Genomic DNA, 264,254 nt, shown 5'->3' with positions numbered 1-264,254 from the left:
CGCGGTCAGGGGAGACTGAGGTGAGGAGTCTGGAGGGTCTGAGGGGAGCGGTCTGGTGGGTCTGAGGGGCGCGGTCTGGGGTGTCTGAGGGGCGTGGTCAGAGGGGACTGAGGGGCGCGGTCTGGTGGGACTGAGGGGAGCGGTCTGGGGGATTTGAGGGGAGCGGTCTAGGGGGTCTGAGGGGCGCGGTCAGGGGGGTCTGAGGGGCGCGGTGGGGGCGTTGAGGGCCCTTGGGGGTGGAGGTGGTTCGCCTTTACAATGGGGGGGGGGGGCTGTGCCGAGAGGAACCGGGTTCGGGAATGGCACCCACGATTCAGGAGCAATGCACGCGGGAGGAGGCGCCTCAAGGGGCAGAGACGTCTCCGGCTGAGGAGATAGGCCCGCTGGACAGAATCCGGGTCTTTCTGGCCAGGAAAGTTGGGTGCTCGGGTCAGAGGATTTGGGACTAATGTGAAGAGATTTGGGGTCTCAGGGACAGCCTCCAGGGTTTCTGTCTCAGAGTTGGGGATTTGGTCTTCCTGGGTGCCGTAGTTAGGGAGCCCAGGCTCGGGGTTTGCTGGGTCTGACCTTTGGGGGATTGAGCGTTCCTCTGGGCGCTGAGACCGGGGGTCCTCCGGGTTAGCGCACTTGGGGTCCCTGGAGGCTGACAGAGTGGGAGCCTCTCAGGAGGACACCCTGGGTCTTCGGCTGGGGGTTTGAAGGCCGGCGGGAAAGGGGTTCCCACGCAAGGCTCACGTTTTCCTGTCCGTCTCCAGGCCGCACTGCGAACCTGGCCGAGGTCCCCTCAAACCCATGCTCCTGGCCGCGTGCTCCCGCCCTCAGGCGGTGTGAGGCGGGCCCAGGGGGAGCTTCCTGCCTCCAGAGCGTCAGCGCCAGCCGCCAATGAGTGCTGTGGTCACGGGGCCCGGCCTGCCAATGGGCGGTCAGAAACGCGAAAAGGGCGGGGCAGGGGGTGGAGCCTTCCTGCCAGTCAAGGGCAGAATCCTGTGGAAAGAGCCCGCCCTGCGCTCCCAACCCCCCGTGGTGATTGGCTGTGCTGGGTCCTGTGAGTGTCCGTCAAGAAGCCTTCAGCCACTGGGCGGTGTCCAGGGCTTGGATTCCCGCTGCGTATGGGCGGGACCCCGGGAGCCGGGAGCCCCCAGCCAGGGCAGGTATTGGGCTGACGCGGCCTTCCTGCCGCCTGACCGAGACTCTGTTCCACTCGACGGTATGTAGGTCCCGGACTGTCTTCCAGGCGCATTTGTTCGCTTCCTTAGCGAGAGGACCAGGCGGTAGGCGGGGAGTTGCCTTCTGGGAAACAGGGATTCCCACTAGACCAGCGGTTCTGAACCTGTGGGTCGCGACCCCTTTGGGGGTCGAACGACCCTCTCACAGGGGTCGCTTAAGACCATTGGAAAACACATGTATAATTATATATTGTTTTTGTGATGAATCACTAAGCTTTAATTATGTTCAGTGTGTAATAATGAAAATACATCCTGCATATCTGACATTTAGATGACGATTCATAACAGTGGCAACATTACAGTGATGAAGTAGCAACAGAAAAATTTCATGATTGGGGGTCAGCACAACATGAGGAACTGTATTCAAGGGTGGCGGCATTAGGAAGGTTGAGAACCACTGCCTTAAAGGAAGCTGTCGAGTGGAAGAGCAAGATGGTGGCGGTATAGGCAGACGTGTCCCAGGTCGTGTCCCGGAGCAAATGGAGTGAGCAGCTGAAACTAGTAACATCCACCCCGAATTGGCGAAATTGCTCAGCTGGTGAGACGGTTTGCAGCCGGGAAGAGCAGAACTCCCCTGGAAAGGTAAAAAGCCCAGGGATTTGGGCAGGAAAGTTTGCCAGACCTCTGAACCCAGAGAGTCGGAGGGAGACCGTGTGGCAGACAGCCGCGTCCCTTGGGACAGGCACAGCCCCTGACAGGGGAAAGGAGAACCGCCGGGGGAATTGAGAGCTGGGTTCTGTGATCACAGAGGACTGAGCCTAAAGGGGGCAGCCTGAAGAGCTGACCAGACCATGCAGTCCCGGTAAGAGAAGAAGCCTACAGAAACCAAGCCTTTCCCGTTTCCGCGGCCAGCGTTTGTTTGTTTGTTTTTACTGAATCCTGTTCATGGGGCATTTCGGATACAGACACTCACCTGTGCTGAAGAGAGGGAGAGTGTGCGGAGGAGTGGAATCTGGGGAGAGACTGAGGAGAGAAGGGGGGCCGGGAGAGGTGGCAGCGAATTGAGTGCTGAGACACCCCCGAGCCCAGGTCCGGGGCAGACATTCTCTCTGGAGAGTGAGACTCCTTCCCCCAGCCCCCAGGCAAGGAGCACAGCCACACCCAGATTCCACCCTGTAGGAGATCAAGGATTAAAATAACCTGATCAGTCCCTGGGAGTTAACAGGGTCTGGCCTATAGAGGGATTTTCAATCCCAGCAACAACACAGCCCCGGTAACTAACTATTACGCAGCCAGCTCTGGGCAGTGAACCTCCACTGGACAGAGAGGCCCTATAGCCTCAGAGGCCAACCCCAGAACACTCCCACCCAGAGGCTGACCCACAAACTGACTCTTTGCTAAACACAAAATAAGGCAGTCTGGGAAACAAATGCGGCTTGCTTTAAAATAAGAACTGTGGTTGACAACACAGAGGAACAGTGTATCACAGGGAAACTCAACACTCTACTGAATTCCTGGCAGGTCTAAGGCGAGCCAGACTGTAGAATAGAAGAACCGAAGGACCTTCACTACTGCAATTTTTTTTTTCTTTTTTCACCTTTTAACTATGAAACCAAATTTTTTTTCTTTGTTTTTTTTTTCCTTTTTTTTCTTTTTTTTTCTTTCTTCTTTTTTCCATCACCTGATTTTACCCGTTTATTTACTACCTTCTTACTTTTAACCAGTATTATTACTGCTACCATTTTACCATTTTTTTTAAAGTGCCATTTTATTTTCTCTTTATTTTATTTTGGGATTAGTGTTCTCCATTTTATTTTCATCGTTATATTATTGGTTGTTTCTAGTTTGCATTCATCTCCAGGGAGCTGTTGCTGGAACTTGTTGGGATTAATGGCTGTTCAGTAGGAGTATTCTCCTCATATAAAATAAGTCTCCTCCCCTCTTCCACTTCATTCTCTCTTTTCGCTCTTTCTTTTTCTTTTCTTTTCTTTTCTCACTTCTATTTCCCCCCTCCTTTTTCCCAATTTCATTTTTGCACTCCTTTTTTTGGTCCCTACTTTTCTTTTCTTTTTCCTATTTTATCTTTTTCTCTTCCTTCTTCCTTATCCCCTAATTCTCTTAATTCAGGTGGTCACCTTTATTTGGGGCTATTAATATCGTGAACATATTTGTGTATAGTGCCTTGTACGTGGTGCCTTGTTGTGTTGTATTTTGTGCCTTTAAATCAACGCAGCAGATCCAAGCAACAGCAACCTCCTGAGCACCAACACCCTCTGCTGAGGAACAGCAGCTGTACGTGAAACCTCGCCCCACCAGCCAGAAGAGCCACCACAGCTGTGAACAGCACCCACCAGAGGAGCTGCTGCCAACTGAAGAGCAGCTGCTACCGCAACTGCCCGAAGAGCAACCACAGACCAAGGAGTCACTGCCACCAAGGGAGCAACCACTGAACGACTCAACGTATAGATATGTCAGTGAGATCAAACATGCGTAGACAAAGAAACCCCCAAAGGAAAGAGAAGGAGGACTCTCCAGAAAAGCAGCTAAGTAATACAGAGGCAGGCAACATGACAGAAAAAGAATTCAGAATAAGGGTCCTAGAGGGCACAAACCGGATGGAGGAAAAAATCGACAACCTCTGCAAGAAGCTAGAAGAAACAGATGAAAAAATCAACAACTTAAGTAAGACCCAAGAAGAAATGAAGAGTGATATAGCTGAAATGAAAAACTCCATTGAAAGTCTTAACAGTAGATAGGAGAAGCAGAGGACCGAATTAGTGAATTAGAAGACAAGGAAGCAAAACACACCCAAACTGAACTGCAATTGGAGAAAAAAATGAAAAGACAGGAGGAGAGCCTAAGGGAGCTTTGGGACAACATGAAACGAAACAACATACGAATAATAGGGGTACCAGAACAACAGAAGGATGAACAAGGATTAGAAAACCTATTAGAAGAAATAATATCAGAAAACTTCCCTGAGGTGGGGAAGAAAAAAGTCACGCCAGCCCAGAGAGTCCCAAACAAGGTGAACCAAAAAGACCCACACCAAGACACATCATAATTACCATGGCAAACGTTCAGGACAAAGAGAGAATCCTACAGGCTGCAAGAGAGAGACAGAAAGTTACATACAAGGGATCTCCCATTAGATTATCAAATGATTTCTCAACAGAAACACATTAGGCCAGCAAAGAATGGACAGAAATTTACAAAGTGATGCAAAGCAAAGGACTGAATCCAAGAATACTCTATCCAGCAAGGCTATCATTCAAACTTGAAGGGGAAATAAGAAGCTTCACAGACAAAAAAAGGCTAAGGGAGTTTATCACCACCCAGCCAGCAATGCAAGGAATGCTAAAGGGACTGGTATAAAAATAAGAAATAAAAAGCTCAGAAAGAAAACAGCCACACAAAAACAGAAATGGCTACAAACAAGTACCTTCCAATAATAACTTTAAACGTAAACGGACTAAATGCTCCAAACAAAAGACATCGAGTGGCTGAATGGATAAAAAAACATGACCCATACATCTGCTGTCTACAAGAAACCCACCTCCTTAGAAGAGACTCACACAGCCTGAAAGTGAAAGGATGGAAAAATATCTTTCAGGCAAATGGAAAGGAAAAGAAAGCTGGGGTAGCAATACTTATATCGGACAAAATAGACCTCAAAGTGAAGGCCATAACAAGAGATAAGGAAGGCCACTTCCTAATACTAAAGGGATCAATACAACAAGAAGATATAACTCTGGTAAACATATATGCACCCAATGCAGGAGCACCCAAATTCATAAAAAAACTCCTGGAAGATATCAAAGGAGAGATCCACAACAATACAATCATAGTAGGGGACTTTAATACACCACTGACAACACTGGATAAGCCCTCTAGACAAACAATCAGCAAAGATACAGCAATCCTAAATGACTCACTAGATCAGATGGACTTAATAGACATCTTCAGAACACTTCACCCCAAAGCCAGGGAATATACATTCTACTCAAATGCTCATAAGACATATTCAAAAATAGACCATATATTGGGTCACAAGCAAAGTATCCCCAAATTCAAGAAGATTGAAATCATAAAAAACGTCTTCGCAGACCACGATGGCATAATATTAGAAATAAACTACAATAAAAACAACCCAAAGTACTCAAACACCTGGAAGCTGAATAGCATGCTATTACATATTGATTGGGTTACCAATGAAATCAAAGAAGAAATTCGAAACATCCTGGAAACTAATGACAATGAAAACACAACAATCCAAAACCTATGGGACACAATGAAAGCAGTCCTGAGAGGGAAGTTTATATAGCTCTACAGCCCTATCTCAAAAAACAAGAAAACATGGTAGTAAATCAGCTAACTCTACAACTCAAAGAATTAGAAAGAGAGCAACAAGAAAACCCCAGAGTGAGCAGAAGGAAGGAGATAATAAAGATTAGAGCAGAAATAAATGACATAGAGACCAAAAAAACAATACCGAAAATCAATGAAAACAAGAGCTGGTTCTTTGAAAGGATAAACAAGATTGACAAACCTCTAGCCAGACTCACCAAGAAGCAAAGAGAGAGGACCCAAATAAACAAAACCAGAAATGATAGAGGCGAAATAACAACAGACCCCACAGAAATACTAATGATTGTTAAAAAATACTATGGACAGCTCTACTCCAACAAACTAGACAGCCTGGAGGAAATGGACAAATTCCTAGAAAAATACAACATTCCAAAACTCAATCAGGACGAATCTAAAAATCTCAACAGGCCAATAACTATGGAAGAAATTGAAGCAGTCATCAAAAGGCTTCCAGCAAACAAAAGCCCAGCACCAGACGGCTTCACAGGGGAGTTTTACCAAACATTCAAGGAAGAACTAAAACCTATCCTCCTCAGACTACTACAAAAAATTCAAGAGGAAGGAACACTTCCAAGCTCATTCTATGAAGCCAGCATCACCCTAATACCAAAACCAGGTAAAGACAACACAATGAAAGAGAATTACAGGCCAATATCCCTCATGAACCTTGATGCCAAAATCCTCAACAAAATCTTAGCAAATCGGATCCAGCAGTACATCAGAAAGATCATACACCATGACCAAGTAGGATTTATCCCAGGGATGCAAGGATGGTACAATATCCGCAAATCAATAAACGTGATACATCACATAAACAAATTGAAAGAAAAAAACCACATGGTCATATCAATTGATGCAGAAAAAGCATTTGACAAAATTCAACAGCCATTTTTGATAAAAGCTCTCAGCAAGGTGGGAGTAGAAGGATCATACCTCAACATAATAAAAGCCATATATGACAGGCCCACAGCCAAAATCATACTCAATGGACAAAAACTAACACCATTTCCCCCAAGAACAGGAACAAGGCAGGGATGCCCCCTCTCACCACTCCTGTTCAACATAGTACTGGAAGTGTTAGCCATTGCAATTCGGCAAGAAGAAGAAATAAAAGGCATCCAAATTGGAAAAGAGGAAGTAAAACTGTCCTTATTTGCAGACGACATGATATTATACATACAAAACCCTAGAGACTCCATCAAAAAGCTACTAGACTTAATACATGAATTTGGCAATGTAGCAGGATACAAAATTAACCCCAAGAAATCTGAGGCATTTCTATACACCAATAGTGAACTTTCAGAAAGAGAGATTATAAAAACAATCCCGTTTACCATCGCACCAAAAAAATTAAGCTACCTAGGAATAAACTTAACTAAAGTGGTAAAAGACCTCTACTCAGAAAACTACAGGACGTTGAAAAAAGATATAGAGGAAGACATAAACAGATGGAAGAACATACCGTGTTCATGGATTGGTAGAATCAACATCGTCAAAATGTCCATACTACCCAAAGCAATCTATAAATTCAACGCACTTCCCATTAAAATACCAACGGCATACTTCAGAGATCTAGAACGAACTCTCCAAAAATTCATCTGGAATAAAAAAAGACCCCGAAAAGCTACAGCAATCCTCAAAAAGACCAAAGTTGGTGGGATCTCAATACCAGATATCAAGTTGTATTACAAAGCCACTGTTCTCACAACTGTCTGGTACTGGCCCAAGGATAGGCATATAGATAAATGGAATAGAATAGAGAGCCCAGAAATCGGCTCGAAACAATATGCTCAATTAATATTTGACAAAGGAGGCAAGAACATACAATGGAGCCAAGATAGTCTCTTCAATAAATGGTGTTGGGAAAATTGGACAGATATATGCAAGAAAATGAAACTAGACCACCAACTTACACCATTCACAAAAAATAAACTCAAAATGGATAAAGGACTTGAATGTACGACAGGAAACCATAACTATTCTAGAAGAATCCAAAGGCAACAAAATCTCAGACATATGCCGAAGCAATTTCGTCACTGATACAGCTCCTACGGCACTTGAAACTAAAGAGAAAATGAACAAATGGGACTACATCAAAATAAAAAGCTTCTGCACAGCAAAAGAAACCATCAACAAAACAACGAGAAAACCCACTGTGTGGGAAAACATATTTGCCAATGTCATATCTGATAAGGGCCTAATCTCCAAAATCTATAGGGAACTCATACAACTTAACAAAAGGAAGATAAACAATCCAATCAAAAAATGGGCAAAGGACCTAAATAGACACCTTTCAAAAGAGGACATTCAGAAAGCCAAGAGACATATGAAAACATGCTCAAAGTCACTAATCATCCGAGAGATGCAAATCAAAACAGCAATGAGGTACCACCTCACACCTGTCCGACTGGCTATCATCAACAAATCAACAAACGACAAGTGCTGGAGAGGATGTGGAGAAAAAGGAACACTTGTGCACTGCTGGTGGGAATGCAGACTGGTGCAGCCACTATGGAAGACAGTATGGAGTTTCCTCAAAAAACTGAAAATGGAACTCCCATTTGACCCTGTGATCCCGCTTCTAGGAATATATCCCAAGAAACCAGAAACACGAATCAGAAAGGATATATGCACCCCTATGTTCATAGCAGCACAATTCACCATAGCTAAGATCTGGAAACAGCCTAGGTGTCCATCAGTAGATGAATGGATTAGAAAACTGTGGTACATCTACACCAAGGAATACTATGCTGCTCTAAAAAGGAAGGAACTCTTACCATTTGCAACGTCATGGATGGAACTGGAGAGCATTATGCTAAGTGAAATAAGCCAGTCGATGAAGGAAAAATACCACATGATCTCACTCATTCATGGATAATAGAGACCATTATAAAATTTTGAACAATAATAGATACAGAGGCAGAGCTGCCTCAAACAGATTGTCAAACTGCAGTGGGAAGGCCGGGGAAGGTTGGGGGGCAGGAGGTAGGGGGGTAAGAGATCAACCAAAGGACTTGTATGCATGCATATAAGCATAACCAGTGGACATAAGACATTGGGGGATAGGGGAGGCTAGGGGACTGTCTAGGGCGGGGGGATAAAATGGACACATATGTAATATCCTTTGTAATACTTTAAGCAATAAATTAAAAAATAAATAAATAAATAAATAAAATAAATAAAGGAAGCTGTCAGCCAATTCCTTTGCAAAAACGAACCTCTGCTCCCCTCATGTGGCCTTTTAAAGAATAACACCTGTGCTAATGTCCGTGGTGCTGAAATGTTAGCTAATGTCCTGTGAATTGGATGAAAAATTCTACCCAAAAAACCACAAACAAACAAACAAAAAACAAAACCTACAGAAAACCCTACAAAATCACCGAGGCTGTCCAGGGTGCAATTATTCCTTCCCTGGATGGACTGAGGTCACGGGTCTGGCTTTTGCACCCCTTCCTGTCCCAGCCCTGCCAAGGGAGGCCTTGGCTGCTTCACTGACATGGGGAAGCTGTGCGTTCACTAATTCAGTCCGTAACCTAGAGGCTGCCATGATTGGAGCAGTCAGTCCTGGGGAGGCCGCCGTTAACAAGGCAGCCAGTACCGCACCGGTCTCCTTTCCTGAGGCAGCCAGTCAGCCGCGGCCATTGTGATTGCGTCAGCCAGTGCCTTGGATGACACCATTATGGAGGCAGCCAGTCTGTGCAGTGAGGCGCAGGGGTATCGGGAGAAGGTGTTATTCCCACTAGACTCAGCGGCCTCTGTAGGGCATTCCTGAGGCAGTCCTTTCCCTGTAGGCGGCCATTATTGATGCTGTCAGTACCAGGGAGGCTGTTGTTGATGGCAGCTCCAGATGCAGGTTATCATGGGAACATGGTAGAACCACGAGAAAAAAATTCAACTTAAACATTTGTGTTGAAACCCAGTGTGTTTTTAAAAAATATATTTTTATTGATTTCAGAGATGAAGGGAGAGGGAGAGAGATGGAAACATCAATGATGGGAGAGAATCATGGATCCGCTACCTCCTGTATCCCCCCCATCCCCACTGGGTATTGAGACCACAACCCCGGCATGTTCCCTGCCCTGGATCCGAACCAGGGACCCTTCAATTTGCAGGCTGACATTCTCCCCACTGAGGCACACTGGCCAGGGCCACAGATGGTTTTTTAGAAAGATACATTTCTACTATTTCAGAGAGAAAGATCAGTGATCAGTGATCATCCTAGATTGGCTGCCTTCTGCCAGAAGAAAGAGTGACATGTGTTCTCATCAGCTAAGTGTAAGGAATATCCCTGGCCAGTGTTGTTCGCTGGTTAGAACTTCGGATGCCCAGGGAAGGGTCTCTGGTGGGATTCCTGGTCTAGAGCACATACCTGGGACGCAGGTTTTATGGCCAGCCCCGGTCTGGGCTCCTGTGGCAGCCAAAGATCTATGTGTCTCTTGCATATACATGTTTGCTTTTTGTTTCTTCTCTTTCCCCTCCTTCCATTCTTCCCTCCCTCCCTCCCTCTCTCCCTCCCTCCCTCCCTCCCTCCCTCCCTAACTCCATCCTTCTCTCTGTGTAAAAAGCATATCCTGTGGTAAGAATTAACAAAAACATACACAAGAAAAAAGTACAAAATGGAAAAGATTTGGAGGCTGTGAAAAAGCAGCATACCCCTAAAGTGCCCTAAAGCATACCCCTAAAGCAGCATACCCCTAAAGAATACCCATAGTGCCCTAAAGAAAGGCACTATGATGAACAGAGCATTCAGGTATGCTGATGTTTTTCCTTGCGATGTGTCTATAAGATAAAAATAAACTATCCGAGTGTCCCTCAGCTGGCACGGTCCTGACAGAACACGAGGAGGCCACTCTAGCGCGGTCCTTGCAGGGTCTCCCAAGCCACCACGTTAGGGGCGAGGATCTCGGTGGGTGAGGCGGGGAGGAGCAGGGGAAAGCGAGGCGTGAAGGAGGTGGGGAATGGACAGAGGAGGGTCTTGCACGTGCGCTCCTCTCCTGCCTTGTGTCGCTTCTGCGAGAGACACCCACAATGGGAAGATGCGAGCAGACTCAGCTGGTGTCGGTTACCAAGGGACACACAGACCAAGGGACAGACAGATAATCGAGGCCGCAGTGGCCTGTAGAGGTTGACATCCGGGAAGGGAGATTACCTCCACAGGAAGAATAGCTCCCTCAGAGGAAGTATTGTTTTCCCAAATGAAGGAGCAATTCATTCACAACATAAGTGGTCCACATACAGGAAAGTGCAGTTCCCCTACAGGAAGAAGGTTTCCTCACAGGAAGTTTGTTTCCCCCACAGGAAGAGGCGTTCTCCCACAGGAAGTTTCCATTCCCTCAGAGGTAGTTGTGATTCCCTCAAAGGAAGATAGGTCAATAAACAGGAAAGTGCATTTCCCCCACAGGAATCTGAGACACCCTCACAGGAAGAGTCATCCACACACAGGAAAGTGCATTTCCACAAAAGGAAGAAGGGATCCTAAAACAAAAGAGACACTACCCCACAGGAAAATGTGTTCCTACACGGGAAGTGACAATTCCCCTACAGGAAGGAGTGTTTGCGTCTGGTAGTTTTATTTCCAAAAGGAAGTTGATTTTTCATATATGTAAGATAGGTCAGCACACAGGAACGAGTACGTCCCACAAAGAATGACCTGTCTACACATGGAGGTACATTTCCTAGAGAGGAAGAATGGTTTCCCAGAGGAAGTTTGTTTCCCCACATGAATGTGTGATTCATTCGCAGCATAATAGGTGCGCATACAGGAGAGTGCATTTCCCCCAAAAGAATAAGGTTTCTTCAAAGGAAAATAGTTTGCCCTATAGGTATAGGCGTTCTCCAACAGGAAGTTTTGATTCCCGCACAGGAAGTTGCATTTCCCCCACAGGAAGAGAGATCGACAACAGGAAAGTTCATTTCCCCCACAGAAAAATGGGACGCTATCACAGGAAAAGAGATCCGCTCAAGGATAAGTGCATTTCCCCCACAGGAAGCAGGGTCCCTAAAACAAAAGGGACACTCCCCCACAAGAATATGGGTTCCTACATTACAAGGGTCATTTCCACCACAGGAAGGAGGGTTCACAGTCGGAAAATTTTGTTTCTACAAGAAGATGGCTTTCCATCAGTGGAAATAGTTCTGCACTCAGGATCCTGCATGTCCTGTAAAGGATGAAGTGTGTACACACCAAAAGTGATATTACCTCCAGAGGAAGAATAGTTCCCCCAGTGGAAGTATTTTTCCCCCACATGAGGAAATATTCTTCACAGCATAATAAGTCCGCATTTTTGGAAAGTGCATTTCCTACATAGCAGGAAGCATGTCTCAAAGGAAGGTAGTTTCCCCGCAGGAAGAGGTGCTCTCAAAACGGAAAGGATTCTCGCACAAAAAGGGGCCATTTCTTCACAGGAAGAGAGATCTGCACAAAGGAAATTGCATTTCCCCTTAAGGAGGAAGGTTTCCTACAATGGAAGGATAACTCCCCAGTAGGAAAATCGGTTCCCATTTCGGATGGGACATTTCCCAACAGGAAGGAGGGTTCACAATTCAGAAGTTTGGTTTCCACACGGGATGTTGCGTTTCCATTACAGGTCGAAAGCTCTGCACACAGGAAAGTGCATTTCCCCCACAGTACGTTGGCTTCCCAAAGCAGAAGGAAAATTTCAACCAAAGGACAAAAGCTTCCCGACCGTAAGTTTGGTATCCCCACAGGAAGATGGATTCCAACACAGGAAGATCGGTTTGGATAATGAAAAGTGCATTTCTCACACGGGAAAAAGGGTTTCCTTGGAACAAGTGAATTTCCCCCACAGGAATAGTTCTTCTCCCACAGGAAGTTTCATTCCCACCACACCAATATGCACCTTCCTCACATGAAAATAGTTTCACACAAAAGATAATGCAGTTCCCACACTAGAAATAGGATTCTCACAAAGAAGTTGCAATACCCTCAAAGGAAGGTGGGATTCGCTCAAAGGAAGATACATATGCACACAGGAAAGTGCATGACCCACAAAGGGTGAAGTGTTCACACAGAGAAAGGGACATTTCCTCGAGAGGAAGAATTGTTCCCCCAGAGTAAGTATTGTTTCCCCACGTGAATGTGCGGTTCATTCTCAGAATATTAGGTCCGCATACAGAAAAGTGCATTTCCCCACAAGATGAAGGTTTCCTCAAAGGAAGTTTGTTTCCACTATAGGTAGAGATGTTCTCTAAAAGGAAGTTATGATCCCCCCACAGCAAGGTGTGATTCCCTCACAGGAAGATAGGTCCACAAACAGGAAAGTGCATTTCTGTCATAGGAAAATGCGATGACTTCACAGGAAAAGAGGTCCGCACACAGGAACATGCATTTCACCAGCAGAAAGTAGGGTTCCTAAAACAAAAGGGAAACTCTCTCATATAGTATGTGTTCCTACACCAGAGGGGACATTTCCCCCACAGAAAAAAGGATTTACTCGGGAAGTTTTGTTTCCAAAAAGGAAGTTGCCTTTCCATCCGTGGAAATAGTTCTGCACACAAAAACGTGCATTTCTCACAATGAAGGAGGTGTCCACACAGGAAGGGGCATTACCTCCAAAGGAAGAATAGCTCCCTCAGACGAAGTATTGTTTTCTCAAATGAAGGAGCAATTCATTCACCGCATAAGTGGTCCGCATACAGGAAAGTGCAGTTCCCCTACAGGAAGAAGGTTTCCTCACAGGAAGCTTGTTTACCCCACAGGAAGAGGCGTTCTCCCACCAAAGTTTTGATTCCCTCACAGGAAGTTGTGATTCCCTCACAGGAAGATAGGTCAAGAAACACGAAAGTGCATTTCCCCCACAGGAAGCTGAGACGCCCTCACAGGAAGGGTCATCCACACTCAGGAAAGTGCATTTCCACAAAAGGAAGAAGGGATTCTAAAACAAAGAGACACTCCCCTATAGGAAAATGTATTCCTACACGGGAAGGGACACTTCCCCCACAGGAAGGAGTGTTTCCTTGTGGTAGTTTTATTTCCAAAAGGAAGTTGATTTTTCATAAATGCAAGATAGGTCTGCACACAGGAACGAGCACGTCCCATAAAGAATGACCTGTCTACACAGGGAGGGATATTTCCTAGAGAGGAATAATAGTTCCCTAGAGGAAGTTTGTTTCCCCACATGAATGTGTGATTCATTGGCAGTATAATAGGTCCGCATACAGGAGACCGCATTTGCCCCCAAAAAATAAGGTTTCTTCGAAGGATGATTGTTTGCCCTATAGGTATAGGCGTTCTCCAACAGGAAGTTTTGATTCCCCTACAGGAAGTTGCGTTTCCCCCACAGGAAGAGAGGTCCACATCAGGAAAATGCATTTCCCCCATAGAAAAAAGGGAAGCTTTCACAGGAAATGAGATCCGCACAAAGTTCAGTGCAATTTCCCAACAGGAAGTAGGGTCCCAAAAACAAAAGGGACACTCCCCCATAAGAATATGGGTTCCTACATTACAAGGGACATTTCCACCACAGGAAGGAGGGTTCACCATCGCGAAGTTTTGTTTCCAAAGAAAGTTGGGTTTCGATCAGTGGAAATAGTTCTGCACAAAGGATCCTGCATGTCCCCCAAAGAATGAAGTGTGTACCAAACCCGAAGTGATATTACCTCCAGAGGAAGAAGAGTTTCCCAAGTGGAAGTATTTTTTACCCACATAAAAGAACTATTCTTCACAGCATAATACGTCCGCATTTTCGGAAAGTGCATTTCCTACATAGAAGAAAGCATGTCTCAAAGGAAGATAGTTTTCCCACAGGAAGAGGTGCTCTCCAAACGGTAGCTTTGATTCTCGCACAAATTGGTGCCATTTCTTCACAGGAAGAGAGATCTGCACACAGGAAATTGCATTTCCCCTAAAGGAGGAAGGGTTCCTACAAGGGAAGGATAACTCCCCAGTAGGAAAATCAGTTCCCATTCCGGATGGGACATTTACCAACAGGAAGGAGGGTTCACAATTCGTAAGTTTGGTTTCCACACGGGATGTTGTGTTTCCATTACAGGTCGAAAGCTCTGCACACAGGAATGTGCATTTCCCCCACAGTAAGTTGGCTTTGCAGAGCAGAAGGTAAATTCCACCGAAAGGACAAAAGCTTCCCCAACGTAAGTTTTGTATCCCCTCAGGAAGATGGATTCCATCACAGGACGTTTGGTTTGGACAATGAAAAGTGCATTTCACACACGGGAAGAAGGGTTTCCTTGCAACAAGTTTTCCCCCACAGGAATAGTTCCTTTCCGACAAGTAGTATCATTTCCACCACAGCAATATGCACCTCCCTCACATGAAAATAGTTTCACACAAAAGATAATGCAGTTCCACACTAGAAATAGGATTCTCACAAAGAAGTTGCAATACCCCCAAAGGAAGGTGGGATTCGCTCAAAGGAACATAGATATGCAGATAGGAAAGTGCATGTCCCACAAAGGGTGAAGTGTTCACTCACAGAAAGGGACATTTCCTCCAGAGGAAGAATGGATTCCTCAGAGGAAGTATTGTTTCCCCAAGTGAAGGACCAATTCATTCAGAGCATAATCGGTACGCATACAGGAAATTGCAGTTCCCCTACAGGAAGAAGGTTTCCTCACAGGAAGTTCGTTTCCCCCACAGGAAGAGGCGTTCTCCCACAGGAAGTCTCCATTCCCCCACAGGAAGGTGCGAGTCCCTCACAGGAAGATAGGTCAAGAAACAGGAAAGTGCATTTCCCCCACAGGAAGCTGAAACGCCCTCACAGGAAGAGTCATCCACACATAGGAAAGTGAATTTCCACAAAAGGAAGAAGGGATTCTAAAACAAAGAGACACTCCCCGATAGGAAAATGGGTTCCTACACCGGAAGGGACATTTCCCCCACAGGAAGGAGTGTTCACCATCCTTTAGTTTTGTTTCCACCAGGAAGTTGTGTTTCCATCAATAGAAGAAAGTTCTGCACGCAGGAAAGTGCATGTACCACAAATAATGAAGTGTCCACAGAGGAAGGAAGATTTCCTGGAGAGGAAGTATTTTTCCCCTAGAGTAAGTATTGTTTCCCTACGTGAATGTGCGATTCGTTCTCAGAATATTAGGTCCACATACTGAAAAGTGCATTTCCCCCACAAGATGAAGGTTTCCTCAAAGGAAGTTTGTTTCCCCTATAGGTAGAGACGTTCTCCAACAGGAAGTTATGATCCCCACACAGCAAAGTGCGATTCCCTCACAGAAAGACTGGTCCACAAACAGGAATGTGCCCTTCCACCATAGCAAAATGCGATGACTTCATAGGAAAAGAGATCCGCACACAGGACAATGCATTTCAGCAACAGAATGTAGGGTTCTAAAAGAAAAGCGACACTCTATCATATAATATGTGTGCCTACACCAGAGGGGACATTTCCCCGACAGGAAGGAGGGTTCACCACGGGAAGTTTTGTTTCCACACAGGAAGTTGAGTTTCCATCAGTGGAAATAGTCCTGCACACAAAAACGTGCATGTCTCACAATGAATGAAGTATCCACACAGGAAGGGCCATTACCTCCAGAGGAAGAATAGCTCCCTCTGAGGAAGTACTGTTTTCCGAAATGAAGGAGCAATTCATTCACAGCATAATTGGTCCGCATACAGGAAAGTGCGATTCCCCTACAAGGAGAAGGTTTCCTCACAGGAAGTTTGTTTCCCACACAGGAAGAGGCGTTCTCCCACAGGAAGTTTCCATTCCCTCACAGGAAGTTGCGATTCCCTCACAGGAAGATAGGTCAAGAAACAGGAAAGTGCATTTTACCCACAAGAAGCTGAGACGCCCTCACAGGAAGAGTCATCCGCTCAGAGGAACGTGCATTTCCACAAAAGGAAGAAGGGGTTCTAAAAAAAAAAGGCACTCCCCCATAGAAAAATGTGTTCCTACACGGGAAGGGACACATCCCCCCAGGAAGGAGTGTTTCTCTGTGGTCGTTTTATTTCCAAAAGGAAGTTGATTTTTCATAAATGGAAGATAGGTCTGCACACAGAAACGAGCACGTCCCATGAAGAATGACCTGTCTACACACGAGGGACATTTCCTAGAGGTGAAGAATGTTTCCCTAGAGGAAGTTTGTTTCCCCACATGAATGTGTGATTCATTCGCAGCATAATAGGTCCGCATACAGGAGAGTGCATTTCCCCCAAAAGAATAAGGTTTCTTCAAAGGAAGATTGTTTCGCCTATAGGTATAAGCGTTCTACAACAGGAAGTGTCGATTCGCCCACAGGAAGTTGGGTTTCAATCAGTTGAAATAGTTCTACACACAGGATCCTGCATGTCCCCCAAAGAATGAAGTGTGTACACACCGGAATTGAGATTACATCCAGAGGAAGAATAGTTCCCCCAGTGGAAGTATTTTTTCCCCACATGAAATAACTTTTCTTCACAGTATAATAAGTCCGCATTTTCGGAAAGTGCATTTCCTACATAGCAGGAAGCATGTCTCAAAGGAAGGTATTTTCCCCGCAGGAAGAGGTGCTCTCCCAACGGAAGCTTTGATTCTCGCACAAAAAGATGCCATTTCTTCACAAGAAGAGAGATCTGCACACAGGAAATTGCATTTCCCATAAAGGAGGAAGGGTTCCTACAATGGAAGGATAACTCCCCAATAGGAAAATCGGTTCCCATTCCGATGGGACATTTCCCAACAGGAAGGAGGGTTCACAATTAGTATGTTTGGTTTCCACTCGGGATGTTGTGTTTCCATTACAGGTCGAAAGCTCTGCACACAGGAATGTGCATTTCCCCCACAGTAAGTTGGCTTCCAAAAGCAGAAGGAAAATTTCACCCAAAGGACAAAGGCTTTCCCACCGTAAGTTTAGTATCCCCACAGGAAGATGGATTCCAACACAGGAAGTTCAGTTTGGACAATGAAAAGTGCATTTCACACACGGGAAGAAGGGTTTCCTTGAAACAAGTGAATTTCCCCCTCAGGAATAGTTCTTCTCCCACAGGAAGTTTCATTTCCACCACAGCAATATGCACCTCCCTCACATGAAAATAGTTTCACACAAAAGATAATGCAGTTCCACACTAGAAATAGGATTCTCACAAAGAAGTTGCAATACCCCCAAAGGAAGGTGGGATTCGCTCAAAGGAAGATAGATATGCACACAGGAAAGTGCATGTCCCACAAAGTGTGAAGTGTTCACACACAGAAAGGGACATTTCCTCCAGAGAAAGAATGGATTCCTCAGAGGAAGTATTGTTTCCCCAAGTGAAGGAGCAATTCATTCAGAGCACAATCGGTACGCATACAGGAAATTGCAGTTCCCCTACAGGAAGAAGGTTTCCTCACAGGAAGTTCGTTTCCCCCACAGGAAGAGGCGTTCTCCCACAGGAAGTTTCCATTCCCCCACAGGAAGGTGCGAGTCCCTCACAGGAAGATAGGTCAAGAAACAGGAAAGTGCATTTACCCCACAGGAAGCTGAAACGCCCTCACAGGAAGAGTCATCCACACATAGGAAAATGCATTTCCACAAAAGGAAGAAGGGACTCTAAAACAAAAGGCAGACTCCCCGATAGGAAAATGGGTTCCTACACCGGTAGGGACATTTCCCCCACAGGAAGGAGTGTTCACCATCCTTTAGTTTTGTTTCCACCTGGAAGTTGTGTTTCCATCAATGGAAGAAAGTTCTGCACGCAGGAAAGTGCATGTACCACAAATAATGAAGTGTCCACACAGGAAGGAACATTTCCTCGAGAGGAAGTATTTTTCCCCTAGAGTAAGTATTGTTTCCCTACGTGAATGTGCGATTCGTTCTCAGAATATTAGGTCCGCATACTGAAAAGTGGATTTCCCCCACAAGATGAAGGTTTCCTCAAAGGAAGTTTATTTCCCCTATAGGTAGAGCCGTTACCCAAAAGGAAGTTATGATCCCCACACAGCAAGGTGCAATTCCCTCACAGGAAGACTGGTCCACAAACAGGAATGTGCCCTTCCACCATAGCAAAATGCGATGACTTCATAGGAAAAGAGATCCGCACACAGGACAATGCATTTCAGCAACAGAATGTAGGGTTCTAAAAGAAAAGCGACACTCTATCATATAATATGTGTGCCTACACCAGAGGGGACATTTCCCCGACAGGAAGGAGGGGTCACCATGGGAAGTTTTGTTTCCACACAGGAAGTTGAGTTTCCATCAGTGGAAATAGTCCTGCACACAAATACGTGCATGTCTCACAATGAATGAAGTGTCCACAGAGGAAGGGCCATTACCACCAGAGGAAGAATTGTTCCCTCTGAGGATGTACTGTTTTCCGAAATGAAGGAGCAATTCATTCACAGCATAATTGGTCCGCATACAGGAAAGTGCGATTTCCCTACAAGAAGAAGGTTTCCTCACAGGAAGTTTGTTTCCCATACAGGAAGAGGCATTCTCCCACAGGAAGTTTCCATTCCCTCACAGGAAGTTGCGATTCCCTCACAGGAAGATAGTTCAAGAAACAGGAAAGTGCATTTCCCCCACAGGAAGCTGAGACGCCCTAACAGGAAGAGTGATCCGCACATAGGAAAGTGCATTTCCACAAAAGGAAGAAGGGACTCTAAAACAAAAGGCAGACTCCCCCATAGGAAAAGGGGTTCCTACACCGGAAGGGACATTTTGACCACAGGATGGAGTGTTCACTGTCCTTTTGTTTTGTTTCCACCAGGATATTGCGTTTCCATCTATGGAAGATTGTTCTGCACACAGGAAAGTGCATGGACCACAAATTATGAAGTGTCCACACAGGAAGGAACATTTCCTGGAGAGGAAGTATTTTTCCCCTAGAGTAAGTATTGTTTCCCCACGTGAATGTGCGATTCCGTCTCAGAATATTAGGTCCGCATACTGAAAAGTGCATTTCCCCCACAAGATGAAGCTTTCCTCAAAGGATGTTTGTTTCCCCTTTAGGTAGAGGCGTTCTCCAACAGGAAGTTATGATCCCCCCACAGCAAGGTGCGATTCCCTCACAGGAAGACTGGTCCACAAACAGGAAAGTGCCTTTCCGCCACAGCAAAATTCGATGACTTCATAGGAAAAGAGATCCGCACACAGGACAATGCATTTCAGCAACAGAATGTAGGGTTCTAAAAGAAAAGCGACACTCTATCATATAATATGTGTTCCTACACGAGAGGGGACATTTCTTCCACAGGCAGGATGGTTCACCACGGGAAGTTTTGTTTCCACACAGGAAGTTGTTTCCAACAGTGGACATAGTCCTGCACACAAAAACGTGCATGTATCACAATGAATGAAGTGTCCACACAGGAGGGGACATTACCTCGATAGGAAGAATAGCTCCCTCAGAGGAAGTATTGTTCTCCAAAATGAAGGAGCAATTCATTCACAGCATAATTGGTCCCCATACAGGAAAGTGCGATTCCCCTACAAGAAGAAGGTTTCCTCACAGGAAGTTTTTTTCCCCCAAAGAAAGAGGCATTCTCCCACAGGGAGTTTCGACTACCTCACAGGAAGTTGTGATTCCCTCACAGAAAGATAGGTCAAGAAACCGGAAAGTGCATTTCCCCTCAGGAAGATGAGCCGCCCTGACAGGAAGAGTCTTCCGCACATAGGAAAGTGCATTTCCACAAAAGGAAGAAGGGATTCTAAAACAAAAAAGACACTCCCCCATAGGAACATGTGTTCCTACACCGGAATGGACACTTCCCCCACAGGAAGGAGAGTTTCTGTGTGGTAGTTTTATTTCCAAAAGGAAGTCGATTTTTCATAAAGGGAAGATAGGTCAGCACACAGGAACGAGCACGTCCCACAAAGAATAACCTGTCTACACACGGAGGGATATTTCCTAGAGGGGAAGAATAGTTCCCTAGAGGAAGTATGTTTCCCCACATGAATGTCTGATTCATTCGCAGCATAATAGGTCCGCATACAGGAGAGTGCATTTCCCCCCAAAAAATAAGGTTTCTTCAAAGGATGATTGTTTGCCCTATAGGTATAGGCGTTCTACAACAGGAAATTTTGATTCCCCTACAGGAAGTTGCGTTTCCCCCACAGGAAGAGAGGTCCACATCAGGATAATGCATTTCCCCCATAGAAAAAAGGGAAGCTTTCACAGGAAATGAGATCCGCACAAAGTTCAGTGCAATTCCCCAACAGGAAGTAGGGTCCCAAAAACAAAAGGGACACTCCCCCATAAGAAATTGGGTTCCTACATTACAAGGGACTTTTCCACCACAGGAAGGAGGATTCAACATCGCGAAGTTTTCTTTCTAAAGGAAGTTGGCTTTCCATCAGTGGAAATAGTTCTGCACTCAGGATCCTGCATGTCCCCCAAAGAATGACGTGTGTACATACCCGAAGTGATATTACCTCCAGAGGAAGAAGAGTTTCCCCAGTGGAAGTATTTTTTACCCACATAAAGGAACTATTCTTCAGAGCATAATAAGTCCGCATTTTCGGAAAGTGCATTTCCTACATAGCAGGAAGCATGTCTCAAAGGAAGGTAGTTTCCCCGCAGGAAGAGGTTCCTCCAAATAGAAGCTTCGATTCTTGCACAAAAAGGGGCCATTTCTTCACAGGAAGAGAGATCTGCACACAGGAAATTGCATTTCCCCTAAAGGAGGAAGGTTTCCTACAATGGAAGGAAAACTCCCCAGTAGGAAAATCGGTTGCCATTCCGGATGGGACATTTCCGAACAGGAAGGAGGGTTCACAAAACGGGAGTTTGTTTTCCACATGGAATGTTGCGTTTCCATTACAGGTCGAAAGCTCTGCACACAGGAATGTGCATTTCCCCCACAGTAAGTTGGCTGCGCAAAGTAGAAGGAAATTTCACCCAAAGGACAAAAGCTTCCACACCGTAAGTTTGGTATCTCCTCAGGAAGATGGATTCCATCACTGGAAGTTCGGTTTGGACAATGAAAAGTGCATTGCACACACGGGAAGAAGGGTTTCCTTGCAACAAGTGAATTTCCCCCACAGGAATAGTTCTTCTCCCAACGGAAGTTTCATTTCCACCACACCAGTATGCACCTCCCTCACATGAAAATAGTTTCACACAAAAGATAATGCAGTTCCCACACTAGAAATAGGATTCTCACAAAGAATTTGCAATACCCCCAAAGGAAGGTGGGATTCGCTCAAAGGAAGATAGATATGCACACAGGAAAGTGCAGGTCCCACAAAGTGTGAAGTGTTCACACACAGAAAGGGACATTTCCCCCAGAGGAAGAATGGATCCCTCAGAGGAAGTATTGTTTCCCCAAGTGAGGAGCCATTCATTCAGACCCTAATCGGTAAGCGTACTGGATATTGCAGTTCCCCTACAGGAAGAAGGTTTCCTCACAGGGTGTGCGTTTCCCCAACAGGAATAGGTGTTCTCTAACAGGAAGTTTCCATTCCCCCACAGGAAGGTGCGAGTCCCTCACTGCAAGATAGGTCCACAAACAGGAAAGTGCATTTCCCACACTGGAAGCTGAAAGGCCCTCACAGGAAGAGTCATCCACACACAGTAAAGTGCATTTCCCCCACATGAAGAAGGTTTCCTCAAAGGAAGTTTGTTTCCCCTATAGGTAGAGGCGTTCTCCAACAGGAAGTTATGATTCCCCCATAGCAAGGTGCGATTCCCTCACAGGAGGACAGGTCCACAACAGGTAAGTGCATTTCCCCCACAGAAAAATGGGACGCTTTCTCAGAAAAAGAGATCCGCACACAGGAACATGCATTTCAGCAACAGAATGTAGGGTTCCTAAAACAATATGGACACTCTTTCATATAATATGTGTTCCTACACCCAGTGGACATTTCCCCCACAGGAAGGAGTGTTCACCATGGGAAACGGATAGAGATGGAAACATCAATATTTGCCGGGAGCCGGTCCATCCTGCTGTTTCAAGGGACCTGGCATATATGGCATACTGTTCTTAATATGTTTGCTCACCTTCTTGGCACTATGTGCTTTAACCAAGGTCACCTCTTTGAGAAAGGTTGTTTCCGCACGTAGGGATTTTCCCCTGAAGTTAGGGAGGGAATAAACCCCCTTAACTAAGTGCCAGGTGTGTTATTAGTCACTTTAACTACGAACAATCATGCTTAAGCTACATAATCTTTACTCCCTGGAATGGAGATAAGAAACGCCCTAACCTTTGGAATAGTGATTGATAGGATTGGAATCAACTGCTATAAATACAGATGTAACAAGACAACAAGAGACAGAACTTAGAAGACAGAACCAAAAGACACAGAACCTAGACACAGAACCTACACAGAACCTAGGGACAGAAGAACTTAGCTGGAGAGAACATGTCAAATGATCCTGGACAGAAACTGGCCAAAGAACCTAGAGACAGAACCTAGTGAGAGAACATGGCAAAAGATCCTGGAGACAAACTGGCCACAGAACCTAGATACAGAACCTACACAGAACCTAGACACAGAACCTACACAGAACCTAGAGACAGAAGAACTTCGCTGGAGAGAATATGGCAAAAGATCCTGGACTGAACCTGAGTACAGAAATTGGCAAGGAATACTCGCACCTTCCTATTTCTAGTCACCTGACTAGAACCTGGTGACTGAACCTGGCTGGAGATCCTAGCAAGAGAACATGAACACAGAACCTGGCTGGATATCCTAACCAAAACTTCGCTGGAGATCCTGAACAGAACTTGTCTGGAGATCCTGGCTAGAGATCCTGGCTAGGCTGCTGATCAACTGAACGCTGTCTCTGTGTCATTCCTTCTTCGCTGACTCCGTCCACAACTTTGGGGACCCCTGGACCTGCTGGGGTTGGACCCCAGCATCTGGCGCCAGAACAGGGACCCCTAGGTAAGCCCCACTCTCGGGATGGATAGGACTCTACCGTAGGAAGAGGGTGAATAGTCTTCGCCGACTCCATCCACACCTTTGGGAAACCCTGGAACAGGATTCCCCTAGGTAAGACCCCACCCCCCATTGAGAACCCCCACATTCAGGACTGATAGGACTCCACCAGGGTACTGCAGACCCCCCTATAGAGGATAAGTAGGGTAAGAAGGTGGATAGTACAGAACTTAGATTGAGAAGTTGTGCCATACTGAGTCCAAAGAAAGAAGACTCTGTATTGATTCTTAGATTGAGAAGATGTGCCATACTGAGACCAAAGAAAGAAGACTCTGTATTGATTCTTAGATTGAGAAGATGTGCCATACTGAGTCCAAAGAAAGAAGACTCTGTATAGATCTTTAGATTAGGAAGATGTGCAATACTGAGTCTAAAGAAATAAGACTCTGTATTGATCTTTTAACACATATGCTTGCTAGCAGAGGAATTAAGGTTACTCCCAGTAAGACAGAACGTTTTATACAAGAAGTATGTCCATGCTTTTCTGAGGAAGGAAAGGTAAATGGAAAGGCATGGGAGGAGGTAGGCCCAAGGAGCCTTATCCTTAACCCCACTGCAGTCTTTCCACCGCAGGAAAGTGCAGGATTGGCAAGCTCTCCCTGGGGTGATAGATCAGGACTCAGGTAATAGCGGAAAGCGCCGATCCTACTCTTAAAATGGATACAAGAGAGCATTTGGGGTTTTTCTTTTTAATGCCTGCTTTTAAAAAATAAAAAAGGGGGAATATGCCGGGAGCCGGTCCATCCTTGCTGTTTCAAGGGACCTGGCATATATGGCATATTGTTCTTAATATGTTTGCTCACCTTTTTGGCACTATGTGCTTTAACCAAGGTCACCTCTTTGAGAAAGGTTGTTTCCCCAGGTAGGGATTTTCCCCTGAAGTTAGGGAGGGAATAAACCCCCTTAACTAAGTGCCAGGTGGGTAATTAGTCACTTTAACTACGAACAATCATGCTTAAGCTACATAATCTTTACTCCCTGGAATGGAGATAAGAAACGCCCTAACCTTTGGAATAGAGATTGATAGGATTGGAATCAACTGCTATAAATACAGATGTAACAAGACAACAAGAGACAGAACTTAGAAGACAGAACCAAAAGACACAGAACCTAGACACAGAACCTACACAGAACCTAGGGACAGAAGAACTTAGCTGGAGAGAACATGTCAAATGATCCTGGACAGAAACTGGCCAAAGAACCTAGAGACAGAACCTAGTGAGAGAACATGGCAAAAGATCCTGGAGACAAACTGGCCACAGAACCTAGATACAGAACCTACACAGAACCTAGACACAGAACCTACACAGAACCTAGAGACAGAAGAACTTCGCTGGAGAGAATATGGCAAAAGATCCTGGACTGAACCTGAGTACAGAAATTGGCAAGGAATACTCGCACCTTCCTATTTCTAGTCACCTGACTAGAACCTGGTGACTGAACCTGGCTGGAGATCCTAGCAAGAGAACATGAACACAGAACCTGGCTGGATATCCTAACCAAAACTTCGCTGGAGATCCTGAACAGAACTTGGCTGGAGATCCTGGCTAGAGATCCTGGCTAGGCTGCTGATCAACTGAACGCTGTCTCTGTGTCATTCCTTCTTCGCTGACTCCGTCCACAACTTTGGGGACCCCTGGACCTGCTGGGGTTGGACCCCAGCATCTGGCGCCAGAACAGGGACCCCTAGGTAAGCCCCACTCTCGGGATGGATAGGACTCTACCGTAGGAAGAGGGTGAATAGTCTTCGCCGACTCCATCCACACCTTTGGGAAACCCTGGAACAGGATTCCCCTAGGTAAGACCCCACCCCCCATTGAGAACCCCCACATTCAGGACTGATAGGACTCCACCAGGGTACTGCAGACCCCCCTATAGAGGTTAAGTAGGGTAAGAAGGTGGATAGTACAGAACTTAGATTGAGAAGTTGTGCCATACTGAGTCCAAAGAAAGAAGACTCTGTATTGATTCTTAGATTGAGAAGATGTGCCATACTGAGACCAAAGAAAGAAGACTCTGTATTGATTCTTAGATTGAGAAGATGTGCCATACTGAGTCCAAAGAAAGAAGACTCTGTATAGATCTTTAGATTAGGAAGATGTGCAATACTGAGTCTAAAGAAATAAGACTCTGTATTGATCTTTTAACACATATGCTTGCTAGCAGAGGAATTAAGGTTACTCCCAGTAAGACAGAACGTTTTATACAAGAAGTATGTCCATGCTTTTCTGAGGAAGGAAAGGTAAATGGAAAGGCATGGGAGGAGGTAGGCCCAAGGAGCCTTATCCTTAACCCCACTGCAGTCTTTCCACCGCAGGAAAGTGCAGGATTGGCAAGCTCTCCCTGGGGTGATAGATCAGGACTCAGGTAATAGCGGAAAGCGCCGATCCTACTCTTAAAATGGATACAAGAGAGCATTTGGGGTTTTTCTTTTTAATGCCTGCTTTTAAAAAATAAAAAAAGGGGGAATATGCCGGGAGCCGGTCCATCCTTGCTGTTTCAAGGGACCTGGCATATATGGCATATTGTTCTTAATATGTTTGCTCACCTTTTTGGCACTATGTGCTTTAACCAAGGTCACCTCTTTGAGAAAGGTTGTTTCCCCAGGTAGGGATTTTCCCCTGAAGTTAGGGAGGGAATAAACCCCCTTAACTAAGTGCCAGGTGGGTAATTAGTCACTTTAACTACGAACAATCATGCTTAAGCTACATAATCTTTACTCCCTGGAATGGAGATAAGAAACGCCCTAACCTTTGGAATAGAGATTGATAGGATTGGAATCAACTGCTATAAATACAGATGTAACAAGACAACAAGAGACAGAACTTAGAAGACAGAACCAAAAGACACAGAACCTAGACACAGAACCTACACAGAACCTAGGGACAGAAGAACTTAGCTGGAGAGAACATGTCAAATGATCCTGGACAGAAACTGGCCAAAGAACCTAGAGACAGAACCTAGTGAGAGAACATGGCAAAAGATCCTGGAGACAAACTGGCCACAGAACCTAGATACAGAACCTACACAGAACCTAGACACAGAACCTACACAGAACCTAGAGACAGAAGAACTTCGCTGGAGAGAACATGTCAAATGATCCTGGACTGAACCTGAGTACAGAAATTGGCAAGGAATACTTGCACCTTCCTATTTCTAGTCACCTGACTAGAACCTGGTGACTGAACCTGGCTGGAGATCCTAGCAAGAGAACATGAACACAGAACCTGGCTGGATATCCTAACCAAAACTTCGCTGGAGATCCTGAACAGAACTTGGCTGGAGATCCTGGCTAGAGATCCTGGCTAGGCTGCTGATCAACTGAACGCTGTCTCTGTGTCATTCCTTCTTCGCTGACTCCGTCCACAACTTTGGGGACCCCTGGACCTGCTGGGGTTGGACCCCAGCATCTGGCGCCAGAACAGGGACCCCTAGGTAAGCCCCACTCTCGGGATGGATAGGACTCTACCGTAGGAAGAGGGTGAATAGTCTTCGCCGACTCCATCCACACCTTTGGGAAACCCTGGAACAGGATTCCCCTAGGTAAGACCCCACCCCCCATTGAGAACCCCCACATTCAGGACTGATAGGACTCCACCAGGGTACTGCAGACCCCCCTATAGAGGTTAAGTAGGGTAAGAAGGTGGATAGTACAGAACTTAGATTGAGAAGTTGTGCCATACTGAGTCCAAAGAAAGAAGACTCTGTATTGATTCTTAGATTGAGAAGATGTGCCATACTGAGACCAAAGAAAGAAGACTCTGTATTGATTCTTAGATTGAGAAGATGTGCCATACTGAGTCCAAAGAAAGAAGACTCTGTATAGATCTTTAGATTAGGAAGATGTGCAATACTGAGTCTAAAGAAATAAGACTCTGTATTGATCTTTTAACACATATGCTTGCTAGCAGAGGAATTAAGGTTACTCCCAGTAAGACAGAACGTTTTATACAAGAAGTATGTCCATGCTTTTCTGAGGAAGGAAAGGTAAATGGAAAGGCATGGGAGGAGGTAGGCCCAAGGAGCCTTATCCTTAACCCCACTGCAGTCTTTCCACCGCAGGAAAGTGCAGGATTGGCAAGCTCTCCCTGGGGTGATAGATCAGGACTCAGGTAATAGCGGAAAGCGCCGATCCTACTCTTAAAATGGATACAAGAGAGCATTTGGGGTTTTTCTTTTTAATGCCTGCTTTTAAAAAATAAAAAAGGGGGAATATGCCGGGAGCCGGTCCATCCTTGCTGTTTCAAGGGACCTGGCATATATGGCATATTGTTCTTAATATGTTTGCTCACCTTTTTGGCACTATGTGCTTTAACCAAGGTCACCTCTTTGAGAAAGGTTGTTTCCCCAGGTAGGGATTTTCCCCTGAAGTTAGGGAGGGAATAAACCCCCTTAACTAAGTGCCAGGTGGGTAATTAGTCACTTTAACTACGAACAATCATGCTTAAGCTACATAATCTTTACTCCCTGGAATGGAGATAAGAAACGCCCTAACCTTTGGAATAGAGATTGATAGGATTGGAATCAACTGCTATAAATACAGATGTAACAAGACAACAAGAGACAGAACTTAGAAGACAGAACCAAAAGACACAGAACCTAGACACAGAACCTACACAGAACCTAGGGACAGAAGAACTTAGCTGGAGAGAACATGTCAAATGATCCTGGACAGAAACTGGCCAAAGAACCTAGAGACAGAACCTAGTGAGAGAACATGGCAAAAGATCCTGGAGACAAACTGGCCACAGAACCTAGATACAGAACCTACACAGAACCTAGACACAGAACCTACACAGAACCTAGAGACAGAAGAACTTCGCTGGAGAGAATATGGCAAAAGATCCTGGACTGAACCTGAGTACAGAAATTGGCAAGGAATACTCGCACCTTCCTATTTCTAGTCACCTGACTAGAACCTGGTGACTGAACCTGGCTGGAGATCCTAGCAAGAGAACATGAACACAGAACCTGGCTGGATATCCTAACCAAAACTTCGCTGGAGATCCTGAACAGAACTTGGCTGGAGATCCTGGCTAGAGATCCTGGCTAGGCTGCTGATCAACTGAACGCTGTCTCTGTGTCATTCCTTCTTCGCTGACTCCGTCCACAACTTTGGGGACCCCTGGACCTGCTGGGGTTGGACCCCAGCATCTGGCGCCAGAACAGGGACCCCTAGGTAAGCCCCACTCTCGGGATGGATAGGACTCTACCGTAGGAAGAGGGTGAATAGTCTTCGCCGACTCCATCCACACCTTTGGGAAACCCTGGAACAGGATTCCCCTAGGTAAGACCCCACCCCCCATTGAGAACCCCCACATTCAGGACTGATAGGACTCCACCAGGGTACTGCAGACCCCCCTATAGAGGTTAAGTAGGGTAAGAAGGTGGATAGTACAGAACTTAGATTGAGAAGTTGTGCCATACTGAGTCCAAAGAAAGAAGACTCTGTATTGATTCTTAGATTGAGAAGATGTGCCATACTGAGACCAAAGAAAGAAGACTCTGTATTGATTCTTAGATTGAGAAGATGTGCCATACTGAGTCCAAAGAAAGAAGACTCTGTATAGATCTTTAGATTAGGAAGATGTGCAATACTGAGTCTAAAGAAATAAGACTCTGTATTGATCTTTTAACACATATGCTTGCTAGCAGAGGAATTAAGGTTACTCCCAGTAAGACAGAACGTTTTATACAAGAAGTATGTCCATGCTTTTCTGAGGAAGGAAAGGTAAATGGAAAGGCATGGGAGGAGGTAGGCCCAAGGAGCCTTATCCTTAACCCCACTGCAGTCTTTCCACCGCAGGAAAGTGCAGGATTGGCAAGCTCTCCCTGGGGTGATAGATCAGGACTCAGGTAATAGCGGAAAGCGCCGATCCTACTCTTAAAATGGATACAAGAGAGCATTTGGGGTTTTTCTTTTTAATGCCTGCTTTTAAAAAATAAAAAAAGGGGGAATATGCCGGGAGCCAGTCCATCCTTGCTGTTTCAAGGGACCTGGCATATATGGCATATTGTTCTTAATATGTTTGCTCACCTTTTTGGCACTATGTGCTTTAACCAAGGTCACCTCTTTGAGAAAGGTTGTTTCCCCAGGTAGGGATTTTCCCCTGAAGTTAGGGAGGGAATAAACCCCCTTAACTAAGTGCCAGGTGGGTAATTAGTCACTTTAACTACGAACAATCATGCTTAAGCTACATAATCTTTACTCCCTGGAATGGAGATAAGAAACGCCCTAACCTTTGGAATAGAGATTGATAGGATTGGAATCAACTGCTATAAATACAGATGTAACAAGACAACAAGAGACAGAACTTAGAAGACAGAACCAAAAGACACAGAACCTAGACACAGAACCTACACAGAACCTAGGGACAGAAGAACTTAGCTGGAGAGAACATGTCAAATGATCCTGGACAGAAACTGGCCAAAGAACCTAGAGACAGAACCTAGTGAGAGAACATGGCAAAAGATCCTGGAGACAAACTGGCCACAGAACCTAGATACAGAACCTACACAGAACCTAGACACAGAACCTACACAGAACCTAGAGACAGAAGAACTTCGCTGGAGAGAATATGGCAAAAGATCCTGGACTGAACCTGAGTACAGAAATTGGCAAGGAATACTCGCACCTTCCTATTTCTAGTCACCTGACTAGAACCTGGTGACTGAACCTGGCTGGAGATCCTAGCAAGAGAACATGAACACAGAACCTGGCTGGATATCCTAACCAAAACTTCGCTGGAGATCCTGAACAGAACTTGGCTGGAGATCCTGGCTAGAGATCCTGGCTAGGCTGCTGATCAACTGAACGCTGTCTCTGTGTCATTCCTTCTTCGCTGACTCCGTCCACAACTTTGGGGACCCCTGGACCTGCTGGGGTTGGACCCCAGCATCTGGCGCCAGAACAGGTACCCCTAGGTAAGTGCCACTCTTGGGATGGATAGGACTCTACCGTAGGAAGAGGGTGAATAGTCTTCGCCGACTCCATCCACACCTTTGGGAAACCCTGGAACAGGATTCCCCTAGGTAAGACCCCACCCCCCATTGAGAACCCCCACATTCAGGACTGATAGGACTCCACCAGGGTACTGCAGACCCCCCTATAGAGGTTAAGTAGGGTAAGAAGGTGGATAGTACAGAACTTAGATTGAGAAGTTGTGCCATACTGAGTCCAAAGAAAGAAGACTCTGTATTGATTCTTAGATTGAGAAGATGTGCCATACTGAGACCAAAGAAAGAAGACTCTGTATTGATTCTTAGATTGAGAAGATGTGCCATACTGAGTCCAAAGAAAGAAGACTCTGTATAGATCTTTAGATTAGGAAGATGTGCAATACTGAGTCTAAAGAAATAAGACTCTGTATTGATCTTTTAACACATATGCTTGCTAGCAGAGGAATTAAGGTTACTCCCAGTAAGACAGAACGTTTTATACAAGAAGTATGTCCATGCTTTTCTGAGGAAGGAAAGGTAAATGGAAAGGCATGGGAGGAGGTAGGCCCAAGGAGCCTTATCCTTAACCCCACTGCAGTCTTTCCACCGCAGGAAAGTGCAGGATTGGCAAGCTCTCCCTGGGGTGATAGATCAGGACTCAGGTAATAGCGGAAAGCGCCGATCCTACTCTTAAAATGGATACAAGAGAGCATTTGGGGTTTTTCTTTTTAATGCCTGCTTTTAAAAAATAAAAAAGGGGGAATATGCCGGGAGCCGGTCCATCCTTGCTGTTTCAAGGGACCTGGCATATATGGCATATTGTTCTTAATATGTTTGCTCACCTTTTTGGCACTATGTGCTTTAACCAAGGTCACCTCTTTGAGAAAGGTTGTTTCCCCAGGGAGGGAATTTCCCCTGAAGTTAGGGAGGGAATAAACCCCCTTAAGTAAGTGCCAGGTGGGTAATTAGTCACTTTAACTACGAACAATCATGCTTAAGCTACATAATCTTTACTCCCTGGAATGGAGATAAGAAACGCCCTAACCTTTGGAATAGAGATTGATAGGATTGGAATCAACTGCTATAAATACAGATGTAACAAGACAACAAGAGACAGAACTTAGAAGACAGAACCAAGAGACACAGAACCTACACAGAACCTAGAGACAGAAGGACTTCGCTGGAGAGAACATGGCCACAGAATGTAGAGATAGAACCTAGTGAGAGAACCTGGCTGAAGAACCTTGAAACAGAACCTGGCAACAGAACCTTGATAGAACATGGCAAGAGAACCTGACTAGAACCTGGTGATTGAACCTGGCTGGAGAACCTGGACAGAACCTGGCTGGAGAACCTAGTGAGGTAACATGGCTACAGAACCTTGCTGGAGAACCCGGAGAACCTAGCAAGAGAACATGGACACAGAACCTGGCTGGAGATCCTAACCAGAACCTCGCTGGAGATCCTGAGCAGAACCTCTCTGGAGATCCAGACCAGAACTTGGCTGGAGATCCTGGCTAGGCTGCTGATCAACTGAACACTGTCTCCCTGTCCTTCCTTCTTCGCCGACTCTGTCGACGCTTTTGGGAACCCCTGGACCTGCTGGGGTTGGACCCCGGCAAATGATGAGATAGAATCATGGATCAGCTGCCTCCTGTATCACCCCCTCCCCACTGGGGATCCAGCCTGCAACGAGGGCATGTGCCCTGACCGGGAATCAAACCAGGGACCCTTCAATACACAGGTTGACACTCTCCCCACTGAGGAACACTGGCCAGGGCCACAGTGGTTTTTTCTTAGAAATATGCATTTCTACTATTTCAGAAAAGAAGAAAGATCAATGATGAGTGATCATCATAGATTGGCTGCCTTCTGCCAGAAGAAAGAGTGGCATGTGTTCTCATCTGCTCAGCAGAAGGAATAGGCCCTGGCCAGTGTTGTTCACTGGTTAGACCTTCGGATGCCCAGGGAAGGGTCGCTGGTGGGATTCCAGGTCCAGAGCACATACCTGGGATGCAGGCTTCATTGCCTGCCCCGGTCTGGGCTCCTGTGGGAGCCAAAGATCCATGTGTCTCTTGCATATTCATGTTTGCTTTTTTGTTTCTTCTCTATCCCCACCCTCCCTCCCTCCCTCTGTCTGTAAAAAACATATCCTCTGGTAAGAATTAACCAAAACATAAACAAGAAAAAAGTACAAAGAAGGAAAAGATTTGGAGGCTGTGAAAAAGCAGCATACCCCTAAAGAAAGGCACCATGATGAGCAGAGCATTCGGCTCCGCTGATGTTTTTCCACGGAATGTGTCTATAAGATAAAAATAAAATGTCTGAGTGTCTCTCAGCTGGCCAGATCCTGACACAACAGGACGAGGCCATTCTAGCGTGGTCCTTGCAGGGTCTCCCAAGCCACCACGTTGGGGCGAGGCTCTGCGGCGGGGGGCGAGGCCAGGAGGAGCAGAGGAAAGCGAGGCGTGAAGGAGGCGGGGAATGGACAGAGGAGGGTCCTGCACGTGCTCCCCTCTACTGCGTTGTGTCGCTGCTCCCAGAGTCCCCCCCACTGAGAAGATGGGAGCAGACTCATCCGGTGTCAGTGACCGAGGGACATACAGGCTGAGGGACACACAGACTGAGGGACACATAGACCGAGGGACACAGAGACCGAGGGACACACAGATAATCGAGGCCACAGTGGCCTGGAGAGGTGACATCCGGGAACCTGTGACCACTGTGTTGGTTCCTTTTATCCTCCCAGATGTACCTTCTCAGAGGTTTTTGACTCCAGAACCCTGGATTCCAGTTCCACAGACAGCACCTACTTCATGGTGACTCTGCCCAAGACCCAAGACCTCTCTGGACAACCATTCACACATCAGTTGTTTGGAAAGTGATCTCAAACTTATTCTATATAGTTATTGCATGTATGAAAAATAAATCAGAGCCAAGCAGTCATCTGTTTGATGTATTATACATTTGTATCATACATACATTTTAGTTTAGAAAATGACATTTCTCATTCAAAGTTGCCTTCCTAAGTGTAATTAAGTGAGCATGTTAAAAACTTTGTAAGAGTGAATGTTTTACTTGGCAAATGTTTAGAAAATTGGTAAGTATTACTGTGTATCGCTGCCCAAGGAACTGTTGGGGGTCATGTGTTGTCACCAAAGCAGAATGTTTGCTCAATGACTGGTCCCCTTGTTGAGACAACCTTCATGGTTTTCCCTTCATTCTGTTATGAACCTATAGGCAGAAGGTAGAATTAGGCTTGTACTGATGCCACAGCTCCCACCTGCTGTGATGATGGAAACAGGCCTGATGCTCCAAGCATCATGAGAACACCAGCAAGCGAGGCTCAATGACTGAGCGTTGACCTATGAACCAAGAAGTCCCCTTGATTCCTGGTAAGGGCACCCCCATCACCTGATTGTTTCTCTTTGTCTCCCTGTCCCTCTGTGTCTCAGATCAAGAACAACAGATTTAAAATAAAACTGGAAACTGTCCAATCTGCTCCTATCCTCCTCCCAAAAAGGTATCAGATTTTACTGAAAACACCCACCACTTGTCTTCCTTAGTCATCGTGAGAATTCCGGTTCATGAATGTTCAGAGCATCTCAGTTTCAAACGTGTGTGCACATCTACACCCAAACAGCGGAGCATCGCATCCTGGAGAATTTTCCATTTCCTTCCAAAGGAAGTGAGATGTCTCACACTGGAAATGGAAACAAATGGTAGGAAAAGCTGGGCATGGAGATCAAGGCTAATCATTGCAACCGGGGAATGATGTACTCAACAAATCACAGCATGAATAGTCAAACCAGAACATTCCTGTACGTGGAGGTTTGGGCACGGGGACACCAACATTTTTAATGTGAATGAGCACTTGATTGTGCAAAGCTTTCCTTCCCCCCCTGAGAGATACTCAGCAGAGGTGCTGAGCCACTTGGAAATGTGTGCTGTTTCAATGCGATGCTGGGGGTGGGGGTTTGCCCCTCCTGGCCTGAGCGAGAGAGCCCACCTTCCAATGTGCACAGGGCCCCTGCTTGGGTGTCAACAGCTCCATGACTGTGGGCTGGCTCCTCCCGAGTCCGCTGAGACCCACAGAAAACAATATCCCAACTGGCAGATTTCTCCTGGTCCTGAGGTGTTTCAGGATTGGGTTAATGAGGGAAAACACAAGTATGAAGGTGTGGCTCAAAGGTTGCTTCTGAGAGTTTCAGGTCACCCACCCAAGCCCTCAGTCATTGGAGGGAATGAGGTTTCAATTCTTCACATAGAAATGCCATCATTTTTTAAAATATATTTTTTATTGATCTCAGATAGAAAGGGAGAGGAAGCGGCGGGAGACGAGAGAGAGAGAGAGAGAGAGAGAGAGTGAGAGAGAGAGAGAGAGAGAGAGAGAGAGTTGAGGAACATCCATGGTGACAGAGAATCATGGATCCGCTGCCTCTTGCAGGCCCCAAACTGGGCATCAAGCCCACAACCCGAGCATGTGCCCTGACCAGGAATTGAACCCTGACCTCCTGGTTCATAGGTCGATGATCAAGCACTGAGCCACACCAGCCGGGCAGGAGAGGGAAGGTCATGGTCCCAGTTCGTGGGTTTGGTGACCCCTTCAGGAGCTCTCCTCCAGGAACAGGTGCAGTCCTAGGTCCCTCAGGCTGAGGGGTGACGGGCCCTCACCGCGTGGGCCTGCTCCCTGCATTGATGTCCGTCTGCTCTGTTGTAAGAAAAGAGGGGCCTCTGGTTGCTGTGGCCCCGTCGCCTCCCCAAGCAGAGGCTACCTGTTCCCTGGAGCCTCGCTGGACTCCCACCCATGGGCCCATGAGCATCAGTGCCCCAGGCCTCGCTGGACATTACCTGTGAACCGGTGGCCAGGAATGACCGACACGGCCTGCCTGCTCTGCTCACGCGGGTCCATGGCCCATCAGACTCCCCATAAGAAACGTGCAGTGAAGGATTTCAGACGGGTCAGGGGAGGGTTAGACACCCGGACCCAGGTACAAGGCCAGCACCAGGAGCTGCTGCGAGGTGGGCTTCGCACACACTGTGAGGTGAGGTGCACCTAGCAGCTCTCAGCAGGGTGGCGAGGGCCTGTGTCCTGGTCACTCGCAGTGCCGCCTGCCCAGGCTCAGTGGGAGGGGGTGGCCACGGGGAGGAGCATGCCTGACCCCACGCCTCCTGCTCAGGCAGCCGAGTCCACGCAGAACAGTGGGGCTGCGCGAGCTCTAAACTGGCTCCCGGGCCCCACGCCCTCTGCCTCCCTTGTCCACCTCAAGGCCGGGCAGACGCTGTTCACCGAGAGACGCACGTTTTAGCCACCTGAGCCAGAGGCGCCGGTGCTGACCCCACTCTGAATGACACTCCAAAGCCTGGGTCACCCTCCCGCTTTATAGCTTGGAAAGGGGCACAGAGACTTTGGGGGTCTTGCCTTAGGACACACAGTTGTGAGGGCAGAGCTGAGACTCAAACCCTTGTGGGCAGACCTGGCGCCCTCATGCTGTGCCCCAGGTGAGATGCCGATGCTACTGAGGCAGCAAGAAGGGTGAGGGCGACCAGTGCCCAGACTGAGGCAGCACAGGTGTGTTCACAGGCACACGGGCACTCACACACACACATGCACACACACACACCCACCTGTACACACCCTCTCTGGCTTTCACCTCTGAGGCTACAGAGGTCTGAGGAATCAGGGGCAGAGCCAGGAGAAGCCAAGGGGTTGTTGGGGTCCTATTCATGTTCCTGGTGAGTCTGTCTCAATCCCTCTCCCTGGCAGGAACCTCACTGGACTGATGCCAGATTCCTACCTTCCCGGGTTCAGGTCTGTGGCTGAGCATTCTTTGAGGCCCTCCTGGAACTCTGCTTTCAGTGATGAGGGGAATGAGGCATGTCGGCTTCAGGTTTGTCTGGACACAAACTTTATTAAAACGAGGCCAAAAACACCATGAGGGACATTGGTGTTGACATCCCCATAGCACTTAAGGAACTGTTTGTCTATTGCCTCTCCTCTTGAAAATGGAGGATGTTTGACCAGTTTCTTCTGTACTAAGTACACTCTTGGAGAAGCAAAGGAGCCAGCAGGCATCCTCTGAAGCCCCGTCAGAGCTGGGAAATGAGGTATGTGGCGCCTACACTTGCCCTGTGGCTGCTGAGGTGCAATTTAGGGCTCATGATGCATCCTCCATGCAAACACCGGGCTTCTTCCCTGAGTGTGTCCTCTGGTGTCGGATGAGATTGTACTGAAGTGTAAAGCCTCGCCCACACTCCCTGCAAACATATGGCTTTTCCCCAGAGTGTGTCCTCTGGTGTTTGATGAGATTGGACTTAAGTGTAAAGCCTTGCCCACACTCCCTGCACACATATGGCTTCTCCCCTGAGTGTGTCCTCTGGTGATTGATGAGATCAGATTTCTGTGTAAAGCCTCGCCCACACTCCCTGCACACATATGGCCTCTCCCCTGTGTGTGCCCTCTGGTGTCTAATGAGATTATACTTCACTGTAAAGCCTCGCCCACACTCCCTGCACACATATGGCTTCTCCCCTGAGTGTGTCCTCTGGTGTCTGATGAGATGTGACTTCTGTGTAAAGCCTTGCCCACACTCCCTGCAAACATAGGGCTTCTCCCCTGAGTGTGTCCTCTGGTGTCTGATGAGAGGTGACTTATCTGTAAAGCCTCGCCCACACTCACTACACACATAGGGCTTCTCTCCTGAGTGTGTCCTCTTGTGTATGATTAGAGTTGACTTATATCTAAAGCCTCCCCCACACTCCCTGCAAACATGGGGCTTCTCCCCTGAGTGTGCCCTCTGGTGTCTGATGAGATGTGACTTCTTTGTAAAGCCTCGCCCACACTCCCTGCACACATATGGCTTCTCCCCTGAGTGTGTCCTCTGGTGTGTGTCGATATGTGACTTATCACTGAAGCCTTGCCCACACCCTCCATGCTTGATTGTTACAATTTTTGACATTCTTACTTCCACAAATAATTTGCCTGTGTTCTTTGCGTTAACATTCTGGCCTGTGCTGGGCTCTTCCTCCATTATTCTCTCAGGTTCACTGGAGCTCCCTGTTTGTCCGTTTGGAGGCTTGAAAGAGGCCCTTGAAGTTCCCCTGTGCCTGATCCTTTTAAGCAAAGGTTTGGACTTCCATTTGACCTCTTGACCTTCAACTTTGTCATTCAAGCCATGTGGACCAGTCTGTTGCTGCTGCTGTTGATTCTGACGCTCTGGGCCAGCTTCCTCCGCCTGGATGTGCTTTATTGCAGATGCTCCTGACAGAATCTCAGAGGGGTGATTGCGTTTCACATGTTGGCTGAGGAATGTCCGACTGGAGAAGGCCACAGAGCAGGAGGGACATGGGTGGATCTCTGGCTTTGGTTCTGCTGGAGAAGAAAGTTTTGGTCAGGGCAGGTGTGGGCAAGCCTGCCTGTGCCGTACGCTCTGTCTCCTGGTAAGACCTGTCCCCGGAATCATTCTAGCTGTGTTGACAGTGCAAGTTCTGCCTCCCACAAAGTGTTCCTTCACTGTCTACTTTTCTTTTTCTTTGTCTGCACTACTCTTCTTCAGAAATCCAGAGACCCCATATCAAAAGTCTTTTCTACAGCCCTGGCCAGTGTGGATCAGTGGATAGAGCCTCAGCCTGTGGACAGAAAGGTCCTGGGTTTGATTCCCATCAAGAGGATGTGCCTTGGTTGCAGGCTTCTCCCCAGCCTGGGCCCTGGTCTGGGCGTGTGCAGGAGGCAGCCAGTCAATGTGTTTCTCTCACATCGACATTTCTCTTTGTAATTCCCTCCCTCTTCCACTCTCTCTAAAAGTCAATGGAAAAATATCCTGGGATGAGGATTGAAAAGAAAAAAGGTCTTACAGATCAAGGACCATCAGAAGGCATTTCACTCCTTATATGGGTTGGACTATTGTGACCTTTCCATATACATGTATCTTCTAAGTCATGTTAAAGAGAAAAACCACAGGCCTGGCCAGGTAGCTCAGTGGTTGAGCATCAACCCATGAACCAGGACGTCACCAGTTTGATTCCTGGTCAGGGCACATGCCCAGGTTCTGTGCTCGATCCCAGCAGGAGGCAGCTGATCCATGTTGATATTTCTATCCCTCTCTTCATTTCACTTCCTCTCTCTCTCAAATCACTAAAAATATTTAAAAATAGAGAAACCATAGGCCCCAACTAGCAATTGCTTCTCTCTCAGTTTTCCACAAATCACAAAATGGAAATATGTCCTTCCTCACACAGCATTCCTACTTGATTTCTTTCATTGTTAGCCTACTTCAAATACACTACAAAGTCCTGTTTCAGAATATCTTTCCAACCATCCCCTAGCCAGTTTGGATCATTAGATAGAGCTTCGCCTTGGGGACTCCAGGGTCCTGGGTTTGATTCTAGTCAAGGGCACATACCTGGGTTGCAAGCTCAATCCCCAGCCCTGGTTGGGGTGTCTGTGGGAGACAAGCTATTGATGTTTCTCTCTCTGTCTCTCCCCCTTCTACTCTCTCTCAAAAAATAATCAGTGGAACAATATCCCTGGGTGAGGATTAACAAGAACAACAAAAATATTTCCCCAACCTGCTTCTTAAACTCCTGACTCCCATCTCTCTCCAGCCAGTCCGCCTTCCTCTCTCACTGGGAGTTGAAATAATCTCAGAGGGGATTCCCCACTGAAGTTTATTTCCCCCAAAAATTAACAAAGCATAGTTTTAGAACATGCCACTCTGCAGCGGAAAACTGCTCAGTTGTCCCGTCTCACTCAAGAAAGTCCCCAGTATCTCAGCTTGGATCATAGGCACTGTATTTCCCAGCTGCTAGGCATCTGTCCAACCTCTGTTCTTGCCCTCTGTACTGAGACTGAGATGGGAGTAGCCCTCAGCCAGCTCAACACCCCACCTCTTTCCTTCCCTGCACCAGCCACTCCCTCTGCCTGGGACCTTGTGACACAACTGTTGTAAATGTTGTCTCCTGAGAAAGCCTTCCCTTGACCTTTGCAATCCGGCACACCCACCTTCCCCTCACACTGATCCCTAGGCACTTGTCCTGGGCCCGTTTTCTCCAAAGCGCTAACCACTGTGTGATATTAAGCACATGCATATATGTCTGCCGGGGCTTCCATCCTTCACCAACCAGCTGCTCAGGAGCAGTGATTCTGATCATCGTGTTAATCTGTATTTCCAGCTCCCAGAACCCTGTGTGGCACCGAGTAGGAATTCACATGACAAGTCACAAAATAATGAATGAATGCATGTTAACACACACATTTCATTTAGAAATATGCAGTAAATGAAGAAGAAACAGCTAAAGTGTTAAAAAAAACAACAACCCAAAAACAACCACCTTGATGAGAGAGCTGGTTAAGTACCTGAAACATTTTTTTTTTTTTGGCTCTGATTTTTTCAGCACTATATGATGCCGTGCATTTTGTGCATGAAGTATTTTTAAAAATGTAACACAAATTGGCCCAGGCCATTGTGGCTCAGTTGGTTGAGCATTGTCCCATTCACCCAGAGGTAGCCAGTTTTATTCCTGGTCAGGGCACATGTCAGGGTGGTGGACTTGATCCCCAGTAAGGAGAATGCAGGAGGCAGCAGATTGATATTTCTCTCCCTCTCCCTTCATCTCTGTCTCTAAAACCAATAAAAGCATATTTTTAAGAATTAGAACAAAAATAAAAATATTAAAATTATTCTTAAGAATCAAAAACCTATGTGATGAGCCATCAATTTCTGAAGCATCTGATTTGAAGCTTTGCTGACTCTAGAGTGGATTTTACTCTACTTGAGAGTTGGAGCATGAAAACTTCTAAGAATTCTTTCTTTCCATGTTGAAGAAGAGTGGTGCCCACCTCTCCCGGCCACAAGCTCTGTCTTCCACTTGCTGCCCCACTTGATGCCCAGCTTTTGGCCATACTCTTCTCCATACCAGACCAGCAGCTCACAGCCCGTCCTCACGACCCGGCAGGTTCGGTAGAAAATCTGCCTGTGATATTGAAAGGCCACCAGGTTCTGTTCTTCCTCATCCCGGGCGCAGTTCACGTACCTGGCGTTGAGGCAGATGAAAGGAAAGAAAACCACAGGCGATGAGCTTCCACTACCTGTCATATCGTGTCCAGATCCTCACTGACGCGTAGGGCCCTCAGCACTGATGGCACCCACCCACATGCTCCTGGGGAAACTTCTGTTCAATGTCCAAGCCTCTGTCACAAGGTCATGTGAATTCCTGTCTCTACGTCCTGCTCACAGTGCTCATCCTGCCTAATGCCATTTCCAAAGCCTCATTCCAGACTTCCCCATCAAACCCGGTGGCCTCTAGCTTCTCTAAGCTGTAAGTCAGGTTCTGTGTTACACCCCAGGACTCGGGGCTTGCTCTAGGACTCACACCATTCAACATTCAGTCCAAGTCTCCCTTCTCTTCAGAGGCCTTTGTCGAGTCTCCCCACACTTTATTGAAGGCATCATTCAGTTGCCTCCCCCAGGTTCCCACAGAAATGTCGAGGTCTCTCTTTCTTAGAAAAATAACACAGAACAATATTAGTTTATTCATAATCTGTCTCCCCTGACACAAGAGAGCCCCTCAGGAAAGGGCCATGAGCACTATGACTCTGCAGGCTCCAACATCCAGTTCTAGTTAGAACTGAGTCTGGGATGATGTGCTGCCCTCACAGGTTTAGATTATCCTTGGTTCAAGGCTATGTGGGCACTAGGCACTTGTTGAAAAATAGGAAAATTAGAGTTAAATGTTTATGAAATAAAATGTTTCATGTCCGTCTGCAGTAAGTCCTCCCTAGGGACATGGATTGTGTGATCTGTGTAAGTAATGAATTCCTTCCTCTAAACTGGAATATAGTAAGTGTTTAACTAATGTCAGTTAGATAAATCACAGAGTAATCCAGGGTCCTCAAGGTTTTTCCCAGTGCCCAAAGTAGAGACTTCTATTTTGAGGACATATGCTATACTTTTACCTCCTTTTTTTCCTAAATGTCACTAGATGTTAAAGATCACTGTATGGAGAAAAAGGGGGAACAGAGTACTGAGGGAGACCATTAAGGAGGCATGATGGGAAGGACAGACATGTGGTTTGTGAGGCATGAGTGTCCTCTCCGGCACCCAGAAGCCTAGTGACCTTACCTCATCCAGTTGGCCTGAGATGTATCCTTTCCATCCACATACTCATAGCAGTTTCTCCCTTTGGTGATCTGCATTTCAGGAAAAGAAGTTAAAGGCTGTGTGTGTGTGTGTGTGTGTGTGTGTGTGTGTGTGTGTGTGTGAGTTTGAGTGTATATAATAGAATAATTACTTTATTCTAGTGTCATCAAATCTCTTTCAGGCTGCATGGTGATTCAACTGCCAATGGTGATCACAGGACATTTTTCTTACTCATCATCTACACGTCTTAGTCAATTTGTCCACTAAGCAGGAGCCCCACAAGGGAGGAGTCTGTACCACTTTGCTCCCATTTACCCTCTGATCCTTAGAGAGGAGCTCCATGTTCATGCAAAGTCCGCCCAGTACACAGAGCTAACTAACCATATGGTCCCCATCCATGTCCTAGCATGTAGAAGGTGGGGCAATCCAAGCCACAGGAGGGCCGGGAAGCCAGAGGACAGGGAAGAGGTAAAGTTCTCACCAGCCAGGAGTAGCCGCTGTTGGCTGTGGCTTCATCTTCTGTGATCTGACCCTCATAAGGGCCAAAGTGCAGGCCCACCGGCAGATCACATTCCTCATTCCACACTCCAAGCCCAGCCTCAGGGATGCCTGATGGTCCGATTCTCAACCCAGGGGGCACAGTGAGGGCTGAGCGGTTGGCATGCCCCTTGTCCACGGCACTGTCTTTTACAAACGTAGGAGGCCCGTGCACAGCACAGCTGTCAATGAAGAAGTTCTGACACTTCTCACAATCTGGAGGCAAGAGCAACAGGGATTAGTCAGGGTGCAGTGCATGTCACTGCACTTGAAGAGTTTCAGAAAGAGCTCCCATCAGTGAGCCTCAATCCTATATTACCGGTCACGAGAGGAAGGGAATGATTTGGGCACCCAAAGACCAGTGAAATTATTGCATCAAGGACATAACATGCTCCTTGGTTAGGGTGAGCTTACACAGGTAGTCATCGTCCTGGGGCTCGCTGATCTCTTGGTAGACATGGCCCTTTCTCTCTCGTAGGCTATACATCTTCACTTCGATCTCCTTTCTCCTGAGGTCTACATGAGAGAAGAGCTGGTGAACGAAGTGGGTCTGGAACATGAGTCCCTGACTTGTCAGAAAACACACAATGTCTTCCCATCAAATGATCACCTGTTCTTTATAGTATCTGGTATTTTTCTCCATTAACTAAAAGACTAGTACGCCACACTGACTACCGATGGCTGATTCAATTTTAGTTTCTAGATGATCCCATTATCAGGTTCAACCTTCCAAGCTTTGGTCATTCATAAAGTATGTATTGAGGGCACGTTATGTGTTAGGCACTGAGTAAAGATCTGGGCACACAACACCAAGAGAATATGGTTGCTATTATCACAGATGGATTTATTGGACAACTTGCATGTGCCAATTGTTTGAGATTTAATTTAATGCTTTCAAACTATATGTGTCCATGTTTCCTTATGTTCACTGTATACATTAGCATTCAGGAGCTCAGAGAGTTTGGAAGATTAGCTCAAAGCTTCAGTGCTAACTCCAGTTACAAGTCTAGGCCTGTTGAAAGTCCACCCCACATACCTAGGCTATACTGACCAGCCTTTCTAGAGGAATTAGTGGAACTGAAATCTCCAAATTGTTGAACTTACCCAATTTTGATCTAGGGTGCTGTCCGGAGGTACTTGCTTCTCCAGGAGGGGGCACTGGTTTCTGGGTCTGCTCTGAGCCACTTGTGGTCAACAAATTTGCTGTTCCTGACAATTCCTTCAAACTGGACTCATTACTTAATGGCGCCCTGGACTTTGCCTTCAGTGTGAAAGGCAAAGGGAAATAAATGTAACGTACATTTATTTAATTATGTAGGGTTTATGATATACATGACTTTAATGAACACTTCAACACCTCTTGGAAATACCTGGGAAGTATGAAAATTAGAGGAAAAAGAAATGGCCAATGTGGGTTTTGAATCGAAGACTAGAACCCATGCCTTAAGGCTCTTTCTTTTATAGCACATTGAGAATGAAGGATACTGGGAAGAGAATAAGACATAGTTGGGCCCTAACCAGTGTAGTTCAGTTGATAGAGTGTCGGCCTGCAGACTGAAGGGTCCTGAGTTGAATTCTCGTCAAGCGCGAGTTCCTTGGTTGCAGGACCCTCCTCCCTGGCCTGGACCTTGGTCTGGGCTTATGCAGGAGGCCACCAGTCATTATGTGTGTCTCTCACATTGATATTTCTCTCTTTCTCTCCCTCTTTTTTCTATTCCCCCTAAAAATCAATGAGAAAATATCCTTGGGTGAGGATTAAGAAAAAAAGAAAGAAAGAAATAGTTGGCAGAGCCCTGGCTGGTGTAGCTCAGTTGGTTGAACTGAAGGGTTGCCGGTTCCATTCCCAGTCAGGGCACATGCCCCAGTTACGGGTTATTGATCCATGTTTTTCTCTCTCACTGATGCTTCTCTCCCTTCCTCTCTCTCTCAAATCAGTAAAAACATATTTTTTAAAAAGAAATGGCTGGCAGAAACCTACCATGACAATAAAGGAAATTATGCTAAAATGTGCAATTTACTATATCATGGAAAGAACAGTTGTAATTAGATTAGTTGGTTCCCACCAATTCTGTTTGAATAAGGTTGTGCTACCAGCCTGTTCTCTTCATTTTCCTGACCTATAACATGCTAATTCTTAATGTTATAATGAACATGAAATATAATGATGTTCACCAAAGTGTTCTGTGAGCACTTTGATACAGTATGAATGTGAGATTACAGTCCTGCTATCAATGTCCCTCTCAGCCATCTCTATATTTGAAATCACATGTAATTTATCTTCATTATTCTTTGACCCTACTCTAGTTTAATTTGTAAATTTGAAAGCACTCTTTCAGCAAACATTCAGGGGGCCCTCAGGGACCCTGAATTGGGCCTGGGACTTCTGAGAAGAATCTGGTGTGAACCAAAGAGCTCACAATGCAGAGGTAGGCAGGCGGAGCCAATGATTCAAACAAGATGACACTGGCCTAATTAGAGCTCAGAGAAAGAAGCCATACTTCTTCTGACTGGAATGAGCATTCAAAACCAGTTCCAGATGAGCTTCTATTGAATAGTGTGTCATCTCTATGAAGTTCTTAAGTCACTTTATTTATTGTTTATTATTTCTGAATCGTCAAACCTGAAGCACCCCAGAGTTGAGAGGCTTTCTTTTATTTGACTGGGAGGCTCTGATGCTGGGGTTGCTATATCCATCTTCATCTGGGACCATGCACCGTGCAAACTGCCTATATATCAGTGAGCTTCTGCAAGTCGGAAGTCTTAGTGCATTTCTCACTGGAGCATAGCAGAGCAGAACTGCGTTTGGAATCATCAGTCAGTGAAAGATGTAATCATGTATGGATGAGACAGTGGAAAGTGCATAAAACTATGGAAATTTTAATGAGCTTGTAAGTGGTTTAGAGATGAAGCTATGGATTAGATTGCACGACCACCGATACTGTGATTTCAGACATACAATCAAACACTTGTATATGTCTGAAACCTCAGTTTCCTCATCAGAAATGGTGATACTTATAGTACCTACCTCATAGGGTTGTGGTAAGGTTTAAGTGAGTTTATGCACGTAGAATTCTTAGAGTCTGAAGCATTGTGAAGATAAGACCCGTGGTAGCTACTATTGTTGCTGATGTTATTAACGACTAAGATGATATTGGGCATTTTGTTGAAGAGGTCAGGAAAGGAAGGTGGCACTCTGATTTTTCCTCCTCTTCCCTGCATTTGCATCCAGGAGGAAGATTTTCTTTTCCACAGGATTTGGGAAATACTCACCTTCTGATGTTTATTCTGTTCCACTCTGAAAGACACCCAAGAAGGTTTAGCTAAAAGATGGTGAGAAATCAACAATATATATAATTTCAGAGAGGAAGGGAGAGGGCGAGGGAGAGAGAGAGAGAAACATCAATGATGATAGAGAATCATGGATTAGCTGCCTCCTGAATACCCCACACCAGGGATCAAACTGGCCGTGTGCCCTGACCGGGAATTGAACTGTGACCTCCTGGTTCATAGGTCGACACTTAATCTCTGAGCCACACCTGCCGTGTGAGAAATCAGTTTTGGTTGGTAATTGTTTCAAAATCTGGAGATTTTTATCTTTCAGAATTCTGAATTATAGAGTAATCCCAGAACAGACCAAGGATGATTAGAAAATGTTTCCTGAGGTTTCATTACGCTTATGCTTTTATTGGGAGCATCAGCTAATTTTCTTAAAATGTTAAAAAATAGCCCTAGCCAGCTTGGCTCAGTGGATAGAGCGTCAACCTGCGGATGGAATGGTCCTGGGTTCTATTCCAGCCAAGGGTGCATGCCTGGGTTGCGGGCTCATCACAGGTGTGCAGGAGGCAGCCAATCGATGGCTCTCTCTCATCATTGATGTTTTGATCTCTCTGAATTCCTCTCTGAAATCAATAAATATATTTTAAAAAAATAGACAAAACCCCATCTGTACTTCATCCTCTGTTCAATATATATATTTAAAGTAGAAGCCCGTTGCACAAAGATTCACGCAATAGGCCTTCCTTCCCCTGGCTGCCTGCACTAGATTTCCTCTGGCACCGGGGTCCCAGGCCTTTGCTCCAGCCACTGAGGAGAAGCCAAGCCTCTTCCGTCTTCAGTCTTCACTCCAGCCAGAGCCTTCAGTCTTCTCTCAGCGGCTGCCCTGGTTAGGCAAATTAACTGCCATCTTTGTTCGGTTAATTTGCATGTGTATCCTGATTGGCTGGCGGGCCTGGCAGAGTGACACCGATTTGCATGTTTCTCTTTTATTTGTGTAGAGTGGACTACCCCTGGCTGGCCATCTCAGTTGGTTGGAGTACCATGTTTTACACCAAAAGGTTTCCGGTTTGATCCTTATTGGGGCCTACACAGGAGGCAACTGATGGATGTTCCTCTCTCACATTGATGTTTCTGTCTCCCTTTCTGTCTCCCTCCCTTCCTCTCTCTAAATTCAATGAATATCCTTGGGTGAGGATTTAAAAAATAAAATTGCCCTAAAAAGCAAAAATAAAAAATTGGCCTTTCATGACACAAGTATAATAAAGGTCATGTAACTGCAAAGAATCTCTACTCTGTAACCCAGCGCTTTCTCCTCTCTGTCTTCTGTCTTCACACTGGCCTTGTCCAGTCCACCTTGGACAAGGCACCAGGACCACCTTGGCTCCTTTCTTTCTTATCCTTCCTCCTTTGCACATTTGGATTGTGACCACCTTCTCTAATCACTAGATTCTGATCAGCATCACACAGTCTTAGGGACAAAGACTCAGGTCTAGTCACCACATAAACAGAGATTCGGGCAAGCTGGACATAACGTCGTGACTTCAGCTATGTTTCAACCTCAGACCCATGGAACTACAGACCCTACCAATCAGACTTTCATGAAACCTGGCAGATGATGCCATGGCTGCCATGGAACCTGATACAATGATGAACTACTTCCTACCCTGGCCCACAACCCAACCCCCTAACTACCATGAGTAATAATTTTCCCATATGTCCCCATGCAGGTCTTAGAGCACTGCTCACCTGTCAAAACTTCCTCCTTCTATGTGATCACAACTCTTCTGAATTAGTTATTTTTTACTCACTGTTATATTTTTGTATACTTACTTGTTAATGTTCTATAAGTATACAATTATATTATTATTCTATTTTATTTTTTCCACCACCATTTATACTCCTGTATTATTATTTTTTCATCCTCACCTGAGAATATATGCTTATTGATTTTAGAGAGAGAAGAAGAGGAAGAAAGAGAGGGAAACATGGATGTGAGAGAGAAACATCGATGAGTTGTATCCCATACACACCCCGACTGGGGATGGATCACGAAACCTTTTTGGTGTATGGGAGGATGCTCCAACCAACGGAGCCACCGAGACATGGCTATTCAATTATTTTTATTTTGAGAGAATGTTTATTAAAACTAGGGACAGTGAAACAAGGATAGAAGCAGCAGCAGGAGAGAGCTTAGGCTGGGCTGCTGTGTTGCTCTAGAAAGGTTAAAGGAAAGAGTTCAGCCTAGGCGGGTGGCTTTGGCTCATTGGAAAGTCATAGAAAAGGGGCCTTGGAGCCAGGTTCAGGGGGTTAGCCTGAATGAGCTGCCCCTGCCCGTACTCCCTGGTGCAAGTCTCCTGGGTCCCTTAGTTTAGGAGATGCACACCGAGTGGGGGTTGGGGGGAGGAGAGGGGAAAGGGTGAGGGGTCTGTGTGCTCCCGGAGAGAGAACAGCTTAAAAAATATATATATTAGAGCACCATTGCACGAAATTTATAAATTTCTGCACCGTGGGAATGGCGGTGGTTGTGGGGGGGGGGGGAATTCCTGAGCCCGGCCTGTGCCCTCTGTGGCTCTGACAGTCTGGAAGTCCTGCGATCCATCGCTTGCAGAGGGAGGTCCCGTTCAGTAGCCCCAGCTCTGCATTGGTGGCCTGGGCCTCCCTCTTTGGGGTGACGGGGAGCCCCCATTGATGACCCAGTGGCTAGTGGCCTGGGCCTCTCTCTGCAGGGCATCATGGGGGATTGGGGGGCCGGACCAATTGCGTTTCACAGGCCTTGGCTGGCCTGGCGCCAGTGGGTGTCATAGCCTGGTCATCTGGTGGGTCCTTCAGCTGGTCCGCCCTGGATTTGCATATTATGGTTTCATTATTGTAGATTTGGGGGGTGGGTCTGGGTGAAGGTGAGAAAAGGGGGAGAAATGGGGGACCTCTGTGATAGTGTCAACACTAAATCTGTATATAATTATTGTTACACATTGAAAGAGGTTTTATGACCCTGGCCAGTGTGGCCCAGTGGTTGAGCCACGACCTATGAACCGTGAGGTGGGGGGCCGGCAGGAGGCAGCCATGGAGGTTTCTCTCTCACCTGTTTCTCTCTCTCTCTCTCTGTCTCTCTCTGTCTCTCTCTCTCTCTGTAAAATAAATTATTCATAGAAAGGGGTTTATGTGAACAGCCCCTGGCTGTGTAACTGCTCTGCCTCTTGCTCCTCCCCGGTAACTCCCGAGAGGCCGCCCGACCTACACCAGGTCAGGGTCAGGCAGCTGCGCGCCCTCCGCCCGCACCTCGTGGCCTCGGGGTCCACTCGTCATCCGAGTCCTCGGAGTCCTCCACCCGGGGCCTGGCCGTCCTCCCGCGGCGACACATGAACGCGGGTCGAGGGGCCCTGAGACCTGGAAGGAGAGAAAGAAAGAGTCTGTCCTGCAGGCGAAGAGCTGAGGGACAAACAGCAGAGCCAGCGCTTGGCGGGGGCAGAGCCCGGGGCCCTGGACGGAGCACCCCCGCCCCGCCCACCCCGCGGCCCCGTCCCCCCTCGCTCACCCATGCTGAGCAGCGCCTCGTAGTTGCTCTTCACGTTGCGGTGCCGCGCTCGCTCCCAGGCGCCCATCTGCGCCCACTCCTCCCGGGAGAAGTAGATGGACACGTCCCTGCAGGCGGCCCTGGACTGGGGGAGAGACCGTCCGTCCGTCCATCCGTCCTCCCCGGCCCGAGGGGCGGCGCCCCGCCTCCACCCCGTCCCCACCCCGGTCCCCACCTCCACCCCCTCGGACCCCCTTACCTTAGGCCTATGCCCCGCTCTCCCCGCCTCCTCCACGGGGCGCTCCTGCAGGTCCCTGTCCGGGTCCATGGTGCCGCCAGCGGAGTCCCCTCCCGAGGACACGGTGCCTGTGGGAGGAGGAGGGGCTGAGGGGACCGCTCCCACCTTGCAGGGCAAACCCCCCCCCCACCCCCCCAACCCCCAGACAGACCGGGGCCTCGGCCATTATGACCCACTAGGGGGCGCCACCTTCCCGCCGCGGTTGGGGGGTCCCAGGGGGTACTGAGGGGCCCGGTCAGGGGGGTCTGAGGGGCGCGTTCCAGGGACTGAGAGGCGCAGTCAGGGGGAACTGAGGGGCGCGTTCTGGGGGGTCTGAGGGGCACGGTGGGGGGTCTGAGGGGAGCGGTCTGGGAGGTCTGAGGGGCCCGGTCAGGTGGGACTGAGGGGAGGGGTCTGGAGGGTCTGAGGGGAGCGGTCTGGTGGGTCTGAGGGGCGCGGTCAGGGGGTTCTGAGGGGCGCGGTCAGGGGGGTCTGAGGGGAGCGGTCTGGGAGGTCTGAGGGGCGCGGTCTGGGGCGACTGACGGGCGCGGTCTGGTGGGACTGAGGGGAGCGGTCTGGGGGATTTGCGGGGAGCGGTCTGGGGGGTCTGAGGGGCGCGGTCAGGGGGGTCTGATTGGCGTGCTCAGAGGGATCTGAGGGGCGCGGTCAGAGGGGTCTGAGGGGCGCGGTGGGGGCGTTGAGGGCCCTTGGGGGTGGAGGTGGTTCGCCTTTACAATGGGGGGGGGGGGCTGTGCCGAGAGGAACCGGGTTCGGGAATGGCACCCACGATTCAGGAGCAATGCACGCGGGAGGAGGCGCCTCAAGGGGCAGAGACGTCTCCGGCTTAGGAGATGGGCCCGCTGGACAGAATCCGGGTCTTTCTTGCCAGGAAAGTTGGGTGCTCGGGTCAGAGGATTTGGGACTCCTGTGAAGAGATTTGGGGTCTCAGGGACAGCCTCCATGGTTTCTGTCTCGGAGTTGGGGATTTGGTCTTCCTGGGTGCCGTGGTTAGGGAGCCCAGGCTCGGGGTGTGCTGTGTCTGACCTTTGGGGGATTGAGCGTTCCTCTGGGCGCTGAGACCGGGGGTCCTCCGGAATAGCGCACTTGGGGTCCCTGGAGGCTGACAGAGTGGGAGCCTCTCGGGAGGACACCCTGGGTCTTCGGCTGGGGGTTTGAAGGCCAGCGGCAAAGGGGTTCCCACGCAAGGCTCCCGTTTTCCTGTCTGTCTCCAGGCCGCACTGCGAACCTGGCCGAGGTCCCCTCAAACCCGCGCTCCTGGCCGCGTGCTCCCGCCCTCAGGCGGTGTGCGGCCGGCTGAGGGGGAGCTTCCTGCCTCCAGAGCGTCAGCGCCAGCCGCCAATGAGTGCTGTGGTCACGGGGCCCGGCCTGCCAATGGGCGGTCAGAAACGCGAAAAGGGCGGGCCATGGAGGTGGAGCCTTCCTGCCAGTCAAGGAGAGAATCCTGTGGAAAGAGCCCGCCCTGCGCTCCCAACCCCCCATGGTGATTGGCTGCCCTGGGTCCTGCGAGTGTCCGTCAAGAAGCCTTCAGCCACTGGGAGGTGTCCAGGGCTTGGATTCCCGCTGCGTATGGGCGGGACCCCGGGAGCCGGGAGCCCCCAGCCAGGACAGGTGTTGGGCTGAGGCGGCCTTCCTGCCGCCTGACCGAGTCTCTCTTCCACCCGACGGTGTTTAGGTCCCGGACTGTCTTCCAGGCGCATTTGTTGGCTTCCTTAGCGAGAGGACCAGATGGTAGGTGGGGAGTTGCGTTCTGGGAAACAGGGATTCCCACTAGACCAGCGGTTCTGAACCTGTGGGTCGCGACCCCTTTGGGGGTCAAACGACCCTCTCACAGGGGTCGCTTAAGACCATTGGAAAACACATGTATAATTATATATTGTTTTTGTGATGAATCACTACGCTTTAATTATGTTCAGTGTGTAACAATGAAAATACATCCTGCATATCTGATATTTACATGACGATTCATAACAGTGGTAACATTACAGTGATGAAGTAGCAACGAAAAAATTTCATGGTTGGGGGTCAGCACAACATGAAGAACTGTATTCAAGGGTGGCGGCATTAGGAAGGTTGAGAACCACTGCCTTAAAGGAAGCTGTCGAGTGGAAGAGCAAGATGGTGGCGGTATAGGCAGACGTGTCCCAGGTCGTGTCCTGGAGCAAATGAAGTGAGCAGCTGAAACTAGTAACATCCACCCCAAATTGGCAAAATCGCTCAGCTGGTGAGACGGTTTGCAGCCCGGAAGACCAGAACTCCCCTGGAAAGGTAAAAGCCCAGGGATTTGGGCAGGAAAGTTTGCCAGACCTCTGAACCCAGAGAGTCGGAGGGAGACCGCGTGGCAGACAGCCGCGTCCCTTGGGACAGGCACAGCCCCTGACAGGGGAAAGGAGAACCGCCAGGGGAACTGAGAGCTGGGTTCTGTGATCACAGAGGACTGAGCCTAAAGGGGGCAGCCTGAAGAGCTGACCAGACCATGCAGTCCCGGTAAGAGAAGAAGCCTACAGAAACCAAGCCTTTCCCGTTTCCGCGGCCAGCGTTTGTTTGTTTGGTTTTACTGAATCCTGTTCATGGGACATTTCGGATACAGACACTCACCTGTGCTGAAGAGAGGGAGAGTGTGCGGAGGAGTGGAATCTGGGGAGAGACTGAGGAGAGAAGGGGGGCCGGGAGAGGTGGCAGCGAATTGAGTTCTGAGACACCCCCGAGCCCAGGTCCGGGGCAGACATTCTCTCTGGAGAGTGAGACTCCTCCCCCCAGCCCCCAGGCAAGGAGCACAGCCACACCCAGATTCCACCCTGTAGGAGATCAAGGATTAAAATAACCTGATCAGTCCCTGGGAGTTAACAGGGTCTGGCCTATAGAGGGATTTTCAATCCCAGCAACAACACAGCCCCGGTAACTAACTATTACGCAGCCAGCTCTGGGCAGTGAACCTCCACTGGACAGAGAGGCCCTATAGCCTCAGAGGCCAACCCCAGAACACTCCCACCCAGAGGCTGACCCACAAACTGACTCGTTGCTAAACACAAAATAAGGCAGTCTGGGAAACAAATGCGGCTTGCTTTAAAAAAAGGACTGTGGTTGACAACACAGAGGAACAGTGTATCGCAGGGAAACTCAACACTCTCCTGAATACCTGGCAGGTCTAAGGCGAGCCACACTGAAGAATAGAAGAACCGAAGGACCTTCACTACTGCAATTTTTTTTTTCTTTTTTCACCTTTTAACTACGGAACCAAATTTTTTTTCTTTGTTTTTTTTTCTCCTTTTTTTCCTTTTTTTTTTCTTTCTTCTTTTTTCCATCACCTGATTTTACCCTTTTATTTACTACCTTCTTACTTTTAACCAGTATTATTACTGCTACCATTTTACCATTTTTTTTAAAGTGCCATTTTATTTTCTCTTTATTTTATTTTGGGATTAGTGTTCTCCATTCTATTTTCATCGTTATATTATTGGTTGTTTCTAGTTTGCATTCATCTCCAGGGAGCTCTTGCTGGAATTTGTTGGGATTAATGGCTGTTCTGTAGGAGTATTCTCCTCGTATAAAATAAGTCTCCTCCCCTCTTCCACTTCATTCTCTCTTTTCGCTCTTTCTTTTTCTTTTCTTTTCTTTTCTCGCTTTAATTTTCCCCCCTCCTTTTTCCCAATTTCATTTTTGCACTCCTTTTTTTGGTCCCTACTTTTCTTTTTCCTCTTTTATCTTTTTCTCTTCCTTCTTCCTTATCCCCTAATTCTCTTAATTCAGGTGGTCACCTTTATTTGGGGTTATTAATATCGTGAATATATTTGTGTATAGTGCCTGGTACGTGGTGCCTTGTTGTGTTGTATTTTGTGCCTTTAAATCAACGCAGCAGATCCAAGCAACAGCAACCTCCTGAGCAACAACACCCTCTGCTGAGGAACAGCAGCTGTACGTGAAACCTCGCCCCACCAGCCCGAAGAGCCACCACAGCTGTGAACAGCACCCACCAGAGGAGCTGCTGCCAACTGAAGAGCAGCTGCTACCGCAACTGCCCGAAGAGCAACCACAGACCAAGGAGTCACTGCCACCAAGGGAGCAACCACTGAACGACTCAATGTCTAGATATGTCAGTGAGATCAAACATGCGTAGACAAAGAAACCCCCAAAGGAAAGAGTAGGAGGACTCTCCAGAAAAGCAGCTAAGTAATACAGAGGCAGGCAACATGACAGAAAAAGAATTCAGAATAAGGGTCCTAGAGTGCACAAACCGGATGGAGGAAAAAATCGACAACCTCTGCAAGAAGCTAGAAGAAACAGATGAAAAAATCAACAACTTAAGTAAGACCCAAGAAGAAATGAAGAGTGATATAGCTGAAATGAAAAACTCCATTGAAAGTATCAACAGTAGACTAGGAGAAGCGGAGGACCGAATTAGTGAATTAGAAGAAAAGGAATCAAAACACACCCAAACTGAACTGCAATTGGAGAAAAAAATGAAAAGTCAGGAGGAGAGCCTAAGGGTGCTTTGGGACAACATGAAACGAAACAACATACGAATAATAGGGGTACCAGAACAACAGAAGGATGAACAAGGATTAGAAAACCTATTAGAAGAAATAATATCAGAAAACTTCCCTGAGGTGGGGAAGAAAAAAGTCACGCAAGCCCAGAGAGTCCCAAACAAGGTGAACCAAAAAAAAACCCACACCAAGACACATCATAATTACCATGGCAAATGTTCAGGACAAAGAGAGAATCCTACAGGCTGCAAAAGAGAGACGGAAAGTTACATACAAGGGATCTCCCATTAGATTGTCAAATGATTTCTCAACAGAAACACATCAGGCCAGAAAAGAATGGACAGAAATTTACAAAGTGATGCAAAGCAAAGGACTGAATCCAAGAATACTCTATCCAGCAAGGCTATCATTCAAACTTGAAGGGGAAATAAGAAGCTTCACAGACAAAAAAAGGCTAAGGGAGTTTATTACCACCCAGCCAGCAATGCAAGGAATGCTAAAGGGACTGGTATAAAAATAAGAAATAAAAAGCTCAGAAAGAAAACAGCCACACAAAAACAGAAATGGCTACAAACAAGTACCTTTCAATAATAACTTTAAATGTAAACGGACTAAATGCTCCAAACAAAAGATATCGAGTGGCTGAATGGATAAAAAAAACATGACCCATACATCTGCTGTCTACAAGAAACCCACCTCCTTAGAAGGGACTCACACAGCCTGAAAGTGAAAGGATGGAAAAATATCTTTCAGGCAAATGGAAAGGAAAAGAAAGCTGGGGTAGCAATACTTATATCGGACAAAATAGACCTCAAAGTGAAGGCCATAACAAGAGATAAGGAAGGCCACTTCCTAATACTAAAGGGATCAATACAACAAGAAGATATAACTCTGGTAAACATATATGCACCCAATGCAGGAGCACCCAAATTCATAAAAAAAACTCCTGGAAGATATCAAAGGAGAGATCCACAACAATACAATCATAGTAGGGGACTTTAATACACCACTGACAACACTGGATAAGCCCTCTAGACAAACAATCAGCAAAGATACAGCAATCCTAAATGACTCACTAGATCAGATGGACTTAATAGACATCTTCAGAACACTTCACCCCAAAGCCAGGGAATATACATTCTACTCAAATGCTCATAAGACATATTCAAAAATAGACCATATATTGGGTCACAAGCAAAGTATCCCCAAATTCAAGAAGAATGAAATCATAAAAAGCGTCTTCGCAGACCACGATGGCATAATATTAGAAATAAACTACAATAAAAACAACCCAAAGTACTCAAACACCTGGAAGCTGAATAGCATGCCATTACATATTGATTGGGTTACCAATGAAATCAAAGAAGAAATTCGAAACATCCTGGAAACTAATGATAATGAAAACACAACAATCCAAAACCTATGGGACACAATGAAAGCAGTCCTGAGAGGGAAGTTTATAGCTCTACAGGCCTATCACAAAAAAAAAAACAACAAGAAAAAATGGTAGTAAATCAGCTAACTCTACAACTCAAAGAATTAGAAAGAGAGCAACAAGAAAACCCCAGATTGAGCAAAAGGAAGGAGATAATAAAGATTAGAGCAGAAATAAATGACATAGAGACCAAAAAAACAATACAGAAAATCAATGAAAACAAGAGCTGGTTCTTTGAAAGGATAAACAAGATTGACAAACCTCTAGCCAGACTCACCAAGAAGCAAAGAGAGAGGACCCAAATAAACAAAACCAGAAACGATAGAGGCGAAATAACCACAGACCCCACAGAAATACTAATGATTGTTAAAAAAATACTATGGACAGCTCTACTCCAACAAACTAGACAGCCTGGAGGAAATGGACAAATTCCTAGAAAAATACAACATTCCAAAACTCAATCAGGAAGAATCTAAAAATCTCAACAGGCCAATAACTATGGAAGAAATTGAAGCAGTCATCAAAAGGCTTCCAGCAAACAAAAGCCCAGCACCAGACGGCTTCACAGGGGAGTTTTACCAAACATTCAAGGAAGAACTAAAACCTATCCTCCTCAGACTACTACAAAAAATTCAAGAGGAAGGAACACTTCCAAGCTCATTCTATGAAGCCAGCATCACCCTAATACCAAAACCAGGTAAAGACAACACAATGAAAGAGAATTACAGGCCAATATCCCTCATGAACCTTGATGCCAAAATCCTCAACAAAATCTTAGCAAATCGGATCCAGCAGTACATCAGAAAGATCATACACCATGACCAAGTAGGATTTATCCCAGGGATGCAAGGATGGTACAATATCCGCAAATCAATAAACGTGATACATCACATAAACAAATTGAAAGAAAAAAACCACATGGTCATATCAATCGATGCAGAAAAAGCATTTGACAAAATTCAACACCCATTTTTGATAAAAGCTCTCAGCAAGGTGGGAGTAGTAGTATCATACCTCAACATAATACAAGCCATATATGACAGGCCCACAGCCAACATCATACTCAATGGACAAAAACTAACACCATTTCCCCTAAGAACAGGAACAAGGCAGGGATGTCCCCTCTCACCACTCCTGTTCAACATAGTACTGGAAGTGTTAGCCATTGCAATTCGGCAAGAAGAAGAAATAAAAGGCATCCAAATTGGAAAAGAGGAAGTAAAACTGTCCTTATTTGCAGACGACATGATATTATACATACAAAACCCTAGAGACTCCATCAAAAAGCTACTAGACTTAATACATGAATTTGGCAATGTAGCAGGATACAAAATTAACCCCAAGAAATCTGAGTCATTTCTATACACCAATAGTGAACTTTCAGAAAGAGAGATTATAAAAACAATCCCGTTTACCATCGCACCAAAAAAATTAAGCTACCTAGGAATAAACTTAACTAAAGTGGTAAAAGACCTCTACTCAGAAAACTACAGGACGTTGAAAAAAGATATAGAGGAAGACATTAACAGATGGAAGAACATACCGTGTTCATGGATTGGTAGAATCAACATCGTTAAAATGTCCATACTACCCAAAGCAATCTATAAATTCAACGCACTTCCCATTAAAATACCAACGGCATACTTCAGAGATCTAGAACGAACTCTCCAAAAATTCATCTGGAATAAAAAAAGAACCCGAATAGCTACAGCAATCCTGAAAAAGACCAAAGTAGGTGGGATCTCAATTCCAGATATCAAGTTGTATTACAAAGCCACTGTTCTCACAACTGTGTGGTACTGGCACAAGAATAGGCATATAGATCAATGGAATAGAATAGAGAGCCCAGAAATCGGCCCGAAACAATATGCTCAATTAATATTTGACAAAGGAGGCAAGAACATACAATGGAGCCAAGATAGTCTCTTCAATAAATGGTGTTGGGAAAATTGGACAGATATATGCAAGAAAATGAAACTAGACCACCAACTTACACCATTCACAAAAAATAAACTCAAAATGGATAAAGGACTTGAATGTACGACAGGAAACCATAAAAATTCTAGAAGAATCCAAAGGCAACAAAATCTCAGACATATGCCGAAGCAATTTCGTCACTGATACTGCTCCTAGGGCACTTGAAACTAAAGAGAAAATGAACAAATGGGACTACATCAAAATAAAAAGCTTCTGCACAACAAAAGAAACCATCAACAAAACAACGAGAAAACCCACTGTGTGGGAAAACATATTTGCCAATGTCATATCTGATAAGGGCCTAATCTCCAAAATCTATAGGGAACTCATCCAACTTAACAAAAGGAAGATAAACAATCCAATCAAAGAATGGGCAAAGGACCTAAATAGACACCTTTCAAAAGAGGACATTCAGAAAGCCAAGAGACATATGAAAACATGCTCAAAGTCACTAATCATCCGAGAGATGCAAATCAAAACAGCAATGAGGTACCACCTCACACCTGTCAGATTGGCTATGATCAACAAATTAACAAACGACAAGTGCTGGAGAGTATGTGGAGAAAAAGGAACACTTGTGCACTGCTGGTGGGAATGCAGACTGGTGCAGCCACTATGGAAGACAGTATGGAGTTTCCTCAAAAAACTGAAAATGGAACTCCCATTTGACCCTGTGATCCCACTTCTAGGAATATATCCCAAGAAACCAGAAACACGAATCAGAAAGGATATATGCACCCCTATGTTCATAGCAGCACAATTCACCATAGCTAAGATCTGGAAACAGCCTAGGTGTCCATCAGTTGATGAATGGATTAGAAAACTGTGGTACATCTACACCAAGGAATACTATGCTGCTCTAAAAAGGAAGGAACTCTTACCATTTGCAACGTCATGGATGGAACTGGAGAGCATTATGCTAAGTGAAATAAGCCAGTCGATGAAGGAAAAATACCACATGATCTCACTCATTCATGGATAATAGAGACCATTATAAAATTTTGAACAATAATAGATACAGAGGCAGAGCTGCCTCAAACAGATTGTCAAACTGCATCAGGAAGGCCGGGGAAGGTTGGGGGGCAGGAGGTAGGGGGGTAAGAGATCAACCAAAGGACTTGTATGCATGCATATAAGCATAACCAGTGGACATAAGACATTGGGGGATAGGGGAGGCTAGGGGACTGTCTAGGGCGGGGGGATAAAATGGACACATATGTAATATCCTTTGTAATACTTTAAGCAATAAATTAAAAAAAAAAATAAATAAATAAATAAAATAAATAAAGGAAGCTGTCAGCCAATTCCTTTGCAAAAACGAACCTCTGCTCCCCTCATGTGGCCTTTTAAAGAATAACACCTTGTGCTTCTGTCCGTGGTGCTGAAATGTTAGCTAATGTCCTGTGAATTTGATGAAAAATTCTACCCAAAAAACCACAAACAAACAAACAAAAAACAAAACCTACAGAAAACCCTACAAAATCACCGAGGCTGTCCAGGGTGCAATTATTCCTTCCCTGGATGGACTGAGGTCACGGGTCTGGCTTTTGCACCCCTTCCTGTCCCAGCCCTGCCAAGGGAAGCCTTGGCTGCTTCACTGACATGGGGAAGCTGTGCGTTCACTAATTCAGTCCGTAACCTAGAGGCTGCCATGATTGGAGCAGTCAGTCCTGGGGAGGCCGCCGTTAACAAGGCAGCCAGTACCGCACCGGTCTCCTTTCCTGAGGCAGCCAGTCAGCCGCGGCCATTGTGATTGCGGCAGCCAGTGCCTTGGATGACACCATTATGGAGGCAGCCAGTCTGTGCAGTGAGGTGCAGGGGTATCGGGAGAAGGTGTTATTCCCACTAGACTCAGCGGCCTCTGTAGGGCATTCCTGAGGCAGTCCTTTCCCTGTAGGCGGCCATTATTGATGCTGTCAGTACCAGGGAGGCTGTTGTTGATGGCAGCTCCAGATGCAGGTTATCATGGGAACATGGTAGTACCACGAGAAAAAAATTCATCTTAAACCTTTGTGTTGAAACCCAGTGTGTTTTTAAAAAATATATTTTTATTGATTTCAGAGATGAAGGGAGAGGGAAAGAGATGGAAACATCAATGATGAGAGAGAATCATGGATCCGCTACCTCCTGTATCCCCCCCATCCCCACTGTGTATTGAGACAAAAACCCCGGCATGTGCCCTGCCCTGGAACCGAACCAGGGACCCTTCAATTTGCAGGCTGACATTCTCCCCACTAAGGCACACTGGCCAGGGCCACAGTTGGTTTTTTAGAAAGATACATTTCTACTATTTCAGAGAGAAAGATCAGTGATCAGTGATCATCCTAGATTGGCTGCCTTCTGCCAGAAGAAAGAGTGACATGTGTTCTCATCAGCTAAGCGTTAGGAATATCCCTGGCCAGTGTTGTTCGCTGGTTAGAACTTCGGATGCCCAGGGATGGGTCTCTGGTGGGATTCCTGGTCTAGAGCACATACCTGGGACGCAGGTTTTATGGCCAGCCCCGGTCTGGGCTCCTGTGGGAGCCAAAGATCCATGTGTCTCTTGCATATTCATGTTTGCTTTTTGTTTCTTCTCTTTCCCCTCCTTCCATTCCTCCCTCCCTTCTTCCCTCTCTCCCTCCCTACCTCCCTCCATCCCTCCCTTCCTCCCTCCCTCCCTCCCTCCCTCCCTCCCTCCCTCCCTCCTTCTCTCTCTGTAAAAAGCATATCCTGTGGTAAGAATTAACAAAAACGTACACAAGAAAAAAGTACAAAATGGAAAAGATTTGGAGGCTGTGAAAAAGCAGCATACCCCTAAAGAAAGGCACCATGATGAGCAGAGCATTCAGCTATGCTGATGTTTTTCCTTGCGATGTGTCTATAAGATAAAAATAAAATGTCCGACTGTCCCTCAGCTGGCAAGGTCCTGAGAGAACACGAGGAGGCCACTCTAGCGCGGTCCTTGCAGGGTCTCCCAAGCCACCACGTTAGGGGCGAGGATCTCGGTGGGCGAGGCGGGGAGGAGCAGGGGAAAGCGAGGGGTGAAGGAGGTGGGGAATGGACAGAGGAGGGTCTTGCACGTGCTCCCCTGTCCTGCCTTGTGTCGCTTCTGCGAGAGTCACCCACAATGGGAAGATGCGAGCAGACTCAGCTGGTGTCGGTGACCAAGGGACACACAGACCAAGGGACAGACAGATAATCGAGGCCGCAGTGGCCTGTAGAGGTTGACATCCGGGAAGGGACATTACCTCCACAGGAAGAATAGCTCCCTCAGAGGAAGTATTGTTTTCCCAAATGAAGGAGCAATTCATTCACAACATAAGTGGTCCACATACAGGAAAGTGCAGTTCCCCTACAGGAAGAACGTTTCCTCACAGGAAGTTTGTTTCCCCCACAGGAAGAGGCGTTCTCCCACAGGAAGTTTCCATTCCCTCAGAGGTAGTTGTGATTCCCTCACAGGAAGATAGGTCAACAAACAGGAAAGTGCATTTCCCTCACAGGAATCTGACACACCCTCACAGGAAGAGTCATCCGCACACAGGAAAGTGCATGTCCACAAAAGGAAGAAGGGATTCTAAAACAAAAGAGACACTACCCCACAGGAAAATGTGTTCCTACACGGGAAGGGACACTTCCCATACAGGAAGGAGTGTTTGCGTCTGGTAGTTTTATTTCCAAAAGGAAGTTGATTTTTCATATATGTAAGATAGGTCAGCACACAGGAACGAGTACGTCCCACAAAGAATGACCTGTCTACACACGGAGGTACATTTCCTAGAGAGGAAGAATGGTTCCCCAGAGGAAGTTTGTTTCCACACATGAATGTGTGATTCATTCGCAGCATAATAGGTGCGCATACAGGAGAGTGCATTTCCCCCAAAAGAATAAGGTTTCTTCAAAGGAAAATAGTTTTCCCTATAGGTATAGGCGTTCTCCAACAGGAAGTTTTGATTCCCGCACAGGAAGTTGCATTTCCCCCACAGGAAGAGAGATCGACAACAGGAAAGGGCATTTCCCCCACAGAAAAATGGGACGCTATCACAGGAAAAGAGATCCGCTCAAGGTTAAGTGCATTTTCCCCACAGGAAGCAGGGTCCCTAAAACAAAAGGTACACTCACCCACAAGAATATGGGTTCCTACATTACAAGGGTCATTTCCACCACAGGAAGGAGGGTTCACAGTCGGAAAATTTTGTTTCTACAAGAAGATGGCTTTCCATCAGTGGAAATAGTTCTGCACTCAGGATCCTGCATGTCCTGTAAAGAATGAAGTGTGTACACACCAGAAGTGATATTACCTCCAGAGGAAGAATAGTTCCCCCAGTGGAAGTATTTTTCCCCCACATGAGGAAATGTTCTTCACAGCATAATAAGTCCGCATTTTTGGAAAGTGCATTTCCTACATAGCAGGAAGCATGTCTCAAAGGAAGGTAGTTTCCCCGCAGGAAGAGGTGCTCTCAAAACGGAAAGGATGCTCGCACAAATAGGGGCCATTTCTTCACAGGAAGAGAGATCTGCACAAAGGAAATTGCATTTCCCCTTAAGGAGGAAGGGTTCCTACAATGGAAGGATAACTCCCCAGTAGGAAAATCAGTTCTCATTTCGGATGGGACATTTCCCAACAGGAAGGAGGGTTCACAATTCAGAAGTTTGGTTTCCACACGGGATGTTGCGTTTCCATTACAGGTCGAAAGCTCTGCACACAGGAAAGTGCATTTCCCCCACAGTACGTTGGCTTCCCAAAGCAGAAGGAAAATTTCAACCAAAGGACAAAAGCTTCCCCACCGTAAGTTTGGTATCCCCACAGGAAGATGGATTCCAACACAGGAAAATCGGTTTGGATAATGAAAAGTGCATTTCACACACGGGAAAAAGGGTTTCCTTGGAACAAGTGAATTTCCCCCACAGGAATAGTTCTTCTCCCACAGGAAGTTTCATTTCCACCACACCAATATGCACCTCCCTCACATGAAAATAGTTTCACACAAAAGAGAATGCAGTTCCCACACTAGAAATAGGATTCTCACAAAAAATTTGCAATACCCTCAAAGGAAGTTGGGATTCGCTCAAAGGAAGATACATATGCAAACAGGAAAGTGCATGTCCCACAAAGGGTGAAGTGTTCAGACACAGAAAGGGACATTTCCCCCAGAGGAAGAATGGATCCCTCAGAGGAAGTATTGTTTCCCCAAGTGAAGGAGCCATTCATTCAGAGCATAATCGGTAAGCATACTGGATATTGCAGTTCCCCTACAGGAAGAAGGTTTCCTCACAGGGTGTTCGTTTCCCCCACAGGAATAGGTGTTCTCTAACAGGAAGTTTCCATTCCCCCACAGGAAGGTGGGAGTCCCTCACTGCAAGATAGGTCCACAAACAGGAAAGTGCATTTCCCACACTGGAAGTTGAGACGCCCTCACAGGAAGAGTCATCCACACACAGTAAAGTGCATTTCCCCCACATGAAGAACGTTTCCTCAAAGGAAGTTTGTTTCCCCTATAGGTAGAGGCGTTCTCCAACAGGAAGTTATGATTCCCCCACAGCAAGGTGCGATTCCCTCACAGGAGGACAGGTCCACAACAGGAAAGTGCATTTCCCCCACAGAAAAATGGGACGCTTTCACAGGAAAAGAGATCCGCACACAGGAACATGCATTTCAGCAACAGAAAGTAGGGTTCCTAAAACAATAGGGACACTCTCTCATATAATATGTTCTCCTACAGCCAGCGGACATTTCCCCCACAGGAAGGAGTGTTCACCATGGGAAAGGGATAGAGATGGAAACATCAATATTTCCCGGGAGCCGGTCCATCCTGCTGTTTCAAGTGATCTGGCATATATGATATACTGTTCTTAATATGTTTGCTCACCTTCTTGGCCCTATGTGCTTTAACCAAGGTCACCTCTTTGAGAAAGGTTGTTTCCCCAGGTAGGTTTTCTCCCCTGAAGTTAGGGAGGGAATTAACCCCCTTAACTAAGTGCCATGTGGGTAATTATTCACATTAACTACGAACAATCATGCTTAAGCTACATAATATTTACTCCCTGGAATGGAGATAAGAAACGCCCTAACCTTTGGAATAGAGATTGATAGGATTGGAATCAACTGCTATAAATACAGATGTAACAAGACAACAAGAGACAGAACTTAGAAGACAGAACCAAAAGACACAGAACCTAGACACAGAACCTACACAGAACCTACGGACAGAAGAAATTAGCTGGAGAGAACATGTCAAATGATCCTGGACAGAAACTGGCCAAAGAACCTTGAGACAGAACCTAGTGAGAGAACATGGCAAAAGATCCTGGACAGAAAGTGGCCACAGAACCTAGATACAGAACCTACACAGAACCTAGACACAGAACCTACACAGAACCTAGAGACAGAAGAACTTCGCTGGAGAGAATATGGCAAAAGATCCTGGACTGAACCTGAGTACAGAAATTGGCAAGGAATCCTCGCACCTTCCTATTTCTAGTCACCTGACTACAACCTGGTGACTGAACCTGGCTGGAGAACCTAGCAAGAGAACATGAACACAGAACCTGGCTGGATATCCTAACCAAAACTTCGCTGGAGATCCTGAACAGAACTTGGCTGGAGATCCTGGCTAGAGATCCTGGCTAGGCTGCTGATCAACTGAACGCTGTCTCTGTGTCATTCCTTCTTCGCTGACTCCGTCCACAACTTTGGGGACCCCTGGACCTGCTGGGGTTGGACCCCAGCATCTGGTGCCAGAACCGGGACCTCTAGGTAAGCCCCACTCTCGGGATGGATAGGACTCTACCGTAGGAAGAGGGTGGATAGTCTTCGCCGACTCCATCCACACCTTTGGGAAACCCTGGAACAGGATTCCCCTAGGTAAGACCCCCCCCCAATGAGAACCCCCACATTCAGGACTCATAAGACTCCACCAGGGTACTGCAGACCCCCCTATAGAGGATAAGTAGGGTAAGAAGGTGGATAGTACAGAACTTAGATTGAGAAGATGTGCCATACTGAGTCCAAAGAAAGAAGACTCTGTATTGATTCTTAGATTGAGAAGATGTGCCATACTGAGTCCAAAGAAAGAAGACTCTGTATTGATCTTTAGATTAGGAAGATGTGCCATACTGAGTCTAAAGAAATAAGACTCTGTATTGATCTTTGAACACATATGCTTGCTAGCAGAGGAATTAAGGTTACACCCAGTCAGACAGAACGTTTTATACAAGAAGTATGTCCATGCTTTTCTGAGGAAGGAAAGGTAAATGGAAAGGCATGGGAGGAGGTAGGCCCAAGGAGCCTTACCCTTAACCCCACTGCAGTCTTTCCACCGCAGGAAAGTGCAGGATTGGCTAGCTCTCCCTGGGGTGATAGATCAGGACTAAGGTAATAGCGGAAAGCGCCGATCCTACTCTTAAAATGGATACAAGAGAGCATTTGGGGTTTTTCTTTTTAATGCCTGCTTTTAAAAAATAAAAAAGGGGGAATATGCCTGAAGCCGGTCCATCCTTGCTGTTTCAAGGGACCTGGCATATATGGCATATTGTTCTTAATATGTTTGCTCACCTTTTTGGCACTATGTGCTTTAACCAAGGTCACCTCTTTGAGAAAGGTTGTTTCCCCAGGGAGGGAATTTCCCCTGAAGTTAGGGAGGGAATAAACCCCCTTAAGTAAGTGCCAGGTGGGTAATTAGTCACTTTAACTACGAACAATCATGCTTAAGCTACATAATCTTTACTCCCTGGAATGGAGATAAGAAACGCCCTAACCTTTGTAATAGAGATTGATAGGATTGGAATCAACTTGTATAAATACAGATGTAACAAGACAACAAGAGACATAACTTAGAAGACAGAACCAATAGACACAGAACCTACACAGAACCTAGAGACAGAAGAACTTCGCTGGAGAGAACATGGCCACAGAACGTAGAGACAGAACCTAGTGAGAGAACCTGGCTGAAGAACCTAGAAACAAATCCTGGCTACACAACCTGGATAGAACATGGCAAGAGAACCTGACTAGAACCTGGTGACTGAACCTGGCTGGAGAACCTGGACAGAACCTGGCTGGAGAACCTAGTGAGGTAACATGGCTACAGAACCTTGCTGGAGAACCCGGAGAACCTAGCAAGAGAACATGGACACAGAACCTGGCTGGATATCCTAACCAGAACATCGCTGGAGATCCTGAGCAGAACCTCTCTGGAGATCCAGACCAGAACTTGGCTGGAGATCCTGGCTAGGCTGCTGATCAACTGAACACTGTCTCCGTGTCCTTCCTTCTTCGCCGACTCTGTCGACGCTTTTGGGAACCCCTGGACCTGCTGGGGTTGGACCCCGGCAAATGATGAGAGAGAATCATGGATCAGCTGCCTCCTGTATCACCCCCTCCCCACTGGGGATCCAGCCTGCAACGAGGGCATGTGCCCTGACCGGGAATCAAACCAGGGACCCTTCAATACACAGGTTGACACTCTCCCCACTGAGGAACACTGGCCAGGGCCACAGTGGTTTTTTCTTAGAGATATGCATTTCTACTATTTCAGAAAAGAAGAAAGATCAATGATGAGTGATCATCCTAGATTGGCTGCCTTCTGCCAGAAGAAAGAGTGGCATGTGTTCTCATCTGCTCAGCAGAAGGAATAGGCCCTGGCCAGTGTTGTTCACTGGTTAGACCTTCGGATGCCCAGGGAAGGGTCGCTGGTGGGATTCCAGGTCCAGAGCACATACCTGGGATGCAGGCTTCATTGCCTGCCCCGGTCTGGGCTCCTGTGGGAGCCAAAGATCCATGTGTCTCTTGCATATTCATGTTTGCTTTTTTGTTTCTTCTCTATCCCCACCCTCCCTCCCTCCCTCTGTCTGTAAAAAACATATCCTCTGGTAAGAATTAACCAAAACATAAACAAGAAAAACGTACAAAGAAGGAAAAGATTTGGAGGCTGTGAAAAAGCAGCATACCCCTAAAGAAAGGCACCATGATGAGCGGAGCATTCGGCTCCGCTGATGTTTTTCCACGGAATGTGTCTATAAGATAAAAATAAAATGTCTGAGTGTCTCTCAGCTGGCCAGATCCTGACACAACAGGACGAGGCCATTCTAGCGTGGTCCTTGCAGGGTCTCCCAAGCCACCACGTTGGGGCGAGGCTCTGCGGCGGGGGGCGAGGCCAGGAGGAGCAGAGGAAAGCGAGGCGTGAAGGAGGCGGGGAATGGACAGAGGAGGGTCCTGCACGTGCTCCCCTCTACTGCGTTGTGTCGCTGCTCCCAGAGTCCCCCCCACTGAGAAGATGGGAGCAGACTCACCCGGTGTCAGTGACCGAGGGACATACAGGCTGAGGGACACACAGACTGAGGGACACATAGACCGAGGGACACAGAGACCGAGGGACACACAGATAATCGAGGCCGCAGTGGCCTGGAGAGGTGACATCCGGGAACCTGTGACCACTGTGTTGGTTCCTTTTATCCTCCCAGATGTACCTTCTCAGAGGTTTTTGACTCCAGAACCCTGGATTCCAGTTCCACAGACAGCACCTACTTCATGGTGACTCTGCCCAAGACCCAAGACCTCTCTGGACAACCATTCACACATCAGTTGTTTGGAAAGTGATCTCAAACTTATTCTATATAGTTATTGCATGTATGAAAAATAAATCAGAGCCAAGCAGTCATCTGTTTGATGTATTATACATTTGTATCATACATACATTTTAGTTTAGAAAATGACATTTCTCATTCAAAGTTGCCTTCCTAAGTGTAATTAAGTGAGCATGTTAAAAACTTTGTAAGAGTGAATGTTTTACTTGGCAAATGTTTAGAAACTTGGTAAGTATTACTGTGTATCGCTGCCCAAGGAACTGTTGGGGGTCATGTGTTGTCACCAAAGCAGAATGTTTGCTCAATGACTGGTCCCCTTGTTGAGACAACCTTCATGGTTTTCCCTTCATTCTGTTATGAACCTATAGGCAGAAGGTAGAATTAGGCTTGTACTGATGCCACAGCTCCCACCTGCTGTGATGATGGAAACAGGCCTGATGCTCCAAGCATCATGAGAACACCAGCAAGCGAGGCTCAATGACTGAGCGTTGACCTATGAACCAAGAAGTCCCCTTGATTCCTGGTAAGGGCACCCCCATCACCTGATTGTTTCTCTTTGTCTCCCTGTCCCTCTGTGTCTCAGATCAAGAACAACAGATTTAAAATAAAACTGGAAACTGTCCAATCTGCTCCTATCCTCCTCCCAAAAGGTATCAGATTTTACTGAAAACACCCACCACTTGTCTTCCTTAGTCATCGTGAGAATTCCAGTTCATGAATGTTCAGAGCATCTCAGTTTCAAACGTGCGTGCACATCTACACCCAAACAGCGGAGCTTCGCATCCTGGAGAATTTTCCATTTCCTTCCAAAGGAAGTGAGATGTCTCACACTGGAAATGGAAACAAATGGTAGGAAAAGCTGGGCATGGAGATCAAGGCTAATCATTGCAACCTGGGAATGATGTACTCAACAAATCACAGCATGAATAGTCAAACCAGAACATTCCTGTACGTGGAGGTTTGGGCACGGGGACACCAACATTTTTAATGTGAATGAGCACTTGATTGTGCAAAGCTTTCCTTCACCCCCTGAGAGATACTCAGCAGAGGTGCTGAGCCACTTGGAAATGTGTGCTGTTTCAATGCGATGCTGGGGGTGGGGGTTTGCCCCTCCTGGCCTGAGCGAGAGAGCCCACCTTCCAATGTGCACAGGGCCCCTGCTTGGGTGTCAACAGCTCCATGACTGTGGGCTGGCTCCTCCCGAGTCCGCTGAGACCCACAGAAAACAATATCCCAACTGGCAGATTTCTCCTGGTCCTGAGGTGTTTCAGGATTGGGTTAATGAGGGAAAACACAAGTATGAAGGTGTGGCTCAAAGGTTGCTTCTGAGAGTTTCAGGTCACCCACCCAAGCCCTCAGTCATTGGAGGGAATGAGGTTTCAATTCTTCACATAGAAATGCCATCATTTTTTAAAATATATTTTTTATTGATCTCAGATAGAAAGGGAGAGGAAGTGGGGGGAGACGAGAGAGAGAGAGAGAGAGAGAGAGAGAGAGAGAGAGAGAGAGAAACATCCATGATGACAGAGAATCATGGATCCGCTCCCTCTTGCAAGCCCTACACTGGGCATCAAGCCCACAACCCGAGCATGTGCCCTGACCAGGAATTGAACCCTGACCTCCTGGTTCATAGGTCGATGGTCAAGCACTGAGCCACACCAGCCTGGCAGGAGAGGGAAGGTCATGGTCCCAGTTCGTGGGTTTGGTGACCCCTTCAGGAGCTCTCCTCCAGGAACAGGTGCTGTGCTAGGTCCCTCAGGCTGAGGGGTGATGGGCCCACACCGCGTGTGCCTGCTCCCTGCATTGATGTCCGTCTGCTCTGTTGTAAGAAAAGAGGGGCCTCTGGTTGCTGTGGCCCCGTCGCCTCCCCAAGCAGAGGCTACCTGTTCCCTGGAGCCTCGCTGGACTCCCACCATGGGCCCATCAGCATCAGTGCTCCAGGCCTCGCTGGACATTACCTGTGAACCGGTGGCCAGGAATGACCGACACGGCCTGCCTGCTCTGCTCACGCGGGTCCATGGCCCATCAGACTCCCCATAAGAAACGTGCAGTGAAGGATTTCTGACGGGTCAGGGGAGGGTTAGACACGCGGACCCAGGTACAAGGCCAGCACCAGGAGCTGCTGCGAGGTGGGCTTCGCACACACTGTGAGGTGAGGTGCACCTAGCAGCTCTCAGCAGGGTGGCGAGGGCCTGTGTCCTGGTCACTCGCAGTGCCGCATGCCCAGGCTCAGTGGGAGGGGGTAGCCCGGGGGAGGCGCATGCCTGACCCCACGCCTCCTGCTCAGGCAGCCGAGTCCACGCAGAACAGTGGGGCTGCGCGAGCTCTAAACTGGCTCCCGGGCCCCACGCCCTCTGCCTCCCTTGTCCACCTCAAGGCCTGGCAGACGCTGTTCACCGAGAGACGCACGTTTTAGGCACCTGAGCCAGAGTCGCCGGTGCTGACCACACTCTGAATGACACTCCAAAGCCTGGGTCACCCTCCCGCTTTATAGCTTGGAAAGGGGCACAGAGACTTTGGGGGTCTTGCCTTAGGACACACAGTTGTGAGGGCAGAGCTGAGACTCAAAACCTTGTGGGCAGACCTGGCGCCCACATGCTATGCCCCAGGCAAGATGCCATTGCTACAGAGGCAGCAAGTAGAGGGCGACCAGTGCCCAGACTGAGGCAGCACAGGTGTGTGCACACACACACACACAAACACACACACACACACACACACACACACACACACACGTACACACACACCTGTACACACCCTCTCTGGCTTTCACCTCTGAGGCTACAGAGGTCTGAGGAATCAGGGGCGGAGCCAGGAGAAGCCTAGGGGTTGTTGGGGTCCTACTCATGTTCCTGGTGAGTCTGTCTCAATCCCTCTCCCTGGCAGGAACCTCACTGGACTGATGACAGATTCCTACCTTCCCGGGTTCAGGTCTGTGGCTGAGCGTTCTCTGAGGCCCTCCTGGAACTCTGCTTTCAGTGATGAGGGGGATGAGGCATGTCGGCTTCAGGTTTGTCTGGACACAAAATTTATTAAAACGAGGCCAAAAACACCATGAGGGACATGGATGTTGACATCCCCATAGCACTTAAGGAACTGTTTGTCTATTGCCTCTCCTCTTGAAAGTGGAGGATGTTTGACCAGTTACTTCTGTACTAAATACACTCTTGGGGAAGGAAAGGAGCCTGCAGGCTTACTCTGAAGCCCCCTCAGAGCTGGGGTATGAGGTATGTGGTGCCGACAGTTGCCCTGTGGCTACTGAGGTGCAATTTAGGGCTCATGATGCATCCTCCCTGCAAACACCGGGCTTCTCCCCTGAGTGTGTCCTCTGGTGTCTGATGAGAGATGACTTATCTCTAAAGCCACCCCCACACTCACTGCACACATAGGGCTTCTCCCCTGAGTGTGTCCTCTGGTGTCTGATGAGAGATGACTTATCTGTAAAGCCTCGCCCACACTCCCTACACACATATGGCTTCTCTCCTGAGTGTGTCCTCTGGTGTCTGATGAGAGATGACTTATCTGTAAAGCCTCGCCCACACTCCCTACACACATACGGCTTCTCTCCTGAGTGTGTCCTCTGGTGTCTGATGAGAGATGACTTATTTGTAAAGCCTTGCCCACACTCCCTACACACATACGGCTTCTCTCCTGAGTGTGTCCTCTGGTGTCTGATGAGAGATGACTTATCTGTAAAGCCTCGCCCACACTCCCTACACACATAGGGCTTCTCCCCTGAGTGTTTCCTCTGGTGTCTGATGAGAGATGACTTATCTCTAAAGCCTCGCCCACACTCCCTACAAACATAGGGCTTCTCTCCTGAGTGTGTCCTCTGGTGTCTGATGAGAGATGACTTATCTCTAAAGACTCCCCCACACTCACTGCAAACATAGGGCTTCTCCCCTAAGTGTGTCCTCTGGTGTCTGATGAGAGATGACTTATCTGTAAAGCCTCGCCCACACTCACTGCACACATAGGGCTTCTCTCCTGTGTGTGTCCTTTGGTGTCTGATGAGAGATGACTTATCTGTAAAGCCTCGCCCACACTCCCTACACACATAATGCTTCTCTCCTGAGTGTGTCCTCTGGTGTCTGATGAGAGGTGACTTATCTCTAAAGCCTCGCCCACACTCCCTACACACATAGGGCTTCTCCCCTGAGTGTGCCCTCTGGTGTCTGATGAGATGTGACTTCTTTGTAAAGCCTCGCCCACACTCCCTGCACACATAGGGCTTCTCCCCTGAGTGTGTCCTCTGGTGTGTGTCGATATGTGACTTATCATTGAAGCCTTGCCCACACCCTCCATGCTTGATTGTTACAATTTTTGACATTCTTACTTCCACAAATAATTTGCCTGTGTTCTTTGCATTAACATTCTGGCCTGTGCTGGGCTCTTCCTCCATTATTCTCTCATGGTCACTGGAGCTCCCTGTTTGTCCGTTTGGAGGCTTGAAAGAGGCCCTTGAAGTTCCCCTGTGCCTGATCCTTTTAAGAAAAGGTTTGGACCTCCATTTGACCTCTTGACCTTCAGCTTTGTCATTCCAGCCATGTGGACCAGTCTGTTGCTGCTGCTGTTGATTCTGACGCTCTGGGCCAGCTTCCTCCGCCTGGACGTGTTTTCCTGCAGATGCTCCTGGCAGAATCTCAGAGGGGTGATTGCGTTTCACATGTTGGCTGAGGAATGTCCGACTGGAGAAGGCCACAGAGCAGGAGGGACATGGGTGGATCTCTGGCTTTGGTTCTGCTGGAGAAGAAAGTTTTGGTCAGGGCAGGTGTGGGCAAGCCTGCCTGTGCCGTACGCTCTGTCTCCTGGTAAGACCCGTCCCCGGAATCATTCTAGCTGTGTTGACAGTGCAAGCTCTGCCTCCCACAAAGTGTTCCTTCACTGTCTACTTTTCTTTTTCTTTGTCTGCACTACTCTTCTTCAGAAATCCAGAGACCCCATATCAAAAGTCTTTTCTACAGCCCTGGCCAGTGTGGATCAGTGGATAGAGCCTCAGCCTGTGGACGGAAAGGTCCTGGGTTTGATTCCCATCAAGAGCATGTGCCTTGGTTGCAGGCTTCTCCCCAGCCTGGGCCCTGATCTGGGCGTGTGCAGGAGGCAGCCAGTCAATGTGTTTCTCTCACATCGACATTTCTCTTTGTCTTTCCTCCCTCTTCCATTCTCTCTAAAAATCAATGGAAAAATATCCTGGGATGAGGATTGAAAAGAAAAAAGGTCTTACAGATCAAGGACCATCAGAAGGCATTTCACTCCTTATATGGGTTGGACTATTGTGACCTTTCCATATACATGTGTCTTCTAAGTCATGTTAAAGAGAAAAACCACAGGCCTGGCCAGGTAGCTCAGTGGTTGAGCATCAACCCATGAACCAGGACGTCACCAGTTTGATTCCTGGTCAGGGCACATGCCAGGTTTTGTGCTCGATCCCAGCAGGAGGCAGCTGATCCATGTTGATATTTCTATCCCTCTCTTCATTTCCCTTCCTCTCTCTCTCAAATTACTAAAAATATTTAAAAATAGAGAAACCATAGGCCCCAACTAGCAATTGCTTCTCTCTCAGTTTTCCACAAATCACAAAATGGAAATATGTCCTTCCTCACACAGTATTCCTACTTGATTTCTTTCAGTGTTAGCCTACTTCAAATACACTACAAAGTCCTGTTTCAGAATATCTTTCCAACCATCCCCTAGCCAGTTTGGATCAGTAGATAGAGCGTCGCCTTGGGGACTCCAGGGTCCTGGATTTGATTCTAGTCAAGGGCACATACCTGGGTTGCTAGCTCAATCCCCAGCCCTGGTTGGGGTGTCTGTGGGAGACAAGCTATTGATGTTTCTCTCTCTGTCTCTCCCCCTTCTACTCTCTCTCAAAAAATAATCAGTGGAAAAATATCCCTGGGTGAGGATTAACAACAACAACAAAAATATTTCCCCAACCTGCTTCTTACACTCCTGACTCCCGTACCTCTCCAGCCAGTCCGCCTTCCTCTCTCACTTGGAGTTGAAATAATCTCGGAGGGGATTCCCCACTGAAGTTTATTTCCCCAAAAAATTAACAAAGCATAGTTTTAGAACATGCCACTCTGCAGCTGAAAACTGCTCAGTTGTCCCGTCTCACTCAAGAAAGTCCCCAGTATCTCAGCTTGGATCATAGGCACTGTATTTCCCGGCTGCTAGGCATCTGTCCAACCTCTGTTCTTGCCCTCTGTACTGAGACTGAGACGGGAGTAGCCCTCAGCCAGCTCAACACCCCACCTCTTTCCTTCCCTGCACCAGCCAATCCCTCTGCCTGGGACCTTGTGACACAACTGTTGTAAATGTTGTCTCCTGAGAAAGCCTTCCCTTGACCTTTGCAATCCGACACACCCACCTTCCCCTCACACTGATCCCTAGGCACTTGTCCTGGGCCCGTTTTCTCCAAAGCGCTAACCACTGTGTGATATTAAGCACATGCACATATGTCTGCCGAGGCTTCCATCCTTCACCAACCAGCTGCTCAGGAGCAGTGATTCTGATCATCGTGCTAATCTGTATTTCCAGCTCCCAGAACCCTGTGTGGCACCGAGTAGGAATTCACATGACAAGTCAAAAAATAATGAATGAATGCATGTTAACACACACATTTCATTTAGAAATATGCAGTAAATGAAGAAGAAACAGCTAAAGTGTTAAAAAAAAAAAAAAAAAAAAACAACAACCCAAAAACAACCACCTTGATGAGAGAGCTGGTTAAGTGCCTGAGACCTTTTTTTTTTTTTTTTTTTTTGCCTCTAATCCTTTCAGCACTATATGATGCTGTGCATTTTGTGCATGAAGTATTTTTAAAAATGGAACACAAATTGGCCCTGGCCATTGTGGCTCAGTTGGTTGAGCATTGTCACATTCACCCAGAGGTAGCCAGTTTGATTCCTGGTCAGGGCACATGTCAGGGTGGTGGACTTGATCCCCAGTAGAGAGAATGCAGGAGGCAGCAGATTGATATTTCTCTCCCTCTCTCTTCATCTCTGTCCCTAAAACCAATACAAGCATATTTTTAAAAATTAGAACAAAAATAAAAATATTAAAATTATTCTTAAGAATCAAAGACCTATGTGATGAGCCATCAATTTCTGAAGCATCTGATTTGAAGCTTTGCTGACTCTAGAGTGGATTTTACTCTACTTGAGAGTTGGAGCATGAAAACTTCTAAGAATTCTTTCTTTCCATGTTGAAGAAGAGTGGTGCCCACCTCTCCCGGCCACAAGCTCTGTCTTCCACTTGCTGCCCCACTTGATGCCCAGCTTTTGGCCATACTCTTCTCCATACCAGACCAGCAGCTCACAGCCCGTCCTCACGACCCGGCAGGTTCGGTAGAAAATCTGCCTGTGATATTGAAAGGCCACCAGGTTCTGTTCTTCCTCATCCCGGGCGCAGTTCACATACCTGGCGTTGAGGCAGATGAAAGGAAAGAAAACCACAGGCGATGAGCTTCCACTACCTGTCATATCGTGTCCAGATCCTCACTGACGCGTAAGGCCCTCAGCACTGATGGCACCCACCCCCATGTTCCTGGGGAAACTTCTGTTCAATGTCCAAGCCTCTGTCACAAGGTCATGTGAATTCCTGTCTCTACGTCCTGCTCACAGGTCTCATCCTGCCTAATGCCATTTCCAAAGCCTCATTCCAGACTTCCCCATCAAACCCGGTGGCCTCTAGCTTCTCTAAGCTGTAAGTCAGGTTCTGTGTTACACCCCAGGACTCGGGGCTTGCTCTAGGACTCACATCATTCAACACTCAGTCCAAGTCTACCTTCTCTTCAGAGGCCTTTGTCGAGTCTCCCCACACTATATTGAAGGCATCATTCAGTTGCCTCCCCCAGGTTCCCACAGAAATGTCGAGGTCTCTCTTTCTTAGAAAAATAACACAGAACAATAGTAGTTTATTCATAATCTGTCTCCCCTGACACAAGAGAGCTCCTCAGGAAAGGGCCATGAGCACTATGACTCTGCAGGCTCCAACATCCAGTTCTAGTTAGAACTGAGTCTGGGATGATGTGCTGACCTCACAGGTTTAGACTATCCTTGGTTCAAGGCTATCTGGGCACTGGGAACTTCTTGAAAAATAGGAAAATTAGAGTTAAATGTTTATGAAATAAAATGTTTCATGTCCGTCTGCAGTAAGTCCTCCCTAGGGACATGGATTGTGTGATCTGTGTAAGTAATGAATTCCTTCCTCTAAACTGGAATATAGTAAGGGTTTAACTAATGTCAGTTAGACAAATCACAGAGTAATCCAGGGTCCTCAAGGTTTTTCCCATTGCCCAAACTAGATTCTTCTCTTTTGAGGACATATGCTATACTGTTACCTCCTTTTTTCCTAAATGTCTCTAGATGTTAAAGATCACTGTATGGAGAAAAAGGGGGAACAGAGGACTGAGGGAGACCATTAGGGAGGCATGATTGGAAGGACAGACATGTGGGTTGTGAGGCATGAGTGTCCTCTCCGGCACCCAGAAGCCTAGTGACCTTACCTCATCCAGTTGGCCTGAGATGTATACTTTCCATCCACATACTCATAGCAGTTGCTCCATTTGTTGACCTGCATTTCAGGAAAAGAAGTTAAAGGCTGTGTGTGTGTGTGTGTGTGTGTGTGTGTGTGTGTGTGTGTGTGTGTGGTTGTGAGTATACAATAGAATAATTACTTTATTCTAGTGTCATCAAATCTCTTTCAGCCTGCATGGTGATTCAACTGCCAATGGTGATCACAGGATATTTTTCTTACTAATCATCTACACGCCTGAGTCAATTTGTCCACTAAGCAGGAGCCCCACAAGGGAGGAGTCTGTACCACTTTGCTCCCATTTACCCTCTGATCCTTAGAGAGGAGCTCCATGTTCATGCAAAGTCCGCCCAGTACACAGAGCTAACTAACCATATGGTCCCCATCCATGTCCTAGCATGTAGAAGGTGGGGGCATCCAAGCCACAGGAGGGCCGGGAAGCCAGAGGACAGGGAAGAGGTAAAGTTCTCACCAGCCAGGAGTAGCCGCTGTTGGCTGTGGCTTCATCTTCTGTGATCTGACCCTCATAAGGGCCAAAGTGCAGGCCCACCAGCAGATCACATTCCTCATTCCACACTCCAAGCCCAGCCTCAGGGATGCCTGATGGTCCGATTCTCAACCCAGGGGGCAGAGTGAGGGCTGAGAGGTTGACATGCCCGTTGTCCGAGGCACTGTCTTTTACAAACGTAGGAGGCCCGTGCACAGCACAGCTGTCAATGAAGAAGTTCTGACACTTCTCACAATCTGGAGGCAAGAGCAACAGGGATTAGTCAGGGTGCAGTGCATGTTCCTGCACACGAAGAGCTTCAGAAAGAGCTCCCATCAGTGAGCCTCAATCCTATATTCCCTGTCACGAGAGGAAGGGAATGATTTGGGCACCCAAAAACCAGGTGAAATCATAGCATCAAGGACATAACATGCCCCTTGGTTAGGGTGAGCTTAAACAGGTAGTCAACATCCTGGGACTCGCTGATCTCTTGGTAGACATGGCCCTTTCTCTCTCGTAGGCTATACATCTTCACTTCGATCTCCTTTCTCCTGAGGTCTACATGAGAGAAGAGCTAGTGAACGAAGGGGGTCTGGAACATGAGTCCCTGTCTTGTCAGAAAACACACAATGTCTTCCCATCAAATGATCACCTGTTCTTTATAGTATCTGGTATTTTCCTCCATTAACTAAAAGACTAGTACGCCACACTGACTACCGATGGCAGATTCAATTTTAGTTTCTAGATGATCCCATTATCAGGTTCAACCTTCCAAACTTTGGTCATTCATAAAGTATTTATGGAGGGCACGTTATGTGTTAGGCACTGAGTAAAGATCTGGGCACACAACACCAAGAGAATATGGTTGCTATTATCACAGATGGATTTATTGGACAGCTTGCATGTGTCAATTGTTTGAGATTTAATTTAATGCTTTCAAACTATATGTGTCCCATGTTTCCTTATGTTGACTGTATACATTAGCATTCAGGAGCTCAGAGAGTTTGTAAGATTAGCTCAAAGCTTCAGTGCTAACTCCAGTTTCAAATCCAGGCGTGTTGAATGTCCACCCCACATACCTAGGCTATACTGACCAGCCTTTCCAGAGGAATTAGTGGAACTGAAATCTCCAAATTATTGAACTTACCCAATTTTGATCTAGGGTGCTGTCCGGAGGTACTTGCTTCTCCAGGAGGGGGCACTGGTTTCTGGGTCTGCTCTGAGCCACTTGTGGTCAACAAATTTGCTGTTCCTGACAATTCCTTCAAACTGGACTCATTACTTAATGGCGCCCTGGACTTTGCCTTCAGTGTGAAAGGCAAAGGGAAATAAATGTAACGTACATTTATTTAATTATGTAGGGTTTATGATATACATGACTTTAATGAACACTTCAACACCTCTTGGAAATACCTGGGAAGTATGAAAATTAGAGGAAAAAGAAATGGCCAATGTGGGTTTTGAATCGAAGACTAGAACCCATGCCTTAAGGCTCTTTCTTTTATAGCACATTGAGAATGAAGGATACTGGGAAGAGAATAAGACATAGTTGGGCCCTAACCAGTGTAGTTCAGTTGATAGAGTGTCGGCCTGCAGACTGAAGGGTCCTGAGTTCAATTCTCGTCAAGCGCGAGTTCCTTGGTTGCAGGACCCTCCTCCCTGGCCTGGACCTTGGTCTGGGCTTATGCAGGAGGCCACCAGTCATTATGTGTGTCTCTCACATTGATATTTCTCTCTTTCTCTCCCTCTTTTTTCTATTCCCCCTAAAAATCAATGAGAAAATATCCTTGGGTGAGGATTAAGAAAAAAAGAAAGAAAGAAATAGTTGGCAGAGCCCTGGCTGGTGTAGCTCAGTTGGTTGAACTGAAGGGTTGCGGGTTCCATTCCCGGTCAGGGCACATGCCCCAGTTACGGGTTATTGATCCATATTTTTCTCTCTCACTGATGCTTCTCTCCCTTTCTCTCTCTCTCAAATCAGTAAAAACATATTTTTTAAAAAGAAATGGCTGGCAGAAACCTACCATGACAATAAAGGAAATTATGCTTAAATGTGCAATTTACTATATCATGGAAAGAACAGTTGTAATTAGATTAGTTGGTTCCCACCAATTCTGTTTGAATAAGGTTGTGCTACCAGCCTGTTCTCTTCATTTTCCTGACCTATAACATGCTAATTCTTAATGTTATAATGAACATGAAATATAATGATGTTCACCAAAATGTTCTGTGAGCACTTTGATACAGTATGAATGTGAAATTACAGTCCTGCTATCAATGTCCCTCTCAGCCATCTCTATATTTGAAATCACATGTAATTTATCTTCATTATTCTTTGACCCTACTCTAGTTTAATTTGTAAATTTGAAAGCACTCTTTCAGCAAACATTCAGGGGGCCCTCAGGGACCCTGAGTTGGGCCTGGGACTTCTGAGAAGAATCTGGTGTGAACCAAAGAGCTCACAATGCAGAGGTAGGCAGGCGGAGCCAATGATTCAAACAAGATGACACTGGCCTAATTAGAGCTCAGAGAAAGAAGCCATACTTCTTCTGACTGGAATGAGCATTCAAAACCAGTTCCAGATGAGCTTCTATTGAATAGTGTGTCATCTCTATGAAGTTCTTAAGTCACTTTATTTATTGTTTATTATTTCTGAATCGTCAAACCTGAAGCTCCCCAGAGTTGAGAGATGCTTTCTTTTATTTGACTGGGAGGCTCTGATGCTGGGGTTGCTATATCCATCTTCATCTGGGACCATGCACCGTGCAAACTGCCTATATATCAGTGAGCTTCTGCAAGTCGGAAGTCTTAGTGCATTTCTCACTGGAGCATAGCAGAGCAGAACTGCGTTTGGAATCATCAGTCAGTGAAAGATGTAATCATGTATGGATGAGACAGTGGAAAGTGCATAAAACTATGGAAATTTTAATGAGCTTGTAAGTGGTTTAGAGATGAAGCTAAGGATTAGAATGCACGACCACCGATACTGTGATTTCAGACATACAATCAAACACTTGTATATGTCTGAAACCTCAGTTTCCTCATCAGAAATGGTGATACTTATAGTACCTACCTCATAGGGTTGTGGTAAGGTTTAAGTGAGTTTATGCACGTAGAATTCTTAGAGTCTGAAGCATTGTGAAGATAAGACCCGTGGTAGCTACTATTGTTGCTGATGTTATTAACGACTAAGATGATATTGGGCATTTTGTTGAAGAGGTCAGGAAAGGAAGGTGGCAGTTCCTAGGGTGCACTCTGATTTTTCCTCCTCTTCCCTGCATTTGCATCCAGGAGGAAGATTTTCTTTTCCACAGGATTTGGGAAATACTCACCTTCTGATGTTTATTCTGTTCCACTCTGAAAGACACCCAAGAAGGTTTAGCTAAAAGATGGTGAGAAATCAATAATATATATAATTTCAGAGAGGAAGGGAGAGGGCGAGGGAGAGAGAGAGAGAAACATCAATGATGATAGAGAATCATGGATTAGCTGCCTTCCTGAACACCCCACACCAGGGATCTAACTGGCCTTGTGCCCTGACCGGGAATTGAACTGTGACCTCCTGGTTCATAGGTCGACGCTTAATCTCTGAGCCACACCTGCCGTGTGAGAAATCAGTTTTGGTTGGTAATTGTTTCAAAATCTGGAGATTTTTATCTTTCAGAATTCTGAATTATAGAGTAATCCCAGGACAGACCAAGGATGATTGGAAAATGTTTCCTGAGGTTTCATTAGGCTTATGCTTTTATTGGGAGCATCAGCTAATTTTCTTAAAATGTTAAAAAATAGCCCTAGCCAGCTTGGCTCAGTGGATAGAGCGTCAACCTGCGGATGGAATGGTCCTGGGTTCTATTCCAGCCAAGGGTACATGCCTGGATTGCGGGCTCATCCCACAGGTGTGCAGGAGGCAGCCAATTGATGGCTCTCTCTCATCATTGATGTTTTGATCTCTCTGAATTCCTCTCTGAAATCAATAAATATATTTAAAAAAAAATAGACAAAACCCCATCTGTACTTCATCCTCTGTTCAATATATATATTTAAAGTAGAAGCCCGTTGCACAAAGATTCACGCAATAGGCCTTCCTTCCCCTGGCTGCCGGCACTAGATTTCCTCTGGCACCCGGGTCCCAGGCCTTTGCTCCAGCCACTGAGGAGAAGCCAAGTCCCTTCAGTCTTCAGTCTTCACTCCAGCCAGAGCCTTCAGTCTTCTCTCAGCTGCTGCCCTGGTTAGGCAAATTAACTGCCATCTTTGTTGGGTTAATTTGCATGTGTATCCTGATTGGCTGGCGGGCCTGGCAGAGTGACACCAATTTGCATGTTTCTCTTTTATTTGTGTAGAGTGGCCTATCCCTGGCTGGGCATCTCAGTTGGTTGGAGTACCATGTTTTACACCAAAAGGTTTCCGGTTTGATCCTTATTGGGGCCTACACAGGAGGCAACTGATGGATGTTCCTCTCTCACATTGATGTTTCTGTCTCCCTTTCTGTCTCCCTCCCTTCCTCTCTCTAAATTCAATGAATATCCTTGGGTGAGGATTTAAAAAATAAAATTGCCCTAAAAAGCAAAAATAAAAAATTGGCCTTTCATGACACAAGTATAATAAAGGTCATGTAACTGCAAAGAATCTCTAGTCTGTAACCCAGCGCTTTCTCCTCTCTGTCTTCTGTCTTCACACTGGCCTTGTCCAGTCCACCTTGGACAAGGCACCAGGACCACCTTGGCTCCTTTCTTTCTTATCCTTCCTCCTTTGCACATTTGGATTGTGACCACCTTCTCTAATCACTAGATTCTGATCAGCATCACACAGTCTTAGGGACAAAGACTCAGGTCTAGTCACCACATAAACAGAGATTCGGGCAAGCTGGACATAACGTCGTGACTTCAGCTATGTTTCAACCTCAGACCCATGGAACTACAGACCCTACCAATCAGACTTTCATGAAACCTGGCAGATGATGCCATGGCTGCCATTGAACCTGATACAACGATGAACTACTTCCTACCCTGGCCCAAAACCCAACCCCCTAACTACCATGAGTAATAATTTTCCCATATGTCCCCATGCAGGTCTTAGAGCACTGCTCACCTGTCAAACCTTCCTCCTTCTATGTGATCACAACTCTTCTGAATTAGTTATTTTTTACTCACTGTTATATTTTTGTATACTTACTTGTTAATGTTCTATAAGTATACAATTATATTATTATTCTATTTTATTTTTTCCACCACCATTTATACTCCTGTATTATTATTTTTTCATCCTCACCTGAGAATATATGCTTATTGATTTTAGAGAGAGAAGAAGAGGAAGAAAGAGAGGGAAACATGGATGTGAGAGAGAAACATCGATGAGTTGTATCCCATACACACCCCGACTGGGGATGGATCACGAAACCTTTTTGGTGTATGGGAGGATGCTCCAACCAACGGAGCCACCGAGACATGGCTATTCAATTATTTTTATTTTGAGAGAATGTTTATTAAAACTAGGGACAGTGAAACAAGGATAGAAGCAGCAGCAGGAGAGAGCTTAGGCTGGGCTGCTGTGTTGCTCTAGAAAGGTTAAAGGAAAGAGTTCAGCCTAGGCGGGTGGCTTTGGCTCATTGGAAAGTCATAGAAAAGGGGCCTTGGAGCCAGGTTCAGGGGGTTAGCCTGAATGAGCTGCCCCTGCCCGTACTCCCTGGTGCAAGTCTCCTGGGTCCCTTAGTTTAGGAGATGCACACCGAGTGGGGGTTGGGGGGAGGAGAGGGGAAAGGGTGAGGGGTGTGTGTGCTCCCGGAGAGAGAACAGCTTAATAATATATATATATTAGAGCACCATTGCACGAAATTTATAAATTTCTGCACCGTGGGAATGGCGGTGGTGGTGGTGGTGAGGGGGGGAATTCCTGAGCCCGGCCTGTGCCCTCTCTGCCTCTGACAGTCTGGGAGTCCTGCGATCCATCGCCTGCAGAGGGAGGTCCCTTTCATTAGCCCCAGCTCTGCATTGGTGGCCTGGGCCTCCCTCTTTGGGGTGACGGGGAGCCCCCATTGATGACCCAGTGGCTAGTGGCCTGGGCCTCTCTCTGCAGGGCATCATGGGGGATTGGGGGGCCGGACCAATTGCGTTTCACAGGCCTTGGCTGGCCTGGCGCCAGTGGGTGTCATAGCCTGGTCATCTGGTGGGTCCTTCAGCTGGTCCGCCCTGGATTTGCATATTATGGTTTCATTATTGTAGATTTGGGGGGTGGGTCTGGGTGAAGGTGAGAAAAGGGGGAGAAATGGGGGACCTCTGTGATAGTGTCAACACTAAATCTGTATATAATTATTGTTACACATTGAAAGAGGTTTTATGACCCTGGCCAGTGTGGCCCAGTGGTTGAGCCACGACCAATGAACCGTGAGGTGGGGGGCCGGCAGGAGGCAGCCATGGAGGTTTCTCTCTCACCTGTTTCTCTCTCTCTCTCTCTGTCTCTCTCTGTCTCTCTCTCTCTCTGTAAAATAAATGATTCATAGAAAGGGGTTTATGTGAACAGCCCCTGGCTGTGTAACTGCTCTGCCTCTTGCTCCTCCCCGGTAACTCCCGAGAGGCCGCCCGACCTACACCAGGTCAGGGTCAGGCAGCTGCGCGCCCTCCGCCCGCACCTCGTGGCCTCGGGGTCCACTCGTCATCCGAGTCCTCGGAGTCCTCCACCCGGGGCCTGGCCGTCCTCCCGCGGCGACACATGAACGCGGGTCGAGGGGCCCTGAGACCTGGAAGGAGAGAAAGAAAGAGTCTGTCCTGCAGGCGAAGAGCTGAGGGACAAACAGCAGAGCCAGCGCTTGGCGGGGGCAGAGCCCGGGGCCCTGGACGGAGCACCCCCGCCCCGCCCACCCCGCGGCCCCGTCCCCCCTCGCTCACCCATGCTGAGCAGCGCCTCGTAGTTGCTCTTCACGTTGCGGTGCCGCGCTCGCTCCCAGGCGCCCATCTGCGCCCACTCCTCCCGGGAGAAGTAGATGGACACGTCCCTGCAGGCGCCCCTGGGCTGGGGGAGAGACCGTCCGTCCGTTCGTCCGTCCTCCCCGGCCCGAGGGGGGGCGCCCCGCCTCCACCCCGTCCCCACCCCCGTCCCCACCTCCACCCCCTCGGACCCCCTCACCTTGGGCCTATGCCCTGCTCACCCCGCCTCCTCCACGGGGCGCTCCTGCAGGTCCCTGTCCGGGTCCATGGTGCCGCCAGCGGAGTCCCCTCTGGAGGACGAGGTGACTGTGGGAGGAGGAGTCGCTGAGGGGACCCGCTCCCACCTGGCAGGGCGACCCCCCCCCCACCTCCCCCACCCCCAGACAGACCGGGCCTGCGGCCATTATGACCCACTAGGGGGCGCCTCCTCCTGCCGCGGTTGAGGGGTCCCAGGGGGTAATGAGGGGCCCGGTCAGGGGGGTCTGAGGGGCGCAGTTAGGGGGAACTGAGGGGCGCGTTCTGGGGGGTCTGAGGGGCACGGTGGGGGGTCTGAGGGGAGCGGTCTGGGAGGTTTGAGGGGCGCGGTCAGGGGAGACTGAGGTGAGGAGTCTGGAGGGTCTGAGGGGAGCGGTCTGGTGGGTCTGAGGGGCGCGGTCTGGGGTGTCTGAGGGGCGTGGTCAGGGGGGACTGAGTGGCGAGGTCTGGTGGGACTGAGGGGAGCGGTCTGGGGGTTTTGAAGGGAGCGGTCTGGGGGGACTGAGGGGCGCGGTCTTGGCAGACTGAGGGGAGCAGTCTGGGGGGTCTGAGGGGCGCGGACAGGGGGGTCTGATTTTCGTGCTCAGAGGGGACTGAGGGGCGCGGTCTGGTGGGACTGAGGGGAGCGGTCTGGGGGATTTGAGGGGAGCGGTCTAGGGGGTCTGAGGGGCGCGGTCAGGGGGGTCTGAGGGGCGCGGTGTGGGCGTTGAGGGCCCTTGGGGGTGGAGGTGGTTCGCCTTTACAATGGGGGGGGGGGCTGTGCCGAGAGGAACCGTGTTCGGGAATGGCACCCACGATTCAGGAGCAATGCACGCGGGAGGAGGCGCCTCAAGGGGCAGAGACGTCTCCGGCTGAGGAGATAGGCCCGCTGGACAGAATCCGGGTCTTTCTTGCCAGGAAAGTTGGGTGCTCGGGTCAGAGGATTTGGGACTAATGTGAAGAGATTTGGGGTCTCAGGGACAGCCTCCAGGGTTTCTGTCTCAGAGTTGGGGATTTGGTCTTCCTGGGTGCCGTAGTTAGGGAGCCCAGGCTCGGGGTTTGCTGGGTCTGACCTTTGGGGGATTGAGCGTTCCTCTGGGCGCTGAGACCGGGGGTCCTCCGGGTTAGCGCACTTGGGGTCCCTGGAGGCTGACAGAGTGGGAGCCTCTCAGGAGGACACCACGGGTCTTCGGCTGGGGGTTTGAAGGCCGGCGGGAAAGGGGTTCCCACGCAAGGCTCACGTTTTCCTGTCCGTCTCCAGGCCGCACTGCGAACCTGGCCGAGGTCCCCTCAAACCCATGCTCCTGGCCGCGTGCTCCCGCCCTCAGGCGGTGTGAGGCGGGCCCAGGGGGAGCTTCCTGCCTCCAGAGCGTCAGCGCCAGCCGCCAATGAGTGCTGTGGTCACGGGGCCCGGCCTGCCAATGGGCGGTCAGAAACGCGAAAAGGGCGGGGCAGGGGGTGGAGCCTTCCTGCCAGTCAAGGGCAGAATCCTGTGGAAAGAGCCCGCCCTGCGCTCCCAACCCCCCGTGGTGATTGGCTGTGCTGGGTCCTGTGAGTGTCCGTCAAGAAGCCTTCAGCCACTGGGCGGTGTCCAGGGCTTGGATTCCCGCTGCGTATGGGCGGGACCCCGGGAGCCGGGAGCCCCCAGCCAGGGCAGGTATTGGGCTGACGCGGCCTTCCTGCCGCCTGACCGAGACTCTGTTCCACTCGACGGTATGTAGGTCCCGGACTGTCTTCCAGGCGCATTTGTTCGCTTCCTTAGCGAGAGGACCAGGCGGTAGGCGGGGAGTTGCCTTCTGGGAAACAGGGATTCCCACTAGACCAGCGGTTCTGAACCTGTGGGTCGCGACCCCTTTGGGGGTCGAACGACCCTCTCACAGGGGTCGCTTAAGACCATTGGAAAACACATGTATAATTATATATTGTTTTTGTGATGAATCACTAAGCTTTAATTATGTTCAGTGTGTAACAATGAAAATACATCCTGCATATCTGACATTTAGATGACGATTCATAACAGTGGCAACATTACAGTGATGAAGTAGCAACAGAAAAATTTCATGATTGGGGGTCAGCACAACATGAGGAACTGTATTCAAGGGTGGCGGCATTAGGAAGGTTGAGAACCACTGCCTTAAAGGAAGCTGTTGAGTGGAAGAGCAAGATGGTGGCGGTATAGGCAGACGTGTCCCAGGTCGTGTCCCGGAGCAAATGGAGTGAGCAGCTGAAACTAGTAACATCCACCCCGAATTGGCGAAATTGCTCAGCTGGTGAGACGGTTTGCAGCCGGGAAGAGCAGAACTCCCCTGGAAAGGTAAAAAGCCCAGGGATTTGGGCAGGAAAGTTTGCCAGACCTCTGAACCCAGAGAGTCGGAGGGAGACCGTGTGGCAGACAGCCGCGTCCCTTGGGACAGGCACAGCCCCTGACAGGGGAAAGGAGAACCGCCGGGGGAATTGAGAGCTGGGTTCTGTGATCACAGAGGACTGAGCCTAAAGGGGGCAGCCTGAAGAGCTGACCAGACCATGCAGTCCCGGTAAGAGAAGAAGCCTACAGAAACCAAGCCTTTCCCGTTTCCGCGGCCAGCGTTTGTTTGTTTGTTTTTACTGAATCCTGTTCATGGGGCATTTCGGATACAGACACTCACCTGTGCTGAAGAGAGGGAGAGTGTGCGGAGGAGTGGAATCTGGGGAGAGACTGAGGAGAGAAGGGGGGCCGGGAGAGGTGGCAGCGAATTGAGTGCTGAGACACCCCCGAGCCCAGGTCCGGGGCAGACATTCTCTCTGGAGAGTGAGACTCCTTCCCCCAGCCCCCAGGCAAGGAGCACAGCCACACCCAGATTCCACCCTGTAGGAGATCAAGGATTAAAATAACCTGATCAGTCCCTGGGAGTTAACAGGGTCTGGCCTATAGAGGGATTTTCAATCCCAGCAACAACACAGCCCCGGTAACTAACTATTACGCAGCCAGCTCTGGGCAGTGAACCTCCACTGGACAGAGAGGCCCTATAGCCTCAGAGGCCAACCCCAGAACACTCCCACCCAGAGGCTGACCCACAAACTGACTCTTTGCTAAACACAAAATAAGGCAGTCTGGGAAACAAATGCGGCTTGCTTTAAAATAAGAACTGTGGTTGACAACACAGAGGAACAGTGTATCACAGGGAAACTCAACACTCTACTGAATTCCTGGCAGGTCTAAGGCGAGCCAGACTGTAGAATAGAAGAACCGAAGGACCTTCACTACTGCAATTTTTTTTTTCTTTTTTCACCTTTTAACTATGAAACCAAATTTTTTTTCTTTGGTTTTTTTTTCCTTTTTTTTCTTTTTTTTTCTTTCTTCTTTTTTCCATCACCTGATTTTACCCGTTTATTTACTACCTTCTTACTTTTAACCAGTATTATTACTGCTACCATTTTACCATTTTTTTTAAAGTGCCATTTTATTTTCTCTTTATTTTATTTTGGGATTAGTGTTCTCCATTTTATTTTCATCGTTATATTATTGGTTGTTTCTAGTTTGCATTCATCTCCAGGGAGCTGTTGCTGGAACTTGTTGGGATTAATGGCTGTTCAGTAGGAGTATTCTCCTCATATAAAATAAGTCTCCTCCCCTCTTCCACTTCATTCTCTCTTTTCGCTCTTTCTTTTTCTTTTCTTTTCTTTTCTCGCTTTAATTTTCCCCCCTCCTTTTTCCCAATTTCATTTTTGCACTCCTTTTTTTGGTCCCTACTTTTCTTTTCTTTTTCCTATTTTATCTTTTTCTCTTCCTTCTTCCTTATCCCCTAATTCTCTTAATTCAGGTGGTCACCTTTATTTGGGGCTATTAATATCGTGAACATATTTGTGTATAGTGCCTGGTACGTGGTGCCTTGTTGTGTTGTATTTTGTGCCTTTAAATCAACGCAGCAGATCCAAGCAACAGCAACCTCCTGAGCACCAACACCCTCTGCTGAGGAACAGCAGCTGTACGTGAAACCTCGCCCCACCAGCCCGAAGAGCCACCACAGCTGTGAACAGCACCCACCAGAGGAGCTGCTGCCAACTGAAGAGCAGCTGCTACCGCAACTGCCCGAAGAGCAACCACAGACCAAGGAGTCACTGCCACCAAGGGAGCAACCACTGAACGACTCAACGTATAGATATGTCAGTGAGATCAAACATGCGTAGACAAAGAAACCCCCAAAGGAAAGAGAAGGAGGACTCTCCAGAAAAGCAGCTAAGTAATACAGAGGCAGGCAACATGACAGAAAAAGAATTCAGAATAAGGGTCCTAGAGGGCACAAACCGGATGGAGGAAAAAATCGACAACCTCTGCAAGAAGCTAGAAGAAACAGATGAAAAAATCAACAACTTAAGTAAGACCCAAGAAGAAATGAAGAGTGATATAGCTGAAATGAAAAACTCCATTGAAAGTATTAACAGTAGATAGGAGAAGCAGAGGACCGAATTAGTGAATTAGAAGACAAGGAAGCAAAACACACCCAAACTGAACTGCAATTGGAGAAAAAAATGAAAAGACAGGAGGAGAGCCTAAGGGAGCTTTGGGACAACATGAAACGAAACAACATACGAATAATAGGGGTACCAGAACAACAGAAGGATGAACAAGGATTAGAAAACCTATTAGAAGACATAATATCAGAAAACTTCCCTGAGGTGGGGAAGAAAAAAGTCACGCCAGCCCAGAGAGTCCCAAACAAGGTGAACCAAAAAGACCCACACCAAGACACATCATAATTACCATGGCAAACGTTCAGGACAAAGAGAGAATCCTACAGGCTGCAAGAGAGAGACAGAAAGTTACATACAAGGGATCTCCCATTAGATTATCAAATGATTTCTCAACAGAAACACATTAGGTCAGCAAAGAATGGACAGAAATTTACAAAGTGATGCAAAGCAAAGGACTGAATCCAAGAATACTCTATCCAGCAAGGCTATCATTCAAACTTGAAGGGGAAATAAGAAGCTTCACAGACAAAAAAAGGCTAAGGGAGTTTATCACCACCCAGCCAGCAATGCAAGGAATGCTAAAGGGACTGGTATAAAAATAAGAAATAAAAAGCTCAGAAAGAAAACAGCCACACAAAAACAGAAATGGCTACAAACAAGTACCTTTCAATAATAACTTTAAACGTAAACGGACTAAATGCTCCAAACAAAAGACATCGAGTGGCTGAATGGATAAAAAAACATGACCCATACATCTGCTGTCTACAAGAAACCCACCTCCTTAGAAGAGACTCACACAGCCTGAAAGTGAAAGGATGGAAAAATATCTTTCAGGCAAATGGAAAGGAAAAGAAAGCTGGGGTAGCAATACTTATATCGGACAAAATAGACCTCAAAGTGAAGGCCATAACAAGAGATAAGGAAGGCCACTTCCTAATACTAAAGGGATCAATACAACAAGAAGGTATAACTCTGGTAAACATATATGCACCCAATGCAGGAGCACCCAAATTCATAAAAAAACTCCTGGAAGATATCAAAGGAGAGATCCACAACAATACAATCATAGTAGGGGACTTTAATACACCACTGACAACACTGGATAAGCCCTCTAGACAAACAATCAGCAAAGATACAGCAATCCTAAATGACTCACTAGATCAGATGGACTTAATAGACATCTTCAGAACACTTCACCCCAAAGCCAGGGAATATACATTCTACTCAAATGCTCATAAGACATATTCAAAAATAGACCATATATTGGGTCACAAGCAAAGTATCCCCAAATTCAAGAAGATTGAAATCATAAAAAACGTCTTCGCAGACCACGATGGCATAATATTAGAAATAAACTACAATAAAAACAACCCAAAGTACTCAAACACCTGGAAGCTGAATAGCATGCTATTACATATTGATTGGGTTACCAATGAAATCAAAGAAGAAATTCGAAACATCCTGGAAACTAATGACAATGAAAACACAACAATCCAAAACCTATGGGACACAATGAAAGCAGTCCTGAGAGGGAAGTTTATATAGCTCTACAGCCCTATCTCAAAAAACAAGAAAACATGGTAGTAAATCAGCTAACTCTACAACTCAAAGAATTAGAAAGAGAGCAACAAGAAAACCCCAGAGTGAGCAGAAGGAAGGAGATAATAAAGATTAGAGCAGAAATAAATGACATAGAGACCAAAAAAACAATACCGAAAATCAATGAAAACAAGAGCTGGTTCTTTGAAAGGATAAACAAGATTGACAAACCTCTAGCCAGACTCACCAAGAAGCAAAGAGAGAGGACCCAAATAAACAAAACCAGAAATGATAGAGGCGAAATAACAACAGACCCCACAGAAATACTAATGATTGTTAAAAAATACTATGGACAGCTCTACTCCAACAAACTAGACAACCTGGAGGAAATGGACAAATTCCTAGAAAAATACAACATTCCAAAACTCAATCAGGACGAATCTAAAAATCTCAACAGGCCAATAACTATGGAAGAAATTGAAGCAGTCATCAAAAGGCTTCCAGCAAACAAAAGCCCAGCACCAGACGGCTTCACAGGGGAGTTTTACCAAACATTCAAGGAAGAACTAAAACCTATCCTCCTCAGACTACTACAAAAAATTCAAGAGGAAGGGACACTTCCAAGCTCATTCTATGAAGCCAGCATCACCCTAATACCAAAACCAGGTAAAGACAACACAATGAAAGAGAATTACAGGCCAATATCCCTCATGAACCTTGATGCCAAAATCCTCAACAAAATCTTAGCAAATCGGATCCAGCAGTACATCAGAAAGATCATACACCATGACCAAGTAGGATTTATCCCAGGGATGCAAGGATGGTACAATATCCGCAAATCAATAAACGTGATACATCACATAAACAAATTGAAAGAAAAAAACCACATGGTCATATCAATTGATGCAGAAAAAGCATTTGACAAAATTCAACAGCCATTTTTGATAAAAGCTCTCAGCAAGGTGGGAGTAGAAGGATCATACCTCAACATAATAAAAGCCATATATGACAGGCCCACAGCCAAAATCATACTCAATGGACAAAAACTAACACCATTTCCCCCAAGAACAGGAACAAGGCAGGGATGCCCCCTCTCACCACTCCTGTTCAACATAGTACTGGAAGTGTTAGCCATTGCAATTCGGCAAGAAGAAGAAATAAAAGGCATCCAAATTGGAAAAGAGGAAGTAAAACTGTCCTTATTTGCAGACGACATGATATTATACATACAAAACCCTAGAGACTCCATCAAAAAGCTACTAGACTTAATACATGAATTTGGCAATGTAGCAGGATACAAAATTAACCCCAAGAAATCTGAGTCATTTCTATACACCAATAGTGAACTTTCAGAAAGAGAGATTATAAAAACAATCCCGTTTACCATCGCACCAAAAAAATTAAGCTACCTAGGAATAAACTTAACTAAAGTGGTAAAAGACCTCTACTCAGAAAACTACAGGACGTTGAAAAAAGATATAGAGGAAGACATAAACAGATGGAAGAACATACCGTGTTCATGGATTGGTAGAATCAACATCGTCAAAATGTCCATACTACCCAAAGCAATCTATAAATTCAACGCACTTCCCATTAAAATACCAACGGCATACTTCAGAGATCTAGAACGAACTCTCCAAAAATTCATCTGGAATAAAAAAAGACCCCGAAAAGCTACAGCAATCCTCAAAAAGACCAAAGTTGGTGGGATCTCAATACCAGATATCAAGTTGTATTACAAAGCCACTGTTCTCACAACTGTCTGGTACTGGCCCAAGGATAGGCATATAGATAAATGGAATAGAATAGAGAGCCCAGAAATCGGCTCGAAACAATATGCTCAATTAATATTTGACAAAGGAGGCAAGAACATACAATGGAGCCAAGATAGTCTCTTCAATAAATGGTGTTGGGAAAATTGGACAGATATATGCAAGAAAATGAAACTAGACCACCAACTTACACCATTCACAAAAAATAAACTCAAAATGGATAAAGGACTTGAATGTACGACAGGAAACCATAACTATTCTAGAAGAATCCAAAGGCAACAAAATCTCAGACATATGCCGAAGCAATTTCGTCACTGATACAGCTCCTACGGCACTTGAAACTAAAGAGAAAATGAACAAATGGGACTACATCAAAATAAAAAGCTTCTGCACAGCAAAAGAAACCATCAACAAAACAACGAGAAAACCCACTGTGTGGGAAAACATATTTGCCAATGTCATATCTGATAAGGGCCTAATCTCCAAAATCTATAGGGAACTCATACAACTTAACAAAAGGAAGATAAACAATCCAATCAAAAAATGGGCAAAGGACCTAAATAGACACCTTTCAAAAGAGGACATTCAGAAAGCCAAGAGACATATGAAAACATGCTCAAAGTCACTAATCATCCGAGAGATGCAAATCAAAACAGCAATGAGGTACCACCTCACACCTGTCCGACTGGCTATCATCAACAAATCAACAAACGACAAGTGCTGGAGAGGATGTGGAGAAAAAGGAACACTTGTGCACTGCTGGTGGGAATGCAGACTGGTGCAGCCACTATGGAAGACAGTATGGAGTTTCCTCAAAAAACTGAAAATGGAACTCCCATTTGACCCTGTGATCCCGCTTCTAGGAATATATCCCAAGAAACCAGAAACACGAATCAGAAAGGATATATGCACCCCTATGTTCATAGCAGCACAATTCACCATAGCTAAGATCTGGAAACAGCCTAGGTGTCCATCAGTAGATGAATGGATTAGAAAACTGTGGTACATCTACACCAAGGAATACTATGCTGCTCTAAAAAGGAAGGAACTCTTACCATTTGCAACGTCATGGATGGAACTGGAGAGCATTATGCTAAGTGAAATAAGCCAGTCGATGAAGGAAAAATACCACATGATCTCACTCATTCATGGATAATAGAGACCATTATAAAATTTTGAACAATAATAGATACAGAGGCAGAGCTGCCTCAAACAGATTGTCAAACTGCAGTGGGAAGGCCGGGGAAGGTTGGGGGGCAGGAGGTAGGGGGGTAAGAGATCAACCAAAGGACTTGTATGCATGCATATAAGCATAACCAGTGGACATAAGACATTGGGGGATAGGGGAGGCTAGGGGACTGTCTAGGGCGGGGGGATAAAATGGACACATATGTAATATCCTTTGTAATACTTTAAGCAATAAATTAAAAAATAAATAAATAAATAAATAAAATAAATAAAGGAAGCTGTCAGCCAATTCCTTTGCAAAAACGAACCTCTGCTCCCCTCATGTGGCCTTTTAAAGAATAACAACTTGTGCTAATGTCCGTGGTGCTGAAATGTTAGCTAATGTCCTGTGAATTGGATGAAAAATTCTACCCAAAAAACCACAAACAAACAAACAAAAAACAAAACCTACAGAAAACCCTACAAAATCACCGAGGCTGTCCAGGGTGCAATTATTCCTTCCCTGGATGGACTGAGGTCACGGGTCTGGCTTTTGCACCCCTTCCTGTCCCAGCCCTGCCAAGGGAGGCCTTGGCTGCTTCACTGACATGGGGAAGCTGTGCGTTCACTAATTCAGTCCGTAACCTAGAGGCTGCCATGATTGGAGCAGTCAGTCCTGGGGAGGCCGCCGTTAACAAGGCAGCCAGTACCGCACCGGTCTCCTTTCCTGAGGCAGCCAGTCAGCCGCGGCCATTGTGATTGCGGCAGCCAGTGCCTTGGATGACACCATTATGGAGGCAGCCAGTCTGTGCAGTGAGGCGCAGGGGTATCGGGAGAAGGTGTTATTCCCACTAGACTCAGCGGCCTCTGTAGGGCATTCCTGAGGCAGTCCTTTCCCTGTAGGCGGCCATTATTGATGCTGTCAGTACCAGGGAGGCTGTTGTTGATGGCAGCTCCAGATGCAGGTTATCATGGGAACATGGTAGAACCACGAGAAAAAAATTCAACTTAAACATTTGTGTTGAAACACAGTGTGTTTTTAAAAAATATATTTTTATTGATTTCAGAGATGAAGGGAGAGGGAGAGAGATGGAAACATCAATGATGGGAGAGAATCATGGATCCGCTACCTCCTGTATCCCCCCCATCCCCACTGGGTATTGAGACCACAACCCCGGCATGTTCCCTGCCCTGGATCCGAACCAGGGACCCTTCAATTTGCAGGCTGACATTCTCCCCACTAAGGCACACTGGCCAGGGCCACAGATGGTTTTTTAGAAAGATACATTTCTACTATTTCAGAGAGAAAGATCAGTGATCAGTGATCATCCTAGATTGGCTGCCTTCTGCCAGAAGAAAGAGTGACATGTGTTCTCATCAGCTAAGTGTAAGGAATATCCCTGGCCAGTGTTGTTCGCTGGTTAGAACTTCGGATGCCCAGGGAAGGGTCTCTGGTGGGATTCCTGGTCTAGAGCACATACCTGGGACGCAGGTTTTATGGCCAGCCCCGGTCTGGGCTCCTGTGGCAGCCAAAGATCTATGTGTCTCTTGCATATACATGTTTGCTTTTTGTTTCTTCTCTTTCCCCTCCTTCCATTCTTCCCTCCCTCCCTCCCTCTCTCCCTCCCTCCCTCCCTCCCTCCCTCCCTCCCTCCCTAACTCCATCCTTCTCTCTGTGTAAAAAGCATATCCTGTGGTAAGAATTAACAAAAACATACACAAGAAAAAAGTACAAAATGGAAAAGATTTGGAGGCTGTGAAAAAGCAGCATACCCCTAAAGTGCCCTAAAGCATACCCCTAAAGCAGCATACCCCTAAAGCATACCCATAGTGCCCTAAAGAAAGGCACTATGATGAGCAGAGCATTCAGGTATGCTGATGTTTTTCCTTGCGATGTGTCTATAAGATAAAAATAAACTATCCGAGTGTCCCTCAGCTGGCACGGTCCTGACAGAACACGAGGAGGCCACTCTAGCGCGGTCCTTGCAGGGTCTCCCAAGCCACCACGTTAGGCGCGAGGATCTCGGTGGGTGAGGCGGGGAGGAGCAGGGGAAAGCGAGGCGTGAAGGAGGTGGGGAATGGACAGAGGAGGGTCTTGCACGTGCGCTCCTCTCCTGCCTTGTGTCGCTTCTGCGAGAGACACCCACAATGGGAAGATGCGAGCAGACTCAGCTGGTGTCGGTTACCAAGGGACACACAGACCAAGGGACAGACAGATAATCGAGGCCGCAGTGGCCTGTAGAGGTTGACATCCGGGAAGGGAGATTACCTCCACAGGAAGAATAGCTCCCTCAGAGGAAGTATCGTTTTCCCCAATGAAGGAGCAATTCATTCACAACATAAGTGGTCCACATACAGGAAAGTGCAGTTCCCCTACAGGAAGAAGGTTTCCTCACAGGAAGTTTGTTTCCCCCACAGGAAGAGGCGTTCTCCCACAGGAAGTTTCCATTCCCTCAGAGGTAGTTGTGATTCCCTCAAAGGAAGATAGGTCAATAAACAGGAAAGTGCATTTCCCCCACAGGAATCTGAGACACCCTCACAGGAAGAGTCATCCACACACAGGAAAGTGCATTTCCACAAAAGGAAGAAGGGATCCTAAAACAAAAGAGACACTACCCCACAGGAAAATGTGTTCCTACACGGGAAGTGACAATTCCCCTACAGGAAGGAGTGTTTGCGTCTGGTAGTTTTATTTCCAAAAGGAAGTTGATTTTTCATATATGTAAGATAGGTCAGCACACAGGAACGAGTACGTCCCACAAAGAATGACCTGTCTACACATGGAGGTACATTTCCTAGAGAGGAAGAATGGTTTCCCAGAGGAAGTTTGTTTCCCCACATGAATGTGTGATTCATTCGCAGCATAATAGGTGCGCATACAGGAGAGTGCATTTCCCCCAAAAGAATAAGGTTTCTTCAAAGGAAAATAGTTTGCCCTATAGGTATAGGCGTTCTCCAACAGGAAGTTTTGATTCCCGCACAGGAAGTTGCATTTCCCCCACAGGAAGAGAGATCGACAACAGGAAAGTTCATTTCCCCCACAGAAAAATGGGACGCTATCACAGGAAAAGAGATCCGCTCAAGGATAAGTGCATTTCCCCCACAGGAAGCAGGGTCCCTAAAACAAAAGGGACACTCCCCCACAAGAATATGGGTTCCTACATTACAAGGGTCATTTCCACCACAGGAAGGAGGGTTCACAGTCAGAAAATTTTGTTTCTACAAGAAGATGGCTTTCCATCAGTGGAAATAGTTCTGCACTCAGGATCCTGCATGTCCTGTAAAGGATGAAGTGTGTACACACCAAAAGTGATATTACCTCCAGAGGAAGAATAGTTCCCCCAGTGGAAGTATTTTTCCCCCACATGAGGAAATATTCTTCACAGCATAATAAGTCCGCATTTTTGGAAAGTGCATTTCCTACATAGCAGGAAGCATGTCTCAAAGGAAGGTAGTTTCCCCGCAGGAAGAGGTGCTCTCAAAACGGAAAGGATTCTCGCACAAAAAGGGGCCATTTCTTCACAGGAAGAGAGATCTGCACAAAGGAAATTGCATTTCCCCTTAAGGAGGAAGGTTTCCTACAATGGAAGGATAACTCCCCAGTAGGAAAATCGGTTCCCATTTCGGATGGGACATTTCCCAACAGGAAGGAGGGTTCACAATTCAGAAGTTTGGTTTCCACACGGGATGTTGCGTTTCCATTACAGGTCGAAAGCTCTGCACACAGGAAAGTGCATTTCCCCCACAGTACGTTGGCTTCCCAAAGCAGAAGGAAAATTTCAACCAAAGGACAAAAGCTTCCCGACCGTAAGTTTGGTATCCCCACAGGAAGATGGATTCCAACACAGGAAGATCGGTTTGGATAATGAAAAGTGCATTTCTCACACGGGAAAAAGGGTTTCCTTGGAACAAGTGAATTTCCCCCACAGGAATAGTTCTTCTCCCACAGGAAGTTTCATTCCCACCACACCAATATGCACCTTCCTCACATGAAAATAGTTTCACACAAAAGATAATGCAGTTCCCACACTAGAAATAGGATTCTCACAAAGAAGTTGCAATACCCTCAAAGGAAGGTGGGATTCGCTCAAAGGAAGATACATATGCACACAGGAAAGTGCATGACCCACAAAGGGTGAAGTGTTCACACAGAGAAAGGGACATTTCCTCGAGAGGAAGAATTGTTCCCCCAGAGTAAGTATTGTTTCCCCACGTGAATGTGCGGTTCATTCTCAGAATATTAGGTCCGCATACAGAAAAGTGCATTTCCCCACAAGATGAAGGTTTCCTCAAAGGAAGTTTGTTTCCACTATAGGTAGAGATGTTCTCTAAAAGGAAGTTATGATCCCCCCACAGCAAGGTGTGATTCCCTCACAGGAAGATAGGTCCACAAACAGGAAAGTGCATTTCTGTCATAGGAAAATGCGATGACTTCACAGGAAAAGAGGTCCGCACACAGGAACATGCATTTCACCAGCAGAAAGTAGGGTTCCTAAAACAAAAGGGAAACTCTCTCATATAGTATGTGTTCCTACACCAGAGGGGACATTTCCCCCACAGAAAAAAGGATTTACTCCGGGAAGTTTTGTTTCCAAAAAGGAAGTTGCCTTTCCATCCGTGGAAATAGTTCTGCACACAAAAACGTGCATTTCTCACAATGAAGGAGGTGTCCACACAGGAAGGGGCATTACCTCCAAAGGAAGAATAGCTCCCTCAGACGAAGTATTGTTTTCCCAAATGAAGGAGCAATTCATTCACCGCATAAGTGGTCCGCATACAGGAAAGTGCAGTTCCCCTACAGGAAGAAGGTTTCCTCACAGGAAGCTTGTTTACCCCACAGGAAGAGGCGTTCTCCCACCAAAGTTTTGATTCCCTCACAGGAAGTTGTGATTCCCTCACAGGAAGATAGGTCAAGAAACACGAAAGTGCATTTCCCCCACAGGAAGCTGAGACGCCCTCACAGGAAGGGTCATCCACACTCAGGAAAGTGCATTTCCACAAAAGGAAGAAGGGATTCTAAAACAAAGAGACACTCCCCTATAGGAAAATGTATTCCTACACGGGAAGGGACACTTCCCCCACAGGAAGGAGTGTTTCCTTGTGGTAGTTTTATTTCCAAAAGGAAGTTGATTTTTTCATAAATGCAAGATAGGTCTGCACACAGGAACGAGCACGTCCCATAAAGAATGACCTGTCTACACAGGGAGGGATATTTCCTAGAGAGGAATAATAGTTCCCTAGAGGAAGTTTGTTTCCCCACATGAATGTGTGATTCATTGGCAGTATAATAGGTCCGCATACAGGAGACCGCATTTGCCCCCAAAAAATAAGGTTTCTTCGAAGGATGATTGTTTGCCCTATAGGTATAGGCGTTCTCCAACAGGAAGTTTTGATTCCCCTACAGGAAGTTGCGTTTCCCCCACAGGAAGAGAGGTCCACATCAGGAAAATGCATTTCCCCCATAGAAAAAAGGGAAGCTTTCACAGGAAATGAGATCCGCACAAAGTTCAGTGCAATTTCCCAACAGGAAGTAGGGTCCCAAAAACAAAAGGGACACTCCCCCATAAGAATATGGGTTCCTACATTACAAGGGACATTTCCACCACAGGAAGGAGGGTTCACCATCGCGAAGTTTTGTTTCCAAAGAAAGTTGGGTTTCGATCAGTGGAAATAGTTCTGCACAAAGGATCCTGCATGTCCCCCAAAGAATGAAGTGTGTACCAAACCCGAAGTGATATTACCTCCAGAGGAAGAAGAGTTTCCCCAGTGGAAGTATTTTTTACCCACATAAAAGAACTATTCTTCACAGCATAATACGTCCGCATTTTCGGAAAGTGCATTTCCTACATAGAAGAAAGCATGTCTCAAAGGAAGATAGTTTTCCCACAGGAAGAGGTGCTCTCCAAACGGTAGCTTTGATTCTCGCACAAATTGGTGCCATTTCTTCACAGGAAGAGAGATCTGCACACAGGAAATTGCATTTCCCCTAAAGGAGGAAGGGTTCCTACAAGGGAAGGATAACTCCCCAGTAGGAAAATCAGTTCCCATTCCGGATGGGACATTTACCAACAGGAAGGAGGGTTCACAATTCGTAAGTTTGGTTTCCACACGGGATGTTGTGTTTCCATTACAGGTCGAAAGCTCTGCACACAGGAATGTGCATTTCCCCCACAGTAAGTTGGCTTTGCAGAGCAGAAGGTAAATTCCACCGAAAGGACAAAAGCTTCCCCAACGTAAGTTTTGTATCCCCTCAGGAAGATGGATTCCATCACAGGACGTTTGGTTTGGACAATGAAAAGTGCATTTCACACACGGGAAGAAGGGTTTCCTTGCAACAAGTTTTCCCCCACAGGAATAGTTCCTTTCCGACAAGTAGTATCATTTCCACCACAGCAATATGCACCTCCCTCACATGAAAATAGTTTCACACAAAAGATAATGCAGTTCCACACTAGAAATAGGATTCTCACAAAGAAGTTGCAATACCCCCAAAGGAAGGTGGGATTCGCTCAAAGGAACATAGATATGCAGATAGGAAAGTGCATGTCCCACAAAGGGTGAAGTGTTCACTCACAGAAAGGGACATTTCCTCCAGAGGAAGAATGGATTCCTCAGAGGAAGTATTGTTTCCCCAAGTGAAGGATCAATTCATTCAGAGCATAATCGGTACGCATACAGGAAATTGCAGTTCCCCTACAGGAAGAAGGTTTCCTCACAGGAAGTTCGTTTCCCCCACAGGAAGAGGCGTTCTCCCACAGGAAGTCTCCATTCCCCCACAGGAAGGTGCGAGTCCCTCACAGGAAGATAGGTCAACAAACAGGAAAGTGCATTTCCCCCACAGGAAGCTGAAACGCCCTCACAGGAAGAGTCATCCACACATAGGAAAGTGAATTTCCACAAAAGGAAGAAGGGATTCTAAAACAAAGAGACACTCCCCGATAGGAAAATGGGTTCCTACACCGGAAGGGACATTTCCCCCACAGGAAGGAGTGTTCACCATCCTTTAGTTTTGTTTCCACCAGGAAGTTGTGTTTCCATCAATAGAAGAAAGTTCTGCACGCAGGAAAGTGCATGTACCACAAATAATGAAGTGTCCACAGAGGAAGGAAGATTTCCTGGAGAGGAAGTATTTTTCCCCTAGAGTAAGTATTGTTTCCCTACGTGAATGTGTGATTCGTTCTCAGAATATTAGGTCCACATACTGAAAAGTGCATTTCCCCCACAAGATGAAGGTTTCCTCAAAGGAAGTTTGTTTCCCCTATAGGTAGAGACGTTCTCCAACAGGAAGTTATGATCCCCACACAGCAAAGTGCGATTCCCTCACAGAAAGACTGGTCCACAAACAGGAATGTGCCCTTCCACCATAGCAAAATGCGATGACTTCATAGGAAAAGAGATCCGCACACAGGACAATGCATTTCAGCAACAGAATGTAGGGTTCTAAAAGAAAAGCGACACTCTATCATATAATATGTGTGCCTACACCAGAGGGGACATTTCCCCGACAGGAAGGAGGGTTCACCACGGGAAGTTTTGTTTCCACACAGGAAGTTGAGTTTCCATCAGTGGAAATAGTCCTGCACACAAAAACGTGCATGTCTCACAATGAATGAAGTATCCACACAGGAAGGGCCATTACCTCCAGAGGAAGAATAGCTCCCTCTGAGGAAGTACTGTTTTCCGAAATGAAGGAGCAATTCATTCACAGCATAATTGGTCCGCATACAGGAAAGTGCGATTCCCCTACAAGGAGAAGGTTTCCTCACAGGAAGTTTGTTTCCCACACAGGAAGAGGCGTTCTCCCACAGGAAGTTTCCATTCCCTCACAGGAAGTTGCGATTCCCTCACAGGAAGATAGGTCAAGAAACAGGAAAGTGCATTTTACCCACAAGAAGCTGAGACGCCCTCACAGGAAGAGTCATCCGCTCAGAGGAACGTGCATTTCCACAAAAGGAAGAAGGGGTTCTAAAAAAAAAAGGCACTCCCCCATAGAAAAATGTGTTCCTACACGGGAAGGGACACATCCCCCCAGGAAGGAGTGTTTCTCTGTGGTCGTTTTATTTCCAAAAGGAAGTTGATTTTTCATAAATGGAAGATAGGTCTGCACACAGAAACGAGCACGTCCCATGAAGAATGACCTGTCTACACACGAGGGACATTTCCTAGAGGTGAAGAATGTTTCCCTAGAGGAAGTTTGTTTCCCCACATGAATGTGTGATTCATTCGCAGCATAATAGGTCCGCATACAGGAGAGTGCATTTCCCCCAAAAGAATAAGGTTTCTTCAAAGGAAGATTGTTTCGCCTATAGGTATAAGCGTTCTACAACAGGAAGTGTCGATTCGCCCACAGGAAGTTGGGTTTCAATCAGTTGAAATAGTTCTACACACAGGATCCTGCATGTCCCCCAAAGAATGAAGTGTGTACACACCGGAATTGATATTACATCCAGAGGAAGAATAGTTCCCCCAGTGGAAGTATTTTTTCCCCACATGAAATAACTTTTCTTCACAGTATAATAAGTCCGCATTTTCGGAAAGTGCATTTCCTACATAGCAGGAAGCATGTCTCAAAGGAAGGTATTTTCCCCGCAGGAAGAGGTGCTCTCCCAACGGAAGCTTTGATTCTCGCACAAAAAGATGCCATTTCTTCACAAGAAGAGAGATCTGCACACAGGAAATTGCATTTCCCCTAAAGGAGGAAGGGTTCCTACAATGGAAGGATAACTCCCCAGTAGGAAAATCGGTTCCCATTCCGATGGGACATTTCCCAACAGGAAGGAGGGTTCACAATTAGTATGTTTGGTTTCCACTCGGGATGTTGTGTTTCCATTACAGGTCGAAAGCTCTGCACACAGGAATGTGCATTTCCCCCACAGTAAGTTGGCTTCCAAAAGCAGAAGGAAAATTTCACCCAAAGGACAAAGGCTTTCCCACCGTAAGTTTAGTATCCCCACAGGAAGATGGATTCCAACACAGGAAGTTCAGTTTGGACAATGAAAAGTGCATTTCACACACGGGAAGAAGGGTTTCCTTGAAACAAGTGAATTTCCCCCTCAGGAATAGTTCTTCTCCCACAGGAAGTTTCATTTCCACCACAGCAATATGCACCTCCCTCACATGAAAATAGTTTCACACAAAAGATAATGCAGTTCCACACTAGAAATAGGATTCTCACAAAGAAGTTGCAATACCCCCAAAGGAAGGTGGGATTCGCTCAAAGGAAGATAGATATGCACACAGGAAAGTGCATGTCCCACAAAGTGTGAAGTGTTCACACACAGAAAGGGACATTTCCTCCAGAGAAAGAATGGATTCCTCAGAGGAAGTATTGTTTCCCCAAGTGAAGGAGCAATTCATTCAGAGCACAATCGGTACGCATACAGGAAATTGCAGTTCCCCTACAGGAAGAAGGTTTCCTCACAGGAAGTTCGTTTCCCCCACAGGAAGAGGCGTTCTCCCACAGGAAGTTTCCATTCCCCCACAGGAAGGTGCGAGTCCCTCACAGGAAGATAGGTCAAGAAACAGGAAAGTGCATTTACCCCACAGGAAGCTGAAACGCCCTCACAGGAAGAGTCATCCACACATAGGAAAATGCATTTCCACAAAAGGAAGAAGGGACTCTAAAACAAAAGGCAGACTCCCCGATAGGAAAATGGGTTCCTACACCGGTAGGGACATTTCCCCCACAGGAAGGAGTGTTCACCATCCTTTAGTTTTGTTTCCACCAGGAAGTTGTGTTTCCATCAATGGAAGAATGTTCTGCACGCAGGAAAGTGCATGTACCACAAATAATGAAGTGTCCACACAGGAAGGAACATTTCCTCGAGAGGAAGTATTTTTCCCCTAGAGTAAGTATTGTTTCCCTACGTGAATGTGCGATTCGTTCTCAGAATATTAGGTCCGCATACTGAAAAGTGGATTTCCCCCACAAGATGAAGGTTTCCTCAAAGGAAGTTTATTTCCCCTATAGGTAGAGCCGTTACCCAAAAGGAAGTTATGATCCCCACACAGCAAGGTGCGATTCCCTCACAGGAAGACTGGTCCACAAACAGGAATGTGCCCTTCCACCATAGCAAAATGCGATGACTTCATAGGAAAAGAGATCCGCACACAGGACAATGCATTTCAGCAACAGAATGTAGGGTTCTAAAAGAAAAGCGACACTCTATCATATAATATGTGTGCCTACACCAGAGGGGACATTTCCCCGACAGGAAGGAGGGGTCACCATGGGAAGTTTTGTTTCCACACAGGAAGTTGAGTTTCCATCAGTGGAAATAGTCCTGCACACAAATACGTGCATGTCTCACAATGAATGAAGTGTCCACAGAGGAAGGGCCATTACCACCAGAGGAAGAATTGTTCCCTCTGAGGATGTACTGTTTTCCGAAATGAAGGAGCAATTCATTCACAGCATAATTGGTCCGCATACAGGAAAGTGCGATTCCCCTACAAGAAGAAGGTTTCCTCACAGGAAGTTTGTTTCCCATACAGGAAGAGGCATTCTCCCACAGGAAGTTTCCATTCCCTCACAGGAAGTTGCGATTCCCTCACAGGAAGATAGTTCAAGAAACAGGAAAGTGCATTTCCCCCACAGGAAGCTGAGACGCCCTAACAGGAAGAGTGATCCGCACATAGGAAAGTGCATTTCCACAAAAGGAAGAAGGGACTCTAAAACAAAAGGCAGACTCCCCCATAGGAAAAGGGGTTCCTACACCGGAAGGGACATTTTGACCACAGGATGGAGTGTTCACTGTCCTTTTGTTTTGTTTCCACCAGGATATTGCGTTTCCATCTATGGAAGATTGTTCTGCACACAGGAAAGTGCATGGACCACAAATTATGAAGTGTCCACACAGGAAGGAACATTTCCTGGAGAGGAACTATTTTTCCCCTAGAGTAAGTATTGTTTCCCCACGTGAATGTGCGATTCCGTCTCAGAATATTAGGTCCGCATACTGAAAAGTGCATTTCCCCCACAAGATGAAGCTTTCCTCAAAGGATGTTTGTTTCCCCTTTAGGTAGAGGCGTTCTCCAACAGGAAGTTATGATCCCCCCACAGCAAGGTGCGATTCCCTCACAGGAAGACTGGTCCACAAACAGGAAAGTGCCTTTCCGCCACAGCAAAATTCGATGACTTCATAGGAAAAGAGATCCGCACACAGGACAATGCATTTCAGCAACAGAATGTAGGGTTCTAAAAGAAAAGCGACACTCTATCATATAATATGTGTTCCTACACGAGAGGGGACATTTCTTCCACAGGCAGGATGGTTCACCACGGGAAGTTTTGTTTCCACACAGGAAGTTGTTTCCAACAGTGGACATAGTCCTGCACACAAAAACGTGCATGTATCACAATGAATGAAGTGTCCACACAGGAGGGGACATTACCTCGATAGGAAGAATAGCTCCCTCAGAGGAAGTATTGTTCTCCAAAATGAAGGAGCAATTCATTCACAGCATAATTGGTCCCCATACAGGAAAGTGCGATTCCCCTACAAGAAGAAGGTTTCCTCACAGGAAGTTTTTTTCCCCCAAAGAAAGAGGCATTCTCCCACAGGGAGTTTCGACTACCTCACAGGAAGTTGTGATTCCCTCACAGAAAGATAGGTCAAGAAACCGGAAAGTGCATTTCCCCTCAGGAAGATGAGCCGCCCTGACAGGAAGAGTCTTCCGCACATAGGAAAGTGCATTTCCACAAAAGGAAGAAGGGATTCTAAAACAAAAAAGACACTCCCCCATAGGAACATGTGTTCCTACACCGGAATGGACACTTCCCCCACAGGAAGGAGAGTTTCTGTGTGGTAGTTTTATTTCCAAAAGGAAGTCGATTTTTCATAAAGGGAAGATAGGTCAGCACACAGGAACGAGCACGTCCCACAAAGAATAACCTGTCTACACACGGAGGGATATTTCCTAGAGGGGAAGAATAGTTCCCTAGAGGAAGTATGTTTCCCCACATGAATGTCTGATTCATTCGCAGCATAATAGGTCCGCATACAGGAGAGTGCATTTCCCCCCAAAAAATAAGGTTTCTTCAAAGGATGATTGTTTGCCCTATAGGTATAGGCTTTCTACAACAGGAAATTTTGATTCCCCTACAGGAAGTTGGGTTTCCCCCACAGGAAGAGAGGTCCACATCAGGATAATGCATTTCCCCCATAGAAAAAAGGGAAGCTTTCACAGGAAATGAGATCCGCACAAAGTTCAGTGCAATTCCCCAACAGGAAGTAGGGTCCCAAAAACAAAAGGGACACTCCCCCATAAGAAATTGGGTTCCTACATTACAAGGGACTTTTCCACCACAGGAAGGAGGATTCAACATCGCGAAGTTTTCTTTCTAAAGGGAGTTGGCTTTCCATCAGTGGAAATAGTTCTGCACTCAGGATCCTGCATGTCCCCCAAAGAATGACGTGTGTACATACCCGAAGTGATATTACCTCCAGAGGAAGAAGAGTTTCCCCAGTGGAAGTATTTTTTACCCACATAAAGGAACTATTCTTCAGAGCATAATAAGTCCGCATTTTCGGAAAGTGCATTTCCTACATAGCAGGAAGCATGTCTCAAAGGAAGGTAGTTTCCCCGCAGGAAGAGGTTCCTCCAAATAGAAGCTTCGATTCTTGCACAAAAAGGGGCCATTTCTTCACAGGAAGAGAGATCTGCACACAGGAAATTGCATTTCCCCTAAAGGAGGAAGGTTTCCTACAATGGAAGGAAAACTCCCCAGTAGGAAAATCGGTTGCCATTCCGGATGGGACATTTCCGAACAGGAAGGAGGGTTCACAAAACGGGAGTTTGTTTTCCACATGGAATGTTGCGTTTCCATTACAGGTCGAAAGCTCTGCACACAGGAATGTGCATTTCCCCCACAGTAAGTTGGCTGCGCAAAGTAGAAGGAAATTTCACCCAAAGGACAAAAGCTTCCACACCGTAAGTTTGGTATCTCCTCAGGAAGATGGATTCCATCACTGGAAGTTCGGTTTGGACAATGAAAAGTGCATTGCACACACGGGAAGAAGGGTTTCCTTGCAACAAGTGAATTTTCCCCACAGGAATAGTTCTTCTCCCAACGGAAGTTTCATTTCCACCACACCAGTATGCACCTCCCTCACATGAAAATAGTTTCACACAAAAGATAATGCAGTTCCCACACTAGAAATAGGATTCTCACAAAGAATTTGCAATACCCCCAAAGGAAGGTGGGATTCGCTCAAAGGAAGATAGATATGCACACAGGAAAGTGCAGGTCCCACAAAGTGTGAAGTGTTCACACACAGAAAGGGACATTTCCCCCAGAGGAAGAATGGATCCCTCAGAGGAAGTATTGTTTCCCCAAGTGAAGGAGCCATTCATTCAGACCCTAATCGGTAAGCGTACTGGATATTGCAGTTCCCCTACAGGAAGAAGGTTTCCTCACAGGGTGTTCGTTTCCCCAACAGGAATAGGTGTTCTCTAACAGGAAGTTTCCATTCCCCCACAGGAAGGTGCGAGTCCCTCACTGCAAGATAGGTGCACAAACAGGAAAGTGCATTTCCCACACTGGAAGCTGAAAGGCCCTCACAGGAAGAGTCATCCACACACAGTAAAGTGCATTTCCCCCACATGAAGAAGGTTTCCTCAAAGGAAGTTTGTTTCCCCTATAGGTAGAGGCGTTCTCCAACAGGAAGTTATGATTCCCCCATAGCAAGGTGCGATTCGCTCACAGGAGGACAGGTCCACAACAGGTAAGTGCATTTCCCCCACAGAAAAATGGGACGCTTTCTCAGAAAAAGAGATCCGCACACAGGAACATGCATTTCAGCAACAGAATGTAGGGTTCCTAAAACAATATGGACACTCTTTCATATAATATGTGTTCCTACACCCAGTGGACATTTCCCCCACAGGAAGGAGTGTTCACCATGGGAAACGGATAGAGATGGAAACATCAATATTTGCCGGGAGCCGGTCCATCCTGCTGTTTCAAGGGACCTGGCATATATGGCATACTGTTCTTAATATGTTTGCTCACCTTCTTGGCACTATGTGCTTTAACCAAGGTCACCTCTTTGAGAAAGGTTGTTTCCGCACGTAGGGATTTTCCCCTGAAGTTAGGGAGGGAATAAACCCCCTTAACTAAGTGCCAGGTGGGTTATTAGTCACTTTAACTACGAACAATCATGCTTAAGCTACATAATCTTTACTCCCTGGAATGGAGATAAGAAACGCCCTAACCTTTGGAATAGTGATTGATAGGATTGGAATCAACTGCTATAAATACAGATGTAACAAGACAACAAGAGACAGAACTTAGAAGACAGAACCAAAAGACACAGAACCTAGACACAGAACCTACACAGAACCTAGGGACAGAAGAACTTAGCTGGAGAGAACATGTCAAATGATCCTGGACAGAAACTGGCCAAAGAACCTAGAGACAGAACCTAGTGAGAGAACATGGCAAAAGATCCTGGAGACAAACTGGCCACAGAACCTAGATACAGAACCTACACAGAACCTAGACACAGAACCTACACAGAACCTAGAGACAGAAGAACTTCGCTGGAGAGAATATGGCAAAAGATCCTGGACTGAACCTGAGTACAGAAATTGGCAAGGAATACTCGCACCTTCCTATTTCTAGTCACCTGACTAGAACCTGGTGACTGAACCTGGCTGGAGATCCTAGCAAGAGAACATGAACACAGAACCTGGCTGGATATCCTAACCAAAACTTCGCTGGAGATCCTGAACAGAACTTGTCTGGAGATCCTGGCTAGAGATCCTGGCTAGGCTGCTGATCAACTGAACGCTGTCTCTGTGTCATTCCTTCTTCGCTGACTCCGTCCACAACTTTGGGGACCCCTGGACCTGCTGGGGTTGGACCCCAGCATCTGGCGCCAGAACAGGGACCCCTAGGTAAGCCCCACTCTCGGGATGGATAGGACTCTACCGTAGGAAGAGGGTGAATAGTCTTCGCCGACTCCATCCACACCTTTGGGAAACCCTGGAACAGGATTCCCCTAGGTAAGACCCCACCCCCCATTGAGAACCCCCACATTCAGGACTGATAGGACTCCACCAGGGTACTGCAGACCCCCCTATAGAGGTTAAGTAGGGTAAGAAGGTGGATAGTACAGAACTTAGATTGAGAAGTTGTGCCATACTGAGTCCAAAGAAAGAAGACTCTGTATTGATTCTTAGATTGAGAAGATGTGCCATACTGAGACCAAAGAAAGAAGACTCTGTATTGATTCTTAGATTGAGAAGATGTGCCATACTGAGTCCAAAGAAAGAAGACTCTGTATAGATCTTTAGATTAGGAAGATGTGCAATACTGAGTCTAAAGAAATAAGACTCTGTATTGATCTTTTAACACATATGCTTGCTAGCAGAGGAATTGAGGTTACTCCCAGTAAGACAGAACGTTTTATACAAGAAGTATGTCCATGCTTTTCTGAGGAAGGAAAGGTAAATGGAAAGGCATGGGAGGAGGTAGGCCCAAGGAGCCTTATCCTTAACCCCACTGCAGTCTTTCCACCGCAGGAAAGTGCAGGATTGGCAAGCTCTCCCTGGGGTGATAGATCAGGACTCAGGTAATAGCGGAAAGCGCCGATCCTACTCTTAAAATGGATACAAGAGAGCATTTGGGGTTTTTCTTTTTAATGCCTGCTTTTAAAAAATAAAAAAGGGGGAATATGCCGGGAGCCGGTCCATCCTAGCTGTTTCAAGGGACCTGGCATATATGGCATATTGTTCTTAATATGTTTGCTCACCTTTTTGGCACTATGTGCTTTAACCAAGGTCACCTCTTTGAGAAAGGTTGTTTCCCCACGTAGGGATTTTCCCCTGAAGTTAGGGAGGGAATAAACCCCCTTAACTAAGTGCCAGGTGGGTAATTAGTCACTTTAACTACGAACAATCATGCTTAAGCTACATAATCTTTACTCCCTGGAATGGAGATAAGAAACGCCCTAACCTTTGGAATAGAGATTGATAGGATTGGAATCAACTGCTATAAATACAGATGTAACAAGACAACAAGAGACAGAACTTAGAAGACAGAACCAAAAGACACAGAACCTAGACACAGAACCTACACAGAACCTAGGGACAGAAGAACTTAGCTGGAGAGAACATGTCAAATGATCCTGGACAGAAACTGGCCAAAGAACCTAGAGACAGAACCTAGTGAGAGAACATGGCAAAAGATCCTGGAGACAAACTGGCCACAGAACCTAGATACAGAACCTACACAGAACCTAGACACAGAACCTACACAGAACCTAGAGACAGAAGAACTTCGCTGGAGAGAATATGGCAAAAGATCCTGGACTGAACCTGAGTACAGAAATTGGCAAGGAATACTCGCACCTTCCTATTTCTAGTCACCTGACTAGAACCTGGTGACTGAACCTGGCTGGAGATCCTAGCAAGAGAACATGAACACAGAACCTGGCTGGATATCCTAACCAAAACTTCGCTGGAGATCCTGAACAGAACTTGGCTGGAGATCCTGGCTAGAGATCCTGGCTAGGCTGCTGATCAACTGAACGCTGTCTCTGTGTCATTCCTTCTTCGCTGACTCCGTCCACAACTTTGGGGACCCCTGGACCTGCTGGGGTTGGACCCCAGCATCTGGCGCCAGAACAGGGACCCCTAGGTAAGCCCCACTCTCGGGATGGATAGGACTCTACCGTAGGAAGAGGGTGAATAGTCTTCGCCGACTCCATCCACACCTTTGGGAAACCCTGGAACAGGATTCCCCTAGGTAAGACCCCACCCCCCATTGAGAACCCCCACATTCAGGACTGATAGGACTCCACCAGGGTACTGCAGACCCCCCTATAGAGGTTAAGTAGGGTAAGAAGGTGGATAGTACAGAACTTAGATTGAGAAGTTGTGCCATACTGAGTCCAAAGAAAGAAGACTCTGTATTGATTCTTAGATTGAGAAGATGTGCCATACTGAGACCAAAGAAAGAAGACTCTGTATTGATTCTTAGATTGAGAAGATGTGCCATACTGAGTCCAAAGAAAGAAGACTCTGTATAGATCTTTAGATTAGGAAGATGTGCAATACTGAGTCTAAAGAAATAAGACTCTGTATTGATCTTTTAACACATATGCTTGCTAGCAGAGGAATTAAGGTTACTCCCAGTAAGACAGAACGTTTTATACAAGAAGTATGTCCATGCTTTTCTGAGGAAGGAAAGGTAAATGGAAAGGCATGGGAGGAGGTAGGCCCAAGGAGCCTTATCCTTAACCCCACTGCAGTCTTTCCACCGCAGGAAAGTGCAGGATTGGCAAGCTCTCCCTGGGGTGATAGATCAGGACTCAGGTAATAGCGGAAAGCGCCGATCCTACTCTTAAAATGGATACAAGAGAGCATTTGGGGTTTTTCTTTTTAATGCCTGCTTTTAAAAAATAAAAAAGGGGGAATATGCCGGGAGCCGGTCCATCCTTGCTGTTTCAAGGGACCTGGCATATATGGCATATTGTTCTTAATATGTTTGCTCACCTTTTTGGCACTATGTGCTTTAACCAAGGTCACCTCTTTGAGAAAGGTTGTTTCCCCACGTAGGGATTTTCCCCTGAAGTTAGGGAGGGAATAAACCCCCTTAACTAAGTGCCAGGTGGGTAATTAGTCACTTTAACTACGAACAATCATGCTTAAGCTACATAATCTTTACTCCCTGGAATGGAGATAAGAAACGCCCTAACCTTTGGAATAGAGATTGATAGGATTGGAATCAACTGCTATAAATACAGATGTAACAAGACAACAAGAGACAGAACTTAGAAGACAGAACCAAAAGACACAGAACCTAGACACAGAACCTACACAGAACCTAGGGACAGAAGAACTTAGCTGGAGAGAACATGTCAAATGATCCTGGACAGAAACTGGCCAAAGAACCTAGAGACAGAACCTAGTGAGAGAACATGGCAAAAGATCCTGGAGACAAACTGGCCACAGAACCTAGATACAGAACCTACACAGAACCTAGACACAGAACCTACACAGAACCTAGAGACAGAAGAACTTCGCTGGAGAGAATATGGCAAAAGATCCTGGACTGAACCTGAGTACAGAAATTGGCAAGGAATACTCGCACCTTCCTATTTCTAGTCACCTGACTAGAACCTGGTGACTGAACCTGGCTGGAGATCCTAGCAAGAGAACATGAACACAGAACCTGGCTGGATATCCTAACCAAAACTTCGCTGGAGATCCTGAACAGAACTTGGCTGGAGATCCTGGCTAGAGATCCTGGCTAGGCTGCTGATCAACTGAACGCTGTCTCTGTGTCATTCCTTCTTCGCTGACTCCGTCCACAACTTTGGGGACCCCTGGACCTGCTGGGGTTGGACCCCAGCATCTGGCGCCAGAACAGGGACCCCTAGGTAAGCCCCACTCTCGGGATGGATAGGACTCTACCGTAGGAAGAGGGTGAATAGTCTTCGCCGACTCCATCCACACCTTTGGGAAACCCTGGAACAGGATTCCCCTAGGTAAGACCCCACCCCCCATTGAGAACCCCCACATTCAGGACTGATAGGACTCCACCAGGGTACTGCAGACCCCCCTATAGAGGTTAAGTAGGGTAAGAAGGTGGATAGTACAGAACTTAGATTGAGAAGTTGTGCCATACTGAGTCCAAAGAAAGAAGACTCTGTATTGATTCTTAGATTGAGAAGATGTGCCATACTGAGACCAAAGAAAGAAGACTCTGTATTGATTCTTAGATTGAGAAGATGTGCCATACTGAGTCCAAAGAAAGAAGACTCTGTATAGATCTTTAGATTAGGAAGATGTGCAATACTGAGTCTAAAGAAATAAGACTCTGTATTGATCTTTTAACACATATGCTTGCTAGCAGAGGAATTAAGGTTACTCCCAGTAAGACAGAACGTTTTATACAAGAAGTATGTCCATGCTTTTCTGAGGAAGGAAAGGTAAATGGAAAGGCATGGGAGGAGGTAGGCCCAAGGAGCCTTATCCTTAACCCCACTGCAGTCTTTCCACCGCAGGAAAGTGCAGGATTGGCAAGCTCTCCCTGGGGTGATAGATCAGGACTCAGGTAATAGCGGAAAGCGCCGATCCTACTCTTAAAATGGATACAAGAGAGCATTTGGGGTTTTTCTTTTTAATGCCTGCTTTTAAAAAATAAAAAAAGGGGGAATATGCCGGGAGCCGGTCCATCCTTGCTGTTTCAAGGGACCTGGCATATATGGCATATTGTTCTTAATATGTTTGCTCACCTTTTTGGCACTATGTGCTTTAACCAAGGTCACCTCTTTGAGAAAGGTTGTTTCCCCAGGTAGGGATTTTCCCCTGAAGTTAGGGAGGGAATAAACCCCCTTAACTAAGTGCCAGGTGGGTAATTAGTCACTTTAACTACGAACAATCATGCTTAAGCTACATAATCTTTACTCCCTGGAATGGAGATAAGAAACGCCCTAACCTTTGGAATAGAGATTGATAGGATTGGAATCAACTGCTATAAATACAGATGTAACAAGACAACAAGAGACAGAACTTAGAAGACAGAACCAAAAGACACAGAACCTAGACACAGAACCTACACAGAACCTAGGGACAGAAGAACTTAGCTGGAGAGAACATGTCAAATGATCCTGGACAGAAACTGGCCAAAGAACCTAGAGACAGAACCTAGTGAGAGAACATGGCAAAAGATCCTGGAGACAAACTGGCCACAGAACCTAGATACAGAACCTACACAGAACCTAGACACAGAACCTACACAGAACCTAGAGACAGAAGAACTTCGCTGGAGAGAATATGGCAAAAGATCCTGGACTGAACCTGAGTACAGAAATTGGCAAGGAATACTCGCACCTTCCTATTTCTAGTCACCTGACTAGAACCTGGTGACTGAACCTGGCTGGAGATCCTAGCAAGAGAACATGAACACAGAACCTGGCTGGATATCCTAACCAAAACTTCGCTGGAGATCCTGAACAGAACTTGGCTGGAGATCCTGGCTAGAGATCCTGGCTAGGCTGCTGATCAACTGAACGCTGTCTCTGTGTCATTCCTTCTTCGCTGACTCCGTCCACAACTTTGGGGACCCCTGGACCTGCTGGGGTTGGACCCCAGCATCTGGCGCCAGAACAGGGACCCCTAGGTAAGCCCCACTCTCGGGATGGATAGGACTCTACCGTAGGAAGAGGGTGAATAGTCTTCGCCGACTCCATCCACACCTTTGGGAAACCCTGGAACAGGATTCCCCTAGGTAAGACCCCACCCCCCATTGAGAACCCCCACATTCAGGACTGATAGGACTCCACCAGGGTACTGCAGACCCCCCTATAGAGGTTAAGTAGGGTAAGAAGGTGGATAGTACAGAACTTAGATTGAGAAGTTGTGCCATACTGAGTCCAAAGAAAGAAGACTCTGTATTGATTCTTAGATTGAGAAGATGTGCCATACTGAGACCAAAGAAAGAAGACTCTGTATTGATTCTTAGATTGAGAAGATGTGCCATACTGAGTCCAAAGAAAGAAGACTCTGTATAGATCTTTAGATTAGGAAGATGTGCAATACTGAGTCTAAAGAAATAAGACTCTGTATTGATCTTTTAACACATATGCTTGCTAGCAGAGGAATTAAGGTTACTCCCAGTAAGACAGAACGTTTTATACAAGAAGTATGTCCATGCTTTTCTGAGGAAGGAAAGGTAAATGGAAAGGCATGGGAGGAGGTAGGCCCAAGGAGCCTTATCCTTAACCCCACTGCAGTCTTTCCACCGCAGGAAAGTGCAGGATTGGCAAGCTCTCCCTGGGGTGATAGATCAGGACTCAGGTAATAGCGGAAAGCGCCGATCCTACTCTTAAAATGGATACAAGAGAGCATTTGGGGTTTTTCTTTTTAATGCCTGCTTTTAAAAAATAAAAAAAGGGGGAATATGCCGGGAGCCGGTCCATCCTTGCTGTTTCAAGGGACCTGGCATATATGGCATATTGTTCTTAATATGTTTGCTCACCTTTTTGGCACTATGTGCTTTAACCAAGGTCACCTCTTTGAGAAAGGTTGTTTCCCCAGGTAGGGATTTTCCCCTGAAGTTAGGGAGGGAATAAACCCCCTTAACTAAGTGCCAGGTGGGTAATTAGTCACTTTAACTACGAACAATCATGCTTAAGCTACATAATCTTTACTCCCTGGAATGGAGATAAGAAACGCCCTAACCTTTGGAATAGAGATTGATAGGATTGGAATCAACTGCTATAAATACAGATGTAACAAGACAACAAGAGACAGAACTTAGAAGACAGAACCAAAAGACACAGAACCTAGACACAGAACCTACACAGAACCTAGGGACAGAAGAACTTAGCTGGAGAGAACATGTCAAATGATCCTGGACAGAAACTGGCCAAAGAACCTAGAGACAGAACCTAGTGAGAGAACATGGCAAAAGATCCTGGAGACAAACTGGCCACAGAACCTAGATACAGAACCTACACAGAACCTAGACACAGAACCTACACAGAACCTAGAGACAGAAGAACTTCGCTGGAGAGAATATGGCAAAAGATCCTGGACTGAACCTGAGTACAGAAATTGGCAAGGAATACTCGCACCTTCCTATTTCTAGTCACCTGACTAGAACCTGGTGACTGAACCTGGCTGGAGATCCTAGCAAGAGAACATGAACACAGAACCTGGCTGGATATCCTAACCAAAACTTCGCTGGAGATCCTGAACAGAACTTGGCTGGAGATCCTGGCTAGAGATCCTGGCTAGGCTGCTGATCAACTGAACGCTGTCTCTGTGTCATTCCTTCTTCGCTGACTCCGTCCACAACTTTGGGGACCCCTGGACCTGCTGGGGTTGGACCCCAGCATCTGGCGCCAGAACAGGTACCCCTAGGTAAGTGCCACTCTTGGGATGGATAGGACTCTACCGTAGGAAGAGGGTGAATAGTCTTCGCCGACTCCATCCACACCTTTGGGAAACCCTGGAACAGGATTCCCCTAGGTAAGACCCCACCCCCCATTGAGAACCCCCACATTCAGGACTGATAGGACTCCACCAGGGTACTGCAGACCCCCCTATAGAGGTTAAGTAGGGTAAGAAGGTGGATAGTACAGAACTTAGATTGAGAAGTTGTGCCATACTGAGTCCAAAGAAAGAAGACTCTGTATTGATTCTTAGATTGAGAAGATGTGCCATACTGAGACCAAAGAAAGAAGACTCTGTATTGATTCTTAGATTGAGAAGATGTGCCATACTGAGTCCAAAGAAAGAAGACTCTGTATAGATCTTTAGATTAGGAAGATGTGCAATACTGAGTCTAAAGAAATAAGACTCTGTATTGATCTTTTAACACATATGCTTGCTAGCAGAGGAATTAAGGTTACTCCCAGTAAGACAGAACGTTTTATACAAGAAGTATGTCCATGCTTTTCTGAGGAAGGAAAGGTAAATGGAAAGGCATGGGAGGAGGTAGGCCCAAGGAGCCTTATCCTTAACCCCACTGCAGTCTTTCCACCGCAGGAAAGTGCAGGATTGGCAAGCTCTCCCTGGGGTGATAGATCAGGACTCAGGTAATAGCGGAAAGCGCCGATCCTACTCTTAAAATGGATACAAGAGAGCATTTGGGGTTTTTCTTTTTAATGCCTGCTTTTAAAAAATAAAAAAGGGGGAATATGCCGGGAGCCGGTCCATCCTTGCTGTTTCAAGGGACCTGGCATATATGGCATATTGTTCTTAATATGTTTGCTCACCTTTTTGGCACTATGTGCTTTAACCAAGGTCACCTCTTTGAGAAAGGTTGTTTCCCCACGTAGGGATTTTCCCCTGAAGTTAGGGAGGGAATAAACCCCCTTAACTAAGTGCCAGGTGGGTAATTAGTCACTTTAACTACGAACAATCATGCTTAAGCTACATAATCTTTACTCCCTGGAATGGAGATAAGAAACGCCCTAACCTTTGGAATAGAGATTGATAGGATTGGAATCAACTGCTATAAATACAGATGTAACAAGACAACAAGAGACAGAACTTAGAAGACAGAACCAAGAGACACAGAACCTACACAGAACCTAGAGACAGAAGGACTTCGCTGGAGAGAACATGGCCACAGAATGTAGAGATAGAACCTAGTGAGAGAACCTGGCTGAAGAACCTCGAAACAGAACCTGGCAACAGAACCTTGATAGAACATGGCAAGAGAACCTGACTAGAACCTGGTGATTGAACCTGGCTGGAGAACCTGGACAGAACCTGGCTGGAGAACCTAGTGAGGTAACATGGCTACAGAACCTTGCTGGAGAACCCGGAGAACCTAGCAAGAGAACATGGACACAGAACCTGGCTGGAGATCCTAACCAGAACCTCGCTGGAAATCCTGAGCAGAACCTCTCTGGAGATCCAGACCAGAACTTGGCTGGAGATCCTGGCTAGGCTGCTGATCAACTGAACACTGTCTCCGTGTCCTTCCTTCTTCGCCGACTCTGTCGACGCTTTTGGGAACCCCTGGACCTGCTGGGGTTGGACCCCGGCAAATGATGAGAGAGAATCATGGATCAGCTGCCTCCTGTATCACCCCCTCCCCACTGGGGATCCAGCCTGCAACGAGGGCATGTGCCCTGACCGGGAATCAAACCAGGGACCCTTCAATACACAGGTTGACACTCTCCCCACTGAGGAACACTGGCCAGGGCCACAGTGGTTTTTTCTTAGAAATATGCATTTCTACTATTTCAGAAAAGAAGAAAGATCAATGATGAGTGATCATCCTAGATTGGCTGCCTTCTGCCAGAAGAAAGAGTGGCATGTGTTCTCATCTGCTCAGCAGAAGGAATAGGCCCTGGCCAGTGTTGTTCACTGGTTAGACCTTCGGATGCCCAGGGAAGGGTCGCTGGTGGGATTCCAGGTCCAGAGCACATACCTGGGATGCAGGCTTCATTGCCTGCCCCGGTCTGGGCTCCTGTGGGAGCCAAAGATCCATGTGTCTCTTGCATATTCATGTTTGCTTTTTTGTTTCTTCTCTATCCCCACCCTCCCTCCCTCCCTCTGTCTGTAAAAAACATATCCTCTGGTAAGAATTAACCAAAACATAAACAAGAAAAAAGTACAAAGAAGGAAAAGATTTGGAGGCTGTGAAAAAGCAGCATACCCCTAAAGAAAGGCACCATGATGAGCAGAGCATTCGGCTCCGCTGATGTTTTTCCACGGAATGTGTCTATAAGATAAAAATAAAATGTCTGAGTGTCTCTCAGCTGGCCAGATCCTGACACAACAGGACGAGGCCATTCTAGCGTGGTCCTTGCAGGGTCTCCCAAGCCACCACGTTGGGGCGAGGCTCTGCGGCGGGGGGCGAGGCCAGGAGGAGCAGAGGAAAGCGAGGCGTGAAGGAGGCGGGGAATGGACAGAGGAGGGTCCTGCACGTGCTCCCCTCTACTGCGTTGTGTCGCTGCTCCCAGAGTCCCCCCCACTGAGAAGATGGGAGCAGACTCATCCGGTGTCAGTGACCGAGGGACATACAGGCTGAGGGACACACAGACTGAGGGACACATAGACCGAGGGACACAGAGACCGAGGGACACACAGATAATCGAGGCCACAGTGGCCTGGAGAGGTGACATCCGGGAACCTGTGACCACTGTGTTGGTTCCTTTTATCCTCCCAGATGTACCTTCTCAGAGGTTTTTGACTCCAGAACCCTGGATTCCAGTTCCACAGACAGCACCTACTTCATGGTGACTCTGCCCAAGACCCAAGACCTCTCTGGACAACCATTCACACATCAGTTGTTTGGAAAGTGATCTCAAACTTATTCTATATAGTTATTGCATGTATGAAAAATAAATCAGAGCCAAGCAGTCATCTGTTTGATGTATTATACATTTGTATCATACATACATTTTAGTTTAGAAAATGACATTTCTCATTCAAAGTTGCCTTCCTAAGTGTAATTAAGTGAGCATGTTAAAAACTTTGTAAGAGTGAATGTTTTACTTGGCAAATGTTTAGAAACTTGGTAAGTATTACTGTGTATCGCTGCCCAAGGAACTGTTGGGGGTCATGTGTTGTCACCAAAGCAGAATGTTTGCTCAATGACTGGTCCCCTTGTTGAGACAACCTTCATGGTTTTCCCTTCATTCTGTTATGAACCTATAGGCAGAAGGTAGAATTAGGCTTGTACTGATGCCACAGCTCCCACCTGCTGTGATGATGGAAAGAGGCCTGATGCTCCAAGCATCATGAGAACACCAGCAAGCGAGGCTCAATGACTGAGCGTTGACCTATGAACCAAGAAGTCCCCTTGATTCCTGGTAAGGGCACCCCCATCACCTGATTGTTTCTCTTTGTCTCCCTGTCCCTCTGTGTCTCAGATCAAGAACAACAGATTTAAAATAAAACTGGAAACTGTCCAATCTGCTCCTATCCTCCTCCCAAAAAGGTATCAGATTTTACTGAAAACACCCACCACTTGTCTTCCTTAGTCATCGTGAGAATTCCGGTTCATGAATGTTCAGAGCATCTCAGTTTCAAACGTGTGTGCACATCTACACCCAAACAGCGGAGCATCGCATCCTGGAGAATTTTCCATTTCCTTCCAAAGGAAGTGAGATGTCTCACACTGGAAATGAAAACAAATGGTAGGAAAAGCTGGGCATGGAGATCAAGGCTAATCATTGCAACCGGGGAATGATGTACTCAACAAATCACAGCATGAATAGTCAAACCAGAACATTCCTGTACGTGGAGGTTTGGGCACGGGGACACCAACATTTTTAATGTGAATGAGCACTTGATTGTGCAAAGCTTTCCTTCCCCCCCTGAGAGATACTCAGCAGAGGTGCTGAGCCACTTGGAAATGTGTGCTGTTTCAATGCAATGCTGGGGGTGGGGGTTTGCCCCTCCTGGCCTGAGCGAGAGAGCCCACCTTCCAATGTGCACAGGGCCCCTGCTTGGGTGTCAACAGCTCCATGACTGTGGGCTGGCTCCTCCCGAGTCCGCTGAGACCCACAGAAAACAATATCCCAACTGGCAGATTTCTCCTGGTCCTGAGGTGTTTCAGGATTGGGTTAATGAGGGAAAACACAAGTATGAAGGTGTGGCTCAAAGGTTGCTTCTGAGAGTTTCAGGTCACCCACCCAAGCCCTCAGTCATTGGAGGGAATGAGGTTTCAATTCTTCACATAGAAATGCCATCATTTTTTAAAATATATTTTTTATTGATCTCAGATAGAAAGGGAGAGGAAGCGGCGGGAGACGAGAGAGAGAGAGAGAGAGAGAGAGAGAGAGAGAGAGAGAGAGAGAGAGAGAGAGAGAGTTGAGGAACATCCATGGTGACAGAGAATCATGGATCCGCTGCCTCTTGCAGGCCCCACACTGGGCATCAAGCCCACAACCCGAGCATGTGCCCTGACCAGGAATTGAACCCTGACCTCCTGGTTCATAGGTCGATGATCAAGCACTGAGCCACACCAGCCGGGCAGGAGAGGGAAGGTCATGGTCCCAGTTCGTGGGTTTGGTGACCCCTTCAGGAGCTCTCCTCCAGGAACAGGTGCAGTCCTAGGTCCCTCAGGCTGAGGGGTGACGGGCCCTCACCGCGTGGGCCTGCTCCCTGCATTGATGTCCGTCTGCTCTGTTGTAAGAAAAGAGGGGCCTCTGGTTGCTGTGGCCCCGTCGCCTCCCCAAGCAGAGGCTACCTGTTCCCTGGAGCCTCGCTGGACTCCCACCCATGGGCCCATGAGCATCAGTGCCCCAGGCCTCGCTGGACATTACCTGTGAACCGGTGGCCAGGAATGACCGACACGGCCTGCCTGCTCTGCTCACGCGGGTCCATGGCCCATCAGACTCCCCATAAGAAACGTGCAGTGAAGGATTTCAGACGGGTCAGGGGAGGGTTAGACACCCGGACCCAGGTACAAGGCCAGCACCAGGAGCTGCTGCGAGGTGGGCTTCGCACACACTGTGAGGTGAGGTGCACCTAGCAGCTCTCAGCAGGGTGGCGAGGGCCTGTGTCCTGGTAACTCGCAGTGCCGCCTGCCCAGGCTCAGTGGGAGGGGGTGGCCACGGGGAGGAGCATGCCTGACCCCACGCCTCCTGCTCAGGCAGCCGAGTCCACGCAGAACAGTGGGGCTGCGCGAGCTCTAAACTGGCTCCCGGGCCCCACGCCCTCTGCCTCCCTTGTCCACCTCAAGGCCGGGCAGACGCTGTTCACCGAGAGACGCACGTTTTAGCCACCTGAGCCAGAGGCGCCGGTGCTGACCCCACTCTGAATGACACTCCAAAGCCTGGGTCACCCTCCCGCTTTATAGCTTGGAAAGGGGCACAGAGACTTTGGGGGTCTTGCCTTAGGACACACAGTTGTGAGGGCAGAGCTGAGACTCAAACCCTTGTGGGCAGACCTGGCGCCCTCATGCTGTGCCCCAGGTGAGATGCCGATGCTACTGAGGCAGCAAGAAGGGTGAGGGCGACCAGTGCCCAGACTGAGGCAGCACAGGTGTGTTCACAGGCACACGGGCACTCACACACACACATGCACACACACACACCCACCTGTACACACCCTCTCTGGCTTTCACCTCTGAGGCTACAGAGGTCTGAGGAATCAGGGGCAGAGCCAGGAGAAGCCAAGGGGTTGTTGGGGTCCTATTCATGTTCCTGGTGAGTCTGTCTCAATCCCTCTCCCTGGCAGGAACCTCACTGGACTGATGCCAGATTCCTACCTTCCCGGGTTCAGGTCTGTGGCTGAGCATTCTTTGAGGCCCTCCTGGAACTCTGCTTTCAGTGATGAGGGGAATGAGGCATGTCGGCTTCAGGTTTGTCTGGACACAAACTTTATTAAAACGAGGCCAAAAACACCATGAGGGACATTGGTGTTGACATCCCCATAGCACTTAAGGAACTGTTTGTCTATTGCCTCTCCTCTTGAAAATGGAGGATGTTTGACCAGTTTCTTCTGTACTAAGTACACTCTTGGAGAAGCAAAGGAGCCAGCAGGCATCCTCTGAAGCCCCGTCAGAGCTGGGAAATGAGGTATGTGGCGCCTACACTTGCCCTGTGGCTGCTGAGGTGCAATTTAGGGCTCATGATGCATCCTCCATGCAAACACCGGGCTTCTTCCCTGAGTGTGTCCTCTGGTGTCGGATGAGATTGTACTGAAGTGTAAAGCCTCGCCCACACTCCCTGCAAACATATGGCTTTTCCCCAGAGTGTGTCCTCTGGTGTTTGATGAGATTGGACTTAAGTGTAAAGCCTTGCCCACACTCCCTGCACACATATGGCTTCTCCCCTGAGTGTGTCCTCTGGTGATTGATGAGATCAGATTTCTGTGTAAAGCCTCGCCCACACTCCCTGCACACATATGGCCTCTCCCCTGTGTGTGCCCTCTGGTGTCTAATGAGATTATACTTCACTGTAAAGCCTCGCCCACACTCCCTGCACACATATGGCTTCTCCCCTGAGTGTGCCCTCTGGTGTCTGATGAGATGTGACTTCTGTGTAAAGCCTTGCCCACACTCCCTGCAAACATAGGGCTTCTCCCCTGAGTGTGTCCTCTGGTGTCTGATGAGAGGTGACTTATCTGTAAAGCCTCGCCCACACTCACTACACACATAGGGCTTCTCTCCTGAGTGTGTCCTCTTGTGTATGATTAGAGTTGACTTATATCTAAAGCCTCCCCCACACTCCCTGCAAACATGGGGCTTCTCCCCTGAGTGTGCCCTCTGGTGTCTGATGAGATGTGACTTCTTTGTAAAGCCTCGCCCACACTCCCTGCACACATATGGCTTCTCCCCTGAGTGTGTCCTCTGGTGTGTGTCGATATGTGACTTATCACTGAAGCCTTGCCCACACCCTCCATGCTTGATTGTTACAATTTTTGACATTCTTACTTCCACAAATAATTTGCCTGTGTTCTTTGCGTTAACATTCTGGCCTGTGCTGGGCTCTTCCTCCATTATTCTCTCAGGTTCACTGGAGCTCCCTGTTTGTCTGTTGGGAGGCTTGAAAGAGGCCCTTGAAGTTCCCCTGTGCCTGATCCTTTTAAGCAAATGTTTGGACTTCCATTTGACCTCTTGACCTTCAACTTTGTCATTCAAGCCATGTGGACCAGTCTGTTGCTGCTGCTGTTGATTCTGACGCTCTGGGCCAGCTTCCTCCGCCTGGATGTGCTTTATTGCAGATGCTCCTGACAGAATCTCAGAGGGGTGATTGCGTTTCACATGTTGGCTGAGGAATGTCCGACTGGAGAAGGCCACAGAGCAGGAGGGACATGGGTGGATCTCTGGCTTTGGTTCTGCTGGAGAAGAAAGTTTTGGTCAGGGCAGGTGTGGGCAAGCCTGCCTGTGCCGTACGCTCTGTCTCCTGGTAAGACCTGTCCCCGGAATCATTCTAGCTGTGTTGACAGTGCAAGTTCTGCCTCCCACAAAGTGTTCCTTCACTGTCTACTTTTCTTTTTCTTTGTCTGCACTACTCTTCTTCAGAAATCCAGAGACCCCATATCAAAAGTCTTTTCTACAGCCCTGGCCAGTGTGGATCAGTGGATAGAGCCTCAGCCTGTGGACAGAAAGGTCCTGGGTTTGATTCCCATCAAGAGGATGTGCCTTGGTTGCAGGCTTCTCCCCAGCCTGGGCCCTGGTCTGGGCGTGTGCAGGAGGCAGCCAGTCAATGTGTTTCTCTCACATCGACATTTCTCTTTGTAATTCCCTCCCTCTTCCACTCTCTCTAAAAGTCAATGGAAAAATATCCTGGGATGAGGATTGAAAAGAAAAAAGGTCTTACAGATCAAGGACCATCAGAAGGCATTTCACTCCTTATATGGGTTGGACTATTGTGACCTTTCCATATACATGTATCTTCTAAGTCATGTTAAAGAGAAAAACCACAGGCCTGGCCAGGTAGCTCAGTGGTTGAGCATCAACCCATGAACCAGGACGTCACCAGTTTGATTCCTGGTCAGGGCACATGCCCAGGTTCTGTGCTCGATCCCAGCAGGAGGCAGCTGATCCATGTTGATATTTCTATCCCTCTCTTCATTTCCCTTCCTCTCTCTCTCAAATCACTAAAAATATTTAAAAATAGAGAAACCATAGGCCCCAACTAGCAATTGCTTCTCTCTCAGTTTTCCACAAATCACAAAATGGAAATATGTCCTTCCTCACACAGCATTCCTACTTGATTTCTTTCAGTGTTAGCCTACTTCAAATACACTACAAAGTCCTGTTTCAGAATATCTTTCCAACCATCCCCTAGCCAGTTTGGATCAGTAGATAGAGCTTCGCCTTGGGGACTCCAGGGTCCTGGGTTTGATTCTAGTCAAGGGCACATACCTGGGTTGCAAGCTCAATCCCCAGCCCTGGTTGGGGTGTCTGTGGGAGACAAGCTATTGATGTTTCTCTCTCTGTCTCTCCCCCTTCTACTCTCTCTCAAAAAATAATCAGTGGAACAATATCCCTGGGTGAGGATTAACAAGAACAACAAAAATATTTCCCCAACCTGCTTCTTAAACTCCTGACTCCCATCTCTCTCCAGCCAGTCCGCCTTCCTCTCTCACTGGGAGTTGAAATAATCTCAGAGGGGATTCCCCACTGAAGTTTATTTCCCCCAAAAATTAACAAAGCATAGTTTTAGAACATGCCACTCTGCAGCGGAAAACTGCTCAGTTGTCCCGTCTCACTCAAGAAAGTCCCCAGTATCTCAGCTTGGATCATAGGCACTGTATTTCCCGGCTGCTAGGCATCTGTCCAACCTCTGTTCTTGCCCTCTGTACTGAGACTGAGATGGGAGTAGCCCTCAGCCAGCTCAACACCCCACCTCTTTCCTTCCCTGCACCAGCCACTCCCTCTGCCTGGGACCTTGTGACACAACTGTTGTAAATGTTGTCTCCTGAGAAAGCCTTCCCTTGACCTTTGCAATCCGGCACACCCACCTTCCCCTCACACTGATCCCTAGGCACTTGTCCTGGGCCCGTTTTCTCCAAAGCGCTAACCACTGTGTGATATTAAGCACATGCATATATGTCTGCCGGGGCTTCCATCCTTCACCAACCAGCTGCTCAGGAGCAGTGATTCTGATCATCGTGTTAATCTGTATTTCCAGCTCCCAGAACCCTGTGTGGCACCGAGTAGGAATTCACATGACAAGTCACAAAATAATGAATGAATGCATGTTAACACACACATTTCATTTAGAAATATGCAGTAAATGAAGAAGAAACAGCTAAAGTGTTAAAAAAAACAACAACCCAAAAACAACCACCTTGATGAGAGAGCTGGTTAAGTACCTGAAACATTTTTTTTTTTTTGGCTCTGATTTTTTCAGCACTATATGATGCCGTGCATTTTGTGCATGAAGTATTTTTAAAAATGTAACACAAATTGGCCCAGGCCATTGTGGCTCAGTTGGTTGAGCATTGTCCCATTCACCCAGAGGTAGCCAGTTTTATTCCTGGTCAGGGCACATGTCAGGGTGGTGGACTTGATCCCCAGTAAGGAGAATGCAGGAGGCAGCAGATTGATATTTCTCTCCCTCTCCCTTCATCTCTGTCTCTAAAACCAATAAAAGCATATTTTTAAGAATTAGAACAAAAATAAAAATATTAAAATTATTCTTAAGAATCAAAAACCTATGTGATGAGCCATCAATTTCTGAAGCATCTGATTTGAAGCTTTGCTGACTCTAGAGTGGATTTTACTCTACTTGAGAGTTGGAGCATGAAAACTTCTAAGAATTCTTTCTTTCCATGTTGAAGAAGAGTGGTGCCCACCTCTCCCGGCCACAAGCTCTGTCTTCCACTTGCTGCCCCACTTGATGCCCAGCTTTTGGCCATACTCTTCTCCATACCAGACCAGCAGCTCACAGCCCGTCCTCACGACCCGGCAGGTTCGGTAGAAAATCTGCCTGTGATATTGAAAGGCCACCAGGTTCTGTTCTTCCTCATCCCGGGCGCAGTTCACGTACCTGGCGTTGAGGCAGATGAAAGGAAAGAAAACCACAGGCGATGAGCTTCCACTACCTGTCATATCGTGTCCAGATCCTCACTGACGCGTAAGGCCCTCAGCACTGATGGCACCCACCCACATGCTCCTGGGGAAACTTCTGTTCAATGTCCAAGCCTCTGTCACAAGGTCATGTGAATTCCTGTCTCTACGTCCTGCTCACAGTGCTCATCCTGCCTAATGCCATTTCCAAAGCCTCATTCCAGACTTCCCCATCAAACCCGGTGGCCTCTAGCTTCTCTAAGCTGTAAGTCAGGTTCTGTGTTACACCCCAGGACTCGGGGCTTGCTCTAGGACTCACACCATTCAACATTCAGTCCAAGTCTCCCTTCTCTTCAGAGGCCTTTGTCGAGTCTCCCCACACTTTATTGAAGGCATCATTCAGTTGCCTCCCCCAGGTTCCCACAGAAATGTCGAGGTCTCTCTTTCTTAGAAAAATAACACAGAACAATATTAGTTTATTCATAATCTGTCTCCCCTGACACAAGAGAGCCCCTCAGGAAAGGGCCATGAGCACTATGACTCTGCAGGCTCCAACATCCAGTTCTAGTTAGAACTGAGTCTGGGATGATGTGCTGCCCTCACAGGTTTAGATTATCCTTGGTTCAAGGCTATGTGGGCACTAGGCACTTGTTGAAAAATAGGAAAATTAGAGTTAAATGTTTATGAAATAAAATGTTTCATGTCCGTCTGCAGTAAGTCCTCCCTAGGGACATGGATTGTGTGATCTGTGTAAGTAATGAATTCCTTCCTCTAAACTGGAATATAGTAAGTGTTTAACTAATGTCAGTTAGATAAATCACAGAGTAATCCAGGGTCCTCAAGGTTTTTCCCAGTGCCCAAAGTAGAGACTTCTATTTTGAGGACATATGCTATACTTTTACCTCCTTTTTTTCCTAAATGTCACTAGATGTTAAAGATCACTGTATGGAGAAAAAGGGGGAACAGAGTACTGAGGGAGACCATTAAGGAGGCATGATGGGAAGGACAGACATGTGGTTTGTGAGGCATGAGTGTCCTCTCCGGCACCCAGAAGCCTAGTGACCTTACCTCATCCAGTTGGCCTGAGATGTATCCTTTCCATCCACATACTCATAGCAGTTTCTCCCTTTGGTGATCTGCATTTCAGGAAAAGAAGTTAAAGGCTGTGTGTGTGTGTGTGTGTGTGTGTGTGTGTGTGTGTGAGTTTGAGTGTATATAATAGAATAATTACTTTATTCTAGTGTCATCAAATCTCTTTCAGCCTGCATGGTGATTCAACTGCCAATGGTGATCACAGGACATTTTTCTTACTCATCATCTACACTTCTTAGTCAATTTGTCCACTAAGCAGGAGCCCCACAAGGGAGGAGTCTGTACCACTTTGCTCCCATTTACCCTCTGATCCTTAGAGAGGAGCTCCATGTTCATGCAAAGTCCGCCCAGTACACAGAGCTAACTAACCATATGGTCCCCATCCATGTCCTAGCATGTAGAAGGTGGGGCAATCCAAGCCACAGGAGGGCCGGGAAGCCAGAGGACAGGGAAGAGGTAAAGTTCTCACCAGCCAGGAGTAGCCGCTGTTGGCTGTGGCTTCATCTTCTGTGATCTGACCCTCATAAGGGCCAAAGTGCAGGCCCACCGGCAGATCACATTCCTCATTCCACACTCCAAGCCCAGCCTCAGGGATGCCTGATGGTCCGATTCTCAACCCAGGGGGCACAGTGAGGGCTGAGCGGTTGGCATGCCCCTTGTCCACGGCACTGTCTTTTACAAACGTAGGAGGCCCGTGCACAGCACAGCTGTCAATGAAGAAGTTCTGACACTTCTCACAATCTGGAGGCAAGAGCAACAGGGATTAGTCAGGGTGCAGTGCATGTCACTGCACTTGAAGAGTTTCAGAAAGAGCTCCCATCAGTGAGCCTCAATCCTATATTCCCGGTCACGAGAGGAAGGGAATGATTTGGGCACCCAAAGACCAGTGAAATTATTGCATCAAGGACATAACATGCTCCTTGGTTAGGGTGAGCTTACACAGGTAGTCATCGTCCTGGGGCTCGCTGATCTCTTGGTAGACATGGCCCTTTCTCTCTCGTAGGCTATACATCTTCACTTCGATCTCCTTTCTCCTGAGGTCTACATGAGAGAAGAGCTGGTGAACGAAGTGGGTCTGGAACATGAGTCCCTGACTTGTCAGAAAACACACAATGTCTTCCCATCAAATGATCACCTGTTCTTTATAGTATCTGGTATTTTTCTCCATTAACTAAAAGACTAGTACGACACACTGACTACCGATGGCTGATTCAATTTTAGTTTCTAGATGATCCCATTATCAGGTTCAACCTTCCAAGCTTTGGTCATTCATAATGTATGTATTGAGGGCACGTTATGTGTTAGGCACTGAATAAAGATCTGGGCACACAACACCAAGAGAATATGGTTGCTATTATCACAGATGGATTTATTGGACAACTTGCATGTGCCAATTGTTTGAGATTTAATTTAATGCTTTCAAACTATATGTGTCCATGTTTCCTTATGTTCACTGTATACATTAGCATTCAGGAGCTCAGAGAGTTTGGAAGATTAGCTCAAAGCTTCAGTGCTAACTCCAGTTACAAGTCTAGGCCTGTTGAAAGTCCACCCCACATACCTAGGCTATACTGACCAGCCTTTCTAGAGGAATTAGTGGAACTGAAATCTCCAAATTGTTGAACTTACCCAATTTTGATCTAGGGTGCTGTCCGGAGGTACTTGCTTCTCCAGGAGGGGGCACTGGTTTCTGGGTCTGCTCTGAGCCACTTGTGGTCAACAAATTTGCTGTTCCTGACAATTCCTTCAAACTGGACTCATTACTTAATGGCGCCCTGGACTTTGCCTTCAGTGTGAAAGGCAAAGGGAAATAAATGTAACGTACATTTATTTAATTATGTAGGGTTTATGATATACATGACTTTAATGAACACTTCAACACCTCTTGGAAATACCTGGGAAGTATGAAAATTAGAGGAAAAAGAAATGGCCAATGTGGGTTTTGAATCGAAGACTAGAACCCATGCCTTAAGGCTCTTTCTTTTATAGCACATTGAGAATGAAGGATACTGGGAAGAGAATAAGACATAGTTGGGCCCTAACCAGTGTAGTTCAGTTGATAGAGTGTCGGCCTGCAGACTGAAGGGTCCTGAGTTGAATTCTCGTCAAGCGCGAGTTCCTTGGTTGCAGGACCCTCCTCCCTGGCCTGGACCTTGGTCTGGGCTTATGCAGGAGGCCACCAGTCATTATGTGTGTCTCTCACATTGATATTTCTCTCTTTCTCTCCCTCTTTTTTCTATTCCCCCTAAAAATCAATGAGAAAATATCCTTGGGTGAGGATTAAGAAAAAAAGAAAGAAAGAAATAGTTGGCAGAGCCCTGGCTGGTGTAGCTCAGTTGGTTGAACTGAAGGGTTGCCGGTTCCATTCCCAGTCAGGGCACATGCCCCAGTTACGGGTTATTGATCCATGTTTTTCTCTCTCACTGATGCTTCTCTCCCTTCCTCTCTCTCTCAAATCAGTAAAAACATATTTTTTAAAAAGAAATGGCTGGCAGAAACCTACCATGACAATAAAGGAAATTATGCTAAAATGTGCAATTTACTATATCATGGAAAGAACAGTTGTAATTAGATTAGTTGGTTCCCACCAATTCTGTTTGAATAAGGTTGTGCTACCAGCCTGTTCTCTTCATTTTCCTGACCTATAACATGCTAATTCTTAATGTTATAATGAACATGAAATATAATGATGTTCACCAAAGTGTTCTGTGAGCACTTTGATACAGTATGAATGTGAGATTACAGTCCTGCTATCAATGTCCCTCTCAGCCATCTCTATATTTGAAATCACATGTAATTTATCTTCATTATTCTTTGACCCTACTCTAGTTTAATTTGTAAATTTGAAAGCACTCTTTCAGCAAACATTCAGGGGGCCCTCAGGGACCCTGAATTGGGCCTGGGACTTCTGAGAAGAATCTGGTGTGAACCAAAGAGCTCACAATGCAGAGGTAGGCAGGCGGAGCCAATGATTCAAACAAGATGACACTGGCCTAATTAGAGCTCAGAGAAAGAAGCCATACTTCTTCTGACTGGAATGAGCATTCAAAACCAGTTCCAGATGAGCTTCTATTGAATAGTGTGTCATCTCTATGAAGTTCTTAAGTCACTTTATTTATTGTTTATTATTTCTGAATCGTCAAACCTGAAGCACCCCAGAGTTGAGAGGCTTTCTTTTATTTGACTGGGAGGCTCTGATGCTGGGGTTGCTATATCCATCTTCATCTTGGACCATACACCGTGCAAACTGCCTATATATCAGTGAGCTTCTGCAAGTCGGAAGTCTTAGTGCATTTCTCACTGGAGCATAGCAGAGCAGAACTGCGTTTGGAATCATCAGTCAGTGAAAGATGTAATCATGTATGGATGAGACAGTGGAAAGTGCATAAAACTATGGAAATTTTAATGAGCTTGTAAGTGGTTTAGAGATGAAGCTATGGATTAGATTGCACGACCACCGATACTGTGATTTCAGACATACAATCAAACACTTGTATATGTCTGAAACCTCAGTTTCCTCATCAGAAATGGTGATACTTATAGTACCTACCTCATAGGGTTGTGGTAAGGTTTAAGTGAGTTTATGCACGTAGAATTCTTAGAGTCTGAAGCATTGTGAAGATAAGACCCGTGGTAGCTACTATTGTTGCTGATGTTATTAACGACTAAGATGATATTGGGCATTTTGTTGAAGAGGTCAGGAAAGGAAGGTGGCACTCTGATTTTTCCTCCTCTTCCCTGCATTTGCATCCAGGAGGAAGATTTTCTTTTCCACAGGATTTGGGAAATACTCACCTTCTGATGTTTATTCTGTTCCACTCTGAGGGCCACCCAAGAAGGTTTAGCTAAAAGATGGTGAGAAATCAATAATATATATAATTTCAGAGAGGAAGGGAGAGGGCGAGGGAGAGAGAGAGAGAAACATCAATGATGATAGAGAATCATGGATTAGCTGCCTCCTGAATACCCCACACCAGGGATCAAACTGGCCGTGTGCCCTGACCGGGAATTGAACTGTGACCTCCTGGTTCATAGGTCGACACTTAATCTCTGAGCCACACCTGCCGTGTGAGAAATCAGTTTTGGTTGGTAATTGTTTCAAAATCTGGAGATTTTTATCTTTCAGAATTCTGAATTATAGAGTAATCCCAGAACAGACCAAGGATGATTGGAAAATGTTTCCTGAGGTTTCATTACGCTTATGCTTTTATTGGGAGCATCAGCTAATTTTCTTAAAATGTTAAAAAATAGCCCTAGCCAGCTTGGCTCAGTGGATAGAGCGTCAACCTGCGGATGGAATGGTCCTGGGTTCTATTCCAGCCAAGGGTGCATGCCTGGGTTGCGGGCTCATCACAGGTGTGCAGGAGGCAGCCAATCGATGGCTCTCTCTCATCATTGATGTTTTGATCTCTCTGAATTCCTCTCTGAAATCAATAAATATATTTTAAAAAAATAGACAAAACCCCATCTGTACTTCATCCTCTGTTCAATATATATATTTAAAGTAGAAGCCCGTTGCACAAAGATTCACGCAATAGGCCTTCCTTCCCCTGGCTGCCTGCACTAGATTTCCTCTGGCACCGGGGTCCCAGGCCTTTGCTCCAGCCACTGAGGAGAAGCCAAGCCTCTTCCGTCTTCAGTCTTCACTCCAGCCAGAGCCTTCAGTCTTCTCTCAGCGGCTGCCCTGGTTAGGCAAATTAACTGCCATCTTTGTTCGGTTAATTTGCATGTGTATCCTGATTGGCTGGCGGGCCTGGCAGAGTGACACCGATTTGCATGTTTCTCTTTTATTTGTGTAGAGTGGCCTATCCCTGGCTGGCCATCTCAGTTGGTTGGAGTACCATGTTTTACACCAAAAGGTTTCCGGTTTGATCCTTATTGGGGCCTACACAGGAGGCAACTGATGGATGTTCCTCTCTCACATTGATGTTTCTGTCTCCCTTTCTGTCTCCCTCCCTTCCTCTCTCTAAATTCAATGAATATCCTTGGGTGAGGATTTAAAAAATAAAATTGCCCTAAAAAGCAAAAATAAAAAATTGGCCTTTCATGACACAAGTATAATAAAGGTCATGTAACTGCAAAGAATCTCTACTCTGTAACCCAGCGCTTTCTCCTCTCTGTCTTCTGTCTTCACACTGGCCTTGTCCAGTCCACCTTGGACAAGGCACCAGGACCACCTTGGCTCCTTTCTTTCTTATCCTTCCTCCTTTGCACATTTGGATTGTGACCACCTTCTCTAATCACTAGATTCTGATCAGCATCACACAGTCTTAGGGACAAAGACTCAGGTCTAGTCACCACATAAACAGAGATTCGGGCAAGCTGGACATAACGTCGTGACTTCAGCTATGTTTCAACCTCAGACCCATGGAACTACAGACCCTACCAATCAGACTTTCATGAAACCTGGCAGATGATGCCATGGCTGCCATGGAACCTGATACAATGATGAACTACTTCCTACCCTGGCCCACAACCCAACCCCCTAACTACCATGAGTAATAATTTTCCCATATGTCCCCATGCAGGTCTTAGAGCACTGCTCACCTGTCAAAACTTCCTCCTTCTATGTGATCACAACTCTTCTGAATTAGTTATTTTTTACTCACTGTTATATTTTTGTATACTTACTTGTTAATGTTCTATAAGTATACAATTATATTATTATTCTATTTTATTTTTTCCACCACCATTTATACTCCTGTATTATTATTTTTTCATCCTCACCTGAGAATATATGCTTATTGATTTTAGAGAGAGAAGAAGAGGAAGAAAGAGAGGGAAACATGGATGTGAGAGAGAAACATCGATGAGTTGTATCCCATACACACCCCGACTGGGGATGGATCACGAAACCTTTTTGGTGTATGGGAGGATGCTCCAACCAACGGAGCCACCGAGACATGGCTATTCAATTATTTTTATTTTGAGAGAATGTTTATTAAAACTAGGGACAGTGAAACAAGGATAGAAGCAGCAGCAGGAGAGAGCTTAGGCTGGGCTGCTGTGTTGCTCTAGAAAGGTTAAAGGAAAGAGTTCAGCCTAGGCGGGCGGCTTTGGCTCATTGGAAAGTCATAGAAAAGGGGCCTTGGAGCCAGGTTCAGGGGGTTAGCCTGAATGAGCTGCCCCTGCCCGTACTCCCTGGTGCAAGTCTCCTGGGTCCCTTAGTTTAGGAGATGCACACCGAGTGGGGGTTGGGGGGAGGAGAGGGGAAAGGGTGAGGGGTCTGTGTGCTCCCGGAGAGAGAACAGCTTAAAATATATATATTTTAGAGCACCATTGCACGAAATTTATAAATTTCTGCACCGTGGGAATGGCGGTGGTTGTGGGGGGGAGGGGGGGAATTCCTGAGCCCGGCCTGTGCCCTCTGTGGCTCTGACAGTCTGGAAGTCCTGCGATCCATCGCCTACAGTGGGAGGTCCCGTTCAGTAGCCCCAGCTCTGCATTGGTGGCCTGGGCCTCCCTCTTTGGGGTGACGGGGAGCCCCCATTGATGACCCAGTGGCTAGTGGCCTGGGCCTCTCTCTGCAGGGCATCATGGGGGATTGGGGGGCCGGACCAATTGCGTTTCACAGGCCTTGGCTGGCCTGGCGCCAGTGGGTGTCATAGCCTGGTCATTTGGTGGGTCCTTCAGCTGGTCCGCCCTGGATTTGCATATTATGGTTTCATTATTGTAGATTTGGGGGGTGGGTCTGGGTGAAGGTGAGAAAAGGGGGAGAAATGGGGGACCTCTGTGATAGTGTCAACACTAAATCTGTATATAATTATTGTTACACATTGAAAGAGGTTTTATGACCCTGGCCAGTGTGGCCCAGTGGTTGAGCCACGACCTATGAACCGTGAGGTGGGGGGCCGGCAGGAGGCAGCCATGGAGGTTTCTCTCTCACCTGTTTCTCTCTCTCTCTCTCTGTCTCTCTCTGTCTCTCTCTCTCTCTGTAAAATAAATTATTCATTAAAAGGGGTGTATGTGAACAGCCCCTGGCTGTGTAACTGCTCTGCCTCTTGCTCCTCCCCGGTAACTCCCGAGAGGCCGCCCGACCTACACCAGGTCAGGGTCAGGCAGCTGCGCGCCCTCCGCCCGCACCTCGTGGCCTCGGGGTCCACTCGTCATCGGAGTCCTCGGAGTCCTCCACCCGGGGCCTGGCCGTCCTCCCGCGGCGACACATGAACGCGGGTCGAGGGGCCCTGAGACCTGGAAGGAGAGAAAGAAAGAGTCTGTCCTGCAGGCGAAGAGCTGAGGGACAAACAGCAGAGCCAGCGCTTGGCGGGGGCAGAGCCCGGGGCCCTGGACGGAGCACCCCCGCCCCGCCCACCCCGCGGCCCCGTCCCCCCTCGCTCACCCATGCTGAGCAGCGCCTCGTAGTTGCTCTTCACGTTGCGGTGCCGCGCTCGCTCCCAGGCGCCCATCTGCGCCCACTCCTCCCGGGAGAAGTAGATGGACACGTCCCTGCAGGCGGCCCTGGACTGGGGGAGAGACCGTCCGTCCGTTCATCCGTCCTCCCCGGCCCGAGGGGCGGCGCCCCGCATCCACCCCGTCCCCACCCCCCGTCCCCACCTCCACTCCCTCGGACCCCCTTACCTTAGGCCTATGCCCCGCTCTCCCCGCCTCCTCCACGGGGCGCTCCTGCAGGTCCCTGTCCGGGTCCATGGTGCCGCCAGCGGAGTCCCCTCCCGAGGACGCGGTGCCTGTGGGAGGAGGAGGCGCTGAGGGTACACGCTCCCACCTTGCAGGGCGAACCCCCCCCACCTCCCCAACCCCCAGACAGACCGGGGCCGCGGCCATTATGACCCACTAGGGGGCGCCTCCTTCCCGCCGCGGTTGGGGGGTCCCAGGGGGTACTGAGGGGCCCGGTCAGGGGGGTCTGAGGGGCGCGTTCCAGGGACTGAGAGGCGCAGTCAGGGGGAACTGAGGGGCGCGTTCTGGGGGGTCTGAGGGGCACGGTGGGGGGTCTGAGGGGAGCGGTCTGGGAGGTCTGAGGGGCGCGGTCAGGTGGGACTGAGGGGAGGGGTCTGGAGGGTCTGAGGGGAGCGGTCTGGGGGATTTGCGGGGAGCGGTCTGGGGGGTCTGAGGGGCGCGGTCAGGGGGGTCTGATTGGCGTGCTCAGAGGGATCTGAGGGGCGCGGTCAGAGGGGTCTGAGGGGCGCGGTGGGGGCGTTGAGGGCCCTTGGGGGTGGAGGTGGTTAGCCTTTACAATGGGGGGGGGGGGGCTGTGCCGAGAGGAACCGGGTTCGGGAATGCACCCACGATTCAGGAGCAATGCACGCGGGAGGAGGCGCCTCAAGGGGCAGAGACGTCTCCGGCTTAGGAGATGGGCCCGCTGGACAGAATCCGGGTCTTTCTTGCCAGGAAAGTTGGGTGCTCGGGTCAGAGGATTTGGGACTCCTGTGAAGAGATTTGGGGTCTCAGGGACAGCCTCCAGGGTTTCTGTCTCGGAGTTGGGGATTTGGTCTTCCTGGGTGCCTTGGGTAGGGAGCCCAGGCTCGGGGTGTGCTGGGTCTGACCTTTGGGGGATTGAGCGTTCCTCTGGGCGCTGAGACCGGGGGTCCTCCGGGTTAGCGCACTTGGGGTCCCTGGAGGCTGACAGAGTGGGAGCCTCTCGGGAGGACACCCCGGGTATTCGGCTGGGGGTTTGAAGGCCAGCGGCAAAGGGGTTCCCTCGCAAGGCTCCCGTTTTCCTGTCTGTCTCCAGGCCGCACTGCGAACCTGGCCGAGGTCCCCTCAAACCCGCGCTCCTGGCCGCGTGCTCCCGCCCTCAGGCGGTGTGCGGCCCGCTGAGGGGGAGCTTCCTGCCTCCAGAGCGTCAGCGCCAGCCGCCAATGAGTGCTGTGGTCACGGGGCCCGGCCTGCCAATGGGCGGTCAGAAACGCGAAAAGGGCGGGCCATGGAGGTGGAGCCTTCCTGCCAGTCAAGGAGAGAATCCTGTGGAAAGAGCCCGCCCTGCGCTCCCAACCCCCCATGGTGATTGGCTGCCCTGGGTCCTGCGAGTGTCCGTCAAGAAGCCTTCAGCCACTGGGAGGTGTCCAGGGCTTGGATTCCCGCTGCGTATGGGCGGGACCCCGGGAGCCGGGAGCCCCCAGCCAGGGCAGGTGTTGGGCTGAGGCGGCCTTCTTGCCGCCTGACCGAGTCTCTCTTCCACCCGACTGTATGTAGGTCCCGGACTGTCTTCCAGGCGCATTTGTTCGCTTCCTTAGCGAGAGGACCAGATGGTAGGTGGGGAGTTGCGTTCTGGGAAACAGGGATTCCCACTAGACCAGCGGTTCTGAACCTGTGGGTCGCGACCCCTTTGGGGGTCAAACGACCCTCTCACAGGGGTCGCTTAAGACCATTGGAAAACACATGTATAATTATATATTGTTTTTGTGATGAATCACTACGCTTTAATTATGTTCAGTGTGTAACAATGAAAATACATCCTGCATATCTGATATTTACATGACGATTCATAACAGTGGTAACATTACAGTGATGAAGTAGCAACGAAAAAATTTCATGGTTGGGGGTCAGCACAACATGAAGAACTGTATTCAAGGGTGGCGGCATTAGGAAGGTTGAGAACCACTGCCTTAAAGGAAGCTGTCGAGTGGAAGAGCAAGATGGTGGCGGTATAGGCAGACGTGTCCCAGGTCGTGTCCTGGAGCAAATGAAGTGAGCAGCTGAAACTAGTAACATCCACCCCAAATTGGCAAAATCGCTCAGCTGGTGAGACGGTTTGCAGCCGGGAAGACCAGAACTCCCCTGGAAAGGTAAAAGCCCAGGGATTTGGGCAGGAAAGTTTGCCAGACCTCTGAACCCAGAGAGTCGGAGGGAGACCGCGTGGCAGACAGCCGCGTCCCTTGGGACAGGCACAGCCCCTGACAGGGGAAAGGAGAACCGCCAGGGGAACTGAGAGCTGGGTTCTGTGATCACAGAGGACTGAGCCTAAAGGGGGCAGCCTGAAGAGCTGACCAGACCATGCAGTCCTGGTAAGAGAAGAAGCCTACCGAAACCAAGCCTTTCCCGTTTCCGCGGCCAGCGTTTGTTTGTTTTACTGAATCCTGTTCATGGGACATTTCGGATACAGACACTCACCTGTGCTGAAGAGAGGGAGAGTGTGCGGAGGAGAGGAATCTGGGGAGAGACTGAGGAGAGAAGGGGGGCCGGGAGAGGTGGCAGCGAATTGAGTTCTGAGACACCCCCGAGCCCAGGTCTGGGGCAGACATTCTCTCTTTAGAGTGAGACTCCTCCCCCCAGCCCCCAGGCAAGGAGCACAGCCACACCCAGATTCCACCCTGTAGGAGATCAAGGATTAAAATAACCTGATCAGTACCTGGGAGTTAACAGGGTCTGGCCTATAGAGGGATTTTCAATCCCAGCAACAACACAGCCCCGGTAACTAACTATTACGCAGCCAGCTCTGGGCAGTGAACCTCCACTGGACAGAGAGGCCCTATAGCCTCAGAGGCCAACCCCAGAACACTCCCACCCAGAGGCTGACCCACAAACTGACTCGTTGCTAAACACAAAATAAGGCAGTCTGGGAAACAAATGCGGCTTGCTTTAAAATAAGGACTGTGGTTGACAACACAGAGGAACAGTTTATCGCAGGGAAACTCAACACTCTCCTGAATACCTGGCAGGTCTAAGGCGAGCCACACTGAAGAATAGAAGAACCAAAGGACCTTCACTACTGCAATTTTTTTTCTTTTTTCACCTTTTAACTACGGAACCAAATTTTTTTCTTTGTTTTTTTTTCTCCTTTTTTTCCTTTTTTTTTTCTTTCTTCTTTTTTCCATCACCTGATTTTACCCTTTTATTTACTACCTTCTTACTTTTAACCAGTATTATTACTGCTACCATTTTACCATTTTTTTAAAGTGCCATTTTATTTTCTCTTTATTTTATTTTGGGATTAGTGTTCTCCATTCTATTTTCATCGTTATATTATTGGTTGTTTCTAGTTTGCATTCATCTCCAGGGAGCTCTTGCTGGAATTTGTTGGGATTAATGGCTGTTCTGTAGGAGTATTCTCCTCGTATAAAATAAGTCTCCTCCCCTCTTCCACTTCATTCTCTCTTTTCGCTCTTTCTTTTTCTTTTCTTTTCTTTTCTCGCTTTAATTTTCCCCCCTCCTTTTTCCCAATTTCATTTTTGCACTCCTTTTTTTGGTCCCTACTTTTCTTTTTCCTCTTTTATCTTTTTCTCTTCCTTCTTCCTTATCCCCTAATTCTCTTAATTCAGGTGGTCACCTTTATTTGGGGTTATTAATATCGTGAATATATTTGTGTATAGTGCCTGGTACGTGGTGCCTTGTTGTGTTGTATTTTGTGCCTTTAAATCAACGCAGCAGATCCAAGCAACAGCAACCTCCTGAGCAACAACACCCTCTGCTGAGGAACAGCAGCTGTACGTGAAACCTCGCCCCACCAGCCCGAAGAGCCACCACAGCTGTGAACAGCACCCACCAGAGGAGCTGCTGCCAACTGAAGAGCAGCTGCTACCGCAACTGCCCGAAGAGCAACCACAGACCAAGGAGTCACTGCCACCAAGGGAGCAACCACTGAACGACTCAATGTCTAGATATGTCAGTGAGATCAAACATGCGTAGACAAAGAAACCCCCAAAGGAAAGAGTAGGAGGACTCTCCAGAAAAGCAGCTAAGTAATACAGAGGCAGGCAACATGACAGAAAAAGAATTCAGAATAAGGGTCCTAGAGTGCACAAACCGGATGGAGGAAAAAATCGACAACCTCTGCAAGAAGCTAGAAGAAACAGATGAAAAAATCAACAACTTAAGTAAGACCCAAGAAGAAATGAAGAGTGATATAGCTGAAATGAAAAACTCCATTGAAAGTATCAACAGTAGACTAGGAGAAGCGGAGGACCGAATTAGTGAATTAGAAGAAAAGGAAGCAAAACACACCCAAACTGAACTGCAATTGGAGAAAAAAATGAAAAGTCAGGAGGAGAGCCTAAGGGTGCTTTGGGACAACATGAAACGAAACAACATACGAATAATAGGGGTACCAGAACAACAGAAGGATGAACAAGGATTAGAAAACCTATTAGAAGAAATAATATCAGAAAACTTCCCTGAGGTGGGGAAGAAAAAAGTCACGCAAGCCCAGAGAGTCCCAAACAAGGTGAACCAAAAAAAAACCCACACCAAGACACATCATAATTACCATGGCAAATGTTCAGGACAAAGAGAGAATCCTACAGGCTGCAAAAGAGAGACGGAAAGTTACATACAAGGGATCTCCCATTAGATTGTCAAATGATTTCTCAACAGAAACACATCAGGCCAGAAAAAAATGGACGGAAATTTACAAAGTGATGCAAAGCAAAGGACTGAATCCAAGAATACTCTATCCAGCAAGGCTATCATTCAAACTTGAAGGGGAAATAAGAAGCTTCACAGACAAAAAAAGGCTAAGGGAGTTTATCACCACCCAGCCAGCAATGCAAGGAATGCTAAAGGGACTGGTATAAAAATAAGAAATAAAAAGCTCAGAAAGAAAACAGCCACACAAAAACAGAAATGGCTACAAACAAGTACCTTTCAATAATAACTTTAAACGTAAACGGACTAAATGCTCCAAACAAAAGATATCGAGTGGCTGAATGGATAAAAAAAAACATGACCCATACATCTGCTGTCTACAAGAAACCCACCTCCTTAGAAGGGACTCACACAGCCTGAAAGTGAAAGGATGGAAAAATATCTTTCAGGCAAATGGAAAGGAAAAGAAAGCTGGGGTAGCAATACTTATATCGGACAAAATAGACCTCAAAGTGAAGGCCATAACAAGAGATAAGGAAGGCCACTTCCTAATACTAAAGGGATCAATACAACAAGAAGATATAACTCTGGTAAACATATATGCACCCAATGCAGGAGCAACCAAATTCATAAAAAAACTCCTGGAAGATATCAAAGGAGAGATCCACAACAATACAATCATAGTAGGGGACTTTAATACACCACTGACAACACTGGATAAGCCCTCTAGACAAACAATCAGCAAAGATACAGCAATCCTAAATGACTCACTAGATCAGATGGACTTAATAGACATCTTCAGAACACTTCACCCCAAAGCCAGGGAATATACATTCTACTCAAATGCTCATAAGACATATTCAAAAATAGACCATATATTGGGTCACAAGCAAAGTATCCCCAAATTCAAGAAGATTGAAATCATAAAAAGCGTCTTCGCAGACCACGATGGCATAATATTAGAAATAAACTACAATAAAAACAACCCAAAGTACTCAAACACCTGGAAGCTGAATAGCATGCTATTACATATTGATTAGGTTACCAATGAAATCAAAGAAGAAATTCGAAACATCCTGGAAACTAATGATAATGAAAACACAACAATCCAAAACCTATGGGACACAATGAAAGCAGTCCTGAGAGGGAATTTTATAGCTCTACAGGCCTATCACAAAAAACAAGAAAAAATGGTAGTAAATCAGCTAACTCTACAACTCAAAGAATTAGAAAGAGAGCAACAAGAAAACCCCAGAGTGAGCAGAAGGAAGGAGATAATAAAGATTAGAGCAGAAATAAATGACATAGAGACCAAAAAAACAATACCGAAAATCAATGAAAACAAGAGCTGGTTCTTTGAAAGGATAAACAAGATTGACAAACCTCTAGCCAGACTCACCAAGAAGCAAAGAGAGAGGACCCAAATAAACAAAACCAGAAACGATAGAGGCGAAATAACAACAGACCCCACAGAAATACTAATGATTGTTAAAAAATACTATGGACAGCTCTACTCCAACAAACTAGACAGCCTGGAGGAAATGGACAAATTCCTAGAAAAATACAACATTCCAAAACTCAATCAGGAAGAATCTAAAAATCTCAACAGGCCAATAACTATGGAAGAAATTGAAGCAGTCATCAAAAGGCTTCCAGCAAACAAAAGCCCAGCACCAGACGGCTTCACAGGGGAGTTTTACCAAACATTCAAGGAAGAACTAAAACCTATCCTCCTCAGACTACTACAAAAAATTCAAGAGGAAGGAACACTTCCAAGCTCATTCTATGAAGCCAGCATCACCCTAACACCAAAACCAGGTAAAGACAACACAATGAAAGAGAATTACAGGCCAATATCCCTCATGAACCTTGATGCCAAAATCCTCAACAAAATCTTAGCAAATCGGATCCAGCAGTACATCAGAAAGTTCATACACCATGACCAAGTAGGATTTATCCCAGGGATGCAAGGATGGTACAATATCCGCAAATCAATAAACGTGATACATCACATAAACAAATTGAAAGAAAAAAAACCACATGGTCATATCAATTGATGCAGAAAAAGCATTTGACAAAATTCAACACCCATTTTTGATAAAAGCTCTCAGCAAGGTGGGAGTAGTAGTATCATACCTCAACATAATAAAAGCCATATATGACAGGCCCACAGCCAACATCATACTCAATGGACAAAAACTAACACCATTTCCCCTAAGAACAGGAACAAGGCAGGGATGTCCCCTCTCACCACTCCTGTTCAACATAGTACTGGAAGTGTTAGCCATTGCAATTCGGCAAGAAGAAGAAATAAAAGGCATCCAAATTGGAAAAGAGGAAGTAAAACTGTCCTTATTTGCAGACGACATGATATTATACATACAAAACCCTAGAGACTCCATCAAAAAGCTACTAGACTTAATACATGAATTTGGCAATGTAGCAGGATACAAAATTAACCCCAAGAAATCTGAGTCATTTCTATACACCAATAGTGAACTTTCAGAAAGAGAGATTATAAAAACAATCCCGTTTACCATCGCACCAAAAAAATTAAGCTACCTAGGAATAAACTTAACTAAAGTGGTAAAAGACCTCTACTCAGAAAACTACAGGACGTTGAAAAAAGATATAGAGGAAGACATTAACAGATGGAAGAACATACCGTGTTCATGGATTGGTAGAATCAACATCGTTAAAATGTCCATACTACCCAAAGCAATCTATAAATTCAACGCACTTCCCATTAAAATACCAACGGCATACTTCAGAGATCTAGAACGAACTCTCCAAAAATTCATCTGGAATAAAAAAAGAACCAGAATAGCTACAGCAATCCTGAAAAAGACCAAAGTAGGTGGGATCTCAATACCAGATATCAAGTTGTATTACAAAGCCACTGTTCTCACAACTGTGTGGTACTGGCACAAGAATAGGCATATAGATCAATGGAATAGAATAGAGAGGCCAGAAATCGGCCCGAAACAATATGCTCAATTAATATTTGACAAAGGAGGCAAGAACATACAATGGAGCCAAGATAGTCTCTTCAATAAATGATGTTGGGAAAACTGGACAGATATATGCAAGAAAATGAAACTAGACCACCAACTTACACCATTCACAAAAAATAAACTCAAAATGGATAAAGGACTTGAATGTACGACAGGAAACCATAAAAATTCTAGAAGAATCCAAAGGCAACAAAATCTCAGACATATGCCGAAGCAATTTCGTCACTGATACTGCTCCTAGGGCACTTGAAACTAAAGAGAAAATGAACAAATGGGACTACATCAAAATAAAAAGCTTCTGCACAGCAAAAGAAACCATCAACAAAACAACGAGAAAACCCACTGTGTGGGAAAACATATTTGCCAATGTCATATCTGATAAGGGCCTAATCTCCAAAATCTATAGGGAACTCATACAACTTAACAAAAGGAAGATAAACAATCCAATCAAAAAATGGGCAAAGGACCTAAATAGACACCTTTCAAAAGAGGACATTCAGAAAGCCAAGAGACATATGAAAACATGCTCAAAGTCACTAATCATCGGAGAGATGCAAATCAAAACAGCAATGAGGTACCACCTCACACCTGTCAGATTGGCTATGATCAACAAATTAACAAACGACAAGTGCTGGAGAGGATGTGGAGAAAAAGGAACACTTGTGCACTGCTGGTGGGAATGCAGACTGGTGCAGCCACTATGGAAGACAGTATGGAGTTTCCTCAAAAAACTGAAAATGGAACTCCCATTTGACCCTGTGATCCCACTTCTAGGAATATATCCCAAGAAACCAGAAACACGAATCAGAAAGGATATATGCACCCCTATGTTCATAGCAGCACAATTCACCATAGCTAAGATCTGGAAACAGCCTAAATGCCCATCAGTAGATGAATGGATTAGAAAACTGTGGTACATCTACACCAAGGAATACTATGCTGCTCTAAAAAGGAAGGAACTCTTACCATTTGCAACGTCATGGATGGAACTGGAGAGCATTATGCTAAGTGAAATAAGCCAGTCGATGAAGGAAAAATACCACATGATCTCACTCATTCATGGATAATAGAGACCATTATAAAATTTTGAACAATAATAGATACAGAGGCAGAGCTGCCTCAAACAGATTGTCAAACTGCATCAGGAAGGCCGGGGAAGGTTGGGGGGCAGGAGGTAGGGGGGTAAGAGATCAACCAAAGGACTTGTATGCATGCATATAAGCATAACCAGTGGACATAAGACATTGGGGGATAGGGGAGGCTAGGGGACTGTCTAGGGCGGGGGGATAAAATGGACACATATGTAATATCCTTTGTAATACTTTAAGCAATAAATTAAAAAAATAAATAAATAAATAAATAAAATAAATAAAGGAAGCTGTCAGCCAATTCCTTTGCAAAAACGAACCTCTACTCCCCTCATTTTTCCTTTTAAAGAATAACACCTTGTGCTTCTGTCCGTGGTGCTGAAATGTTAGCTAATGTCCTGTGAATTGGATGAAAAATTCTACCCAAAAAACCACAAACAAACAAACAAAAAACAAAACCTACAGAAAACCCTACAAAATCACCGAGGCTTTCCAGGGTGCAATTATTCCTTCCCTGGATGGACTGAGGTCACGGGTCTGGCTTTTGCACCCCTTCCTGTCCCAGCCCTGCCAAGGGAAGCCTTGGCTGCTTCACTGACATGGGGAAGCTGTGCGTTCACTAATTCAGTCCGTAACCTAGAGGCTGCCATGATTGGAGCAGTCAGTCCTGGGGAGGCCGCCGTTAACAAGGCAGCCAGTACCGCACCGGTCTCCTTTCCTGAGGCAGCCAGTCAGCCGCGGCCATTGTGATTGCGGCAGCCAGTGCCTTGGATGACACCATTATGGAGGCAGCCAGTCTGTGCAGTGAGGTGCAGGGGTATCGGGAGAAGGTGTTATTCCCACTAGACTCAGCGGCCTCTGTAGGGCATTCCTGAGGCAGTCCTTTCCCTGTAGGCGGCCATTATTGATGCTGTCAGTACCAGGGAGGCTGTTGTTGATGGCAGCTCCAGATGCAGGTTATCATGGGAACATGGTAGTACCACGAGAAAAAAATTCATCTTAAACCTTTGTGTTGAAACCCAGTGTGTTTTTAAAAAATATATTTTTATTGATTTCAGAGATGAAGGGAGAGGGAAAGAGATGGAAACATCAATGATGAGAGAGAATCATGGATCCGCTACCTCCTGTATCCCCCCCATCCCCACTGTGTATTGAGACAAAAACCCCGGCATGTGCCCTGCCCTGGAACCGAACCAGGGACCCTTCAATTTGCAGGCTGACATTCTCCCCACTAAGGCACACTGGCCAGGGCCACAGTTGGTTCTTTAGAAAGATACATTTCTACTATTTCAGAGAGAAAGATCAGTGATCAGTGATCATCCTAGATTGGCTGCCTTCTGCCAGAAGAAAGAGTGACATGTGTTCTCATCAGCTAAGCGTAAGGAATATCCCTGGCCAGTGTTGTTCGCTGGTTAGAACTTCGGATGCCCAGGGATGGGTCTCTGGTGGGATTCCTGGTCTAGAGCACATACCTGGGACGCAGATTTTATGGCCAGCCCCGGTCTGGGCTCCTGTGGGAGCCAAAGATCCATGTGTCTCTTGCATATTTATGTTTGCTTTTTGTTTCTTCTCTTTCCCCTCCTTCCATTCCTCCCTCCCTCCCTCCCTCTCTCCCTCCCTACCTCCCTCCATCCCTCCCTTCCTCCCTCCCTCCCTCCCTCCCTCCCTCCCTCCCTCCCTCCCTCCCTTCTTCTCTCTCTGTAAAAAGCATATCCTGTGGTAAGAATTAACAAAAACGTACACAAGAAAAAAGTACAAAATGGAAAAGATTTGGAGGCTGTGAAAAAGCAGCATACCCCTAAAGAAAGGCACCATGATGAGCAGAGCAATCAGCTATGCTGATGTTTTTCCTTGCGATGTGTCTATAAGATAAAAATAAAATGTCCGACTGTCCCTCAGCTGGCAAGGTCCTGACAGAACACGAGGAGGCCACTCTAGCGCGGTCCTTGCAGGGTCTCCCAAGCCACCACGTTAGGGGCGAGGATCTCGGTGGGCGAGGCGGGGAGGAGCAGGGGGAAGCGAGGGGTGAAGGAGGTGGGGAATGGACAGAGGAGGGTCTTGCACGTGCTCCCCTGTCCTGCCTTGTGTCGCTTCTGCGAGAGTCACCCACAATGGGAAGATGCGAGCAGACTCAGCTGGTGTCGGTGACCAAGGGACACACAGACCAAGGGACAGACAGATAATCGAGGCCGCAGTGGCCTGTAGAGGTTTACATCCGGGAAGGGACATTACCTCCACAGGAAGAATAGCTCCCTCAGAGGAAGTATTGTTTTCCCAAATGAAGGAGCAATTCATTCACAACATAAGTGGTCCACATACAGGAAAGTGCAGTTCCCCTACAGGAAGAACGTTTCCTCACAGGAAGTTTGTTTCCCCCACAGGAAGAGGCGTTCTCCCACAGGAAGTTTCCATTCCCTCAGAGGTAGTTGTGATTCCCTCACAGGAAGATAGGTCAACAAACAGGAAAGTGCATTTCCCTCACAGGAATCTGACACACCCTCACAGGAAGAGTCATCCGCACACAGGAAAGTGCATGTCCACAAAAGGAAGAAGGGATTCTAAAACAAAAGAGACACTACCCCACAGGAAAATGTGTTCCTACACGGGAAGGGACACTTCCCCTACAGGAAGGAGTTTTTGCGTCTGGTAGTTTTATTTAAAAAAGGAAGTTGATTTTTCATATATGTAAGATAGGTCAGCACACAGGAACGAGTACGTCCCACAAAGAATGACCTGTCTACACACGGAGGTACATTTCCTAGAGAGGAAGAATGGTTCCCCAGAGGAAGTTTGTTTCCACACATGAATGTGTGATTCATTCTCAGCATAATAGGTGCGCATACAGGAGAGTGCATTTCCCCCAAAAGAATAAGGTTTCTTCAAAGGAAAATAGTTTTCCCTATAGGTATAGGCGTTCTCCAACAGGAAGTTTTGATTCCCGCACAGGAAGTTGCATTTCCCCCACAGGAAGAGAGATCGACAACAGGAAAGGGCATTTCCCCCACAGAAAAATTGGACGCTATCACAGGAAAAGAGATCCGCTCAAGGTTAAGTGCATTTTCCCCACAGGAAGCAGGGTCCCTAAAACAAAAGGTACACTCCCCCACAAGAATATGGGTTCCTACATTACAAGGGTCATTTCCACCACAGGAAGGAGGGTTCACAGTCGGAAAATTTTGTTTCTACAAGAAGATGGCTTTCCATCAGTGGAAATAGTTCTGCACTCAGGATCCTGCATGTCCTGTAAAGAATGAAGTGTGTACACACCAGAAGTGATATTACCTCCAGAGGAAGAATAGTTCCCCCAGTGGAAGTATTTTTCCCCCACATGAGGAAATGTTCTTCACAGCATAATAAGTCCGCATTTTTGGAAAGTGCATTTCCTACATAGCAGGAAGCATGTCTCAAAGGAAGGTAGTTTCCCCGCAGGAAGAGGTGCTCTCAAAACGGAAAGGATGCTCGCACAAATAGGGGCCATTTCTTCACAGGAAGAGAGATCTGCACAAAGGAAATTGCATTTCCCCTTAAGGAGGAAGGGTTCCTACAATGGAAGGATAACTCCCCAGTAGGAAAATCAGTTCTCATTTCGGATGGGACATTTCCCAACAGGAAGGAGGGTTCACAATTCAGAAGTTTGGTTTCCACACGGGATGTTGCGTTTCCATTACAGGTCGAAAGCTCTGCACACAGGAAAGTGCATTTCCCCCACAGTACGTTGGCTTCCCAAAGCAGAAGGAACATTTCAACCAAAGGACAAAAGCTTCCCCACCGTAAGTTTGGTATCCCCACAGGAAGATGGATTCCAACACAGGAAAATCGGTTTGGATAATGAAAAGTGCATTTCACACACGGGAAAAAGGGTTTCCTTGGAACAAGTGAATTTCCCCCACAGGAATAGTTCTTCTCCCACAGGAAGTTTCATTTCCACCACACCAATATGCACCTCCCTCACATGAAAATAGTTTCACACAAAAGAGAATGCAGTTCCCACACTAGAAATAGGATTCTCACAAAGAATTTGCAATACCCTCAAAGGAAGGTGGGATTCGCTCAAAGGAAGATACATATGCAAACAGGAAAGTGCATGTCCCACAAAGGGTGAAGTGTTCACACACAGAAAGGGACATTTCCCCCAGAGGAAGAATGGATCCCTCAGAGGAAGTATTGTTTCCCCAAGTGAAGGAGCCATTCATTCAGAGCATAATCGGTAAGCATACTGGATATTGCAGTTCCCCTACAGGAAGAAGGTTTCCTCACAGGGTGTTCGTTTCCCCCACAGGAATAGGTGTTCTCTAACAGGAAGTTTCCATTCCCCCACAGGAAGGTGCGAGTCCCTCACTGCAAGATAGGTCCACAAACAGGAAAGTGCATTTCCCACACTGGAAGTTGAGACGCCCTCACAGGAAGAGTCATCCACACACAGTAAAGTGCATTTCCCCCACATGAAGAACGTTTCCTCAAAGGAAGTTTGTTTCCCCTATAGGTAGAGGCGTTCTCCAACAGGAAGTTATGATTCCCCCACAGCAAGGTGCGATTCCCTCACAGGAGGACAGGTCCACAACAGGAAAGTGCATTTCCCCCACAGAAAAATGGGACGCTTTCACAGGAAAAGAGATCCGCACACAGGAACATGCATTTCAGCAACAGAAAGTAGGGTTCCTTAAACAATTGGGACACTCTCTCATATAATATGTTTTCCTACAGCCAGCGGACATTTCCCCGACAGGAAGGAGTGTTCACCATGGGAAAGGGATAGAGATGGAAACATCAATATTTCCCGGGAGCCGGTCCATCCTGCTGTTTCAAGTGATCTGGCATATATGATATACTGTTCTTAATATGTTTGCTCACCTTCTTGGCCCTATGTGCTTTAACCAAGGTCACCTCTTTGAGAAAGGTGGTTTCCCCAGGTAGGTTTTTTCCCCTGAAGTTAGGGAGGGAATTAACCCCCTTAACTAAGTGCCATGTGGGTAATTATTCACATTAACTACGAACAATCATGCTTAAGCTACATAATATTTACTCCCTGGAATGGAGATAAGAAACGCCCTAACCTTTGGAATAGAGATTGATAGGATGGGAATCAACTGGTATAAATACAGATGTAACAAGACAGCAAGAGACAGAACTTAGAAGACAGAACCAAAAGACACAGAACCTAGACACAGAACCTACACAGAACCTACGGACAGAAGAAATTAGCTGGAGAGAACATGTCAAATGATCCTGGACAGAAACTGGCCAAAGAACCTAGAGACAGAACCTAGTGAGAGAACATGGCAAAAGATCCTGGACAGAAACTGGCCACAGAACCTAGATACAGAACCTACACAGAACCTAGACACAGAACCTACACAGAACCTAGAGACAGAAGAACTTCGCTGGAGAGAATATGGCAAAAGATCCTGGACTGAACCTGAGTACAGAAATTGGCAAGGAATCCTCGCACCTTCCTATTTCTAGTCACCTGACTACAACCTGGTGACTGAACCTGGCTGGAGAACCTAGCAAGAGAACATGAACACAGAACCTGGCTGGATATCCTAACCAAAACTTCGCTGGAGATCCTGAACAGAACTTGGCTGGAGATCCTGGCTAGAGATCCTGGCTAGGCTGCTGATCAACTGAACGCTGTCTCTGTGTCATTCCTTCTTCGCTGACTCCGTCCACAACTTTGGGGACCCCTGGACCTGCTGGGGTTGGACCCCAGCATCTGGTGCCAGAACCGGGACCTCTAGGTAAGCCCCACTCTCGGGATGGATAGGACTCTACCGTAGGAAGAGGGTGGATAGTCTTCGCCGACTCCATCCACACCTTTGGGAAACCCTGGAACAGGATTCCCCTAGGTAAGACCCCCCCCAATGAGAACCCCCACATTCAGGACTCATAAGACTCCACCAGGGTACTGCAGACCCCCCTATAGAGGATAAGTAGGGTAAGAAGGTGGATAGTACAGAACTTAGATTGAGAAGATGTGCCATACTGAGTCCAAAGAAAGAAGACTCTGTATTGATTCTAAGATTGAGAAGATGTGCCATACTGAGACCAAAGAAAGAAGACTCTGTATTGATTCTTAGATTGAGAAGATGTGCCATACTGAGTCCAAAGAAAGAAGACTCTGTATTGATCTTTAGATTAGGAAGATGTGCCATACTGAGTCTAAAGAAATAAGACTCTGTATTGATCTTTGAACACATATGCTTGCTAGCAGAGGAATTAAGGTTACACCCAGTCAGACAGAACGTTTTATACAAGAAGTATGCCCATGCTTTTCTGAGGAAGGAAAGGTAAATGGAAAGGCATGGGAGGAGGTAGGCCCAAGGAGCCTTATCCTTAACCCCACTGCAGTCTTTCCACCGCAGGAAAGTGCAGAATTTGCTAGCTCTCCCTGGGGTGATAGATCAGGACTAAGGTAATAGCGGAAAGCGCCGATCCTACTCTTAAAATGGATACAAGAGAGCATTTGGGGTTTTTCTTTTTAATGCCTGCTTTTAAAAAATAAAAAAGGGGGAATATGCCTGAAGCCGGTCCATCCTTGCTGTTTCAAGGGACCTGGCATATATGGCATATTGTTCTTAATATGTTTGCTCACCTTTTTGGCACTATGTGCTTTAACCAAGGTCACCTCTTTGAGAAAGGTTGTTTCCCCAGGGAGGGAATTTCCCCTGAAGTTAGGGAGGGAATAAACCCCCTTAAGTAAGTGCCAGGTGGGTAATTAGTCACTTTAACTACGAACAATCATGCTTAAGCTACATAATCTTTACTCCCTGGAATGGAGATAAGAAACGCCCTAACCTTTGTAATAGAGATTGATAGGATTGGAATCAACTTGTATAAATACAGATGTAACAAGACAACAAGAGACATAACTTAGAAGACAGAACCAATAGACACAGAACCTACACAGAACCTAGAGACAGAAGAACTTCGCTGGAGAGAACATGGCCACAGAACGTAGAGACAGAACCTAGTGAGAGAACCTGGCTGAAGAACCTAGAAACAGATCCTGGCTACACAACCTGGATAGAACATGGCAAGAGAACTTGACTAGAACCTGGTGACTGAACCTGGCTGGAGAACCTGGACAGAACCTGGCTGGAGAACCTAGTGAGGTAACATGGCTACAGAACCTTGCTGGAGAACCCGGAGAACCTAGCAAGAGAACATGGACACAGAACCTGGCTGGAGATCCTAACCAGAACATCGCTGGAGATCCTGAGCAGAACCTCTCTGGAGATCCAGACCAGAACTTGGCTGGAGATCCTGGCTAGGCTGCTGATCAACTCAACACTGTCTCCGTGTCCTTCCTTCTTCGCCGACTCTGTCGACGCTTTTGGGAACCCCTGGACCTGCTGGGGTTGGACCCCGGCAATAGATGAGAGAGAATCATGGATCAGCTGCCTCCTGTATCACCCCCTCCCCACTGGGGATCCAGCCTGCAACGAGGGCATGTGCCCTGACCGGGAATCAAACCAGGGACCCTTCAATACACAGGTTGACACTCTCCCCACTGAGGAACACTGGCCAGGGCCACAGTGGTTTTTTCTTAGAAATATGCATTTCTACTATTTCAGAAAAGAAGAAAGATCAATGATGAGTGATCATCCTAGATTGGCTGCCTTCTGCCAGAAGAAAGAGTGGCATGTGTTCTCATCTGCTCAGCAGAAGGAATAGGCCCTGGCCAGTGTGGTTCACTGGTTAGACCTTCGGATGCCCAGGGAAGGGTCGCTGGTGGGATTCCAGGTCCAGAGCACATACCTGGGATGCAGGCTTCATTGCCTGCCCCGGTCTGGGCTCCTGTGGGAGCCAAAGATCCATGTGTCTCTTGCATATTCATGTTTGCTTTTTTGTTTCTTCTCTATCCCCACCCTCCCTCCCTCCCTCTGTCTGTAAAAAACATATCCTCTGGTAAGAATTAACCAAAACATAAACAAGAAAAACGTACAAAGAAGGAAAAGATTTGGAGGCTGTGAAAAAGCAGCATACCCCTAAAGAAAGGCACCATGATGAGCGGAGCATTCGGCTCCGCTGATGTTTTTCCACGGAATGTGTCTATAAGATAAAAATAAAATGTCTGAGTGTCTCTCAGCTGGCCAGATCCTGACACAACAGGACGAGGCCATTCTAGCGTGGTCCTTGCAGGGTCTCCCAAGCCACCACGTTGGGGCGAGGCTCTGCGGCGGGGGGCGAGGCCAGGAGGAGCAGAGGAAAGCGAGGCGTGAAGGAGGCGGGGAATGGACAGAGGAGGGTCCTGCACGTGCTCCCCTCTACTGCGTTGTGTCGCTGCTCCCAGAGTCCCCCCCACTGAGAAGATGGGAGCAGACTCACCCGGTGTCAGTGACCGAGGGACATACAGGCTGAGGGACACACAGACTGAGGGACACATAGACCGAGGGACACAGAGACCGAGGGACACACAGATAATCGAGGCCGCAGTGGCCTGGAGAGGTGACATCCGGGAACCTGTGACCACTGTGTTGGTTCCTTTTATCCTCCCAGATGTACCTTCTCAGAGGTTTTTGACTCCAGAACCCTGGATTCCAGTTCCACAGACAGCACCTACTTCATGGTGACTCTGCCCAAGACCCAAGACCTCTCTGGACAACCATTCACACATCAGTTGTTTGGAAAGTGATCTCAAACTTATTCTATATAGTTATTGCATGTATGAAAAATAAATCAGAGCCAAGCAGTCATCTGTTTGATGTATTATACATTTGTATCATACATACATTTTAGTTTAGAAAATGACATTTCTCATTCAAAGTTGCCTTCCTAAGTGTAATTAAGTGAGCATGTTAAAAACTTTGTAAGAGTGAATGTTTTACTTGGCAAATGTTTAGAAACTTGGTAAGTATTACTGTGTATCGCTGCCCAAGGAACTGTTGGGGGTCATGTGTTGTCACCAAAGCAGAATGTTTGCTCAATGACTGGTCCCCTTGTTGAGACAACCTTCATGGTTTTCCCTTCATTCTGTTATGAACCTATAGGCAGAAGGTAGAATTAGGCTTGTACTGATGCCACAGCTCCCACCTGCTGTGATGATGGAAACAGGCCTGATGCTCCAAGCATCATGAGAACACCAGCAAGCGAGGCTCAATGACTGAGCGTTGACCTATGAACCAAGAAGTCCCCTTGATTCCTGGTAAGGGCACCCCCATCACCTGATTGTTTCTCTTTGTCTCCCTGTCCCTCTGTGTCTCAGATCAAGAACAACAGATTTAAAATAAAACTGGAAACTGTCCAATCTGCTCCTATCCTCCTCCCAAAAAGGTATCAGATTTTACTGAAAACACCCACCACTTGTCTTCCTTAGTCATCGTGAGAATTCCAGTTCATGAATGTTCAGAGCATCTCAGTTTCAAACGTGCGTGCACATCTACACCCAAACAGCGGAGCTTCGCATCCTGGAGAATTTTCCATTTCCTTCCAAAGGAAGTGAGATGTCTCACACTGGAAATGGAAACAAATGGTAGGAAAAGCTGGGCATGGAGATCAAGGCTAATCATTGCAACCTGGGAATGATGTACTCAACAAATCACAGCATGAATAGTCAAACCAGAATATTCCTGTACGTGGAGGTTTGGGCACGGGGACACCAACATTTTTAATGTGAATGAGCACTTGATTGTGCAAAGCTTTCCTTCACCCCCTGAGAGATACTCAGCAGAGGTGCTGAGCCACTTGGAAATGTGTGCTGTTTCAATGCGATGCTGGGGGTGGGGGTTTGCCCCTCCTGGCCTGAGCGAGAGAGCCCACCTTCCAATGTGCACAGGGCCCCTGCTTGGGTGTCAACAGCTCCATGACTGTGGGCTGGCTCCTCCCGAGTCCGCTGAGACCCACAGAAAACAATATCCCAACTGGCAGATTTCTCCTGGTCCTGAGGTGTTTCAGGATTGGGTTAATGAGGGAAAACACAAGTATGAAGGTGTGGCTCAAAGGTTGCTTCTGAGAGTTTCAGGTCACCCACCCAAGCCCTCAGTCATTGGAGGGAATGAGGTTTCAATTCTTCACATAGAAATGCCATCATTTTTTAAAATATATTTTTTATTGATCTCAGATAGAAAGGGAGAGGAAGCGGGGGGAGACGAGAGAGAGGAGAGAGAGAGAGAGAGAGAGAGAGAGAGAGAGAGAGAGAGAGAGAAAGAGAGAGAGAGAGAGAGAGAGAGAGAGAGAGAGAGAGAGAGAGAGAAACATCCATGATGACAGAGAATCATGGATCCGCTCCCTCTTGCAAGCCCTACACTGGGCATCAAGCCCACAACCCGAGCATGTGCCCTGACCAGGAATTGAACCCTGACCTCCTGGTTCATAGGTCGATGGTCAAGCACTGAGCCACACCAGCCGGGCAGGAGAGGGAAGGTCATGGTCCCAGTTCGTGGGTTTGGTGACCCCTTCAGGAGCTCTCCTCCAGGAACAGGTGCTGTGCTAGGTCCCTCAGGCTGAGGGGTGACGGGCCCACACCGCGTGTGCCTGCTCCCTGCATTGATGTCCGTCTGCTCTGTTGTAAGAAAAGAGGGGCCTCTGGTTGCTGTGGCCCCGTCGCCTCCCTAAGCAGACGCTACCTGTTCCCTGGAGCCTCGCTGGACTCCCACCCATGGGCCCATGAGCATCAGTGCTCCAGGCCTCGCTGGACATTACCTGTGAACCGGTGGCCAGGAATGACCGACACGGCCTGCCTGCTCTGCTCACGCGGGTCCATGGCCCATCAGACTCCCCATAAGAAACGTGCAGTGAAGGATTTCTGACGGGTCAGGGGAGGGTTAGACACGCAGACCCAGGTACAAGGCCAGCACCAGGAGCTGCTGCGAGGTGGGCTTCGCACACACTGTGAGGTGAGGTGCACCTAGCAGCTCTCAGCAGGGTGGCGAGGGCCTGTGTCCTGGTCACTCGCAGTGCCGCCTGCCCAGGCTCAGTGGGAGGGGGTGACCCGGGGGAGGCGCATGCCTGACCCCACGCCTCCTGCTCAGGCAGCCAAGTCCACGCAGAACAGTGGGGCTGCGCGAGCTCTAAACTGTCTCCCGGGCCCCACGCCCTCTGCCTCCCTTGTCCACCTCAAGGCCTGGCAGACGCTGTTCACCGAGAGACGCACGTTTTAGCCACCTGAGCCAGAGGCGCCGGTGCTGACCACACTCTGAATGACACTCCAAAGCCTGGGTCACCCTCTCGCTTTATAGCTTGGAAAGGGGCACAGAGACTTTGGGGGTCTTGCCTTAGGACACACACTTGTGAGGGCAGAGCTGAGACTCAAACCCTTGTGGGCAGACCTGGCGCCCACATGCTATGCCCCAGGCAAGATGCCGTTGCTACAGAGGCAGCAAGAAGAGGGCGACCAGTGCCCAGACTGAGGCAGCACAGGTGTGTGCACAGGCACACACACAAACACACACACACACACACACACACACACACACACACACGTACACACACACCTGTACACACCCTCTCTGGCTTTCACCTCTGAGGCTACAGAGGTCTGAGGAATCAGGGGCGGAGCCAGGAGAAGCCTAGGGGTTGTTGGGGTCCTACTCATGTTCCTGGTGAGTCTGTTTCAATCCCTCTCCCTGGCAGGACCCTCACTGGACTGATGACAGATTCCTACCTTCCCGGGTTCAGGTCTGTGGCTGAGCGTTCTCTGAGGCCCTCCTGGAACTCTGCTTTCAGTGATGAGGGGGATGAGGCATGTCGGCTTCAGGTTTGTCTGGACACAAAATTTATTAAAACGAGGCCAAAAACACCATGAGGGACATGGATGTTGACATCCCCATAGCACTTAAGGAACTGTTTGTCTATTGCCTCTCCTCTTGAAAGTGGAGGATGTTTGACCAGTTACTTCTGTACTAAGTACACTCTTGAGGAAGGAAAGGAGCCTGCAGGCTTACTCTGAAGCCCCCTCAGAGCTGGGGTATGAGGTATGTGGTGCCTACAGTTGCCCTGTGGCTGCTGAGGTGCAATTTAGGGCTCATGATGGATCCTCCCTGCAAAAACCGGGCTTCTCCCCTGAGTTTGTCCTCTGGTGTCTGATGAGAGATGACTTATCTCTAAAGCCACGCCCACACTCCGTAAAAACATAGGGCTTCTCTCCTGAGTGTGTACTCTGGTGTCTGATGAGAGATGACTTATCTCTAAAGCCACCCCCACACTCACTGCACACATAGGGCTTCTCCCCTTAGTGTGTCCTCTGGTGTCTGATGAGAGATGACTTATCTGTAAAGCCTCCCCCACACTCACTGCACACATAGGGCTTCTCTCCTGAGTGTGTCCTCTGGTGTCTGATGAGAGATGACTTATCTGTAAAGCCTCGCCCACACTCCCTACACACATAGGGCTTCTCCCCTGAGTGTGTCCTCTGGTGTCTGATGAGAGATGACTTATCTGTAAAGCCTCCCCCACACTCACTGCACACATAGGGCTTCTCTCCTGAGTGTGTCCTCTGGTGTCTGATGAGAGATGACTTATCTGTAAAGCCTCGCCCACACTCCCTACACACATAGGGCTTCTCCCCTGAGTGTTTCCTCTGGTGTCTGATGAGAGATGACTTATCTCTAAAGCCTCGCCCACACTCCCTACAAACATAGGGCTTCTCTCCTGAGTGTGTCCTCTGGTGTCTGATGAGAGATGACTTATCTCTAAAGCCTCCCCCACACTCACTGCAAACATAGGGCTTCTCCCCTAAGTGTGTCCTCTGGTGTCTGATGAGAGATGACTTATCCGTAAAGCCTCGCCCACACTCACTGCACACATAGGGCTTCTCTCCTGAGTGTGTCCTCTGGTGTCTGATGAGAGATGACTTATCTCTAAAGCCTCGCCCACACTCCCTACACACATAGGGCTTCTCCCCTGAGTGTGCCCTCTGGTGTCTGATGAGATGTGACTTCTTTGTAAAGCCTCGCCCACACTCCCTGCACACATAGGGCTTCTCCCCTGAGTGTGTCCTCTGGTGTGTGTCGATATGTGACTTATCATTGAAGCCTTGCCCACACCCTCCATGCTTGATTGTTACAATTTTTGACATTCTTACCTCCACAAATAATTTGCCTGTGTTCTTTGCATTAACATTCTGGCCTGTGCTGGGCTCTTCCTCCATTATTCTCTCATGGTCACTGGAGCTCCCTGTTTGTCCGTTGGGAGGCTTGAAAGAGGCCCTTGAAGTTCCCCTGTGCCTGATCCTTTTAAGAAAAGGTTTGGACCTCCATTTGACCTCTTGACCTTCAGCTTTGTCATTCCAGCCATGTGGACCAGTCTGTTGCTGCTGCTGTTGATTCTGACGCTCTGGGCCAGCTTCCTCCGCCTGGACGTGTTTTCCTGCAGATGCTCCTGGCAGAATCTCAGAGGGGTGATTGCGTTTCACATGTTGGCTGAGGAATGTCCGACTGGAGAAGGCCACAGAGCAGGAGGGACATGGGTGGATCTCTGGCTTTGGTTCTGCTGGAGAAGAAAGTTTTGGTCAGGGCAGGTGTGGGCAAGCCTGCCTGTGCCGTACGCTCTGTCTCCTGGTAAGACCCGTCCCCGGAATCATTCTAGCTGTGTTGACAGTGCAAGCTCTGCCTCCCACAAAGTGTTCCTTCACTGTCTACTTTTCTTTTTCTTTGTCTGCACTACTCTTCTTCAGAAATCCAGAGACCCCATATCAAAAGTCTTTTCTACAGCCCTGGCCAGTGAGGATCAGTGGATAGAGCCTCAGCCTGTGGACGCAAAGGTCCTGGGTTTGATTCCCATCAAGAGCATGTGCCTTGGTTGCAGGCTTCTCCCCAGCCTGGGCCCTGGTCTGGGCGTGTGCAGGAGGCAGCCAGTCAATGTGTTTCTCTCACATCGACATTTCTCTTTGTCTTTCCTCCCTCTTCAATTCTCTCTAAAAATCAATGGAAAAATATCCTGGGATGAGGATTGAAAAGAAAAAAGGTCTTAAAGATCAAGGACCATCAGAAGGCATTTCACTCCTTATATGGGTTGGACTATTGTGACCTTTCCATATACATGTGTCTTCTAAGTCATGTTAAAGAGAAAAACCACAGGCCTGGCCAGGTAGCTCAGTGGTTGAGCATCAACCCATGAACCAGGACGTCACCAGTTTGATTCCTGGTCAGGGCACATGCCAGGTTTTGTGCTGGATCCCAGCAGGAGGCAGCTGATCCATGTTGATATTTCTATCCCTCTCTTCATTTCCCTTCCTCTCTCTCTCAAATCACTAAAAATATTTAAAAATAGAGAAACCATAGGCCCCAACTAGCAATTGCTTCTCTCTCAGTTTTCCACAAATCACAAAATGGAAATATGTCCTTCCTCACACAGTATTCCTACTTGATTTCTTTCAGTGTTAGCCTACTTCAAATATACTACAAAGTCCTGTTTCAGAATATCTTTCCAACCATCCCCTAGCCAGTTTGTTTCAGTAGATAGAGCGTCGCCTTGGGGACTCCAGGGTCCTGGATTTGATTCTAGTCAAGGGCACATACCTGGGTTGCTAGCTCAATCCCCAGCCCTGGTTGGGGTGTCTGTGGGAGACAAGCTATTGATGTTTCTCTCTCTGTCTCTCCCCCTTCTACTCTCTCTCAAAAAATAATCAGTGGAAAAATATCCCTGGGTGAGGATTAACAACAACAACAAAAATATTTCCCAACCTGCTTCTTACACTCCTGACTCCCGTCCCTCTCCAGCCAGTCCGCCTTCCTCTCTCACTTGGAGTTGAAATAATCTCGGAGGGGATTCCCCACTGAAGTTTATTTCCCCCAAAAATTAACAAAGCATAGTTTTAGAACATGCCACTCTGCAGCTGAAAACTGCTCAGTTGTCCCGTCTCACTCAAGAAAGTCCCCAGTATCTCAGCTTGGATCATAGGCACTGTATTTCCCGGCTGCTAGGCATCTGTCCAACCTCTGTTCTTGCCCTCTGTACTGAGACTGAGACGGGAGTAGCCCTCAGCCAGCTCAACACCCCACCTCTTTCCTTCCCTGCACCAGCCAATCCCTCTGCCTGGGACCTTGTGACACAACTGTTGTAAATGTTGTCTCCTGAGAAAGCCTTCCCTTGACCTTTGCAATCCGACACACCAACCTTCCCCTCACACTGATCCCTATGCACTTGTCCTGGGCCCGTTTTCTCCAAAGCGCTAACCACTGTGTGATATTAAGCACATGCACATATGTCTGCCGAGGCTTCCATCCTTCACCAACCAGCTGCTCAGGAGCAGTGATTCTGATCATCGTGTTAATCTGTATTTCCAGCTCCCAGAACCCTGTGTGGCACCGAGTAGGAATTCACATGACAAGTCAAAAAATAATGAATGAATGCATGTTAACACACACATTTCATTTAGAAATATGCAGTAAATGAAGAAGAAACAGCTAAAGTGTTAAAAAAAAAAAAAAAAAAACAACAACCCAAAAACAACCACCTTGATGAGAGAGCTGGTTAAGTGCCTGAGACCTTTTTTTTTTTTTTTTGCCTCTAATCCTTTCAGCACTATATGATGCTGTGCATTTTGTGCATGAAGTATTTTTAAAAATGGAACACAAATTGGCCCTGGCCATTGTGGCTCAGTTGGTTGAGCATTGTCACATTCACCCAGAGGTAGCCAGTTTGATTCCTGGTCAGGGCACATGTCAGGGTGGTGGACTTGATCCCCAGTAGAGAGAATGCAGGAGGCAGCAGATTGATATTTCTCTCCCTCTCTCTTCATCTCTGTCCCTAAAACCAATACAAGCATATTTTTAAAAATTAGAACAAAAATAAAAATATTAAAATTATTCTTAAGAATCAAAGACCTATGTGATGAGCCATCAATTTCTGAAGCATCTGATTTGAAGCTTTGCTGACTCTAGAGTGGATTTTACTGTACTTGAGAGTTGGAGCATGAAAACTTCTAAGAATTCTTTCTTTCCATGTTGAAGAAGAGTGGTGCCCACCTCTCCCGGCCACAAGCTCTGTCTTCCACTTGCTGCCCCACTTGATGCCCAGCTTTTGGCCATACTCTTCTCCATACCAGACCAGCAGCTCACAGCCCGTCCTCACGACCCGGCAGGTTCGGTAGAAAATCTGCCTGTGATATTGAAAGGCCACCAGGTTCTGTTCTTCCTCATCCCGGGCGGAGTTCACGTACCTGGCGTTGAGGCAGATGAAAGGAAAGAAAACCACAGGCGATGAGCTTCCACTACCTGTCATATCGTGTCCAGATCCTCACTGACGCGTAGGGCCCTCAGCACTGATGGCACCCACCCCCATGCTCCTGGGGAAACTTCTGTTCAATGTCCAAGCCTCTGTCACAAGGTCATGTGAATTCCTGTCTCTACGTCCTGCTCACAGTGCTCATCCTGCCTAATGCCATTTCCAAAGCCTCATTCCAGACTTCCCCATCAAACCCGGTGGCCTCTAGCTTCTCTAAGCTGTAAGTCAGGTTCTGTGTTACACCCCAGGACTCGGGGCTTGCTCTAGGACTCACATCATTCAACACTCAGTCCAAGTCTCCCTTCTCTTCAGAGGCCTTTGTTGAGTCTCCCCACACTTTATTGAAGGCATCATTCAGTTGCCTCCCCCAGGTTCCCACAGAAATGTGGAGGTCTCTCTGTCTTAGAAAAATAACACAGAACAATAGTAGTTTATTCATAATCTGTCTCCCCTGACACAAGAGAGCTCCTCAGGAAAGGGCCATGAGCACTATGACTCTGCAGGCTCCAACATCCAGTTCTAGTTAGAACTGAGTCTGGGATGATGTGCTGACCTCACAGGTTTAGACTATCCTTGGTTCAAGGCTATCTGGGCACTGGGAACTTCTTGAAAAATAGGAAAATTAGAGTTAAATGTTTATGAAATAAAATGTTTCATGTCCGTCTGCAGTAAGTCCTCCCTAGGGACATGGATTGTGTGATCTGTGTAAGTAATGAATTCCTTCCTCTAAACTGGAATATAGTAAGGGTTTAACTAATGTCAGTTAGACAAATCACAGAGTAATCCAGGGTCCTCAAGGTTTTTCCCATTGCCCAAACTAGATTCTTCTCTTTTGAGGACATATGCTATACTGTTACCTCCTTTTTTCCTAAATGTCTCTAGATGTTAAAGATCACTGTATGGAGAAAAAGGGGGAACAGAGGACTGAGGGAGACCATTAGGGAGGCATGATGGGAATTACAGACATGTGGGTTGTGAGGCATGAGTGTCCTCTCCGGCACCCAGAAGCCTAGTGACCTTACCTCATCCAGTTGGCCTGAGATGTATACTTTCCATCCACATACTCATAGCAGTTGCTCCATTTGTTGACCTGCATTTCAGGAAAAGAAGTTAAAGGCTGTGTGTGTGTGTGTGTGTGTGTGTGGTTGTGAGTATACAATAGAATAATTACTTTATTCTAGTGTCATCAAATCTCTTTCAGCCTGCATGGTGATTCAACTGCCAATGGTGATCACAGGATATTTTTCTTACTCATCATCTACACGCCTGAGTCAATTTGTCCACTAAGCAGGAGCCCCACAAGGGAGGAGTCTGTACCACTTTGCTCCCATTTACCCTCTGATCCTTAGAGAGGAGCTCCATGTTCATGCAAAGTCCGCCCAGTACACAGAGCTAACTAACCATATGGTCCCCATCCATGTCCTAGCATGTAGAAGGTGGGGGCATCCAAGCCACAGGAGGGCCGGGAAGCCAGAGGACAGGGAAGAGGTAAAGTTCTCACCAGCCAGGAGTAGCCGCTGTTGGCTGTGGCTTCATCTTCTGTGATCTGACCCTCATAAGGGCCAAAGTGCAGGCCCACCAGCAGATCACATTCCTCATTCCACACTCCAAGCCCAGCCTCAGGGATGCCTGATGGTCCGATTCTCAACCCAGGGGGCAGAGTGAGGGCTGAGAGGTTGGCATGCCCGTTGTCCAAGGCACTGTCTTTTACAAACGTAGGAGGCCCGTGCACAGCACAGCTGTCAATGAAGAAGTTCTGACACTTCTCACAATCTGGAGGCAAGAGCAACAGGGATTAGTCAGGGTGCAGTGCATGTTCCTGCACACGAAGAGCTTCAGAAAGAGCTCCCATCAGTGAGCCTCAATCCTATATTCCCTGTCACGAGAGGAAGGGAATGATTTGGGCACCCAAAAACCAGGTGAAATCATAGCATCAAGGACATAACATGCCCCTTGGTTAGGGTGAGCTTACACAGGTAGTCTTCATCCTGGGGCTCGCTGATCTCTTGGTAGACATGGCCCTTTCTCTCTCGTAGGCTATACATCTTCACTTCGATCTCCTTTCTCCTGAGGTCTACATGAGAGAAGAGCTAGTGAACGAGGGGGTCTGGAACATGAGTCCCTGTCTTGTCAGAAAACACACAATGTCTTCCCATCAAATGATCACCTGTTCTTTATAGTATCTGGTATTTTCCTCCATTAACTAAAAGACTAGTACGCCACACTGACTACCGATGGCAGATTCAATTTTAGTTTCTAGATGATCCCATTATCAGGTTCAACCTTCCAAGCTTTGGTCATTCATAAAGTATTTATGGATGGCACGTTATGTGTTAGGCACTGAGTAAAGATCTGGGCACACAACACCAAGAGAATATGGTTGCTATTATCACAGATGGATTTATTGGACAGCTTGCATGTGTCAATTGTTTGAGATTTAATTTAATGCTTTCAAACTATATGTGTCCCATGTTTCCTTATGTTCACTGTATACATTAGCATTCAGGAGCTCAGAGAGTTTGTAAGATTAGCTCAAAGCTTCAGTGCTAACTCCAGTTTCAAATCCAGGCGTGTTGAATGTACACCCCACATACCTAGGCTATACTGACCAGCCTTTCCAGAGGAATTAGTGGAACTGAAATCTCCAAATTATTGAACTTACCCAATTTTGATCTAGGGTGCTGTCCGGAGGTACTTGCTTCTCCAGGAGGGGGCACTGGTTTCTGGGTCTGCTCTGAGCCACTTGTGGTCAACAAATTTGCTGTTCCTGACAATTCCTTCAAACTGGACTCATTACTTAATGGCGCCCTGGACTTTGCCTTCAGTGTGAAAGTCACATATTAAAATGTAACGTACATTTATTTAATTATGTAGGGTTTATGATATACATGACTTTAATGAACACTTCAACACCTCTTGGAAATACCTGGGAAGTATGAAAATTAGAGGAAAAAGAAATGGCCAATGTGGGTTTTGAATCGAAGACTAGAACCCATGCCTTAAGGCTCTTTCTTTTATAGCACATTGAGAATGAAGGATACTGGGAAGAGAATAAGACATAGTTGGGCCCTAACCAGTGTAGTTCAGTTGATAGAGTGTCGGCCTGCAGACTGAAGGGTCCTGAGTTGAATTCTCGTCAAGCGCGAGTTCCTTGGTTGCAGGACCCTCCTCCCTGGCCTGGACCTTGGTCTGGGCTTATGCAGGAGGCCACCAGTCATTATGTGTGTCTCTCACATTGATATTTCTCTCTTTCTCTCCCTCTTTTTTCTATTCCCCCTAAAAATCAATGAGAAAATATCCTTGGGTGAGGATTAAGAAAAAAAGAAAGAAAGAAATAGTTGGCAGAGCCCTGGCTGGTGTAGCTCAGTTCGTTGAACTGAAGGGTTGCCGGTTCCATTCCCAGTCAGGGCACATGCCCCAGTTACGGGTTATTGATCCATGTTTTTCTCTCTCACTGATGCTTCTCTCCCTTCCTCTCTCTCTCAAATCAGTAAAAACATATTTTTTAAAAAGAAATGGCTGGCAGAAACCTACCATGACAATAAAGGAAATTATGCTAAAATGTGCAATTTACTATATCATGGAAAGAACAGTTGTAATTAGATTAGTTGGTTCCCACCAATTCTGTTTGAATAAGGTTGTGCTACCAGCCTGTTCTCTTCATTTTCCTGACCTATAACATGCTAATTCTTAATGTTATAATGAACATGAAATATAATGATGTTCACCAAAGTGTTCTGTGAGCACTTTGATACAGTATGAATGTGAGATTACAGTCCTGCTATCAATGTCCCTCTCAGCCATCTCTATATTTGAAATCACATGTAATTTATCTTCATTATTCTTTGACCCTACTCTAGTTTAATTTGTAAATTTGAAAGCACTCTTTCAGCAAACATTCAGGGGGCCCTCAGGGACCCTGAATTGGGCCTGGGACTTCTGAGAAGAATCTGGTGTGAACCAAAGAGCTCACAATGCAGAGGTAGGCAGGCGGAGCCAATGATTCAAACAAGATGACACTGGCCTAATTAGAGCTCAGAGAAAGAAGCCATACTTCTTCTGACTGGAATGAGCATTCAAAACCAGTTCCAGATGAGCTTCTATTGAATAGTGTGTCATCTCTATGAAGTTCTTAAGTCACTTTATTTATTGTTTATTATTTCTGAATCGTCAAACCTGAAGCACCCCAGAGTTGAGAGGCTTTCTTTTATTTGACTGGGAGGCTCTGATGCTGGGGTTGCTATATCCATCTTCATCTTGGACCATACACCGTGCAAACTGCCTATATATCAGTGAGCTTCTGCAAGTCGGAAGTCTTAGTGCATTTCTCACTGGAGCATAGCAGAGCAGAACTGCGTTTGGAATCATCAGTCAGTGAAAGATGTAATCATGTATGGATGAGACAGTGGAAAGTGCATAAAACTATGGAAATTTTAATGAGCTTGTAAGTGGTTTAGAGATGAAGCTAAGGATTAGAATGCACGACCACCGATACTGTGATTTCAGACATACAATCAAACACTTGTATATGTCTGAAACCTCAGTTTCCTCATCAGAAATGGTGATACTTATAGTACCTACCTCATAGGGTTGTGGTAAGGTTTAAGTGAGTTTATGCACGTAGAATTCTTAGAGTCTGAAGCATTGTGAAGATAAGACCCGTGGTAGCTACTATTGTTGCTGATGTTATTAACGACTAAGATGATATTGGGCATTTTGTTGAAGAGGTCAGGAAAGGAAGGTGGCAGTTCCTAGGGTGCACTCTGATTTTTCCTCCTCTTCCCTGCATTTGCATCCAGGAGGAAGATTTTCTTTTCCACAGGATTTGGGAAATACTCACCTTCTGATGTTTATTCTGTTCCACTCTGAAAGACACCCAAGAAGGTTTAGCTAAAAGATGGTGAGAAATCAATAATATATATAATTTCAGAGCGGAAGGGAGAGGGCGAGGGAGAGAGAGAGAGAAACATCAATGATGATAGAGAATCATGGATTAGCTGCCTTCCTGAACACCCCACACCAGGGATCAAAATGGGCGTGTGCCCTGACCGGGAATTGAACTGTGACCTCCTGGTTCATAGGTCGACACTTAATCTCTGAACCACGCCTGCCGGGTGAGAAATCAGTTTTGGTTGGTAATTGTTTCAAAATCTGGAGATTTTTATCTTTCAGAATTCTGAATTATAGAGTAATCCCAGGACAGACCAAGGATGATTGGAAAATGTTTCCTGAGGTTTCATTACGCTTATGCTTTTATTGGGAGCATCAGCTAATTTTCTTAAAATGTTAAAAAATAGCCCTAGCCAGCTTGGCTCAGTGGATAGAGCGTCAACCTGCGGATGGAATGGTCCTGGGTTCTATTCCAGCCAAGGGTACATGCCTGGGTTGCGGGCTCATCCCACAGGTGTGCAGGAGGCAGCCAATTGATGGCTCTCTCTCATCATTGATGTTTTGATCTCTCTGAATTCCTCTCTGAAATCAATAAATATATTTTAAAAAAAATAGACAAAACCCCATCTGTACTTCATCCTCTGTTCAATATATATATATTTAAAGTAGAAGTCCGTTGCACAAAGATTCACGCAATAGGCCTTCCTTCCCCTGGCTGCCGGCACTAGATTTCCTCTGGCACCCGGGTCCCAGGCCTTTGCTCCAGCCACTGAGGAGAAGCCAAGTCCCTTCAGTCTTCAGTCTTCACTACAGCCAGAGCCTTCAGTCTTCTCTCAGCTGCTGCCCTGGTTAGGCAAATTAACTGCCATCTTTGTTGGGTTAATTTGCATGTGTATCCTGATTGGCTGGCGGGCCTGGCAGAGTGACACCAATTTGCATGTTTCTCTTTTATTTGTGTAGAGTGGCCTATCCCTGGCTGGGCATCTCAGTTGGTTGGAGTACCATGTTTTACACCAAAAGGTTTCCGGTTTGATCCTTATTGGGGCCTACACAGGAGGCAACTGATGGATGTTCCTCTCTCACATTGATGTTTCTGTCTCCCTTTCTGTCTCCCTCCCTTCCTCTCTCTAAATTCAATGAATATCCTTGGGTGAGGATTTAAAAAATAAAATTGCCCTAAAAAGCAAAAATAAAAAATTGGCCTTTCATGACACAAGTATAATAAAGGTCATGTAACTGCAAAGAATCTCTAGTCTGTAACCCAGCGCTTTCTCCTCTCTGTCTTCTGTCTTCACACTGGCCTTGTCCAGTCCACCTTGGACAAGGCACCAGGACCACCTTGGCTCCTTTCTTTCTTATCTTTCCTCCTTTGCACATTTGGATTGTGACCACCTTCTCTAATCACTAGATTCTGATCAGCATCACACAGTCTTAGGGACAAAGACTCAGGTCTAGTCACCACATAAACAGAGATTCGGGCAAGCTGGACATAACGTCGTGACTTCAGCTATGTTTCAACCTCAGACCCATGGAACTACAGACCCTACCAATCAGACTTTCATGAAACCTGGCAGATGATGCCATGGCTGCCATGGAACCTGATACAACGATGAACTACTTCCTACCCTGGCCCACAACCCAACCCCCTAACTACCATGAGTAATAATTTTCCCATATGTCCCCATGCAGGTCTTAGAGCACTGCTCACCTGTCAAACCTTCCTCCTTCTATGTGATCACAACTCTTCTGAATTAGTTATTTTTTACTCACTGTTATATTTTTGTATACTTACTTGTTAATGTTCTATAACTATACAATTATATTATTATTCTATTTTATTTTTTCCACCACCATTTATACTCCTGTATTATTATTTTTTCATCCTCACCTGAGAATATATGCTTATTGATTTTAGAGAGAGAAGAAGAGGAAGAAAGAGAGGGAAACATGGATGTGAGAGAGAAACATCGATGAGTTGTATCCCATACACACCCCGACTGGGGATGGATCACGAAACCTTTTTGGTGTATGGGAGGATGCTCCAACCAACGGAGCCACCGAGACATGGCTATTCAATTATTTTTATTTTGAGAGAATGTTTATTAAAACTAGGGACAGTGAAACAAGGATAGAAGCAGCAGCAGGAGAGAGCTTAGGCTGGGCTGCTGTGTTGCTCTAGAAAGGTTAAAGGAAAGAGCTCAGCCTAGGCGGGCGGCTTTGGCTCATTGGAAAGTCATAGAAAAGGGGCCTTGGAGCCAGGTTCAGGGGGTTAGCCTGAATGAGCTGCCCCTGCCCGTACTCCCTGGTGCAAGTCTCCTGGGTCCCTTAGTTTAGGAGATGCACACCGAGTGGGGGTTGGGGGGAGGAGAGGGGAAAGGGTGAGGGGTGTGTGTGCTCCCGGAGAGAGAACAGCTTAATAATATATATATATATATTAGAGCACCATTGCACGAAATTTATAAATTTCTACACCGTGGGAATGGCGGTGGTGGTGGGGGGGGGGGGGGAATTCCTGAGCCCGGCCTGTGCCCTCTGTGCCTCTGACAGTCTGGGAGTCCTGCGATCCATCGCCTGCAGAGGGAGGTCCCTTTCAGTAGCCCCAGCTCTGCATTGGTGGCCTGGGCCTCCCTCTTTGGGGTGACGGGGAGCCCCCATTGATGACCCAGTGGCTAGTGGCCTGGGCCTCTCTCTGCAGGGCATCATGGGGGATTGGGGCGCCGGACCAATTGCGTTTCACAGGCCTTGGCTGGCCTGGCGCCAGTGGGTGTCATAGCCTGGTCATCTGCTGGGTCCTTCAGCTGGTCCGCCCTGGATTTGCATATTATGGTTTCATTATTGTAGATTTGGGGGGTGGGTCTGGGTGAAGGTGAGAAAAGGGGGAGAAATAAGGGACCTCTGTGATAGTGTTAACACTAAATCTGTATATAATTATTGTTACACATTGAAGAGGTTTTATGACCCTGGCCAGTGTGGCCCAGTGGTTGAGCCTCGACCTATGAACCGTGAGGTGGGGGGCAGGCAGGAGGCAGCGATGGAGTTTTCTCACTCACCTGTTTCTCTCTCTCTCTCTCTCTCTCTCTCTCTCTCTCTCTCTCTCTGTAAAATAAATTATTCATTAAAAGGGGTGTATGTGAACAGCCCCTGGCTGTGTAACTGCTCTGATGCTTGCTCCTCCCAGGTAACTCCCGAGAGGCCGCCCGACCTACACCAGGTCAGGGTCAGGCAGCTGCGCGCCTTCCGCCCGCACCTCGTGGCCTCGGGGTCCACTCGTCATCCGAGTCCTCGGAGTCCTCCACCCGGGGCCTGGCCGTCCTCCCGCGGCGACACATGAACGGGGGTCGAGGGGCCCTGAGACCTGGAAGGAGAGAAAGAAAGAGTTTGTCCTGCAGGCGAAAAGCTGAGGGACAAACAGCAGAGCCAGCGCTGGGCGGGGGCAGAGCCCGGGGCCCTGGACGGAGCACCCCCGCCCCCCCCCCCCACCCCGCGGCCCTGTCCCCCCTCGCTCACCCATGCTGAGCAGCGCCTCGTAGTTGCTCTTCACATTGCGGTGCCGCGCTCGCTCCCAGGCGCCCATCTGCGCCCACTCCTCCCGGGAGAAGTAGATGGACACGTCCCTGCAGGCGCCCCTGGGCTGGGGGGAGACCGTCCGTCCGTTCGTCCGTCCTCCCCGGCCCGAGGGGGGGCGCCCCGCCTCCACCCCGTCCCCACCCCCCGTCCCCACCTCCACCCCCTCGGACCCCCTCACCTTGGGCCTATGCCCTGCTCTCCCCGCCTCCTCCACGGGGCGCTCCTGCAGGTCCCTGTCCGGGTCCATGGTGCCGCCAGCGGAGTCTCCTCCGGAGGACGTGGTGCCTGTGGGAGGAGGAGTCGCTGAGGGGACCCGCTCCCACCTGGCAGGGCGACCCCCCCCCCACCTCCCCCACCCCCAGACAGACCGGGGCCGCGGCCATTATGACCCACTAGGGGGCGCCTCCTCCTGCCGCGGTTGAGGGGTCCCAGGGGGTAATGAGGGGCCCGGTCAGGGGGGTCTGAGGGGCGCGTTCCAGGGACTGAGAGGCGCAGTCAGGGGGAACTGATGGGCGCGTTCTGGGGGGTCTGAGGGGCACGGTGGGGGGTCTGAGGGGAGCGGTCTGGGAGGTTTGAGGGGCGCGGTCAGGGGAGACTGAGGGGAGGGGTCTGGAGGGTCTGAGGGGAGCGGTCTGGGGGATTTGCGGGGAGCGGTCTGGGGGGTCTGAGGGGCGCGGTCAGGGGGGTCTGAGGGGAGCGGTCAGGGGGGACTGAGTGGCGAGGTCTGGTGGGACTGAGGGGAGCGGTCTGGGGGTTTTGAAGGGAGCGGTCAGAGGGGTCTGAGGGGCGCGGTGGGGGCGTTGAGGGCCCTTGGGGGTGGCGGTGGTGGCGCCCTTACAATGGGGGCGGGGGCTGTGCCGAGAGGAACCGGGTTCGGGAATGGCACCCACGATTCAGGAGCAATGCACGCGGGAGGAGGCGCCTCAAGGGGCAGAGACGTCTCCGGCTTAGGAGATAGGCCCGCTGGACAGAATCCGGGTCTTTCTGGCCAGGAAAGTTGGGTGCTCGGGTCAGAGGATTTGGGACTAATGTGAAGAGATTTGGGGTCTCAGGGACAGCCTCCAGGGTTTCTGTCTCGGAGTTGGGGATTTGGTCTTCCTGGGTGCCGTGGTTAGGGAGCCCAGGCTCGGGGTGTGGTGTGTCTGACCTTTGGGGGATTGAGCGTTCCTCTGGGCGCTGAGACCGGGGGTCCTCCGGGTTAGCGCACTTGGGGTCCCTGGAGGCTGACAGAGTGGGAGCCTCTCAGGAGGACACCCCGGGTCTTCGGCTGGGGGTTTGAAGGCCAGCGGCAAAGGGGTTCCCACGCAAGGCTCCCGTTTTCCTGTCCGTCTCCAGGCCGCACTGCGAACCTGGCCGAGGTCCCCTCAAACCCATGCTCCTGGCCGCGTGCTCCCGCCCTCAGGCGGTGTGAGGCGGGGCCAGGGGGACCTTCCTGCCTCCAGAGCGTCAGCGCCAGCCGCCAATGAGTGCTGTGGTCACGGGCCCGGCCTGCCAATGGGCGGTCAGAAACGCGAAAAGGGCGGGGCGTGGGGTGGAGCCTTCCTGCCAGTCAAGGGCAGAATCCTGTGGAAAGAGCCCGCCCTGCGCTCCCAACCCCCCGTGGTGATTGGCTGTGCTGGGGCCTGTGAGTGTCCGTCAAGAAGCCTTCAGCCACTGGGCGGTGTCCAGGGCTTGGATTCCCGCTGCATATGGGCGGGACCCCGGGAGCCGGGAGCCCCCAGCCAGGGCAGGTATTGGGCTGACGCGGCCTTCCTGCCGCCTGACAGAGACTCTGTTCCACCCGACGGTATTTAGGTCCCGGACTGTCTTCCAGGCGCATTTGTTCGCTTCCTTAGCGAGAGGACCAGGCGGTAGGCGGGGAGTTGCGTTCTGGGAAACAGGGATTCCCACTAGACCAGCGGTTCTGAACCTGTGGGTCGCGACCCCTTTGGGGGTCGAACGACCCTCTCACAGGGGTCGCTTAAGACCATTGGAAAACACATGTATAATTATATATTGTTTTTGTGATGAATCACTAAGCTTTAATTATGTTCAGTGTGTAACAATGAAAATACATCCTGCATATCTGACATTTAGATTACGATTCATAACAGTGGCAACATTACAGTGATGAAGTAGCAACAGAAAAATTTCATGATTGGGGGTCAGCACAACATGAGGAACTGTATTCAAGGGTGGCGGCATTAGGAAGGTTGAGAACCACTGCCTTAAAGGAATCTGTCGAGTGGAAGAGCAAGATGGTGGCGGTATAGGCAGACGTGCCCCAGGTCGTGTCCCGGAGCAAATGGAGTGAGCAGCTGAAACTAGTAACATCCACCCCGAATTGGCGAAATTGCTCAGCTGGTGAGACGGTTTGCAGCCGGGAAGAGCAGAACTCCCCTGGAAAGGTAAAAAGCCCAGGGATTTGGGCAGGAAAGTTTGCCAGACCTCTGAACCCAGAGAGTCGGAGGGAGACCTCGTGGCAGACAGCCGCGTCCCTTGGGACAGGCACAGCCCCTGACAGGGGAAAGGAGAACCGCCGGGGGAATTGAGAGCTGGGTTCTGTGATCACAGAGGACTGAGCCTAAAGGGGGCAGCCTGAAGAGCTGACCAGACCATGCAGTCCCGGTAAGAGAAGAAGCCTACAGAAACCAAGCCTTTCCCGTTTCCGCGGCCAGCGTTTGTTTGTTTGTTTTTACTGAATCCTGTTCATGGGGCATTTCGGATACAGACACTCACCTGTGCTGAAGAGAGGGAGAGTGTGCGGAGGAGTGGAATCTGGGGAGAGACTGAGGAGAGAAGGGGGGCCGGGAGAGGTGGCAGCGAATTGAGTGCTGAGACACCCCCGAGCCCAGGTCCGGGGCAGACATTCTCTCTGGAGAGTGAGACTCCTTCCCCCAGCCCCCAGGCAAGGAGCACAGCCACACCCAGATTCCACCCTGTAGGAGATCAAGGATTAAAATAACCTGATCAGTCCCTGGGAGTTAACAGGGTCTGGCCTATAGAGGGATTTTCAATCCCAGCAACAACACAGCCCCGGTAACTAACTATTACGCAGCCAGCTCTGGGCAGTGAACCTCCACTGGACAGAGAGGCCCTATAGCCTCTGAGGCCAACCCCAGAACACTCCCACCCAGAGGCTGACCCACAAAATGACTCTTTGCTAAACACAAAATAAGGCAGTCTGGGAAACAAATGCGGCTTGCTTTAAAAAAAGGACTGTGGTTGACAACACAGAGGAACAGTGTATCACAGGGAAACTCAACACTCTACTGAATTCCTGGCAGGTCTAAGGCGAGCCACACTGAAGAATAGAAGAACCGAAGGACCTTCACTACTGCAATTTTTTTTTTCTTTTTTCACCTTTTAACTATGAAACCAAATTTTTTTTCTTTGTTTTTTTTTTCCTTTTTTTTCTTTTTTTTTCTTTCTTCTTTTTTCCATCACCTGATTTTACCCGTTTATTTACTACCTTCTTACTTTTAACCAGTATTATTACTGCTACCATTTTACCATTTTTTTTAAAGTGCCATTTTATTTTCTCTTTATTTTATTTTGGGATTAGTGTTCTCCATTTTATTTTCATCGTTATATTATTGGTTGTTTCTAGTTTGCATTCATCTCCAGGGAGCTGTTGCTGGAACTTGTTGGGATTAATGGCTGTTCAGTAGGAGTATTCTCCTCATATAAAATAAGTCTCCTCCCCTCTTCCACTTCATTCTCTCTTTTCGCTCTTTCTTTTTCTTTTCTTTTCTTTTCTCACTTCTATTTCCCCCCTCCTTTTTCCCAATTTCATTTTTGCACTCCTTTTTTTGGTCCCTACTTTTCTTTTCTTTTTCCTATTTTATCTTTTTCTCTTCCTTCTTCCTTATCCCCTAATTCTCTTAATTCAGGTGGTCACCTTTATTTGGGGCTATTAATATCGTGAACATATTTGTGTATAGTGCCTGGTACGTGGTGCCTTGTTGTGTTGTATTTTGTGCCTTTAAATCAACGCAGCAGATCCAAGCAACAGCAACCTCCTGAGCACCAACACCCTCTGCTGAGGAACAGCAGCTGTACGTGAAACCTCGCCCCACCAGCCCGAAGAGCCACCACAGCTGTGAACAGCACCCACCAGAGGAGCTGCTGCCAACTGAAGAGCAGCTGCTACCGCAACTGCCCGAAGAGCAACCACAGACCAAGGAGTCACTGCCACCAAGGGAGCAACCACTGAACGACTCAACGTATAGATATGTCAGTGAGATCAAACATGCGTAGACAAAGAAACCCCCAAAGGAAAGAGAAGGAGGACTCTCCAGAAAAGCAGCTAAGTAATACAGAGGCAGGCAACATGACAGAAAAAGAATTCAGAATAAGGGTCCTAGAGGGCACAAACCGGATGGAGGAAAAAATCGACAACCTCTGCAAGAAGCTAGAAGAAACAGATGAAAAAATCAACAACTTAAGTAAGACCCAAGAAGAAATGAAGAGTGATATAGCTGAAATGAAAAACTCCATTGAAAGTATTAACAGTAGATAGGAGAAGCAGAGGACCGAATTAGTGAATTAGAAGACAAGGAAGCAAAACACACCCAAACTGAACTGCAATTGGAGAAAAAAATGAAAAGACAGGAGGAGAGCCTAAGGGAGCTTTGGGACAACATGAAACGAAACAACATACGAATAATAGGGGTACCAGAACAACAGAAGGATGAACAAGGATTAGAAAACCTATTAGAAGAAATAATATCAGAAAACTTCCCTGAGGTGGGGAAGAAAAAAGTCACGCCAGCCCAGAGAGTCCCAAACAAGGTGAACCAAAAAGACCCACACCAAGACACATCATAATTACCATGGCAAACGTTCAGGACAAAGAGAGAATCCTACAGGCTGCAAGAGAGAGACAGAAAGTTACATACAAGGGATCTCCCATTAGATTATCAAATGATTTCTCAACAGAAACACATTAGTCCAGCAAAGAGTGGACAGAAATTTACAAAGTGATGCAAAGCAAAGGACTGAATCCAAGAATACTCTATCCAGCAAGGCTATCATTCAAACTTGAAGGGGAAATAAGAAGCTTCACAGACAAAAAAAGGCTAAGGGAGTTTATCACCACCCAGCCAGCAATGCAAGGAATGCTAAAGGGACTGGTATAAAAATAAGAAATAAAAAGCTCAGAAAGAAAACAGCCACACAAAAACAGAAATGGCTACAAACAAGTACCTTTCAATAATAACTTTAAACGTAAACGGACTAAATGCTCCAAACAAAAGACATCGAGTGGCTGAATGGATAAAAAAACATGACCCATACATCTGCTGTCTACAAGAAACCCACCTCCTTAGAAGAGACTCACACAGCCTGAAAGTGAAAGGATGGAAAAATATCTTTCAGGCAAATGGAAAGGAAAAGAAAGCTGGGGTAGCAATACTTATATCGGACAAAATAGACCTCAAAGTGAAGGCCATAACAAGAGATAAGGAAGGCCACTTCCTAATACTAAAGGGATCAATACAACAAGAAGATATAACTCTGGTAAACATATATGCACCCAATGCAGGAGCACCCAAATTCATAAAAAAACTCCTGGAAGATATCAAAGGAGAGATCCACAACAATACAATCATAGTAGGGGACTTTAATACACCACTGACAACACTGGATAAGCCCTCTAGACAAACAATCAGCAAAGATACAGCAATCCTAAATGACTCACTAGATCAGATGGACTTAATAGACATCTTCAGAACACTTCACCCCAAAGCCAGGGAATATACATTCTACTCAAATGCTCATAAGACATATTCAAAAATAGACCATATATTGGGTCACAAGCAAAGTATCCCCAAATTCAAGAAGATTGAAATCATAAAAAACGTCTTCGCAGACCACGATGGCATAATATTAGAAATAAACTGCAATAAAAACAACCCAAAATACTCAAACACCTGGAAGCTGAATAGCATGCTATTACATATTGATTGGGTTACCAATGAAATCAAAGAAGAAATTCGAAACATCCTGGAAACTAATGACAATGAAAACACAACAATCCAAAACCTATGGGACACAATGAAAGCAGTCCTGAGAGGGAAGTTTATATAGCTCTACAGCCCTATCTCAAAAAACAAGAAAACATGGTAGTAAATCAGCTAACTCTACAACTCAAAGAATTAGAAAGAGAGCAACAAGAAAACCCCAGAGTGAGCAGAAGGAAGGAGATAATAAAGATTAGAGCAGAAATAAATGACATAGAGACCAAAAAAACAATACCGAAAATCAATGAAAACAAGAGCTGGTTCTTTGAAAGGATAAACAAGATTGACAAACCTCTAGCCAGACTCACCAAGAAGCAAAGAGAGAGGACCCAAATAAACAAAACCAGAAATGATAGAGGCGAAATAACAACAGACCCCACAGAAATACTAATGATTGTTAAAAAATACTATGGACAGCTCTACTCCAACAAACTAGACAGCCTGGAGGAAATGGACAAATTCCTAGAAAAATACAACATTCCAAAACTCAATCAGGAAGAATCTAAAAATCTCAACAGGCCAATAACTATGGAAGAAATTGAAGCAGTCATCAAAAGGCTTCCAGCAAACAAAAGCCCAGCACCAGACGGCTTCACAGGGGAGTTTTACCAAACATTCAAGGAAGAACTAAAACCTATCCTCCTCAGACTACTACAAAAAATTCAAGAGGAAGGAACACTTCCAAGCTCATTCTATGAAGCCAGCATCACCCTAATACCAAAACCAGGTAAAGACAACACAATGAAAGAGAATTACAGGCCAATATCCCTCATGAACCTTGATGCCAAAATCCTCAACAAAATCTTAGCAAATCGGATCCAGCAGTACATCAGAAAGATCATACACCATGACCAAGTAGGATTTATCCCAGGGATGCAAGGATGGTACAATATCCGCAAATCAATAAACGTGATACATCACATAAACAAATTGAAAGAAAAAAACCACATGGTCATATCAATTGATGCAGAAAAAGCATTTGACAAAATTCAACACCCATTTTTGATAAAAGCTCTCAGCAAGGTGGGAGTAGAAGTATCATACCTCAACATAATAAAAGCCATATATGACAGGCCCACAGCCAAAATCATACTCAATGGACAAAAACTAACACCATTTCCCCCAAGAACAGGAACAAGGCAGGGATGCCCCCTCTCACCACTCCTGTTCAACATAGTACTGGAAGTGTTAGCCATTGCAATTCGGCAAGAAGAAGAAATAAAAGGCATCCAAATTGGAAAAGAGGAAGTAAAACTGTCCTTATTTGCAGACGACATGATATTATACATACAAAACCCTAGAGACTCCATCAAAAAGCTACTAGACTTAATACATGAATTTGGCAATGTAGCAGGATACAAAATTAACCCCAAGAAATCTGAGGCATTTCTATACACCAATAGTGAACTTTCAGAAAGAGAGATTATAAAAACAATCCCGTTTACCATCGCACCAAAAAAATTAAGCTACCTAGGAATAAACTTAACTAAAGTGGTAAAAGACCTCTACTCAGAAAACTACAGGACGTTGAAAAAAGATATAGAGGAAGACATAAACAGATGGAAGAACATACCGTGTTCATGGATTGGTAGAATCAATATCGTCAAAATGTCCATACTACCCAAAGCAATCTATAAATTCAACGCACTTCCCATTAAAATACCAACGGCATACTTCAGAGATCTAGAACGAACTCTCCAAAAATTCATCTGGAATAAAAAAAGACCCCGAAAAGCTACAGCAATCCTCAAAAAGACCAAAGTTGGTGGGATCTCAATACCAGATATCAAGTTGTATTACAAAGCCACTGTTCTCACAACTGTCTGGTACTGGCCCAAGGATAGGCATATAGATAATGGAATAGAATAGAGAGCCCAGAAATCGGCTCGAAACAATATGCTCAATTAATATTTGACAAAGGAGGCAAGAACATACAATGGAGCCAAGATAGTCTCTTCAATAAATGGTGTTGGGAAAATTGGACAGATATATGCAAGAAAATGAAACTAGACCACCAACTTACACCATTCACAAAAAATAAACTCAAAATGGATAAAGGACTTGAATGTACGACAGGAAACCATAACAATTCTAGAAGAATCCAAAGGCAACAAAATCTCAGACATATGCCGAAGCAATTTCGTCACTGATACAGCTCCTACGGCACTTGAAACTAAAGAGAAAATGAACAAATGGGACTACATCAAAATAAAAAGCTTCTGCACAGCAAAAGAAACCATCAACAAAACAACGAGAAAACCCACTGTGTGGGAAAACATATTTGCCAATGTCATATCTGATAAGGGCCTAATCTCCAAAATCTATAGGGAACTCATACAACTTAACAAATGGAAGATAAACAATCCAATCAAAAAATGGGCAAAGGACCTAAATAGACACCTTTCAAAAGAGGACATTCAGAAAGCCAAGAGACATATGAAAACATGCTCAAAGTCACTAATCATCCGAGAGATGCAAATCAAAACAGCAATGAGGTACCACCTCACACCTGTCCGACTGGCTATCATCAACAAATCAACAAACGACAAGTGCTGGAGAGTATGTGGAGAAAAAGGAACACTTGTGCACTGCTGGTGGGAATGCAGACTGGTGCAGCCACTATGGAAGACAGTATGGAGTTTCCTCAAAAAACTGAAAATGGAACTCCCATTTGACCCTGTGATCCCGGATCTAGGAATATATCCCAAGAAACCAGAAACACGAATCGGAAAGGATATATGCACCCCTATGTTCATAGCAGCACAATTCACCATAGCTAAGATCTGGAAACAGCCTAGGTGTCCATCAGTAGATGAATGGATTAGAAAACAGTGGTACATCTACATGATGGAATACTATGCTGCTCTAAAAAGGAAGTAACTCTTACCATTTGCAACGTCATGGATGGAACTGGAGAGCATTATGCTAAGTGAAATAAGCCAGTCGATGAAGGAAAAATACCACATGATCTCACTCATTCATGGATAATAGAGACCATTATAAAATTTTGAACAATAATAGATACAGAGGCAGAGCTGCCTCAAACAGATTGTCAAACTGCAGTGGGAAGGCCGGGGAAGGTTGGGGGGCAGGAGGTAGGGGGGTAAGAGATCAACCAAAGGACTTGTATGCATGCATATAAGCATAACCAGTGGACATAAGACATTGGGGGATAGGGGAGGCTAGGGGACTGTCTAGGGCGGGGGGATAAAATGGACACATATGTAATATCCTTTGTAATACTTTAAGCAATAAATTAAAAAATAAATAAATAAATAAATAAAATAAATAAAGGAAGCTGTCAGCCAATTCCTTTGCAAAAACGAACCTCTGCTCCCCTCATGTGGCCTTTTAAAGAATAACACCTTGTGTTTCTGTCCGTGGTGCTGAAATGTTAGCTAATGTCCTGTGAATTGGATGAAAAATTCTACCCAAAAAACCACAAACAAACAAACAAAAAACAAAACCTACAGAAAACCCTACAAAATCACCGAGGCTGTCCAGGGTGCAATTATTCCTTCCCTGGATGGACTGAGGTCACGGGTCTGGCTTTTGCACCCCTTCCTGTCCCAGCCCTGCCAAGGGAAGCCTTGGCTGCTTCACTGACATGGGGAAGCTGTGCGTTCACTAATTCAGTCCGTAACCTAGAGGCTGCCATGATTGGAGCAGTCAGTCCTGGGGAGGCCGCCGTTAACAAGGCAGCCAGTACCGCACCGGTCTCCTTTCCTGAGGCAGCCAGTCAGCCGCGGCCATTGTGATTGCGGCAGCCAGTGCCTTGGATGACACCATTATGGAGGCAGCCAGTCTGTGCAGTGAGGTGCAGGGGTATCGGGAGAAGGTGTTATTCCCACTAGACTCAGCGGCCTCTGTAGGGCATTCCTGAGGCAGTCCTTTCCCTGTAGGCGGCCATTATTGATGCTGTCAGTACCAGGGAGGCTGTTGTTGATGGCAACTCCAGATGCAGGTTATCATGGGAACATGGTAGAACCACGAGAAAAAAATTCATCTTAAACCTTTGTGTTGAAACCCAGTGTGTTTTTAAAAAATATATTTTTATTGATTTCAGAGATGAAGGGAGAGGGAGAGAGATGGAAACATCAATGATGAGAGAGAATCATGGATCCGCTACCTCCTGTATCCCCCCCATCCCCACTGGGTATTGAGACCACAACCCCGGCATGTTCCCTGCCCTGGATCCGAACCAGGGACCCTTCAATTTGCAGGCTGACATTCTCCCCACTGAGGCACACTGGCCAGGGCCACAGATGGTTTTTTAGAAAGATACATTTCTACTATTTCAGAGAGAAAGATCAGTGATCAGTGATCATCCTAGATTGGCTGCCTTCTGCCAGAAGAAAGAGTGACATGTGTTCTCATCAGCTAAGTGTAAGGAATATCCCTGGCCAGTGTTGTTCGCTGGTTAGAACTTCGGATGCCCAGGGAAGGGTCTCTGGTGGGATTCCTGGTCTAGAGCACATACCTGGGACGCAGGTTTTATGGCCAGCCCCGGTCTGGGCTCCTGTGGCAGCCAAAGATCTATGGGTCTCTTGCATATACATGTTTGCTTTTTGTTTCTTCTCTTTCCCCTCCTTCCATTCCTCCCTCCCTCCCTCCCTCCCTCCCTCTCTCCCTCTCTCCCTCCCTCCCTCCCTCCGTCCCTCCCTAACTCCATCCTTCTCTCTGTGTAAAAAGCATATCCTGTGGTAAGAATTAACAAAAACGTACACAAGAAAAAAGTACAAAATGGAAAAGATTTGGAGGCTGTGAAAAAGCAGCATACCCCTAAAGTGCCCTAAAGCATACCCCTAAAGCAGCATACCCCTAAAGCATACCCATAGTGCCCTAAAGAAAGGCACTATGATGAGCAGAGCATTCAGCTACACTGATATTTTTCCTTGCGATGTGTCTATAAGATAAAAATAAACTATCCGAGAGTCCCTCAGCTGGCACGGTCCTGACAGAACACGAGGAGGCCACTCTAGCGCGGTCCTTGCAGGGTCTCCCAAGCCACCACGTTAGGGGCGAGGATCTCGGTGGGCGAGGCGGGGAGGAGCAGGGGAAAGCGAGGCGTAAGGAGGTGGGGAATGGACAGAGGAGGGTCTTGCACGTGCTCCCCTCTCCTGCCTTGTGTCGCTTCTGCGAGAGACACCCACAATGGGAAGATGCGAGCAGACTCAGCTGGCTTCGGTTACCAAGGGACACACAGACCAAGGGACAGACAGATAATCGAGGCCGCAGTGGCCTGTAGAGGTTGACATCCGGGAAGGGAGATTACCTCCACAGGAAGAATAGCTCCCTCAGAGGAAGTATTGTTTTCCCCAATGAAGGAGCAATTCATTCACAACATAAGTGGTCCACATACAGGAAAGTGCAGTTCCCCTACAGGAAGAACGTTTCCTCACAGGAAGTTTGTATCCCCCACAGGAAGAGGCGTTCTCCCACAGGAAGTTTCCATTCCCTCAGAGGTAGTTGTGATTCCCTCACAGGAAGATAGGTCAATAAACAGGAAAGTGCATTTCCCCCACAGGAATCTGAGACACCCTCACAGGAAGAGTCATCCACACACAGGAAAGTGCATTTCCACAAAAGGAAGAAGGGATCCTAAAACAAAAGAGACACTACCCCACAGGAAAATGTGTTCCTACACGGGAAGTGACAATTCCCCTACAGGAAGGAGTGTTTGCGTCTGGTAGTTTTATTTCCAAAAGGAAGTTGATTTTTCATATATGTAAGATAGGTCAGCACACAGGAACGAGTACGTCCCAAAAAGAATGACCTGTCTACACATGGAGGTACATTTCCTAGAGAGGAAGAATGGTTTCCTAGAGGAAGTTTGTTTCCCCACATGAATGTGTGATTCATTCGCAGCATAATAGGTCCGCATACAGGAGAGTGCATTTCCCCCAAAAGAATAAGGTTTCTTCAAAGGAAAATAGTTTGCCCTATAGGTATAGGCGTTCTCCAACAGGAAGTTTTGATTCCTGCACAGGAAGTTGCATTTCCCCCACAGGAAGAGAGATCGACAACAGGAAAGGGCATTTCCCCCACAGAAAAATGGGACGCTATCACAGGAAAAGAGATCCGCTCAAGGATAAGTGCATTTCCCCCACAGGAAGCAGGGTCCCTAAAACAAAAGGTACACTCCCCCACAAGAATATGGGTTCCTACATTACAAGGGTCATTTCCACCACAGGAAGGAGGGTTCACAGTCGGAAAATTTTGTTTCTACAAGAAGATGGCTTTCCATCAGTGGAAATAGTTCTGCACTCAGGATCCTGCATGTCCTGTAAAGGATGAAGTGTGTACACACCAAAAGTGATATTACCTCCAGAGGAAGAATAGTTCCCCCAGTGGAAGTATTTTTCCCCCACATGAGGAGATATTCTTCACAGCATAATAAGTCCGCATTTTTGGAAAGTGCATCTCCTACATAGCAGGAAGCATGTCTCAAAGGAAGGTAGTTTCCCCGCAGGAAGAGGTGCTCTCAAAACGGAAAGGATTCTCGCACAAAAAAGGGCCATTTCTTCACAGGAAGAGAGATCTGCACAAAGGAAATTGCATTTCCCCTTAAGGAGGAAGGGTTCCTACAATGGAAGGATAACTCCCCAGTAGGAAAATAGGTTCCCATTTCGGATGGGACATTTCCCAACAGGAAGGAGGGTTCACAATTCAGAAGTTTGGTTTCCACACGGGATGTTGCGTTTCCATTACAGGTCGAAAGCTCTGCACACAGGAAAGTGCATTTCCCCCACAGTACGTTGGCTTCCCAAAGCAGAAGGAAAATTTCAACCAAAGGACAAAAGCTTCCCCACCGTAAGTTTGGTATCCCCACAGGAAGATGGATTCCAACACAGGAAAATCGGTTTGGATAATGAAAAGTGCATTTCACACACGGGAAAAAGGTTTCCTTTGAACAAGTGAATTTCCCCCACAGGAATAGTTCTTCTCCCACAGGAAGTTTCATTTCCACCACACCAATATGCACCTCCCTCACATGAAAATAGTTTCACACAAAAGAGAATGCAGTTCCCACACTAGAAATAGGATTCTCACAAAGAATTTGCAATACCCTCAAAGGAAGGTGGGATTCGCTCAAAGGAAGATACATATGCAAACAGGAAAGTGCATGTCCCACAAAGGGTGAAGTGTTCACACACAGAAAGGGACATTTCCCCCAGAGGAAGAATGGATCCCTCAGAGGAAGTATTGTTTCCCCACGTGAATGTGCGGTTCATTCTCAGAATATTAGGTCCGCATACAGAAAAGTGCATTTCCCCACAAGATGAAGGTTTCCTCAAAGGAAGTTTGTTTCCACTATAGGTAGAGATGTTCTCTAAAAGGAAGTTATGATCCCCCCACAGCAAGGTGTGATTCCCTCACAGGAAGATAGGTCCACAAACAGGAAAGTGCATTTCTGTCATAGGAAAATGCGATGACTTCACAGGAAAAGAGGTCCGCACACAGGAACATGCATTTCACCAGCAGAAAGTAGGGTTCCTAAAACAAAAGGGAAACTCTCTCATATAGTATGTGTTCCTACACCAGAGGGGGCATTTCCCCCACAGAAAAAAAGATTTACTCCGGGAAGTTTTGTTTCCAAAAAGGAAGTTGCCTTTCCATCCGTGGAAATAGTTCTGCACACAAAAACGTGCATTTCTCACAATGAAGGAGGTGTCCACACAGGAAGGGGCATTACCTCCAAAGGAAGAATAGCTCCCTCAGACGAAGTATTGTTTTCCCAAATGAAGGAGCAATTCATTCACCGCATAAGTGGTCCACATACAGGAAAGTGCAGTTCCCCTACAGGAAGAAGGTTTCCTCACAGGAAGCTTGTTTACCCCACAGGAAGAGGCGTTCTCCCACCAAAGTTTTGATTCCCTCACAGGAAGTTGTGATTCCCTCACAGGAAGATAGGTCAAGAAACACGAAAGTGCATTTCCCCCACAGGAAGCTGAGACGCCCTCACAGGAAGGGTCATCCACACTCAGGAAAGTGCATTTCCACAAAAGGAAGAAGGGATTCTAAAACAAAGAGACACTCCCCTATAGGAAAATGTATTCCTACACGGGAAGGGACACTTCCCCCACAGGAAGGAGTGTTTCCTTGTGGTAGTTTTATTTCCAAAAGGAAGTTGATTTTTCATAAATGCAAGATAGGTCTGCACACAGGAACGAGCACGTCCCATAAAGAATGACCTGTCTACACAGGGAGGGATACTTCCTAGAGAGGAATAATAGTTCCCTAGAGGAAGTTTGTTTCCCCACATGAATGTGTGATTCATTCGCAGTATAATAGGTCCGCATACAGGAGACCGCATTTGCCCCCCAAAAATAAGGTTTCTTCAAAGGATGATTGTTTGCCCTATAGGTATAGGCGTTCTCCAACAGGAAGTTTTGATTCCCCTATAGGAAGTTGCGTTTCCCCCACAGGAAGAGAGGTCCACATCAGGAAAATGCATTTCCCCCATAGAAAAAAGGGAAGCTTTCACAGGAAATGAGATCCGCACAAAGTTCAGTGCAATTTCCCAACAGGAAGTAGGGTCCCCAAAACAAAAGGGACACTCCCCCATAAGAATATGGGTTCCTACATTACAAGGGACATTTCCACCACAGGAAGGAGGGTTCACCATCGCGAAGTTTTGTTTCCAAAGGAAGTTGGGTTTCCATCAGTGGAAATAGTTCTGCACACAGGATCCTGCATGTCCCCCAAAGAATGAAGTGTGTACCTACCCGAAGTGATATTACCTCCAGAGGAAGAAGAGTTTCCCCAGTGGAAGTATATTTTACCCACATAAAAGAACTATTCTTCACAGCATAATAAGTCCGCATTTTCGGAAAGTGCATTTCCTACATAGCAGAAAGCATGTCTCAAAGGAAGATAGTTTTCCCACAGGAAGAGGTGCTCTCCAAACGGAAGCTTTGATTCTCGCACAAATTGGTGCCATTTCTTCACAGGAAGAGAGATCTGCACACAGGAAACTGCACTTCCCCTAAAGGAGGAAGGGTTCCTACAAGGGAAAGATAACTCCCCAGTAGGCAAATCAGTTCCCATTCCGGATGGGACATTTCCCAACAGGAAGGAGGGTTCACAATTCGGAAGTTTGGTTTCCACACGGGATGTTGTGTTTCCATTACAGGTCGAAAGCTCTGCACACAGGAATGTGCATTTCCCCCACAGTAAGTTGGCTTTGCAGAGCAGAAGGTGAATTCCACCGAAAGGACAAAAGCTTCCCCAACGTAAGTTTTGTATCCCCTCAGGAAGATGGATTCCATCACAGGACGTTTGGTTTGGACAATGAAAAGTGCATTTCACACACGGGAAGAAGGGTTTCCTTGCAACAAGTGAATTTCCCCCTCAGGAATAGTTCTTTTCCGACAAGTAGTATCATTTCCACCACAGCAATATGCACCTCCCTCACATGAAAATAGTTTCACACAAAATATGATGCAGTTACCACACTAGAAAAAAGATTCTCACAAAGAAGTTGCAATACCCCCAAAGGAAGGTGGGATTCGCTCAAAGGAAGATAGATATGCACATAGGAAAGTGCAAGTCCCACAAAGGGTGAAGTGTTCACTCACAGAAAGGGACATTTCCTCCAGAGGAAGAATGGATTCCTCAGAGGAAGTATTGTTTCCCCAAGTGAAGGAGCAATTCATTCAGAGTGTAATCGGTATGCATACAGGAAATTGCAGTTCCCCTACAGGAAGAAGGTTTCCTCACAGGAAGTTCGTTTCCCCCACAGGAAGAGGCGTTCTCCCACAGGAAGTCTCAATTCCCCCACAGGAAGGTGCGAGTCCCTCACAGGAGGATAGGTCAAGAAACAGGAAAGTGCATTTCCCCCACAGGAAGCTGAAACGCCCTCACAGGAAGAGTCATCCACACATAGGAAAGTGAATTTCCACAAAAGGAAGAAGGGATTCTAAAACAAAGAGACACTCCCCGATAGGAAAATGGGTTCCTACACCGGAAGGGACATTTCCCCCACAGGAAGGAGTGTTCACCATCCTTTAGTTTTGTTTCCACCAGGAAGTTGTGTTTCCATCAATAGAAGACAGTTCTGCACGCAGGAAAGTGCATGTACCACAAATAATGAAGTGTCCACAGAGGAAGGAAGATTTTCGGGAGAGGAAGTATTTTTCCCCTAGAGTAAGTATTGTTTCCCTACGTGAATGTGCGATTCGTTCTCAGAATATTAGGTCCACATACTGAAAAGTGCATTTCCCCCACAAGATGAAGGTTTCCTCAAAGGAAGTTTGTTTCCCCTATAGGTAGAGACGTTCTCCAACAGGAAGTTATGATCCCCACACAGCAAGGTTCGATTCCCTCACAGGAAGACTGGTCCACAAACAGGAATGTTCCCTTCCACCATAGCAAAATGCGATGACTTCATAGGAAAAGAGATCCGCACACAGGACAATGCATTTCAGCAACAGAATGTAGGGTTCTAAAAGAAAAGCGACACTCTATCATATAATATGTGTGCCTACACCAGAGGGGACATTTCCCCGACAGGAAGGAGGGTTCACCACGGGAAGTTTTGTTTCCACACAGGAAGTTGAGTTTCCATCAGTGGAAATAGTCCTGCACACAAAAACGTGCATGTCTCACAATGAATGAAGTGTCCACACAGGAAGGGCCATTACCTCCAGAGGAAGAATAGCTCCCTCTGAGGAAGTACTGTTTTCCGAAATGAAGGAGCAATTCATTCACAGCATAATTGGTCCGTATACAGGAAAGTGCGATTCCCCTACAAGAAGAAGGTTTCCTCACAGGAAGTTTGTTTCCCATACAGGAAGAGGCGTTCTCCCACAGGAAGTTTCCATTCCCTCACAGGAAGTTGCGATTCCCTCACAGGAAGTTAGGTCAAGAAACAGGAAAGTGCATTTTACCCACAAGAAGCTGAGACGCCCTAACAGGAAGAGTCATCCGCTCAGAGGAACGTGCATTTCCACAAAAGGAAGAAGGGGTTCTAAAAAAAAAAGGCACTCCCCCATAGGAAAATGTGTTCCTACACGGGAAGGGACACATCCCCCCAGGAAGGAGTGTTTCTGTGTGGTCGTTTTATTTCCAAAAGGAAGTTGATTTTTCATAAATGGAAGATAGGTCTGCACACAGAAACGAGCACGTCCCATTAAGAATGACCTGTCTACACACGGAGGGACATTTCCTAGAGGTGAAGAATGTTTCCCTAGAGGAAGTTTGTTTCCCCACATGAATGTGTGATTCATTCGCAGCATAATAGGTCCGCATACAGGAGAGTGCATTTCGCCCAAAAGAATAAGGTTTCTTCAAAGGAAGATTGTTTCGCCTATAGGTATAAGCGTTCTACAACAGGAAGTGTCGATTCGCCCACAGGAAGTTGGGTTTCAATCAGTTGAAATAGTTCTGCACACAGGATCCTGCATGTCCCCCAAAGAATGAAGTGTGTACACACCGGAATTGATATTACATCCAGAGGAAGAATAGTTCCCCCAGTGGAAGTATTTTTTCCCCACATGAAATAACTTTTCTTCACAGTATAATAAGTCCGCATTTTCGGAAAGTGCATTTCCTACATAGCAGGAAGCATGTCTCAAAGGAAGGTATTTTCCCCGCAGGAAGAGGTGCTCTCCCAACGGAAGCTTTGATTCTCGCACAAAAAGGTGCCATTTCTTCACAAGAAGAGAGATCTGCACACAGGAAATTGCATTTCCCATAAAGGAGGAAGGGTTCCTACAATGGAAGGATAACTCCCCAGTAGGAAAATCGGTTCCCATTCCGATGGGACATTTCCCAACAGGAAGGAGGGTTCACAATTAGTATGTTTGGTTTCCACTCGGGATGTTGTGTTTCCATTACAGGTCGAAAGCTCTGCACACAGGAATGTGCATTTCCCCCACAGTAAGTTGGCTTCCAAAAGCAGAAGGAAAATTTCACCCAAAGGACAAAGGCTTTCCCACCGTAAGTTTAGTATCCCCACAGGAAGATGGATTCCAACACAGGAAGTTCAGTTTGGACAATGAAAAGTGCATTTCACACACGGGAAGAAGGGTTTCCTTGAAACAAGTGAATTTCCCCCTCAGGAATAGTTCTTCTCCCACAGGAAGTTTCATTTCCACCACAGCAATATGCACCTCCCTCACATGAAAATAGTTTCACACAAAAGATAATGCAGTTCCACACTAGAAATAGGATTCTCACAAAGAAGTTGCAATACCCCCAAAGGAAGGTGGGATTCACTCAAAGGAAGATAGATATGCACACAGGAAAGTGCATGTCCCACAAAGTGTGAAGTGTTCACACACAGAAAGGGACATTTCCTCCAGAGAAAGAATGGATTCCTCAGAGGAAGTATTGTTTCCCCAAGTGAAGGAGCAATTCATTCAGAGCACAATCGGTACGCATACAGGAAATTGCAGTTCCCCTACAGGAAGAAGGTTTCCTCACAGGAAGTTCGTTTCCCCCACAGGAAGAGGCGTTTTCCCACAGGAAGTTTCCATTCCCCCACAGGAAGGTGCAAGTCCCTCACAGGAAGATAAGTCAAGAAACAGGAATGTGCGTTTCCCCCACAGGAAGCTGAAACGCCCTCACAGGAAGAGTCATCCACACATAGGAAAATGCATTTCCACAAAAGGAAGAAGGGATTCTAAAACAAAAGGCCGACTCCCCGATAGGAAAATGGGTTCCTACACCGGTAGGGACATTTCCCCGACAGGAAGGAGTGTTCACCATCCTTTAGTTTTGTTTCCACCAGGGAGTTGTGTTTCCATCAATGGAAGAAAGTTCTGAACGCAGGAAAGTGCATGTACCACAAATAATGAAGTGTCCACACAGGAAGGAACATTTCCTCGAGAGGAAGTATTTTTCCCCTAGAGTAAGTATTGTTTCCCTACGTGAATGTGCGATTCGTTCTCAGAATATTAGGTCCACATACTGAAAAGTGCATTTCCCCCACAAGATGAAGGTTTCCTGAAAGGAAGTTTGTTTCCCCTATAGGTAGAGACGTTCTCCAACAGGAAGTTATGATCCCCACACAGCAAGGTTCGATTCCCTCACAGGAAGACTGGTCCACAAACAGGAATGTTCCCTTCCACCATAGCAAAATGCGATGACTTCATAGGAAAAGAGATCCGCACACAGGACAATGCATTTCAGCAACAGAATGTAGGGTTCTAAAAGAAAAGCGACACTCTATCATATAATATGTGTGCCTACACCAGAGGGGACATTTCCCCGACAGGAAGGAGGGTTCACCACGGGAAGTTTTGTTTCCACACAGGAAGTTGAGTTTCCATCAGTGGAAATAGTCCTTCACACAAAAACGTGCATGTCTCACAATGAATGAAGTGTCCACACAGGAAGGGCCATTACCTCCAGAGGAAGAATAGCTCCCTCTGAGGAAGTACTGTTTTCCGAAATGAAGGAGCAATTCATTCACAGCATAATTGGTCCGTATACAGGAAAGTGCGATTCCCCTACAAGAAGAAGGTTTCCTCACAGGAAGTTTGTTTCCCATACAGGAAGAGGCGTTCTCCCACAGGAAGTTTCCATTCCCTCACAGGAAGTTGCGATTCCCTCACAGGAAGTTAGGTCAAGAAACAGGAAAGTGCATTTTACCCACAAGAAGCTGAGACGCCCTAACAGGAAGAGTCATCCGCTCAGAGGAACGTGCATTTCCACAAAAGGAAGAAGGGGTTCTAAAAAAAAAAGGCACTCCCCCATAGGAAAATGTGTTCCTACACGGGAAGGGACACATCCCCCCAGGAAGGAGTGTTTCTGTGTGGTCGTTTTATTTCCAAAAGGAAGTTGATTTTTCATAAATGGAAGATAGGTCTGCACACAGAAACGAGCACGTCCCATTAAGAATGACCTGTCTACACACGGAGGGACATTTCCTAGAGGTGAAGAATGTTTCCCTAGAGGAAGTTTGTTTCCCCACATGAATGTGTGATTCATTCGCAGCATAATAGGTCCGCATACAGGAGAGTGCATTTCGCCCAAAAGAATAAGGTTTCTTCAAAGGAAGATTGTTTCGCCTATAGGTATAAGCGTTCTACAACAGGAAGTGTCGATTCGCCCACAGGAAGTTGGGTTTCAATCAGTTGAAATAGTTCTGCACACAGGATCCTGCATGTCCCCCAAAGAATGAAGTGTGTACACACCGGAATTGATATTACATCCAGAGGAAGAATAGTTCCCCCAGTGGAAGTATTTTTTCCCCACATGAAATAACTTTTCTTCACAGTATAATAAGTCCGCATTTTCGGAAAGTGCATTTCCTACATAGCAGGAAGCATGTCTCAAAGGAAGGTATTTTCCCCGCAGGAAGAGGTGCTCTCCCAACGGAAGCTTTGATTCTCGCACAAAAAGGTGCCATTTCTTCACAAGAAGAGAGATCTGCACACAGGAAATTGCATTTCCCATAAAGGAGGAAGGGTTCCTACAATGGAAGGATAACTCCCCAGTAGGAAAATCGGTTCCCATTCCGATGGGACATTTCCCAACAGGAAGGAGGGTTCACAATTAGTATGTTTGGTTTCCACTCGGGATGTTGTGTTTCCATTACAGGTCGAAAGCTCTGCACACAGGAATGTGCATTTCCCCCACAGTAAGTTGGCTTCCAAAAGCAGAAGGAAAATTTCACCCAAAGGACAAAGGCTTTCCCACCGTAAGTTTAGTATCCCCACAGGAAGATGGATTCCAACACAGGAAGTTCAGTTTGGACAATGAAAAGTGCATTTCACACACGGGAAGAAGGGTTTCCTTGAAACAAGTGAATTTCCCCCTCAGGAATAGTTCTTCTCCCACAGGAAGTTTCATTTCCACCACAGCAATATGCACCTCCCTCACATGAAAATAGTTTCACACAAAAGATAATGCAGTTCCACACTAGAAATAGGATTCTCACAAAGAAGTTGCAATACCCCCAAAGGAAGGTGGGATTCGCTCAAAGGAAGATAGATATGCACACAGGAAAGTGCATGTCCCACAAAGTGTGAAGTGTTCACACACAGAAAGGGACATTTCCTCCAGAGAAAGAATGGATTCCTCAGAGGAAGTATTGTTTCCCCAAGTGAAGGAGCAATTCATTCAGAGCACAATCGGTACGCATACAGGAAATTGCAGTTCCCCTACAGGAAGAAGGTTTCCTCACAGGAAGTTCGTTTCCCCCACAGGAAGAGGCGTTTTCCCACAGGAAGTTTCCATTCCCCCACAGGAAGGTGCAAGTCCCTCACAGGAAGATAAGTCAAGAAACAGGAATGTGCGTTTCCCCCACAGGAAGCTGAAACGCCCTCACAGGAAGAGTCATCCACACATAGGAAAATGCATTTCCACAAAAGGAAGAAGGGATTCTAAAACAAAAGGCCGACTCCCCGATAGGAAAATGGGTTCCTACACCGGTAGGGACATTTCCCCGACAGGAAGGAGTGTTCACCATCCTTTAGTTTTGTTTCCACCAGGGAGTTGTGTTTCCATCAATGGAAGAAAGTTCTGAACGCAGGAAAGTGCATGTACCACAAATAATGAAGTGTCCACACAGGAAGGAACATTTCCTCGAGAGGAAGTATTTTTCCCCTAGAGTAAGTATTGTTTCCCTACGTGAATGTGCGATTCGTTCTCAGAATATTAGGTCCGCATACTGAAAAGTGCATTTCCCCCACAAGATGAAGGTTTCCTCAAAGGAAGTTTGTTTCCCCTTTAGGTAGAGGCGTTCTCTAAAAGGAAGTTATGATCCCCACACAGCAAGGTGCGATTCCCTCACAGGAAGACTGGCCCACAAACAGGAATGTGCCCTTCCACCAGAGCAAAATGCGATGACTTCATATGAAAAGAGATCCGCACACAGGACAATGCATTTCAGCAACAGAATGTAGGGTTCTAAAAGAAAAGCGACACTCTATCATATAATATGTGTGCCTACACCAGAGGGGACATTTCCCCGACAGGAAGGAGGGGTCACCACTTGAAGTTTTGTTTCCACACAGGAAGTTGAGTTTCCATCAGTGGAAATAGTCCTGCACACAAATACGTGCATGTCTCACAATGAATGAAGTGTCCACAGAGGAAGGGCCATTACCACCAGAGGAAGAAGAGTTCCCTCTGAGGAAGTACTGTTTTCCGAAATGAAGGAGCAATTCATTCACAGCATAATTGGTCCGTATACAGGAAAGTGCCATTCCCCTACAAGAAGAAGGTTTCCTCACAGGAAGTTTGTTTCCCATACAGGAAGAGGCGTTCTCCCACAGGAAGTTGCGATTCCCTCACAGGAAGATAGTTCAAGAAACAGGAAAGTGCATTTCCCCCACAGGAAGCTGAGACGCCCTAACAGGAAGAGTGATCCGCACATAGGAAAGTGCATTTCCACAAAAGGAAGAAGGGACTCTAAAACAAAAGGCAGACTCCCCCATAGGAAAAGGGGTTCCTACACCGGAAGGGACATTTTGCCCACAGGATGGAGTGTTCACTGTCCTTTTGTTTTGTTTCCACCAGGATATTGCGTTTCCATCTATGGAAGATTGTTCTGCACACAGGAAAGTGCATGTACCACAAATTATGAAGTGTCCACACAGGAAGGAACATTTCCTCGAGAGGAAGTATTTTTCCCCTAGAGTAAGTATTGTTTCCCCACGTGAATGTGCGATTCCGTCTCAGAATATTAGGTCCGCATACTGAAAAGTGCATTTCCCCCACAAGATGAAGCTTTCCTCAAAGGATGTTTGTTTCCCCTTTAGGTAGAGGCGTTCTCCAACAGGAAGTTATGATCCCCCCACAGCAAGGTGCGATTCCCTCACAGGAAGACTGGTCCACAAACAGGAAAGTGCCTTTCCGCCACAGCAAAATTCGATGACTTCATAGGAAAAGAGATCCGCACACAGGACAATGCATTTCAGCAACAGAATGTAGGGTTCTAAAAGAAAAGCGACACTCTATCATATAATATGTGTTCCTACACGAGAGGGGACATTTCTTCCACAGGAAGGATGGTTCACCACGGGAAGTTTTGTTTCCACACAGGAAGTTGTTTCCAACAGTGGACATAGTCCTGCACACAAAAACGTGCATGTATCACAATGAATGAAGTGTCCACACAGGAGGGGACATTACCTCCATAGGAAGAATAGCTCCCTCAGAGGAAGTATTGTTCTCCAAAATGAAGGAGCAATTCATTCACAGCATAATTGGTCCCCATACAGGAAAGTGCGATTCCCCTACAAGAAGAAGGTTTCCTCACAGGAAGTTTTTTTCCCCCAAAGAAAGAGGCATTCTCCCACAGGGAGTTTCGACTACCTCACAGGAAGTTGCGATTCCCTCACAGAAAGATAGGTCAAGAAACCGGAAAGTGCATTTCCCCCACAGGAAGATGAGACGCCCTGACAGGAAGAGTCTTCCGCACATAGGAAAGTGCATTTCCACAAAAGGAAGAAGGGATTCTAAAACAAAAAAGACACTCCCCCATAGGAACATGTGTTCCTACACCGGAATGGACACTTCCCCCACAGGAAGGAGAGTTTCTGTGTGGTAGTTTTATTTCCAAAAGGAAGTCGATTTTTCATAAAGGGAAGATAGGTCGGCACACAGGAACGAGCACGTCCCACAAAGAATAACCTGTCTACACACGGAGGGATATTTCCTAGAGGGGAAGAATAGTTACCTAGAGGAAGTTTGTTTCCCCACATGAATGTCTGATTCATTCGCAGCATAATAGGTCCGCATACAGGAGAGTGCATTTCCCCCAAAAAAATAAGGTTTCTTCAAAGGATGATTGTTTGCCCTATAGGTATAGGCGTTCTCCAACAGGAAATTTTGATTCCCCTACAGGAAGTTGCGTTTCCCCCACAGGAAGAGAGGTCCACATCAGGAAAGTGCATTTCCCCCACAGAAAAATGGGACGCTTTCACAGGAAAAGAGATCCGCACAAAGTTCAGTGCAATTCCCCAAGAGGAAGTAGGGTCCCAAAAACAAAAGGGACACTCCCCCATAAGAATATGGGTTCCTACATTACAAGGGACTTTTCCACCACAGGAAGGAGGATTCAACATCGCGAAGTTTTCTTTCTAAAGAAAGTTGGCTTTCCATCAGTGGAAATAGTTCTGCACAAAGGATCCTGCATATCCCCCAAAGAATGACGTGTGTACATACCCGAAGTGATATTACCTCCAGAGGAAGAAGAGTTTCCACAGTGGAAGTATTTTTTACCCACATAAAGGAACTATTCTTCAGAGCATAATAAGTCCGCATTTTCGGAAAGTGCATTTCCTACATAGCAGGAATCATGTCTCAAAGGAAGGTAGTTTCCCCGCAGGAAGAGGTTCCTCCAAATAGAAGCTTCGATTCTTGCACAAAAAGGGGCCATTTCTTCACAGGAAGAGAGATCTGCACACAGGAAATTGCATTTCCCCTAAAGGAGGAAGGTTTCCTACAATGGAAGGATAACTCCCCAGTAGGAAAATCGGTTGCCATTCCGGATGGGACATTTCCGAACAGGAAGGAGGGTTCACAAAACGGGAGTTTGGTTTCCACACGGGATGTTGCGTTTCCATTACAGGTCGAAAGCTCTGCACACAGGAATGTGCATTTCCCCCACAGTAAGTTGGCTGCGCAAAGTAGAAGGAAATTTCACCCAAAGGACAAAAGCTTCCACACCGTAAGTTTGGTATCCCCTCAGGAAGATGGATTCCATCACAGGAAGTTCGGTTTGGACAATGAAAAGTGCATTTCACACACGGGAAAAAGGGTTTCCTTCCAACAAGTGAATTTCCCCCACAGGAATAGTTCTTCTCCCAACGGAAGTTTCATTTCCACCACACCAATATGCACCTCCCTCACATGAAAATAGTTTCACACAAAAGATAATGCAGTTCCCACACTAGAAATAGGATTCTCACAAAGAATTTGCAATACCCCCAAAGGAAGTTGGGATTCGCTCAAAGGAAGATAGATATGCACACAGGAAAGTGCAGGTCCCACAAAGTGTGAAGTGTTCACACACAGAAAGGGACATTTCCCCCAGAGGAAGAATGGATCCCTCAGAGGAAGTATTGTTTCCCCAAGTGAAGGAGCCATTCATTAAGACCCTAATCGGTAAGCGTACTGGATATTGCAGTTCCCCTACAGGAATTAGGTTTCCTCACAGAGTGTTCGTTTCCCCAACAGGAATAGGTGTTCTCTAACAGGAAGTTTCCATTCCCCCACAGGAAGGTGCGAGTCCCTCACTGCAAGATAGGTCCACAAACAGGAAAGTGCATTTCCCACACTGGAAGCTGAAAGGCCCTCACAGGGAGAGTCATCCACACACGGTAAAGTGCATTTCCCCCACATGAAGAAGGTTTCCTCAAAGGAAGTTTGTTTCCCCTATAGGTAGAGGCGTTCTCCAACAGGAAGTTATGATTCCCCCACAGCAAGGTGCGATTCCCTCACAGGAGGACAGGTCCACAACAGGTAAGTGCATTTCCCCCACAGAAAAATGGGACGCTTTCTCAGAAAAAGAGATCCGCACACAGGAACATGCATTTCAGCAACAGAATGTAGGGTTCCTAAAACAATAGGGACACTCTTTCATATAATATGTGTTCCTACACCCAGTGGACATTTCCCCCACAAGAAGGAGTGTTCACCATGGGAAACGGATAGAGATGGAAACATCAATATTTGCCGGGAGCCGGTCCATCCTGCTGTTTCAAGGGACCTGGCATATATGGCATACTGTTCTTAATATGTTTGCTCACCTTCTTGGCACTATGTGCTTTAACCAAGGTCACCTCTTTGAGAAAGGTTGTATCCCCAGGTAGGTTTTTTCCCCTGAAGTAAGGGAGGGAATTAACCTCCTTATCTAAGTACCATGTGGGTAATTAGTCACATTAACTACGAACAATCATGCTTAAACTACATAATCTTTACTCCCTGGAATGGAGATAAGAAACGCCCTAACCTTTGGAATAGAGATTGATAGGATTGGAATCAACTGTTATAAATACAGATGTAACAAGACAACAAGAGACAGAACTTAGAAGACAGAACCAAAAGACACAGAACCTAGACACAGAACCTACACAGAACCTAGGGACAGAAGAACTTAGCTGGAGAGAACATGTCAAATGATCCTGGATAGAAACTGGCCAAAGAACCTAGAGACAGAACCTAGTGAGAGAACATGGCAAAAGATCCTGGACAGAAACTGGCCACAGAACCTAGATACAGAACCTAGGCACAGAACCTACACAGAACCTAGAGACAGAAGAACTTCGCTGGAGAGAATATGGCAAAAGATCCTGGACTGAACCTGAGTACAGAAATTGGCAAGGAATCCTCGCACCTTCCTATTTCTAGTCACCTGACTAGAACCTGGTGACTGAACCTGGCTGGAGATCCTAGCAAGAGAACATGAACACAGAACCTGGCTGGATATCCTAACCAAAACTTCGCTGGAAATCCTGAACAGAACTTGGCTGGAGATCCTGGCTAGAGATCCTGGCTAGGCTGCTGATCAACTGAACGCTGTCTCTGTGTCATTCCGTCTTTGCTGACTCCATCCACAACTTTGGGGACCCCTGGACCTGCTGGGGTTGGAACCCAGCATCAGGCGCCAGAACAGGGACCCCTAGGTAAGTGCCACTCTTGGGATGGATTGGACTCTACCGTAGGAAGAGGGTGGATAGTCTTCGCCGACTCCATCCACACCTTTGGGAAACCCTGGAACAGGATTCCCCTAGGTAAGACCCCCCCCCATTGAGAACCCCCACATTCAGGACTGGTAGGACTCCACCAGGGTACTGCAGACCCCCCTATAGAGGATAAGTAGGGTAAGAAGGTGGATAGTACAGAACTTAGATTGAGAAGATGTGCCATACTGAGTCCAAAGAAAGAAGACTCTGTATTGATTCTTAGATTGAGAAGATGTGCCATACTGAGACCAAAGAAAGAAGACTCTGTATTGATTCTTAGATTGAGAAGATTTGCCATACTGAGTCCAAAGAAAGAAGACTCTGTATTGATCTTTAGATTAGGAAGATGTGCCACACTGAGTCTAAAGAAATAAGACTCTGTATTGATCTTTGAACACATATGCTTGCTAGCAGAGGAATTAAGGTTACTCCCAGTAAGACAGAACGTTTTATACAAGAAGTATGTCCATGATTTTCTGAGGAAGGAAAGGAAAATGGAAAGGCATGGGAGGAGGTAGGCCCAAGGAGCCTTATCCTTAACCCCACTGCAGTCTTTCCACAGCAGGAAAGTGCAGGATTGGCAATCTCTCCCTGGGGTGATAGATCAGGACTCAGGTAATAGCGGAAAGCGCCGATCCTACTCTTAAAATGGATACAAGAGAGCATTTGGGGATTTCCTTTTTAATGCCTGCTTTTAAAAAATAAAAAAAGCGGGAATATGCCGGGAGCCGGTCCATCCTTGCTGTTTCAAGGGTCCTGGCATATATGGCATATTGTTCTTAATATGTTTGCTCACCTTTTTGGCACTATGTGCTTTAACCAAGGTCACCTCTTTGAGAAAGGTTGTTTCCCCAGGGAGGGATTTTCCCCTGAATTTAGGGAGGGAATAAAACCCCTTTAATAAGTGCCAGGTGGGTAATTAGTCACTTTAACTACGAAAAATCATGCTTAAGCTACATAATCTTTACTCCCTGGAATGGAGATAAGAAACGCCCTAACCTTTGTAATAGAGATTGATAGGATTGGAATCAACTGGTATAAATACAGATGTAACAAGACAACAAGAGACATAACTTAGAAGAAAGAACCAAGAGACACAGAACCTACACAGAACCTAGAGACAGAAGAACTTCGCTGGAGAGAACATGGCCACAGAACGTAGAGACAGAACCTAGTGAGAGAACCTGGCTGAAGAACCTAGAAACAAATCCTGGCTACACAACCTGGATAGAACATGGCAAGAGAACCTGACTAGAACCTGGTGACTGAACCTGGCTGGAGAACCTGGACAGAACCTGGCTGGAGAACCTAGTGAGGGAACATGGCTACAGAACCTTGCTGGAGAACCCGGAGAACCTGGCAAGAGAACATGGACACAGAACCTGGCTGGAGATCCTAACCTGAACATCGCTGGAGATCCTGAGCAGAACCTCTCTGGAGATGCATACCAGAACTTGGCTGGAGATCCTGACTAGGCTGCTGATCAACTGAACACTGTCTCCGTGTCCTTCCTTCTTCGCCGACTCTGTCGACGCTTTTGGGAACCCCTGGACCTGCTGGGGTTGGACCCCGGCAAATGATGAGAGAGAATCATGGATCAGCTGCCTCCTGTATCACCCCCTCCCCACTGGGGATCCAGCCCGCAACGAGGGCTTGTGCCCTGACCGGGAATCAAACCAGGGACCCTTCAATACACAGGTTTACACTCTCCCCACCTAGGCACACTGGCCAGGGCCACAGTGGTTTTTTCTTGAAAATATACATTTCTACTATTTCAGAAAAGAAGAAAGATCAATGATGAGTGATCATCCTAGATTGGCTGCCTTCTGCCAGAAGAAAGAGTGGCATGTGTTCTCATCGGCTAAGCAGAAGGAATAGGCCCTGACCAGTGTTGTTCACTGGTCAGACCTTCGGATGCCCAGGGAAGGGTCGCTGGTCGGATTCCAGGTCCAGAGCACATACCTGGGATGCAGGCTTCATTGCCTGCCCCGGTCTGGGCTCCTGTGGGAGCCAAAGATCCATGTGTCTCTTGCATATTCATGTTTGCTTTTTTGTTTCTTCTCTATCCCCTCCTTCCCTCCCTCCCTCTGTCTGTAAAAAACATATCCTCTGGTAAGAATTAACCAAAACATAAACAAGAAAAACGTACAAAGAAGGAAAAGATTTTGAGGGTGTGAAAAGGCAGCATACCCCTAAAGAAAGGCACCATGATGAGCGGAGCATTCGGCTCCGCTGATGTTTTTCCACGGAATGTGTCTATAAGATAAAAATAAAATGTCTGAGTGTCTCTCAGCTGGCCAGATCCTGACACAAAAGGACGAGGCCATTCTAGCGTGGTCCTTGCAGGGTCTCCCAAGCCACCACGTTGGGGCGAGGCTCTGCGGCGGGGGGTGAGGCCAGGAGGAGCAGAGGAAAGCGAGGCGTGAAGGAGGCGGGGAATGGACAGAGGAGGGTCCTGCACGTGCTCCCCTCTACTGAGTTGTGTCGCTGCTCCCAGAGTCCCCCCCACTGAGAAGATGGGAGCAGACTCACCCGGTGTCAGTGACCGAGGGACATACAGGCTGAGGGACACACAGACTGAGGGACACATAGACCGAGGGACACAGAGACCGAGGGACACAGATAATCGAGGCTGCAGTGGCCTGGAGCGGTGACATCCGTGACCCTGTGACCACTGTGTTGGTTCCTTTTATCCTCCCAGATGTACCTTCTCAGAGGTTTTTGACTCCAGAACCCTGGATTCCAGTTCCACAGACAGCACCTACTTCATGGTGACTCTGCCCAAGACCCAAGACCTCTCTGGACAACCATTCACACATCAGTTGTTTGGAAAGTGATCTCAAACTTATTCTATATAGTTATTGCATGTATGAAAAATAAATCAGAGCCAAGCAGTCATCTGTTTGATGTATTATACATTTGTATCATACATACATTTTAGTTTAGAAAATGACATTTCTCATTCAAAGTTGCCTTCCTAAGTGTAATTAAGTGAGCATGTTAAAAACTTTGTAAGAGTGAATGTTTTACTTGGCAAATGTTTAGAAACTTGGTAAGTATTACTGTGTATTGCTGCCCAAGGAACTGTTGGGGGTCATGTGTTGTCACCAAAGCAGAATGTTTGCTCAATGACTGGTCCCCTTGTTGAGACAACCTTCATGGTTTTCCCTTCATTCTGTTATGAACCTATAGGCAGAAGGTAGAATTAGGCTTGTACTGATGCCACAGCTCCCACCTGCTGTGATGATGGAAACAGGCCTGATGCTCCAAGCATCATGAGAACACCAGCAAGCGAGGCTCAATGACTGAGCGTTGACCTATGAACCAAGAAGTCCCCTTGATTCCTGGTAAGGGCACCCCCATCACCTGATTGTTTCTCTTTGTCTCCCTGTCCCTCTGTGTCTCAGATCAAGAACAACAGATTTAAAATAAAACTGGAAACTGTCCAATCTGCTCCTATCCTCCTCCCAAAAGGTATCAGATTTTACTGAAAACACCCACCACTTGTCTTCCTTAGTCATCGTGAGAATTCCAGTTCATGAATGTTCAGAGCATCTCAGTTTCAAACGTGTGTGCACATGTACACCCAAACAGCGGAGCATCACATCCTGGAGAATTTTCCATTTCCTTCCAAAGGAAGTGAGATGTCTCACACTGGAAATGGAAACAAATGGTAGGAAAAGCTGGGCATGGAGATCAAGGCTAATCATTGCAACCTGGGAATGATGTACTCAACAAATCACAGCATGAATAGTCAAACCAGAACCTTCCTGTATGTGGAGGTTTGGGCACGGGGACACCAACATTTTTAATGTGAATGAGGACTTGATTGTGCAAAGCTTTCCTTCACCCCCTGAGAGATACTCAGCAGAGGTGCTGAGCCACTTGGAAATGTGTGCTGTTTCAATGCGATGCTGGGGGTGGGGGTTTGCCCCTCCTGGCCTGAGCAAGAGAGCCCACCTTCCAATGTGCACAGGACCCATGCTTGGGTGTCAACAGCTCCATGACTGTCGGCTGGCTCCTCCCCAGTCCGCTGAGACCCACAGAAAACAATCTCCCAACTGGCAGATTTCTCCTGGTCCTGAGGTGTTTCGGGATTGGGTTAATGAGGGATAACACAAGTATGAAGGTGTGGCTCAAAGGTTGCTTCTGAGAGTTTCAGGTCACCCACCCAAGCCCTCAGTCATTGGAGGGAATGAGGTATCAATTCTTCACATAGAAATGCCATCATTTTTTAAAATATATTTTTTATTGATTTCAGATAGAAAGGGAGAGGAAGCGGGGGGAGACGAGAGAGAGAGAGAGAGAGAGAGAGAGAGAGAGAGAGAGAGAGAGAGAGAGAAACATCCATGATGACAGAGAATCATGGATCCGCTCCCTCTTGCAAGCCCTACACTGGGCATCAAGCCCACAACCCGAGCATGTGCCCTGACCAGGAATTGAACCCTGACCTCCTGGTTCATAGGTGGATGATCAAGCACTGAGCCACACCAGCCGGGCAGGAGAGGGAAGGTCATGGTCCCAGTTCGTGGGTTTGGTGACCCCTTCAGGAGCTCTCCTCCAGGAACAGGTGCTGTGCTAGGTCCCTCAGGCTGAGGGGTGACGGGCCCTCACCGCGTGTGCCTGCTCCCTGCATTGATGTCCGTCTGCTCTGTTGTAAGAAAAGAGGGGCCTCTGGTTGCTGTGGCCCCGTCGCCTCCCCAAGCAGAGGCTACCTGTTCCCTGGAGCCTCGCTGGACTCCCACCCATGGGCCCATGAGCATCAGTGCCCCAGGCCTCGCTGGACATTACCTGTGAACCGTTGGCCAGGAATGACCGACACGGCCTGCCTGCTCTGCTCACGCGGGTCCATGGCCCATCAGACTCCCCATAAGAAACGTGCAGTGAAGGATTTCAGACGGGTCAGGGTAGGGTTAGACCCGCGGACCCAGGTACAAGGCCAGCACCAGGAGCTGCTGCGAGGTGGGCTTCGCACACACTGTGAGGTGAGGTGCACCTAGCAGCTCTCAGCAGGGTGGCGAGGGCCTGTGTCCTGGTAACTCGCAGTGCCGCAAGCCCAGGCTCAGTGGGAGGGGGTGGCCACGGAAGGTGCATGCCTGACCCCACGCCTCCTGCTCAGGCAGCCGAGTCCACGCAGAACAGTGGGGCTGCGCGAGCTCTAAACTGGCTCCCGGGCCCCACGCCCTCTGCCTCCCTTGTCCACCTCAAGGCCGGGCAGACGCTGTTCACCGAGAGACGCACGTTTTAGCCACCTGTGCCAGAGGCGCCGGTGCTGACCACACTCTGAATGACACTCCAAAGCCTGGGTCACCCTCCCGCTTTATAGCTTGGAAAGGGGCACAGAGACTTTGGGGGTCTTGCCTTAGGACACACAGTTGTGAGGGCAGAGCTGAGACTCAAACCCTTGTGGGCAGACCTGGCGGCCACATGCTATGCCCCAGGTGAGATGCCGATGCTACTGAGGCAGCAAGAAGGGTGAGGGCGACCAGTGCCCAGACTGAGGCAGCACAGGTGTGTGCACAGGCACACGGGCACTCACACACACACATGCACACACACACACACACCTGTACACACCCTCTCTGGCTTTCACCTCTGAGGCTACAGAGGTCTGAGGAATCAGGGGCGGAGCCAGGAGAAGCCAAGGGGTTGTTGGGGTCCTATTCATGTTCCTGGTGAGTCTGTCTTAATCCCTCTCCCTGGCAGGAACCTCACTGGACTGATGCCAGATTCCTACCTTCCCGGGTTCAGGTCTGTGGCTGAGCATTCTTTGAGGCCCTCCTGGAACTCTGCTTTCAGTGATGAGTGGAATGAGGCATGTCGGCTTCAGGTTTGTCTGGACACAAAATTTATTGAAACGAGGCCAAAAACACCATGAGGGACATTGGTGTTGACATCCCCATAGCACTTAAGGAACTGTTTGTCTATTGCCTCTCCTCTTGAAAGTGGAGGATGTTTGACCAGTTTCTTCTGTACTAAGTACACTCTTGGGGAAGCAAAGGAGCCAGCAGGCTTCCTCTGAAGCCCCGTCAGAGCTGGGATATGAGGCATGTGGTGCCTACACTTGCCCTGTGGCTGCTGAGGTGCAATTTAAGGCTCATGATGCATCCTCCATGCAAACACCGGGCTTCTTCCCTGAGTGTGTCCTCTGGTGTCGGATGAGATTGTACTGAAGTGTAAAGCCTCGCCCACACTCCCTGCAAACATATGGCTTTTCCCCAGAGTGTGTCCTCTGGTGTTTGATGAGATTGGACTTAAGTGTAAAGCCTCGCCCACACTCCCTGCACACATATGGCTTCTCCCCTGAGTGTGTCCTCTGGTGATTGATGAGATCAGACTTCTGTGTAAAGCCTCGCCCACACTCCCTGCACACATATGGCCTCTCCCCTGTGTGTGCCCTCTGGTGTCTAATGAGATTAGACTTCACTGTAAAGCCTCGCCCACACTCCCTGCACACATATGGCTTCTCCCCTGAGTGTGTCCTCTGGTGTCTGATGAGATGTGACTTCTGTGTAAAGCCTTGCCCACACTCCCTGCAAACATAGGGCTTCTCCCCTGAGTGTGTCCTCTGGTGTCTGATGAGAGGTGACTTATCTGTAAAGCCTCGCCCACACTCACTACACACATAGGGCTTCTCTCCTGAGTGTGTCCTCTTGTGTATGATTAGAGTTGACTTATCTCTAAAGCCTCCCCCACACTCCCTGCAAACATGGGGCTTCTCCCCTGAGTGTGCCCTCTGGTGTCTGATGAGATGTGACTTCTTTGTAAAGCCTCGCCCACACTCCCTGCACACATATGGCTTCTCCCCTGAGTGTGTCCTCTGGTGTGTGTCGATATGTGACTTATCACTGAAGCCTTGCCCACACCCTCCATGCTTGATTGTTACAATTTTTGACATTCTTACTTCCACAAATAATTTGCCTGTGTTCTTTGCGTTAACATTCTGGCCTGTGCTGGGCTCTTCCTCCATTATTCTCTCAGGTTCACTGGAGCTCCCTGTTTGTCCGTTGGGAGGCTTGAAAGAGGCCCTTGAAGTTCCCCTGTGCCTGATCCTTTTAAGCAAAGGTTTGGACCTCCATTTGACCTCTTGACCTTCAGCTTTGTCATTCCAGCCATGTGGACCAGTCTGTTGCTGCTGCTGTTGATTCTGACGCTCTGGGCCAGCTTCCTCCGCCTGGATGTGCTTTACTGCAGATGCTCCTGACAGAATCTCAGAGGGGTGATTGCGTTTCACATGTTGGCTGAGGAATGTCCGACTGGAGAAGGCCACAGAGCAGGAGGGACATGGGTGGACCTCTGCCTTTGGTTCTGCTGGAGAAGAAAGTTTTGGTCAGGGCAGGTGTGGGCAAGCCTGCCTGTGCCGTACGCTCTGTCTCCTGGTAAGACCCGTCCCCGGAATCATTCTAGCTGTGTTGACAGTGCAAGCTCTGCCTCCCACAAAGTGTTCCTTCACTGTCTACTTTTCTTTTTCTTTGTCTGCACTACTCTTCTTCAGAAATCCAGAGACCCCATATCAAAAGTCTTTTCTACAGCCCTGGCCAGTGTGGATCAGTGGATAGAGCCTCAGCCTGTGGACGGAAAGGTCCTGGGTTTGATTCCCATCAAGAGCATGTTGCCGAAACCGGTTTGGCTCAGTGGATAGAGCGTCGGCCTGCGGACTGAGAGGTCCCAGGTTCGATTCCGGTCAAGGGCATGTACCTGGGTTGCGGGCATATCCCCAGTGGGAGATGTGCAGGAGGCAGCTGATCGATGATTCTCTCTCATCGATGTTTCTAACTCTCTATCTCTCTCCCTTCCTCTCTGTAAAAAATCAATAAAATATATTAAAAAAAAAAGAGCATGTGCCTTGGTTGCAGGCTTCTCCCCAGCCTGGGCCCTGGTCTGGGCGTGTGCAGGAGGCAGCCAGTCAATGTGTTTCTCTCACATCGACATTTCTCTTTGTCTTTCCTCCCTCTTCCATTCTCTCTGAATATCAATGGAAAAATATCCTCGGATGAGGATTGAAAAAAAAAAAGGTCTTACAGCTCAAGGACCATCAGAAGGCATTTCACTCCTTATATGGGTTGTACTATTGTGACCTTTCCATATACATGTATCTTCTAAGTCATGTTACAGAGAAAAACCACAGGCCTGGCCAGGTATCTCAGTGGTTGAGCATCAACCCATGAACCAGGACGTCACCAGTTTGATTCCTGGTCAGGGCACATGCCCAGGTTCTGTGCTCGATCCCAGCAGAAGGCAGCTGATCCATGTTGATATTTCTATCTCTCTCTTCATTTCCCTTCCTCTCTCTCTCAAATCACTAAAAATATTTAAAAATAGAGAAACCATAGACCCCAACTAGCAATTGCTTCTCTCTCAGTTTTCCACAAATCACAAAATGGAAATATGTCCTTCCTAACACAGTATTCCTACTTGGTTTCTTTCAGTGTTAGCCTACTTCAAATACACTACAAAGTCCTGTTTCAGAATATCTTTCCAACCATCCCCTAGCTAGTTTGGATCAGTAGATAGAGCTTCGCCTTGGGGACTCCAGGGTCCTGGATTTGATTCTAGTCAAGGGCACATACCTTGGTTGCTAGCTCAATCCCCAGCCCTGGTTGGGGTGTCTGTGGGAGACAAGCTATTGATGTTTCTCCCTCTGTCTCTCCCCCTTCTACTCTCTCTTAAAAAATAATCAGTGGAAAAATATCCTTGGGTGAGGATTAACAACCACAACAAAAATATTTCCCCAACCTGCTTCTTAAACTCCTGACTCCCATCTCTCTCCAGCCAGTCCGCCTTCCTCTCTCACTGGGAGTTGAAATAATCTCGGAGGGGATTCCCCACTGAAGTTTATTTCCCCAAAAAATTAACAAAGCATAGTTTTAGAACATGCCACTCTGCAGCTGAAAACTGCTCAGTTGTCCCGTCTCACTCAAGAAAGTCCCCAGTATCTCAGCTTGGATCATAGGCACTGTATTTCCCGGCTGCTAGGCATCTGTCCAACCTCTGTTCTTGCCCTCTGTACTGAGACTGAGACGGGAGTAGCCCTCAGCCAGCTCAACACCCCACCTCTTTCCTTCCCTGCACCAGCCACTCCCTCTGCCTGGGACCTTGTGACACAACTGTTGTAAATGTTGTCTCCTGAGAAAGCCTTCCCTTGACCTTTGCAATCCGACACACCCACCTTCCCCTCACACTGATCCCTAGGCACTTGTCCTGGGCCCGTTTTCTCCAAAGCGCTAACCACTGTGTGATATTAAGCACATGCACATATGTCTGCCGAGGCTTCCATCCTTCACCAACCAGCTGCTCAGGAGCAGTGATTCTGATCATCGTGTTAATTGGTATTTCCAGCTCCCAGAACCCTGTGTGGCACCGAGTAGGAATTCACATGACAAGTCACAAAATAATGAATGAATGCATGTTAACACACACATTTCATTTAGAAATATGCAGTAAATGAAGAAGAAACAGCTAAAGTGTTAAAAAAAACAACAACCCAAAAACAACCACCTTGATGAGAGAGCTGGTTAAGTACCTGAAACATTTTTTTTTTTTTTTGGCTCTGATTTTTTCAGCACTATATGATGCCGTGCATTTTGTGCATGAAGTATTTTTAAAAATGTAACACAAATTGGCCCAGGCCATTGTGGCTCAGTTGGTTGAGCATTGTCCCATTCACCCAGAGGTAGCCAGTTTGATTCCTGGTCAGGGCACATGTCAGGGTGGTGGACTTGATCCCCAGTAAGGAGAATGCAGGAGGCAGCAGATTGATATTTCTCTCCCTCTCCCTTCATCTCTGTCTCTAAAACCAATAAAAGCATATTTTTAAGAATTAGAACAAAAATAAAAATATTAAAATTATTCTTAAGAATCAAAGACCTATGTGATGAGCCATCAATTTCTGAAGCATCTGATTTGAAGCTTTGCTGACTCTAGAGTGGATTTTACTCTACTTGAGAGTTGGAGCATGAAAACTTCTAAGAATTCTTTCTTTCCATGTTGAAGAAGAGTGGTGCCCACCTCTCCCGGCCACAAGCTCTGTCTTCCACTTGCTGCCCCACTTGATGCCCAGCTTTTGGCCATACTCTTCTCCATACCAGACCAGCAGCTCACAGCCCGTCCTCACGACCCGGCAGGTTCGGTAGAAAATCTGCCTGTGATATTGAAAGGCCACCAGGTTCTGTTCTTCCTCATCCCGGGCGCAGTTCACGTACCTGGCGTTGAGGCAGATGAAAGGAAAGAAAACCACAGGCGATGAGCTTCCACTACCTGTCATATCGTGTCCAGATCCTCACTGACGCGTAAGGCCCTCAGCACTGATGGCACCCACCCCCATGCTCCTGGGGAAACTTCTGTTCAATGTCCAAGCCTCTGTCACAAGGTCATGTGAATTCCTGTCTCTATGTCCTGCTCACAGTGCTCATCCTGCCTAATGCCATTTCCAAAGCCTCATTCCAGACTTCCCCATCAAACCCGGTGGCCTCTAGCTTCTCTAAGCTGTAAGTCAGGTTCTGTGTTACACCCCAGGACTCGGGGCTTGCTCTAGGACTCACACCATTCAACATTCAGTCCAAGTCTCCCTTCTCTTCAGAGGCCTTTGTCGAGTCTCCCCACACTTTATTGAAGGCATCATTCAGTTGCCTCCCCCAGGTTCCCACAGAAATGTCGAGGTCTCTCTTTCTTAGAAAAATAACACAGAACAATAGTAGTTTATTCATAATCTGTCTCCCCTGACACAAGAGAGCCTCTCAGGAAAGGGCCATGAGCACTATGACTCTGCAGGCTCCAACATCCAGTTCTAGTTAGAACTGAGTCTGGGATGATGTGCTGCCCTCACAGGTTTAGATTATCCTTGGTTCAAGGCTATGTGGGCACTAGGCACTTGTTGAAAAATAGGAAAATTAGAGTTAAATGTTTATGAAATAAAATGTTTCATGTCCGTCTGCAGTAAGTCCTCCCTAGGGACATGGATTGTGTGATCTGTGTAAGTAATGAATTCCTTCCTCTAAACTGGAATATAGTAAGTGTTTAACTAATGTCAGTTAGATAAATCACAGAGTAATCCAGGGTCCTCAAGGTTTTTCCCAGTGCCCAAAGTAGAGACTTCTATTTTGAGGACATATGCTATACTTTTACCTCTTTTTTTTCCTAAATGTCTCTAGATGTTAAAGATCACTGTATGGAGAAAAAGGGGGAACAGAGTACTGAGGGAGACCATTAAGGAGGCATGATGGGAAGGACAGACATGTGGTTTGTGAGGCATGAGTGTCCTCTCCGGCACCCAGAAGCCTAGTGACCTTACCTCATCCAGTTGGCCTGAGATGTATCCTTTCCATCCACATACTCATAGCAGTTTCTCCCTTTGGTGATCTGCATTTCAGGAAAAGAAGTTAAAGGCTGTGTGTGTGTGTGTGTGTGTGTGTGTGTGTGTGTGTGTGTGTGAGTTTGTGTGTATATAATAGAATAATTACTTTATTCTAGTGTCATCAAATCTCTTTCAGCCTGCATGGTGATTCAACTGCCAATGGTGATCACAGGACATTTTTCTTACTCATCATCTACACTTCTTAGTCAATTTGTCCACTAAGCAGGAGCCCCACAAGGGAGGAGTCTGTACCACTTTGCTCCCATTTACCCTCTGATCCTTAGAGAGGAGCTCCATGTTCATGCAAAGTCCGCCCAGTACACAGAGCTAACTAACCATATGGTCCCCATCCATGTCCTAGCATGTAGAAGGTGGGGCAATCCAAGCCACAGGAGGGCCGGGAAGCCAGAGGACAGGGAAGAGGTAAAGTTCTCACCAGCCAGGAGTAGCCGCTGTTGGCTGTGGCTTCATCTTCTGTGATCTGACCCTCATAAGGGCCAAAGTGCAGGCCCACCGGCAGATCACATTCCTCATTCCACACTCCAAGCCCAGCCTCAGGGATGCCTGATGGTCCGATTCTCAACCCAGGGGGCAGAGTGAGGGCTGAGCGGTTGGCATGCCCCTTGTCCACGGCACTGTCTTTTACAAACGTAGGAGGCCCGTGCACAGCACAGCTGTCAATGAAGAAGTTCTGACACTTCTCACAATCTGGAGGCAAGAGCAACAGGGATTAGTCAGGGTGCAGTGCATGTCCCTGCACTTGAAGAGTTTCAGAAAGAGCTCCCATCAATGAGCCTCAATCCTATATTCCCGGTCACGAGAGGAAGGGAATGATTTGGGCACCCAAAGACCAGTGAAATTATTGCATCAAGGACATAACATGCTCCTTGGTTAGGGTGAGCTTACACAGGTAGTCATCGTCCTGGGGCTCGCTGATCTCTTGGTAGACATGGCCCTTTCTCTCTCGTAGGCTATACATCTTCACTTCGATCTCCTTTCTCCTGAGGTCTACATGAGAGAAGAGCTGGTGAACGAAGTGGGTCTGGAACATGAGTCCCTGACTTGTCAGAAAGCACACAATGTCTTCCCATCAAATGATCACCTGTTCTTTATAGTATCTGGTATTTTCCTCCATTAACTAAAAGACTAGTACGCAACACTGACTACCGATGGCTGATTCAATTTTAGTTTCTAGATGATCCCATTATCAGGTTCAACCTTCCAAGCTTTGGTCATTCATAAAGTATGTATTGAGGGCACGTTATGTGTTAGGCACTGAGTAAAGATCTGGGCACACAACACCAAGAGAATATGGGTGCTATTATCACAGATGGATTTATTGGACAACTTGCATGTGCCAATTGTTTGAGATTTAATTTAATGCTTTCAAACTATATGTGTCCATGTTTCCTTATGTTCACTGTATACATTAGCATTAAGGAGCTCAGAGAGTTTGGAAGATTAGCTCAAAGCTTCAGTGCTAACTCCAGTTTCAAATCCAGGCCTGTTGAAAGTCCACCCCACATACCTAGGCTATACTGACCAGCCTTTCTAGAGGAATTAGTGGAACTGAAATCTCCAAATTGTTGAACTTACCCAATTTTGATCTAGGGTGCTTTCCAGAGGTACTTGCTTCTCCAGGAGGGGGCACTGGTTTCTGGGTCTGCTCTGAGCCACTTGTGGTCAACAAATTTGCTGTTCCTGACAATTCCTTCAAACTGGACTCATTACTTAATGGCGCCCTGGACTTTGCCTTCAGTGTGAAAGGCAACGGGAAATAAATGTAACGTACATTTATTTAATTATGTAGGGTTTATGATATACATGACTTTAATGAACACTTCAACAACTCTTGGAAATACCTGGGAAGTATGAAAATTAGAGGAAAAAGAAATGGCCAATGTGGGTTTTGAATCGAAGACTAGAACCCATGCCTTAAGGCTCTTTCTTTCATAGCACATTGAGAATGAAGGATACTGGGAAGAGAATAAGACATAGTTGGGCCCTAACCAGTGTAGTTCAGTTGATAGAGTGTCGGCCTGCAGACTGAAGGGTCCTGAGTTGAATTCTCGTCAAGCGCGAGTTCCTTGGTTGCAGGACCCTCCTCCCTGGCCTGGACCTTGGTCTGGGCTTATGCCGGAGGCCACCAGTCATTATGTGTGTCTCTCACATTGATATTTCTCTCTTTCTCTCCCTCTTTTTTCTATTCCCCCTAAAAATCAATGAGAAAATATCCTTGGGTGAGGATTAAGAAAAAAAGAAAGAAAGAAATAGTTGGCAGAGCCCTGGCTGGTGTAGCTCAGTTCGTTGAACTGAAGGGTTGCCGGTTCCATTCCCAGTCAGGGCACATGCCCCAGTTACGGGTTATTGATCCATGTTTTTCTCTCTCACTGATGCTTCTCTCCCTTCCTCTCTCTCTCAAATCAGTAAAAACATATTTTTTAAAAAGAAATGGCTGGCAGAAACCTACCACGACAATAAAGGAAATTATGCTAAAATGTGCAATTTACTATATCATGGAAAGAACAGTTGTAATTAGATTAGTTGGTTCCCACCAATTCTGTTTGAATAAGGTTGTGCTACTAGCCTGTTCTCTTCATTTTCCTGACCTATAACATGCTAATTCTTAATGTTATAATGAACATGAAATATAATGATGTTCACCAAAGTGTTCTGTGAGCACTTTGATACAGTATGAATGTGAGATTACAGTCCTGCTATCAATGTCCCTCTCAGCCATCTCTATATTTGAAATCACGTGTAATTTATCTTCATTATTCTTTGACCCTACTCTAGTTTAATTTGTAAATTTGAAAGCACTCTTTCAGCAAACATTCAGGAGTCCCTCAGGGACCCTGAGCTGGGCCTGGGACTTCTGAGAAGAATCTGGTGTGAACCAAAGAGCTCACAATGCAGAGGTAGGCAGGCGGAGCCAATGATTCAAACAAGATGACACTGTCCTAATTAGAGCTCAGAGAAAGAAGCCATACTTCTTCTGACTGGAATGAGCATTCAAAACCAGTTCCAGATGAGCTTCTATTGAATAGTGTGTCATCTCTATGAAGTTCTTAAGTCACTTTATTTATTGTTTATTGTTTCTGAATCGTCAAACCTGAAGCACCCCAGAGTTGAGAGGCTTTCTTTTATTTGACTGGGAGGCTCTGATGCTGGGGTTGCTATATCCATCTTCATCTGGGACCATGCACCGTGCAAACTGCCTATATATCAGTGAGCTTCTGCAAGTCGGAAGTCTTAGTGCATTTCTCACTGGAGCATAGCAGAGCAGAACTGCGTTTGGAATCATCAGTCAGTGAAAGATGTAATCATGTATGGATGAGACAGTGGAAAGTGCATAAAACTATGGAAATTTTAATGAGCTTGTAAGTGGTTTAGAGATGAAGCTATGGATTAGATTGCACGACCACCGATACTGTGATTTCAGACATACAATCAAACACTTGTATATGTCTGAAACCTCAGTTTCCTCATCAGAAATGGTGATACTTATAGTACCTACCTCATAGGGTTGTGGTAAGGTTTAAGTGAGTTTATGCACGTAGAATTCTTAGAGTCTGAAGCATTGTGAAGATAAGACCCGTGGTAGCTACTATTGTTGCTGATGTTATTAACGACTAAGATGATATTGGGCATTTTGTTGAAGAGGTCAGGAAAGAAAGGTGGCACTCTGATTTTTCCTTCTCTTCCCTGCATTTGCATCCAGGAGGAAGATTTTCTTTTCCACAGGATTTGGGAAATACTCACCTTCTGATGTTTATTCTGTTCCACTCTGAGGGCCACCCAAGAAGGTTTAGCTAAAAGATGGTGAGAAATCAATAATATATATAATTTCAGAGAGGAAGGGAGAGGGCGAGGGAGAGAGAGAGAGAAACATCAATGATGATAGAGAATCATGGATTAGCTGCCTCCTGAATACCCCACACCAGGGATCAAACTGGCCGTGTGCCCTGACCGGGAATTGAACTGTGACCTCCTGGTTCATAGGTCGACACTTAATCTCTGAGCCACGCCTGCCGTGTGAGAAATCAGTTTTGGTTGGTAATTGTTTCAAAATCTGGAGATTTTTATCTTTCAGAATTCTGAATTATAGAGTAATCCCAGGACAGACCAAGGATGATTGGAAAATGTTTCCTGAGGTTTCATTAGGCTTATGCTTTTATTGGGAGCATCAGCTAATTTTCTTAAAATGTTAAAAAATAGCCCTAGCCAGCTTGGCTCAGTGGATAGAGCGTCAACCTGCGGATGGAATGGTCCTGGGTTCTATTCCAGCCAAGGGTGCATGCCTGGGTTGCGGGCTCATCACAGGTGTGCAGGAGGCAGCCAATCGATGGCTCTCTCTCATCATTGATGTTTTGATCTCTCTGAATTCCTCTCTGAAATCAATAAATATATTTTAAAAAAATAGACAAAACCCCATCTGTACTTCATCCTCTGTTCAATATATATATATTTAAAGTAGAAGCCCGTTGCACAAAGATTCACGCAATAGGCCTTCCTTCCCCTGGCTGCCTGCACTAGATTTCCTCTGGCACCGGGGTCCCAGGCCTTTGCTCCAGCCACTGAGGAGAAGCCAAGCCTCTTCCGTCTTCAGTCTTCACTCCAGCCAGAGCCTTCAGTCTTCTCTCAGCGGCTGCCCTGGTTAGGCAAATTAACTGCCATCTTTGTTGGGTTAATTTGCATGTGTATCCTGATTGGCTGGCGGGCCTGGCAGAGTGACACCAATTTGCATGTTTCTCTTTTATTTGTGTAGAGTGGCCTATCCCTGGCTGGCCATCTCAGTTGGTTGGAGTACCATGTTTTAAACCAAAAGGTTTCCGGTTTGATCCTTATTGGGGCCTACACAGGAGGCAACTGATGGATGTTCCTCTCTCACATTGATGTTTCTGTCTCCCTTTCTGTCTCCCTCCCTTCCTCTCTCTAAATTCAATGAATATCCTTGGGTGAGGATTTAAAAAATAAAATTGCCCTAAAAAGCAAAAATAAAAAATTGGCCTTTCATGACACAAGTATAATAAAGGTCATGTAACTGCAAAGAATCTCTACTCTGTAACCCAGCGCTTTCTCCTCTCTGTCTTCTGTCTTCACACTGGCCTTGTCCAGTCCACCTTGGACAAGGCACCAGGACCACCTTGGCTCCTTTCTTTCTTATCCTTCCTCCTTTGCACATTTGGATTGTGACCACCTTCTCTAATCACTAGATTCTGATCAGCATCACACAGTCTTAGGGACAAAGACTCAGGTCTAGTCACCACATAAACAGAGTTTCGGGCAAGCTGGACATAACGTCGTGACTTCAGCTATGTTTCAACCTCAGACCCATGGAACTACAGACCCTACCAATCAGACTTTCATGAAACCTGGCAGATGATGCCATGGCTGCCATGGAACCTGATACAATGATGAACTACTTCCTACCCTGGCGCACAACCCAACCCCCTAACTACCATGAGTAATAATTTTCGCATATGTCCCCATGCAGGTCTTAGAGCACTGCTCACCTGTCAAAACTTCCTCCTTCTATGTGATCACAACTCTTCTGAATTAGTTATTTTTTACTCACTGTTATATTTTTGTATACTTACTTGTTAATGTTCTATAAGTATACAATTATATTATTATTCTATTTTATTTTTTCCACCACCATTTATACTCCTGTATTATTATTTTTTCATCCTCACCTGAGAATATATGCTTATTGATTTTAGAGAGAGAAGAAGAGGAAGAAAGAGAGGGAAACATGGATGTGAGAGAGAAACATCGATGAGTTGTATCCCATACACACCCCGACTGGGGATGGATCACGAAACCTTTTTGGTGTATGGGAGGATGCTCCAACCAACGGAGCCACCGAGACATGGCTATTCAATTATTTTTATTTTGAGAGAATGTTTATTAAAACTAGGGACAGTGAAACAAGGATAGAAGCAGCAGCAGGAGAGAGCTTAGGCTGGGCTGCTGTGTTGCTCTAGAAAGGTTAAAGGAAAGAGTTCAGCCTAGGCGGGCGGCTTTGGCTCATTGGAAAGTCATAGAAAAGGGGCCTTGGAGCCAGGTTCAGGGGGTTAGCCTGAATGAGCTGCCCCTGCCCGGACTCCCTGGTGCAAGTCTCCTGGGTCCCTTAGTTTAGGAGATGCACACCGAGTGGGGGTTGGGGGGAGGAGAGGGGAAAGGGTGAGGGGTCTGTGTGCTCCCGGAGAGAGAACAGCTTAAAAAATATATATATTAGCGCACCATTGCACGAAATTTATAAATTTCTGCACCGTGGGAATGGCGGTGGTGGTGGTGGTGGTGGTGGGGGGGAATTCCTGAGCCCGGCCTGTGCCCTCTGTGGCTCTGACAGTCTGGAAGTCCTGCGATCCATCGCTTGCAGAGGGAGGTCCCGTTCAGTAGCCCCAGCTCTGCATTGGTGGCCTGGGCCTCCCTCTTTGGGGTGACGGGGAGCCCCCATTGATGACCCAGTGGCTAGTGGCCTGGGCCTCTCTCTGCAGGGCATCATGGGGGATTGGGGGGCCGGACCAATTGCGTTTCACAGGCCTTGGCTGGCCTGGCGCCAGTGGGTGTCATAGCCTGGTCATCTGGTGGGTCCTTCAGCTGGTCCGCCCTGGATTTGCATATTATGGTTTCATTATTGTAGATTTGGGGGGTGGGTCTGGGTGAAGGTGAGAAAAGGGGGAGAAATGGGGGACCTCTGTGATAGTGTCAACACTAAATCTGTATATAATTATTGTTACACATTGAAAGAGGTTTTATGACCCTGGCCAGTGTGGCCCAGTGGTTGAGCCACGACCGATGAACCGTGAGGTGGGGGGCCGGCAGGAGGCAGCCATGGAGGTTTCTCTCTCACCTGTTTCTCTCTCTCTCTCTCTGTCTCTCTCTGTCTCTCTCTCTCTCTGTAAAATAAATTATTCATAGAAAGGGGTTTATGTGAACAGCCCCTGGCTGTGTAACTGCTCTGCCTCTTGCTCCTCCCCGGTAACTCCCGAGAGGCCGCCCGACCTACACCAGGTCAGGGTCAGGCAGCTGCGCGCCCTCCGCCCGCACCTCGTGGCCTCGGGGTCCACTCGTCATCCGAGTCCTCGGAGTCCTCCACCCGGGGCCTGGCCGTCCTCCCGCGGCGACACATGAACGCGGGTCGAGGGGCCCTGAGACCTGGAAGGAGAGAAAGAAAGAGTCTGTCCTGCAGGCGAAGAGCTGAGGGACAAACAGCAGAGCCAGCGCTTGGCGGGGGCAGAGCCCGGGGCCCTGGACGGAGCACCCCCGCCCCGCCCACCCCGCGGCCCCGTCCCCCCTCGCTCACCCATGCTGAGCAGCGCCTCGTAGTTGCTCTTCACGTTGCGGTGCCGCGCTCGCTCCCAGGCGCCCATCTGCGCCCACTCCTCCCGGGAGAAGTAGATGGACACGTCCCTGCAGGCGGCCCTGGACTGGGGGAGAGACCGTCCGTCCGTCCATCCGTCCTCCCCGGCCCGAGGGGCGGCGCCCCGCCTCCACCCCGTCCCCACCCCCGTCCCCACCTCCACCCCCTCGGACCCCCTTACCTTAGGCCTATGCCCCGCTCTCCCCGCCTCCTCCACGGGGCGCTCCTGCAGGTCCCTGTCCGGGTCCATGGTGCCGCCAGCGGAGTCCCCTCCCGAGGACACGGTGCCTGTGGGAGGAGGAGGCGCTGAGGGGACCGCTCCCACCTTGCAGGGCAAACCCCCCCCACCCCCCCAACCCCCAGACAGACCGGGGCCGCGGCCATTATGACCCACTAGGGGGCGCCTCCTTCCCGCCGCGGTTGGGGGGTCCCAGGGGGTACTGAGGGGCCCGGTCAGGGGGGTCTGAGGGGCGCGTTCCAGGGACTGAGAGGCGCAGTCAGGGGGAACTGAGGGGCGCGTTCTGGGGGGTCTGAGGGGCACGGTGGGGGGTCTGAGGGGAGCGGTCTGGGAGGTCTGAGGGGCGCGGTCAGGTGGGACTGAGGGGAGGGGTCTGGAGGGTCTGAGGGGAGCGGTCTGGGGGATTTGCGGGGAGCGGTCTGGGGGGTCTGAGGGGCGCGGTCAGGGGGGTCTGATTGGCGTGCTCAGAGGGATCTGAGGGGCGCGGTCAGAGGGGTCTGAGGGGCGCGGTGGGGGCGTTGAGGGCCCTTGGGGGTGGAGGTGGTTCGCCTTTACAATGGGGCGGGGGGGCTGTGCCGAGAGGAACCGGGTTCGGGAATGGCACCCACGATTCAGGAGCAATGCACGCGGGAGGAGGCGCCTCAAGGGGCAGAGACGTCTCCGGCTTAGGAGATGGGCCCGCTGGACAGAATCCGGGTCTTTCTTGCCAGGAAAGTTGGGTGCTCGGGTCAGAGGATTTGGGACTCCTGTGAAGAGATTTGGGGTCTCAGGGACAGCCTCCATGGTTTCTGTCTCGGAGTTGGGGATTTGGTCTTCCTGGGTGCCGTGGTTAGGGAGCCCAGGCTCGGGGTGTGGTGTGTCTGACCTTTGGGGGATTGAGCGTTCCTCTGGGCGCTGAGACCGGGGGTCCTCCGGGTTAGCGCACTTGGGGTCCCTGGAGGCTGACAGAGTGGGAGCCTCTCGGGAGGACACCCTGGGTCTTCGGCTGGGGGTTTGAAGGCCAGCGGCAAAGGGTTTCCCACGCAAGGCTCCCGTTTTCCTGTCTGTCTCCAGGCCGCACTGCGAACCTGGCCGAGGTCCCCTCAAACCCGCGCTCCTGGCCGCGTGCTCCCGCCCTCAGGCGGTGTGCGGCCGGCTGAGGGGGAGCTTCCTGCCTCCAGAGCGTCAGCGCCAGCCGCCAATGAGTGCTGTGGTCACGGGGCCCGGCCTGCCAATGGGCGGTCAGAAACGCGAAAAGGGCGGGCCATGGAGGTGGAGCCTTCCTGCCAGTCAAGGAGAGAATCCTGTGGAAAGAGCCCGCCCTGCGCTCCCAACCCCCCATGGTGATTGGCTGCCCTGGGTCCTGCGAGTGTCCGTCAAGAAGCCTTCAGCCACTGGGAGGTGTCCAGGGCTTGGATTCCCGCTGCGTATGGGCGGGACCCCGGGAGCCGGGAGCCCCCAGCCAGGACAGGTGTTGGGCTGAGGCGGCCTTCCTGCCGCCTGACCGAGTCTCTCTTCCACCCGACGGTGTTTAGGTCCCGGACTGTCTTCCAGGCGCATTTGTTGGCTTCCTTAGCGAGAGGACCAGATGGTAGGTGGGGAGTTGCGTTCTGGGAAACAGGGATTCCCACTAGACCAGCGGTTCTGAACCTGTGGGTCGCGACCCCTTTGGGGGTCAAACGACCCTCTCACAGGGGTCGCTTAAGACCATTGGAAAACACATGTATAATTATATATTGTTTTTGTGATGAATCACTACGCTTTAATTATGTTCAGTGTGTAACAATGAAAATACATCCTGCATATCTGATATTTACATGACGATTCATAACAGTGGTAACATTACAGTGATGAAGTAGCAACGAAAAAATTTCATGGTTGGGGGTCAGCACAACATGAAGAACTGTATTCAAGGGTGGCGGCATTAGGAAGGTTGAGAACCACTGCCTTAAAGGAAGCTGTCGAGTGGAAGAGCAAGATGGTGGCGGTATAGGCAGACGTGTCCCAGGTCGTGTCCTGGAGCAAATGAAGTGAGCAGCTGAAACTAGTAACATCCACCCCAAATTGGCAAAATCGCTCAGCTGGTGAGACGGTTTGCAGCCGGGAAGACCAGAACTCCCCTGGAAAGGTAAAAGCCCAGGGATTTGGGCAGGAAAGTTTGCCAGACCTCTGAACCCAGAGAGTCGGAGGGAGACCGCGTGGCAGACAGCCGCGTCCCTTGGGACAGGCACAGCCCCTGACAGGGGAAAGGAGAACCGCCAGGGGAACTGAGAGCTGGGTTCTGTGATCACAGAGGACTGAGCCTAAAGGGGGCAGCCTGAAGAGCTGACCAGACCATGCAGTCCCGGTAAGAGAAGAAGCCTACAGAAACCAAGCCTTTCCCGTTTCCGCGGCCAGCGTTTGTTTGTTTGGTTTTACTGAATCCTGTTCATGGGACATTTCGGATACAGACACTCACCTGTGCTGAAGAGAGGGAGAGTGTGCGGAGGAGTGGAATCTGGGGAGAGACTGAGGAGAGAAGGGGGGCCGGGAGAGGTGGCAGCGAATTGAGTTCTGAGACACCCCCGAGCCCAGGTCCGGGGCAGACATTCTCTCTGGAGAGTGAGACTCCTCCCCCCAGCCCCCAGGCAAGGAGCACAGCCACACCCAGATTCCACCCTGTAGGAGATCAAGGATTAAAATAACCTGATCAGTACCTGGGAGTTAACAGGGTCTGGCCTATAGAGGGATTTTCAATCCCAGCAACAACACAGCCCCGGTAACTAACTATTATGCAGCCAGCTCTGGGCAGTGAACCTCCACTGGACAGAGAGGCCCTATAGCCTCAGAGGCCAACCCCAGAACACTCCCACCCAGAGGCTGACCCACAAACTGACTCGTTGCTAAACACAAAATAAGGCAGTCTGGGAAACAAATGCGGCTTGCTTTAAAAAAAGGACTGTGGTTGACAACACAGAGGAACAGTGTATCGCAGGGAAACTCAACACTCTCCTGAATACCTGGCAGGTCTAAGGCGAGCCACACTGAAGAATAGAAGAACCGAAGGACCTTCACTACTGCAATTTTTTTTTTCTTTTTTCACCTTTTAACTACGGAACCAAATTTTTTTTCTTTGTTTTTTTTTCTCCTTTTTTTCCTTTTTTTTTTCTTTCTTCTTTTTTCCATCACCTGATTTTACCCTTTTATTTACTACCTTCTTACTTTTAACCAGTATTATTACTGCTACCATTTTACCATTTTTTTTAAAGTGCCATTTTATTTTCTCTTTATTTTATTTTGGGATTAGTGTTCTCCATTCTATTTTCATCGTTATATTATTGGTTGTTTCTAGTTTGCATTCATCTCCAGGGAGCTGTTGCTGGAATTTGTTGGGATTAATGGCTGTTCTGTAGGAGTATTCTCCTCGTATAAAATAAGTCTCCTCCCCTCTTCCACTTCATTCTCTCTTTTCGCTCTTTCTTTTTCTTTTCTTTTCTTTTCTCGCTTTAATTTTCCCCCCTCCTTTTTCCCAATTTCATTTTTGCACTCCTTTTTTTGGTCCCTACTTTTCTTTTTCCTCTTTTATCTTTTTCTCTTCCTTCTTCCTTATCCCCTAATTCTCTTAATTCAGGTGGTCACCTTTATTTGGGGTTATTAATATCGTGAATATATTTGTGTATAGTGCCTGGTACGTGGTGCCTTGTTGTGTTGTATTTTGTGCCTTTAAATCAATGCAGCAGATCCAAGCAACAGCAACCTCCTGAGCAACAACACCCTCTGCTGAGGAACAGCAGCTGTACGTGAAACCTCGCCCCACCAGACCGAAGAGCCACCACAGCTGTGAACAGCACCCACCAGAGGAGCTGCTGCCAACTGAAGAGCAGCTGCTACCGCAACTGCCCGAAGAGCAACCACAGACCAAGGAGTCACTGCCACCAAGGGAGCAACCACTGAACGACTCAATGTCTAGATATGTCAGTGAGATCAAACATGCGTAGACAAAGAAACCCCCAAAGGAAAGAGAAGGAGGACTCTCCAGAAAAGCAGCTAAGTAATACAGAGCCAGGCAACATGACAGAAAAAGAATTCAGAATAAGGGTCCTAGAGTGCACAAACCGGATGGAGGAAAAAATCGACAACCTCTGCAAGAAGCTAGAAGAAACAGATGAAAAAATCAACAACTTAAGTAAGACCCAAGGAGAAATGAAGAGTGATATAGCTGAAATGAAAAACTCCATTGAAAGTATCAACAGTAGACTAGGAGAAGCGGAGGACCGAATTAGTGAATTAGAAGAAAAGGAAGCAAAACACACCCAAACTGAACTGCAATTGGAGAAAAAAATGAAAAGTCAGGAGGAGAGCCTAAGGGTGCTTTGGGACAACATGAAACGAAACAACATACGAATAATAGGGGTACCAGAACAACAGAAGGATGAACAAGGATTAGAAAACCTATTAGAAGAAATAATATCAGAAAACTTCCCTGAGGTGGGGAAGAAAAAAGTCACGCAAGCCCAGAGAGTCCCAAACAAGGTGAACCAAAAAAAAAACCCACACCAAGACACATCATAATTACCATGGCAAATGTTCAGGACAAAGAGAGAATCCTACAGGCTGCAAAAGAGAGACGGAAAGTTACATACAAGGGATCTCCCATTAGATTGTCAAATGATTTCTCAACAGAAACACATCAGGCCAGAAAAGAATGGACAGAAATTTACAAAGTGATGCAAAGCAAAGGACTGAATCCAAGAATACTCTATCCAGCAAGGCTATCATTCAAACTTGAAGGGGAAATAAGAAGCTTCACAGACAAAAAAAGGCTAAGGGAGTTTATTACCACCCAGCCAGCAATGCAAGGAATGCTAAAGGGACTGGTATAAAAATAAGAAATAAAAAGCTCAGAAAGAAAACAGCCACACAAAAACAGAAATGGCTACAAACAAGTACCTTTCAATAATAACTTTAAACGTAAACGGACTAAATGCTCCAAACAAAAGATATCGAGTGGCTGAATGGATAAAAAAAACATGACCCATACATCTGCTGTCTACAAGAAACCCACCTCCTTAGAAGGGACTCACACAGCCTGAAAGTGAAAGGATGGAAAAATATCTTTCAGGCAAATGGAAAGGAAAAGAAAGCTGGGGTAGCAATACTTATATCGGACAAAATAGACCTCAAAGTGAAGGCCATAACAAGAGATAAGGAAGGCCACGTCATAATACTAAAGGGATCAATACAACAAGAAGATATAACTCTGGTAAACATATATGCACCCAATGCAGGAGCACCCAAATTCATAAAAAAACTCCTGGAAGATATCAAAGGAGAGATCCACAACAATACAATCATAGTAGGGGACTTTAATACACCACTGACAACACTGGATAAGCCCTCTAGACAAACAATCAGCAAAGATACAGCAATCCTAAATGACTCACTAGATCAGATGGACTTAATAGACATCTTCAGAACACTTCACCCCAAAGCCAGGGAATATACATTCTACTCAAATGCTCATAAGACATATTCAAAAATAGACCATATATTGGGTCACAAGCAAAGTATCCCCAAATTCAAGAAGATTGAAATCATAAAAAGCGTCTTCGCAGACCACGATGGCATAATATTAGAAATAAACTACAATAAAAACAACCCAAAGTACTCAAACACCTGGAAGCTGAATAGCATGCCATTACATATTGATTGGGTTACCAATGAAATCAAAGAAGAAATTCGAAACATCCTGGAAACTAATGATAATGAAAACACAACAATCCAAAACCTATGGGACACAATGAAAGCAGTCCTGAGAGGGAAGTTTATAGCTCTACAGGCCTATCACAAAAAAAAACAAGAAAAAATGGTAGTAAATCAGCTAACTCTACAACTCAAAGAATTAGAAAGAGAGCAACAAGAAAACCCCAGAGTGAGCAGAAGGAAGGAGATAATAAAGATTAGAGCAGAAATAAATGACATAGAGACCAAAAAAACAATACAGAAAATCAATGAAAACAAGAGCTGGTTCTTTGAAAGGATAAACAAGATTGACAAACCTCTAGCCACATTCACCAAGAAGCAAAGAGAGAGGACCCAAATAAACAAAACCAGAAACGATAGAGGCGAAATAACCACAGACCCCACAGAAATACTAATGATTGTTAAAAAAATACTATGGACAGCTCTACTCCAACAAACTAGACAGCCTGGAGGAAATGGACAAATTCCTAGAAAAATACAACATTCCAAAACTCAATCAGGAAGAATCTAAAAATCTCAACAGGCCAATAACTATGGAAGAAATTGAAGCAGTCATCAAAAGGCTTCCAGCAAACAAAAGCCCAGCACCAGACGGCTTCACAGGGGAGTTTTACCAAACATTCAAGGAAGAACTAAAACCTATCCTCCTCAGACTACTTCAAAAAATTCAAGAGGAAGGAACACTTCCAAGCTCATTCTATGAAGCCAGCATCACCCTAATACCAAAACCAGGTAAAGACAACACAATGAAAGAGAATTACAGGCCAATATCCCTCATGAACCTTGATGCCAAAATCCTCAACAAAATCTTAGCAAATCGGATCCAGCAGTACATCAGAAAGATCATACACCATGACCAAGTAGGATTTATCCCAGGGATGCAAGGATGGTACAATATCCGCAAATCAATAAACGTGATACATCACATAAACAAATTGAAAGAAAAAAAACCACATGGTCATATCAATTGATGCAGAAAAAGCATTTGACAAAATTCAACACCCATTTTTGATAAAAGCTCTCAGCAAGGTGGGAGTAGTAGTATCATACCTCAACATAATAAAAGCCATATATGACAGGCCCACAGCCAACATCATACTCAATGGACAAAAACTAACACCATTTCCCCTAAGAACAGGAACAAGGCAGGGATGTCCCCTCTCACCACTCCTGTTCAACATAGTACTGGAAGTGTTAGCCATTGCAATTCGGCAAGAAGAAGAAATAAAAGGCATCCAAATTGGAAAAGAGGAAGTAAAACTGTCCTTATTTGCAGACGACATGATATTATACATACAAAACCCTAGAGACTCCATCAAAAAGCTACTAGACTTAATACATGAATTTGGCAATGTAGCAGGATACAAAATTAACCCCAAGAAATCTGAGTCATTTCTATACACCAATAGTGAACTTTCAGAAAGAGAGATTATAAAAACAATCCCGTTTGCCATCGCACCAAAAAAATTAAGCTACCTAGGAATAAACTTAACTAAAGTGGTAAAAGACCTCTACTCAGAAAACTACAGGACGTTGAAAAAAGATATAGAGGAAGACATTAACAGATGGAAGAACATACCGTGTTCATGGATTGGTAGAATCAACATCGTTAAAATGTCCATACTACCCAAAGCAATCTATAAATTCAACGCACTTCCCATTAAAATACCAACGGCATACTTCAGAGATCTAGAACGAACTCTCCAAAAATTCATCTGGAATAAAAAAAGAACCCGAATAGCTACAGCAATCCTGAAAAAGACCAAAGTAGGTGGGATCTCAATTCCAGATATCAAGTTGTATTACAAAGCCACTGTTCTCACAACTGTGTGGTACTGGCACAAGAATAGGCATATAGATCAATGGAATAGAATAGAGAGCCCAGAAATCGGCCCGAAACAATATGCTCAATTAATATTTGACAAAGGAGGCAAGAACATACAATGGAGCCAAGATAGTCTCTTCAATAAATGGTGTTGGGAAAATTCGACAGATATATGCAAGAAAATGAAACTAGACCACCAACTTACACCATTCACAAAAAATAAACTCAAAATGGATAAAGGACTTGAATGTACGACAGGAAACCATAAAAATTCTAGAAGAATCCAAAGGCAACAAAATCTCAGACATATGCCGAAGCAATTTCGTCACTGATACTGCTCCTAGGGCACTTGAAACTAAAGAGAAAATGAACAAATGGGACTACATCAAAATAAAAAGCTTCTGCACAGCAAAAGAAACCATCAACAAAACAACGAGAAAACCCACTGTGTGGGAAAACATATTTGCCAATGTCATATCTGATAAGGGCCTAATCTCCAAAATCTATAGGGAACTCATACAACTTAACAAAAGGAAGATAAACAATCCAATCAAAAAATGGGCAAAGGACCTAAATAGACACCTTTCAAAAGAGGACATTCAGAAAGCCAAGAGACATATGAAAACATGCTCAAAGTCACTAATCATCGGAGAGATGCAAATCAAAACAGCAATGAGGTACCACCTCACACCTGTCAGATTGGCTATGATCAACAAATTAACAAACGACAAGTGCTGGAGAGTATGTGGAGAAAAAGGAACACTTGTGCACTGCTGGTGGGAATGCAGACTGGTGCAGCCACTATGGAAGACAGTATGGAGTTTCCTCAAAAAACTGAAAATGGAACTCCCATTTGACCCTGTGATCCCACTTCTAGGAATATATCCCAAGAAACCAGAAACACGAATCAGAAAGGATATATGCACCCCTATGTTCATAGCAGCACAATTCACCATAGCTAAGATCTGGAAACAGCCTAGGTGTCCATCAGTTGATGAATGGATTAGAAAACTGTGGTACATCTACACCAAGGAATACTATGCTGCTCTAAAAAGGAAGGAACTCTTACCATTTGCAACGTCATGGATGGAACTGGAGAGCATTATGCTAAGTGAAATAAGCCAGTCGATGAAGGAAAAATACCACATGATCTCACTCATTCATGGATAATAGAGACCATTATAAAATTTTGAACAATAATAGATACAGAGGCAGAGCTGCCTCAAACAGATTGTCAAACTGCATCAGGAAGGCCGGGGAAGGTTGGGGGGCAGGAGGTAGGGGGGTAAGAGATCAACCAAAGGACTTGTATGCATGCATATAAGCATAACCAGTGGACATAAGACATTGGGGGATAGGGGAGGCTAGGGGACTGTCTAGGGCGGGGGGATAAAATGGACACATATGTAATATCCTTTGTAATACTTTAAGCAATAAATTAAAAAAAAAATAAATAAATAAATAAAATAAATAAAGGAAGCTGTCAGCCAATTCCTTTGCAAAAACGAACCTCTGCTCCCCTCATTTTTCCTTTTAAAGAATAACACCTTGTGCTTCTGTCCGTGGTGCTGAAATGTTAGCTAATGTCCTGTGAATTTGATGAAAAATTCTACCCAAAAAACCACAAACAAACAAACAAAAAACAAAACCTACAGAAAACCCTACAAAATCACCGAGGCTGTCCAGGGTGCAATTATTCCTTCCCTGGATGGACTGAGGTCACGGGTCTGGCTTTTGCACCCCTTCCTGTCCCAGCCCTGCCAAGGGAAGCCTTGGCTGCTTCACTGACATGGGGAAGCTGTGCGTTCACTAATTCAGTCCGTAACCTAAAGGCTGCCATGATTGGAGCAGTCAGTCCTGGGGAGGCCGCCGTTAACAAGGCAGCCAGTACCGCACCGGTCTCCTTTCCTGAGGCAGCCAGTCAGCCGCGGCCATTGTGATTGCGGCAGCCAGTGCCTTGGATGACACCATTATGGAGGCAGCCAGTCTGTGCAGTGAGGTGCAGGGGTATCGGGAGAAGGTGTTATTCCCACTAGACTCAGCGGCCTCTGTAGGGCATTCCTGAGGCAGTCCTTTCCCTGTAGGCGGCCATTATTGATGCTGTCAGTACCAGGGAGGCTGTTGTTGATGGCAGCTCCAGATGCAGGTTATCATGGGAACATGGTAGTACCACGAGAAAAAAATTCATCTTAAACCTTTGTGTTGAAACCCAGTGTGTTTTTAAAAAATATATTTTTATTGATTTCAGAGATGAAGGGAGAGGGAAAGAGATGGAAACATCAATGATGAGAGAGAATCATGGATCCGCTACCTCCTGTATCCCCCCCATCCCCACTGTGTATTGAGACAAAAACCCCGGCATGTGCCCTGCCCTGGAACCGAACCAGGGACCCTTCAATTTGAAGGCTGACATTCTCCCCACTAAGGCACACTGGCCAGGGCCACAGTTGGTTTTTTTAGAAAGATACATTTCTACTATTTCAGAGAGAAAGATCAGTGATCAGTGATCATCCTAGATTGGCTGCCTTCTGCCAGAAGAAAGAGTGACATGTGTTCTCATCAGCTAAGCGTAAGGAATATCCCTGGCCAGTGTTGTTCGCTGGTTAGAACTTCGGATGCCCAGGGATGGGTCTCTGGTGGGATTCCTGGTCTAGAGCACATACCTGGGACGCAGGTTTTATGGCCAGCCCCGGTCTGGGCTCCTGTGGGAGCCAAAGATCCATGTGTCTCTTGCATATTCATGTTTGCTTTTTGTTTCTTCTCTTTCCCCTCCTTCCATTCCTCCCTCCCTTCGTCCCTCTCTCCCTCCCTACCTCCCTCCATCCCTCCCTCCCTCCCTCCCTCCCTCCCTCCCTCCCTCCCTCCATCCATCCTTCTCTCTCTGTAAAAAGCATATCCTGTGGTAAGAATTAACAAAAACGTACACAAGAAAAAAGTACAAAATGGAAAAGATTTGGAGGCTGTGAAAAAGCAGCATACCCCTAAAGAAAGGCACCATGATGAGCAGAGCATTCAGCTATGCTGATGTTTTTCCTTGCGATGTGTCTATAAGATAAAAATAAAATGTCCGACTGTCCCTCAGCTGGCAAGGTCCTGAGAGAACACGAGGAGGCCACTCTAGCGCGGTCCTTGCAGGGTCTCCCAAGCCACCACGTTAGGGGCGAGGATCTCGGTGGGCGAGGCGGGGAGGAGCAGGGGAAAGCGAGGGGTGAAGGAGGTGGGGAATGGACAGAGGAGGGTCTTGCACGTGCTCCCCTGTCCTGCCTTGTGTCGCTTCTGCGAGAGTCACCCACAATGGGAAGATGCGAGCAGACTCAGCTGGTGTCGGTGACCAAGGGACACACAGACCAAGGGACAGACAGATAATCGAGGCCGCAGTGGCCTGTAGAGGTTGACATCCGGGAAGGGACATTACCTCCACAGGAAGAATAGCTCCCTCAGAGGAAGTATTGTTTTCCCAAATGAAGGAGCAATTCATTCACAACATAAGTGGTCCACATACAGGAAAGTGCAGTTCCCCTACAGGAAGAAGGTTTCCTCACAGGAAGTTTGTTTCCCCCACAGGAAGAGGCGTTCTCCCACAGGAAGTTTCCATTCCCTCAGAGGTAGTTGTGATTCCCTCACAGGAAGATAGGTCAACAAACAGGAAAGTGCATTTCCCTCACAGGAATCTGACACACCCTCACAGGAAGAGTCATCCGCACACAGGAAAGTGCATGTCCACAAAAGGAAGAAGGGATTCTAAAACAAAAGAGACACTACCCCACAGGAAAATGTGTTCCTACACGGGAAGGGACACTTCCCCTACAGGAAGGAGTGTTTGCGTCTGGTAGTTTTATTTCCAAAAGGAAGTTGATTTTTCATATATGTAAGATAGGTCAGCACACAGGAACGAGTACGTCCCACAAAGAATGACCTGTCTACACATGGAGGTACATTTCCTAGAGAGGAAGAATGGTTTCCCAGAGGAAGTTTGTTTCCCCACATGAATGTGTGATTCATTCGCAGCATAATAGGTCCGCATACAGGAGAGTGCATTTCCCCCAAAAGAATAAGGTTTCTTCAAAGGAAAATAGTTTTCCCTATAGGTATAGGCGTTCTCCAACAGGAAGTTTTGATTCCCGCACAGGAAGTTGCATTTCCCCCACAGGAAGAGAGATCGACAACAGGAAAGGGCATTTCCCCCACAGAAAAATGGGACGCTATCACAGGAAAAGAGATCCGCTCAAGGTTAAGTGCATTTTCCCCACAGGAAGCAGGGTCCCTAAAACAAAAGGTACACTCACCCACAAGAATATGGGTTCCTACATTACAAGGGTCATTTCCACCACAGGAAGGAGGGTTCACAGTCGGAAAATTTTGTTTCTACAAGAAGATGGCTTTCCATCAGTGGAAATAGTTCTGCACTCAGGATCCTGCATGTCCTGTAAAGAATTAAGTGTGTACACACCAGAAGTGATATTACCTCCAGAGGAAGAATAGTTCCCCCAGTGGAAGTATTTTTCCCCCACATGAGGAAATGTTCTTCACAGCATAATAAGTCCGCATTTTTGGAAAGTGCATTTCCTACATAGCAGGAAGCATGTCTCAAAGGAAGGTAGTTTCCCCGCAGGAAGAGGTGCTCTCAAAACGGAAAGGATTCTCGCACAAAAAAGGGCCATTTCTTCACAGGAAGAGAGATCTGCACAAAGGAAATTGCATTTCCCCTTAAGGAGGAAGGGTTCCTACAATGGAAGGATAACTCCCCAGTAGGAAAATCAGTTCTCATTTCGGATGGGACATTTCCCAACAGGAAGGAGGGTTCACAATTCAGAAGTTTGGTTTCCACACGGGATGTTGCGTTTCCATTACAGGTCGAAAGCTCTGCACACAGGAAAGTGCATTTCCCCCACAGTACGTTGGCTTCCCAAAGCAGAAGGAAAATTTCAACCAAAGGACAAAAGCTTCCCCACCGTAAGTTTGGTATCCCCACAGGAAGATGGATTCCAACACAGGAAAATCGGTTTGGATAATGAAAAGTGCATTTCACACACGGGAAAAAGGGTTTCCTTGGAACAAGTGAATTTCCCCCACAGGAATAGTTCTTCTCCCACAGGAAGTTTCATTTCCACCACACCAATATGCACCTCCCTCACATGAAAATAGTTTCACACAAAAGAGAATGCAGTTCCCACACTAGAAATAGGATTCTCACAAAGAATTTGCAATACCCTCAAAGGAAGGTGGGATTCGCTCAAAGGAAGATACATATGCAAACAGGAAAGTGCATGTCCCACAAAGGGTGAAGTGTTCACACACAGAAAGGGACATTTCCCCCAGAGGAAGAATGGATCCCTCAGAGGAAGTATTGTTTCCCCAAGTGAAGGAGCCATTCATTCAGAGCATAATCGGTAAGCATACTGGATATTGCAGTTCCCCTACAGGAAGAAGGTTTCCTCACAGGGTGTTCGTTTCCCCCACAGGAATAGGTGTTCTCTAACAGGAAGTTTCCATTCCCCCACAGGAAGGTGCGAGTCCCTCACTGCAAGATAGGTCCACAAACAGGAAAGTGCATTTCCCACACTGGAAGTTGAGACGCCCTCACAGGAAGAGTCATCCACACACAGTAAAGTGCATTTCCCCCACATGAAGAACGTTTCCTCAAAGGAAGTTTGTTTCCCCTATAGGTAGAGGCGTTCTCCAACAGGAAGTTATGATTCCCCCACAGCAAGGTGCGATTCCCTCACAGGAGGACAGGTCCACAACAGGAAAGTGCATTTCCCCCACAGAAAAATGGGACGCTTTCACAGGAAAAGAGATCCGCACACAGGAACATGCATTTCAGCAACAGAAAGTAGGGTTCCTAAAACAATAAGGACACTCTCTCATATAATATGTTTTCCTACAGCCAGCGGACATTTCCCCCACAGGAAGGAGTGTTCACCATGGGAAAGGGATAGAGATGGAAACATCAATATTTCCCGGGAGCCGGTCCATCCTGCTGTTTCAAGTGATCTGGCATATATGATATACTGTTCTTAATATGTTTGCTCACCTTCTTGGCCCTATGTGCTTTAACCAAGGTCACCTCTTTGAGAAAGGTTGTTTCCCCAGGTAGGTTTTTTCCCCTGAAGTTAGGGAGGGAATTAACCCCCTTAACTAAGTGCCATGTGGGTAATTATTCACATTAACTACGAACAATGATGCTTAAGCTACATAATATTTACTCCCTGGAATGGAGATAAGAAACGCCCTAACCTTTGGAATAGAGATTGATAGGATGGGAATCAACTGGTATAAATACAGATGTAACAAGACAACAAGAGACAGAGCTTAGAAGACAGAACCAAAAGACACAGAACCTAGACACAGAACCTACACAGAACCTACGGACAGAAGAAATTAGCTGGAGAGAACATGTCAAATGATCCTGGACAGAAACTGGCCAAAGAACCTAGAGACAGAACCTAGTGAGAGAACATGGCAAAAGATCCTGGACAGAAACTGGCCACAGAACCTAGATACAGAACCTACACAGAACCTAGACACAGAACCTACACAGAACCTAGAGACAGAAGAACTTCGCTGGAGAGAATATGGCAAAAGATCCTGGACTGAACCTGAGTACAGAAATTGGCAAGGAATCCTCGCACCTTCCTATTTCTAGTCACCTGACTACAACCTGGTGACTGAACCTGGCTGGAGAACCTAGCAAGAGAACATGAACACAGAACCTGGCTGGATATCCTAACCAAAACTTCGCTGGAGATCCTGAACAGAACTTGGCTGGAGATCCTGGCTAGAGATCCTGGCTAGGCTGCTGATCAACTGAACGCTGTCTCTGTGTCATTCCTTCTTCGCTGACTCCGTCCACAACTTTGGGGACCCCTGGACCTGCTGGGGTTGGACCCCAGCATCTGGTACCAGAACCGGGACCTCTAGGTAAGCCCCACTCTCGGGATGGATAGGACTCTACCGTTGGAAGAGGGTGGATAGTCTTCGCCGACTCCATCCACACCTTTGGGAAACCCTGGAACAGGATTCCCCTAGGTAAGACCCCCCCCCCAATGAGAACCCCCACATTCAGGACTCATAAGACTCCACGAGGGTACTGCAGACCCCCCTATTGAGGATAAGTAGGTGGATAGTACAGAACTTAGATTGAGAAGATGTGCCATACTGAGTCCAAAGAAAGAAGACTCTGTATTGATTCTAAGATTGAGAAGATGTGCCATACTGAGACCAAAGAAAGAAGACTCTGTATTGATTCTTAGATTGAGAAGATGTGCCAAACTGAGTCCAAAGAAAGAAGACTCTGTATTGATCTTTAGATTAGGAAGATGTGCCATACTGAGTCTAAAGAAATAAGACTCTGTATTGATCTTTGAACACATATGCTTGCTAGCAGAGGAATTAAGGTTACACCCAGTCAGACAGAACGTTTTATACAAGAAGTATGTCCATGCTTTTCTGAGGAAGGAAAGGTAAATGGAAAGGCATGGGAGGAGGTAGGCCCAAGGAGCCTTATCCTTAACCCCACTGCAGTCTTTCCACCGCAGGAAAGTGCAGGATTGGCTAGCTCTCCCTGGGGTGATAGATCAGGACTAAGGTAATAGCGGAAAGCGCCGATCCTACTCTTAAAATGGATACAAGAGAGCATTTGGGGTTTTTCTTTTTAATGCCTGCTTTTAAAAAATAAAAAAGGGGGAATATGCCTGAAGACGGTCCATCCTTGCTGTTTCAAGGGACCTGGCATATATGGCATACTGTTCTTAATATGTTTGCTCACCTTTTTGGCACTATGTGCTTTAACCAAGGTCACCTCTTTGAGAAAGATTGTTTCCCCAGGGAGGGAATTTCCCCTGAAGTTAGGGAGGGAATAAACCCCCTTAAGTAAGTGCCAGGTGGGTAATTAGTCACTTTAACTACGAACAATCATGCTTAAGCTACATAATCTTTACTCCCTGGAATGGAGATAAGAAACGCCCTAACCTTTGTAATAGAGATTGATAGGATTGGAATCAACTTGTATAAATACAGATGTAACAAGACAACAAGAGACATAACTTAGAAGACAGAACCAATAGACACAGAACCTACACAGAACCTAGAGACAGAAGAACTTCGCTGGAGAGAACATGGCCACAGAACGTAGAGACAGAACCTAGTGAGAGAACCTGGCTGAAGAACCTAGAAACAAATCCTGGCTACACAACCTGGATAGAACATGGCAAGAGAACCTGACTAGAACCTGGTGACTGAACCTGGCTGGAGAACCTGGACAGAACCTGGCTGGAGAACCTAGTGAGGGAACATGGCTACAGAACCTTGCTGAGGAACCCGGAGAACCTGGCAAGAGAACATGGACACAGAACCTGGCTGGAGATCCTAACCAGAACATTGCTGGAGATCCTGAGCAGAACCTCTCTGGTGATCCAGACCAGAACTTGGCTGGAGATCCTGGCTAGGCTGCTGATCAACTGAACACTGTCTCCGTGTCCTTCCTTCTTCGCCGACTCTGTCGACGCTTTTGGGAACCCCTGGACCTGCTGGGGTTGGACCCCGGCAAATGATGAGAGAGAATCATGGATCAGCTGCCTCCTGTATCACCCCCTCCCCACTGGGGATCCAGCCTGCAACGAGGGCATGTGCCCTGACCGGGAATCAAACCAGGGACCCTTCAATACACAGGTTGACACTCTCCCCACTGAGGAACACTGGCCAGGGCCACAGTGGTTTTTTCTTAGAAATATGCATTTCTACTATTTCAGAAAAGAAGAAAGATCAAAGATGAGTGATCATCCTAGATTGGCTGCCTTCTGCCAGAAGAAAGAGTGGCATGTGTTCTCATCTGCTCAGCAGAAGGAATAGGCCCTGGCCAGTGTTGTTCACTGGTTAGACCTTCGGATGCCCAGGGAAGGGTCGCTGGTGGGATTCCAGGTCCAGAGCACATACCTGGGATGCAGGCTTCATTGCCTGCCCCGGTCTGGGCTCCTGTGGGAGCCAAAGATCCATGTGTCTCTTGCATATTCATGTTTGCTTTTTTGTTTCTTCTCTATCCCCACCCTCCCTCGCTCCCTCTGTCTGTAAAAAACATATCCTCTGGTAAGAATTAACCAAAACATAAACAAGAAAAACGTACAAAGAAGGAAAAGATTTGGAGGCTGTGAAAAAGCAGCATACCCCTAAAGAAAGGCACCATGATGAGCGGAGCATTCGGCTCCGCTGATGTTTTTCCACGGAATGTGTCTATAAGATAAAAATAAAATGTCTGAGTGTCTCTCAGCTGGCCAGATCCTGACACAACAGGACGAGGCCATTCTAGCGTGGTCCTTGCAGGGTCTCCCAAGCCACCACGTTGGGGCGAGGCTCTGCGGCAGGGGGCGAGGCCAGGAGGAGCAGAGGAAAGCGAGGCGTGAAGGAGGCGGGGAATGGACAGAGGAGGGTCCTGCACGTGCTCCCCTCTACTGCGTTGTGTCGCTGCTCCCAGAGTCCCCCCCCACTGAGAAGATGGGAGCAGACTCATCCGGTGTCAGTGACCGAGGGACATACAGGCTGAGGGACACACAGACTGAGGGACACATAGACCGAGGGACACAGAGACCGAGGGACACACAGATAATCGAGGCCGCAGTGGCCTGGAGAGGTGACATCCGGGAACCTGTGACCACTGTGTTGGTTCCTTTTATCGTCCCAGATGTACCTTCTCAGAGGTTTTTGACTCCAGAACCCTGGATTCCAGTTCCACAGACAGCACCTACTTCATGGTGACTCTGCCCAAGACCCAAGACCTCTCTGGACAACCATTCACACATCAGTTGTTTGGAAAGTGATCTCAAACTTATTCTATATAGTTATTGCATGTATGAAAAATAAATCAGAGCCAAGCAGTCATCTGTTTGATGTATTATACATTTGTATCATACATACATTTTAGTTTAGAAAATGACATTTCTCATTCAAAGTTGCCTTCCTAAGTGTAATTAAGTGAGCATGTTAAAAACTTTGTAAGAGTGAATGTTTTACTTGGCAAATGTTTAGAAACTTGGTAAGTATTACTGTGTATCGCTGCCCAAGGAACTGTTGGGGGTCATGTGTTGTCACCAAAGCAGAATGTTTGCTCAATGACTGGTCCCCTTGTTGAGACAACCTTCATGGTTTTCCCTTCATTCTGTTATGAACCTATAGGCAGAAGGTAGAATTAGGCTTGTACTGATGCCACAGCTCCCACCTGCTGTGATGATGGAAACAGGCCTGATGCTCCAAGCATCATGAGAACACCAGCAAGCGAGGCTCAATGACTGAGCGTTGACCTATGAACCAAGAAGTCCCCTTGATTCCTGGTAAGGGCACCCCCATCACCTGATTGTTTCTCTTTGTCTCCCTGTCCCTCTGTGTCTCAGATCAAGAACAACAGATTTAAAATAAAACTGGAAACTGTCCAATCTGCTCCTATCCTCCTCCCAAAAGGTATCAGATTTTACTGAAAACACCCACCACTTGTCTTCCTTAGTCATCGTGAGAATTCCAGTTCATGAATGTTCAGAGCATCTCAGTTTCAAACGTGCGTGCACATCTACACCCAAACAGCGGAGCATCGCATCCTGGAGAATTTTCCATTTCCTTCCAAAGGAAGTGAGATGTCTCACACTGGAAATGGAAACAAATGGTAGGAAAAGCTGGGCATGGAGATCAAGGCTAATCATTGCAATCTGGGAATGATGTACTCAACAAATCACAGCATGAATAGTCAAACCAGAACCTTCCTGTATGTGGAGGTTTGGGCACGGGGACACCAACATTTTTAATGTGAATGAGGACTTGATTGTGCAAAGCTTTCCTTCACCCCCTGAGAGATACTCAGCAGAGGTGCTGAGCCACTTGGAAATGTGTGCTGTTTCAATGCGATGCTGGGGGTGGGGGTTTGCCCCTCCTGGCCTGAGCAAGAGAGCCCACCTTCCAATGTGCACAGGACCCATGCTTGGGTGTCAACAGCTCCATGACTGTGGGCTGGCTCCTCCCCAGTCCGCTGAGACCCACAGAAAACAATCTCCCAACTGGCAGATTTCTCCTGGTCCTGAGGTGTTTCGGGATTGGGTTAATGAGGGAAAACACAAGTATGAAGGTGTGGCTCAAAGGTTGCTTCTGAGAGTTTCAGGTCACCCACCCAAGCCCTCAGTCATTGTAGGGAATGAGGTATCAATTCTTCACATAGAAATGCCATCATTTTTTAAAATATATTTTTTATTGATTTCAGATAGAAAGGGAGAGGAAGCGGGGGGAGATGAGAGAGAGAGAGAGAGAGAGAGAGAGAGAGAGAGAGAGAGAGAGAGAGATAGAGAGAGAGAGAGAGAGAGAGAGAGAGAAACATCCATGATGACAGAGAATCATGGATCCGCTCCCTCTTGCAAGCCCTACACTGGGCATCAAGCCCACAACCCGAGCATGTTCCCTGACCAGGAATTGAACCCTGACCTCCTGGTTCATAGGTCGATGATCAAGCACTGAGCCACACCAGCCGGGCAGGAGAGGGAAGGTCATGGTCCCAGTTCGTGGGTTTGGTGACCCCTTCAGGAGCTCTCCTCCAGGAACAGGTGCTGTGCTAGGTCCCTCAGGCTGAGGGGTAACGGGCCCTCACCGCGTGTGCCTGCTCCCTGCATTGATGTCCGTCTGCTCTGTTGTAAGAAAAGAGGGGCCTCTGGTTGCTGTGGCCCCGTCGCCTCCCCAAGCAGAGGCTACCTGTTCCCTGGAGCCTCGCTGGACTCCCACCCATGGGCCCATGAGCATCAGTGCCCCAGGCCTCGCTGGACATTACCTGTGAACCGTTGGCCAGGAATGACCGACACGGCCTGCCTGCTCTGCTCACGCGGGTCCATGGCCCATCAGACTCCCCATAAGAAACGTGCAGTGAAGGATTTCAGACGGGTCAGGGTAGGGTTAGACCCGCGGACCCAGGTACAAGGCCAGCACCAGGAGCTGATGCGAGGTGGGCTTCGCACACACTGTGAGGTGAGGTGCACCTAGCAGCTCTCAGCAGGGTGGCGAGGGCCTGTGTCCTGGTAACTCGCAGTGCCGCAAGCCCAGGCTCAGTGGGAGGGGGTGGCCACGGGAGGAGCATGCCTGACCCCACGCCTCCTGCTCAGGCAGCCGAGTCCACGCAGAACAGTGGGGCTGCGTGAGCTCTAAACTGGCTCCCGGGCCCCACGCCCTCTGCCTCCCTTGTCCACCTCAAGGCCGGGCAGACGCTGTTCACCGAGAGACGCACGTTTTAGCCACCTGAGCCAGAGGCGCCGGTGCTGACCCCACTCTGAATGACACTCCAAAGCCTGGGTCACCCTCCCGCTTTATAGCTTGGAAAGGGGCACAGAGACTTTGGGGGTCTTGCCTTAGGACACACAGTTGTGAGGGCAGAGCTGAGACTCAAACCCTTGTGGGCAGACCTGGCGGCCACATGCTATGCCCCAGGTGAGATGCCGATGCTACTGAGGCAGCAAGAAGGGTGAGGGCGACCAGTGCCCAGACTGAGGCAGCACAGGTGTGTGCACAGGCACACGGGCACTCACACACACACATGCACACACACACACCCACCTGTACACACCCTCTCTGGCTTTCACCTCTGAGGCTACAGAGGTCTGAGGAATCAGGGGCGGAGCCAGGAGAAGCCAAGGGGTTGTTGGGGTCCTATTCATGTTCCTGGTGAGTCTGTCTTAATCCCTCTCCCTGGCAGGAACCTCACTGGACTGATGCCAGATTCCTACCTTCCCGGGTTCAGGTCTGTGGCTGAGCATTCTTTGAGGCCCTCCTGGAACTCTGCTTTCAGTGATGAGTGGAATGAGGCATGTCGGCTTCAGGTTTGTCTGGACACAAAATTTATTGAAACGAGGCCAAAAACACCATGAGGGACATTGGTGTTGACATCCCCATAGCACTTAAGGAACTGTTTGTCTATTGCCTCTCCTCTTGAAAGTGGAGGATGTTTGACCAGTTTCTTCTGTACTAAGTACACTCTTGGGGAAGCAAAGGAGCCAGCAGGCTTCCTCTGAAGCCCCGTCAGAGCTGGGATATGAGGCATGTGGTGCCTACACTTGCCCTGTGGCTGCTGAGGTGCAATTTAAGGCTCATGATGCATCCTCCATGCAAACACCGGGCTTCTTCCCTGAGTGTGTCCTCTGGTGTCGGATGAGATTGTACTGAAGTGTAAAGCCTCGCCCACACTCCCTGCAAACATATGGCTTTTCCCCAGAGTGTGTCCTCTGGTGTTTGATGAGATTGGACTTAAGTGTAAAGCCTCGCCCACACTCCCTGCACACATATGGCTTCTCCCCTGAGTGTGTCCTCTGGTGATTGATGAGATCAGACTTCTGTGTAAAGCCTCGCCCACACTCCCTGCACACATATGGCCTCTCCCCTGTGTGTGCCCTCTGGTGTCTAATGAGATTAGACTTCACTGTAAAGCCTCGCCCACACTCCCTGCACACATATGGCTTCTCCCCTGAGTGTGTCCTCTGGTGTCTGATGAGATGTGACTTCTGTGTAAAGCCTTGCCCACACTCCCTGCAAACATAGGGCTTCTCCCCTGAGTGTGTCCTCTGGTGTCTGATGAGAGGTGACTTATCTGTAAAGCCTCGCCCACACTCACTACACACATAGGGCTTCTCTCCTGAGTGTGTCCTCTTGTGTATGATTAGAGTTGACTTATCTCTAAAGCCTCCCCCACACTCCCTGCAAACATGGGGCTTCTCCCCTGAGTGTGCCCTCTGGTGTCTGATGAGATGTGACTTCTTTGTAAAGCCTCGCCCACACTCCCTGCACACATATGGCTTCTCCCCTGAGTGTGTCCTCTGGTGTGTGTCGATATGTGACTTATCACTGAAGCCTTGCCCACACCCTCCATGCTTGATTGTTACAATTTTTGACATTCTTACTTCCACAAATAATTTGCCTGTGTTCTTTGCGTTAACATTCTGGCCTGTGCTGGGCTCTTCCTCCATTATTCTCTCAGGTTCACTGGAGCTCCCTGTTTGTCCGTTGGGAGGCTTGAAAGAGGCCCTTGAAGTTCCCCTGTGCCTGATCCTTTTAAGCAAAGGTTTGGACCTCCATTTGACCTCTTGACCTTCAGCTTTGTCATTCCAGCCATGTGGACCAGTCTGTTGCTGCTGCTGTTGATTCTGACGCTCTGGGCCAGCTTCCTCCGCCTGGATGTGCTTTACTGCAGATGCTCCTGACAGAATCTCAGAGGGGTGATTGCGTTTCACATGTTGGCTGAGGAATGTCCGACTGGAGAAGGCCACAGAGCAGGAGGGACATGGGTGGACCTCTGCCTTTGGTTCTGCTGGAGAAGAAAGTTTTGGTCAGGGCAGGTGTGGGCAAGAATGCCTGTGCCGTACGCTCTGTCTCCTGGTAAGACCCGTCCCCGGAATCATTCTAGCTGTGTTGACAGTGCAAGCTCTGCCTCCCACAAAGTGTTCCTTCACTGTCTACTTTTCTTTTTCTTTGTCTGCACTACTCTTCTTCAGAAATCCAGAGACCCCATATCAAAAGTCTTTTCTACAGCCCTGGCCAGTGTGGATCAGTGGATAGAGCCTCAGCCTGTGGACGGAAAGGTCCTGGGTTTGATTCCCATCAAGAGCATGTTGCCGAAAACGGTTTGGCTCAGTGGATAGAGCGTCGGCCTGCGGACTGAGAGGTCCCAGGTTCGATTCCGGTCAAGGGCATGTACCTGGGTTGCGGGCATATCCCCAGTGGGAGATGTGCAGGAGGCAGCTGATCGATGATTCTCTCTCATCGATGTTTCTAACTCTCTATCTCTCTCCCTTCCTCTCTGTAAAAAATCAATAAAATATATTAAAAAAAAAAGAGCATGTGCCTTGGTTGCAGGCTTCTCCCCAGCCTGGGCCCTGGTCTGGGCGTGTGCAGGAGGCAGCCAGTCAATGTGTTTCTCTCACATCGACATTTCTCTTTGTCTTTCCTCCCTCTTCCATTCTCTCTGAATATCAATGGAAAAATATCCTCGGATGAGGATTGAAAAAAAAAAAGGTCTTACAGCTCAAGGACCATCAGAAGGCATTTCACTCCTTATATGGGTTGGACTATTGTGACCTTTCCATATACATGTATCTTCTAAGTCATGTTAAAGAGAAAAACCACAGGCCTGGCCAGGTATCTCAGTGGTTGAGCATCAACCCATGAACCAGGACGTCACCAGTTTGATTCCTGGTCAGGGCACATGCCCAGGTTCTGTGCTCGATCCCAGCAGAAGGCAGCTGATCCATGTTGATATTTCTATCTCTCTCTTCATTTCCCTTCCTCTCTCTCTCAAATCACTAAAAATATTTAAAAATAGAGAAACCATAGACCCCAACTAGCAATTGCTTCTCTCTCAGTTTTCCACAAATCACAAAATGGAAATATGTCCTTCCTAACACAGTATTCCTACTTGGTTTCTTTCAGTGTTAGCCTACTTCAAATACACTACAAAGTCCTGTTTCAGAATATCTTTCCAACCATCCCCTAGCTAGTTTGGATCAGTAGATAGAGCTTCGCCTTGGGGACTCCAGGGTCCTGGATTTGATTCTAGTCAAGGGCACATACCTTGGTTGCTAGCTCAATCCCCAGCCCTGGTTGGGGTGTCTGTGGGAGACAAGCTATTGATGTTTCTCCCTCTGTCTCTCCCCCTTCTACTCTCTCTTAAAAAATAATCAGTGGAAAAATATCCTTGGGTGAGGATTAACAACCACAACAAAAATATTTCCCCAACCTGCTTCTTAAACTCCTGACTCCCATCTCTCTCCAGCCAGTCCGCCTTCCTCTCTCACTTGGAGTTGAAATAATCTCGGAGGGGATTCCCCACTGAAGTTTATTTCCCCAAAAAATTAACAAAGCATAGTTTTAGAACATGCCACTCTGCAGCTGAAAACTGCTCAGTTGTCCCGTCTCACTCAAGAAAGTCCCCAGTATCTCAGCTTGGATCATAGGCACTGTATTTCCCGGCTGCTAGGCATCTGTCCAACCTCTGTTCTTGCCCTCTGTACTGAGACTGAGACGGGAGTAGCCCTCAGCCAGCTCAACACCCCACCTCTTTCCTTCCCTGCACCAGCCACTCCCTCTGCCTGGGACCTTGTGACACAACTGTTGTAAATGTTGTCTCCTGAGAAAGCCTTCCCTTGACCTTTGCAATCCGACACACCCACCTTCCCCTCACACTGATCCCTAGGCACTTGTCCTGGGCCCGTTTTCTCCAAAGCGCTAACCACTGTGTGATATTAAGCACATGCACATATGTCTGCCGGGGCTTCCCTCCTTCACCAACCAGCTGCTCAGGAGCAGTGATTCTGATCATCGTGTTAATCTGTATTTTCAGCTCCCAGAACCCTGTGTGGCACCGAGTAGGAATTCACATGACAAGTCACAAAATAATGAATGAATGCATGTTAACACACACATTTCATTTAGAAATATGCAGTAAATGAAGAAGAAACAGCTAAAGTGTTAAAAAAAACAACAACCCCAAAACAACCACCTTGACGAGAGAGCTGGTTAAGTGCCTGAAACCTTTTTTTTTTTTTTTTTTTTTTGCCTCTAATCCTTTCAGCACTATATGATGCCATGCATTTTGTGCATGAAGTATTTTTAAAAATGTAACACAAATTGGCCCTGGCCATTGTGGCTCAGTTGGTTGAGCATTGTCCCATTCACCCAGAGGTAGCCAGTTTGATTCCTGGTCAGGGCACATGTCAGGGTGGTGGACTTGATCCCCAGTAAGGAGAATGCAGGAGGCAGCAGATTGATATTTCTCTCCCTCTCCCTTCATCTCTGTCTCTAAAACCAATAAAAGCATATTTTTAAGAATTAGAACAAAAATAAAAATATTAAAATTATTCTTAAGAATCAAAGACCTATGTGATGAGCCATCAATTTCTGAAGCATCTGATTTGAAGCTTTGCTGACTCTAGAGTGGATTTTACTGTACTTGAGAGTTGGAGCATGAAAACTTCTAAGAATTCTTTCTTTCCATGTTGAAGAAGAGTGGTGCCCACCTCTCCCGGCCACAAGCTCTGTCTTCCACTTGCTGCCCCACTTGATGCCCAGCTTTTGGCCATACTCTTCTCCATACCAGACCAGCAGCTCACAGCCCGTCCTCACGACCCGGCAGGTTCGGTAGAAAATCTGCCTGTGATATTGAAAGGCCACCAGGTTCTGTTCTTCCTCATGCCGGGCGCAGTTCACGTACCTGGCGTTGAGGCAGATGAAAGGAAAGAAAACCACAGGCGATGAGCTTCCACTACCTGTCATATCGTGTCCAGATCCTCACTGACGCTTAGGGCCCTCAGCACTGATGGCACCCACCCCCATGCTCCTGGGGAAACTTCTGTTCAATGTCCAAGCCTTTGTCACAAGGTCATGTGAATTCCTGTCTCTAAGTCCTGCTCACAGTGCTCATCCTGCCTAATGCCATTTCCAAAGCCTCATTCCAGACTTCCCCATCAAACCCGGTGGCCTCTAGCTTCTCTAAGCTGTAAGTCAGGTTCTGTGTTACACCCCAGGACTCGGGGCTTGCTCTAGGACTCACATCATTCAACACTCAGTCCAAGTCTACCTTCTCTTCAGAGGCCTTTGTCGAGTCTCCCCACACTTTATTGAAGGCATCATTCAGTTGCCTCCCCCAGGTTTCCACAGTAATGTGGAGGTCTGTCTTTCTTAGAAAAATAACACAGAACAATAGTAGTTTATTCATAATCTGTCTCCCCTGACACAAGAGAGCCCCTCAGGAAAGGGCCATGAGCACTATGACTCTGCAGGATCCAACATCCAGTTCTAGTTAGAACTGAGTCTGGGATGATGTGCTGCCCTCACAGTTTTAGACTATCCTTGATTCAAGGCTATGTGGGCACTAGGCACTTGTTGAAAAATAGGAAAATTAGAGTTAAATGTTTATGAAATAAAATGTTTCATGTCTGTCTGCAGTAAGTCCTCCCTAGGGACATGGATTGTGTGATCTGTGTAAGTAATGAATTCCTTCCTCTAAACTGGAATATAGTAAGTGTTTAACTAATGTCAGTTAGATAAATCACAGAGTAATCCAGGGTCCTCAAGGTTTTTCCCGGTGCCCAAACTAGAGGCTTCTATTTTGAGGACATATGCTATACTTTTACCTCCTTTTTTTCCTAAATGTCTCTAGATGTTAAAGATCACTGTATGGAGACAAAGGGGGAACAGAGTACTGAGGGAGACCATTAAGGAGGCATGATGGGAAGGACAGACATGTGGTTTGTGAGGCATGAGTGTCCTCTCCGGCACCCAGAAGCCTAGTGACCTTACCTCATCCAGTTGGCCTGAGATGTATCCTTTCCATCCACATACTCATAGCAGTTTCTCCCTTTGGTGATCTGCATTTCAGGAAAAGAAGTTAAAGGCTGTGTGTGTGTGTGTGTGTGTGTGTGTGTGTGTGTGTGTGTGTTTGTTTGTATATAATAGATTAATTACTTTATTCTAGTCTCATCAAATCTCTTTCAGCCTGCATGGTGATTCAACTGCCAATGGTGATCACAGGATATTTTTCTTCCTCATCATCTACACTTCTGAGTCAATTTGTCCACTAAGCAGGAGCCCCACAAGGGAGGAGTCTGTACCACTTTGCTCCCATTTACCCTCTGATCCTTAGAGAGGAGCTCCATGTTCATGCAAAGTCCGCCCAGTACACAGAGCTAACTAACCATATGGTCCCCATCCATGTCCTAGCATGTAGAAGGTGGGGCCAACCAAGCCACAGGAGGGCCGGGAAGCCAGAGGACAGGGAAGAGGTAAAGTTCTCACCAGCCAGGAGTAGCCGCTGTTGGCTGTGGCTTCATCTTCTGTGATCTGACCCTCATAAGGGCCAAAGTGCAGGCCCACCGGCAGATCACATTCCTCATTCCACACTCCTAGCCCAGCCTCAGGGATGCCTGATGGTCCGATTCTCAACCCAGGGGGCAGTGTGAGGGCTGAGCGGTTGGCATGCCCCTTGTCCACGGCACTGTCTTTTACAAACGTAGGAGGCCCGTGCACAGCACAGCTGTCAATGAAGAAGTTCTGACACTTCTCACAATCTGGAGGCAAGGGCAACAGGGATTAGTCAGGGTGCAGTGCATGTTCCTGCACTTGAACAGTTTCAGAAAGAGCTCCCATCAGTGAGCCTCAATCCTATATTCCCGGTCACGAGAGGAAGGGAATGATTTGGGCACCCAAAGACCAGTGAAATTATTGCATCAAGGACATAACATGCTCCTTGGTTAGGGTGAGCTTACAGAGGTAGTCATCGTCCTGGGGCTCGCTGATCTCTTGGTAGACATGGCCCTTTCTCTCTCGTAGGCTATACATCTTCACTTCGATCTCCTTTCTCCTGAGGTCTACATGAGAGAAGAGCTGGTGAACGAAGGGGGTCTGGAACATGAGTCCCTCTCTTGTCAGAAAACACACAATGTCTTCCCATCAAATGATCACCTGTTCTTTATAGTATCTGGTATTTTCCTCCATTAACTAAAAGACTAGTACGCAACACTGACTACCGATGGCTGATTCAATTTTAGTTTCTAGATGATCCCATTATCAGGTTCAACCTTCCAAGCTTTGGTCATTCATAAAGTATGTATTGAGGGCACGTTATGTGTTAGGCACTGAGTAAAGATCTGGGCACACAACACCAAGAGAATATGGGTGCTATTATCACAGATGGATTTATTGGACAACTTGCATGTGTCAATTGTTTGAGATTTAATTTAATGCTTTCAAACTATATGTGTCCCATGTTTCCTTATGTTCACTGTATACATTAGCATTCAGGAGCTCAGAGAGTTTGGAAGATTAGCTCAAAGCTTCAGTGCTAACTCCAGTTTCAAATCCAGGCGTGTTGAATGTCCACCCCACATACCTAGGCTATACTGACCAGCCTTTCTAGAGGAATTAGTGGAACTGAAATCTCCAAATTATTGAACTTACCCAATTTTGATCTAGGGTGCTGTCCGGAGGTACTTGCTTCTCCAGGAGGGGGCACTGGTTTCTGGGTCTGCTCTGAGCCACTTGTGGTCAACAAATTTGCTGTTCCTGACAATTCCTTCAAACTGGACTCATTACTTAATGGCGCCCTGGACTTTGCCTTCAGTGTGAAAGGCAAAGGGAAATAAATGTAACGTACATTTATTTAATTATGTAGGGTTTATGATATACATGACTTTAATGAACACTTCAACAACTCTTGGAAATACCTGGGAAGTATGAAAATTAGAGGAAAAAGAAATGGCCAATGTGGGTTTTGAATCGAAGACTAGAACCCATGCCTTAAGGCTCTTTCTTTTATAGCACATTGAGAATGAAGGATACTGGGAAGAGAATAAGACATAGTTGGGCCCTAACCAGTGTAGTTCAGTTGATAGAGTGTCGGCCTGCAGACTGAAGGGTCCTGAGTTCAATTCTCGTCAAGCGCGAGTTCCTTGGTTGCAGGACCCTCCTCCCTGGCCTGGACCTTGGTCTGGGCTTATGCAGGAGGCCACCAGTCATTATGTGTGTCTCTCACATTGATATTTCTCTCTTTCTCTCCCTCTTTTTTCTATTCCCCCTAAAAATCAATGAGAAAATATCCTTGGGTGAGGATTAAGAAAAAAAGAAAGAAAGAAATAGTTGGCAGAGCCCTGGCTGGTGTAGCTCAGTTGGTTGAACTGAAGGGTTGCCGGTTCCATTCCCGGTCAGGGCACATGCCCCAGTTACGGGTTATTGATCCATGTTTTTCTCTCTCACTGATGCTTCTCTCCCTTCCTCTCTCTCTCAAATCAGTAAAAACATATTTTTTAAAAAGAAATGGCTGGCAGAAACCTACCATGACAATAAAGGAAATTATGCTAAAATGTGCAATTTACTATATCATGGAAAGAACAGTTGTAATTAGATTAGTTGGTTCCCACCAATTCTGTTTGAATAAGGTTGTGCTACCAGCCTGTTCTCTTCATTTTCCTGACCTATAACATGCTAATTCTTAATGTTATAATGAACATGAAATATAATGATGTTCACCAAAGTGTTCTGTGAGCACTTTGATACAGTATGAATGTGAAATTACAGTCCTGCTATCAATGTCCCTCTCAGCCATCTCTATATTTGAAATCACATGTAATTTATCTTCATTATTCTTTGACCCTACTCTAGTTTAATTTGTAAATTTGAAAGCACTCTTTCAGCAAACATTCAGGGGGCCCTCAGGGACCCTGAGTTGGGCCTGGGACTTCTGAGAAGAATCTGGTGTGAACCAAAGAGCTCACAATGCAGAGGTAGGCAGGCGGAGCCAATGATTCAAACAAGATGACACTGGCCTAATTAGAGCTCAGAGAAAGAAGCCATACTTCTTCTGACTGGAATGAGCATTCAAAACCAGTTCCAGATGAGCTTCTATTGAATAGTGTGTCATCTCTATGAAGTTCTTAAGTCACTTTATTTATTGTTTATTGTTTCTGAATCGTCAAACCTGAAGCTCCCCAGAGTTGAGAGGCTTTCTTTTATTTGACTGGGAGGCTCTGATGCTGGGGTTGCTATATCCATCTTCATCTGGGACCATACACCGTGCAAACTGCCTATATATCAGTGAGCTTCTGCAAGTCGGAAGTCTTAGTGCATTTCTCACTGAAGCATAGCAGAGCAGAACTGCGTTTGGAATCATCAGTCAGTGAAAGATGTAATCATGTATGGATGAGACAGTGGAAAGTGCATAAAACTATGGAAATTTTAATGAGCTTGTAAGTGGTTTAGAGATGAAGCTATGGATTAGATTGCACGACCACCGATACTGTGATTTCAGACATACAATCAAACACTTGTATATGTCTGAAACCTCAGTTTCCTCATCAGAAATGGTGATACTTATAGTATCTACCTCATAGGGTTGTGGTAAGGTTTAAGTGAGTTTATGCACGTAGAATTCTTAGAGTCTGAAGCATTGTGAAGATAAGACCCGTGGTAGCTACTATTGTTGCTGATGTTATTAACGACTAAGATGATATTGGGCATTTTGTTGAAGAGGTCAGGAAAGGAAGGTGGCAGTTCCTAGGGTGCACTCTGATTTTTCCTCCTCTTCCCTGCATTTGCATCCAGGAGGAAGATTTTCTTTTCCACAGGATTTGGGAAATACTCACCTTCTGATGTTTATTCTGTTCCACTCTGAAAGACACCCAAGAAGGTTTAGCTAAAAGATGGTGAGAAATCAATAATATATATAATTTCAGAGAGGAAGGGAGAGGGCGAGGGAGAGAGAGAGAGAAACATCAATGATGATAGAGAATCATGGATTAGCTGCCTCCTGAATACCCCACACCAGGGATCAAACTGGCCGTGTGCCCTGACCGGGAATTGAACTGTGACCTCCTGGTTCATAGGTCGACACTTAATCTCTGAGCCACGCCTGCCGTGTGAGAAATCAGTTTTGGTTGGTAATTGTTTCAAAATCTGGAGATTTTTATCTTTCAGAATTCTGAATTATAGAGTAATCCCAGGACAGACCAAGGATGATTGGAAAATGTTTCCTGAGGTTTCATTAGGCTTATGCTTTTATTGGGAGCATCAGCTAATTTTCTTAAAATGTTAAAAAATAGCCCTAGCCAGCTTGGCTCAGTGGATAGAGCATCAACCTGCGGATGGAATGGTCCTGGGTTCTATTCCAGCCAAGGGTGCATGCCTGGGTTGCGGGCTCATCACAGGTGTGCAGGAGGCAGCCAATCGATGGCTCTCTCTCATCATTGATGTTTTGATCTCTCTGAATTCCTCTCTGAAATCAATAAATATATTTTAAAAAAATAGACAAAACCCCATCTGTACTTCATCCTCTGTTCAATATATATATTTAAAGTAGAAGCCCGTTGCACAAAGATTCACGCAATAGGCCTTCCTTCCCCTGGCTGCCTGCACTAGATTTCCTCTGGCACCGGGGTCCCAGGCCTTTGCTCCAGCCACTGAGGAGAAGCCAAGCCTCTTCCGTCTTCAGTCTTCACTCCAGCCAGAGCCTTCAGTCTTCTCTCAGCCGCTGCCCTGGTTAGGCAAATTAACTGCCATCTTTGTTGGGTTAATTTGCATGTGTATCCTGATTGGCTGGCGGGCCTGGCAGAGTGACACCAATTTGCATGTTTCTCTTTTATTTGTGTAGAGTGGCCTATCCCTGGCTGGCCATCTCAGTTGGTTGGAGTACCATGTTTTAAACCAAAAGGTTTCCGGTTTGATCCATATTGGGGCCTACACAGGAGGCAACTGATGGATGTTCCTCTCTCACATTGATGTTTCTGTCTCCCTTTCTGTCTCCCTCCCTTCCTCTCTCTAAATTCAATGAATATCCTTGGGTGAGGATTTAAAAAATAAAATTGCCCTAAAAAGCAAAAATAAAAAATTGGCTTTTCATGACACAAGTATAATAAAGGTCATGTAACTGCAAAGAATCTCTAGTCTGTAACCCAGCGCTTTCTCCTCTCTGTCTTCTGTCTTCACACTGGCCTTGTCCAGTCCACCTTGGACAAGGCACCAGGACCACCTTGGCTCCTTTCTTTCTTATCCTTCCTCCTTTGCACATTTGGATTGTGACCACCTTCTCTAATCACTAGATTCTGATCAGCATCACACAGTCTTAGGGACAAAGACTCAGGTCTAGTCACCACATAAACAGAGTTTCGGGCAAGCTGGACATAACGTCGTGACTTCAGCTATGTTTCAACCTCAGACCCATGGAACTACAGACCCTACCAATCAGACTTTCATGAAACCTGGCAGATGATGCCATGGCTGCCATGGAACCTGACACAACGATGAACTACTTCCTACCCTGGACACAACCCAACCCCCTAACTACCATGAGTAATAATTTTCCCATATGTCCCCATGCAGGTCTTAGAGCACTGCTCACCTGTCAAAACTTCCTCCTTCTATGTGATCACAACTCTTCTGAATTAGTTATTTTTTACTCACTTTTATATTTTTGTATACTTACTTGTTAATGTTCTATAAGTATACAATTATATTATTATTCTATTTTATTTTTTCCACCACCATTTATACTCCTGTATTATTATTTTTTCATCCTCACCTGAGAATATATGCTTATTGATTTTAGAGAGAGAAGAAGAGGAAGAAAGAGAGGGAAACATGGATGTGAGAGAGAAACATCGATGAGTTGTATCCCATACACACCCCGACTGGGGATGGATCACGAAACCTTTTTGGTGTATGGGAGGATGCTCCAACCAACGGAGCCACCGAGACATGGCTATTCAATTATTTTTATTTTGAGAGAATGTTTATTAAAACTAGGGACAGTGAAACAAGGATAGAAGCAGCAGCAGGAGAGAGCTTAGGCTGGGCTGCTGTGTTGCTCTAGAAAGGTTAAAGGAAAGAGTTCAGCCTAGGCGGGCAGCTTTGGCTCATTGGAAAGTCATAGAAAAGGGGCCTTGGAGCCAGGTTCAGCGGGTTAGCCTGAATGAGCTGCCCCTGCCCGTACTCCCTGGTGCAAGTCTCCTGGGTCCCTTAGTTTAGGAGATGCACACCGAGTGGGGGTTGGGGGGAGGAGAGGGGAAAGGGTGAGGGGTGTGTGTGCTCCCGGAGAGAGAACAGCTTAAAATATATATATATTAGAGCACCATTGCACGAAATTTATAAATTTCTGCACCGTGGGAATGGCGGTGGTGGTGGTGGTGGGGGGGGGAATTCCTGAGCCCGGCCTGTGCCCTCTGTGCCTCTGACAGTCTGGAAGTCCTGCGATCCATCGCCTGCAGAGGGAGGTCCCTTTCAGTAGCCCCAGCTCTGCATTGGTGGCCTGGGCCTCCCTCTTTGGGGTGACGGGGAGCCCCCATTGATGACCCAGTGGCTAGTGGCCTGGGCCTCTCTCTGCAGGGCATCATGGGGGATTGGGGGGCCGGACCAATTGCGTTTCACAGGCCTTGGCTGGCCTGGCGCCAGTGGGTGTCATAGCCTGGTCATCTGGTGGGTCCTTCAGCTGGTCCGCCCTGGATTTGCATATTATGGTTTCATTATTGTAGATTTGGGGGGTGGGTCTGGGTGAAGGTGAGAAAAGGGGGAGAAATGGGGGACCTCTGTGATAGTGTCAACACTAAATCTGTATATAATTATTGTTACACATTGAAAGAGGTTTTATGACCCTGGCCAGTGTGGCCCAGTGGTTGAGCCACGACCGATGAACCGTGAGGTGGGGGGCCGGCAGGAGGCAGCCATGGAGGTTTCTCTCTCACCTGTTTCTCTCTCTCTCTCTCTGTCTCTCTCTGTCTCTCTCTCTCTCTGTAAAATAAATGATTCATAGAAAGGGGTTTATGTGAACAGCCCCTGGCTGTGTAACTGCTCTGCCTCTTGCTCCTCCCCGGTAACTCCCGAGAGGCCGCCCGACCTACACCAGGTCAGGGTCAGGCAGCTGCGCGCCCTCCGCCCGCACCTCGTGGCCTCGGGGTCCACTCGTCATCCGAGTCCTCGGAGTCCTCCACCCGGGGCCTGGCCGTCCTCCCGCGGCGACACATGAACGCGGGTCGAGGGGCCCTGAGACCTGGAAGGAGAGAAAGAAAGAGTCTGTCCTGCAGGCGAAGAGCTGAGGGACAAACAGCAGAGCCAGCGCTTGGCGGGGGCAGAGCCCGGGGCCCTGGACGGAGCACCCCCGCCCCGCCCACCCCGCGGCCCCGTCCCCCCTCGCTCACCCATGCTGAGCAGCGCCTCGTAGTTGCTCTTCACGTTGCGGTGCCGCGCTCGCTCCCAGGCGCCCATCTGCGCCCACTCCTCCCGGGAGAAGTAGATGGACACGTCCCTGCAGGCGGCCCTGGACTGGGGGAGAGACCGTCCGTCCGTCCATCCGTCCTCCCCGGCCCGAGGGGCGGCGCCCCGCCTCCACCCCGTCCCCACCCCCGTCCCCACCTCCACCCCCTCGGACCCCCTTACCTTAGGCCTATGCCCCGCTCTCCCCGCCTCCTCCACGGGGCGCTCCTGCAGGTCCCTGTCCGGGTCCATGGTGCCGCCAGCGGAGTCCCCTCCCGAGGACACGGTGCCTGTGGGAGGAGGAGGCGCTGAGGGGACCGCTCCCACCTTGCAGGGCAAACCCCCCCCCACCCCCCCAACCCCCAGACAGACCGGGGCCTCGGCCATTATGACCCACTAGGGGGCGCCTCCTTCCCGCCGCGGTTGGGGGGTCCCAGGGGGTACTGAGGGGCCCGGTCAGGGGGGTCTGAGGGGCGCGTTCCAGGGACTGAGAGGCGCAGTCAGGGGGAACTGAGGGGCGCGTTCTGGGGGGTCTGAGGGGCACGGTGGGGGGTCTGAGGGGAGCGGTCTGGGAGGTCTGAGGGGCCCGGTCAGGTGGGACTGAGGGGAGGGGTCTGGAGGGTCTGAGGGGAGCGGTCTGGGGGATTTGCGGGGAGCGGTCTGGGGGGTCTGAGGGGCGCGGTCAGGGGGGTCTGATTGGCGTGCTCAGAGGGATCTGAGGGGCGCGGTCAGAGGGGTCTGAGGGGCGCGGTGGGGGCGTTGAGGGCCCTTGGGGGTGGAGGTGGTTCGCCTTTACAATGGGGCGGGGGGCTGTGCCGAGAGGAACCGGGTTCGGGAATGGCACCCACGATTCAGGAGCAATGCACGCGGCAGGAGGCGCCTCAAGGGGCAGAGACGTCTCCGGCTTAGGAGATGGGCCCGCTGGACAGAATCCGGGTCTTTCTTGCCAGGAAAGTTGGGTGCTCGGGTCAGAGGATTTGGGACTCCTGTGAAGAGATTTGGGGTCTCAGGGACAGCCTCCATGGTTTCTGTCTCGGAGTTGGGGATTTGGTCTTCCTGGGTGCCGTGGTTAGGGAGCCCAGGCTCGGGGTGTGCTGTGTCTGACCTTTGGGGGATTGAGCGTTCCTTTGGGGGCTGAGACCGGGGGTCCTCCGGGTTAGCGCACTTGGGGTCCCTGGAGGCTGACAGAGTGGGAGCCTCTCGGGAGGACACCCTGGGTCTTCGGCTGGGGGTTTGAAGGCCAGCGGCAAAGGGGTTCCCACGCAAGGCTCCCGTTTTCCTGTCTGTCTCCAGGCCGCACTGCGAACCTGGCCGAGGTCCCCTCAAACCCGCGCTCCTGGCCGCGTGCTCCCGCCCTCAGGCGGTGTGCGGCCGGCTGAGGGGGAGCTTCCTGCCTCCAGAGCGTCAGCGCCAGCCGCCAATGAGTGCTGTGGTCACGGGGCCCGGCCTGCCAATGGGCGGTCAGAAACGCGAAAAGGGCGGGCCATGGAGGTGGAGCCTTCCTGCCAGTCAAGGAGAGAATCCTGTGGAAAGAGCCCGCCCTGAGCTCCCAACCCCCCATGGTGATTGGCTGCCCTGGGTCCTGCGAGTGTCCGTCAAGAAGCCTTCAGCCACTGGGAGGTGTCCAGGGCTTGGATTCCCGCTGCGTATGGGCGGGACCCCGGGAGCCGGGAGCCCCCAGCCAGGACAGGTGTTGGGCTGAGGCGGCCTTCCTGCCGCCTGACCGAGTCTCTCTTCCACCCGACGGTGTTTAGGTCCCGGACTGTCTTCCAGGCGCATTTGTTGGCTTCCTTAGCGAGAGGACCAGATGGTAGGTGGGGAGTTGCGTTCTGGGAAACAGGGATTCCCACTAGACCAGCGGTTCTGAACCTGTGGGTCGCGACCCCTTTGGGGGTCAAACGACCCTCTCACAGGGGTCGCTTAAGACCATTGGAAAACACATGTATAATTATATATTGTTTTTGTGATGAATCACTACGCTTTAATTATGTTCAGTGTGTAACAATGAAAATACATCCTGCATATCTGATATTTACATGACGATTCATAACAGTGGTAACATTACAGTGATGAAGTAGCAACGAAAAAATTTCATGGTTGGGGGTCAGCACAACATGAAGAACTGTATTCAAGGGTGGCGGCATTAGGAAGGTTGAGAACCACTGCCTTAAAGGAAGCTGTCGAGTGGAAGAGCAAGATGGTGGCGGTATAGGCAGACGTGTCCCAGGTCGTGTCCTGGAGCAAATGAAGTGAGCAGCTGAAACTAGTAACATCCACCCCAAATTGGCAAAATCGCTCAGCTGGTGAGACGGTTTGCAGCCGGGAAGACCAGAACTCCCCTGGAAAGGTAAAAGCCCAGGGATTTGGGCAGGAAAGTTTGCCAGACCTCTGAACCCAGAGAGTCGGAGGGAGACCGCGTGGCAGACAGCCGCGTCCCTTGGGACAGGCACAGCCCCTGACAGGGGAAAGGAGAACCGCCAGGGGAACTGAGAGCTGGGTTCTGTGATCACAGAGGACTGAGCCTAAAGGGGGCAGCCTGAAGAGCTGACCAGACCATGCAGTCCTGGTAAGAGAAGAAGCCTACCGAAACCAAGCCTTTCCCGTTTCCGCGGCCAGCGTTTGTTTGTTTTACTGAATCCTGTTCATGGGACATTTCGGATACAGACACTCACCTGTGCTGAAGAGAGGGAGAGTGTGCGGAGGAGTGGAATCTGGGGAGAGACTGAGGAGAGAAGGGGGGCCGGGAGAGGTGGCAGCGAATTGAGTTCTGAGACACCCCCGAGCCCAGGTCCGGGGCAGACATTCTCTCTGGAGAGTGAGACTCCTCCCCCCAGCCCCCAGGCAAGGAGCACAGCCACACCCAGATTCCACCCTGTAGGAGATCAAGGATTAAAATAACCTGATCAGTACCTGGGAGTTAACAGGGTCTGGCCTATAGAGGGATTTTCAATCCCAGCAACAACACAGCCCCGGTAACTAACTATTACGCAGCCAGCTCTGGGCAGTGAACCTCCACTGGACAGAGAGGCCCTATAGCCTCAGAGGCCAACCCCAGAACACTCCCACCCAGAGGCTGACCCACAAACTGACTCGTTGCTAAACACAAAATAAGGCAGTCTGGGAAACAAATGCGGCTTGCTTTAAAAAAAGGACTGTGGTTGACAACACAGAGGAACAGTGTATCGCAGGGAAACTCAACACTCTCCTGAATACCTGGCAGGTCTAAGGCGAGCCACACTGAAGAATAGAAGAACCGAAGGACCTTCACTACTGCAATTTTTTTTTTCTTTTTTCACCTTTTAACTACGGAACCAAATTTTTTTTCTTTGTTTTTTTTTCTCCTTTTTTTCCTTTTTTTTTTCTTTCTTCTTTTTTCCATCACCTGATTTTACCCTTTTATTTACTACCTTCTTACTTTTAAACAGTATTATTACTGCTACCATTTTACCATTTTTTTTAAAGTGCCATTTTATTTTCTCTTTATTTTATTTTGGGATTAGTGTTCTCCATTCTATTTTCATCGTTATATTATTGGTTGTTTCTAGTTTGCATTCATCTCCAGGGAGCTGTTGCTGGAATTTGTTGGGATTAATGGCTGTTCTGTAGGAGTATTCTCCTCGTATAAAATAAGTCTCCTCCCCTCTTCCACTTCATTCTCTCTTTTCGCTCTTTCTTTTTCTTTTCTTTTCTTTTCTCGCTTTAATTTTCCCCCCTCCTTTTTCCCAATTTCATTTTTGCACTCCTTTTTTTGTACCTACTTTTCTTTTTCCTCTTTTATCTTTTTCTCTTCCTTCTTCCTTATCCCCTAATTCTCTTAATTCAGGTGGTCACCTTTATTTGGGGTTATTAATATCGTGAATATATTTGTGTATAGTGCCTGGTACGTGGTGCCTTGTTGTGTTGTATTTTGTGCCTTTAAATCAACGCAGCAGATCCAAGCAACAGCAACCTCCTGAGCAACAACACCCTCTGCTGAGGAACAGCAGCTGTACGTGAAACCTCGCCCCACCAGCCCGAAGAGCCACCACAGCTGTGAACAGCACCCACCAGAGGAGCTGCTGCCAACTGAAGAGCAGCTGCTACCGCAACTGCCCGAAGAGCAACCACAGACCAAGGAGTCACTGCCACCAAGGGAGCAACCACTGAACGACTCAATGTCTAGATATGTCAGTGAGATCAAACATGCGTAGACAAAGAAACCCCCAAAGGAAAGAGTAGGAGGACTCTCCAGAAAAGCAGCTAAGTAATACAGAGGCAGGCAACATGACAGAAAAAGAATTCAGAATAAGGGTCCTAGAGTGCACAAACCGGATGGAGGAAAAAATCGACAACCTCTGCAAGAAGCTAGAAGAAACAGATGAAAAAATCAACAACTTAAGTAAGACCCAAGAAGAAATGAAGAGTGATATAGCTGAAATGAAAAACTCCATTGAAAGTATCAACAGTAGACTAGGAGAAGCGGAGGACCGAATTAGTGAATTAGAAGAAAAGGAAGCAAAACACACCCAAACTGAACTGCAATTGGAGAAAAAAAATGAAAAGTCAGGAGGAGAGCCTAAGGGTGCTTTGGGACAACATGAAACGAAACAACATACGAATAATAGGGGTACCAGAACAACAGAAGGATGAACAAGGATTAGAAAACCTATTAGAAGAAATAATATCAGAAAACTTCCCTGAGGTGGGGAAGAAAAAAGTCACGCAAGCCCAGAGAGTCCCAAACAAGGTGAACCAAAAAAAAACCCACACCAAGACACATCATAATTACCATGGCAAATGTTCAGGACAAAGAGAGAATCCTACAGGCTGCAAAAGAGAGACGGAAAGTTACATACAAGGGATCTCCCATTAGATTGTCAAATGATTTCTCAACAGAAACACATCAGGCCAGAAAAGAATGGACAGAAATTTACAAAGTGATGCAAAGCAAAGGACTGAATCCAAGAATACTCTATCCAGCAAGGCTATCATTCAAACTTGAAGGGGAAATAAGAAGCTTCACAGACAAAAAAAGGCTAAGGGAGTTTATTACCACCCAGCCAGCAATGCAAGGAATGCTAAAGGGACTGGTATAAAAATAAGAAATAAAAAGCTCAGAAAGAAAACAGCCACACAAAAACAGAAATGGCTACAAACAAGTACCTTTCAATAATAACTTTAAATGTAAACGGACTAAATGCTCCAAACAAAAGATATCGAGTGGCTGAATGGATAAAAAAAACATGACCCATACATCTGCTGTCTACAAGAAACCCACCTCCTTAGAAGGGACTCACACAGCCTGAAAGTGAAAGGATGGAAAAATATCTTTCAGGCAAATGGAAAGGAAAAGAAAGCTGGGGTAGCAATACTTATATCGGACAAAATAGACCTCAAAGTGAAGGCCATAACAAGAGATAAGGAAGGCCACTTCATAATACTAAAGGGATCAATACAACAAGAAGATATAACTCTGGTAAACATATATGCACCCAATGCAGGAGCACCCAAATTCATAAAAAAACTCCTGGAATATATCAAAGGAGAGATCCACAACAATAAAATCATAGTAGGGGACTTTAATACACCACTGACAACACTGGATAAGCCCTCTAGACAAACAATCAGCAAAGATACAGCAATCCTAAATGACTCACTAGATCAGATGGACTTAATAGACATCTTCAGAACACTTCACCCCAAAGCCAGGGAATATACATTCTACTCAAATGCTCATAAGACATATTCAAAAATAGACAATATATTGGGTCACAAGCAAAGTATCCCCAAATTCAAGAAGATTGAAATCATAAAAAGCGTCTTCGCAGACCACGATGGCATAATATTAGAAATAAACTACAATAAAAACAACCCAAAGTACTCAAACACCTGGAAGCTGAATAGCATGCCATTACATATTGATTGGGTTACCAATGAAATCAAAGAAGAAATTCGAAACATCCTGGAAACTAATGATAATGAAAACACAACAATCCAAAACCTATGGGACACAATGAAAGCAGTCCTGAGAGGGAAGTTTATAGCTCTACAGGCCTATCACAAAAAAAACAAGAAAAAATGGTAGTAAATCAGCTAACTCTACAACTCAAAGAATTAGAAAGAGAGCAACAAGAAAACCCCAGAGTGAGCAGAAGGAAGGAGATAATAAAGATTAGAGCAGAAATAAATGACATAGAGACCAAAAAAACAATACCGAAAATCAATGAAAACAAGAGCTGGTTCTTTGAAAGGATAAACAAGATTGACAAACCTCTAGCCACACTCACCAAGAAGCAAAGAGAGAGGACCCAAATAAACAAAACCAGAAACGATAGAGGCGAAATAACCACAGACCCCACAGAAATACTAATGATTGTTAAAAAAATACTATGGACAGCTCTACTCCAACAAACTAGACAGCCTGGAGGAAATGGACAAATTCCTAGAAAAATACAACATTCCAAAACTCAATCAGGAAGAATCTAAAAATCTCAACAGGCCAATAACTATGGAAGAAATTGAAGCATTCATCAAAAGGCTTCCAGCAAACAAAAGCCCAGCACCAGACGTCTTCACAGGGGAGTTTTACCAAACATTCAAGGAAGAACTAAAACCTATCCTCCTCAGACTACTACAAAAAATTCAAGAGGAAGGAACACTTCCAAGCTCATTCTATGAAGCCAGCATCACCCTAATACCAAAACCAGGTAAAGACAACACAATGAAAGAGAATTACAGGCCAATATCCCTCATGAACCTTGATGCCAAAATCCTCAACAAAATCTTAGCAAATCGGATCCAGCAGTACATCAGAAAGATCATACACCATGACCAAGTAGGATTTATCCCAGGGATGCAAGGATGGTACAATATCCGCAAATCAATAAACGTGATACATCACATAAACAAATTGAAAGAAAAAAACCACATGGTCATATCAATTGATGCAGAAAAAGCATTTGACAAAATTCAACACCCATTTTTGATAAAAGCTCTCAGCAAGGTGGGAGTAGTAGTATCATACCTCAACATAATAAAAGCCATATATGACAGGCCCACAGCCAACATCATACTCAATGGACAAAAACTAACACCATTTCCCCTAAGAACAGGAACAAGGCAGGGATGTCCCCTCTCACCACTCCTGTTCAACATAGTACTGGAAGTGTTAGCCATTGCAATTCGGCAAGAAGAAGAAATAAAAGGCATCCAAATTGGAAAAGAGGAAGTAAAACTGTCCTTATTTGCAGACGACATGATATTATACATACAAAACCCTAGAGACTCCATCAAAAAGCTACTAGACTTAATACATGAATTTGGCAATGTAGCAGGATACAAAATTAACCCCAAGAAATCTGAGTCATTTCTATACACCAATAGTGAACTTTCAGAAAGAGATATTATAAAAACAATCCCGTTTACCATCGCACCAAAAAAATTAAGCTACCTAGGAATAAACTTAACTAAAGTGGTAAAAGACCTCTACTCAGAAAAGTACAGGACGTTGAAAAAAGATATAGAGGAAGACATTAACAGATGGAAGAACATACCGTGTTCATGGATTGGTAGAATCAACATCGTTAAAATGTCCATACTACCCAAAGCAATCTATAAATTCAACGCACTTCCCATTAAAATACCAACGGCATACTTCAGAGATCTAGAACGAACTCTCCAAAAATTCATCTGGAATAAAAAAAGAACCCGAATAGCTACAGCAATCCTGAAAAAGACCAAAGTAGGTGGGATCTCAATTCCAGATATCAAGTTGTATTACAAAGCCACTGTTCTCACAACTGTGTGGTACTGGCACAAGAATAGGCATATAGATCAATGGAATAGAATAGAGAGCCCAGAAATCGGCCCGAAACAATATGCTCAATTAATATTTGACAAAGGAGGCAAGAACATACAATGGAGCCAAGATAGTCTCTTCAATAAATGGTGTTGGGAAAATTCGACAGATATATGCAAGAAAATGAAACTAGACCACCAACTTACACCATTCACAAAAAATAAACTCAAAATGGATAAAGGACTTGAATGTACGACAGGAAACCATAAAAATTCTAGAAGAATCCAAAGGCAACAAAATCTCAGACATATGCCGAAGCAATTTCGTCACTGATACTGCTCCTAGGGCACTTGAAACTAAAGAGAAAATGAACAAATGGGACTACATCAAAATAAAAAGCTTCTGCACAACAAAAGAAACCATCAACAAAACAACGAGAAAACCCACTGTGTGGGAAAACATATTTGCCAATGTCATATCTGATAAGGGCCTAATCTCCAAAATCAATAGGGAACTCATACAACTTAACAAAAGGAAGATAAACAATCCAATCAAAAAATGGGCAAAGGACCTAAATAGACACCTTTCAAAAGAGGACATTCAGAAAGCCAAGAGACATATGAAAACATGCTCAATGTCACTAATCATCCGAGAGATGCAAATCAAAACAGCAATGAGGTACCACCTCACACCTGTCAGATTGGCTATGATCAACAAATTAACAAACGACAAGTGCTGGAGAGTATGTGGAGAAAAAGGAACACTTGTGCACTGCTGGTGGGAATGCAGACTGGTGCAGCCACTATGGAAGACAGTATGGAGTTTCCTCAAAAAACTGAAAATGGAACTCCCATTTGACCCTGTGATCCCACTTCTAGGAATATATCCCAAGAAACCAGAAACACGAATCAGAAAGGATATATGCACCCCTATGTTCATAGCAGCACAATTCACCATAGCTAAGATCTGGAAACAGCCTAGGTGTCCATCAGTTGATGAATGGATTAGAAAACTGTGGTACATCTACACCAAGGAATACTATGCTGCTCTAAAAAGGAAGGAACTCTTACCATTTGCAACGTCATGGATGGAACTGGAGAGCATTATGCTAAGTGAAATAAGCCAGTCGATGAAGGAAAAATACCACATGATCTCACTCATTCATGGATAATAGAGACCATTATAAAATTTTGAACAATAATAGATACAGAGGCAGAGCTGCCTCAAACAGATTGTCAAACTGCATCAGGAAGGCCGGGGAAGGTTGGGGGGCAGGAGGTAGGGGGGTAAGAGATCAACCAAAGGACTTGTATGCATGCATATAAGCATAACCAGTGGACATAAGACATTGGGGGATAGGGGAGGCTAGGGGACTGTCTAGGGCGGGGGGATAAAATGGACACATATGTAATATCCTTTGTAATACTTTAAGCAATAAATTAAATAAATAAATAAATAAATAAATAAATAAATAAATAAAATAAATAAAGGAAGCTGTCAGCCAATTCCTTTGCAAAAACGAACCTCTGCTCCCCTCATTTTTCCTTTTAAAGAATAACACCTTGTGCTTCTGTCCGTGGTGCTGAAATGTTAGCTAATGTCCTGTGAATTGGATGAAAAATTCTACCCAAAAAACCACAAACAAACAAACAAAAAACAAAACCTACAGAAAACCCTACAAAATCACCGAGGCTGTCCAGGGTGCAATTATTCCTTCCCTGGATGGACTGAGGTCACGGGTCTGGCTTTTGCACCCCTTCCTGTCCCAGCCCTGCCAAGGGAAGCCTTGGCTGCTTCACTGACATGGGGAAGCTGTGCGTTCACTAATTCAGTCCGTAACCTAGAGGCTGCCATGATTGGAGCAGTCAGTCCTGGGGAGGCCGCCGTTAACAAGGCAGCCAGTACCGCACCGGTCTCCTTTCCTGAGGCAGCCAGTCAGCCGCGGCCATTGTGATTGCGGCAGCCAGTGCCTTGGATGACACCATTATGGAGGCAGCCAGTCTGTGCAGTGAGGTGCAGGGGTATCGGGAGAAGGTGTTATTCCCACTAGACTCAGCGGCCTCTGTAGGGCATTCCTGAGGCAGTCCTTTCCCTGTAGGCGGCCATTATTGATGCTGTCAGTACCAGGGAGGCTGTTGTTGATGGCAGCTCCAGATGCAGGTTATCATGGGAACATGGTAGTACCACGAGAAAAAAATTCATCTTAAACCTTTGTGTTGAAACCCAGTGTGTTTTTAAAAAATATATTTTTATTGATTTCAGAGATGAAGGGAGAGGGAAAGAGATGGAAACATCAATGATGAGAGAGAATCATGGATCCGCTACCTCCTGTATCCCCCCCATCCCCACTGTGTATTGAGACAAAAACCCCGGCATGTGCCCTGCCCTGGAACCGAACCAGGGACCCTTCAATTTGCAGGCTGACATTCTCCCCACTAAGGCACACTGGCCAGGGCCACAGTTGGTTTTTTAGAAAGATACATTTCTACTATTTCAGAGAGAAAGATCAGTGATCAGTGATCATCCTAGATTGGCTGCCTTCTGCCAGAAGAAAGAGTGACATGTGTTCTCATCAGCTAAGCGTAAGGAATATCCCTGGCCAGTGTTGTTCGCTGGTTAGAACTTCGGATGCCCAGGGATGGGTCTCTGGTGGGATTCCTGGTCTAGAGCACATACCTGGGACGCAGATTTTATGGCCAGCCCCGGTCTGGGCTCCTGTGGGAGCCAAAGATCCATGTGTCTCTTGCATATTTATGTTTGCTTTTTGTTTCTTCTCTTTCCCCTCCTTCCATTCCTCCCTCCCTCCCTCCCTCTCTCCCTCCCTACCTCCCTCCATCCCTCCCTTCCTCCCTCCCTCCCTCCCTCCCTCCCTCCCTCCCTCCCTCCCTTCTTCTCTCTCTGTAAAAAGCATATCCTGTGGTAAGAATTAACAAAAACGTACACAAGAAAAAAGTACAAAATGGAAAAGATTTGGAGGCTGTGAAAAAGCAGCATACCCCTAAAGAAAGGCACCATGATGAGCAGAGCAATCAGCTATGCTGATGTTTTTCCTTGCGATGTGTCTATAAGATAAAAATAAAATGTCCGACTGTCCCTCAGCTGGCAAGGTCCTGACAGAACACGAGGAGGCCACTCTAGCGCGGTCCTTGCAGGGTCTCCCAAGCCACCACGTTAGGGGCGAGGATCTCGGTGGGCGAGGCGGGGAGGAGCAGGGGGAAGCGAGGGGTGAAGGAGGTGGGGAATGGACAGAGGAGGGTCTTGCACGTGCTCCCCTGTCCTGCCTTGTGTCGCTTCTGCGAGAGTCACCCACAATGGGAAGATGCGAGCAGACTCAGCTGGTGTCGGTGACCAAGGGACACACAGACCAAGGGACAGACAGATAATCGAGGCCGCAGTGGCCTGTAGAGGTTTACATCCGGGAAGGGACATTACCTCCACAGGAAGAATAGCTCCCTCAGAGGAAGTATTGTTTTCCCAAATGAAGGAGCAATTCATTCACAACATAAGTGGTCCACATACAGGAAAGTGCAGTTCCCCTACAGGAAGAACGTTTCCTCACAGGAAGTTTGTTTCCCCCACAGGAAGAGGCGTTCTCCCACAGGAAGTTTCCATTCCCTCAGAGGTAGTTGTGATTCCCTCACAGGAAGATAGGTCAACAAACAGGAAAGTGCATTTCCCTCACAGGAATCTGACACACCCTCACAGGAAGAGTCATCCGCACACAGGAAAGTGCATGTCCACAAAAGGAAGAAGGGATTCTAAAACAAAAGAGACACTACCCCACAGGAAAATGTGTTCCTACACGGGAAGGGACACTTCCCCTACAGGAAGGAGTTTTTGCGTCTGGTAGTTTTATTTAAAAAAGGAAGTTGATTTTTCATATATGTAAGATAGGTCAGCACACAGGAACGAGTACGTCCCACAAAGAATGACCTGTCTACACACGGAGGTACATTTCCTAGAGAGGAAGAATGGTTCCCCAGAGGAAGTTTGTTTCCACACATGAATGTGTGATTCATTCTCAGCATAATAGGTGCGCATACAGGAGAGTGCATTTCCCCCAAAAGAATAAGGTTTCTTCAAAGGAAAATAGTTTTCCCTATAGGTATAGGCGTTCTCCAACAGGAAGTTTTGATTCCCGCACAGGAAGTTGCATTTCCCCCACAGGAAGAGAGATCGACAACAGGAAAGGGCATTTCCCCCACAGAAAAATTGGACGCTATCACAGGAAAAGAGATCCGCTCAAGGTTAAGTGCATTTTCCCCACAGGAAGCAGGGTCCCTAAAACAAAAGGTACACTCCCCCACAAGAATATGGGTTCCTACATTACAAGGGTCATTTCCACCACAGGAAGGAGGGTTCACAGTCGGAAAATTTTGTTTCTACAAGAAGATGGCTTTCCATCAGTGGAAATAGTTCTGCACTCAGGATCCTGCATGTCCTGTAAAGAATGAAGTGTGTACACACCAGAAGTGATATTACCTCCAGAGAAAGAATAGTTCCCCCAGTGGAAGTATTTTTCCCCCACATGAGGAAATGTTCTTCACAGCATAATAAGTCCGCATTTTTGGAAAGTGCATTTCCTACATAGCAGGAAGCATGTCTCAAAGGAAGGTAGTTTCCCCGCAGGAAGAGGTGCTCTCAAAACGGAAAGGATGCTCGCACAAATAGGGGCCATTTCTTCACAGGAAGAGAGATCTGCACAAAGGAAATTGCATTTCCCCTTAAGGAGGAAGGGTTCCTACAATGGAAGGATAACTCCCCAGTAGGAAAATCAGTTCTCATTTCGGATGGGACATTTCCCAACAGGAAGGAGGGTTCACAATTCAGAAGTTTGGTTTCCACACGGGATGTTGCGTTTCCATTACAGGTCGAAAGCTCTGCACACAGGAAAGTGCATTTCCCCCACAGTACGTTGGCTTCCCAAAGCAGAAGGAACATTTCAACCAAAGGACAAAAGCTTCCCCACCGTAAGTTTGGTATCCCCACAGGAAGATGGATTCCAACACAGGAAAATCGGTTTGGATAATGAAAAGTGCATTTCACACACGGGAAAAAGGGTTTCCTTGGAACAAGTGAATTTCCCCCACAGGAATAGTTCTTCTCCCACAGGAAGTTTCATTTCCACCACACCAATATGCACCTCCCTCACATGAAAATAGTTTCACACAAAAGAGAATGCAGTTCCCACACTAGAAATAGGATTCTCACAAAGAATTTGCAATACCCTCAAAGGAAGGTGGGATTCGCTCAAAGGAAGATACATATGCACACAGGAAAGTGCATGTCCCACAAAGGGTGAAGTGTTCACACACAGAAAGGGACATTTCCCCCAGAGGAAGAATGGATCCCTCAGAGGAAGTATTGTTTCCCCAAGTGAAGGAGCCATTCATTCAGAGCATAATCGGTAAGCATACTGGATATTGCAGTTCCCCTACAGGAAGAAGGTTTCCTCACAGGGTGTTCGTTTCCCCCACAGGAATAGGTGTTCTCTAACAGGAAGTTTCCATTCCCCCACAGGAAGGTGCGAGTCCCTCACTGCAAGATAGGTCCACAAACAGGAAAGTGCATTTCCCACACTGGAAGTTGAGACGCCCTCACAGGAAGAGTCATCCACACACAGTAAAGTGCATTTCCCCCACATGAAGAACGTTTCCTCAAAGGAAGTTTGTTTCCCCTATAGGTAGAGGCGTTCTCCAACAGGAAGTTATGATTCCCCCACAGCAAGGTGCGATTCCCTCACAGGAGGACAGGTCCACAACAGGAAAGTGCATTTCCCCCACAGAAAAATGGGACGCTTTCACAGGAAAAGAGATCCGCACACAGGAACATGCATTTCAGCAACAGAAAGTAGGGTTCCTTAAACAATTGGGACACTCTCTCATATAATATGTTTTCCTACAGCCAGCGGACATTTCCCCGACAGGAAGGAGTGTTCACCATGGGAAAGGGATAGAGATGGAAACATCAATATTTCCCGGGAGCCGGTCCATCCTGCTGTTTCAAGTGATCTGGCATATATGATATACTGTTCTTAATATGTTTGCTCACCTTCTTGGCCCTATGTGCTTTAACCAAGGTCACCTCTTTGAGAAAGGTGGTTTCCCCAGGTAGGTTTTTTCCCCTGAAGTTAGGGAGGGAATTAACCCCCTTAACTAAGTGCCATGTGGGTAATTATTCACATTAACTACGAACAATCATGCTTAAGCTACATAATATTTACTCCCTGGAATGGAGATAAGAAACGCCCTAACCTTTGGAATAGAGATTGATAGGATGGGAATCAACTGGTATAAATACAGATGTAACAAGACAGCAAGAGACAGAACTTAGAAGACAGAACCAAAAGACACAGAACCTAGACACAGAACCTACACAGAACCTACGGACAGAAGAAATTAGCTGGAGAGAACATGTCAAATGATCCTGGACAGAAACTGGCCAAAGAACCTAGAGACAGAACCTAGTGAGAGAACATGGCAAAAGATCCTGGACAGAAACTGGCCACAGAACCTAGATACAGAACCTACACAGAACCTAGACACAGAACCTACACAGAACCTAGAGACAGAAGAACTTCGCTGGAGAGAATATGGCAAAAGATCCTGGACTGAACCTGAGTACAGAAATTGGCAAGGAATCCTCGCACCTTCCTATTTCTAGTCACCTGACTACAACCTGGTGACTGAACCTGGCTGGAGAACCTAGCAAGAGAACATGAACACAGAACCTGGCTGGATATCCTAACCAAAACTTCGCTGGAGATCCTGAACAGAACTTGGCTGGAGATCCTGGCTAGAGATCCTGGCTAGGCTGCTGATCAACTGAACGCTGTCTCTGTGTCATTCCTTCTTCGCTGACTCCGTCCACAACTTTGGGGACCCCTGGACCTGCTGGGGTTGGACCCCAGCATCTGGTGCCAGAACCGGGACCTCTAGGTAAGCCCCACTCTCGGGATGGATAGGACTCTACCGTAGGAAGAGGGTGGATAGTCTTCGCCGACTCCATCCACACCTTTGGGAAACCCTGGAACAGGATTCCCCTAGGTAAGACCCCCCCCAATGAGAACCCCCACATTCAGGACTCATAAGACTCCACCAGGGTACTGCAGACCCCCCTATAGAGGATAAGTAGGGTAAGAAGGTGGATAGTACAGAACTTAGATTGAGAAGATGTGCCATACTGAGTCCAAAGAAAGAAGACTCTGTATTGATTCTAAGATTGAGAAGATGTGCCATACTGAGACCAAAGAAAGAAGACTCTGTATTGATTCTTAGATTGAGAAGATGTGCCATACTGAGTCCAAAGAAAGAAGACTCTGTATTGATCTTTAGATTAGGAAGATGTGCCATACTGAGTCTAAAGAAATAAGACTCTGTATTGATCTTTGAACACATATGCTTGCTAGCAGAGGAATTAAGGTTACACCCAGTCAGACAGAACGTTTTATACAAGAAGTATGCCCATGCTTTTCTGAGGAAGGAAAGGTAAATGGAAAGGCATGGGAGGAGGTAGGCCCAAGGAGCCTTATCCTTAACCCCACTGCAGTCTTTCCACCGCAGGAAAGTGCAGAATTTGCTAGCTCTCCCTGGGGTGATAGATCAGGACTAAGGTAATAGCGGAAAGCGCCGATCCTACTCTTAAAATGGATACAAGAGAGCATTTGGGGTTTTTCTTTTTAATGCCTGCTTTTAAAAAATAAAAAAGGGGGAATATGCCTGAAGCCGGTCCATCCTTGCTGTTTCAAGGGACCTGGCATATATGGCATATTGTTCTTAATATGTTTGCTCACCTTTTTGGCACTATGTGCTTTAACCAAGGTCACCTCTTTGAGAAAGGTTGTTTCCCCAGGGAGGGAATTTCCCCTGAAGTTAGGGAGGGAATAAACCCCCTTAAGTAAGTGCCAGGTGGGTAATTAGTCACTTTAACTACGAACAATCATGCTTAAGCTACATAATCTTTACTCCCTGGAATGGAGATAAGAAACGCCCTAACCTTTGTAATAGAGATTGATAGGATTGGAATCAACTTGTATAAATACAGATGTAACAAGACAACAAGAGACATAACTTAGAAGACAGAACCAATAGACACAGAACCTACACAGAACCTAGAGACAGAAGAACTTCGCTGGAGAGAACATGGCCACAGAACGTAGAGACAGAACCTAGTGAGAGAACCTGGCTGAAGAACCTAGAAACAAATCCTGGCTACACAACCTGGATAGAACATGGCAAGAGAACCTGACTAGAACCTGGTGACTGAACCTGGCTGGAGAACCTGGACAGAACCTGGCTGGAGAACCTAGTGAGGTAACATGGCTACAGAACCTTGCTGGAGAACCCGGAGAACCTAGCAAGAGAACATGGACACAGAACCTGGCTGGAGATCCTAACCAGAACATCGCTGGAGATCCTGAGCAGAAACTCTCTGGAGATCCAGACCAGAACTTGGCTGGAGATCCTGGCTAGGCTGCTGATCAACTGAACACTGTCTCCGTGTCCTTCCTTCTTCGCCGACTCTGTCGACGCTTTTGGGAACCCCTGGACCTGCTGGGGTTGGACCCCGGCAAATGATGAGAGAGAATCATGGATCAGCTGCCTCCTGTATCACCCCCTCCCCACTGGGGATCCAGCCTGCAACGAGGGCATGTGCCCTGACCGGGAATCAAACCAGGGACCCTTCAATACACAGGTTGACACTCTCCCCACTGAGGAACACTGGCCAGGGCCACAGTGGTTTTTTCTTAGAAATATGCATTTCTACTATTTCAGAAAAGAAGAAAGATCAATGATGAGTGATCATCCTAGATTGGCTGCCTTCTGCCAGAAGAAAGAGTGGCATGTGTTCTCATCTGCTCAGCAGAAGGAATAGGCCCTGGCAAGTGTTGTTCACTGGTTAGACCTTCGGATGCCCAGGGAAGGGTCGCTGGTGGGATTCCAGGTCCAGAGCACATACCTGGGATGCAGGCTTCATTGCCTGCCCCGGTCTGGGCTCCTGTGGGAGCCAAAGATCCATGTGTCTCTTGCATATTCATGTTTGCTTTTTTGTTTCTTTTCTATCCCCACCCTCCCTCCCTCCCTCTGTCTGTAAAAAACATATCCTCTGGTAAGAATTAACCAAAACATAAACAAGAAAAACGTACAAAGAAGGAAAAGATTTGGAGGCTGTGAAAAAGCAGCATACCCCTAAAGAAAGGCACCATGATGAGCGGAGCATTCGGCTCCGCTGATGTTTTTCCACGGAATGTGTCTATAAGATAAAAATAAAATGTCTGAGTGTCTCTCAGCTGGCCAGATCCTGACACAACAGGACGAGGCCATTCTAGCGTGGTCCTTGCAGGGTCTCCCAAGCCACCACGTTGGGGCGAGGCTCTGCGGCAGGGGGCGAGGCCAGGAGGAGCAGAGGAAAGCGAGGCGTGAAGGAGGCGGGGAATGGACAGAGGAGGGTCCTGCACGTGCTCCCCTCTACTGCGTTGTGTCGCTGCTCCCAGAGTCCCCCCCACTGAGAAGATGGGAGCAGACTCACCCGGTGTCAGTGACCGAGGGACATACAGGCTGAGGGACACACAGACTGAGGGACACATAGACCGAGGGACACAGAGACCGAGGGACACACAGATAATCGAGGCCGCAGTGGCCTGGAGAGGTGACATCCGGGAACCTGTGACCACTGTGTTGGTTCCTTTTATCCTCCCAGATGTACCTTCTCAGAGGTTTTTGACTCCAGAACCCTGGATTCCAGTTCCACAGACAGCACCTACTTCATGGTGACTCTGCCCAAGACCCAAGACCTCTCTGGACAACCATTCACACATCAGTTGTTTGGAAAGTGATCTCAAACTTATTCTATATAGTTATTGCATGTATGAAAAATAAATCAGAGCCAAGCAGTCATCTGTTTGATGTATTATACATTTGTATCATACATACATTTTAGTTTAGAAAATGACATTTCTCATTCAAAGTTGCCTTCCTAAGTGTAATTAAGTGAGCATGTTAAAAACTTTGTAAGAGTGAATGTTTTACTTGGCAAATGTTTAGAAACTTGGTAAGTATTACTGTGTATTGCTGCCCAAGGAACTGTTGGGGGTCATGTGTTGTCACCAAAGCAGAATGTTTGCTCAATGACTGGTCCCCTTGTTGAGACAACCTTCATGGTTTTCCCTTCATTCTGTTATGAACCTATAGGCAGAAGGTAGAATTAGGCTTGTACTGATGCCACAGCTCCCACCTGCTGTGATGATGGAAAGAGGCCTGATGCTCCAAGCATCATGAGAACACCAGCAAGCGAGGCTCAATGACTGAGCGTTGACCTATGAACCAAGAAGTCCCCTTGATTCCTGGTAAGGGCACCCCCATCACCTGATTGTTTCTCTTTGTCTCCCTGTCCCTCTGTGTCTCAGATCAAGAACAACAGATTTAAAATAAAACTGGAAACTGTCCAATCTGCTCCTATCCTCCTCCCAAAAGGTATCAGATTTTACTGAAAACACCCACCACTTGTCTTCCTTAGTCATCGTGAGAATTCCAGTTCATGAATGTTCAGAGCATCTCAGTTTCAAACGTGCGTGCACATCTACACCCAAACAGCGGAGCATCGCATCCTGGAGAATTTTCCATTTCCTTCCAAAGGAAGTGAGATGTCTCACACTGGAAATGGAAACAAATGGTAGGAAAAGCTGGGCATGGAGATCAAGGCTAATCATTGCAATCTGGGAATGATGTACTCAACAAATCACAGCATGAATAGTCAAACCAGAACCTTCCTGTATGTGGAGGTTTGGGCACGGGGACACCAACATTTTTAATGTGAATGAGGACTTGATTGTGCAAAGCTTTCCTTCACCCCCTGAGAGATACTCAGCAGAGGTGCTGAGCCACTTGGAAATGTGTGCTGTTTCAATGCGATGCTGGGGGTGGGGGTTTGCCCCTCCTGGCCTGAGCAAGAGAGCCCACCTTCCAATGTGCACAGGACCCATGCTTGGGTGTCAACAGCTCCATGACTGTGGGCTGGCTCCTCCCCAGTCCGTTGAGACCCACAGAAAACAATCTCCCAACTGGCAGATTTCTCCTGGTCCTGAGGTGTTTCGGGATTGGGTTAATGAGGGAAAACACAAGTATGAAGGTGTGGCTCAAAGGTTGCTTCTGAGAGTTTCAGGTCACCCACCCAAGCCCTCAGTCATTGGAGGGAATGAGGTATCAATTCTTCACATAGAAATGCCATCATTTTTTAAAATATATTTTTTATTGATTTCAGATAGAAAGGGAGAGGAAGCGGGGGGAGATGAGAGAGAGAGAGAGAGAGAGAGAGAGAGAGAGAGAGAGAGAGAGAGAAACATCCATGATGACAGAGAATCATGGATCCGCTCCCTCTTGCAAGCCCTACACTGGGCATCAAGCCCACAACCCGAGCATGTTCCCTGACCAGGAATTGAACCCTGACCTCCTGGTTCATAGGTCGATGATCAAGCACTGAGCCACACCAGCCGGGCAGGAGAGGGAAGGTCATGGTCCCAGTTCGTGGGTTTGGTGACCCCTTCAGGAGCTCTCCTCCAGGAACAGGTGCTGTGCTAGGTCCCTCAGGCTGAGGGGTAACGGGCCCTCACCGCGTGTTCCTGCTCCCTGCATTGATGTCCGTCTGCTCTGTTGTAAGAAAAGAGGGGCCTCTGGTTGCTGTGGCCCCGTCGCCTCCCCAAGCAGAGGCTACCTGTTCCCTGGAGCCTCGCTGGACTCCCACCCATGGGCCCATGAGCATCAGTGCCCCAGGCCTCGCTGGACATTACCTGTGAACCGTTGGCCAGGAATGACCGACACGGCCTGCCTGCTCTGCTCACGCGGGTCCATGGCCCATCAGACTCCCCATAAGAAACGTGCAGTGAAGGATTTCAGACGGGTCAGGGTAGGGTTAGACCCGCGGACCCAGGTACAAGGCCAGC

At 47.0% G+C, this 264,254-nt stretch overlaps 4 pseudogenes across 4 annotated transcripts; all 4 read right to left on the bottom strand.

Annotated features, from left to right (window-relative positions):
* Positions 1-37,596: 37,596 nt before the first annotated feature.
* On the bottom strand, positions 37,597-82,735 carry LOC308512510 (histone-lysine N-methyltransferase PRDM7-like; annotated as a pseudogene). Its single transcript has 15 exons — positions 82,689-82,735; positions 82,429-82,547; positions 82,173-82,280; positions 75,664-75,807; positions 49,245-49,313; positions 49,030-49,136; positions 48,792-48,915; positions 48,536-48,643; positions 44,757-44,776; positions 43,085-43,241; positions 42,395-42,496; positions 41,925-42,196; positions 41,426-41,493; positions 40,144-40,337; positions 37,597-37,674 (listed from the first exon to the last, which is right to left on the bottom strand). The product of its transcript is annotated as a histone-lysine N-methyltransferase PRDM7-like (transcript).
* A 38,083-nt stretch (positions 82,736-120,818) lies between these two features.
* Positions 120,819-151,733, bottom strand: LOC308512509 (histone-lysine N-methyltransferase PRDM7-like; annotated as a pseudogene). Its single transcript has 12 exons — positions 151,673-151,733; positions 132,464-132,532; positions 132,250-132,356; positions 132,011-132,134; positions 131,755-131,862; positions 131,052-131,077; positions 126,301-126,457; positions 125,611-125,712; positions 125,141-125,412; positions 124,648-124,715; positions 123,366-123,559; positions 120,819-120,896 (listed from the first exon to the last, which is right to left on the bottom strand). The product of its transcript is annotated as a histone-lysine N-methyltransferase PRDM7-like (transcript).
* A 2,384-nt stretch (positions 151,734-154,117) lies between these two features.
* On the bottom strand, positions 154,118-230,660 carry LOC308512508 (histone-lysine N-methyltransferase PRDM7-like; annotated as a pseudogene). Its single transcript has 13 exons — positions 230,600-230,660; positions 211,416-211,484; positions 211,203-211,309; positions 210,965-211,088; positions 210,709-210,816; positions 206,519-206,538; positions 205,249-205,405; positions 204,559-204,660; positions 204,089-204,360; positions 203,590-203,657; positions 202,349-202,501; positions 156,937-157,066; positions 154,118-154,456 (listed from the first exon to the last, which is right to left on the bottom strand). The product of its transcript is annotated as a histone-lysine N-methyltransferase PRDM7-like (transcript).
* A 2,378-nt stretch (positions 230,661-233,038) lies between these two features.
* On the bottom strand, positions 233,039-245,562 carry LOC308512507 (histone-lysine N-methyltransferase PRDM7-like; annotated as a pseudogene). The gene is made up of 12 exons: positions 245,388-245,562; positions 244,937-245,005; positions 244,723-244,829; positions 244,485-244,608; positions 244,229-244,336; positions 243,526-243,551; positions 238,762-238,918; positions 238,071-238,172; positions 237,601-237,872; positions 237,106-237,173; positions 235,824-236,017; positions 233,039-233,116 (listed from the first exon to the last, which is right to left on the bottom strand). The product of its transcript is annotated as a histone-lysine N-methyltransferase PRDM7-like (transcript).
* Between the last annotated feature and the right edge of the window lie 18,692 nt (positions 245,563-264,254).

This window comes from Myotis nattereri, assembly GCF_964212035.1.
Source record: "Myotis nattereri genome assembly, chromosome: Y".
Lineage (NCBI taxonomy): Eukaryota > Metazoa > Chordata > Mammalia > Chiroptera > Vespertilionidae > Myotis > Myotis nattereri.
This window is presented reverse-complemented; position numbering and strand designations above follow the sequence as displayed.